This window comes from Meles meles, chromosome 3 (genome assembly GCF_922984935.1).
Source record: "Meles meles chromosome 3, mMelMel3.1 paternal haplotype, whole genome shotgun sequence".
Lineage (NCBI taxonomy): Eukaryota > Metazoa > Chordata > Mammalia > Carnivora > Mustelidae > Meles > Meles meles.
In genome coordinates this window covers 109050866-109292575 of record NC_060068.1, presented here as the reverse complement: position 1 = coordinate 109292575, position 241710 = coordinate 109050866, and the positions used below count along the sequence as shown (strand labels likewise).

Here is a 241710-nt window from a genome sequence, read left to right as displayed (position 1 = left end):
TCCTGTCTACTTCTTAGGATTTGGGGGAAGATTGAATAAAGTCATAAAAATAAAGTACTTAACAGCAGTGCCTGGCACACAAGAACTTGTTTTTATTCTTACTGTCTCTTGCTACTTTATTCTACTGTCTCTGATGCTGCTTGACTTTAGGATGTCCACTCTTGGTTAGTTTTATTTTCTTCTTTAAAAAAATTTTTTTAAGTCACAGATTAGTTTTACAGCCCCACCAAGTACATACTTCTACCACTGTGTAAAGGAGTGGTAGAAGTAGAGGAGTGCTGTGGAGAGAAGCGCAAACGCATTCCATTAGGAAGGGTGGTGTAAATCTGTGTGCTCCTTAGGAAAGGAGGAAGACCCAAACTAAACATTTTAAGCCAAAAGAATAGATACAAAAGCTCGTACTGTTCCTTTTGAGACAAGAAGTCATCCAAAGAATCCATTTCTGCAAATCAGCTCCTTCTTACAGCTTTTTATTTTCAGTGTAAGGTATTTAGTAGTGACTTCAATGGCTGTTTTCGAAGCATATTAAAAAAAAAAATTGTTCTGGCTCAAGATTTTAGTAAACGGAGGTGTTGGCTTCCCTCTGATTTAAGGTGATTAGTTTTCAGATTGCTGTAGCCCAAACAGTTCAGGCGAGGAGGGGATCAGCTGTGACAGCTGCTTTGGTTTTCTTTCAGACAAGAGACTCAGTAGCTAATGCTCCTCCACATCACAGCAATTTTGATGTAGCTCAGATTTTATACATATTTATAAGAAGGCTGTCGGGAGGCTGAGGCAGGCTTTTAAGAAGGTACTTCTTGAGAGCTCGGTAGTATATATGGTTCAAAAAAGGAAGCATTTTTTTAAAAGTTCCTCCATTTAATATGTTAAATATTACTGTTTCTTTGTTGAATTTGTAAGCTTTTCGTAATGAAGACTTGATTTTTTTTAAAAAAGGTTGTGTGTTCTAATCTAAATCACTTTGTGATTGTAGTTTAAAGAAAGGAAGATGAGACTATAGGAAAGTATAAGGCAGAGTTGTTGGTAGCTTCCTTAATTATCCTTGTGTATGTGGGATGAATGGTGGAAGGGGCATTGTACAGTTGTATACACTTGTATTCATATCATATCAAGTGGGTATGTGTAGAATTTCTGTGTGAGGCAGTTCCTGGGGCAGGGTTTTGATGTTTGGAGTTGGATTTTGAAAGTATCTTTATACTTTTGTTTTAATCTCTTACCCTCTTCTATATCTGATAAAAACCTCATGTGTTATTGCATTTTATTAATTTTTAAATTGACATTTATTTTTAATAATTTAAATAATTTATTTTTATTAACATAAATGATTTGTTTTAGGGGTACAGGTCTGTGATTCATCAGTTTTACACAATTCACAGTACTCACCATAGCACATTTTATTTCTTTATTTTTTTAAAAAATTAAAAAATTTTTTTTAATTTTTTAAAGATTTTATTTATTTGACAGACGGAGATCACAAGTAGACAGAGAAGCAGGCAGAGAGAAGGAAGCAGAGCCCAATGCGGGGCTCGATCCCAGGACCCTGGGATCATGACCTGAGCCAAAGGCAGAGGCTTTAACTCACTGAGCCACGCAGGTGCCCCCGTAGCACATTTTAAATAATGCTTTTATCTGAGCTAAATGGTGAGAATTCTAACAGTACAGAAAAGGATCAACAACAACAACAACAACAACAAAAAACCCCAAGCCATAGCTAACCATTAAACATTTCCATGTGTAGCGTGGTGCCTTCTAACCTGGTGGCATGGTCATTCTACATGAGTCCTTTTCCTTTCTCTGACAGAAATTTAGCTAATTAGGAGTAGAGTTAGAGCTCCTTTTCTGAAAGCACTCAGAGAAATTGGTGCCAAGTGTTTCTTGAATTTTATATACTCAAGAGAACACTCTCCTCTCTTCGGGATCTTCTTTTGTTGAATGGCAGACTTTACAAAAGGTACAATATCAAGCCTTGCTATCCAGATATTTTATGAGATTGCTGGAGTGACAAAGCCAATTGGGTTTAATCTGAGAAGGCTTTCAGAAAGAAGGAAAAGAAGACATTGGAAATTAAGGAGAAAAAAGGTTTTCATTCTTCATGGCATTTATCCCCATCTGACATACTGTAGATTTTATTTCTTTACCCTATTTACCGACTGTCTCGTCTCATGGGGATGTAAGGTCTCTGAGGCCAGAGCTGTGGTCCCGCTGCTAGGGCAGTTCTTGATAAATTGTAAGCATGCCAGTATTTGTGAAATGAATGAGGCGACAGAGTCAGATGTGATTTTTTTTATACTAGAATTCCTCTTTTGAATTACGTAACATGGTAGTTCTTGGTTGAATGGTCTATAGCTCAGCCCTTTAAATACTAGATCTGCTTATTGCACGTCTTATCGGAGAAGAAGGGGAGACTCAACTAAGAAATTAGGAGATCAGTATCTGTTCTTTCTCTTTGAACTTTGAGATCTTTGCCCTGAGGTTATCAGGTTCCTGGAACTGTTGGTCAGAGAACCTACAAAATTGACAGTCAAGTTGGAGATTTAGCCTGTTGACAGATGTTTAATATTTTCCTCAGAGAAACTCGAAGGGCCACAATTTACTTGATAAATTTGACCAGAGAAATAACCGAAGAGTGCTTGCAGGGGTGGTGGTGAAGCACCCTGCAGTCAGTTTGACTTCAGCACCCTGTTTTTCAGTCTCTTAAGAGCATCCCCAGTTGTTGTGCATAAGGGACAAGACTTTAACTGCATTCAGGTAGGGCCGCACTAGTAACACCTTTGAGAGACAGAGCATAGTGGCTGTGTTTGTACTTCCAAATACAAGATTAATTTTGCTGAAGAGTGTGTGTGGGATTGTTGTGGGTAAAGAAAGCACAGAGGAGTTTGAAGGGCTATCCCAACATTTGTTAAGATTAATAGTCAACATTCCCTGATTGCTTTCTTTTCACATAAAATTCTTTGTTTTACAAAATTTGCTTCAGCCTACTTAGTGATAGCAGTGAGGGTGAAGATGACGAATGCAAACACAAACTAGTTACATACAGACGGTGAAACTGGAAATGAATAGCATTTATTGTCTATGTAATAAACTGCTAGAATTTGCCCAATACCCACCCTCCCCTTCCTTAATTATAGAACACCTATGCCCAGCTGTACACCACACCTCCTGGCCTCCCTTTCAGCTAGATAATGGCCATGTGACTAAGGATAGGAACAGAAATATGTGCCATTTGGCATAAGGCTCCAAAGGGGAATGTTTTTGCCCCTTGCCCCTTCCCAATGGCTAGAATGTAAATATGGCAGCAGGAACTGGAGTAGCTACTTTGAAATGGATGTGGAAGCCCAGGGATGAGGGTGACGAAGCTGTGCTACACCAGGAAGGTTAGGTGAAAACGAAACTTGGAATGGGGAGTGTTTTTTGTTAGGACACTTCAGACTCATTCACTTAACTCTAACCAGATCTTCTGTGAGTGCTTATCACAGACTGAGCTTTATGCCAGGCAGGGACTGGAGCTGTAGCACGGGTGTCAGCTGTCCTTGCGGAAGGCAAAGCTCTAACAGTTGAGTATATTCGATCCCTGTCTAGTTAGGGCTATCCCATTAGTTTGGAAGGTGGAGAAGAAGTAGAGATGGAGAATGAAGGAGACTTGCAGAAATAGACTTTGCTCTTATTTTCTTGAATGTTTTTGTTTTGTTTTGTTTTTGGTGTGGAAGAGGAATAGTTTGCTCATTCATTCAACTAATATTAGATGTCAGGCTTAGGGCAAATTGCATAAAACAAAACTTCTTTCCTTTAAGGATCTTGATTCTGGTTGATGGAGACACAAAACAAGAACAATAAAACACAGAGGTCGTGGGAAGTTTTAAGGAGAAAATGCAGGAAAGAGAGTTTTGAAACATTGACGGTTGGGGGGGGGGATGCTTGAAGTTTTAGATAAATGACCCAGAAAAGGTCGCATTGAGAAGGAAATCTTTGGTCCAGGTTCAGGAAGAGGTGAGGAAGTCCATGTGTGAAGCAGCGGTTTAACTGATTCTTAGTCAAGACAGTCCAGAAAGCATGAACAATGCTATAAAGGTCTCTGCTTCCCTGCAGGAAAAAGAGTGATTCAGGCAGAAACAGCTAAGTGTACAAACTTAAATTGCATGTTCTTTAGTCTCTGCAGGAGACCCAATAATAACTGAGGTGTTACCTAGATGGAGACAGGAAGTGTCGGTTGCTAACAACTTTGTGGATTACACCTCCAGGAAAGTGGCTACTTGAAGGGCCAATCAGTAAGGAGAGTTCAGCTCAGTATTTTATCTGATACAAGTTTAGTTTAAGGCAGAAAATCAAAGGCAAAGAGCTCAGATGAAGAACCCATAGGCAAATTCATCTTAAACCTCTAGCTTTGTCTTTCCACTCTATTTCATTCAACAAAGAGTCGGTGTCTCTTTTGTGTTTAACACTTGGCTAGGCATCGGGAAAGCAGCAGTGAACAGGGCAGATGTCATCCCTGACCTCATACGACTTACATGGTAGTAGGGAGAGAGTAGCATTAGGCTCCGAACTGCACAGTCGCTTAATAGCTTTGATAAGGGAGCTGATTAGGGGCTATGAATGAAGAGAACTGGTCTCCGAGGACTCAGCCAAGTCCTTTTGAGGAGATCTGTCAGTTACACCTGAAGGATGAGAAGGCACTAGCAAGACGAGGGACGGGAGACAAATAGCTCAGGCAGGAGACCTTAAGGCTTGAAAGGCCACCATGACTAGAGTCTGGAGTACAAAGGAGTGTGAGGAGATGAGGCTGGAGCAGTTGGTGGGGGCCACATAGTGCTATGTCTTGAAGGCCAAGGTTAAGTCTTTGTTTTAAATACTGAGGACAGCGGGAAGCCATTGGAGTATAAACTGGAGTTTACGCAGCGGTGGAGATGGAGGGGAGTAGATGAAGTGGAGTGGTATCCGGAAGTTGATGGATTGCGTGTGGGAGGATGAAAAGTTTGGGGTCAAGAAAGACCACCGTGGCTTTCACTTGGGGCCACCAAATGCTGGGTCACCGAGCTGGAAGAGACTGGAGGAAGATGTGGTGTTTTGTTGTTTTTTTTTTTTTCTTCAAAGATTTTATTTATTTGTTTGACAGACAGAGATCACAAGTAGGCAGAGAGGCAGGCAGAGAGAGGGAGAAGCAGGCTCCCCGGCTGAGCAGAGAGCCCCATGCGGGGCTTGATTCCAGGACCCTGAGATCATGACCTGAGCTGAAGGCAGAGGCTTTAACCCACTGAGCCACCCAGGTGCCCCCCCCCCTTTTTTTTTAAGATTTATCCATTTATTTGACAGAGATCACAAGCAGGCAGAGAGGCAGGCAGAGAGAGAGAAGGAAGCAGGCTCCCCGCTGAGCAGAGAGCCCGATGCGGGACTCGATCCCAGGACCCCGAGATCGGAGCTGAAGGCAGAGGCCTAACCCACTGAGCCACCCAGGTGCCCCGAAGATGTGGTGTTTATCAAAAGATAGTGATTCTCAGACATGTAGAGTCTGAGGTTCCCTGTGAGCTGTCCAAATGGAGATAGCGAGTGGGCCCAGGGATGAAGTCTGGAGCGAGTCATTTGAAAAGCCCCTGAAGCTGTGAGAATAGACAAGCTAGTTTACTGAGAATGTGCAGAGAGAGAAAGTACCCAGGACAGCAGCCCTCAGACTCTGGGAAAGGGGCAGGCTTAGGAACTGCAAGTCCTTGAGGGAGAGCAGTGTTGTTAGTGCTGCTGTGAATGCCTACTGCACGCTCATCCTGGTTAACAGTAAGGGTAGCTCACATCCAGAGCACGTACTTTGTGTAACCCATGAGCTGAACACCTCACCTGCAGTGTCTCATGCCATATTGAAAATCCTGTAAGCCATGTGCTGTTATGATTTCCATTTTATAGATGAGCAAAGTGATGCTACCAGAAATCCAGGAACACAGTCAAGGCACCAGCTAGTGACAGGACTAAGGGTCCCGGTCCCTACACTCTGCTGCTTCTCCCTGGTTCCTGGCATCTGCAACCACCTTCCCTCATTTCCACCCTACCATCCCCTAAATCCCCATCTGGGAGGTGTGCTAGGCCCTCTTGCCTTCTCCCAGTGGCTGGTTGTGGCAGGGCAGCCCCATCACCTATGTCATGGATCCCGTTCTTATCTTTTTTTTTTTTTTTTAAAGATTTTATTTATTTATTTGACAGAGAGAGATCACAAGTAGGCAGAGAGGCAGGCAGAGAGAGAGGAGGAAGCAGGCTCCCCGCGGAGCAGAGAGCCCGATGCGGGGCTCGATCCCAGGACCCTGAGATCATGACCTGAGCCGAAGGCAGCGGCTTAATCCACTGAGCCACCCAGGCGCCCCAGATCCCGTTCTTATCTTTAGCCTGCCCAGCTCACCTCCAGAGGTGGTTCCAAGGTTTTGTGGGATTGTTGGAAGGGCAAAGGGCAAGAAGGACGCGTGTGTATGGACCTACCTCCCTGACACCCATCTACATGTCCAGTTGCCACATTGTAGTCCACTCACCCTCCCTGTCAGTAGAGGGTAGACATGAACTCAGCCACATCCCCGCTTTCCAGGGAAGGCTCTGGGGCTAGGTCCAACAAGAAAGGCCCGTTATGTTACTGCTCATCTAGTCTGATGGCCTAGAGAAGGGAATGGAAGTATTTGGGGTCACAGTGCTGGCAAAAGCAGAGCTCCGGTTTAGTTCTTCTCATGGACCCTGCCTGGTTCCTAGATTCCATCTCTGCATAGACCCTATTATGTAAGAGGGATCTTATACAGATATGTAAAATATCTTTTACAGATATGCAAAAGGATCTGCATATCTGAAGTGGCCAAGCCTTTGGCTTAGGTGACTGACATGGCTGCAAGCTTGCAGACACACACAGGGATGCTCCCTGGGCTGCCTCCATTTCAGCCCTTTTCTGCTTCCAGCTCTTGAGGCCTTGGGCCAGTATTGCATCAACGGATCCCACGAGCCTCCTAGACCACCCCGGCTCTAGCCGATTCTGGCCCAGGAACTGCAGGTGACCTCTAAGCCAGTCATATTTCCTCTGCAGGGACCAGCCTTTGCACTGGTTTGGGGTCACAGGAGACCATGAGCCCTTGTGACAGTGCATCTTGTTTAGGGGTCAGCTTCACCTTTCCGCACTGCTGCCTCCAGCCTAAGGCTCGATTGGAGTAAGAGCTAATGCCCGGGGGCTGGCTAGCCACCATGTTCCATGTGTTACCACGTGTCAAACCTGTAGAGCTGGGAGATGGAATTCCCATTTCATAGAGGAGGAAGCAGCCTGGACTTTAGGTTAAACAGTGCCTGGAGTCACCCTGCCAGTGAATAGGCTGCTGGGATTGAGAGCCCGTCAGACTCGAGAGCTTGTGCTCTACTTAACATACCTATGCCTTTAGATCTACCCACTGGCAAATGTGCGCAAGGAGGACTCTGTCTCTAGTCTCCTACTCCTCTCAGCTCCCAGATCAAGGCCAGAAAAGGGTCCCCCTTAGCAGCAGAGTGCTATCTCATTACACCAGCCAGGGGGTTGCATATTTCCTTATATTTATTTCACTTAATCTTTTCTGCAACCAAAGGTCATACAGATTAGCTGGGTTACCATTACTATAAACTGGAGAGGTTTGGCTATGTTTCCAAAGACCCGACTAAAACGTCTGAGAGGTTGTCATAGAATTAGCACCATTAGCATGGAACGAAAACCACTGGTGGTAGCTTTCCAAGACCTGGTTATTAATCTAGCCCAGCCTAAGACCTTGTCTCCTGCTCATCTGTCCTGCTTCCTGGGATAGGGTTCAGGAGGAATTCTTGGGTACTCTCTGGCTGAGGCAAAACACGGGTGGGGAACCCTGGCCTAAGATTCCATCCAACCCCAGCAGTTCATACCCACACCCCCCACCCCAGCAAGGGTCCTTAGGCATTCTTTACAAACGGTTTGCAAAATTGTGTGGCTGTCTGCCTTTTGCCTGATGCAACATCCTAGCATTCTTCAGATTCTCAAAATCCCAGTGATCCCACAGATGGTTGGGCACTAACTAAATTAGATAATCTACCAGATCTTTTTTTAGTCACACATTCTCTGAGCTCTAGTGCCCTACTGAGCCAGGTAACTCCTGAAACTATTTTAAACCCCCGTAAAGTACAGTCCCTAGAGTTAGGTTAACTTGGGAAATGGTCAAGGTTATCACAAATCTATTTATTCCCTCTCAGGTTCTCTATAATCATCCCCTTATAGCGGGCTTTATTCACACTCTGCTTTCTTCCTCTGTGCTCCCCAGACCTGGCTTCTGCCTACTTTGGGAAGACGTGCTGAGCCGCTGATCCCATCCCTGGGCCCTCAGATCCTTCCATCGCCAGACGGTTCTGGTCTGGAACTGGCTCTTGGGAGGGTTCAGGCCCAAGAGTCTCTGAGAGCAAAGGAGAGGACCAGGTGGAAGGAAGTGCCTGTAGGAAGGTCTCCATGGAGCCTTCACAGGGAATTTTTTTTAGCAGATGAGGCAGCGGTTCCTCTTTGAGACCGGCTCTGAAAACACTTCCCAGAACAACGAACTGGCTGAGGCTGGGGAAAAGCTGGGGAGGAAGAAGTATCATTAAAACTGACCTGAATCACGTTGAAGTAGGAGGCAGATTGCCCTTGAGTGTCGCTAGCCCGCTTGCCCGCCCCTAATGACCCTTTCCAAAGTGGCGCACCCAAAGACCAAAGCGTTCTGAGCACTGGGTCGAATTCGGTGAGGTTTTATTGGAGAGTGCGGGACGCGGATCCCCGACCACAGGGTGCTGCAGGTGCGACCCGCTGCCTCTAGAGCAGCTTCCCCCCTTCCGCCCGTGCCCACCGAGAAAACGGAGCCCTTGGACCCAGGTGGGACCTACTGAAACTCGGCCTCCCCTCGTTTCCCCCGGGGGACACAGCCCCCCAAAGGGGTCATTTCCTAGTTCAGCTGAGTTCACGCTCAGATTCTAGATTCCCAAGCGAGGAAGAGGCAGTACCAGCCACGGGAAGACAGCCACGGGGCCAGGGAGTCCGGAGAGGCGGCTCCCGGCTAGTTGCGCGCTAGCCGAGCCGTGCCTGACCCTTCCTTGAGCAAAGCAAAGGAGGCGGCGGGCGGCGGAGAAGGCTTGGCGTCCTGGCTGGCTCTCCGTCTTTCAGGAAGACACCCCTGATAGACCCGCTGTCCGGTGGTGGAGCGGGGAGCGGGGAAGCAAGACTCCGCCAGGGGATGGGAACCGTGGTGCCTGCGGTCGCTAGGATCGCGCCCCCGCGCAGCCTGCTAGCGCCTCCGACTCCCTTTATGCCCGGGTGGCCGCTCGAGGTCGTAAAAGGTCTTTGGGTCAGGGCGCCGGGTTCCCAGGGGCCAGCGACCTCCGGCGTCCGGCTCGCGCGGCCCGGCTCCTCCCAGCGGCGGGCGGTGAGACTGGGACACTGCGTCTGGCGGCCCTGGCTCCCCCGCCGCTACACCGGCCGCGACTTCCAGGGCGCGCGGGCGTCGCGCAGCGAACGGTCGTGGGGCAGGGCGGCGAAGGCCGAGTGGCGCAGCTGGCAGCCGATGAAGAGGACGACGAGCGCCACGGACAGCAGCAGCAGGAAGAAGAGCAGCAGGTAGGTGGGCAGGTCGGGCTTTGTGGCCGCGCCGTCCCGCATGCCGCGCGCGGTGGCCAGCTCCAGCGGCAAAGCGCCCTCTGCCTTGACCGTGGCCGCCAGGGCCAGCGCGCCGCCTCCAGCCGCCTCGGGGCCGGCCGTGGCGTTGAACACGTCTCCGTACATGGCCCGTGGGGCCGCCGACCCCGGCCGGACAGCCTCACTGGGTGTCGTGCAGACGAGCGCCGCCGGGCGCCTCCATGGCGCGCCCCTCCCGCCCTGCTGTGCGCACCTGACCGGGAGCCGGTGCCTTCGGGTCAACCCGGGCCGCGTCGCTCCCTCGTCTCCGAGCTCAGCTGCCCTCCCCGCGGGGCGGCGGGCCCCGGGGCTCGGAGCTGGACGGCCCCTCGCGCTTAACCCTCGGTCTTTCCCTGGGTCTTGCCGTCGCCCCCCGCGTTGCCAGTCACCCGGCTCGCGGGGTTGGAGCCGCTCTCTGGGCTCCGGCCCCCCGCTCCGGTCAGCTCCGGGCTCGGGGCTTCCCTAGGCTGCAGCGGCGGCGAGAGGTGCCCGGCGAGTGCGGCCGCAGTTCGGGTGCCTGCTCAGCGCCCGGACGCCAGGTGCACCGAGGGCCGGCGGCCGGGAGTTCTTCGGCGCTGCCGCGGCCGCTGCGTCTCGGAGCGGGCAGTCCTGCAGCCGCGAGTCCCAGTTCAGATGCCTGGTGTGCGGCGAGCCTGTCCCCACTCGCTTTTCCTGCTGCGCTCCTGTCTTGAGCAGGAGACTGCGCTCCGAGGCTGCTCGGAGTGCGCTCAGGTCCCCGGGGGGGGGGGGGGGGGCGGGGGGGGCGGGACTGACAGCTGCTGCCACCGGGGAACGGCGGCCAACCAATGGGGTGAGAGAGGACACGCTGCGACTGCCCTGGCCTGGCCTCACATCACTTAGGGCCAGAGAGACACAGAGAGAGTGGGAGGGAGGAAGAACAGGGTCACAGAAGACTGACGGACAAAGAAATGGTTACAGACCTATGATCAGAGACACAGGCAGAACAGACAGTAGTGGACAGCAGACGGACTCAGAGGCAAGGCTCAGCCTGACGTGGACACCTGCTTCCATTCCTCTCCTTGAGTCTTCCTCCCAGTGGAGCCCAGTTGGCGAGGAGCCCCACTGGCTGCTGGGTAGTGCAGGCAGGGCGCGTGGCCTCCACGGGAGGCTGGGCCAGTGGCAGAGGTGCTCCTGGACAATCTGGGACAGTGCCCTGGGCCCAGGCCCTTCTGTAGCTGTGCCTTGAGGGCCCATGTGCTCCCCCACTCTGTGAGCTCTCTTGCTCAGCTCCCCCTGCCTGGTCCTCTCTGGCACAGGGAGCAGTCGGAGGGTGTGAGGGTTGTGATGGCCCGCCTGACCTTGCCAGCCCTGGCAAAGGCTAGGTGGCCAGAACACTGGTGAGCTGCCAATGGAGCTCAGGGGTTCTCCTGGTCTGTCTTCCACCCTTCGTTGGAGAAACTGTGGAAGCTCCCCAGACGAGACTAGGAACTGCTGCCTGGTCTGCTATAGCCCCTGCACTGATCGCCAGGGACCGTCACTGTCTGACTGGCCCCAGCTGGGGGTGGGGGGGCGGCAGCTCCAGGGCAGGAAACCATGGAGGCCCTGGCCTTCGCGGTCCTGCACGTGTGTAGGCAGTGCTGAACGTACCTCCTTCCACTTTGCACACTAGATACCTCACCCCTCACTGTCGTCTCAGTTCTGTTGCCCGGTCACTTGCCCGAGATCCCCACAGGTCAGCCACGTTCGTAGCTGTGTCTCTCATCCCATCCTGGGGTGCAGCGCATGGGGAGGGTTGGGTGAGCCCTGGCTGTGTGAACAGGGGGAGATATATAAGCTAGTTCTTCCCCTTGCCCTCACCACACCTGGCCACAAGCCTAACATGAACAACTAGGGTGGGCAAGACAGATCCTGGTCAGAGCTCATTCCCACAAATCCCATCTCAGTCTGGGAGAAACACCTCTGCAACTCCTTTGTCTGACGTTGAAGTCAGGGTCCAAGGCCTGACTCTCCAGTGTTCGACTGCTTGCCGAGTGAGGCCTCTGGCTCTGCAGGCCCTCAGTGGGGCTTTCCTTTTGGTCACGCAGATGGGCTGAGGGGGGCCTCCCTGAGGAGAACATGGCTGTGTGCGGGTGGTGTGGACAGCAGGACCCGGCAGGATGGCCAGCTCATCTCCCCACCTTGGTTCTGGCGAGCTGCCTGAGGTGCTCCTGGGGCATAGGTTGCTGGGCACTGAGGCCTGGCTGATGCTTAAGCCAACAGCCAACACACAAGAGTGTGCTCTAGCCATGGCCAGGGGTGGGGAGGGGTGGGGGGAGGGGTTGCCGCTTGAATGGGGGGAGGTAGTCCCTTTCTCTGAAGGCCTGACCTATTTTGGACAGCAATTTTTCTCAGCCAGCAGGGTCCCAGGGGCCAGGATGTGAAATCAGAGCAGGCTTCCTCAGGGACACCTGGAATCTGGGGGAGGGTCAGCACGTGGAGGGATTGGAAGAGATGTTGTCCAGGTGAAGGCCCTGCTGTTTTGGTTCCCCGCCTCTTGGTGAGACTCCAAAGGTAGTGCTTGAGTAGCTGGGTTTGGGATTTTGCCTGGGATTTCCTCTTTGCTCTGTGTGGAAAGTAACATGGCCCTGTGCGCTCTACTTCATCTCTGACCGACCCATGGGATCAGACAAGACACTAGGGGATGGCAGGAAGCCGGGACAACTCAGCTGGGAGGTCCTCCATGCAGTCGGGGGCGAGCTCCAGCCCCTTGGGCTATAAAAGGAGGGATTACGGTAAGTGATTTCTTGTCGTGCTCTGGAAACATCCAGGAAGTGGGCACAGAGCAGGGGAATCTGCAAAGGTTTTGGTGGGGACACAGGGTCCCAGCAGTGCTCTTGCTCATGAACAGGGGAGGGGACTTCTCTAAACCTGGGGTCTGCGGTGCTCTCATCCCTCCCCTGCAGTTGGAGCTCTTCAGTGTCAGAGTGCCTTTTGCAGAAGGGACCCATGCAAGGGCTTAGAGCCTGTGAGAGGCAGAACCGAGGCTGGAACCGAGGCAGCCAAAGTTCGAGGCCATGCCCTTCACCATGACCATGACCACCTCCAGGACCAGAGCAGCACTGGTAGCTGCCCCTCACCAGCCTCTTCCCCAGGCCAGGCTCCAGCCTGAGCCTCAGCACATGGTCTTTCTCCTCACAGGGGCCTGGGTGATAGGCCTTGCTGTGTCCTCCCTTTCCCCAAGGAGGAAGCTGCAGCCTCTCGAAGTGGTGTCACTTGCCAAGGCCCACACAGCTGGGTCAGGATGCAAGGGAACCAAGGTTGTGCAGCCTGTACTTGCCCACTCCATCTCCAGCTGCTGCTTCTCATGAGGAGCTCAGCAAACGGCATGTGGGCTGACCGCCTGGCATTGTGGTCAAGTTGGAGAAGGTATCTTGTCCTTTTTTGGGGGTCTTTTGGTCTCGAAGCGGGAAGGGCACTGTTTCTTTTCTGAAAGATGTTCGGAGCTCTGGGAGGGCAGTCACGTTCCCCCAAAAGGTCCCTGGGGAGGAAAGTAAACAAGGCCGGTGCTGAGTGAATGCAGAGATGAAGTTTACACAGCTTGTTACACAAGCCAGAGAGACCTTCCATTAAGGGAGCTTTGTGTACTCGTACACTTAAGTCTTGGAAAAGATTATAAAGGGGCTCTGAGTTGGCTTTGACAGACAGGGGTCACAGGGCCAGGACCCCAGAGCGCCCTCTTCCCCATTACGTGGTTGCTGAGCCACGTGCCCTCCTCCCTCCCCTGGCCTGTCTGTGGAGGGAAAGGCAGGCCAGGCGAGGGGGCCTCTCCTGCCACGCTCAGCCATTTGGCAGCTGCTTAATGGAAACTGGGGAGACTAGGAGCATTAGAGCCCCAGGATTCCATAAATTGTGCTGTGCGCGGCCTGTGGAGCTGGGTGAAGCTATTTCTGTTTCTCCTGCAAGCAAGGGGAGTTATTATTAAACCGCTCCTCGTGGCCGGGGCGCAGGTCAAGGGTGAAATGTTGCAGTCCCGGGGTTCGCTGCCGCTGGAGTGGTTTTCCATGTGTGTTGTGTGCTGTGATTGCTGTGGCCGGCTCCTCTGTGAATGCCGTTGATGCCCTGGCTTGCTGGCCTCTTCATTTTAACCGTGGCCCCTGGCAGTGGTTTAGTGGTTGTTTTTTTGTTTTGTTGTTGTTTGTTTGTTTGTTTTTACAGATGGCTTCCTCAACCACAGTGGCTGGTGGCTTAAGGTTGCATTTTAGAATGACCATTTTTAAGAACTAAATGGCAAGTAGGCTAAGCCCGGCTCTGAAATGCAGTGTTTTTCCAGGAGGGAAACAAGCAGTTGTGGGCTTGAGAGGTGGTCAGGCCAGATCATGTCAGGGACTGCAGCTTGGTCCCTGGTGCGGGATACTTGGGGAAAGGATGAGGTGTGAGCATGAGGCCAGCAGTAAGGAGAATGCTCCTGGACACCCTTCTCCCAGAAAGGGTGTCTCCACCTCTGTCCTCTGATGCCATGGGCCTGTGGCTTCTCTTGCTGGATCAGAGGGTGGGATGGAGAGAGTCAGTGACAAGATTCATGGGCCTGGCAGAGGCCGGGTCTGGAGACACCTGGAAGCAGGTGTACGTACACTTGGTCTGCAGGTGGTGGGTGGCTCTGACTCTGGTGATGATGGGATGACCCCGGGTGTACCAGTTTTTGGACAAAGTCTCACTGCTTAGCGAGACTTCTCTTTGGTTCCAACAACATGTGACTTCAGTTGCCTCTCTGAGTCCCTAGCTAAGCAAGCCCTAGAGACACAAAACTCCCAAGGCTGCTGAGAATGGTGGGAGCAGTTGACGCCCCCTGAGCTGGATGACCGAGCCTTTTCTGGAAAGGACAGAGGTTTGCATGATGGTGAAGCTTGCGCTCCCCCTGCTGCCTGGACCCAACCATTGTGGGTGGTGTGGAGTCATGAGTGGGGTCACCGAATACTAAGAATTAGGCCATCATTCTGGCCAAGAATGGGAAAGAGGCCAAAGCTGGGACACAGCCAACATGTGCCAAAAGGAGCAGCAAGGCTTGGAACAGGGCTAGTGTTGGGAGTCAGTAGTCAGGCTCAGGGGCACCTGGGAGTCTGGCTGGGTCCTCTGGTCTTGCCCTTGTATTTCCAAGGGTGGGGGGCCTGGCTCGTGAGGTTACACTTGGGGAGAGATCAGGCACCAGAGGGGGTGTCTCAGGCCCAGAAGTAGAGACAGGAAGCAACATGAGGCAGACGGTCTGCTCAGCCAATTAGGAGCCCCCCTACCTCCCCCCTCCCCCCCACCAACCTGTCCCATGTGCGGCACTGAGGGAGAACTCTTTCACGGAAAGGTCTGGAACTTGGTGGTGATGCCAGGGGACAAGAACTCATTCGGGAAGAGGCGGTTCTCTCCTAGGTCTGTATTTCCTAGGACTGAGTGCACTTCCTTCAAGTGAGATGCAGTCAAATCTCAGAGAGCCCACTGGTAAAGCGTGAAGCATCACGGAACCCCATGACGCAAGAACTCTTGGCTTCTAATCTCCTTTAATTCTGCTTATGGCATGAAGCAAAACCCAGCTGGGCCCTGTGTCAGTTTGGGTCCACTGCCAAGCACAAGCCAGAGATGAACTGGTGGAAATGCCTGCGGCAGACCAGAGGTGCAGGAGGAGAGACAAGCAGGAGGGCTTCCGGATCACGGTGCAGCCTGGGGATCGTGAGAACAGAGGGGAAGGAAGGACTTGGCAGAGAGAGCCTCCAGCTCAAACTGCCTTGGCCAGGCCAGGGGTCACCTGCCAGGCACGATGTGTGCGGCCATGGGCAGGTCGGGCTCGGTGGGTGGCCAAGAGTAGGATCCCTTTTCCACAGCCTGGGCTGGGCTGGGCTGGAGGCCTTTTGCAGAGGGCTGTGGAGGCCGGGAGGCCGGGAGGCAGGGGCGGTGCCAGGGCTTTGTGAGTCCTAGCAAGACTCACCTCTCTCAGAAGCCTCCTCTGCTAGTCTTGGCTCCGGGGCTCACCCTTCCTCTTTCCTGGGTTGGTGTGACCCAGGCGGCCTCCCAGTGTTTACAGTTGGTCTAGACTGCATGCCTCATGTTCAGTGTCTCCCAAGGCTGAGAAGGCTGAGAGTCAGACCCTTGCATTTTGGTAGATTAGTCTGGGCCAAGGTCAGAGCCCAGGGTCTCCCGCACCCAACCCCCCCCACCCCGCCACGGCCAGTGCCTTATGTCTGTGGCCCTGGGCTGTGTGTTGTGTCTGGGTCTTCTCTCTCTCTGTCCTCCCTGTTGGCATTTCCTCCATCCAGACTGCTTCTGCCCCGGGGGCAGAGCCCCACTGCCAGACTCTGACGTTACAGCAGCCCCCTGCCCTTCCTCGTCTCTCTGCAGCCCACCCTCGGGGGAGAGCGAGGTTTGGTGTGACCCTTGTGCATCCTAGGCGCCCTCTTGGAGAATAACACCACAAGATGAGGTTTTTCAGGGAGTATTTATCTAGAAAGAGAAACAGAATCAAAATAAATTACAGATTTTAAAAAGCTGACAAAGATCCAAAACATGGGAGAACAGTCCAGACAGGCTTCTGGTGCCCCATGCTTCCTCAGTTCCCTTCCAAATAGCCACATTGCCCCTCAGCAAGGGGTCCCCCACCCCTGACCCTACACCTCCGTGTCCTGGAACCAGGGAGCCCAGAGAGCGGGTGCTGGCATGTTCCTGCGAATGACCTTCCTGGGGGGAAGACAGTAGTTTCACCCATTAAAATGCCTTGCCTTTGCAAATTATACAAAAGTGCCAGACCAGGGCAACGTGAGCTGAGACCCAGAAGCTCAAGCTTGGTTGACCTTGCAGTAAACTCACCTCCATCCTTCCTGGGTATGTTCCCTGGCCGGCGCGAGCCCAGATCACCTTCAGGTCACTGCCCGAGTCAACGATGTCCGGTGGCTCCCACCGACCTTCTTAAAGTAAAACTCATTTCCTCTTCTTTATATGCTGGTTTTAAGAATAGTATTTGGCCATTATCTGGAAAACAGAGACGAGGGTAAAGAAGGAAATACAGGCCATCCTGTACCCAAGTAGTAGCAGCTTAGAATTCTCTTCTCCCATCCCCTGGTGGTACTATGTGACATGTCACCGATGGCCGAAAGGTCAGAACGTGTGACATCAGCATCTGGGCTCACATTAGGTTCCTCCCTTCAGCTTGGTGGATCATTCTAGAACAGTTCTGTTTATCAGCCTCTATTACTGTTTCTACCTAGAGTCCTTTGGCGCTCTGATGAAGGCCTGGCCAAGTAGAGGCAGTGCCTTTGGGGCCTTGATAAGTGAGACGCAGGCTCCAGCATGTTTTGAGGCAGTGGGAAGGGGTGTTTCCATGATTGCTGATGGAGATCAGTGAGGCTGAGCATTCCCAAGAACAAACAGGGACTGGTTCTGCTTCCAACTGGGTCAGGGCTGCCTGATGTCTGGGGTGTGGGAACTAGGAGAGGCAGAGGGCCTGCCCTGAAGGAAGGACTGGGAAGGGCCATTGGGCTCAACATCCCGAGAGTTCAGGTGTGGCTGGACCTATTCCTGTGGGGGTGGGGGAGTAACAGGGAATGGCCCAGGTGGCCTGCAGCCCGACCCATGGGGAGGATCCGGGAAGCTCTGTGACTGGGGGCCTACCAGCAAGAAAGGGCGTCACCAGCTCCTGCCATCACTGCATCCTTCTCTTAGCTGCCTCTAGACTGAGCAGTTGGGGTTTAGGGAGCTGGGCCAGGTCAGGGAGCTACAGCAGGCACAGGCTGGAGATCTGCCTCCATATTTCGCTCCTGAGCCCAGTCCTGGGTGGACAGTTAGAAGCCCGACTTCCATCTTAGGGATTAGTCCTGGCCCTTCCCTACTCACCTCCCTCCCCAAAGACCAGGCTAAGCCTACAAACCCCGTCCCTGGTAGCTGGCCTGGGCTTTCCGCAGACCCTGTCTTCATGGGCACAAATCCTCAAGTCACTTTCCTAAGTTAATGGGAAGGTGGGATAGGAGAGACAGCCTTCCAACAACATTAAATTTTCATGCCCCTCCCCCCACCTATACTTAAAATAGAGGGAAGGGTTTCCATCCTTGAGAGGAAGGAGCGAGAACAATCCAGATTTACCAAATTTGGGATCCTATACCTTCAGGATTTGGAATTATGTTTTCTTTTTCCCCCCTAAGGTTTGTTTGTTTTAAACAACTTGGTTTTTTCCCACGAAAGTGTTAGGGGTCCTGATAATTTTAATCTTGGGGAGGGTCCTCTCTACAGCCAGTCACCCCTGCTCCCAACCTGCCCCTTGGCCAGTGTCTGGGGAATGGCTCTCTCTTCCCTCACCGTGGTCATTACAGTGTCTCTGCTCCTGGGGGTGCCGTCTGCCCCCACAGGGGCGCGGCTGGGTCCTGGTGGATCCCGAGGGACCACGGATGTGGGGTAGGAGCAGGGAAGGCCTCCCAGCCAAAGAAGCAGCAACTGGTTAGGAGAAAAAAAATCTGAGAAAATATCCTTTTTGCTCTGGCAGTTCCTGACAGGGAAGGAAGGACAGATATGCCCACGGCCTGATTCATGAGGAAATGTGATTATTTAAAAAAAAGTTTTAAGTGAGAGAACTGAAGCTGTCCTTTAAGTGGCATTTTAAAACCTAACTTGGAGACTACATTAGCATTGCCATTTTGTGCTGAGGCCACAGAAATCCGACCCGCTCTTCTACGTGGTGGGTTTTCAGGTCTGAATTTCGGGCGTCTCCATCCTGGAAGGTGTCCTCTAGGGAGGCATGCGTGGGCCCCGCCGCCTGTCACTGCTGGGGAAGGGACTGCGCACCACCCGCCCCCCCGCAGGAGGCTGTCCGTGGGCTCACTCTGCTGGGTAGGAGAAGTGGGCTGAATGACTCGAATTGTTTGGTCCTTCTCTATGAAAGCCTTCAAGATGCTGCTCCCCCAGAAATGGTGTTGTGTGGATTTTCTCAGCATCTCAGCTGGAACCAAATAGGGGGAGAAAGGAGAGGCTTGGGAGTGTTAGGAGCATTCTGAGACAGGACTTCCACCATTGCCCAGCTGGGCCCTGAATTCGCCCACTTAGGCAAGGAAGTCAATGGCCTGCACCCCACCCAGCCCCCGCCCCAAAGAGAGCTGAGAGCTGTGGGGCAGGGGTGCTCCAGGGACTGGGTCTCAGTTTCTCCTCATGGTACCTCTTCTTTCCCACCCCCTGCAGGCCCACCTGAGGGAGCTTTTTAAATTTACCATCTGGCCCCAGACCCAAAGATTCAAATCCAGCCTTGGAGCTGGGAGTGCACGTGCGTGTGCGTGTGCGTGTGCGTGTGTGTGTGTGAGAGAGAGAGAAGAGAGAGAGATACCATCAGGCGGCTCCGGGCACCCATGATGCTTCCTTACAGACAGACAACAGTCACAAAGCCTCACATTAACTCCCTCTGGGAAGGGACAGCCATGCAGGACTCATTCACATAAGAGTCAGATGACTGGCTGTTCAGTCTCCAGAGTCTGGGTGTAGGGAGTGGAACAGGCATCCTGAGTAAGGGCAGGGCCGTGCCTGACACGTGCAGCACCTTTGGGACATCAGAAAAGGTGCCTGTCTCCTTGGCAGGGCTGGTGTCAGCCTGTCGTGTCCTCCCCACTCAGCAGGGTCTATGGTGGCCCTGTGTCGGGGCAAATTTTCCCATCCCTGACATTCCAGGAGACCTTCCTGCTCTCAGGGCAGGGTGATGTGGGAAGTGGCCTGGGATGCAAGGAGACCTCTCTGCCTTGAGAGAGCTGGCAGAAACGTGGATAGTTCTGGGGATCATGGTGTGGGAAATAATCAATACCAGTCTTACGTAGAGCTCCAGGCAGGCAGGAGCCTCCAGAAGATGGGTGGTTCCGCCAGCCGGACCGGTGTGAGAAGATGGAGTGATTCCTGCAAGCCTGCCCGTGCATGTGTGAAGGGCCACAGCTAGGTTCCTGCAGCTCCGAAATGCTTTGGAATCAGAAGAAGAGCTTCTGAGCCAGTGCTCCAAGCATGCAAGCGGAGGGGAGGTGTCGATGGGTGTCTTTTGGATAGGAATTGGGACTCAGGTAACAGCACCCTCCAGGACTAGGAAGCAGATAGGATGGCAGGTGCTTGGTGGACACCAGCACAGAGAGGGAAGACCATCCACCCACTGGCAGCCCGCAGAATTTAGCACAGTGCCAGGGGCATGGGTATGGGCAAGGGAGTGGTAGGGGCGCTCCTCACAGAGATTGGCTAATGGAAAAATAATGGCACTATCCTTGAGTTACTTGAGTTTGTGGATTAACATTGATATAAATATGCCAAGAAAACCACAGATACCCCCAGGAGGGATCTCTGTGCAGTGGATTGAAGACAATTTTCATTTGCTCCTGAGTGCTGAGGTGTTTGCAAATTTCTCCAGCGACTACCATTTACTTTTATAATGAGAATAATATTTTTTAAAAAACAACATAAAACAGCGAAAGTAATTTGCTTTTTTATTTCTCTGCCCCTCTCTGGGCTCCTCATCTGGCATGTTTCCTTCAGCCCCTTAGAGGCCCCCCTTCTCCCCAGCCCTGCAGCGGCAGACCAGAGGTGGGACTGGGCCCCAGAGAGAGGAAGGGAGTGGGCCCCGCCGGGACTCCTGGGGTCCAAAGCTCAGATTCACAATGACATGGACAATGATGTCACCAGAGACACTTTTCCATCCTCTCTGCACCCACTGGAGAAGACAGCCGGGTGGGGGAGGGGGAGACACTAGCCATTTTTGGCTTCAGGGAGAATGTCTCCTCCTCCACAGGCAGGAGGGTCCTGGCTGGGACCTGCTGAGCTGGAAAATGAGTAGGCTGTGCCTTTCCACTGTCCAAGTGCCCCAAATCGTGTCTTTTTTGGGAGTCTGCTTCTCTGTCCCCTCTGAGACCCTGAGCAGAGCCCCAGTCTGAATCATGCGGAAGACAAGGCCCACTTGGGGTCTGTTAAGGCCATTCGGAAAGAAAGGGAAACGATGGCAGACCCGCCAGACCCCTTTCTGGAGTCCCCACCCGAGAAGGCCGGGGCAAGATTAGAACAGGGCCGGGAGGGGCCTTGGTGAGCTGAGCGGGAACCATGCTGATCACTAAGGAGCACATTCTAGCTCCGGCTGGGAGCACACTCAAAGAGCACACTCCCTCCTCATACAGATGAGAAGTGGCTGCGGTTCCACCCTGAAGAGAAGGAATGGGTGACAGAAGTGAGAGGGGTCCCCAATATGAGGACCCTGGTTGTGATGACAAGAGGAGAGGGTGCCCGTGCCCACTTGCTCAGCCTGCTGGGAGCTTTCCTCCTGCATCTCTGTCTCCATCGCCAGAACCTGCCCACATGGGGGATGAGAGGGCCCCTGAGGAGGTCCAAGGCCAGGATGTCCAGGAAGCATGCTGTCCCACTCCAGCAGGCTGTCCACCTGACAGCTCTGCTCTCTGACTTCCAGTGAGTCCCGAGACCCCAGGATGGAGTGGTCAGGGACCAAGCCCATGGCATGGTGTAAGAATGACATTGCCTCGGGGCGCCTGGGTGGCTCAGTGGGTTAAGCCTCTGCCTTCAGCTCAGGTCATGATCTCAGGGTCCTGGGATCGAGCCCTGTATCGGGCTCTCTGCTTGGCAGGGAGCCTGCTTCCTCCCCTCTCTGGCTGCTGCTCTGCCTACTTGTAATCTCTCTCTCTCTCTCTCTCTCAATCTGTAAAAAGGAAAAAAAAAAAAAAAAAAAAAAAAAAGAATGACATTGCCTCACCTCCAGGAAACAGGAGACAATGTTCTAGAGAACATTATTACCCCAGACCTGTGTTCGTGTTTCCTGTCCCTTTGCTGTGATCTGCTTCACAATGATGGTGTTTACTGGTGGATATGCAGTACAAGGTAGAGCGGGACTGAATTACTTACCCACCGTTTTCTTCTCCGGTGCTTTATCCTCCATCTTCCCTGCGTGCCCGGATCTTAGAGAGCCTTCCCAAAGCGGAACAGTCCCACCTCCTGGATGAAGACCAGAGAGTGAGCTTGACCCCTGGATCATGGAGCCCCAGTCCCATTTCCGCTCTTACCAGTCAAGTAACCTGATAACCCTACCACGTAGCAAAGGGACCTCTGGGGCAAGAGTGTTCAAATATGTTTGACCACGGGAGTCACCTGGGAGCTACTTAAATACCGATTCCGTGGCCCCAGTCCCAGTCTGTAGCTCTGCAGTATTACCGAGCGTCCCAGGGCAGGACAAGTGCCTTCCCCGGCCGGAGGTGCTAGGATCACAGTGAGAAATCCTCAGGAGGCTGCCTCCCAGGGTGGTGCTCCCACACCTGGTGTTCAGCTGGAGGGCGGTCTTCCCATTCAGCTGTGTTCACCACACCCACTTGGGCCTCGGCCTGTTCCTGGGACTCAGGCGCCCAGGGCTTGAACTTCCGGTTCATGGGGATTCTACTGGACGGGCCCCGCACCCAGTGCTACTTAAATTCTTTCTTTGCAAAAGTGGTAATGAATGCTGCTCTGCCCGCTTCGCTGGGTTGTTGTTTCAACTCAGAGAGGTCAGGGACACGAAAGCGCTCTTTTCTTTTCTTTTTTTGCACCTGTAAGCTTGGGGACCTAAGGGCGTGTTCTCATTGTCCGTGGGGCAGTGATTCACTGACGGCTTTGTGACATCATCTCCGTGCCGTCCACCCGTCTTATTAAAACCTCGCCGATCCACTTAACTGTTGCTGGGCTCGCCGCCTTTCTCTCCAGTGAGCCTGCAGCGTGCCAGCGCCCCGGAGACCCCAGCCTCCTTTCCGTGCTCCACGCCCGGCCATGCATTGCATGTGCTGAGGGGATGGCTGCATCCACTGGCAGCATCCTTTCCCCAGAAGGCCAGTGACGCTTTGGGGCTTTCTTCCCCCCCGCCCCCGCAAGATTTTATTTATTTATTTGAGAGAGAGCAGGAGAAGGGGGAGAGGCAGAAGGAGAGAAAGAAGCAGACTCCCTGCTGAGCAGAGAGCCAGATGGGGGCTTGATCCCAGGACGCTGAGATCATGACCTGAGCCCAAGGCAGATGTTTACTGGACTGAGCCACCCCGGCGCCCCTGTTTCTGTCCGTGCACAGAGACGGGGTTTCTCTCTGGGCGAAACCAAGCTGGCCTAGGTCCCTGGGAACCCTGCCTGTGGCTTGATAAACACCAGCGGAGTCGCATCGCTAAGGCACTTGCCCCAGTCCTGGGGCGAAAGGAGGAGAGTCTTCTCCTGTGTTCAGGCTGCGCGCCGTGTGCCAAGTTCCTGGACCGCCCTTCAGTCCCTCGGTGACTCTACAGCTTGGGTCATATACCGCCCCCAAACATTTCCTCCCACGATTCTGTGGTTGACAGGCTTCTGCTGGGTGGCTCTTCTCCCACTGTCTCCCGTGGCTGCCCTCAGCTAGGAGCTGGGCGAGTCTGCAACGTTCTAAAGGGTTCCCGTGCTCCCAGGTTCCTCCCTGCATGGCCTCAAACCTTCAGTAGCCCGCTTCTTCAGGACACAGCCTCGGCTTCCTAGAAGACAAGCCCTAGGGGCCATGTGCCTATCAAGCATCTTCTGGGGCCAGGCTTGCTGATGTCCCCCTGGCTCACGCTGGCCGCCCGACCAAGCCAGTGTGGACGTGAGCCGGGAATAAGCAAGAGCTGGAGAACCAGGTGGCATGTTTCCTTTGTGATGCTGATGTGTTAATTCACGGAAAACTTATTTTCCTTTCTTTCTTAGGAGGCCCCCCAAACACTTCATAGTACAGGACAGTGGCCATGCCTGGCCTTGGTCGGTGCACTGGCCCTGCCAGGTCCTGGGCTGGAAGGCCTGCAGTGGGACTTGGGGAGCTTCCCCAGACCCCTGCTCCTCTGCTCTGTGCCGATGGAGGTTTCTACCCCTGGATGTTGGAGGAGACTCTGAGGCTTGGCAGGTAAGCGGGTTCTCTATTCATTTTTCTCTGCAGCCCTGAAGCGTCATGTAGATCCTGTCTCTTACATCAGTTCTGGCCTCTTCTTTCTGGGGGTGGCCTCCAGAGAGACCCGGGGAGTTCCTGCACATGGCCACGGCCAGGGTTGTCGTCCTCATCTGCCTGTGTGGCAGCGTGCATGGCTCTGCCTCCTCTTGCCTTATGCCAGGGGTCTGGGGGCTTGGGCCTGGGTCCCGTTCTCACCTTTAGGTCCCTCTCCTCCTCTCTGACCCTGTGGTGGGCACCAGGGGTGACCAGCAGCGCCCTCGGGCTTGGCACACCTTGGGTCTCTTCACTGTTCTGCAGGCCCCTGTCCCATGACCCTGCGGGTGACACACGCCTGGGCTGCATGTGGAGGGGACAGTCCCTGTGGTTCCTGCTCACACACCTGTGCTCCTGCCTCACACTGTCAGCTCTGTCTTCCTGAAGAGGTCCCTTATGCTTCACCTCAGGCTGAATCTTTCCTGCTGTGTGTCTGTGGGGGAGGACAGACCAGGAGGTCTTTAAGAATCAGGAACACGGTATTCATCCCCTCTGGGAGAAGAACGGAAAATGTATCTATAGTGACTAGAATACTGATCTCTACCGTCCTGTCCCTGCAGCCTCCAGAGGATGGAATCAGGTGCCCCGAGCTGGTGCTTGGGGACATCAGGGTTGAGGAGTCCCAGGACTCAGCAAACAGAGCTGTGTATCTTTGGAGGAGAAATGTCACGAGAAGCAGCCACGCCCCAGCCCCCATGGCCTTTGCTGAAGCACCAAATATACATTCTGTTCACGCTGTCGGTGACAGACAGCGATGATTTTCTGTGCATCCTTATATAAAGATGTGTCTAAAAAAACAGCTCGGCTCTCGGAAATGTTCACCTTCAGCCGGGCTCAACAGGCTGTGGGGGCTTCTAATTTAGTTCTGCCGACTGGGAAAGCACCAGAGGCTCTGTTCTGCTGGTTTGTCTCTCCTGTGATTGATTGGAGCTGAGCATGAAAACCCGGGGCTCTGTTCTGTCCTGTCCCTGAAATGATGCAAAGAGTCATTTCCCCTCGGAGACAGACTGCCCCAGCTCAGGTCTGCTCCACAGCCCCTCCCCAGCACCACCAGCCCGAAAACCATCTGAGTCAGTGGTTTCATTGCTGGGATTCATGTACAGCCCGTGCCCCGTGCTCCTGGAAGGCACAAGAAGCCCCTCACATCCAATATCGAGTTTCGTTTATGTAACTCAAACAGTCTCCTTCGCTGTGTGTACCTACAAAGTGAGGCTCTTTATCTTCTGTTTGTGGCAGGAGACTCACCTGCAGAAACTGCCATCCTCAGCGTGTCTCCTGGTTATTTCTAGAGTCTCTGAGTAGTGACCCCACGCCCAACAAGAATGATACGTCTAGTTACCGGCTGATTGCCTCGTCCCACCTCTCTGACTCCCCACTTCTTGCTGCTGGCCCCGCTGTTGACAGATACCTTGCTGGAGACCACCGTCCATCCCACAGGTGCCCAGGGAGCCAGTTCTGGAGCCTTCAGAGCTGGAGCCTGGGCAGAGCAGGGAGTAGCTCTCCTGGCCAGTGTCTTGTAGATTTGCCCTCCAACAGCTTCACTAGCTCGAGGCCATCACCCATTGTCAGGACCTCACTGAGTCTCTGTCAGAAAGGCAGAACCCTCAGTTTTCGGCCCTGCTCCTCTCACCTCCTCTTTCCGCAGAAAGAGCAAACAGCCCCTGGGGAAGCGTGGGGCAAAGAAGTCCTGGTATCATTTCTGTGTCCCTTGGGACACCGGGAATGTACCAGACACCGGGAACGTAAAGGACTCGTAGAAACCCAGGGCAGACTAGCTTCATCGACAGCAGGGTTTGTTGGCCTGCAAAGCCGAGAAGGCTCCTGGAGCAGGTCCCCACTCTAAGGAAGAGCTGTAGGAAGAAGGGCCCATTAGTGAGACTGCACACTGCTCCCTCCTCTTCCCTTCCCCCACCTCTCCTCACGTTCTTCTGCCTCTCTCCTCCTTTCCCTTCCCTCCTGCCTTGGCCGCTCCCCTCTCCTTTCTTCCTCTCCTCTGTCTGGCTTCCTTCCTGAATAGTCCCTGTCTGTAAGGCAAGGAGGAGGTCTCTTGCTTTCTGACGTTCACATTCTCTTGTTCAGCGATCCCAGGAGGAAAAAGGACTTCTCTTTCCCAGGGTCCACAAGGTGGGAATGTGATTGCCCCTCTTGGGGCCATGTTGGTGTCTGGGGTGCTGGGTACTCTGGTTGGTTAAGTCGGGGTCAGGGGCCAGCCCGTGCCTGGGAGGTGGTGGGGAGGTGTTTCCAGCCATGGGGTGGTTCACGACCAGTACAAAGCCTGTTGTCCCCTGGCTTCCCCTCTGCTTCGTCTGTGCAAACACACAGCTGGGGCTGGGGTGGAGGAGGCCAGGTTGGAAATGTTTAGTCTGCCAGGGTCCGTATCTGTGCTCAGATGCCCAGAAGTGTGTGATCAACTTTTATTTATATAAGTTGCCTTTTTCCGCCTTCTACTTCTAAGTATGCTGCTGGGACAGGTGGGCCATTGGCCTGGGTGTGTGCGGAGTCAACAACACGGGACCCACGGGCCTCTCTGCTCAGTCGGTGCAGTTGATGTTGCGTCCCTGTCCAGACACAACAGGCTCTGTCCGACCCAGTTATTTCTGACTCACTCAGGACGTGGAATCCACACTTTTAAACTCTCTTCCTGAGAGGGCACCTGGCTCTTGCCTGGGCAGGGGGAGCTGGTCCTTTTTCCTCCTCCTGCCTCCCCGAGTGTGGATGGGGGTGCCACTGGGCTGGGCGAGGATGCAGCCTTCCAGTCGTGGTCCCCAGGTCTCTGGGCACAGATTGCTTTTCCTCCACAGGCAGGGCCCGGCTGCCTTGACCTTCCTTTCTCAGGCTCCCGCCTCCTTTCCTGTCCCGCCCTCCAGTCCCAGGGAAACATTTCTGGGTAGGGGAGAGCCCCGTGCTCCTCAAACACCATTTCTTTCCAACTCTGTGATTCTTCCCTCAGGCCTTTCCTTTCCTTGAAGACTCAGGGCTCAGGAGACCCAAGCCCCGGATACCTTAATTCTTCTCCTGTGTCTGGGTCCTTCTTTCCCTGAAGCGAAGGGAGAAATCCCCAGCAAAGAGATGGTAGGATTTCCTCCCGGAAGAGCCTGCCCCAGTGGCCTCTGCTCCCGAGGGCTGGGCTGAGGTTGGATCAGCCTGGGTCCTTGCCCCGTCTGCAGGCCATGGGTGGCTGGGGGTTTTGCTGCCTGAGCTGATGTGCATTCCCTGTGTCTCTCCGGGAGGCCCTTCCCTCTAGTATGCTCACTCTCCAAGGGATGAGGCAAAGACATGGGATAAACATAGCATGGGGGCGTTGCCTCCCTGCCTCAGACGATCAAACTCCTAATTCCTGTCAGCCTCTGGGAGCCTGGAGCTCACACTTTACATAAGCCATAATGAACCCTTTGAGGAGTGACGGCCCAAGGCTGCTTATTTTTAACCAGACTCTGGGTGCTCTGAGCAGGGCAAAGTGTCTCGGCCTCTTGGGGGCAAGCGGACCTGAAGATGTCCCCCACAGCCTGCCCTCCTGGGGAAGCTTTCGCACAGGTGCCCTCGCATGAGGGAATGTCCCTGAGCCTGGGGTTTGGGGTTTGGCAGTTGGTCCCTGTTTTGTCTTCCAGTGTCTGTGGGAGGGAGGGAGATACTCTGTGACTGCCGGGCACAGGAGGCTGGTTTCTCAAGCGTGTGAGCGCACATCCTTTAGGAACAGCTCTGGGGTCTAATTGGGCGTTTTTGCCCAGGATTTGTCGAGACCTCTTAGGAGCCACCAGAAGGTGACAAGTCATGGGAGAACTGGCTGCTTTAACCACTGGTTCCCCGGAGCCGTGGCAGGGCCACCATGCCTGAGTCGTCCCCCCTCCCCCCACCCCGTGGGGGCCTGCCCTGTAGTTCTGTGCTCCCGACCTTGTCTGAAGCAGCCACATGGTGCCAGAGGGTGCCAGAGCGGGGGCTCCCTCCACACCGTGGCCAGGAGCGAAACGTGTGTTTCCTGCAATCTCACCAGATTTTCAGAGCCCGGGGTGCCATCTGAAGGAATTCTAGAAAACTGGGCCCCAGCCATGTTCACTCAGTGGTTACTGTGGGGCCCGGTGCCAGCGCACAGTGGTAATAAAACAGACCTGGACCCCCTCACGGAGCTTCTGGCCTGCAAGCAGTGAAGACAGATGTTACAAGCACACAGGAGTGTTGTAGACCTACATACACACTGTTGAGGACCTGTTCCAAGGGGACGGATGGGGTGCTTGGGGAAGCGGGAAAGCCTGTGTGTCTGGGGACTTTTCGGGGAGGACCTGGGCTCTTTCTCCTCCCCTTCTGTCTGTGAGCCCCTCTCAAACTCCCCTCTTCACACTCCTGCTTTGTTTTCTCTAAGAATTGCTTTATCACCTGATTAATTCAACAGGAGCCTCAGAGATGGGGGTGAGGGAGGGAGGCTGTCAGTGCCTGGAAAAGCACTAAGCTCTGGCCTCAGCTCTGCCAGCCCTCAGTTCCAAGGCCTTTGCAACGGCTTTCCACGAAAGAGGGGTCCTCTCTGGCGGCCCTGAGTCCCCTCCTGGGCCATGAGTCCAGTCCTTCTCCTCCCACACCCGGCATCCAAAGCCTAAGGGATGGTGCCAGGTTTCCTTTTCAGTTTTTAATTACTCAGTGGGACTTGTTTTCCTTTATCTTCCTTAGAGGGAAAATTTGAGGCTGAGGTTTGAAAGGAAAGGGGCACCCCAGGATTTGAAGATGGGGTTGCCGGCTGCCTGTGGCTGAAGGCAGACAGGGAAATTGCATAATGCATCTTCCCAGTGTTTATTAGCATTCTGATGAAGATGAGTGAGGGATCTGAAAGGAAATCTTCCAGAAGTGCTGGTAATTTGTCCCCTGATCAATCAATCACTCTTCCTACAAAGCACATCAGCTTTCTGATGCAGAGTCTGGGCTTAAAGAGGAGCCCCCTCCCCGGGCCCCCCACCAGGCTGTGTCATCCCCAGCACTTGGCAAGGGATTCGGTAAATACCTGCTGAATGAATGCTGTCATCATCAGCAGGCTTTGGGGGGCCATGGATGAGAATTTGGGATAACCCAGAACAACGTAAAATCATGAAGACAAGTACATGGTCTGATGGGCACTCGAGGATTTGCAGGTTTTTTGCAATTCATCCACGGTCCCTCACAAGGACCCCAGGTGGAGAACTCCCAGCTGGTGAGCACATGGTGTGCCCCGGCACCCGCTGGGCAGCTCTGGTTCCCTCTTGTTGGAGCTCTGGACGGTGGTGCCAGGACAGCCCCAGTGCAAAGCCACCATTCTTGGCTGCCAGGGACCCAGTGGGTATGGGATCTCCCCACCCCCTCTGGAAATTGGGAGGATTTGGTAAAGCTGGGCCTGTCTTCTTTATGGCAACAGTTGGCTGGGCCAAGGGTCTGTGGGGCACTTCAGATAGGGCTCAGCTGCCCTGCATGCCGTGACTCTCGCCCCTGCCTCCGTGCCAGCAGCAGCTTCACAATCCATGACCCCATCTCATCTGCTCTTAGAGCAGCGTGAAGTACAAATGTTTGCTCTCTGAACATGCAGTGTGTATGGTGAAACACAAGCTCCCTCATGCATACACATGTATAAGACACGCACACACACACACACGTATGTACGTACGTTTTGCCCTCCCAGGTATCTGCAGGTTTTCTGAATTTGTGACCCTGAGCCTCTTTCTCTTCCCAGGGTTGCTGTGAGGGCTCAGTGGACGGGTGACGGCAGACATTTCAGCACTGTGCCTGCTATCCAGCAAGTGCTCACTCAGTAAGTTTGGCTAGAGTTACTAGTAAGTGCCCCCTTGGGGCCAGGGGCCTCTCCCTGAATCCCATGGCATTTTCTCCAACCTGCTCTGAATAGGTGTTGTTTGGGACTGGGGCTCCCTCTGGTGGCCGCACTCCTCACTCACAAGCAGGTTGCTTTTTGAGCTCCAGTACCCGTTCCCCTCCTACAGAGCAGAGAGGGGGAGGTGTGGGTGGGAGGAGATGCTTTGCTTCCCTCACCTTTTTCTGGACCTCTTCCCTGACCTTGGTGAGGTGGGGCTCCGAAGGTGTGGGGATAGGAGGAGGGCTGGAAGGTTGGTGTCCTGGCTACAGGATCTCAGGGCGGGGGGAGGTGGGGTTGGTACCTTCCCCCTCCCCCAACCCCACACCTGCCCCATTCTCTTCCAAGAGAAGTTCTGAGCCAGTGGGCTTCCGAGGCCACCTCCCGACAGGACAGGCCACGGGACAGCAGAAGGACAGCACACTGACAGGCTCCCCAGGCTCTCATGAGGTAATTTTATTTCTTTGAGTTTTAGGTAAAAATAGTAAATACAAGATAATCATAATAAAGGTAAAAATACATCATTTGGATTTTGTTGTTGTTTTCTAAACAGTGCTACCCTACAGTACAATTTTTGATTTAGCATTTTTAATTTTTTTTTTTTTTTATAAACAAATAGAACTATTTTGCTATTAGGCTGTCTGTGTTCTCGTCTGGCACTTAAGAATAGATCACAGGTCACCTCCCGGTTCTGTTGGGATGAGGGTGGGTGGCAGGGAGGGAGTGAGAAGGGGTGCGTGGGTTGAGGTGGTCTGTCTTCCTGGGACACAGAGTTGGATGCTGTCCGTGTGCTGTGGGAGGGCACATGTGTGCATCCAAGAAGGCTTCTTCCTGCGCAGACCACAAGGACATGTGTCCCTATGACTGGATGAAAGGTCTCACGCGTGTCAGAGGGACATTTCCTCCCCTCCTCCTGTGCTGGCCTTTCTTACCCAACAGCCTAGATTCACAACAGTTCTGGGTCAAGGCAGGCCATGACGCCACCCACGTCAGCTCGTCTGCTCAGGACAGAGCCAGTGGGTCCCCTTAGTGTCCTGGAGGAGTGGGTGCCGGGCCCCTTCCCTGCCAGGCCTGGTGGCTAGGAAACCCATCCTGGCCTGGGAATGCTGGTAGAAGTCACAGATGCCGAGGAGGGCTGCTAAATGTCTTTGCCCTTGTTCACCCTCAGGTGGTCTTTGTTTAAATTCTTTCCAAATTTCTCGCTGAGCTGTTGGATCAGGTCTGCCAGCTCCCCAGTAGCTTGAGATTTCTCTTCCAGAAGCTCATAGCGCAGGCTGGAGATATCTTGCTTGATTTCCTTCAGTTCACCTGCAAGGACAGATAAGCTTGTGGTGAGCACGAGCAGCAGAAGGGGCTCCTTCCACATACGTTTGGGGTGTGCCTCTTTCTAGCACAGCATCGGGGCTGGGCTGGCCCATGGAGGGTAGAGATGAGGGGATGAGGGTTGTGTTTTGGCCTAAGTCCCACCTAACTCCTAGCCCTGAAGGACTCATCCATCCATTTAAAGCCCTCCTCCTCCTCCTCCCATTCCTGGTCAGGCTGTTTGTGAAGGGTTTCAGACAGACAGGGAGTTGGGAGCAGGGTTGTGCCTTCCTAGCGCCTATCTCGTACCATGGTAGAATGTTGGCCTCGGAGCCACTAAAGGCAGATTTCAACACTCCGGGCAACACCGTCATTAACTGGAACAGTCCTCACGACGCTCCCTGGTGTGTTCTGGGATTGTCGTCTACAGACGAGAAACTCCCAAGTGGGAAGGGACGGGCTGGGCATGGGGCACACAGCAGCCTGATGGGAGCAAGGGTCCACCCCGACCACCTGTCCCACGCTGTGTCGCGGAGGCCACTGCCTCCTTCCCTAACAAGGAGCCTCCAGGAGGGAACTTGCCCTGGTTTCTACCGTGAACCACATGGGTCGAATCCACCTGGGCCTCGGCAGTGCCAATCTTTTCATGAGCTACTAAGAGGACTCAAAAGCTTTCTTTTCTGATATCATAGATATCGGACTTGCCCTCAAATGGGAGTCCGATGCCTGGGAGCACGTTATCCTATCTTTTTCTCCATATGTGCTGCGGACAGAAAACGCAAAGATCTTAAAGCTACTAGCTGGCCAGTTTGGACAAACACATACATCCCCTGTTTCCTTTTCGTGTGGTGCTTTCTGCACCCCGGTTGCATGGTATAATGACCCCTGGCAACCCCACCATCTGTGATGAGCTACATTCCTGTCGCTCACAAGGACGCACTCCTCGAGGTGGCTGTCAGGCCACCTGGCGGTGTTACGTTCCAAACCCCACAACAGGGGCAGCTGGACGGCTGCCACTCAGCCCCGGGCCAGTGTCAGCCCACGAGTGAGTTCTGCGGCTGGTGATCTTCTGGATCAGGCTCCTCCTGGAACCTCCAATAGGAAGCAGAGAGTCACTAAGTGACCAGGCTCTTCCAGTAGGTCCCTGTGGCCTGAGCAAGGGGGACACTGAGTGCCTTCGTTCATGGAGGAGGGGGACACTGAGTGCCTTCATTCGTGGAGAAGGCTGTTTCCAGGTAGCAAATATTTGTCCTGTGTGTCTCATGAAGATTAATGACCTGGTATAAGGTAATTTGCTTTTCGCTTAAGAGTAACTGCTTAAAATGGACTGGAAAATCACCCAGGCAGTGAAAATGATGTCGTCTGCAAACCTCAGTGTGCATCAGAATGACCTGGGCCTTTTATCAAAACACACAGCCTCCAGGTGCCATCCCACAGATGCCGACACCTTGGGCCTGGGTGCCGTCTGGGATGGGCATTTTTAGCACGTGATTCCGAGGTGGGGAATGCTTCCGGAAACACTGCAGGCTGTCAGGTTTCTGACAGCCTAGAAGGGAGACAGGATGGTGGCAGGTTCTGAAAGAGGGGTCCAGTCTGCCTCTGGCTCTCTGTATGTGTACCCGCGGAATGAGGAATTCTGGGCCGCCCTACACCTGTGGGACACAATGGGGGAATCGAGGCAGCCATTGCTAGGCTAGGCAGGAGTATTACCAGCCCCCTGTCCCCAAAGAGATGACCTGGTCCTGATCCCTGGGGTCTGGTCTGAGTACGGTCACGTCACTTGGCAACAGGGAACCAGTGGCACAAATGGAATGACAGTTGCGCATCAGCCGGCTTTGAACAGGGAGATGATTTTGGATTATCCAGTTGAATAGTGAGTCTTTACAAGTGGAAGAGGAAGGCATGAGAGGTCAGAGGGACATGAGGACAGAGCAGGAAGGACCGTGGCAGTTGGAGAAGGGTTCAGGGCAAGGTGGCTGGTTCTGAGATGAGGCAGCTGTAGGCAGCCGGGGGGATGGTGGTGGTGGCCCCAGCCCACAGTCAGCGAGGGGACAGGAGCCGCACACCCCACAGCCACATGGCACCTCCTTCTGCCCACAGCCGAACCAGCAAGGGAAGCGAGTGCCCCCAGGGCCTCAGGATAGGAACACGGCTTGGTAACCCCGGGAGCCCACTGCCCGTCCGCACGAAAGGAACCCATAGCTCACCTTCATTGACTTCGTCACTTTCTCTATCCACCTGGGCTTTCAGGACATACCTTTTTATGAGCCGCTTCATGATTTTCTGAAATGGGAGCACAAGGAAAGGGTCAGACAAGCCTGGCCAAGGACAGAAGCAGGAGCCTGCGTGGTGTATGTATGCCCACTCCACTCCTGCGGAGCGCCCGGTCAGTGGCTGGGGGTGCCCCCGTGCCCAGTGCCTCTCTTCTCAGGGTGCTTCTCCTGTTGTGGGACCTGGGCCTGTGTCTGTTTAACTACTCCTCTCGAGTGACCCTGCCCCGGGGCTGTGAGACCAGGACACTCAAGGGGGAGAGGCCAAACCAGGGCGAGTGAGGGCTGCTTGAGGGCCCTATGTCTGACTCCACCCGGACTTTTTTGTCACCTTAGCTGGTCATGGCCTCTCCTCCGGCTTAGCACAGAGTCAGGACCAGGCTGGACAAGTCCGCTCTGCCTTGGAAAATTCCTACCAGCGGCAGAAACAGTTATGGGGGGACCTCAGGAGGTTTTGCCAGGATCCCACTTCCCTGAAAGCCTGCGTGCCTGTCCTGCTGGGGGGAAGGGCTGGGCCGGCCCCTTCCGTGTATTATGCAGATACAGGCTCTTGAAGCAGAGGAGGAGGTAGGAGTAAACACGGAAGAGACACCAAGAATAGAGCCAAGTGCAAGAGAGATGGCAGCAGGTGAACTTTGGATTTTGCCAGCTGGTGGTTGGAAGGTTCCCGGGCAGTCAGAGGATTTAGAAATCCTTGGATAGCTGAGATGTCGGAATCTCACTAGGGCAGAGCAGCCGGCAGAGAGGGAGGGATTCCCGGCTCCTTGCTGACCCCTTCCTGTCGCCTGCTAGCACCTGGGGACTCAGGGGACAGAGGCAGCATTTTCTAGATGGGAGGGACATGAATTCTGTCCCTGGCTATGCTGTGTGTGGTCAGGCAGCTTACTGAGTTTTCTCCGACTATGTGGGCTCAGGAAAAGATTTTTGTAAGCCAAGGGAAGTGGATGGCTGATTTGGGCAAAGAGAAGGATTGAGCCCATTCTTGTCATCAGCTGCGGGTTCTCTCAGTGCCTTTGATGGCAAAGCCCTCAGCCCGGTGTCTCCAGGCTGTGTGACTCCAGGACTCTAACCAAACTCGGCAAAGGCTGTCTGGGGGAGCCCTGTGTCACCTCTAGACTGCTGCTGCCCAACCCCCCGCCCCCCACCCCGCCCTCGGGCTACTGGTCTCCTTGGCTCCCTGCTTTGGGAGGGTCCTTTGACCCTTTGACCCTTTGACCCTTTGACCATGATGGGTCCTTTGGCTAAACTGTGAGAGAGCAAGTTGTCTTCATGCTGCCCTCTGTTAGAGAGGCCCGGGTCTTGCCGTGTTAGTGGTTAAACTGCGCCGCTAGATTTCTTCTTGACATTCTCCTAGTCCCTAAGGCAGGTTACCCAAGTGGTAACCTTTCCTCTCAATGCCTTTCCTGGCACTCAGTAATGCTCTTTTCACTTTGAACTCCGAAACCCATACAAAACCATCTTTGTCCCGATTCAGTTCTCAGGGAAGAAGCACAAAACCCCAAAAACCCAGACCACCGGGTATCTGGAATTCATCTTGAATGTAACATTCAGAAGCATTCTGCAAGTTTTCGGGCTGAAGCAAGTCAAGGGGATCTTGTTAACATTTGTTGCCATTTGAAGGAAAACCTCAAGAATTAAGGGTTGTTTAGTTTCTGGATTCATCAGTTGAAGACTCTTTAAATATATGGGGTAAAAGGATAAGCTGGAGGTGGAAACTGGAGAGTTCACTGTTCCGCAACGGTGCTGAGTCAGGTCTTTCTACAGATATGGCCGTGATCACCACCTTACCCTGTGTTGTAGAACAACATGACTCAACCCGTAATTTTAAAAGATTCCATGGTACATTTATTACTAATACACAGTGTGCCCCTCAAACCCCATTTGTTTTGAATAAGTGAGACCCGGCTCATAAGCCCCCTTAGTGTAGAGTGGCTCTCTGGGAGGAGGGGAGAAAGGGTGGAAAAGAAACAGGAAAACACTTATATTGAGTACTTCCTATAGACCGGGGTCCCCTTAGCCTCCTTGACAAAATGACCTCACTGAATGCTTCCAGAAACCTGGTGAGCGTGGGGAGGTCGTCTCCATTCATAGATGAGGCCACTGAGCCTCATGTTGTGAGGTGACTTATCCAAGGTTACACAGCCAGGAAGTGGCAGATCTGAGATGTAACCAAAGTGGAAGCCAAAGCTGGGGCTTCTTCCAACCTTCACGAAAAGGTTATACACAAGATGCTTTTGGGGGTTGGGATATAGGAACTGGTTCCCATTGGTTAGAGGGGTTAGGGCCGCTCGTAGGTACCTACTTGTTCTTGAAAAAACAGTTTTCTATGCAGGCAGAAGCCTCAGCTAGATTTTGGAGGATGGATGGCTTTGTTCAGTTGTTACCCCTTGGAGTATTTCAATAAAAAAAACTGTCTATAGGGCGCCTGGGTGGCTCAGTGGGTTAAGCCGCTGCCTTCAGCTCAGGTCATGATCTCAGGGTCCTGGGATCGAGTCCCGCATCGGGCTCTCTGCTCAGCAGGGAGCCTGCTTCCCTCTCTCTCTCTCTCTGCCTGCCTCTCTATCTACTTGTGATCTCTCTCTGTCAAATAAATAAATAAAAATCTTTAAAAAAAAAAACTGTCTATAAAAACTTCCTTGGGGAAGAAAGTCACTGGCTTATCACTGTCATGAGTGCTCATAGTCCATTCTTGAAGGCTGGCATGCCTCATCTGAGCTAAGGTTTGCACATCTGTGGCTCCAAGGGGAGAGGAACAAATGTTTGTTATGAAGCCCCTCACTATGCATCAGGATTACAGGGGCTTAATATGGAATAAGCAGAACCTCGTGAGCACGGCAGACATGCAGGGACCCGTTACCCTTCCTCCCACTCCCACTTCACTCCCAGGAGTGACAGATGTCTTAAAGGAGAGTTGTGTGACTGCCTAGCATGCGCTTAGAGACTTTGTGTCCTGATGGGCACCAGGTTCCCCTCCAGTGTGTAGGTGTTAGACAACCTGGGATATGTAGGAGAAGATGCCGGTCTTGTCCCCAGAAATGCGGAAGTGCCTAGAAACTGCCCAAACTGCCCAAAGTTCTCTTTAACACAGAGGCTACAGGGGATATCTGTTTTCAGAAAAGATGGACATCAAAAGCCCCCCTCCTTCACTGTCTTTAGGGTAAAAGAATGTTCCTTTGTGATCGGTTTGGGATGTCCCCTTGCTATCTTTCATAGAATTCTTTCACTTCAAGATGATAATAAACTTTCCCCAAGTGGATGTGTCCCCATTGCTGTTGAGTCTACTGACCTTGCCCTCCCGCCCTTAGCAGATGCTGGAGATAAGCAGAGCTAGTGACATCACTCAGGTCAAAGAACTAATACCGGAGGGGATGAGGGTGAGAGGCGTAAGGGATCGGGATGGTCATGACAGTGAGGTCCAGGGAAGGAGCCTCATGGTTCCCCTGCCCACATTCCCAGGGATGCTGGTGGTGCTGGGGAGACATAGAAAGCCTTTCTATGGAAGAGAGCCATCTCTCTGTGCAGCCAGGGGAGCTCAAGATGCTAACAAAGAGGTTGTAGATGGGATGTTGAAGATGGTCCACAAAGCAGAACCTAGAGGGAACAGTGTTGCCACCCAGGAAAACAGAAATTGAGGGATACTTGGAAGGGAGGGTATGAAATGGATCCCAGGACATGCCATGTAGGTTTATCAGACACCAAAAATAGAAGGAATCACCATTGGCAAGTTGTCTATCCTGTTCGCTTCAGTCTCTAAAGAAAAGGCCACATAGAGCATGAAAAGGAGGACTGGGTTTGGGGAAGGGATTACACCCCAGACACTGGGGCTGGTGTGATGAACAGACTGTGCCTGGATTCTCTGGTGCATTTGGGGTGCAGCTTGTTTGCTTTGCCTGAGAAGGAAATGCAGCTCTCAGAGCGGGACCGGATGAGTCTGCACGCACCCCAGCAGACAGACACCTTGGATTCTGGAGCAGGTCACAGAGTAGCTTTGATGGGAGGTGTACTTTGACCCCTTCCTCAGTATCTTTTTTTTTTTTTTTTAAAGATTTATTTATTTATTTATTTGACAGATCACAAGTAGGCAGAGAGGCAGGCAGAGAGAGAGAAGGGAGGAAGCAGGCTCCCTGCCAAGCAGAGAGCCCTATGCGGGGTTCGATCCCAGGACCCTGAGATCATGACCTGAGCCAAAGGCAGAGGCTTTAACCCACTGAGCCACCCAGGTGCCCCCTCGGTATCTTGGTTTTAGTTCACTGTTTAGTTTCACATGAACCCAGATTGGGAAAAAAAAAAAATCAAACAAAAACCCCCCACGACATTGCAAAAGTAAGGCGTCGGTTTTGTAAAAATAGCCATCAGACCCCTCACAGCCTAAGTTAAAGCAAAGCACAGAGAGCCTCTGGTCTGAGGAAACGGCCTTCCCTTACACCAGAGAACCCCCAGAAGGCAAAGCATGGACAAGCTGAAACACCCCACGCACTGAGTTTGAAAAACCAAACAGATCTACTTTAAAGAGACAGAAAGGGAACGAGCTTAAGAACTCCATGCATGTGGACGACACCGGGATGCTACAGCTTTTCTCAGAATGCTGACAGTGTAAGGGACATGCGTCCAGCCATCCGTCCTCAGGGAGGTGACAGCTCTGGGTGGGGCCAGGCGCATAAAGAAGAGGAAGTGTGCCAGGCTCCTTCTGCGCATTTGAAAGTTGCTTTGGGAAGAAAGTAGTGCGACTTGGAAGGCTGCCAGTGGGCCCAAGAAAACAAGAGGCTTTGCCAGATCCTTGCCCCAGTCCTTCACTCTAGAAGCTCCGTCTGTACCTTACCCCCTCCCCTCATGTTCCACAGGCTCAGATGTTCTCAGGCAGGCAGGACAGGTTCTCCGCAAGGCTTGGGTGTCCAGGAAAGGTGATGTAGTAAGAGAGGACTACTCTTGTGAGTCAAAGAGAGTTCAGCCAGCTGTGGACCATTACTGCTGAGCCCCAGTTTTCTCTCTGTTTAATGGGGTTAAAGCTACTGTCTCTCCCTCTGGTGTTGGGTGAGATCACACCTGGGCTAGTGTCTAGGCTGCACCCTGCCATCCTTCATGCCATCTCTTATTTCACTCCTTTCTGAGGAGATGATGGCTCAGGAAGATACCCAGACTTCACCTTGCAGGGCTGAGCCAGGGCACATGGGCAAATGCAAAAAGGGCTCTCCCTTCTTCGCTCCCTCTCAACCCTTCCCTTCTGATGTGTACTGGCCCTAGCTTTCCTTCCTTCTTTTCTGTGACAACTGTTTGAATAAATAGCCCAGGGGCTCTTCTTGGTGGAATCACAAAATATGGGGTGAGCAGGCTGCCCAAGGTCATCAGTAGCCCAAAGCCCAATACCACCCAATCTCTGTAATCACTGTGGGAATCTTTTGGGGACGTTGATGGCAGCAGGGACTCAGCCAGTGGTGAGGGAAGACAGAAATGGGATCACCCTGAGGCTGCTTTTGAGAAGAGACTTGTTCATAAAGGATTCATTCTGGGTAGAGGACATTCACCATATCATCAGTCTTCCTTTATCTCAGCAGCTGATTCTTCTGAAAAACCATCAGAGACTTGACCCTAACCCATGAGGGCTTTCTATCTCTTTCATGACACAGATAATCTATACTTTTCTCTGAGAAGCTGAGCAATAAAAATCTTTCCACTGACTGAAGGATTTGTGCTGTAATATAACTCAAAGCAGATCAAACTGGTCAGGCCCAATTTTGCACATGATTAAATACAAGATTTGCCCGTTTCTAGTCTTTAGCCTGTATCCTCTCATCAAACTCTAAGTACTTTGAGGGATGAACCTTTTCTTAATTGTGTGCTTAAATGCTCCTACCTGCAGAGCTGGCTTCTGAAATATGGGTGGTATATATACCTTTAGGGACCTACACCTGGAAGATGCTAGGTCTCATTGCTCCGTCTGGGATGGCGGCAGCAGGGGCCATGCTCAGGACGGCTTCCAGTTCACCTCTGATAAGCACTGATCAGCATGGACAGAACTGCTGATCATCGAGAAAGGGAAGGCAGGAAACGAATGGCCTGTACTTTTATAATCAATAACCTGAAGTTGCCATTTATCACTGGCTCATGGGCTGATTCAAATGGATAGAGAGGTGTGGCACTAATTTCCAAAAGCAATGCAAAGGACTGTAAGCATAAAAAGTCTTCTAAGGTTTATGTACAAGAACTGACTTTGGCAGGCTGGCATCTTAGGTCATGGGCTCCGTGAAGACACCCCTGTCCACCCAGTCACTTCAGACAGACACCTGGGAGTCATGCTGGGCACCCTGTCCCTGCAGAGAAGCATCACACCCCATTGCCTGTCTGTCCAGAATGTATATTGAACTGTCTGCTTTTCTCCCTCACCCTACTCACAACCCAGTTCACGTCTCACTCCCTTGCACCTGGATGACTGTCCCCTACCAGGCTTCTTCCCTCCCGCTTTTGTGGATGCCCTTTCCATCCCTGGGAGGCCCCACAGGGCTGCCTCCTTCTTTGAGGTCTTAGCTAAGTGTCCTGTCCTTGAAGTGGCTTCCTCTGATACCACCCCTAAGCAGGGACTCCCTCCTGTTCTCCATTGTTTGCCCCTGTTGTTTTCTTCTTTCTCCCATTATCAATTTGAGGTCACGTATTTATGTGTGTGTTCCTTGTTGCTTGTCTCCATGCCTCACTGGCCTGGACGTGCTGCTGCGAGAGAACCCGTCTTCATCCCCAGGGAGTAGCGGGGCCTGGTCTATCCTTTGTACTCAGTGCATGTTTGTGGAATGAAGGAAGGAATGGAGTTGTGGGCTGGGGGGGCCGACACAGCCCTGTTACTAAATCCGTGTCTGGAGAGTGCCCCCTTCTGCTCATGCCTGGGGAAGGGGTAGTTACCTGGTATCGGGTGGGCTTGCTGAAACTGTTATTTGCTGTCAGGTTTTCAGAATTCCTCATGCCAGCCTGGTAGCGAGTCTTCTGGAAAAAAAAAACCCAAACACCCAAATACATAATAAATACTTCACTCACACACAGACACAGGTTCATACAACAGATATGAAAGCCGTCTGTGAATACCACCTGTATATGAGACTGTCCCTGAAAAGAGGCCCCTCGTGAAGCGTATATACCCACTCCTGCTAGGCTTCTTAAAACACCGTTCTTAGGTGTTCTTACGTTATAGAATATAGTTTGGCCAACTTTGGGAAGCCCTGAGTTATAGTTAATAGGGGGTATCTTTCTTCCAGGGGGCCTCAGAGATTCTCATATGCTACTAAACCTTGACAGTCTTCAGGAGGGGGAGATGACGGGCAAGGGAAGCTTTCTTCCCGGAGATCATTCTCCAGGCACTTTCTGGAAAGAGCCATTCCTCTGGGGGAGCTGAAGTGGTTGCCTCCGTGGGGGTGCAGCTCAGCCCCCAGTAGGGCCACCCCTGCAGGGAACTGTGGGGAGAAGAGCAGCTACCCCAGGCTGCCTCTGCTGGGCCTGCAGCTTACACTGATGTGCCCGTGGATTCTGAAAAGTGGGGGGGGCCCGTTGCTCACCTCCCTCGCATCAGCGGCACCTTCTGAATCAAGCACATCCCCCTCCCCCTCCCACTGTCTTCTCTGGTCCCATAAACCCCATGCCACCTACCCTGAATTTGGAATTCAGCATGCCCATTTCAAGGTCATTTTCACAGCTTTTGGCCTTGGATTTACAGAGTTTGATGAGGCACATCTTGATTCTCATTATGAGATAATAAAATGATTTAGGACTTGGCACTAGATTGAAAGGAGCAGGAAGAGTTCTTCCTTCATCAAAGTAAGACAGCCAGAGCTTTGCTCGGGCAAATTTCCACTCCACATCTGCATCCTCCTGTGGGACAAAGGGAAACAAACACACCATCAAAGGCCACAGTTGAACAGCGGAGTTCGGTGTGAGGGGCCGGGATGCAGGTGGACTTGGAAACGGGACCGGCTGAGGGGCTGTGGGTGTTATTTGCTGTTCACAATGGCCCCGGATGAGGAGTTTCTCTTGCTCAGATCATACCAAATTAGTCCTCCCTGAGATCTCTGCCTGACTCCGTGGGATTCATTTCTTGGAAAACCTCAGCCTGACTGAGGTTTCTCCTCCCTGACTCTCCGCTGGGTATTTTCACAAACATTTCTCCACGTGCTGCAAGCCTGAGAACTCTGCTCACTGGAACTTAATCCCGTCAGCCATCGAGAGCTCTGCCGGTTCACGAATCACCACCACAGCCATCAAGGGATTCATGTTCCAGAGCAGTGCTGCCCAGTAGAAATAGCAAGTAAGCCACAAAGGTGAACCATGTAAGTAAATTTAAATTTCCTAGTAGCCACAGTATAAATGGGAAAACGGAACAGGTGTGGGTTTTTTTTTCTTTTCAGGTTTTTATTTAAATTCTGGTTAGCGAACGCATAAGGTAACGGTTTCAGGTGTAGAAGTTAGTGATTCATCAAAGCTTACATTATTTTAAAGCATTATTTATTTACCTGAAGTAATGTCTCCACCCAACGTGGGGCTCAGACTCACAGCCCTGAGATCGAGAGTCTCACAGCCCTCCTGACGGAGCCAGCCAGGTGCCCCACAGAACAGGTGAAATTAATCTCAGTGATATCTATTTTTTTAATGCAGGAGATCCAAAATGTGAATCATTTCAGCGTGTCATCATCATAAAAATTCTTAATGAGATAACTCACATTTTTTTCCCTACCGAGTCTCTGAAATCGGTGTGTATTTTATGCTTACAGCACATTCCCTGTGAACCTGACACACGTCACGTACTCAGCAGGTACACGTGGCGAGCAGCTCCCGCGGTGTATCCTATCGCTGTGTATTTCTAATTAGCAAGCCTATTTCTGATTGGTCAGAGCGCTGCCACAGGGGACGTGAAGGGATTCTGCATGTGTCCTTTGAGAGAAACAGACCTGACTATAGTGAGCCCCAGCCTGTCCAGCCGTGCTCTTTTCCCTCATAGCAGTGTGAGATTTAAACCCCACATCCATTACGTCTGACGTCGTATTCGTGCCCCCTAAGAGGTAGCAGGTGTGTATGGCTTTTATAGGTGGGGTCTTTAGGCTTCTGCCCTAGTGGGGTGGTTTGAGAGCAGCGAAGAGGTGCGGGGCTGGGCTTCAGACAGACCTGGGCTCATGACCCCTTATTAAAGCTGCCTGACTTCAACAAGGGCTTTGGGCTCGCTCACCAGGAGATGGAGACGATCCCGCCTCCCTCTCGTAGCCCTGAGATTGGCACCGAGTCCGTCCAGCAGGGGATGGGTTTCCATCCTCACAGACACCAGCTATGTTTCCAGGGAGCATGGATCTAGCAGGGGCCCCATGTGAGGCTGCCAGGGGCGGGGCCACCACGTGATACAAGGTTATCGCCTGCGGGCTAGGCCATCTGGCTTGCTTTTGCTGAGCCTCCGTCAGCAGCTGGGCCAATCTATGGGACATTCTACTGGAGTCTTGTAGACTGAAAGCTTTGTCAGGGCAGGGTTTGCTCCCGGTCTCTGCTGCACACCAGGGAGGTGTGACAGGGATGCCTGACCTGAGAGGAATGGTGGTATAGTGGTGACAGCAGGGGCTCTGGAGCCTGCCTGGGTTCCAGTCCTGTCCCTCTTCTGCCCTAGCCGTGTAGCCATGGCAGATGGCTTTACTGCTCTGGGCCTCAGTCTCCTCATCTGTAAAATGGTGACAAGAATGCCTACCTCATAGGTCATATGATGAGAATGACATGAGTTCACTTAGTGTCAGACATTAGGAGGTCCTTGGCAAATATTATGTTCATCTCCATAACTTAACACAGTGCCTGGAGTTCAACCTGTAGTCACTCAGCAGACATGTGTCTAGTACCTACTCTGTGGCTGGCCTGGGTTTGGGGTAGGCACAGGTTGACTGTCCATGGACTCGTGGAGCCTGCGGCCTGGCCCATGGCACAAATATGGCAAACCGTTCATCACCTCGTCTTTTACCTGGAGTCGAGCTAAGGGCTACGTCTGGGTGTGGAGCTCCCGACCTGGTCCTCAGGGCCGAGGAGGCTGTCTGATGGCTGGTGTTGGAGCTGAGCTCCCCGGGGTGAGTAGTTCTCTACCAGGTCAAGTGTGGGTGGGGTGAGAGCAGAGAAGAGTGGGAGGTAATGAGTAGAAGAGGCAGTGAGAAGTGTAAACAGCTTTTCTGAGAAAGTTGGCAGGAAAGAGCAGGAGGGAAAGAGCTGGAAAGCAGGATTGAGGGAGGATTTTTTTAGTTACTTTTTTTGTTTTGTTTTGTTTTTTTAAAGATCCAGCATCTCATTTAAATGCTGACAGGAAGGGTAAAGCTAGGGGTGGAGCAGGGATGACGTGCGGTGGCAGCTCCCAAGGACACGAGAGGACAGGGAGCACATGAGCAGGGCAGCTCAGGTGGAGAAGGCCTCTCTCCCCCAAGTTGGGGGCATGGCCTGTGTAGAGGCAGGTGGGTCCATGGATTTGGAGAGCAGGTGCTCTAGATCTGTTGACTGAAGAAATGAGTGTTCTCGCAGAAGATTTCACAAATGTATACTTCATCGAAGTTCAGCGTGAGCCAGGGTGCCTGGCTTGTTCCACTTCTCAGGATGCTTGCACATGCATTGTTGGTGAGATGGGAGGGAACACGTGCTCTCCCTTGAGGAGAAGCCCAGAGCCCTGAGCGGAGGTGTAGGCTGCAGTGTGCGCTCTCCATCTCGTAGCACAAGGCCATGCTGGGGTAGCTTGACCTCACAAGCCCACATGACGTCATGGCCGTGCTTAATCCTGCCCCAAACTAGTGGGCATCTCTCCACACTAATCCCGCGGTTTCCATGCCACATTCATTTGGACCAAAGCACAATGTGCTTGTTAGAATGGGGCTGCGCCCTGGGTGAGTGGTATGGAGACCTGCATGCTATCCAGACACCATCTGGTTTCTCTTACATTTGGGGAAACTGAGACCCAGAAGGGCAGGGAGGGCTGGTTGGCAACAGCTCACCCACATAAGTGAACAAATATGTACACCATGCAAACATATGCTCGTTTGTGGACAGAGTGCTGCATTTTCCTTTGGGGGGAAGGGAGAGAGTAGGGACAAGGCTCAGACTTCATGCTGACTCACCTCTCCCTCTCACCTCTTGCTGCTTTTCCTGGTGCAGTCTGCCTTCTTACAGGCCAAGAATACCACATTATTTCACCCCTCCTGCCTTGGCTCATGTTGTTCCTATTGTTTAGAATACTCTATTTTTGGGGAGGTATGTGTTATGAACCAAATGTGTCCCCTAAAATTCATATGTTGAAGCCCTAAACCCCAGTGCCTTAGAATGTGACTGTGTTTGGAAGTAGGGCCTTTAAAGAGGTAAGTAACGTTAAACAACGTTGCTAGAGTGGGCCCTGATCTGACATCAAGGATGAATTCATACCGAGCGGAAGAGACGTCAGGGACCCACTCACAGGGAGCAAAGGCCATGGGAGGATGCCACGAGAAGGCCAGCCGAGGAGAAACACCCAGAAGAAACTAGCTCTATCAGCACCCTGATCTGAGACGTCCCGACTCCAGAACTGTGGGGGAAAACCCAGTCTGTGCTGCTCTGTTTCCATAGCCCTGCAAACCAATTCTGGGAGGTCTTTAATTTCTTCTTGTTGAGAAATACGCTAGTGCTTGTTTCTTATAAAAGATCCAAGTACAAAGGTGTGACAGCCCCCTTCCAAAGCTTTCTCCTTTAACTCCTTAAACTTAAAACTTAAACTTAAAGCTTAAACTTAAAGCTTAACTCCTTTAACTCCCTTCCCAGAGGATGCCCAGGGTCAACCCATCAATGTGTGGTAGCTTTTCCCTGCCTTTCTCTGATTTTTCTTTCTGTATGTGCACATTCGTATAGTTATGCAAATAAGACTTTCTTAGATGTGCTTTTCCACAACTTGCATTTTTTCCCACTTAATGATGTCATAGAGATTGTGCGATATCAGCACAAACAAGTTTTTCCTCATTGTAGATGCAGTGTTCTCGAGTCTCCATCAGAGTTTATTGGAACCCTCTGAAATCGATGGGCTATTTGCACATTTTTCCTTTAATGAGCACCTATGTAAAACCATACTTCTGCCTAGGTCTATCCTAGGATTACAACTGTTGAGTCAATTCAAAATAGGTTAGTGCATTTTATTAATCCTTAGCTGATTTATTTTACCTTATAATAAGTGAAACAATAATAAGATTTAGAAAGCATGAAAAGGCCTAAGGAGAAAGGCATTCTGGCCCCCCTTCCCCCCCTACTCCCTCCATTCCCCCACCCTCTTCTCTTCCACTCTCCCCTCCCCTGCCTCTGGACAGGTAGCCCTGCTGTGTTCCTTGTGGACCGTTTCAGAGATTTCTTCCTTTTCAAAGCTTAACCAATTAAAAGTGAGCGTGTATGCCCTTTTCTTCCTTTGTTACACAAGGGAGAGCACACTATGAACACTGTTCTGCAACTTGATTTTTTTCATTTAACACGCTAACTGGCAGGTCTGTCGTCCAGTGTATGAAGAACATCTTTTGTCCTTCCTGAAGCCGAGCACTGTTCTCCTGTTCAGATGCATCATGGTCTCTAACCAAAGGCATCATAATCTGTTTCACGAGATTCCTATGAATGCTCATTTAGTTCGTTCTTAATTTCTTGCACTTCCAAGCAAGGCTGTTATCAACAGCTTATGGCTTGTGCATTTCAGATTTTGATAAATTGTCTCCTGAACTCCCTGAGCTATTTGGCAAAGTTGTATCACTCTTCGAAGGGCCTTCAGGCCTCACCTCTGGAAGCTTCTCTGCTTTTGTAGCTTGTGTACCTGGTAGGACTGCTCTGGTTGCGCTGGGCCCAGGGCAGTGGAGTTTGCTCATCGATGTATCTGTTTTTCTCAAGGAACTGAGTTCTTACAGGGCAGGGACTGTCTTAGTCATCTTTGTGTCACCAGTACCAGGCATGGACATTGCATACAGTAGGTATTTAATAAATAACATGCAAGAGGCAAAGGGGATGTTGGCTGAAAGATACAGTCATTCTGACTGGCCATGGGCCACTGGCATGCTGTCTCAAGGAGACATGTGGAAGAGGAAAGATTTACCATCCTGATTCTCTCAGCTGTGGTTGGGCCACTTGGTGTGGGGGCCACTTTGCCATGTGGAATGTTGACGGAAAGGGCTCCTGGGGGCAGTGTGATAAGCATGCTGGTTGTGTGCTGTTCTGACTTCACATTTTTTTTTTTTTTGAAAAAGCGATAGAGAGCGAATCCCAAGCAGGCTCCCTCCCCAGCTCAGAGCCCGACACGGGGCTCAATCTCACCATCCTGAGATCATGACCTGAGCCAAGATTCAGATGCTTAACCCAGCGAGCCCCCCAGGCACCCCCTGGTTTCACATTTAGTTACACAGGAGCTGCTAATGTCATTACCCTCGTTGCTTCAAACAGCCATGTAGATGAAACCAAGGGAGAGAGGACAAGTTCAGTGACCTGGCCTTACCTCAATCTCCTGATAGGAGTTGTTGATCATGGCTATAAGCATATTGAGCAGCACTACGACCATGGTGACGTTGTAGACGCCGTAGAGGACGTAGCCGATGTTCTCGATAAACTTGTGGTCGTATTTCAGCACCACCGAGATCACTTCAGACAAGCCAAAGATGGACCAGAACAACGTTTTAAAACTTTCTTCAACCCTGTAAAGAGAGACAGTGCCTTCAGGCAGTTTGCATCTGCTGACACTTTTCACAGGGAAGTCCCAGACTTTGGTGGTTACCCTGTGGTGGGGCTGGGCTGGCTGGCAATGCCTGTCTTCTGAAATAATGGCATATTCAGATTTCTAGGAAGACTTCAAAAAACTAGCATAGAGGACAGGCTCTTTCTTTTCCTTTCAGTCCATTTATTGGGACTCCTGTCTGCGGTGTCACTTTTATCTTATAATTAATTAAACATTTAAAATGAACCAGCAGGTCAAATGTTTGTTCTTGTACGTTATCAGCCATGCCCTTCCTAAGATAGTCTCTTGAATATCTCAGACCACCCAGCCCCATGGGTGGTGGGGAGAGGATGGTGTCCCCGGATGGAGGCAGCATCGCTGGTCACAAGTAGGACCTTAAGTCTCATGACCATCTCCATGCCGGGCTTGCTTATTACCTCCATTTACAGACAGAGGCATGGGCACTCGGAGCTTTATCCCCTCTGGTCACATCTGGCTGGAAAGTGGGGTACAGACCCAGGCACGTCTAGGATCTCCAAAAGCAGGTGCTTCTTACTAACTACGCTTCCCCACCCCTGGCTCTGGGGAATGAGGCCAGCCACACATCTCATATCCTCTCGATGAGAGTTGAATTATGAGCAGTGTGACTTTGGTGTGTCCACCTTGTTCAAATTCAGCAGGCAGTTGTCCACACTCGCCATGCAGCTCACTCAAGGTAGTTACTGCACGTGCTGGCAGGGGAGTGTGGGGGAAAGTCTGGCTTTTCGGACACTGCTCTTTGACTCTTTAGAGACTGTGAACTTGTCAGGATCTGCTAGCTTTAAGATGAAGATCCAAGCATGTTTTACCATCTGTACTTTGTGGCAAGGACCCCACATCAGGTTTCCAACAGAGAATCCAATCAGAAAGCTGGGTTTTGGTTGGGTGGTTTAGAACACCCCCGGGCATCCGCTAACGTCTGAATGGTTATATACAGTGTTTTTGGTTTGCATCCAGATTTGGGGTACATTATGAGACAGCACTTTCTTTTCTCCTCTTTAACATTTCAGGTTTTCAGCACTCACCCACAAGTGGCCAGGTTTAGCTAGATCTCAAAAAAAAAAAAAAAAATACCAGCGTTTCTTCAGGATTGGTATTTATCTGACAAGATGTACAAAAATACTAGCACTTGTCACTTTGGCTACAAAATCCAGCTCTAACTTGGGTGAATCTTCAGCTCTCCTGTGTGTGAGTCCGTGTGGGCCTATGTGTATGTGTGTGTCTAGCCAGCTGTTTGACTTAGTCCCAATGCATCCCAGAATCTGAAAACTGAAACCTGAAGTGGGTTTTTGTTGTCATTGTGTGTTTCTGGTGTCTCTGAAAACTTTGGAATATTTAATTCATTTTACTTTTAATAAGGAGGAATTTCTTTGGGAGTTTGGAAGTCGTGATTGAGTATCCAGCATTCCTCCAGTGCCCCAGCTCCTGATGCCATTCTGAGAAACAGGGGAACACACTGCCTCCTTGGGCGAGATCCATTTTGTGTGAAAAAGATGCCATTCCATCACTGGCCACGATTCTCTACATGTATTGGCTTCTGTTAAGAAGGGAGCTTTTGGTTATCATCCTAGTGGAAGGGAACAGTGGCAGAGAGACTCCAGAACTGCCCCAATCCCAAACTGGAAGGGGACAGCAGGATGTGATCTCTCTGACAGTTGTTCCCTTCCTAGCTGGATCAGCGGGAAACTGGAGGGCACACGATCTGAGCAAGGGACTGGGCAGGCAGGCCCTGGTCGCAGGTGATGCACTTACCGTGGATGCCGTATGAAACAGATAATGTATGCAACTGAGTGATGCCCTACAGAAATCATCTTCCCTTGCTTCCCTTGGAAAACCCCACAAACCTTTGGCTGACACCAATGGAGCAAGCAATTACAGAACTTTCAGGGAAAATTCTCTGAATTTTGATTAGGGAAAATGGCCTAGATTCGGAGTATATATATTTTTTTCTTTCTCATTTGCTTCTGGCTATGCATTTTGCCACTAAGCTCTGTTTTATCCTTGGTGGCTTCACTTGGGCATTTTGTGTAACAGAATAATCTAAAGAAGACAGAACCAGCCCACTAAGCAGTGTGTGTTGTGATAAAAGAACATTCACAGATCCCTAAATGCATGGCTCAGCTCCCCCTCCTTTGGTTCTCCTCCCTTCATAAACACCCCCCCCCCCCCCGCCCGCCACTTGGAATAAGAATTCCTTAGGTTTGTTATCTGGCTTCTGCACAATCTTTACACCTGTTTCATTTCTATCCTATAGATCAAGGATTAGCCTCCAGACCTGAATTTGTCTATGACCTACAGGAGTAACTAATTACAAGAGGTTCAGACTCACTCTGAGCCTGGGATTTCCAGAGTAAAAGTGACCCCCTCCAGAGCAGTAACACAGGCACCCAACTGGGCAAGAAGGGGTCTTAGCCAAAGTATGCATTTTTAATAATCTCTAGTAAGCTCTTTCAGGACTGTCTGTATCCCTCTGTCCTCTTATTATGGGGCAAAATGGTCATCATAGCAAAGACCTCCTTTAAAGTAAAGCCAAGGGGCGCCTGGGTGGCTCAGTGGGTTAAGCCTCTGCCTTCAGCTCAGGACATAATCTCAGGGTCCTGGGATCGAGCCCCACATCGGGCTCTCTGCTCAACAGGGAGCCTGCTCCCCCCCCACCCCGCCTGCCTCTCTGCCTACTTGTGATCTCTCTATCAAATATATAAAATTAAAAAAAATAAAGTAAAACCAGGTCTACTGGCTTGAATCATCCTTAATGGCTAGACCCACCATTGATTGGGTCTTTCATTTACCCCTCTTGATGTGATCTGGACTAACCCAATAGACTAATTTTGTTGTCATTGTCTCTCAGAAGGGATCTCATGGGCTGAGTTATGCACAGTTAGCTGGGCTAAATGGTAGGCAGTACAGAATTTTATCCATAGCTCCACCTATACAACTAAATTCTGAGTGGAATTGAAGAGCTCAATGTTTAAAAACGACACAATAGAAGGGTAGACTAAAATATTGCTGTTTATATAATATCAAGCTGGAAGAGGTTTCAGAAGCCAGAAAGGGAAAGATGGAGGGATTTGACCACATAAAACTTCACTCATATACAACAAAGACGTAATAACTAACAATGTAGGGCAAAAGACTAAGTGAGAAAAGAATTTGTATCTCCAATACACATGACAGTGTCAGATACTGGGCGTCTTTCTTATATAAAGATATCTTATAAATCAATATGAAAAAGACATCTTAGCAGGAGGAAAAAGGTTTTTGATGCTTTTTAGGGTGACTAGATCTGCATAATTAACTTGAAGTGTCATGCTAGTGGCATCCTCTCGTTTAATATGTGGTAGGAAATAAAGGAAACTTGTCCTCACTGCCCTGAGTGGGAAAAGACTATGTTACTTTGACCGTGGAAACCTACCACATTCTCAGAGAGAACGTGGCCTTGGAAAGGAGCCAAATAGTATGCTACTAATGCCAAGAGCTTGGGCCCTGGAGCTGGCCTCAATATTTTGTGAGGTCACGATGCTCCCTGAGTCATGAATTAATTATCACCCACAATTTTCAGGAGCTATGGGACCCAGGGCATGGGGCAGAAGGCCAGTCACTGTGGAGGGTGGGTGCTGTCTTTTAGGAAGAAAGTATCTTGGAACTGGCTTAGCTGATAATCTCCATGAAGCTACTTGTCTCACAAAAAACCCCTACTGTCAACCAGTGGGTCTCAAGGCTAAATGTGAGGTTCTTTACTCAAAGGGATAGTGGTCACAGGCTCCGTGTCCTCCTCCTAACCCCTCTGGCTACCTACAGAGTTAGTCACAGACTCCTTCAGCTGTGTCAATCACGGGAAGCTTCACGAACATAGTCGGAGGAGTGAGAATAGCATAGGTGCATGCCTGGGTTCAAATCCCAGCTCCACTACGACCTGGCTGTGGGCATCTGGCCATGTTACCAAACCTCTTTGAGTCTCTGTTTACTCACCTATGAAAGGGAATAGATGCGCCTTCCTAGGGAATTGCTGTCAAGATTAAATGAGGTACAGGATTAAATGAGGTGGAGGTCCCAGGCTAAAGCAAACCCAGCAGGGTGACAGAATGCTGAAAGCCTGGAGTAGGCAAGCCTGCCTGCCTGGTCTCACCCAGGATCACCCCCAGCCCCGTGGACCCCTCCAGGGCTGCCACACAGGGCTGAATGGAGCTAAATCATTCAGATGCCATTGACCTCACTGAACAAGCCTATCTTCCTTCCCACCTGCAAAGATCATCACAAACCCCTTAATTTGTGCAAATCCTCTTTCTGACTTCTCCAGCCCAGGCTGTCTTGTGACATTTGACTCTTGGCTTGTACGTGGAAGGGACTGGAAAGTGGAGTCAGTAGGCCGCCCTAGCCTAAGCAGTGCTCCTAGGGAAGGAAGAGAGGGAGAGCTCCTGTGAGTGATGTTGAATAAGGCTGTGATTCACGCTGCTCCCACTGTGCGGGGGTGTGTGGGGGGAGGAGGTTGGGGCTGATCTGTCAGGCAGAAGGCGGGGGCCTCGTAATCAGCGCTTTCCCAGGCCCGTCTCGCCTGGATAATGGGGCTTTAATAACATGTTGCCCAAAGAGGCGGTTGTGTATGGGTCTCAGAGAACAAACTGATCAACAAGGAGAAGGTTTGGGGGCAATTGTTAGGAAAATTGCTGCTGCTTCAGAATGCCATGATGCCCTCCCCCTGGTGTGGGAACTCTGCCTCCCTACTTCCCCCCAAAACAGTTCAGTTTGGTTACCTACCCCGAGCTGCACATAGCAGGCTAAAATAAAGTGGGGGGCTAGCGTCCCAGCATCCAGGCTGGGATGATGGAGGACAGTGCTTGAAACATATGGAGACCCCGCCAGAGCCCCGGGGTTCCCTAACGCCTGGACCTGCAGACCCAGAGCAGCTGGGCTGGGCTCAGCGGGCGGCACAGAGAGGCAAGTGCCTGAGGAAGCTGAGGCTTGGCCTTTGGGTCCCGCAAGCTTGTGTTCCCTGAAGGACCTCTTGACTTATCCCGGCTCCTAAATGAGGAGTTGGATTCAGTGTGTCCAGAAGGAGAAGAGGCTTGCCCCTGGATCAGTGCCAAGGAACAGGGGTGCACAAAGCCTGTGCAGCCCAGATTTATTCCTTCAGGGATGCCTGGGGACCTGCTCGCTCCTCCGAGGGCAGAGCTGTGTTTTCTTCGCCATTAGCTCCAGACCATTGTGCAAGATGGAACACCACTGACAGCGCTCAGTAGACTCTGATGAATCAATGGGGGGGGGGGTCCCTGATCCCAGGCTCAGGGTGGGGCTCTGATGAGGCTCTCAGAACTCACCTTCTCTGTCAGGCAAAGCTTTGCCTGTGGGCTTCAGGCTATGTCCCAGCCTCTCCGGGGCCTCTGTTTATCTAGCTGTATGATGGGAAAACTACAATCTCTCCTTCACAGGGGTGTTGTGACGATTCAAGGAGTTAATTGATTGCTTGGGAAGTGCATGAAAGACGACTGCCTGGCATGTAACACGTGTGCCATCAGTGTTATTATTCGTATAATAATAACACTTATTGTTAGCATTAGTTTTGTCTTTCTTTCTGAATTGCAGGAGGCCCCAGGGTCAGGCCGAACGGCTCTCGTGGCCTACAGTCCACTCTCAGCATAACCCTTTGAAAAAAGCAGTCAGACCTTGGCCCTCTCCTTGAGTGGCTTTCCCAGGGCTGACAGTCTCTCCTGTCATCTGGGAGGCCTCAGGGCCCCTCCTAGTCAGACTCCTGACCCCCCACCCCCCCTCACACTAGCTCCAGACTGCCACATCTGAGCACTTCCTCAGCCTGGAGGGCCCTTTCCCCGTTGTCTCCCTGTGGCCGCCTGCCTCAGCCTCCTCATGCACTGGGGGTAAACTTGACTGTCACCAGCTCAGGTCATCTCCTGTCTGACATCCTGGCTGAAGGAGGCCTCCCTTATTACTCTTCTACTCAGTGTTTTTATTTCTTCCCTAGCACTTCATCTATAATGACCTCTGTCTCTTTGTTTAGTTCTTTAAACTATCTTTGGCCTCTTGTCCCTCTTTTTCTGTTCGCAGAGGAGTGTGACCTGCATGAGGGCCGGGCCTGCTGACTGGCACACGGCTCTGTCATTGGTGATGGATAGTGCCTGGCTGGTAGTAGGGACTCAGTTTTTGATCAGGGACTGATCAAAAATAGGGACCCATTTTTGGTCAGTGATGGATTGAATCCTGAGAAACTGAGGCACAAGGTGACTTGGTCTTAGCCGGCTGGCTTCAGGCCTGCCCAAGAACTATACTTGTGATAACATTTCTAGAGCTAACCCTGAACAGCCTGGTCTCCCATCATTCTGTCACTTTGAAGAAGGACAGTCTGACCCCATTTCCATCCTAGAATGGAATGTTATTGATAAAAAGGTAGGGCTTTCTCCCCATGAAGGTGGCAACAATCAGTCTGAGAACAAGATGGAGGACGCAGGGAAGGGCCTGGAAGTGTGCTGTGAAAACATCATCGAAGAGAACACGTTTTCTGGGTACCATCAAGCTGTTGTTGAATTGTGTGCGCTCGGCCTGTTGCAGAAGCTTAAAGGTACCAGGCTTTTAAATTTTTATGTCATGAATAACATGAGGAAAGGGCATAAATATACATTATATGATAGTGGAATGCCTGCTGTAACAGGCATAATCATTCTTCTGAACTAGTCCAGGAAAAGAGCTATATTTTTATCACTTCCTGGAGAATTATGCCAAGATGAGGATGTACGTTAGACTCAAATGCCTTTTTTGACACACAATGATCATTTCCAGATGCCCGGACTCTCTGAGCCTGAGCCGGACCCCCTTCAGTGACTGTGGCTGCCTGCTCCGCCATGTATAAGGACCTTCCTGCTACTGTCTCCTCATGACAGCGGCCGTAATAAGCTCCCTTATTCCCCCAGATCCTTATACCTAGCTTGCATTTAAATGATGAAAGGCAAAATTCTAACTTTCAAGATGCAGTAACTACGTTGTAACCCTTCTGTATCAGAGATGCCCAGATTTCAACATGGACCCAGAAGAATCTTTCCCCTCTGAAGCCCTGTAGGCTTATTCCACTCCCGGTTCCCACTGACAGACACAGGCAGCGTGTTCTGCCCCAAGAACATGGTAGTCAGCCGTGGTCTTGCCATGCCACAGTGTGACCTTTCCTCGGTTTCTCTTACCTAGCCCTCGGTTATAGTGAGTTTTACTAGGGCTGGCAATGGGATCAGACTCCGCAGCCCTGGCCCTCCTCTGCCGCCAGATCCTTCTTGGCAATATGGCTCTTGGCTGTCAGGACGCCCCCCTGACTCGTCACTCCTTTAGCAATGCCTTGGGCCTCTTATGGCTCATCTGTCTCACTTATTTCCTTTTTTTTCTTCCACAGGCCAGGGAAATTTCAGAATCTTTTGTTTGCAAAGCACGATATGGCATTTATAGCTGAAGAGCCTATGTTGTTCCTTTGGCAAGTGTCTGCTTGGCCCCCGGTGCTAAGCAGGGGGTCTTCCTTCTCAAGACCCTGTGGTTGCTCCAGCCTGTAGGACACGAACTTCACCCAAGACACCGAGTGTGAACCTGAATCTGAGTGTTTGCCTTTAGCTCTGCTGCACAGGGGTCCTGCGGAAGGTTAAAGCTCCACTGTCTCCCCTGAATCACCAAGGGCCTGGGCTTTCTTCACATCATATGTTCCTCCAGATGGTCTCTCCCAGATCCTTCTGGGGCCTTCCCAATGTCAAAAGCCCAAAAACATCCTCCTTCCCTCTCAACCCCCACATCAGTCAGTCACCACATCTCCACTCCATCCTCCTCGGGGTCCCTTCTCCATCCCATTGCCACTCCTCGGGATCCTGTCCTCTCTCATGTGGCTCCCTCTCCCAGCCACTCAACAGACCACGTTCCCCACTCTTGGGAGCTGCCTTTCTCTCAAGTTCCCTTCTTTCAGAACATCTCAGTTTATAAACATACCCTCGTTCCTATGATTTTTTTGATTAACATCTGTCTTCCCAACCAGTCTGCTAGTTCCATGAGGGGAGAGGCTGTGACTGGCTTTAGTCACGATAAAATCCCGAGCTGGGGCTTCCCCTCCCACCCTTTCCAGTCCATCCTTCACACAGTTGCCCCAGCACACTCCCCAAAGGCAGATCTTCTTTCTTTTAAAAAGGTCTTAGCAGAGACTCTAACTCCCTCTCAGGACCCTAACACCCTTCAGAATCTGGATCCTCTTGGGTTACCTTAAATAATCTTCCCTCTTTCCCCCAAACTCCTGCTTACCGGCCATTCTCCAAAAATCCTCTGGTCCTTTACCCCCTGTGCAGGCTAGAATACTCTCCGAGTCATCCTCCAAGACCCTCCATGGCCACCTCCTCCATGAAGCCTTCCCTGACTCTGCCAGTCGGCGTTCAGTGCTTCTTCCTCACCGTGCTGCCGCAGTTCCCGCTGATGATGATCCCGTGGTGTAACAACTGAGGCTATGTGTTTCCGAATCCCCCACTTGTCTACAAGCTCCTCAGGGAGAAGAGGACTGTCTTATCAATCAATCCCTGTGACCCCAGGGCAAACACAGAACTCCGCTTTGTGTAGCTGTCAATCAAATGAGCACACTTTGGGATAGAAACCTACCTTACCCAGGGGACAAGCTCGGGCTGCGTATTTAGAGACAAGGTACGTAGAGCCGTCAGGTTCTCAGTGATAACCACATCTGAATTCAGCATGCTCTTCTTTAGAATTTTGTGCCCCAATAAAGTGACCCAACTTTTCAAGAGACCCCCGCCCCCTCCGTTTTAGAGTGGAGGCTTTGCTGTGGGAGTGGGGATCCCACTCTTGGGAATTGCGGGTCAAAATGTGGAGGAGAGGAGTCATGCAGATCTGGGTTCAAATCCCCTCCTTGGCTCTGGGATTTGGGCCAGCCTAGTATCTCTCCGAGTCTTAGCTTTCTGGTGGTGGATATCTGTCATTCCACGGTTTGGAGGAGTCAGTGAGAGAGCAGATCACGTGTGTGTTCAAGGAGTTGTTCAACAACAGGGTGAGACAGCATCACTGGGCCATGTGTGGGCAGGCCTGCCAGAGCTTCTCCCCCTGCCCCAGTGCCCCCCACCCCACCCAGATTCATGGGAAGGAGGAGCTGGCTTTTCTGTGGCTTTGCGGTGCGGGGGGGGGCTGAATCAGCGCCTCCTGCTCCTGGTGGCCAAATGAGTCTCGCCCTTTATAGAACGTGCAAATTTTCCATAACTGTCATGGAAAATGGAAGCTTCAAGTTTTGCTTAGCACTGCTGAAGCTCCTTCCATTAAAATGATTCCTAGGGAGACAGAATAACCTTAGGAGAGGTATTATTTTTGATTAGAAAAGTCTCAACCCAGCGGTGCTGTGAAGCTGACTCCACAACAGCCTAGCGGAAAAGGCTGGCTGGCTCATTTTTGGGGAGGCAGGCCCCCCCATTTACTGTCCAGTCAGAATGAAGTAGGGGAGGCCAAGTTCACCCAAAGGGCGAGACCAGGAGCCCATTGTGAGTGGTGAGTGGTGTCAGAAAGCCCTTCACGTCCCCAATCTGGTCACCTCCTTGGCCCTATTCCCTCCCGTTCTTCTCTGTGCACCTGTCCTGCCGTGGTCACCATCAGAGTAGAGGGAAGGCTGCCCCCTTTGTACACATTCATCCCAAGCTGCATTTCATCCACAAGCCGAGGATTTGTTGTCTCTCTCTTTTTCTTTTTTTCTAAAGTAGTCTCCATGCCTAGCACAGAGCCCATTGGGGGGCCTGAACTCATGACTCTGAGATCAAGACTTGAGCTGAGATCAAGAGTCGAACACCCAGCCGATGGAGCCAACCCCGTCTCCCCTGTCTCTCTTTTTCTAACACCGTAACCACAGTGCTAGGACCCTACGGTTCTCATGAGTTTCTAGGCTGAAAATCCCCAAGCAACCCCCTCAAAAGGCAAATCCTCTTTGTCTATAGACTTCCACGACAAAGTCAAAGATACGTTCCTAATGTGAACAAAATTCCTAGAATCAAAATTTCCAGAATCAAAAACTTCTCTTAAAGAATTTCTTCAAGAAAGAGCAGTGTCTGGATGGCATCTTGCTCCGCTTTCTCTCCGCTTCCTGACCCCTGTCGTGGGATACTTTGATTCTGTACTCTGAGAGCATAAAACTTGTCTGAGCGCCGTCTCTCCCTCCCCTTCGGACATTTGCAGTTTCTCACAGAAGCTACTTGGGGATAATGAGCTGCCAGCAGGTGCACAATCTGTCATGCCCAGACAGGCCCAGCTCACCAGCCAATGACCCAGGCACTCACATCCCTGCCCTCCTTCAGCCACCCCCCGGCACAGCGGCTGGAAAAAATAACCCAGATCTTCGAGAGCACCCTTGGTTCTGAAGTGGACGGAGGCTGACAAGTTGGGAACTGTTCACAGACTCTGACTGTCCGGAGCTCGCTCGATGCTGGATCTGGCTACCTGTTCTGACTTGAACTTACAAAGGCAAATCCCACCTGCAGAGCCAGAAGTCTACTAGGAAGACACTCCACTGGGTGAACAAGCCCTTTGTCTCTGAAATGTGCATAGCTGAGAGTGGCCTCTTTCTCTCCGATGAGGTTGGATAGCATCAGTCTAGGTTGCTGTCTAGACCTAGGACCACCTTCGCAGAGCACCCCCCAAGTGGCTTGTTCATCCAGACTTCCGGGCCCTACCCTAATTATTGAAATCAGACTCTCTAGAGGGTGAGGCCTGAGAAGTCCCCAGTTTAGCCATTTTCCCAGATGAGTCTGGTGTGATTGGAGAAACCCTGATCTCAGTTAAGTCTGTTCATCCCGTGTGTTTGTTTATACTTGGGCAGAATTAGTTCAATCTGTCTGTTTTCTTGTAATCCTCTCACTGGTCTGCTGGATGGAGGGAATGGGAATTTGGGTTGGGGAGGGAAGAACTGGAACATGTTGGGGGTCAGAGCTGGGCTGGGCTGAGGGCTGAGGGTCTGCAGTTGGTAGAGAGACTTTTCCTCTCTTTCCTTTGGTCCCAGAATGTCCCTACCCCTCTCTTTGGGGATAACACTGTAACTTGGTGGGATTCAGGTGGGACTGGCTTTTGCGATCTGAACGGTAACTGCACTGCCCCTGGGTGAGCAGGGGTCTTCAGGGGCAGCAGTCTTTTAGTTCCTAACAGCTGACTTTCGAATGGGCCTCTGGAACAGCCTTTAGGACACCAGCTGCCCTTCAACATGACAGGTGTGGGGTTCAGGGGAGGATACTTGCCATGTGCTCTAGCCCAAATTTCCCTTCTGGAGGACTGAATCTTCTGACTCCGTAGAAACAGACAGGGCACCCATCTTACCCTACAGGCTCAAAATTCCACAGGAGAGAAGCCCCCCTCCCCCGTAGGAAGGCCAGAGGGAAAATCCCAAGCTTGGCAGGGCAGCCTGGAGATGGGAGATGGGTTGCTCTGAAGAAAACGTTCTCCTGAGGGGGGTGGGGGTGGGGTCATTCGATTTTATCATCAGTGTAGCTGACATGCAGAATAGTTCCGAGTCCCCTAGAGCACACATCTCATTTACCCTAACATGGCTTCCTGCTGATCAAAGATCTCCTAGGGGGACCTGCTCCAGGGAGCAGTCAAAAGGTAAAAGATGACATTTACAAAAATCCATTCTTTCCTCCACACCTCACTGCTCTATTGACTGTTTCCCTGTCCAATCACACCGTCTTGCTGCTGCACGTCCCATTTTAGGAACTGCCAAGGCCATAAATATCCCATCCTTTCTCTACTGTACTCACTGCCCCCACACCTTTTCTTTCCTTACCCATCCTGGGACACCTGGGTCCTCTTTGGTTGAGTCCTTTCTGTCTAGAAGGTCTCCGTGTCGTTCCCAGGACTTGGGACAAGCCAACTGTATTGCCCCTGTCTTCTGCTTTCCTCTTTCCCCCTGTTTTTTTTTTTTTTTTTTAATACTTTATTTATTTATCTGACAGAGAGAGACAGCAAGAGAGGGAACACAAGCAGGGGGAGTGGGAGAAGAAGAAGCAGGCTTCCTGCTGAGCAGGGAGACCCATGCAGGGCTGGATCCTAGGACCTTGGGATCATGACCCGAGCTGAAGGCAGATACTTAACAACTGAAACTTAACTGATATATAAGGCAGATACTTAACTGAGCCATCCACATGCTCCCCCCATGGCTTTTCCTGATCCCGAAGCGTCACTGTATAGGTTAGCTGTATCCAGCTGAGAATTATGGCCAAGTCAGCCCTGCTCTTAAATCGTGACCCTTTTCATTTTCTCCTGTGTCCTGACACTGATGTTCTGAGCAGCCTTCCTGTAGGGCAGGCTCCCTGTGAGGAGCAGGGAGAGAAATTGCACAGAACACCCAGGCCAAGAGAGATGGAGCCCAGGTTCACATGGTCAGATTCCCAGTCCAACGTTGACCCTACCGCCTTGAACCGGCTTTGTTTCTCCTGTTCCTTCTGTCATTCACATTCCTGAAAAATTTAGTGAGCTGGGAATTGCTCAGGAAACCTGTGTGTCTGGGCTCAGCCATTCACACCTGTTAAGAAACAAATCCTAGGCCCCTCAGGGTTCCTGGGGCTCCAGGTCAGGAGTACTAGCCCTGCAGGTCCCAGCTGGAGTCATGTGCCTGGAGATGTGACCGTCCTTCCCTCAAGATTCTGGGTGGGACCTTCAAGAAGGCAGGGAGGAGTTCTGAGTCTGGGAAGGCAGGAGAAGGACCTAGGCTGGAAATATCGTGTTAGCCCTTACATAACCTCTTATTTATTCCTAAGGGCATTTATGAACAAGGCAGGGAGTCATTTCCATTTTACAGGTGAGGACAGAGAGGCATGGATAAATCAAGTGACCTGGCATAAGGTCATCAGCCAGTAAACACCTGTGTCAGGATGGAAGCTCAGGTCTGCCTGACTCTGCTCCTAGACCACTGCTCAGTGCCACTGACGACCCTCCAGGACATCGTGTGGCATCCCCCACACCTGGGAGGAGCCCTGGGTCTGCATGGACACAGGCTCAGTGTACTCCAGTACCATCTCCACGTGGAAGGTATGGCACCTGTCTTGCTCAGCATGCGGCAGCTACTTCTGGACCCTAAGGTTGGTTGGCTCGACAGTACCTTGCTTCGGGCTTGCACACGTGCCTCTTGCCTCCCTGCCCAAGCCTTCTCCTCTGCTGCTGAACCACATGACGCTGCCAGACTTGCTCAGTGCCCAGCCCTGGAGCCGGCTTGCCCAGCTGGGCATACAGAGCTGCTGACCTGCGTACACTTGCACGCCTCCCTCTCATGCTATGTGGCTCTGGCTCCCCCAGGGCTGCCCTGGAGGGGTAGGGGAGTTCATGTCCTCTGGAGTGAGTCTGATTAATGGAAGACTGCAGATGGGAAGGCTCTGGCTGATAAATTGTCTATTTCTCATTCTGATGGGCTATTTGGAGATGTAGTGTTTCTGTATAATCTCCCCAGAGAGTGTGTCATGACCAAGTTGTGCATTCTGATAGATGGTGGCTGGGTCAGCACCCTTATCTGTGTGCCCTCCTCCTCTTCACTTTCCTTTCTCCTTCAGTCTTACTGCATTTGGATTGCAGCTGCCTTTCTCCTGTAAAGTGTTGGTGTGTGACAGTTGCTCAGGGCTCTGTTTTCTAGGTAGCACAGGTGAACGCAGTGATAATAGTAATAATTCCTTTTGTGTACTGAGAGCATACCATGTGGCCACTGTATCATCTCCCTGCATCTTCATACTATCCCCATTAAGCAGGTATTATTTTTATCCTCATTTTAAAGATAAGGAAATGAAAGCTCAGAGAAGTTAAGGAACTTGCTCATGGCGGCACAGCCTCTAAGTGGCAAAAGAATTGAAGATCTAATACAGCTTAAAAATTGGATTCTTTCACGTCCAGAACCTGAACTCTAAGCCACCCTTAAAGAAAGTTGCCTGAACTTGTAGAAATACCGAGGAAACATGAGTCTCTGTAAGGAGCCACCTGCCAGAGACTCCTAAGGATTCCCGGGGAGCCCAGGGAGACCCTCTGAGGAGAGCCCTGGGGGTACTCACGTTGTAAAGGCTGGGTTGTACTTCGCACCTCGGTAGTAGGAGTAGAGATTGAACATCCCAATCATGAAGGCCACAAATACCATGATGAAAATGACCATGAACTTGAAGATATCTTTCACGGTCCTCCCCAGGGAGATCTGCAGAGGTCCAAAACTTTCGTTGGCTGGCAGGATGTACGCGATTCGAGAGAAGCTGAGCACGACAGCAATCGCATACAGCCCTTCTGATATGATCTGAGGGTCTGAAGGCCACCACTTGTCCCTGGCTGAAAGAAAACAAGCTGGGTTACTCACCGGGGCAACAGAGTCTGTTGTGCTGACTTGTCTCTGGCAGAGAAAGCAGGTATCTTTCGAGGTGTCTGACCTCATCATGGCCTTTCCTGCCCTTGTCTCTAAGTTGATCCCAATACACTGGGATCACCCTCCCTCTGGGAATGTGTTGGCCCATCTGCTGGGAACACCCTTCCCTCACTTCAAGGCCACTTCATTCCCACTCATGCTTTAAGACTTGGGTCAGGTGTCAGCTCTCTTAGGAAGCCTTCTGTGACTCCCACAACCGGGGACAGGCTCCCCATTCCTCTCTTTGCTCCTGCAGTATCCTGTGTGCACCCTTTGTCATGGAACTTTCCATGCTGCTCACTATTCTGCCCTCCTTGCCCATGTTTGGGCTCCACCAGCAGAGGCTGCCCCATCCCCTGGGGAAGCATCACGGGGAAGCAGTGGGGAGGAGCATGGACTCGGAGTCGGACAGACCCAGGCTTGACAGTGGCCTTTTTACTCCAAGGCTCTATGATCCCGACCAAGTCAATTAACCTTTTAGAACCAGATTTTCTCCATTTGTAAACTGGGGATAATATAATCAATCTCACAGAGCTGTCGTGAGGGTGAAATATGACTCTGTACCTAAAGTGCTTAGCCTAGGCGCTGGCACACAGCAGGTGTTGCTAAATGTTTGTTACATGCCTGACTGAAATACCACAGGTTTGGATGGGCCACAAATCAGAACACACGAGCCCACACAGGGCCAGGAATCTGAAGCGTCTTCCCTGAGAAAATGCTCTAGGGTTTTGTTTCTCAGGCAGCATGTGTCTGGAAGTGTTGCTCTGGGTTTGAGCGAAGGTCTCCAATATGGTGACCGGTCATCCAGGTTTGCCATGACAGCCCTGTTCCAGATGGCAAGAGTCTTGGGACCTGTCTTGGGCTCTGGAGTTTTCTGCTCTGGACTCTCTGGGGAGGGTCTGATCTGCCTGGAGTATATTTCTGTGGCAGAACAAAGCTGTGAAGTGTTCCTATGGCACCAGGAATGGCATCTATCGCTAATGAGGCTCCTGCTACGTGTCAGGACACACAGGTCTTCTCTGGCGAGGGCACCATCTTTATCCTCGGGGACTGTATGTGGGTATCTGCTGTTGTCACAGCGCTGGGGCAGGACTATTACTGAGATGCTAATACCCTGCAATGCTCCGGACAGACCCATACCATGAAAACTGCTCTGCTGAAAAAGCCAAGAGTCTCCCTGTTGAGAAATGCTAAGTGAAACTTAAATTGAGAAGCATTGAGAAACTGAAATTAGCCCTTACACGTACATTAGCTGTAACTCTAGCGACAGTCCCGGAGAGTAGATCTTATTATTGCCATTTTCAAGATTGGATTAGGGGCATGGGGTCCTTTTCAAAGCCAGGTAAATGCAGATAGCAAGGAGATGACATAGCAATTCTCGGCACCCCTAGGGAGATGGAGGAGGGATTTTATCCTTTATTTTCAAGACTAGACTGTGTTAAACAATTATAATAACAAAGAGCAGCAAGAAACCTTTAGTAAGGGAAGCCAGGCCTCTCTTTGCTACAAGGTTTCATGTAGTGTGTTCTAAATTACATTTGGAAATACAATAAAATTATAGACTCTATGTTCTCATCAAGATCATAACTCAGAAGTCCAGGAAAGACAAGTAAGGAGAACAAATTATGTTTTTCCAATATATCCGTCACCCTCCAAGGATAAATCACACATTAGGGTAATATGAAATAAGAATTGGCTTCTGCAAAGAGACACCAAAAAGGAATTTCTTTTTTCCCCCCTCGTATAACTTACCATGTTAAACCTCAGCTGTCATAATAAAGCCACTTCTATTATCTAGAAAGATAGATTAGCTGTTCTTGGACCCTGGTGGCCAGGCCAGGACTTCTAGTGAAAAAGTGTTCTACTTGCACTGGTTTGTCAGAGTTACGATGGGTGTAAAAACAAAGAGCAGTGTGATGATTCAGACAAAGGGATTTTCTTCTTTTTGGAGCTCTTTCCATGAGAAAAATTGCCCTATCCCAACGTGGAAAACTGGAATCTGCCTGTTTGGAGCTGTAGAGGTTGGAAGGCACCACGGCCTGGATGGTCACCAGGGGGCGCGCTTGCCCCGCAACTGGAACATAAGCCACCTATCTGAGCCAAAAGATTTCCAAGAGCACAGGGCGAACCTCAAAGCAAGGGCAACACTGTGCAATACTTTGCAGTTGGTGAGACTTTAACACAATCCTTAATAGGAACAGAAGTCACAAGTGGACAATACTGCAGGCCAAATCAGGGCATTAAGAAAATTATCCAATTTAGTATCAAGATTCTCTCATCTCTTCATTGATGAACCCTGAACGGCTCAGAGAGGAAAATACACAAACCCACTTGGCCTTTAACAAATCTGAATTTGCTAAACCAATGAAAAAAGAGCGAATGGTTTGTAATACTAAAAGATTCCTCGTTTCTCAGGAGCTGTGTCCTTACCACATTTACATGTGACGTGACCTATATAGAATATGGATAGCACTCAACTGCCATGTTAAATGGCCAGCCCTTGGCAGCTCACTGCTTCTCCTGACCATGAACATTCTGACGTCGCAGGAGCCATGTGACTCCTGGAGCCATCTAACAGGGACTTTTGACACTCAAACCCTTCATGATGGAGCAGCGGTCATTAATAAATGCCTAGTAAGTGTCCAGCTAGTTTATTGGTAACAATAAAAGAGATCTGTATCTTCTTCCCTTTTAGAACAGAAAGTACAATGCTAGAGCAGGAAAATGAAGCAATAGGTAGTATTGATAATAAGTGTTACCATTTAGTGAACACTTAATATTTTCAGAGCACGGTGCAAAATTCATATGCACTATCTTATTTAATCCGTAAAAGAAACTTTTTGACTTGGGTATTATCCTGGTTTTATGTGTGAGAAAATAAAGGCTCCAAAAAGTTAGGCAAACCCAGAGTAAGTTATAGAAGTAGGGTTTGAATCCAGGTGTGACTCCAAAGACTGGGGACATAAGCACTGTGCCATTCTGCATGGTTTTCAATTCATGTTGGGCCAGGATCCCTTGCTACCCAAGGCATTCCTATATTTCTGAGAACATTGTGAGCCCTGCCATGGAAACCCATTCATTATCTGTAAAATAGGGACAGAAAAGACCCCTTTTTGTGGGCCTTTTGTAAGGACTGGAGTTTATGGCATATGTCTATACAGTTCCCGGCATCTAGTAAGTCCTTCATAAATGGATGCTACAACTCTTACTCTTCCTAAAATTTCAATCTACTACCTCATACTGTATGGTCTTGTGGTTTGAAAGAATTAATGTATCTCCAAAAAACTACTTTGGCCATGAGAAAAGAACTTTTGAATGGGGGAATCAGGGCCCATCTTTGCACAAAATGCAGGGATCCAGTATAGAAGCACATTTCTTTCATCTCTACATTTCCTCTTAGTGCTCCTGGATTCACATCAGAAATAAGATCTTTGTGGATGCCTGGGTGGCTCAGTCAATTTAACATCTGCCTTTGGCTCAGGTCATGATCCCAGGTCCTGGAGTCCCACATCAGGCTCCTTGCTCAGCGGGGAGCATACTTCACCCTCTGCCTGCCATCCCCCCTGCTTGTGCCCTCTCTCTCTTATAAATAAATAAAATCTATCAGAAAAAGAGATCTTTGTTTAAAAAAACAAAAAACCTCCCAGAAACGTTCCAAGAACCTTTCCAAAACAAATCCATCCTTCTAAGCACATACACAAAATTCATTTCTTAGAGTCCCTAATTCCACGCTTTATGAAGCTGGCTGTGCAGCCCAGAGCAGGACCTCTTTGGAGAGGGACCTGCAGGTGGAGTGGTGCGACGGACCCATGGCCACGCCCCAGGAGGGCGGGGCGCCACGCGGTGCTGCAGCGCCCTTCAACTCACCGTAAGTGAAGTAGGCCACTTCCGGCGGAAGTGAGACATTGTGCAGCGTGTCGTCCTGCACGTGCTGGTCCACATACAGCTGGGCCTCGCTGGCCTTCAGGAAGGCCATGAACCTGGCGGTGAAGGACGCCACGAAGATGGACAGCATCCCGAAATCCAGCAGGTTCCACAGGTGCAGCACGTACTCGCGCGGCCCCTCCTCCCAGATTTCCTTGCATTCGGACCAAATCATTCCTGCGGGAGAGTGAGAAGCTCAGGCTCATTTTCCAGTTCCCTGGGCGTTTGTGACCACAGCGCGTCACGGAGGGAACCAGGGTACGAATGTACGTGGGAGCTCCTGAGAACTGAGAACGTTCGTAGCCAGCCGCGAACGGAAACGTGTCTTTTTCAAAGGCAGATTTAGAAACAGGAGGTTCTCAGACCGCCGGAAGACTTGTCACCTGCCCTCCGCTTACGGGTATACCATCTCCAGAGGTGAGGAGAGAATTCTCATCCTTTCTTAGATTCTTGGAGGTAATACAGGAGAAACAGAGGGTCCCGTATTTGTGCATTTTAAGAACTGAGAGGGTTTTAAGGACTCCTCCCATTCTAAATGAAATGCAAGGAAACTGAGGTCCGGGGGGAAAGGGCTTTCTGCAGGTCCCACTGAAGACCTGGAAACCCGTTCTCCTAACTCCCACATTGGAACACTTTTATATGTTTCTGTGATTGTTTCAGTGAGCATTCATTTTGAGTTGTTTCTCAATTTTTTAAAGTAACTTCCTGGATTTTAAATACCTACAGTCTTAATTGCTACTTACTGAATAATCTAGAGGCATGTAAACAATATGTTGCTAGTTGCCCCACCCCACCTCTAAACCAGCCTTGAGAGGTGACCTAGAGTAACAGTTGGGTATGTATCCATCTGTACCTGCACTGCTAGTTTGGTGGCCACTAGTCACATGTGGATATGGAGCCCTTGAAATGTGGCCATTTGAATGAGAGGCTCTGTGTAAGTGTAACATACCAAATACTAGGTATCAAGGACTTAAAAAAAAAAAAGTAAAAATCTCAGTTTTTTTATATCAATCACATGTTGAAGTGATAATATTTTAGATAAATTGGGTTAAATAAAATACCATTTTTATTGTAAGGCTGCTGGAAAGTTGGATATGTGGCTTATGTATGATTTGCACTGTTTTGCTATTCTATATCTTAATTAATTATTAAAAATGAAATGATTTAGGTTATTAAAGCTTAATAACTCTATGACATTTTAAGCCCTTCCTATGTACTAGGCACTCTTTGGTGTATGTATGTATTAACTCAGCTGAATCTTGGCAGCAAACACAGGAAGTACATTCTATTACCTCAGTGTTATGGCTACTGTTTCATTAGGTACAGAGAGGTGGACTGTGCCCAGGCAGGAGGCAGATCTGGAGTTTGAATCTGGAAGGTTTGCCCCTGAAGTCTGTGTTCTTGACCACTCTGTTATTCTGTGTCTTCAGGAAATACAATTGAATTCAAAGCCAGTGATGTGTAGAAAAAACTTGAATATTTTGTAAATGATAGTAAGCAGTCTCTATAGCTACTCAAACCTGGGAAAGTCTTGATGCAGAACCAGCCATGCTGTGCACTACACTTAGCCTGCATACTTAGGAAGTTAATGTAGTAAGAAGATGGCTGAGTGACTACTCACTCCCCAGAGGTTAACACTGCCTGCCTCTTTTGGCACTTCCTTGGCTCCTGTGCATCAGTCATGAGGGCTTGCCTTTCCCCATTCTCTGCCTCCCTCTCTGGCCCTCCACATCCTCCTTTGTTACTCATCATCCTTAAAGGCTATTGCTTTCCAAGGTTTTGCTCATTCTCATTTTCCCTTCTGTCCTTGAGTAAGGGTGTCCATTGTTGCATCTTTGTCCCTCATTTCCTTGCAGATGTCCTGCAGGGAAATAAATTCTGATTTTTCTTAAGTGCTTGGAAACTAAATTCCACTATACAGAGAGACTGCTCTAAGAGGATGTCCTGCCAGGGCCAGAAATACAGTATACCCTAAGTTGGCCTCCCCATCCCTCCCTACCTCTTAATCCCCCCATGGCCCACTACCCCCTGTCTTGCAGTCCTGACTCCTTAGTCTGTCCCCAATGGATCACTGCAATTCTGCAGATCCTCCTCTGCTGGGCTCCCAGATCCATCCTGCCCTCTCAGTTTTCACTTCTTTCTTCTTCTCCTCAAGCACAGGTTGGATCATGGTCACGTCCTCCTGCAGTATACTCCTCAACCCTAAGATAAAGTCCAGACTGCAGAGCTGGGCTGTCACACCTTCCTGTGATCTCTGTCTGTGTCCGTATGTCCTGGAGTTCAGCAAAGCAGCTCTCTCCAAAAGTCCCCCAACAGGTCCACCCCAGCCATTTGCTGGTGCTCTTCCAGACCTCAAACACAAGCACGCTGGCAATTGATCACTTTATAATACAGTGGCCTTTGAGGACTTCACTTCCTACAAAGCCTGGAGTCGAGGATGATACTAGGAGCAGACAAATGGTCATGGGCAGAGAAACATGGATGACTTGGTCCACAGGCCTCCATCTGGCCACACTGGATTGTGTCTTCTCTGACCTGGGGCAGTTTCAATCAGAGTTTTCCCTTTTCTGGTGTAAGTGGTTTGTTACATAGGAGGAATTGAAACTAAATGTGTCTCTAAGGAGAAAAATAATTTGAGAGCATCTGTTTAGAGGGGTTGTGGCTTTGTTTTTTTGAAATAGCTTCTAAGATCTGCATGTCTGTTTCACATCAGAGGCTGCGCAGTAGGAAATATCCCAAAACATTGCAGGTCTGTTTAAAAGACACTCCCAGTACCCACCTTGCCTTTTTTTTTCCTTTGCAAAACACTGTTCTCAAGCTTACCCTTTCGAAATTTGTATGGTAATTCAGTGAAGTAATAATTTTCTTAACACTGAAATTACTTTCAATTGTGCCAGTTCGAATAGATATTTTAGGAATGTTTTTAGAAAAACCATTATGGGCTGGAAGAAGTAATGTTTATTGCTCTTGGTTACCCTCAGATTAAAATTCCTGATGTCTCAGTGGAAGTGCTTTCAGCTGGATACTAGCACAGCTGCAGGCTATCACTTAGGGCTGTCACTGGCCTGAATTCAGGAAGCCCTGGGTTCAGGTTCTAGCGTTGGCCACTTCCTGGGTATGTGACCTTAAAAAAGTCCCTTGATATTCTTGGAGTTTTGGGGTAATTTCAAGCACCAAATTCTCTTTGAATCTGAAATGCAAATTGTTTATAGAAAACTGACTTTTTTGACCAGGGTAAGTAGCTCTTTATTGAGCATTGCAAATCATTTCCTCCATAGTCAAATGCCCTTGTCAGTTTTAGTAGATTTAAATATTAACTCAACCAGGCTAATTTAAATTATTCTAAGGCCATGAGTAAAAGTAGCACAAGCCCAAGGGTTTGAGCAGCAGGAATGCTTAATGAAAAAAGAAACGTGAAATTAAGTACTTTAGTGAGTGAAATTAGGCCCCTTGCTTCCAACCGGGTGAGGATGGTTCAGCCTTTTCTATCCATGCTGAATATGATGGTCTCTTGCCTCCAGCTTGTCAGTCAGAGGAGTGTTTAGAGCCCAGGGAGTAAGGATGCTGGGCACTGGAGCCTATTTCAGGCAAAATCCCCTTCACTCTGCGATGCCCTGGAGTTCAGAGGACAAGGTCACTGATAATTAATAAGGGTGGCTGACAGTGGAATGGGCTGGGAAGCCTTGGGGGAAAGGAGTAGCTTCTTTTGGGCAGGTTCTGAATAAGGGCTGCTGAGATGGAGTTTGTCAGCTCAAAAGCTGGTTCACATCCATCCCAGCTTCAGATGGTATTCTGCAGGGATCCCCCTTCAGAATCCCGTGAGGCTTAAATATGCACATTCCTTAAGTGGTCCTGACCCCAGGGCATCCTCTACTCTGTCCCCAGGTCCTCAGCAGAGCTGACTTCAGAGACCACCTCCTGGGAGGCCTGTGGGTCCTTTCAGGTCAGCCTCTCATTATTGGGCCAAAAGGAGGTGTTCTGTGAACTTACAGGAGGGAGAATATGCCCTCAAGCTGTGACATCCAAACATTGTCTCAGTGACAGGTCTTTTGTGACAAATCTGGGCCTCATACATACTTGGGATTCAGTTGTTTTCCAGGCAGGAAAATGATATTAATAGATTAAAGCATTTCTTAACAAAGCTCTCCCTCTTTCTCTTCTTTCAGTTTAGTACTTAGCAAGTGCTACACACCTGCTAGGTGCCAGGCACTGTGCTGAGCACTCGAGCAACAGCAAACCTTTCTCATAGTCTGATAGCTGGTTAAACTGTAATCATCTCCACCTTATAGGTGAAAAAGCTTGTGTACCAAGATGGCAAGTACGTTGTTCAAAGACACACAGTCACTGCAGGGCCCTTGCTCTCCGCTGGGCTGTCACCTACCATGCCCTCTGCTGGGCCCAAGTGTACTCTTCCTGGTTGGGAAATCGTCCACCACTTAATGGACACTATTGAGTGCTGACCCAGAGCCAGCCACCATTCTGGGGACACCACAGCAAGATGAAGCAAGCTCAGTCTATCTCTGGAAACAGATGCATCACAAACCATCATGAATGTTTCCGGGTGACAGATGCTGTAATGAAAATGGCTGGGGATTGTTTGTGGCGACGCAGCGATCAGAGCAGTCAGTGTTATAATCATGAGAGTTGGCAGAGTTCCTGGAACAACTTGTATTTGTTCACTGACGGAGTGAATTCATGGAGGAGGGGACACTTGGTGTGAAGGAAGCAGGAGCTAGCCAGGTGACAGAGGGGCTGGTCAAGTGTTCCAGATAGTGGCTGTGGAAGTGTGGGAGGATGGGCTCTTCCACGGGACTTGAAGAGGCTGAGTGGGGCTCAAGATTCAGGGCATGGGCCTGGAGATTGGTAGCAGGGAAGGTTAGTGAAGGCCCAGTAGACCCTTAGTAGCCTTCCTACAGGCTGTGAGGGGGAGACTGGGCTTCACTTGGAGCAGATGGACAGTCCCTAAAGAGCAGATACCTGGTCTCACTTGTAGGGAGAAACTTTGGAAAGTTGACTGGAATAGTCTGCTTGAAAATCGATCTGACTAAATGAGGAAAGAATCAAAAGAATGAATTAGGTGAGGAACCCAGCCCATAGGCTTCTATAAGTTCATTCTTGGCCAAACTTCACTGTGTGATCCTGGAGCTAAGACTTAGCACCTCCCTTGAAGAGTTTATAACCCTGGGTGGATTGGGTGAGGGAGCCCTTGAGCCTCACATTTTACACATGTAAAAACTGAAACTCAGACAGGCAAGGCCACCAAGGGACCCAGGACTGGGTTTCCTGACACCCAGTCCCAAGTTGTTCTCTGTAGCCTTTTAAGTGTATTTTCCTATTACCCTGGGCATTCACATCTCCACTCCACTGGCAATACTGGGAAGTCTGTTTAAGAAAACGCTGCCAGGTTCTAAGAGTGGTGCAGAATGTGTCTTTGGACATGAGTCTATTCCTAGATGGAGAAATGACATGCATTGTGCAGAGACTTCCCGTCCTCCAAGCCTGACGGCTTTCTGGGAACTACTCATGTTACATCATCCTCTGATGAGTGTCTCTGGAGCCACAGTCTCCCGTTGAAAAGCCTTATTATAAGCTCTTACAACTACCCCCCCCCCCCAGAGTTGCTGCTGATATAGGCAAGAAAGAGGTTCCTGTGGTACGAACTGATCCTGGAGGTTCACTAGGCTGCAAGGAGTGATGGTCCCTGGTTTCCAGAGTCGTCCTGAATGCAGCTCATTTGACAGCACTACAGAGCGCAGCAAGTCTACTAGCAAATTTATCCCTCCTTTCTCTCATACTCTTCTTTTTCTTTCCTTAATACTGTGTCCTGGCTTTTCTTCTGTTTCTGGGTGTGTCTTCTCAACCTCCTTGTGCCTCGCTACCCCCATGCCTTGAATCTCTTGGACTGACAATCTAGGATTTTCCTTAAATCCTGTAGGTAATCAACTAAAGCATCCGGAGTGAAGGAAGAATATATTTCTAAGTGAGTTTGACCTTTACACAGAACTGTACAGTAGAAGAGAAACAACCTACATGCCTAGTATGAGGAGAGGCTTGGGGAAAAAGTTAAGAGTATTGTCACACGATGTGGCTGTTGGAAGTGGTCATTGGGAAAACCACATGGCCAGATGGAGAGAGGGATGATAAAATATGAAAAGAGTAAACTACAAATTTATATGATTACAGAAATGTTAATATTAATAGAGACAGGAAGTAACAAAAGAAAGCATGTAGTTTGCTTAGCAATGTTAACTGTTAGGAATAAAAGGAGCCTGGGGAATAGGACAGTCAGGGTGGAGGAACTTGTGGCTTTAAATAGGTTGGTTTAAAAAGACCTCACTTTGAAGATTTTTTGAGCAGGGACCTGAGGAGGTGAGGGAATGAGCCATGTGCTGTGGGAAGAGCACTCAGGCAGAGGGGACAGCCCCCGCAGAGGCTCTGAGGTAGAAACAGTGTGCAGCAAGGAAGCCGGTGGGGCTATGGGGTGGGCAGTGGTGAGACGTGAAGTCACAGAGATGGGGTGGAGAGGTGGAGGGCATTTTAGGCCATTATAAGGGCATCAGTGTCACTCTGAGGGAGATGGGAAGCCACTGAAGAGTTTTGAGGCAAAGAGGGATAAAACCAGATTGAATTTTAAATGGATCACTCTAGCTCCTGGCCCGAGAATGTACTGAGGTCTGGTGGTGGGAAAGACAGAAGCAGGCCACCCAGAGAAGGCTGTTCAACTTTTTGTGGCCAAGGTCTTCATCCATGAAGGGAGCAGGTTGGACGTACAAGGGTCCTGAGGTTCTTTTCGGTCCTAGGGCCGCTGCTGGTAGAGAGGGAGTAGTAGTGTTCTTATAATCAATCTGTCCATAGTCCCTCATTTATGAGTATGATACATTCTGGGAGAAGAGACCGTGCTACTCTGTATCCAGGGTGAGTGATGGGGCCATAAATACTCTTATGTTTTTATCCATAAACCCAACGTGTGAGTGATGGGTATTTTGTTTTGTTTTGTTTCAATCTGTGTCGTAGTCAGTTTGGGCTGCTCTAACAAAATACCAAAGGCTGAGTGGCTTGTAGACAAGAGAAATTTATTTCTCACAGTTTTGGAGGTTGGAGGTCTGAAATCAGGATGCCAGCGTATTTGGGTTCTGGTGAGAGCCCTCTTCTGGGTTACAGACTACTTGTTGTACCCTCACATGGCCGAGAGAGAGAGAGAGAGAGAGAGAGAGAGAGAGCGAGTTCTCCCCGAGGCTCTTCTGTAAGGGCACGTATCCCATTCTGTCCTCATGACCTAATCCCCTCCCATAGGACCTACCTCCTAACACCGTCACATCAGGGTTAGCGTTTTCACATATGGATTTGGGGCCATACAAACTTTCCATCCCCTGCAGTGTTAGGATTAGGATAGATCCTGAACTGTGAAAGTCAGGCCACCAGAAGTCACTCCGCCACAGGCTTTAATGTCTCCTTACAACTTTAGTGCCAGTGACTCTCCTAAGTGGGCCTCTGGTCAGAGACTGGCTGGTTGATGAAAAGCCTGTGGGAAGCGTGCTCTCCTGCTTCTTTCCTTTGGATCAAACCATTCTTCTCATCTCCCTCTTCCTATTTAGAGACCCAGCTCAGAGACCATAGCCCCCCTTGTTCTCAGCTTGGGCATCTAGGATGTTCTCACATGGTTCAACCATTGTTGGTTCTCTTAGGCTCTCTCATTTAACTGCAGCGGGCCATGTGTTGGGCCGTTTTTGAGTAATTGTTCTTTTGTGAATTTGTTGCTTGATGGCACAGACACTGTGACCCTGTGTACATTTTGACTCAGTGTTTATGAACATAAACCTAGTGAAAATTATACCATTATTGAATTTTTGTAAAGAAAGCAAAATCTGGGGTGCACACCATTAGGGCAGTTTAATTAGTAGAGTACATCTTGATACTCCAGAGTTAACATTTTTCAGTTCTCTTTTCAGTTTTGTTTTGTTTAAAACATTCTCATCACATTCATATCTTTTTGGCATACATATTATAATCCATTGATTATAATCCATTGATCAGGTTTTCGTTATGTGCAGTGTCGCCAATGTTAACTTACACAGTTTTTCATTTTCTTCCCCACCAAGTCTGAATTTTTCCCTACCAAATAGTTTTGCAGTTTTTAGTATTAGAAAAGCCTGTATCCCATTTTGCCTGTATAGTTTTAGCTTTTACCATTTTAGTTTGCCTTGTTTGTTCCTCTTCATAATTGTTCTTATAAAGCAGATAAAAGAGAGATGTTCTTTCTTAGCTAGACAGTGGGGAAATTGGGAAAATTTCCTTGGCACTTCTAGTGGCAGACCTTGGCCGCACAGAGCGTTACCACAAAAAGGAATGTCACAGCTTCTGGTGTTCATTAACACAAATAATGAGAAAATATAGCTCCCCTAGCTTCTTAGATTTCTGTTTATCTTCTACATTCTACTATACATTAGTATTCAGTGATAAAAAATCTCATTTAAGCTATGCAATTTTATACTGTTTTCTGGAAGCAGACCTTGATTTCCTAAGGCCTCTGGTAGACTGTAGTTAAATGATCAAAATATGTTTTCCCATGCAAGGCTGCCTTACAAACATTTTCAATACATGTGTAATGAAAAGCACGGAGCAAATTTCCTCCAAACGTCTCCTTCCAAAATTGGGATTCCTGTTAAAGGCCCGTGCATCTGATACGCCAGCATGTATAGAAGCTGACTCTGCCTTCTCTGTTGGTCATCTGCTCACCATTTTGACTGCCAGAGTGCACTCAAGAGGAGATGGAGAGGTTCAGAAGTCAGAGTTTAATTATGCCCTATTATTAGCAGGGGAGGAGAGAATAAAGGACAGTGCGCTTACCTAAGACCCACTTCATGATGAGCATTTCTGTCCAGGAGAATTGTGTGGTTTTCACTCTGAAGATCTGTTTCGGGTGGTCTGTGAAGGTTTCGTTGGGCAGGTTTTTAACGCCTTCAAAGCGGTCTGATGCATTCACAACTAGCAATCCCAAAAAGATTGTAAAAGAAACTGCATGGGCAACAAATTTCATGAAGGGGCTCCTCAGGGTTCTTCCTAGCTGGAAACAAAATATGTAGAAGATATATGAAACTGGCATCTGTAGGTAGGGACAGGTCTCTCTTTAATATGCTTTGCCAAAGTTTAACGAGAGAATCCTCCATCACGGACAGAAGCTGCTAACTGAACTCAGACAACATGTTCTCTTGCCCTTTCATGTGAGTTGCTCCTTAACCAGATACATCTCCTGTTGAATTCAGTTATTCCCATTTAGGAGATTTCATGGGAGTGGTATAGACAGTATAGACAGGAGTAGAATACACTGATGTATCACTGTGCTGTGACCTGCACGACTTTTCCCAGCCATGTGATAGGCGTCTTAGGCCATTCACATCTGAAAAAAGAATTGTCTCAGTAGAGTTCAGAATTTAAAAAAAACATATGTTGGATATGCTCTATTGCTCTTTGATTCATTTTCCTGAGTTTTGTTTTTTCTATGATTTGTTTTCACTCGTTCTTATATGTTAGTAAATTAAAGTTTTACAGTTCCCACTGCTTTAGCCATATTCTAAGAAATTTTGACAGGTGATATGTTCATTGATGTTCAGTTATCAATATTTTACAGTTTCCCTTTGGATTTCATTTTTAAATCACAGGTTAATGTCCAGATGTAGAGGACTTTTCCTCGTACTTTGAAAAATTACTTTTTCATTGCCGCATGTGTGTAGATCATAGCCTCTTTGATACTACTCTAAAACTTACTGAGGTTTCCCTTGTGGCTCTGGTGCATAATTGAGTTGTGTGGTTGTTCCATGTGAGCCTGAAATGATCCAGAAGATGCCCCGTTAGGGAGCAAGTATTGGCCATATCTTCTTTGGCCCTGGTGTGCCATCCCAAGGCTACCTTTGTCTTCGAGGACTAAACTGTGGGCCATCCAATGAGTCTGTTGACCCCTGTTAAGGAGCTCAAATGAGTCCCTTCTAGAACACGGCTATCACTTGCACCTAGGCACCAAATCCTACCCCTTACCCTGGTACACTAATCAGAAGAGAGCAAAGAGGGAAACCTTTTCTGAAGCCCAGAAAAGTTCCTTCTCTAGAACAGATGTTCACCTGTAGCCACTGTCTGGTTAATTGATGTTCACATTCGGCCTCATTCAGGAGTCCTAGAGTGAAATGTCACCTGGGAGATAGAGTATTGGTTCAGTAGGTGATCAATTTACAGAGATTTTTGCGGGTAAAATTTCCCTAATTATGACTGTATTCAGTGTAATACTTATAAGTCCAATGGCTTAATAATGTTCTTTGAATATGCTTCGGCATGGTAATCGTCCACTTTAATTATACTGATTGTTAGTGTAACATGGTTTATAATGATTCTAATACCATAGAACCTAGCTATTGAAATTTAAGAAGTGATAATTATATACATATATATATTTAAAAACCCAACATCTCAGATTTAGACATTAGGAATCCCTACTATGCTGGAAAAAACTTATTTCAGTTCATTTGCATTGTTAGATGTCATATGGCACTAAATCTAGTGCCCCAAAACCTGAAATTCTAGTTACTTGAAAACCATGGAGCCTACAGACATTTTATAAATGGCCCTTCTTTGTGATGTTTGACTTCATTATCTACAAAACTGGATCATAGATTAATTCTGGCCATAGGTAGATACATTAAATTCAGAATGCACAGGTTAAATGTAAGGACAAATAAAACATCTCACATAAATTAAGTAAGAAAACTGAATTCAACCATGTCTCATTTTGATCTATATATCAAACTGTTAGTTTGAATTTTTCAACATTTTAGATGACTGCATTCAAAATCTTGAAGCCCCATTTCCCAGCCAGGTTGCTGGTGTACCCAGGAGACATCCTTAAATAGTCCCTGCTTCCTGTCTTGTCACCGTGTCCTAGTTGGTGTAGTGGTGAGAGGCGAAGGAAGGTGGAACTGACCATGGGATGGGGAGTCGGGAAGGCTGAGCAGAAGGAAAGTGATGTCAGATCTTGTGTATCCTAGCAGAGTCCCACAAGTGTCAGAAAAAGCTGGGGACCATGGAGATGGACCCAAATCTTAAGGGACTGGTGGCCAGGTTTCCTGGTGGACTGGTGGACAGGTTTCCTGTCCTTTATCAGTGGGCTCTATGTAGTATCTTCTGATGATGACCTGGATAAGGATACAGGGATACCGCTCCTCCTCCTCACCCACAGGAGGCACCTGATGCAGGAGGCTGCACGCAGCTGAACCTGAGCTGGCCTTGGGATTCCTCAGAAGATGTGGTTTAAGGCATTTACTGTTCTCTTTGTTACCTCCTTCAAGTTGTTATTGTCTGGCAGAAGTGGAGTCTATAAAAATTACTGTATCTACTGAAAACGTACCACAAAACCCTGATAAGGCCCTGTGGTCCCGTGGAAAGTGACCCTGGGTTCGGTTCCCACTTGATCTGGGCCATAGGGAGGAAAGCGAGGTAGGTAGAAGTGCACCTTTCCTCTTTTTCTTCTGGTCTTAGAAGACTTTTTTTTTTAATCATTATTTTTTATTACATTGGGTTAGTCACCATACAGTATATCATTAGTTTTTGATGTAGTGTTCCAAGACTTCTTTTTATAATTGATCAAACTTGGACAAAGTTCATTTGAGATCAGATCATTTCAATGGCTTTTTTTCTTTTCTTTTCTTTCCTTTTTTTTTTTTTTTTTTTTGGTGATATTTCCTTTTTGTCTCACAAAAATACTTTTTGAAACAAATTACACATGGGGAAAACTTCCTTCTTTTTCAAGACCACCAGGTGAGCTAAAAGAAAGAAAAGTCAGCCAATATATGCCAGCAGCTCTTAGTTGGGGAATCATTAAAGCTGGGTCAAGGAACAATGTTCAGTGTAAAAAAAGACAGTAGAGCTTTGGGAAATGTTGACCTTGGCCTGCTCTGCTCTTTGCTTACCAGTGGAAACTGGTGAGTCTGGACAATGGGCTAAAGCACTTCCGTCATTCCTTGGACCGTATGAGCAGAGAACTGATTATCTAGAAATGCAGGCTTGTAGTACCTCAGTGTCTAGCCTCACCCCAAACCTCCTGGAAATATGTGAGTATGAGAGCAACTAAGGAGTGCTCTTGAATTAGCTGCAAACAAATAGATCAGAGGTGACCTTTTACTGGTTAGCACACCTCTGTGTTCCCTGCTGCTGGGCTCTTAGCTCTTACCACAAGTGTAAGCTTCTAAATGGGGACCTAGCAGCCGCATGCCTGCAAAGTAGGTCGTATCTGCAGGAGAGCACCCAGAGAGTGTTTCCACCATGTCTCCGCAGTCTCGTATCCCCACATGCCACCCTCACTTGCCACCAGGTGCCAGTGGCCGCTCAGTGTAGAAGTTGGAAAGTGGAACGGAGGCAAGCTTTGGATCAAGTGCTCCAAGAAAAAAACATGCACGTTGTCAAGGCCAGAGTGGTTCTTAAATGTTAGAGATCCTGGTTAAATTAGGGGTGGGTTTCTCCGTATGCTTCCTGTAAAATTCTTACTCGGAATGTCTAATGCAGGGCTCAGCGATATTCCTTTCTTTGGGTAAGGCAGGAGGATGTTCACTGGGTGTCTCTAATCTGGGTGTTCTCACATTGCCATGGGAATCCATCATTTGTCCCATGGGCTGAAGAGGTGCTAAGTGATAGTGGACACTCGAAGGTAGGGTTTCTCGGAAAAGAAGAGGAAAGAATACAGTTTGTCAGTCTTGTTTTCAACTCCTTTCTGGAAAAGTCCTGCCACCTCTAAATTTCTGAACCAAGTCCATTGCAAAGTGAAGTAACAGTTGAGATGTTTACATTCAGCATTGAAGGTTATAATGCTGCTACTGGATTAGAAAGGGTAGAAGGGAAGGCGTGCATGCATGTGTGTATATGTATGCGTGTGCACGTGTGCACATGCTTGTACAATGGTTAAGGTCAGGTCTCTTGAGCTAGAGATCTTAGGTTTAAATCACAGCTCTGTAGTTTGTGGCATTTAATCCCTTTATGCCTTAGTTTCTTCATCTGTAAAATGGGGATAAAATATACATTTTCACATAGGGTTGACGAAAGAAATGAATAATATGCACAAAACAGAGCAGCTCCTGGCACAGAGGAAGCACTTACTATGCGGCACCAGAGAGCCTCAGGCAATTCTCCTAAGGGGGAACATAAAAGAAACCCACCTGGCTCTTTTAAAGCTAATAGGCAAGGCTCTGGAAAGTTGGAGCTACACAGAGTTCTGATGCACTTCTGCTGTGAGCCCTTGGGGTGCTGTCTGTATGCACCATGATCCTGGGCCCTGGAGGGGATAGAATAAATAAGCTGGCAGAGTTGGTCCTTCCTTTCAAAGTTGCTGATTTTCTGGTGGAGAGAGATGCAGGCCATCACCTGTGCTAGCAAATCGATGGAGAGTTGGGGAAGAATGTCGCAGGGCTTAGACTGGGCTCGGATAGAAGTGATCAGCCTTCTAGTACTCTTAACTCCTGTCCCAGCAGGGTGACAGGTGATGGACTTTCCTTTTGGATTTGAGGGCAGATGCTTTTGTTAACGTAAGAGCAAAATATGCTCTATTTCCTGGCATGAATTTCCCCTCCATGACCATGCTTCAAAAATTACAGCATGATTGTATTTAATCTTGTGCTCTCTGGTAGAAGCAGATGAGGGGGACACACAGGCCATTGGAGGCATTGTCTTCCCCTGGTTGGCCTTGGATCGCATGTTGTGAGGACCCTGTTTCAAACCATTTCAACTCTGACAAGGCAAAGCAGGGATCTTCCAAAGCTGCAGAGTTCCTCTACCTCCTCACAAGGTGTTTTGTTTGGCACAGGGCTTAGGGGCTGGGGTGTGGTAACTGACACTTTGGCATTCTTCATCTGAAAGTTATGTGGCAGTATATGGACTGAAGGCTTGTACCCTACAAAGATACCAGGTAGGAGGCTGAAGCTATTTACAGCTCTCCTGCCTGAGTCCTGGGACTGAGTTATAAGGATAAGGTTAACGTCACGGAGGAAATCAGATTCACCTCTCACACCTTTACAATTAGAATTTGTGTTGTTGCTCAATACTTTTACCATGCTGACTTCCTCCTTGATCCAGCCCACTGTAGAGACCCCATTTGAGCCCATAAGGATTACTGGTAACTCTTTCAGGAGTTAAAATTCAGATTTTAATAGGCAAACAGCCTAAAGTATGAATCAGAATGGAATAACAAAGGGTGCAAAAGGGCATTGAGCCATAAAGGTCCTTTGACATCAGAGCTCTCCTTGAGAGGATAAAGAGCTCCATGAGTAAAGATCTACCTGATAGCAGCCATGAGGAGAGAACTCACCAGCTTCCCAGTGGGCTGCATGACCTCAGCCATGTTGAGAAATAATAGAAAAATATCACCGTTCACTTTATTGAATTTGACAGGCCTGTTCCAAGAGCCAGACCAGCCTTTGTTATCTTATGTACACATCTGTGACTTGGTTACCCTCTTCAGCCACTGTATTAGTAAGCTGTCAACTTCTGTTGACATCCTTGACCTTATCCACTCCTTATTTAGCTGTCTTTCTTAGGGATTCTCAGAAATTTAAATAAAAGTAGAATTGACAGCTGTGGGGATTCAATGGGAAATAAATGACATCATTTTGGCAGGCCAATCAAGTAATTTTGGTGTTCCTAGGGGTCCCTAAATCAGGACAGCAACTATTCAATAAGTGGACCATTAAGTTGGAAACAGATGTTAGCTGGTTGATGACGTTTTTATGAAAACATTTAGAAAAGAATATCAAGTTCTACTTTCTTTGAGGCAGGTGTCATAAGGTGGTTAGAATATGAAGTTCCTGGGATGGCACTGGCTTTTTCATAGATGTGTTACACAGGTATAAAGTGATCCCTTGGGAGAAGGGAGGCTAGCACATTAACAGATTTCTCCAGTGTGCCCCTTTCCTTGGGAGGACCTTGTATTCTGGACCTCAGGAGCCTTTGGAGAGGGCTAGTTTCTTCACATGGAAGATATGACCCTTTATAATCCCCAGTACATAATATCTTTGCCAAACTTGAAAAGATTTCTTTTGTAGTGGTGAAAAGAAAGACTAAAAATATCTTGGCTGTTTTATCTGTCCTTTGGCTGCTTCAGAGCAACTTTGACAACTAAAGTTTCCCTCCTTAATGAGGGAATCTTCCCTCAGAATAAACAGTGCCACCAAGAATGATCTCATACCATAGAGTAAGACTTGTCATTCCAATGTGGACACACCCTCCAAGTTGTTGAATTCAGACTTGAAGCCCAGAAAGTACCCAAAAGGCACAAGTGGCTTAATGGCCAGTCCATATTTATCTGTAGTGCTCTTTTTTTAGTCTTTACTGGGAGCTCCGTAAGCACCAAATGTCAAAAAGACATGTATCTGAACAGAGGAGAAGTCTCAGCCATTGGGCTAAATTTTCCTGCAAACATTTCTTCCAGAATGTTCTAAAAGACTACTGTCAGTGTGACCCCTATGTTTAATGGTGGCATCAGTCTCCTGGATTTACTGGACCCCAAGAAAGTCCAGAAATCCTTCTCCCTCCCATGCAGTGTTTTTTTTTGGGGGGGGGGGGGTTGCCATCTCATCTGCATGATAGTGGCCAAGATGATTCTTCTTAGACCTACTGAAAATCTGAAAAATTTAGTCAACCACTGGATTATCATTTCTTCCTGAATATTTCCCTAGGCGACCAGGCAGGCGGAGGTAAACCAATTTGCTGGTATTGACTGGTCCCAGTTTTCTGGTAGCTGTCACATTTGGTTTTAAAAACAAAAGTGAGGATTGTCATTGTTTTCTCTCCCAAGTGGCTATTATTTTAATGAGTGACTGTCCTAAAAGTAGTTTGGGGGCTCCTAGAGTATGGAGGTGAGTGTCCCTATCCCTTGAGACTTTGGATGAAGTCAAGGATGTATTTCCAGTATGAAAACCTGTGCCTAGAACCGGTGACCTGCTCTAACCCAGCTTTAAATCTGGTTAGGCTTGTTTTACTCACTGTACTTTCTTCAGCTCATGATGAAATACAGAAAAAATTGCCTTCATTTACATGTGTATCATTTGGGGAATTCTGATTTAGAAATCCATGGCATGGCGGACTGTCAAAGAAACAAAATCTTCAGTAGATGTAAAGTTGAACACCACAAATACTCAGTTTGAGGACTTTTTAAGACCCATTTTACAGAAGGAGTCTGAGTCCTAACCTGTCTCTATGGGACATGTCTTACTCGAAGGCAGTGAATTCACTGCGTATCTGGTAAAGTGGCCTCGTCAGCAGCCCTCAGGTCTTGGGCCCATCATCCTGGCATGAGTTCCCTCTTACTGGAGTTGACAAGAGGTTCTATTTTTGTTAACCGCATTAGCTGATCAGATTCCCTGTGGAATCATTTCTCCATGATTTTGTCCTATAGTTGCTAACTCTTGCCTGAAGCTGGAGAGAGTGCCGTGGCTTTCTGTGGCTTCAGTCAGATGGCTGGGCTGTAGGGACAGTGGAGCGGGAAGTGCTGAAAGTTCCGTTCCCTCTGTTAGCAGCAGGCACCAGACACTCCGCTTCCCTGTGAGAAAAGAGCCCAGCTCTGCACCTTTCCAGCTCTCCCTCTCTTGCCTTTGTCTTTTCCTTCTTGCGACCCAATTAGCTGCCCTTGTGGGCCAGAGCCTAATCAAGGAAGCCAGGGAAACTGGGACGATGTGGAGATGGGGCTGCAGAGCCCAGCATGAGCTGCATTTGACTCTCAGTCTATTAGCTATTTCTCTTTTCTGAACCTACTTCATAAAGTATATGAGTCATAATGTAATTGGGGAGTGAAATCAGATCTTCCATGAAAAGAGCTTAGCCAAAAGAAAGTGCTCAATAATGTTGCCTATTCCTGTGATCATTATTGTGGTGATTACTGTGAGTGTAGAAGACACGTCTAGGATATGGCATAATTAGAGGAGCAAAAGTGCCCATATTTCCTCTCTCTTCCTTTACTGATCAGATTATGCCTCATGTATCTTAAATGTCCCAGATTATCACTTCTGTTTTAGAGAAATAATGGAAAAAAGCAGGTCTGTGTGGTTTTCTACTTTTGCTAAGTATCTCAAAACTCTTTTCTCTGGACACGGGAAACGCTCAGCCATTGCTCTGAGCCAGTGGTCTCCAGGTCATGCTAAGGAGAGAGAAGCAGTCACTGCAGACGACATGCACCTTAAGCAGTCTGTACCTTGCTGCACGGAGCAATCCAATAGGCTATGGCGAGAAAAGGGAGGCCTAGGGAGACTCCAAAGACAGCCAGGAATTTCACAGCGATAGACTGTTGACGTAAGCCTGAGAGATTTTCATACCACATGGTAAGCAATTGCTGCTGACAGTTAGGATGAGCAACGAACTGTAAAAACAAAACAAAAACAAAAACAAAACGCAAACAGGAAAATGGCATCGGTAGCACTTGAACAGTAGAGGACCTCCAAGTAGCTAGGGGTGGAGCTGTTTCACCTGGGGCATGGCCTGATGCTAGGGCAGAGCAGCGTGCAGGTCCCTGGGGACCCTTCTGGCTTGAGGACGCTGGTGTGGTGGCACTGTGCTCAGAGGCCTCCCAGGACTGGCTGCGTCAGTGCTTGGCACTTATCTTGGGCAGAGTTCAGTTTTGAGGCAGCGTGAGTCATGAGTGGAGCAGGAATGGGGTTCGGGAGTCCCACTTGGGTTTGAAATTTGCTCCTCTGTTTCCTAGCCGCATGACCTTGGGCTACGTATGCAACTACTGTGAGCTTCAGTTTCATTCATGAAACAGCCTATTGTCTTTAGGATTAAGTGAGTTTGTAGAAGTGTTTCCCTCTCTTTTTCTGTACTGACTAAGGAAAGGGCTTGCAGTGTTTCTAGAGGGCACATTAAAACTGAGTATTTCCCCACTGGGCTTCTGTGGGGTCGGTTTGGGTGCATAGAACCTCTTGTGGCCTGCCAGAGCAGTGACACGCAGTGTCCCTTGTGTGCGGCGGCTTCTCACTGCTGCCTCCCTCCCTTCAGACTGCCCTATCCTGATGTCCCAGTTACAAGACACTCTGTTGGCAGTTTGGTATTGCATGACTTCACCCCTTCTGGATATCCCTTATGGGGCCGGGCAGAGAACCCTGACTTAAACTGGCCTATCAGTCTCCTCACCTGGACCTTTGAGACTGATGGACGGAGGCAGTTTCTTTATTTACTGGGAATTAACAAGTGATCTTGGGAGAGGTGGGCAACCGTGTTCCTCTGTGAACTAAGTGGCAAAACAAGCCAGGTAAAAAGAAAGAATGATGTTGAGCAGGAAAGAGGCTCAGATAGCGTGTGCCCTCCCTTGGGCCTGGCTCCACTCTGCAAACATGGTACGTGAGACACACTTCTCTTCATGCAGGCAGTCTTCCTTGTTCTGCTCCGTCCAGCAAGTTGGCTTGGGCTGCTGCAGCCAAACAGCATTTCCCTGAAGATATTTGCTGCCATTTGGCCACGTGTTTCATTGATTTTGAGTCTTGGTCAGTGGAAATGGGTAATAGGCAATATTTAAGTAAAACTTATGGGAATGAAGTTGACATTTTTACTCATTACTTTATTTTCCCCCGAATTGGGAGGAAGCCATTGAATGCTTTCGGTAGCCCTGCTCTTTGGCCCTGCTCAGGATAGCTCTGCATCCACAGACTGGAGCAGACACGCTGGGCATTCTTCAAAGGGTCTGACTTTTCCTCTGATTACCCTGGAGCATAATATGCCAATTTTCATCCCATTTGCCTCATTGGTATTGTGGGGACATGTGCAGTGGCATTAAGGGGACATGAGCAATGATTATGAGGAATTGTAAAAACATTTCCTTTTCATTATAAGAATAGTGTAAATAGAACCATTTTAAAACATTCTCAGTGCAAATTGCAGCATGTTCTTATTTCCAGTTTCTGGGAATTCAAGGCAGCAGCCAGGTCATGTGTGAAGACACTATCAAAGTTTTATGTGGCCATGCGGCAACCCCTGATGATTCCAGTCCTCAAACATTAGGGACAATGAAGCCTTTTTGGTAGCATTATTGGACCCATAGCAAGCACTGCGGTCTTTCCTAAGGATGAGTGCTGTGGATCCTCCTCAGCCTAGGGTGAGACTCGCCAGGCCAGCAGGTGACAGGCTTTGCTGTGTCCTTTTTGACTCAGCAGAGTAGAACAAGCTACGGAAACCCATGTGGGTGTTTTAGTAATGGCCAACTTTCTGGGAGCTGAGGCCCTTCAGAGGGATGGGGGGTGGGAATGGGGGCCAGTCAGTTTTGTTTTTTGATAGCCAGCCTTCTCTGGGTGCCGAAAGGGATCTGCTCTGGAGAAACTCACAGTCTGATTAGAAGGTGGGACGTCTGCTCCTGAACTAGCACAAGACCATTTGGCTCACCCCATGGCTCCTTATGCTGTAGCTACTCTGGAAGGACTCCAGGGCTGAGCCCCTCCGTTGGTCTCTCTGTATCCTGGGAAAGAGTCTGTCCAAGCTTTTACTCCTGTCTCCTACAGATAAGTCAGCACAAGAGATTCAGTAGCGGAGCTGGAGGGGAAGAAATGCTGAGGCAGAACACATGGGGGCCATTTCCTCTCTCTCTTCTCTACCTCAGAGGAAGACAGTGGTCACAGCTAAAACAAGGAGGCCCTCTTGAGTCTTCTTCTGATTAGACATGTGCTAATTTTTATAGCTGCAGTTCTTTCCCCATAATAAAACAACCCAGCTCCAAACACGATATTAATTTACAGACAGACTTTATAGTGTGTGGCTCCCAGTAAGCTGGCAGCAACTAACAGCTGAAGCTCAGATTATTTATCTTTATATGGGCACTTTTCTATCCTCGTGGTAGGCTTTGGAAATTCAGTGTGTAGCAAAGGAGTTTTTCCACTGTGCTTTTGAAGCATAGAGATATCATCTGTGATCGCAGGAAGACAAGAGCACCACGAGGATACCATCAGGACACAACAGTCTAACTGAAAGGACACTCAGCTAGGGCACAAAGACAGGAACAATTCCTGCAGGGGGAGGTGGGGGGTGAGGAGGTGAACAGGGGAAGGATTTTCAGAAGTAGGGTCAGAAAGGAATGGACTAAAGAAAAGCCCACAGCTAGACTAGAATGGGAACACAGAAAATCAGTGTTGTTCTGAGTTTGCTTTCTGTGGCATCTGGCTCACAACAGGATGGATGACACCAAGGGCTTTGCCCAGGCCATTCTCACCGCAAACCATCATGGTCTGAGTGTGGTACACTTTTTATGGAGGTTCTTCACTGGAAGAACTGATGAGAACACCTCAGTTTTCTCAGCAGTGTGATTCCCGCTCTTCCTGGCAGGGAGTTCCTGATGGTCTGGGGCTGAGAATCTTTTACGGTGGGCTTACGTGGAGCTGAGCAGCCTCTTCAGAGAAGAGATCACGATCCACGATCGTGTCTGATCCACGATCAGACGTGTGTGGAAAAAAATAAATCCAGCCACCTGGTGGACTGGGCAGAGAACTGGGGCAGGAGGGGGAAGCTGAGGCAAGTAAAGCTGCAGACTAAGTGGGAGCTCTGAGCCAGTATCCCTCCCATGGACAAGGAGATGGCTGGAAAACAGGAACCAAGAGTCAGGAGGGACTAGCAATCATGTGGCTGCCGGTTTTTGAGTCCATCTCATGCCAATTATCCTAGTGGCTTATTTGACCAGCATTCATGGTTCATATAACAAATTATACCCAAAGCTACTTTTCTGTTAATATCTCACCTAAGCGTCTTGTTCCTTCTAGCCTTGGTGACATAGTGAGACTACAGTGCTGGCATATTGGCTCAGTCTTGGCTGCTGTTCTGCTTTTTTTTTTTTTTAGATTTATTTATTTATTTATCTCACAGACAGAGATCACAAGTAGGCAGAGAGGCAGGCAGAGAGAGAGGGGGAAGCAGCCCCCCCCCCCACTGCTGAGCAGAGAGCCCGATGTGGGGCTCGATCCCAGGACCCTGGGATCATGACCTGAGCTGAAGGCAGAGGCTTTAACCCACTGAGCCACCCAGGCGCCCCTGTTATTCTTCTTTTATTTGATCTGTGGGCTGTACTTTTCCTTTTGTAGCCCAAAAGAGAACCATTCCCTTTACTGTTTACCTGCTTTTTATTCACTCACAAGCAAATAGCTCATGTTGTAAGAGTACATGGTTGTTTAACATTCCTTAACTAACTAACTAAACTAACTATTTTTAGGGCTGTCTTATGGCATGCTTGCGCCCTTGGGCCAGATACTTCCATCACAACAGGGTCGAAGACTTTCTTCATGTAGGGTGGGTAAGGGCATGGACTGGTACCTGGCTTCCCGGGTTCAAGTCCCGGTCCTTCCACTTGCTGGCCCTATGCTTTCAAGTCATTGCCTTAGCTTCCCTCTTCTAGAAATGAAGCTGATCATGAGGATTAAGTAAGTTAGTATTTGTAAAGTGCTTAGAATAGTACCTGGCAAATAGTAAGTACTGTATTAGTATGCAATAAATGAAAGTAAGCCTATGACTCTGCTTTCCTTGCTCATTTTCTCTGTCCCTCTTCCTCTGTTTCTCTCTTCCTCTCTCCTACTCTCTACAGCTCTCCCTCACTCCCCTGTCTTTATTCTTGTCTGCACTTGGTGTGAGCAGACAGATTTTTGAAGTGTTGATGTCTCTGCAAAGGGCCATGTCCTCTCACATGGGTGAGGCCACTCCATTCTCTAGCCAGTCCCTCCTGCCCCACCCTCCACTGAAAGCACAGCTTGATTTATCTGTGCAGTTAGCTCCAAGTGGGCTGGTCTCTGCTGGGTAGGTAGGGTCACTATCAAGTGTATTCTGCACCCTGATGCCCATCTACCAGTTGTAGAGCTCTCCATCCCTGAGGCACTTCCTCCTCAGTGCCACTCCTCTCTACTGCCTTAAAAGCTTTTCAGTCCAGCATTTTGCTCTTTTCACAGGGAGGAATAGAGGACTACATTTGAGCTCAGAGGCTTTGAGACTGTGAGATTTCCATATCCTTTAAGCACAGGTTTTTCCCTTGGACACCAAGTCTCATTTATAGAGTGATGAGATGTGGGAAGGCGTGATTTGATAAGCTGAAGAATAACTTAGCTAGAACAAAATTTATAAAATCCAGTGCCTATAGATAAAAGGACTTTCTTTTATACAGATAAACCATCAGAGGACCCAGTGATGGCTGATATGACTGTGTTCAAGATTTTCTCTTAGCTCAACACTGGCATTTGCTTATAGAAACCAGTTTTCCCTGGAAACTCTCTATGTACACAAAGGGAGACAGACACTGTCTCAAGCTATAGTCACCAAGTGGCTTTTCTTAGTGTGGACCATCCATGGGAATTAGAATAATTCTGTGGTGCCATTTCTTGTTTGGAGCATCTCGTGGGGTTGGGTTCAATGGTGCTAATGTTTTCCCTTCCCATTCTGTCTTGGGAAAGCTCTCAAGTCTGGGAAGTTGAGGAGGGAAGAAGAGAAATGGAAGTGTCAGTCATTGACGGGTGGGTCATTTGTTTGTTCATTCACTTTGCAAACTTGTCCTTGGTGTGCCTTCTCACTGGGCACTGTGGCCAGCACTGGAAGTACAGAGAGAGCTTGCACTCCTTGTCCACCTAGAACTCTCGGCCCTGTGACTCCGGAGGTGGAACAGGGCCTTGGAGTAACAATCCCCGGTTGGGTCTGGAGTAGACCCTCCCTGACGGGTGAGTGGATCATCCACTCAATGATCATTCATCCACTGAATGATCATCCCATGAGTGGGTGTGCTTGGTGGCCTTTCTCCATGAGACCTAATAGTGAGAGCCCCACAGCCTTGGCACAGCTAGTTGGCTTTGTCTCCACTGATGACTTTCAACTTACTCTTCTCTGTGCCAGCAGTTAGCAGAGTGGTTGCACTCATGGGCTCTGAGGCTGGCCCATGCAGGTTCAAATCCCAGATCTGCCATTTTGTAGCTGTGTGACCTTGGGCAAGCCACTTCCTGGCTCCTAGTTTCGTAGTCCAAGAGAGGTGGAAAAAGTCTGTTGAGTGCCCCAAACATGACCTGGCACTCAGTATTAAAGGTATTACTTGGGGCGCTTGGGTGGCTTAGTCAGTTAATAAGTCTTTGCCTTTGGGCTCAGGTCATGATCCCAGAGTCCTGGGATCGAGCCCCGCATCGGGCTCTCTGCTCAGCGGGGAGCCTGCTTACCACTCTCTCTCTGCCTACTTGTGATCTTTGTCTGTCAAATAAGTAAATAAATAAAATCTTAAAAAAAAAGTTATTACTGCTGGTGATGTTTTTATTACCACTTCTGTTACCCCTCACCCCAGGGATGTCTGAATAGTTCTCTTGGCTCTTCTCCTTGCTGAGTTTATGCCATCAGCAGAGGACTGAGTAGCCATGGTGTTTTTAGATTTAAAAATTCCTGAAGAATTTAGTATGCTCGACTATAATGAAAAAAAAGCAGAAATTGCCATTGTTGTATTAAGTTTTAAATTGGTGGAGTGCTCTGGTATGGAACCAACATTATCACCATGCTCATTGGACCTGTTTATTTAGCCATGGTGTTCCCAAGTGGCCACCACAAGAGGGTAATCCAAGATAGTTCTGTGGATGGTAGTAAGAGTGAGAAAAGAAAGGTGTGGGGCTTGGAACTCTGGATGGGGGATCCAAAAAATTACACCTCTTTCAAGGAGCCTGTCAGCAGCAGCACCAGACAAAGTAAAAAGTTTTGAAGTCATGGCTTGAGTGTTTCTTGCTATTAATTATCAAGGACCTACTACATGAAGGAATTTTAGTTTTGTTAGCTATAATCTTCACAGTAACCCTCCAAAGAATGGATGTTTACACATCCTTCTATACCAATGAAGATGTGCTTTCTTCCCCATCTCGCAGGTGAGGGAGCTGAGGCTGAGTCACCTCAAGTTGCCCATAGTCCCACTGCTAGAAACTGGTTCCAGCTTGGGTCTTTCCGACTCTAAAGCCTGAGGTCTATGTAGTGCACTAAGCTCCTTCTGGAATGCTTTGGATCTGGTCAGCTTGAACTTTAGTCCTTCCTGGTCTTAGTTCTCTGTCATAAAACAATGAAAAGCTAACATTTATTGAGCACTCATAGGGATTGGGCTTTGTGGGAAGCACATTACAAACCTTTTCTCCTTGAATCCTTTTAACACAGTGAGGTGGAAAGTGTTATGCTCATTATAAAGCTGATGGTACTATCACTGTTCCTGTCTGACTCTGGAGTCAACATTCTTAACCATTTCCTTGTACTGCCTCTCCTGGGGGATGTCTCCTGCATCTCTTCTAGGTCAGGTCACTGTCTCATTCTATCTGCCGAGTGGGAGGGTGTCTCTCTGAGCCTCCAGATTGCAGATGTGCCCCAGAGATGTGCAAATGGTTTTTCTCAGCCAGAGTTTTGGGTGTCTCCTTTTACTCTGTGGCAGTGGGCAATGTCCTCCTGAGGGGGCAGTTGATCTCTGACTGGCTTCTTCAGAGCAGTGGAAGTTCTGTGCTAGTCCCCCATCTCCTCCATTAGAACGCCATTAGAGCTCCATTAGAGCTCCTGAAAGCCCACCCAGTGAGAATCTCTCTTCCTCTCCTCTCCTCCAACTCTCAGTCTCTCCCTTTTGTCATAGTGATATGCCTGGATGATCCTCTGCCAGAGAGAAAACTCCTCCTGGATGGTTCCAATGAACCTTTAGCGTGGTACTCAGTGAATGGGTACACAGGCAGTGCCATTAGCATGAGTAAATGGCACAGCTAGAAGTTGTGTTCAGACTGCAAATCTGGAACCATCTACAGGACCAGAGTGGCCTTCCTTACTCATTGTCCTTGTCGTTTGGCAGATTCCCAGCCCATCTGGCTATGTCACCGCATCTGGAAGGCACACATAGGTACAAAAGCCTGAAAGTTTCCTTGTTCTCCAAGGTAGATAAATGACCGAATTCATGTCTTGAGTGAATTTGTTTTTACTGTACAAGTGCCAGGAGACAGGAAAACAATGACGACAACAACTTGCTTCATTACCAAAGGCAGTCAAGCTGGGCATTTTAAGATCTTATCAGGAAAAATTTCATACCATCATCTGGAGGGGGGTTACCTGGGAAATGAGCCAACGAAGGAGATTGGTGTGGGAGCTCAGGTAAAGGAGATTTACGCTTCTTTGTTTCATATGCATTGCTTCGGCACGCTGCCTCCCTGTCCTTACCTTTTTGCAGTACCACTTGGAAATGCTCCTTTTTCTGGCTACTCGGGTGTCTTTCAGTCCTCCCCCTCATTTCTGGGAGAATCCATTTGGATGCCTGTACAGATGTCTTGCACTCGATTCCGGGCCCCCTTCCTCCTCCTCCACTGTGCTCCCACAAGTTTAACCAGCCCTGGTGTGCTTCTTCGTTATTCCTACAGCCAGGTGTCCCGCCAGGCAACCAGCTCCTCCCCGAGCCATCCTGCAAGTCCGCCGTGCAGCGAAAGGAGATGGCTACTTCTGAAGACTCTTTCCTCCCATGAAGATTTGTTATCATCCGTTCAGTTGAGTAGCTTGCTCCATTGTTCTCTGTTCCAGTTTTCTAGGGGCAGCAGGACATAAAAAACTCTCCCCTGCCTCAAAATAAGCAGTTCTCCGATTTTATAGACCGACCAGAATGACACAAATGGCGAGTACTCTGAACACCTAGTGCTCTGAGCACTGTGCCTGAGACTTAGCAGCCTGTCTTTTACCAGAGGCAGAATGGTTTTCTCATGGAGACTGCTGTTCATGAACAGCCTGTGCTTTAGTCTGTAGGGGTAGAGACCTGAGCAAATGCTGCTGGACTTCTCCCAGAGCTGTGTGTGAGCTTTTTCCCGAGTGCAGGTACAAGGCCAAGGGCCTTGGCCGCCCTCCTGGAGGCAATGCTAAGTGCATGATGTGTCAGTGCCCACCAGGAGTCTTCCCACAGCACCAAGCCCACAGGTGGCTGACAAAGTCACTGGGTTTCCAATCTCACTTCGCTCTCATGGTCAGAGTCCCACTGTGGGCTCCAGATGAATGCCTCTGCTCTCACCGCGCCAGACACCACAATCCAAACCCGGGTGGGGACTCCGGCCTCCCCACTTAGGGTTATGCCCTAGCCTGAAACCCCAGGAAAAATGGAAGCAGTGTCTAGCAGACCTTCTTGGATTGTCTTCTTGGGCCTTCCTCTCCAGCCAAGCTGCTCCACACACTGTTCCCAAACATGGCCCGTGTAGCCTATGCACCTGTGTTCATCCTGCTCCTCTGTGATTCACTTCCTAATCAGCCTTTGGGACCCAGATTTCCACTTTCATGTCCTACCAAGCCCCTCAGCCCCCTGAGATGTTTTGGACTCCTCTGGGTCTTGTTCTGTGGCCCACTCACTTGGCAGTGATGGCTGAAGGGTCAAGTTTTGAAGAGCTATTGTATTGTGTTGACATCCTCTCTCTCCTGCTATTTTTAAGCTCTTTGAAGGAAGCAACTGTCTTTGGATCCCCAAGGGTGTGCAGCCTTAAGTTTTACACATAATAGATGCTCATAATAGTAACATCTGTTGAGTGATAAATTGCATGCTCTTCTGGAGCCTGTGAGGTTTGCTCCATGGTTTTCTCTGTGACTCATCATTTCAGCATAATTTCTAAATATAACAAATTCTGTATCACTCAGGGTCTGATGAACATTTAACTGTCTTCACATCCTTGCTAGAAGGCAAACAGGGAGAGGTAATGCAGACTAAACCAGGCTTCTGTTTTCTTGCGCAGGAGAGGATTTAAACATGAGACTAAAGCAGGGTTTGAGGCTTATCATCTGATCAGATGAGGATTGTTTAATTTCTGGGTATGCCATTACCGCTGTAAGCTGGCACCAACTAAGAAATAGTCACAAAATAATAATAATTATTTTAATAGAGAACAGTTGATGTCTACTGAGCATCTGTTCTGTGTCAGGCTTTGTCCTTAACAGTCACCATAGTATTTAACCCTCCCTTCACTTCCTTGAGATAGATGGCTACTGCTACATTCTTATTTTAAGTATGGAAGTATGAGACACAGAAATTCAGTAACTTGGCTGTAGTCACAAAGGTGATTGTGACATGGTCTTGACTTGAAGCCAGGCCAGTCTGACTCCAAAGACAGTGTTTTGTACTGTTCTCCTATCTTTCCATAAGGTAGATTTTTGATGAGGCAGGCGTGCCAAAGCGTGAGGGAGCATGGTTATTTTTCCAAGCCCACAGAGGCGGGGGGGGGGGGGGGCTCATGATTTAAGATGCTGTTAGAGCTCTCATCTTTCTCTGCTTGTGTCAGTGGGCCAACCAACTCCCAGTGGAGATTAAAAATCCAGAATACACAAGGGGAAGGCTCGAAGCCAGTTTCCTCGACAACTTTATCTTCCTAAAAGGAGTAAATCATCACACTGAAGATAAAATCCTGGGCGCTCTCTCTTGCCTACACACAGGAGCAGCGTCTGATTCAGCAGTGGCTCCCTGCCTGGTCACCACCTGGCCAAGAACTAGGTTAATGTGAAGGCCACCTAAGTCCAGATTTACACCCTTGAAAAGTACAGACTCCAGTCGAAAAACCGCTTTGCGGAGGACCTCATTAGTATCTTGGGTCTCTTGCCAAGTCCCACCTGACACTGACATCTTACTAGAAGAGCTGTAGTTTCAGATAATTTTCTGAGCCAGAGTTCTGACTGAATGATGTTCCCAAGTTGAATCCCTAACTCTGCAGACCTTTCCTGGGGGCTTTGCTGTCCCTTGAGTGCAGAGATTCAGGGGGTCATGGAATGTGCACAGGTTTCAGTTCAGCCCATCTGATGCTAGTCTTGGCTCTACCACTGATGAGTGAGGGACAGAGAGGCTCACCTTCTCAGGTCTCAGTTTCTCCATCTATAAAATGACCGTAATCATGCATAACTCAAAGGAATTTTCAAGGTTCAGGAAATACAGTTCAGTTCTTGGTTTACAGTTCAATTTTTAAGTGCCAAAATTACTTTTTAAAAATTTTTTACTGGTGTAATATTTTACTTCTGTAATAAAAGTCAGAAATATAAATTATCTTTATGTTAAGCTCTGTCCAAAGAATTTTATCAAGCATTAATTTTTTTAATTAGTTAAAGTTATGCTCACTCACAGAATATTCATCTACAGATTTCATGGTAAGAGGAAGAAATTTGATTTAACTTTTTTTTTGCAAAAATGATTCTTACTCTAGTTCAAGGACTTAATAAGGAGAACATATATTTAAAGGTACTGATACTGAGACAGGAAATATGCATCTATATTTAATTAAATAAAGGAAGACAAAGACTGGACATACTTTGTTGAAATAGAAAACACAGCTTTTAGGGGTGCCTGGGTGGCTCAGTGGCTTAAGCCTCTGCCCTCAGCTCAGGTCATGATCTCAGGGTCCTGGGATCAAGACCTGCATTGTGCTCTCTGCTCATCAGGGAGCCTGCTTCCCTTTCTCTCTCTGCTGCCTCTCTGCTTACTTGTGATCTCTCTCTCTCTCTGTCAAATAAATAAATAAAACCTTAAAAAAAAAACCCACAGCTTTAACCAAAGCAAAAATTCTAGTCCTAGGTTGATGAAACTAGTGGTAGGTGATAGAGTGGGGTGGTCATACATTTTTCAAAATGCTTTTATCAAATTATCTACTAAAATATTAGATCAGTTACAGATGAATGAATCAGAGGGAGTTATCTGGAGTTGACTTATGACTTGATGATGCCAAATCTTTCAAGTTTGTGTTTCAGAGAAGTGTGGATGCATATAATTCAGCAATGATGTATAGATATGCTTTCCTTTTTAAAAATCACACTTTACATTTTATCTTTATGGAATTATTATTATATATTTTTGTTTATTGAGAGAGAGGGCACATGTTTGCAAGAGAGTTGGGTGGGGTACTGAGGGAGACAGAATCTTAAGTTGGCTCAACACCCAGTGTGGAGCCCAATGTGGGGCTCAACCTCATGACCCCGAGATCACAACTTGAGCTGAAATCACAACTTGAGCTGAAATCAAGAGTTGAATGTTTAACTGACTGAGCCACCCAGGTGCCCCGCTTAATGTAATTATTTTAAAATCACACTTTAAAGTTGACTTCATCTTTTATGAATTTATATTATAATGCTCATATATGTTTAATGTGTTTTTTGCCCATGTTTTATTTTTACTTGATGCTTTTATTCGTATATACAGTTTACACTTAAAATATACTCAGGATTTAGTTTCTTTTAAAAATCAAACTTTCTAAAATGTTAACTTCTGAGTTTTCAACACTTATAAAATGTGACTATTACCAGTATCTTGGTATGAGACCTGAACCTTGAAATACTACCAGGTAAGTGACCTGAATGTTGTGGGCCTTGTCAGCTGATGAGCACAGACAGTCCCATGGGTAGACACACATCCATCTATCTCCCCACCAGACAGATAGTAAATGCTGATTGCTGCTGGTGCTAAGCACCTCAGGCCCAGAGAATACAGCAGTATGCAATGTGGTCAAGGCCTTTGCCTTGGGGGAGCTTGTGAATTCCCAAATCCTGATGTTTCAATGCCCTTTCAGGCTGATTGGCAAGAATTCTCTTATGATGGCCTCCCCCTCTCCTTGATTCAGATACTAAATGTCTTCTGAAATGTCCCCAGGTGGCTGAGCCAATGCACAGGCACACCTTCTGTTGCGTCTCTGTACCCCTGTGCTGGCTGTCCCACCATCTGCTCCCTCTTCTGCCCTTCTGCTTGCATTGAAGCCTCCTGGGCTGCTCCATGTCTTTGTGAAGTGTGTCTAGTCCTCTGCCCTCTTCTCTGCTCTTAGGGGCTTTCTCCCACAGCTCTGCTGCTGGTCTCTTGGGCTCCCACATGGTAGTGGGTGCTGAATTCTTCAGGACCTTGAATACCTCTCTGGTGTGTGGCCATCCACTTTCTCGGCACACATGACCCCTTGCTCACCATCATGCCTATCTCCACATCTCCATCTGTCTACCTCAGAAATGCCTGTACCTTCTCATGACCATCTTTTCTGCAGGGCTCTCCCCCAATAGAGTCACTGGAACTGATGCCCAGGGTGAATTAATGCCTTCCATTGTTCCACAGTTTCTCTGTGTAATTCTGCTTTGAGGACTCCAAGTGGAGGATTACTTGTCTTACTCATTTTACCTCTATTTGACTACATGAGTTAGCCTCCCAAAAGCAGAGATGTGAGATCCTGAGCCAGTACTCTCAGTTCCTTACATACAGCTAGCTCAGCTTGGCTTGTGGGGAGGTCAGGGAGGATCTGAGGACTGCCTCATACTGAACTCAGAACTCCAGCTCACCCCTGGGTTCAGGTTTTAGCCAGACATATCCTCACTTCTGGGAGTTTTTCTCTCTGTCTTTCCATAACATTAACCTTATTTCCTGCTCTTCTTTCTAGCACCAGCCTGGTCAACAAAGTTAACCCTAGTGTAGACAGTGTTCAAGTTCCTTCTCACATACTTCTGGGCCTTATGCAAACAATAGGGGGTATCTATGATGAACACCCCCTCCCCAGTAACTACCACAATTCTCTAGAATTACTAGCATGCAGGCAACTTTTAAGGGATGTTTCCTAATTCTCGATTTCACACTTCCCTTTTCTGTCGTGTGATACCTTAAGGGACATTGCTACTTGACAGAGATCCTGGCACATACCTTAGCCAGCTACTTAGTACAGGTTGCTTTCTTTTTCTCGTAATATTGGTGCCTTCTCTGTCACCCAGGCTCCCGGTTGCTTCTTTCACTTCTCTGGGAAATGTGCAGATTTATCACGCCCTAAACACTAGGAAACATGCAGTGTTTATTTCTGGCAAAGGCATGTTCTGGTCATGTAGGTGACTGCTGGATGTCATTCTTACATGTCAAATGACAGGTATGAATATTCAGCGACCAATGCAAAGGTTCTTTTGACATTTCTGTTTAGTATTTGAAGAAGCAGTAGTCCCCTTGTCATTCAGGGGTCAACCCCCAAGACACACACATATATATAAAAGTATATATATACACAAGAACTTTTATATTTTATATATATATATATATATATATATATATATATATATAGGTTTATATATATATGTTTATAGATATATAAAAGTTCTTGATGGGTAAATTTTGGTCTTACTTTGAGTGTTGGTTTTTAATCAGCCCATGGCAGTCACATTTTTACCTTCTTTCAGGATGTTCATATTCTTCAGAAATAGAAACTGAATCTTATAAATGATTGTGGTATGTTTAAGGTCACATATGTGTATGCGTATATTTACATCTGTCTTTCTGTCCATCCATCCAGCCAGCCATCATTTATCCATCCATCCAGAAAATACCCACTGAGCCAGATACCAGGAACACAAAGGTTAAAAATAATATTCTGGCTTTCATGACCCTCAAAGTCCAATCAGGGAGACAGGTCAGCAGGCAAATTCATTGTAGCTCAGTCAGTGCTATAGCAGGGGTTAGATCAGGATGCCATGAAAGAGCAGAGAAGAAGCACCCATCCCAAGAAGGGATGTGGAGGGACAGTGAGGGAAGGCTTCCTAGAGGAGGAAGGTTTCTTGAGTTGAGCTGTGTAGCCTATTAACAGGCTATCAAGAGAATCAGGAAGGTCATGCTAAAGAGAAGGAGTTGCAAAGATTTTGGAGCTCCAAAGTCAGATAGATCCTGTTTTAAATCTTGACTCTGCCTCTCAGCCAGATCATTTTCATTGGACAATGGGGATGACGATTTTGAAGGTGCCGTGACTGAGTGCAATCAAAACACTTTGTATGGTGAAGGGCACAGATTAAGCACTTAATAGATTGTTATTGTTACTCAGAGCCTGGTGTGTCAGGAGAAATACAGGTAGCTTGAGGTAGGATGTCCTTTGGGGAGCAGTAGAAGATAGGAGCCCCTCAGGAGTCTAGCATCACCCTAAGATGGAGAATAAGCATGCCTCACAAAAACAGGATGCCTTAGGAGCTAGCAAGAGTTTTAATAGTCTTTCTTTTATTTGTAGATTTGTGGGTCAGAGGCCCATGATGTAGATTGTATGTGCACACACACTTGTCCTTGCTTCTCCCCCTGCTGCACTCCCACTTACCAAAGAGCAGAACAACATCATTGAAATTACAGCATCAGACAGTCTCAAAAGGCTCCAGAGTCACCTGATTCATGGAACCTGCCCAGCAGACGATGATAATTTATTGTGATATCCAGGGTTCTGTTTGCAGCTCCTTTAAATGTTAATGATCAATAATGTAATTATGATGGGGAAAGTTTCTGGGCCAGTTGTGAGTTTAATTTAATTTATAAAGCCATCTGGAGTTTCACAGAATTCTTTTTATATTTTTTTCCGGGCCAAATTTGATAGATTCTACTTGCTATAATGTCAAACATATAGTAAAGACACTACCCCAAGCTCTGAGAATCCTGAAGAGAAGCCTGGTGACCCGAGGATGAGTCAGAGGGCACAAGAATGATGGTGGATTCTGTAATCTCCCCTCTCCTCAACTCCCCAAGAGCAGAGAAGGGGCCAGTGAAACTGGGCTTCTGCTGAGAACTGCACAACTTTCATCTGGACAAGAGGCCAGACAAATGACTACCCGCTATGGATAGAGAAAAAGAACATTTCTTCCCATGTCTCTGAGGTTTTTGATAATCTGGTTCTTGAGTACTTCCAACCTGACACTCTCCTTTTTTTCCTCAGTGTGATGAAGCTCCACTAGCCTCCTTATCCTTCCTGAAACATACTAAGGCTTCACTTAACTGCCCTGGTCAAAATAGAAGACTTCCCTCTGCCTACCAAACTGTCCTTTGCTCTCTTTCACCTGGCTTTATTTAGCTTTATATTACTTAGCAGCCACCAGAATTTATACTATACATTTATTGTCTATTACTGCCCTAGAATGTCAGCTCCATAAGGGCAAAGGAATTTTTTTTTTATTGCATTATATCCATAGTACTCAGAACAGGGTCAAGTACATATACTCTCAATATTTGTTGAGTTAGTGAATGAATGAATCTTCCAGCTCATCTCCTTAACTACCATGTACCCCCGCAAATAGAACTCTTAACTCTTTTTTCCACCTGGGGTATAATAAGACATTTTTAAAGATGGTGACAGCAATATCTTCCATCTCACATATTCAGCAATGTGACAGAGGTGGGGTCTCTTTCTACTGCTGCTGAGGTTGGGCTAGTTCTCAGTGATCTGTTTGGATCAGTAGAATGTGGCAGAAGTGAAGCCACAGAACTTTCCAAGACTGGACCTTGGATATCTTCAGCATCTCCTCTCACTCCAGGGGAAGCTCCCTCTTAAAAGGCAACTGCCTTGTAAGAGACCAGTTCCCTAAGATCACTGTACTGTTAGGGAGTGCCACATAGCCCGTGGGGTAGGGCAGGGGGATGGGGAGAGAGACAGAAAGAGAAGAAGAGGGGAAGAGAGAGAGAGAGAGACCAACCAATCAGCCAAGACTGTATAAAAGGGCATTCGTGTGCCAGACATTTAAGTGAAGCCTTCTGGAGTCTTCCATTGCAGCATAACCACCAATTGAATACAGCTGAGCAAATGACTCCAGCTGATGGCACTGTGGCCATAAGAAGTTCTCCCTTGAGCCATGCCAGATTTCCTGACCCACAGAGTTATAACCAGATAAAATGATCTGTTGTTTTTTTGAGCCATTAAGTTCTGTGCACCAGAAGATAAATTGCACACGTCTATTCACTTTCAGGCCCCAGTACTCTGTCTTGCCTCTTTTTCACTGGGGTAGTTGGGCAGGTGCTCCCTCCACAGCTTTCACGTCTTCTCTGCTGGGATGTTCTTCCTCTCTTCTTCACAGAGGAAGAACTGTCCCTCCTAATCACAGCTGACTGTGACCTGCATTCTTGAATGACCCTCCTGCCATTGGTCTATCTGAAATCTGGCCCCTGAACTCTGCTGCAATTGCTCTCTCAAAATCATGTTAATTTCTTTTGCTCATCAGACCCAAGAGTCCATTCTGTGTCTTCCTTCCGTCTGACAGCTCTGTAGCCCAGATGCCACCTCCTGCCCACTGAGCTTTAGATGTCCCTGCCTTGATCCCCTCTGCATTGCTAGATGTCTGAATAACCTGCCCTGAAGATGAGCCCATCATGTTTTCCCAGCTGAAGGGTCATCCCAGCAGAATGAGTGGTGTTTTGCCTTCTACCTTCTGAGGAGGAGGACAGGAGGGTTCTGTGAGCGAAGCAGTCCTGGCTCAGGAGGAAGTACACAGTTTCTTGGGGGTTTTGCGATGGTTCCAAAGGCCACATGGTGGCCTCTTTGGGGGATCAAGGCCCAGTGAAGGGGAGGGGCTGGAGGAGGGTACCTGGTACTGTAGAGGTGCTTCCTGAGACGAAAAGAAGGAAGTGGCCTCTTTGAGTTTTCTGTGGGGTGTAAACATCAGACTGCATTTGAACTCTGCCCCAGAGGTAGAAGGACCACCAGATAGGGGTCATTCTAAAATACTGAGGGGATTGACCCAATGCCTAGGGGCGTCTTTGTGGAAGGGCCACAGTAGCCTGGCTCATAGATCCTGCTTCATTGGAAGCTCCTTGAGGGAAGGCCATCTTGTGTGTTTTGTTTTATCGTATTCCCAACACCTGTTACACTATTTGGGACAGAGAAAGTGCTAAACCCACCAAAGCAGTATGGTTCAAAACCACACTGTTGAATGAATTAGATGGAGCTACAGCTTGCGCAGATGGTGATCAGTGCATATTAGGGGCAGCAGGTGTCCCCAAGGAGAAGTGGACAGGCCAAGAGCTCTCCTTTGGGTACACGGGTGAGTTTTCAGGACTGTGGTGGGACAGACGAGGATGCCCCAGAGTGACTGAGATAGGATTTCCTGGCAGCCTGGGTAGGAGATGCTGGGTCAGATTTCACATGGCTTAGAAAAAGTAATGTTAGGAGCCAACATTTACTGAACATTTATGATGCCACCCAGTTAATATGTAGCCAGTCTCTTAACTACTACCTGCTATGGGTCAGAATAATTTCTGGAAGGTAGCATTTGTAATGTGCTCATCGCCCACATTTATCCAGTACTTACTATGTTCCGGGACTTTATAAGCAAGTATTATTGCCCCCACTTTAAGAGATGAAGGAAAAACAAGGTTAAGGGATTTGCCTAAAGTCTTTCTCACTCCAGGGCTCATGATTCGAACCACTACTCCACTCAGAAAAGATTCAGCATGATTCACATCATGTTGAAAGACCTTTCAGGAAGAAGGCTTTAACAACCATGTTATATGGTTGTGCATGTATGTGCAATGCTTATAATAACCAATTACAATAGAATATCCATGTGGGCCCCCCCCCCCCCATAGAACACTGTTTTCTCAGGGTAGTGGTCTATTATCAGCAAATGATCTGTAGCTGGTGCTAATAGATTAGCTTGCTGGAACTTTGTCTTTATAAATCCTCTGTAACAGACCTTAATATCACTAAATTTCAACCTGATGGTTACTGAAAGCCACTTCCAAATTAGTGAACATTTTGATATTTCCTTTTTGCTCGTTGAATGAAGGTCTTTATTAGAAAACCAAGTACTGTTTGCATCCCGTGAAAATAATCTGAGGAAACTGGAGAAGAAGGGGTTATTGAGGATCTGGTGAGAGGTTATGTATCTCTGAGGATCTTGGCTGCATTACTATTATAGCCAAACCCCTTCTCTGCTTTCTGGCACTGCTCTGCCTTCATGCATAGGGCTTATGGATTGAGCAGGACCACTCAGCTCTGTGGGTTCACTTACTTCCCCACCTCTTCCCTTTGGGAATTCTCTGGCAACCTGCTAGGCAGGGGGAGCTTGTCTTCATCCCCTGGTCCCAACACGGAGTGGTAGCTAAGAACAGAGGCTTTGAGACCAGGGATGTAAGTTATTAGAGTTCCTCTTCTACTTCTTACCAGTTGCATAACTTTTGGAGAGTTGCTTCCCCTCTCTGGGCCTTATTTCCTTTATCATTAGTATGGGGATCCATGGCTGAAGCTATGAGATGCGGCATGCACATGAAGAGTGGGGCAGGGCTGGCACTCTGAAAGAGAATTACTTTCTGTGTGTTCTTTCTGAGCATCTCTCTTAAGTCCTGATTCATTCTCTCTGTGTCCTCTGCCCAGTCCTTCTCCCCTCCGTGTGGGCCCAGGACCCTACACTGCCTCATCCCACCACAAAGTCCCCCAGGCTCCAAAATGCCCTCCTGTCCCCTAAATGAAGTCTCTGTTAGGGCCATTTAGGGATCCCAGTAATATACTTTGTCCAGTGGTTGTGTTGGTAGACCACACTCCACAGAATCTTCTAGGTTGGATTTGTGCCCTGGACTGCAAAATTCTATTTTCTGCAACCAAAAAAAACCAGTTCTACAGATTTCTTCTTCCTTTTCATAAACATAGCTACCACCTTGCTTCAGGCCCTCATCATCTCCCACTGGAGTTCTTCAGTTGCATCTTAGCTAGTTTCCATTCTCCCTGCTACGTGAACTGTCTTATGGAAGCAAGCCTACCTGTAGTCATGACATAGCAGTGACTTGGCCCCAACTGTGTAACAAGTTCTGTATTACACAAGAGTCATCTGTATGGCTCCAGTATGCACACACTGAAGGATATTGGTGGTGGTATGTAGTTAGTGGCTGTGGGTGGGGGGATTTCACATAGAAAATGCTCACATGCCTAATGACCAGAGAAATTCATTTTAAAATATGCATAAGACAATATTTTACATCTACTAAATTAGAGAGAAAAATGCTAATGATATCTAATGCTTACAAAGTACTGATGAAACCAGTTCAGTTGTATAAAACTATTGATATTAAAAAAATAGTGTAGCCCTTCAGAAAAATAATTTTGCAGTGTTTTTTAATAAAATAAATAATTTTGCAGTGTTTCACAGATATTTGTGTCCTTTTACCCAGAAGTCTCACTCTCAGAAACTCAGTTTTAGGAAATAACTAAAAGAGGGAAGGAAAGTGATATGTATGAGATAATAATAAAATATCAACCCAACTTTTGTAGCAACATGGACGGGACTGGAAGAGATTATGCTGAGTGAAATAAGTCAAGCAGAGAGAGTCAAGGATCATATGGTTTCACTTATTTGTGGAGCATAACAAATAACATGGAGGACATGGGGAGATGGAGAGGAGAAGGGAGTTGAGGGAAATTGGAAGGGGAGATGAACCATGAGAGACTATGGAGTCTGAAAAACAACCTGAGGGTTTTGAAGGGGCGGGGGGTGGGAGGTTGGGGAACCAGATGGTGGGTAATAGGGAGGGCACATATTGCATGGAGCACTGGGTGTGGTGCAAAAACAATGAATACTGTTACGCTGAAGAGAAATTTTAAAAAAGTGAAAAAAAAAAGAAACAATGGTCTGCAAAAGACAGTAAAAAAAAATCTTTATTGTGTTAATAATCTTTATTATTGTTAAGATTTAAGTTGATCAGTTTGAGCAGCTAACATTAATTATTGTAATTAATACATGTACCTATTAAAATTATGTTTATAAAACTAATAAATGACTTGAGTCAGATAGAGATCATGATACTGTGCTTAACAATAAAAGCTGATATGAAACAAAAAAAAATCAATCTAAGAGAAAAGCGATTGCTCATCAGTAAACAAGATATAAACAATGATGCATGAATCCTGGCATAAAAATAACAATTACTGATAAAAACAGAAAAATGTTTACCTTCTAATGCTAGGTGAATCACATCACAGAATTATTTACCACATAGCTGTAAGTATGTAAATACAAGTCTCTGTATGGGAAATAATTGGAGGAATGTAAGCAAATGGAAACAATCGACATATGACCACATGATTGTAGATTATTCTTTTCCTTTTTAAAATTTTTCCTATTGTTAGGCTGTTTGTGTAATAAGAGTATAGAGAGAAACTGTGAAGACAGCATCATGGATTCCATTTCCATTATGGAATGAAGCCTGTATGTTTCAGCACATCTCTACAGCCCAAGCACATCTGGCCCTACAACCCCAGGCTCCTGGTCCCCAGCCTCACCCCCATTTTGCCCCTACCTCCCTAGCCTCCTCCCTTCCCAGATGCTCTCACCCTGACCATCTGCAATTCTCCAAACATTGTCATACCTTTGTGCTTTCCCCCAATTTCCTTGTCTGGAAGATCTTCATTCCCCTTTTATTTTGAGCTTTGACGTATCTTTTACAGTCTGACTCAGAAGTTACCTCCTCTTCTTCCTTACGTCTTCCCACATCATTTTTGCCTGAGCTAATCTTTCCTTCCTTTGTGGGACAAAGGACTAGATACAGGTCTCTGTAGCCCTTTAGGATGTAAGCTCCTGATGGCAGGGACTGGGTCTTACTTTCTAATGTCCACAGATTCAGCTGATAATAGGTGTCACATGATTTGTCTCCTCCTTCAACTTGTAATCCTGCCTGTTCAGAAAGAGCTAATACCCGTTAGAAGGGGAGCAAGCAAGTAGTCAAATGATACATCAAATGGTTTTTTTTTTTTTTTTTTAATAAGCACAAAAATCGATAGTTTCTTCAGGATTCAGTTTTGGAGACCAAAATATTACTAACTTTGTTAGTCAAACAGTGGTATTTTATATTTAAACGATCTTTCTTTTTTTAATAAAAGAAGGCTTTTGGTAATGATCTGAGTTTTTTCACAGACTCAGTGCAAATAGTTATAAGAGTTCAAGAATGAGACAAATAATGACTGATATCCAGTAGCACATTGTGGGCTACTTTTCTATTTATATCATTTGATCCTCAAGAGAACCCTTAGTTTTTAGGAATGAATTTCAACCACAACATGTGATTTTATTGTATTTCAGAAAAATTAAAGCTGGGAGAAAACTCAGGCATGTTTCATTAATTTATTCAGTCATTTAATGAGTAAATAATTTTGAGGATCTATTGTTTGCTTGGGTCTGCTGCAGGCTAGGGATACAGTGGTGAGCTGCTTCTGCAAAGTCTAGTGTGTTGGAGGAAATAAACAGTAAACAGGTAGCAGACATTTACTATAAAAGAGGATACTGGGATGGAGAATAGCCGGTGAGGGAGGGAGCAACATGGTGACCACATTCAGGTAGGATAATCAGGAGGGTCACTCTGAGAAGGAGATAATTGTTATAATTATATCTGAGTTTTGAACAATGAGGAAGATCGGGCCAGCAAATATTTGAGGGAGAGGGATCCATAAGTTCTCTGGGTTGGAAACTAGTGTGTTATGTTGAAGGGACAGGAACCAAGCAGTGTAGTTGGAGATTAGTGAGTAGGAGTGAGCTTGGTGCAAGGTTAATTTAGAGAGGAAGACCAGGCCATGCATCATCTTGTAGGCCATGGTTAGTAGTTTGGATTTTAAGCACTTTAAGGGCAAGAGGATATTGCTGGTGGCCTGCCTAGATCCCTTTATAAGTTAGGCATACACATCCTCAGTTTCTGGGTGTGTTGGTTGTTTAGAGCTCACTGATACATCCTTCTTCAGAAATTTACCTCCACCAATGGGAGCTGCTTTGCCCAGAAATGCCTGGAAGGTTATGTCCCCCTTGGGGATAGCCTGCAAGTAATGACTGGATGATACAGATGCCCCTGTCTTCAATATGGGACATGAATGTAGTGCTACTCACACTCCAGAGCTCACCCACGAGCTCAGGTCATGATCTCAGGGTCCTGGGATCGAGCCCCACATCGGGCTCTCTGGTCAGCAGGAAGCCTGCTTCCTCCTCTCTCTCTCTGCCTGCCTCTCTGCCTACTTGTGATCTCTGTCAAATAAATAAATAAATATCTTTTTAAAAAAAATTCTGTAGCTTCTCAAACTCAACACACACAAAACAGATAATCATATCAAAAAATGGGCGGCGGGGTGGGTGGGGGAGTTGGGAGGTTGAGGGACCAGGTGGTGGGTAATGAGGAGGGCACGTACTGCATGGAGCACTGGGTGTGATGCCAAAACAATGAACACTGTTATGCTGTAAATAAACAAATAAAAATAAATTAAAAAAAAAAGTTAAAAAAAAATGGGCAGAAGATGTGAACAGACACTTCTCCAACGAAGACATTCAAATGGCTATCAGACACATGAAAAAATGTTCATCATCACTAGCCATCAGGGAGATTCAAATTAAAACAACATTGAGATACCACCTGACACCAGTTAGAATGGCCAAAATTAGCAAGACAGGAAACAACGTGTGTTGGAGAGGATGTGGAGAAAGAGGAACCCTCTTACACTGTTGGTGGGAATGCAAGTTAGTGCAGCCACTTTGGAGAACAGTGTGGAGATTCCTGAAGAAATTAAGAATAGAGCTTCCCTATGACCCTGCAATTGCACTGCTGGGTATTTACCCCAAAGATACAGATGTAGTGAAAAGAAGGGCCATATGTACCCCAATGTTTATAGCAGCAATGGCCACGGTCGCCAAACTGTGGAAAGAACCAAGATGCCCTTCAACGGATGAATGGATAAGGAAGATGTGGTATATATACACAATGGAGTATTATGCCTCCATCAGAAAGGATGAATACCCAACTTTTGTAGCAACATGGACGGGACTGGAAGAGATTATGCTGAGTGAAATAAGTCAAGCAGAGAGAGTCAAGTATCATATGGTCTCACTTATTTGTGGAGCATAACAAATAACATGGAGGACATGGGGAGATGGAGAGGAGAGGGAGTTGAGGGAAACTGGAAGGGGAGATGAACCATGAGAGACTATGGACTCTGAAAAACAACCAGAGGGTTTTAAAGGGGTGGGGGGGGGGGTGGGAGGTTGAGGAACCAGATGGTGGGTAATAGGGAGGGCACGTACTGCATGGAGCACTGGGTGTGATGCCAAAACAATGAACACTGTTATGCTGTAAATAAACAAATAAAAATAAAATAAAATAAAATTCTGTAGCTTTTGTTTGCTTGTGTGTGTTTGTGTGCAGGAGGAGGAGAGAGAGAGACCAGAGGAAGGGAGACCAGTTGGAGGCTACTCCAGTCTATTAGGTACAATTTGACTATGGCTTGGATTATTTAAGTGAAATGATCTCTATTTGGTCAAGATTTTCATCCATAATTATACTTACAAAACTCCCCTTCCATCAAGGAATTTGCAAGTGACCTTAGGCAGATGAATGTTAATAAAAGAATAAGGCTGGGAAACTGGAAGGGGAGATGAACCATGAGAGACTATGGACTCTGAAAAACAACCAGAGGGTTTTGAAGGGGCAGGGGGGTGGGAGGTTGAGGAATCAGGTGGTGGGTAATAGGGAGGGCATGTACTGCAAAAACAATGAACACTGTTACGCTGAAAATAAATAAAAAAATGAAAAAAAAAGAATAATGCATTATGGTACATAATGGAAGGAATATATAAAAGATCAACTGCTCATTAAGACTCTGAATCCATATATGAGCATTTAGTACAGAAATAATGAGAGTTGGTCTTTAGCTTAATTACTGGAGTTAGTCACAGGTCCTTGGGGGAACTATAATTTCTAAGATCTGTTTGACTCTGGGATAAAAGTGACAATTTGAAAATGGCTCTTGCTCTTCTTTCCACTTCAGGCTAGTAAATGCATTTGATTTGCATCTCTTTCTTGGAGGCATTGGGGATTTATGTTTCTCCCTTGAATGCTCCTCAGATTCCTCTCTTCTTGTTAACCTCCAAATCTGGACGTAATAATAATCACACTCAGACTATTTTAACAAATGCAGCACATGACGAATATCAGGATAGTCAGAAAAGCTAAGGCCAGGTAGCCTAGGAAACATGATAACCAAGAAGAAGAAAATGCTTTAAAGGATTATCCTTTTGTGCAAATATTTATATAGTGAAAGAGCTGAACAAAAGGCAGCAAAATAACCAAAAGGCAGTAGCTTTCTATCCTGTTGTGATAGAACACACATGCTTTGAGTATCTGAAATCTCTTTTGCAAAAGCATAGTGGTATCTGCTCTTTAGAGAAAGTTGTGTCAGACGATTGACAGCAGGCCCGAGGAAGGGCAGAGAAGAGGTATCACGTGCACTGCTTTTCCCTCTTAAAACTGAGCCTGGCAGGATGTGGGGGCAGGCCATCAACTCTAGCTAGTAAGAGGAGGGAGCTGTCCTGAGATCCACCATGAAACAGTCAGTGAACTGAGCTTCCTTTTGGAGGGTAAAGGCTTTAGGGTCTCTCTCTGACTGTCCGGGGTGTCTTGGCCGCCACCCCTCTCTCTGCTCCATCCCTAAGACTACCAGGCCAGAACCAGTGTTAGGGTTTTTTAAGATAGTAAGAGTTCTCTTGCAGAGTTTCAACCCCAGAGTGAGCCAGGTCAGCAATAGAGAAAATGGGGGTGGTGACCTCTTACTTTGAGGCCAGCATGGAACATCAGTTGAATTTTGTTATGAGCATTTATAATCACAAGGGGAATTACAGTTAGTGGAGAAGGATTAAAGCCTATGACTTTGCACTTTATGCCTGTCTATTCATTTGCTCAGCAGGGAGTAATACCCTGTATGTACATGTAATGTGCAGGGTGAGTACTGTTTTCTGTCTTCAGAGACCAAGATGGATGAGGATGGGTCCCACCATCCAGGAGCTCAGTCTTTCCAAAAGCTAGAATCATGAGAGCCTTTAAAAGACACCTTCCCTGGGCTCCCACACAGAAGAATTGGATTAGAAACTCTCCGGGTGGGGCCCAACATTGGTGTTCTCTAATAAAGTTCTCAAGTGGTTTCACCGTGAAGCTAAGTTTCAGAATTTAGTTTTAGAGAGATCTAACCTTGAATTTGGTCTAGAGAGATGGGATACAACCTTGAGAACTATAATTCCTGCCCTCAGGGTTTATAGGTATGGGGTTATGGTCCAGATTCTGAAAACTATCCCAGAGATTCTCAACACAGGATGCTTATGTCCTCACTATTCCCCCAGGGGCATTAGAGAATATCTGGAGACATTTTTGGTTGATACAGCATGGGAGGAGAGTGCTACTGGGATCTCGTGGGTAGAGGCCAGAGATGGAGCTAACTAACCTATAAGGCACAGGATGGTGCCCCCAGCAAAATATTGACTAAATATGTCAGTAATACTGAGGTTGAGAAATCTTGGTTTAGTCTTTTTGTTTTTAATTTAAAATCAAGGTAATTAATATGTAGTGTAGTATTGGGTTGAGGGATAGAATTTAGTGATTCATCACTTCCATATAATCCTCAGTGCTCATTCCATCAAGTGCCCTCCTTAATGCCCATCCCCAATTAACCCATCCCCCCCCACCCCTTCCCCTCCAGCAACCCTCAGTTTGTTCTCTGTATTTAAGAGTGTCTTGTTGTTTGCCTCCATCTGTTTTTATCTTATTTTATTTTTCCTTCCCTTCCCCTGTGTTCGCCTGTTTTGTTTCTTAAGCTCCACGTATGAGTGAAATAATATATTTGTGTTTCTCTGACTGACTTATTTTGCTTAGCATAATACTTTGTAGTTCCATCCATGTCATTGAAGATGGCAAGATTTCATTCTTTTTGATCACTGCATAATATCCGTGTGTGTGTGTGTGTGTGTGTGTGTGTGTGTGTGTGTGTGTATAATATCTTCTTTATCCATTCATTAGTTGATGGGCATTTTGGCACTTTCCATAATTTGGCTCTTGTTGGTAGTGCTGCTGTGAACATTGGAGTGCATGTGCCTCCTTCATATCATCATTTTTGTATCCTTTGGGCAAATACGTAGTAGGGCAATTGCTGGGTTTTAGGGTAGTTCTACTTTTAACTTTTCGAGGAACTGTTCTCCAGAGTAACTGCGCCAGTTTGCAATCCACCAAAAGTGGAAAAGGGTTCCATTTCTCCACATCCTCATCAACATCTGTTATTTCTTGAGTTGTTAAATTTAGCCATTCTGACAGGTGTGAGGTGGTACCATTGTGGCTTTGATTTCTATTTCTCTGGTGCTGAGTGATGCTGTGTATCTCCTCATGTGTCTGTTAGTCATTTGGGTGTCTTCTTTAGAAAAGTGTCTACCTGTTTTCTGCCCATGTCTTAAACTGGATTATTTGGTTTTGGAGGGTTGAGTTTGATAAGTTCTTTATAGATTTTGGATGCCAACCCTACTGAATATGTCATTTTCACATACATTTTCCCTTTCTCTTGGTTGCTTTTTAGTTTTGTTGAGTGTTTCCTTTGCTGTGCAGAAGCTTTTTTATCTTGATGAAATCCCAATAGTTCATTTTTGCTTTTGTTTCTTCTCTTGCCTCTGGAGGTGTGTCTAGAAAGAAGTTGCTAAAACTGAGGTTGAAGAGGTTGCTGCCTGTGTTCTCCTCTAGGATTTTGAAGGTTTCCTGTCTCTCACTTAGGTCTCTCATCCATTTTGAATTTATTTTTGTGTATGGTGAAAGAAAGTAGTCCAGTTTCATTCTTCTGCATGTCGCTGTCCTGTCTTCCCAATGCTGTTTGTTTGAAGAAACTATCTTTTTTCCATTGGAAAATCTTTCCTGTTGTGTTGAAAATTAGTTGACCATGCAGTTGTGGGTCCATTTCTGGGTTCTGTATTCTGTTCCATTGGTCCGTGTGTCTGTTTTGCCATTATCATACTCTATTGATGTTTACAGCTTTGTAAGACAGCTTAAGGATCCAGAATTGTGATGCCTCCTACTCCGCTTTTCTTTTTCAACATTATTTTGGCTATTCAGGTTTTTTCTGGCTCCGTACAAATTTTAGAATTGTTTCTTCTGGTTCTGTGAAAAATGCTGGTATTATTTTTATTGGGATTGCATTGGATGCATAGAGAGCTTTGGGTAGTATAGACATTTTAACAATATTTATTCTTCCAATTCATGAGCATGGACTGTTTTTCCATTTCTTTGTGTCTTCTTCACTTTCTTTCATAAGAAATTATAGTTTTCAGTGTACAGATCTTTTATCTCTGGTTAGGTTTATTCCTAGGTATCTTAGGTGTTTTTGGTGCCATTGTAAATGGGATTGATGCCTTGATATTTGTCTTTCTTTTACTTTTATTGTTGGTATATAGAAATGCAACAGATTTCTGTATGTTGGTTTCATATCTTCTGACTTTGCTGAATTCATGTGTCAATTCTAGCAATTTTGGTGGAGTCTTTCTCGTTTTCTACATAGAGTACCATGTCATCTACAAAGAGTGAAAGATTGACTTTTTCCTTGCCGTTTTGGATGCCTTTTATTTTTTTCCATTGTCTGATTGCTAGGCCAGGACTTCCAGTACTATGTTGAACAACAGTGGTTGGGAGTGGACATCCCTGTCATGCTCCTGCACTCAAGGGAAAAGCTCTCAGTTTTTCCCCATTGTGAATAATATTAGCTGTGGATCCTTCATTTATGGCCTTTATTTAAGGTAAGTTCCTTCTATCACTACTTTCTTGAGGGTTTTTATCAACAAAGGATGCTGTATTTTCTCAGATGCTTTTTTGTATCTATTGAGAGTTTCATATGGTTCTTATCCTTTCTTTTATTAATGTGGTGTATCATGTTGATTGATTTGCAGATATTGAACCACCCTTGCAGCCCAGGAATAAATTCCACTTAATTGTGGTGAATAATCCTTTTAATGTACTGTTGGATTCAATTAGCTAATATCTTGTTGAGAATTTTTGTACTCATGTTCATTAGGAATATTGGTCTATAATTCTCCATTTTAGTGGGGTCTTTGTCTGGTTTTGGAATCAAGGTAATGGTGGTCTCATAGAATGCATTTGGAAGTTTTCTTCAATTTTTAATTTTTGAAAGTTTCAGAAGAACAGGTGTTAATTCTTTTTTAAATGTTTGGTAGAATTCTGCTGGGAAGCCATGTGGCTCTGGACCCTTGTTTGTTGGGAGAATTTTGATTGCTGATTCAGTTTCTTTTCTGTTTGTGGGTCTGTTCAAATTTTCTATATCTTCCTGTTTCAGTTTCCAGTTTTTAGGAATTTATCCATTTTTTCAAGATTGCCCGATTTGTTGGCATGTAATTGCTCATAATATTCTCTTATAATTGTATTTCTCTGGTGTTGATGATCTCTTTTCTTTCATTCATGATTTTATTTATTTGAGTCATTTCTCTTTTCTTCTTGAGAAATCTGGCTAGAGGTTTATCAATCTTGTTAGTTCTTTCAAAGAACCATCTCCTAGTTTCACTGATCTGTGCTACAGTTTTTTCGATTTCTATGTCATTTATTTTTGAAAAATCTTAATTATTTCCCATCTTCTGCTGATTTTAGGCTTTGTTGTTCTTTTTCCAGTTCTTTTAGACTTAAGGTTAAACTGTGTATTTGAGACTTTCCTTGCTTCTTGAGGGAGACTTGTATTGCCCTATACTTCTCTCTGTGACTACCTTTGGTGCATCCCAAAGGTTTTGGACTGGACTGTTGTGTTTTAATTCTCATTTGCTTATATGTATATATATGTATATATGCTTATATGTATATATATATATATATATATATATCTTATATATATATTTCTTCTTTTACATATATATTAAATATATATATTTATTATTTATATATATTATTTATATATATAAATAATATATAAATATAAATAAATATATGGTATGTATATTTTATATATGTATTATATATTATATATATTAAAGAAGAAATATATATGTATATGTATACATATATATGTATATATATACATATATATGTATATGTATATGTATAATATATATATTATATATATATTAAAGAAGAAATATATGTATATATATATATATATATATACACATATATTTCTTCTTTAATTTCCTGATTAAGCCATTCATTCTTTAGTAGGATGTTCTGTAACCTCCATGTATTTATGGTTTTTCCAAATTTTTTCTTGTGGTTGACTTCAAGTTTCATAGTGTCATGACCTGAAAATATGCATGGTTATGACCTCAATCTTTTTGCACTGGTTGAGACCTGATTTTTGACTCAATATGTGATCTGTTTTGGTGAATGTTCCATGTGCATTCAGAAAGAATGTGTATTCTGCTGCTTTAGGATGAAATGCTCTGGATATATCTGTTAAGTCCATCTGGTACAGTGTGTCATTCAAAGTCATTGTTTCCTTGTTGCTCTTCTGATTAGATGATCTGTCCATTGTTGTGAGTGGGGTGTTAAAGTCCCCTACTATTACTGTATTATTATCAATGAGTTTTTTAACTTTGTTGTTAATTGATTTATAGTTTGGCTACTCCCATGTTGGAGACATATTTACAATTGTTAGATCTTGTTGGATAAAGCCACCCTTTATTATGATATAGTACTCTTCTTCATCTCTTATTAATCTTTGGTTTAAAATCTAGTTTGTCTGAAATAAGTGGCTATTCCAACTATCTTTCGATGTCCATAAGCATGATTCTCCATGAGAATCTCCATGTCCATAAGCATGATTCTCTTATGAGAACCATAAGCATGGTTCTCCATCCCCTCACTTTCAATCTGGAGGTATTTTTGGCTCCAAAATGAGTTTCTTGTGAGCAGAATATTGATAGGCCTCAGTTTTTTGTCCATTCTGTACCCTGATTTGATTGTAGCATTGAGTCTGTTTATATTCAGAATAATTATTGATAGCTGTGAATTTATTGGCATTGTATTACATGTAAAGTTGCTCTTGTCTCTGTTGCTATCTAGTCTTTGTTGCTTTTGGACTCTCTTTCCTGCTTAAAGGAAAGGAGATTCTCATTCCCCTTTAGTATTTCTTGCAGAGCTGGTTTAGTATTCATGTACTCGTTTAGTTTTTGCTTGTCTTGGAAACTTTCTTTCTCCTTCTATTTTGAATGACAGCATTGATGGATAAAGTATTCTTGGCTGCATCCTTTTTACATTCAGCATGTTGAATATATCATGCCGCTCTCTTCTGGCCTGACATATTTCTGTGAACGGTATGCTGCAACCTTATGTGCCCACTCTTGTAGGTTAAGGACCTTTTATCCCTAGCTGTTCTCAAAACTCTCTCTTTGTCTTTGTATTTTGCAAGTTTCACTGTGGTAAGTCTTGGTGTTGACCCGTTTTTGTTGAATTTGAAGGGAGTTCTCAATGCCTCTTGGACTTGAATTCCCATTTCTTTCCTCAGATTAGGGAAGTTCTCAGCTATAATTTGTTCAAATAAAACTTCTACCCCCCCACCCCCACCCACTTACCTTCTTCTGGGACTCCTATAGTATGGATATTATTGCTCTTTGTGGAATCACTAAATTCCCTAAGTCTTTATTCGTGATCTGTCTTTCCCTCTTCTTTTTCACCTTCATTGTTTTCCATAATTTTGTCTTCTGTATCATCTACTGGGTCCTCTGCTTCTTCCACCTCATTGTGATTACATCTAGTTGGTTTTGCATCTCAGTTACAGCATTTTTTATTTTGGCCTAATTTTTAAGTCTTTTATCTTTGAAGCCAGGGTTTCTCTGGTATCTCGTATGCTTATTTCAAGTCCAGTTAGTATTCTTATGACTCTTGTTCTAAATTCTTATTCAGATATATTGCTTATATCTATTTTGAGCAAATCCCTGGCTATGATTTATTCTCCATGTTTCTTTCTGGGAGAATTCCTCCTTCTTTTCATCATGTCTAGGTTTCTGTCTTTTGTATATCAAGAAAGCTTGTTCTGTTTCCTGGTCCTGAGAGTAATACTATATTAAGAAGAGGTCCTACACAGACCAGGGCTTGGTGCTTCAGGAGATGTTTCTAGTGTATGGTCTGTGCACTCTGCTGTTGTGTTTTGGTTGCTCTTTCCCACAGGTCAGCCTTCTGCATAGTTCCTCCTTGCTTGCCCTGGGGAGTGTTTGGAACTTAAACTAGATGTGCTTTGATTTGTTTAAGCTAAGCCCGATTAAAGAAATTTTTTAAAAGGCCCTGATCCAAGAAAAGAGAAAAGGAAAAGAAAGGAACAAAAAAAACCGAGGAAACAAAAATGATTAGCCTAATTCCAAAGAATAAGAAAGAAAGAAGAAAAAAGGAAGGAAAGAAAAAGAAAAAGAAGTCTAATCCAAAAAACAAGAAAAGGAAACAACCAAACCAACCAACCAACCAACAAAAAAGTATAAGCCTAATACCAAAGAAAAGAAAAAAGAGAGAGAGAGAGAGAGAGAGACAGAGAGCAAGCCTGTTCCTATTCCACCAGAACCGAAGCTGACTCTTTGGAGCACTCTTTGATCAGCAGACCTGGTACATGCATTGGGGGGCGTCTTCTGGGGCAGAGGTCTTCTGGGGAAGAGGCCTGCTAAATTGGCTCACAGTCATACCTTCCCTTGTAAAGATGCCCCTGCCAGGCAGAGGGGTGGGGTTTGGTTTAAATGACTCCAGCCTTCACTGGAGGTGCTGTGTTTCTGAAGTCTGATTATGCTGGTGGTGAGGGTGGAAGATGGCATCACCCCATCCTCTTATCTCCAGGGAGGGGGAACTCATGGCCACTGCTGTTCAGGAGGCCCTCATAGAAAAACAGTCTCCTCTCCCGTGTCCCAGGCTTTCATCAGATCCCTGCCATCACTCTGTCTGTGCCTGGATGTTGACATGCCTGGTGCCACAGTTCTTCTGTGTTTGTCTTTGGCCGGTGGCTGGGATTCAAAACTCCAAATCTTAAAGGGCTTGGCAAGGTCTGGACACACTCCCCATCCCCAGAGAAGAGCCTTAAAGTGCTGTGCCTGACCCCATTCTGTCCCAGGAAATCCGTCACATGGTGTGGGGCCCAGGCATGGTGGCTGGAGCCTGTTTTGACACAGTGAAAAGCTGTGACCAGGTTATCTGACCTCTGAGTGCCTTTCTGGCCCCTGCTGCTAAATGGCTGCTAGATGGCTCCCGGTGGGCCTTTTGTTCTTGGAGAGGCAAAATACCCTCTTCTAAATGTACTCCAGGAAGGGGAGCGATCTCTCCCAGTGCGACCCAGGAACCCCACACCGCAGTGCCTTGTGTGTGCCACTCTCTATCTGACTCTCTCCCTCTCTCCCTGACTTCACTCTGTGAAAACGGTTCCCTCTCCTTTGTGGTTCTGTGGCTTTTCTCCTCTCGTTCATGGCTCCGAACCTCAGATCTACCATGTAATTTCCCTTCAATTGTGTAGATTGTTTTCTTAATCCTCAGATCTATTTCCTGCTTGTTCAAAATGATTTGATGTTGATCTAGCTGTGTTCGAGGGATGAGGCAAGGTCAGGGTCCCGCTATTAGTCTGCCATCTTAACTCCTCCCTCAATCCTGGTTAGTCTTAAGCATAGGTCTACTTCTAAGGCGAACATGGCAAAGAGTTTCCTTTAGCTCATATTTATTATGCATATACCATATTCTAGCTGCATTATGTGTGTTAAGAAACACTGATTATTGCTTATTAGGTATTATCTGTGCTCATTATAGAGATAAGGAAACTGAGGCCCAGGAATGAAATAATTTGTCTGAAGTCACATATTTAGTAGGGGAAGGACTTAGGACTTGAACATTCACAGTCAGGCTTCTAGATGAAATATACTGCTGCCCAGTAGGTTCTCTTTTTCCTCTGAGAGTTTTCCCCCAGGTAGTTAAGTGGTCTGTACATACTTGGATTAGTCCTTCTTAAGATTTGCTGCTTGAGAAAAACAAAACATCCTTTTCCTATGCAAAACAGTCCATCTGAGCTGAGAGATTAATGGACATTGATAATTATTGTGCTGCATGGTCAGGCTAGGGCTACGAAGTGCTGAGAGGAATCCCCAAAGAAGTTGCTGATGGATGCTTTCAACACCAATGGATTCCAACAGTGTTTGGCAGCTACCGGCCATCCTGGGGCATAGTTTGGGGTAGTGCCTGACCGGCCAGACTGTGTTTGTGACAACTCTGATCTTCTTAACTCAGAGCATCTGGTAAAACGATGCCTCAGCAGGAAAACACAGTGGGAGAATGTCTGCTCAGAGCATGTGAGTGTCTGAATGGACTCTCAGATGTCCTCCAGAAAGCCCTGATGTCCCTAGGTCCCCTTTGCTCACTGTCCCTGTGCTCTGTGCAGAGAGAGGAAGTGAAACAAAACCACAGCAGAGGTCATCTTCCTTCCATCCTTCTAGTGTCCCTCCCCGTGATCACTGCATTTGGGTGAGGGGTTTCAGCCAGCTGTGCATCTATTGCTGGGTCTCACTGTGTCTTTGAATACAGATTTCAGCCAGCAGGCTCTTGGGCATCAGGGTCCCCCTTATCTGGGAGGCTGCTGCAGGCCAGCAGGCTCAGCAGCTTAATGAAAGCCACATACTTAGTGACTGGAGAATTTGAATAGGCCGGCACTCAACTGTAACACTGTATTGAGACCCAACACGTTCTGTTTTCTTCTCCTGGGAATTTTTCCAGGTAGAAAAGTGGGTCCATTTGCAGCATGGCTGTAAAATGTGCACAAGGTGGTGATTTTTGGAAGAAAGAAGCAAAGGAACTTCTGTTGGGTTTAGAGGTCCTGGCCCAGCTTTACAGAGTGGTGATGTGAGTGGAATCGTTCCCGTCCCCAGCTCACCCCACCCTACTTGGCATTATTCTCTGAGAGGAAATTATGGTGTACATTTTGTGCATTTCTGGGCCCTATGTCTTTGAAAAAATCTCGAAGTGAAATTGACAGCTTGGAATTGAGGTTCATGGAGGACATTGATTTAGTGTGTTATTATTTTTTTTTGTAGAGATTTTCTATTTTTATTAAGAACACTGACTTTCACAAAGAATTTACCATCTTCCCTCTTGGCTGGGCTGTTGGCTCTACTGTTCAGTTGTCTGTTCATCTCCCATGGGATTTTTCCCCAATTTTTTAAACTTTTTTCAGGCTGCCTTCTACCTCAGAGGGTGATTCTGCTTCCTATTTATAGAGAGCTTGAGGCTGTTAGTATGAATTCCTTCAACTTTTATCCTTTGGAAGTCATTAGTGCTATTTGCCAAATAGCTTCATTTTTCTCTCCTTTCAACATATGGCAGGGTTGTACATCCCGGGTTCCCTCATGGTATTGTGGGTGGTGTGACTAATTGTTGAACGTGAGTCGTAAGTGGAAATAATGTGTGTCACTTCTAGGTGGAAGCATTTCCTTGCTAGTGTGGGACTCTCCATCGCTGGAGTTCCCTTTGACAGGGTGGGGCCCCTGGAGAGGGTAGCTGTCCTATCAGCCTGAGTCTCTGAGTGAATTCTGTTCCAAGACGGAAATAGGATGAGCAATAAATAAGCCTCTTTCCATGAACGTCACTATAACTTTGGCTTGGCTTGTCAACGGAGCTTAATGATGCCTGTCTTTATCAATATCATGTCCCTTTTACCCAACAGTTATGCTGCATCTATACCCACCCTGTTTGCCTTCTAGCCTTTCTCCTCATATCTGCAACTGCTTCTCATTAAAGTTTTCCAGTGGCTTCCTCTTATTCTTGAAAAAAAGAATGAGAACAAAATTCTTTAGCATGCTTAATGAGCCTCTTCATGGTCTGGTCCTTGCCTGCTTCTTTACATTCATCCCACACCCCACTCTTCCCTATGCCTTCCAACTCAGCCACATTCACCTTCTTTCAGTTTCTCTTATATGCTATGTTTTCTCTTACCACAGGGCCTTTGAATTTGCTTTGAACATGTCCTCTCCTTTAGAAATGTCCTCCCCACATCTGGCTAACTTTTATTTTTTAGCTCTCAGAGCAAGTATGACTTCCTCAGAGAAGCCTTCATTGACTTCCCTGATTAGGTGACATCTGACTTTAGAAGTTATAATATCATGGTCTTCTCTTTTATAACACTTCAAATCCAACATCACAATTTATTGGTGTGGTATGTTGATTATAATCTGTCTCTCCCTTGACGACTGATATCCTGTCCTTTATTCAGCACCGTATCCCTAGTAATTAGCATGGCATGCTTTGTTGGCACTCACTGAAAGCTTGTTGAAGGTGTGAGTGAGGATACAGGTCCATATTGTCCAGTGTGGTACCCACTGCCCATGACTGGCTTTGCTATTTGAACTAATTCATTTTAAAAATTACTAAGAATTCAGTTCCATAATTACCTTAGCCACATTTCCAGTGCTGGCTAGCCATGCATAAAAAGCTAGCACCTACTGTGTTAGACAGCAGAAAATAGAACATTTGCATCATCACAGAAAATTCCCTGGGATAGTGCTGCCAGGATAAAGTCCAAGTGGCTATGTAATGAAATGCCCTCAAGGATTAGGTTCTGAGAAGCTTTTCAGACTGCTCCTTTCCCACAGTGATACGGCCATGGGAAAACACTTGACGCCCTCTAACATAGCCCCATCCATGCCACTCTCCCTCAGGTATCTGAAACTCTCAGCTTTCACCTCCCTCTGCCTAAATTGTCCTCCCTTGCTTCTCTGCTAAATTGACATCCCATCTGGCACCTCTCATCCTTCGAGCCCTGTCTCAAGCATTTCTGGGCATCTGGGAAACTTTTCCTGGGGTCCCACGGGCTGAGCTGGTCAGTGCTTCCTCTGGCCTCCATGCTGCCCCTTCCTGTTTCTGTTTGTCCTGCTTAGACAAGATTGTAATGGTTGTTCACACTTCTCTCTCCTTTGTTATCTTGTTTTCTCTTCTTTGCTAGATGAACCCCTCAGGGGTGAGGCCCGGGTCTTGATCTCCTCCTCAGTCTCCCCCGTGCTCAGCATAGAGTTGGTGGTGTGGTGGACACAGTGAATGTTTATTAAATGATGCCTAATTAAGTGAATGAAAATCATAGGGAATATTATTTCCTTAGTACAATGGTATGGAAAAAAGGGAACTGTCTTAGTAGGGTTAGTGAGGGTCCCCCCTTTAACTCCTTGTCCCTCTCTTTGTCCTGTCCCAGGGCTTTATTTCATGTGAGACTAGCTTTCTGAGCTAGGAATCACCTAGGAGCTTGGCAGAGCAGGAAAGTGCAGCTCTCAGAGTCTGGCAGACTCAGCAAAGTGAAACTGCTCCCATAGGAGGGTGGGGAGTCTCATCAGCTGGGAGGAAAGATGGCCAGTGCCATGCTTAGGTTCCAGAAACCAAGCCACAGGCCAGGACACCAGACAGTGGGGGCCACCTGCAAGTCTGTGACTACTGTGACCTCTACTTTGCTCAGCTAGTGAGGTGCAGAGGCTGCTGCTGGTATAGTCATAGCATCCCTGTCCTCACCTTACCTACCACCTGATGGCTCCTTGAGAACAGGACCGTCATACCCGCCTTGGGATGCTCACAGGCAGTGGCTGAAACAACATGTCAGATTGAACTACCCCCTTACTGGTGATACTGCCTGGTAATAGACATGCTGTCTACAGTGGGACCAATGTAATTTTGGACAAAATATTCATGTGTTCTCCTTTTAAAAAAAATAATATATCTTTGCTTAGTTATGTCCAAAGAACCTTCATCTCCTCTCTAGGTAGAGGTAAGTCTTCTGTTGTGCAAAATAGGACTTTCTGGGTTCCTTTGTCCCATTCTCCTGTGACATTTGAACTTGAGTGTCACATGTCTACAAAGTTCTTTCAATGAATAGGAGGTTTATAGATCCCCATCTAGGCAGACCTGGAGTCAGGAAGAAGCAAGGGATAATGCAGGGGAAAGGAAGATAATATCCCTGTGAACCTAGAGATAAAGAAGGGATCAAGAGGAGAGAGAGGGAGGGGTAAGAGTAAAAGGTTCAGATGTATGTTTTTAGTTAATCAAGTTGAAGAGAGCACCAACGATTGAGTCTGGATCTCTGTGACCAGCTGCTCAGCAATGACCACATGCTAGACACTGGGTTCCTTTTATGGCTGCAGCCTGGGTCCCGCTGAGCCTAAATGGATTTTGAGACTGGTTGGGTCTTCCCTGTTGGTGGAGCTGGAAGTTCCCTAAGCATTTATTTAGAGTTGATATGCAGAGGGAGAAGAGTGCCTTTAAGATGATATTAGGCATGGTTCTGTGGGGCCAGAGATAGCTAGAAGTGGAGAAGACATCAAGATGTCTGCCAGTCCCATTGGCCCTGAAGAAGACCAAGACCTATATATGGCAGGCTGTGGGCCAAATTTGGAGGGATTGGTTTCTTTATCCATGAGGCCCAAGTGGAGTTACTTCTGAGATTATGTGTGACTCAGCCTGGGGAGAGAAGCCTCCTTGCTTCTTCATAAGGCAAGCTTGGCTTCCAAAGGGACCATAACCTGTTAAGTCTGGTATGGACTGAGATGGGTGACAGAAATGTGTTAAGTAACATGAACATGGGATCTAAGCCGTTGTAGTGTGCGTAGTGTACCGCTTCATTCATACCTACAGGCTGATGGGCCCAATGCTATTTGAGACACACTTACTTTATCCCATTTGATTCTTATCATAATCCTATGAAATAGGTATTATTATCCATACTTAATAAACCAAGTGAGACATGGAGAGGCTAAGTGACTTGCTCAGGTGACTCCATTAATAAGTGATTGGGCCAAGATTAACCTCGAAGGGCACCTTCTGAGCCACTTTTCCAAAATTGTCTTCCAAACACAATGATTAACATTTCATATAACACATATGTGTGGGTTTTTGGGGAGACCGAGTTACTTTCTTAAAACAGAAGTCATGGAGAAAAACCATATCCTCATAAGGCCTTTTGTCTTTTCTGGAAGGATTTTAGGCTATAATGATAATGTCCTTACCCAAGGGGAAGTTTCTAGCATTTTCTAGGGAGAAGACAAAGGACAAGCTAGGGAATATCTCTGGAAATAGAAAGACCCCCCCCACCCGGTTCCAAGGAAGGAGGACATCATTGAATGACAGCAATGATGCTTCCCTGTGGAACTCCAGAGAACTTTACAGTTTGCAGAGCTATTCATATCATCCTATTTGAAGGTTCACAGGAAATGGGAGCAGAAGCTTATATGCCCATTTTGGAATGGAAGAAAGGAAGGATGAGACTTAGAGACCTTCAGAGACTTGTCCAAAACCACGTGGCTAGTAAGTGAAAGAATCATGCTAAAAATCTGGTTTTGTGACACCTACTTCGTGATTCTTTTCTGTTTACCAGGTGGACCCTTGTGCACTGGTGGAACAGTTGTCTTGATCTCATAGAGGCTGACATTATGACTGAGCCAGCGGGAGGATCAGACATTAGTGTGGTGCCTGAAAAGAGGCAGACCTTTAGGTGAGGGACACGATCCAGGGCTCATTATCAGCCACAGGGCGGCACCCACTTCATTTAGAGCTGTGCGTTTCATAGTTCAAAGAGGCTGATTTGACATTAGAGTTTCCATGGATATATCTACATCGAAAACGAGTTTCATCAGTTTTCCATGAGAAAGAGTTGTGTGGTCAAGTAATACCTATTGTACTCTTTTTATTTTAATTAGAGTAGCAAAGCATATTAAAGCTCTGTAATGTCTTTAAACAAAGAAATCTTTTTGACTCTACTTAATTCAGGATCTCCCAATTTATTAACACAACACCATTTTTAAAGATCTTACTTAGTAGCAGCCCATGAAACTGCCAAGAACAATTAGTTTGCTTTAATGACTGAATTAGTGGTTTGATTTGATATCATGTGGGCAGAGGCTTAGGAATTTTTTATGGTTCTGTATTCTAGCCTTAAAGCTATTATTATATCAGGTGTAAAGGGAATGTATTTATAAAGAGGCTTTGATGCTAGTCATTTCATAACTCAAAGACCTAGTGTTAGATTGTGCCCATGGAAGCATGCTAAAGTCCATAAATTAAAAATGAAATCTCATTATAATATTAATGTATCTTTTTAATATTAGGTATTTTCACTATAATTCATGATAGAATAAATGTCAAGGAAAGCTCTGTGTCTGTCCGCTGTTACATATTGGTACACATGGCTTGAGAGAATTTACCCATTGGAGGTGTTTCAAATGAGCAAGGCTGACTTTTTAGGCAGGTGGTTTATCATCTTCCCACCCACAACTGCTGCGGACACTTGACATTCATGATGCTATTTCCTGAAGCCTTTATGACTCCTAACTGGCAAATACCACTAAGTAATTTCCCTCATGAAGCCTTTTTTATTGTGCCCTGAACCGTCCTGTTCATGGTGTACTTCTCTTTTTCTTCTCATTCATCACCAGGGCAGTTTTGTACTCAGTAGTTGACAACAAGGGAAACACGTAGCTCTGAGGTAGCGGCCAGACTTCTGGACTAGCTGACTGATCTACCCTCACTGATGGTGTTGCTAGAGGTTTGGATTTATGTTTCAAAAAAATGGTGACTGCTTGCATTTGATGGGTCATTGCAATTGCTCATAAATAGCCAAATGGCAAATATAAATCTGCAGATGCCAAGCATCTCCTGTTCTTCGGGTTTTCAGGGACATCTTCACTTCCACCCTGTGCTGCTTCCCTGTGCTGGGAGGCGGGGAAGGAAGGAAGGAAGCAAGCAAGCAAGCAAATGCTTGTGATTCTGGAAACTCAAGCTCATCATTACCACTGGTAATAGCTTCCACTGCAGGGTTTGTGTGAACTCCAAGGCCGTGGGTATCTTCAGCAGCTTCTGGATTAGAATGCTGTGCTTTGATGAAAAGCCTCATTGAGCTCTTGGGATTGGTGAAAAAATGAGAATTTTCCTGACCCCAGAAAATAAGGTTGTACTTGAAGCTATAGCCTTCTTTTTCTCTTTTCATAGCCCTGTGCTTTTGAATGGTAATTGAAGGCCACATTTCCTATGATTTGTCCACTTTACCTTTGGGACCCAGAGTCTTTGAACAAAGCTATGTGTCCTAGACTTTTTTTTATTATTATTAAAAGTAAGAGGGACAGGAAGATTTTTTCAAACTTGGAAGCTCTAACTAGATGATTTGCACAGATGCATGTGGTTTGTTGAAAGATGGCTCCCTCCATACAAATTAACATAAGCAAGAGAAGTGCCCAGAGGTCAGTTTGGGGGCATTGAAAATACCCCAGTATTGACCCTGTGAAATAGCTGGGAAAAAATAAAAACCCTTGAAGGCTGAGCACCCATTTTTCATATACGCAAAGCACAATGATAATGAAACACATGGATCTTTGGAGCGCTGCAGTTTTCATCAGGATGGATGACATCATCTCATGTCAGAACAGATTCTAAAGAATCCAGAGTCTATCCAGAGTGGAAGCATAATTGACTTTTGCTGCTTAGGACTTCAGTCTGACCACCCACTGTGGGCCTGAGGGCTACTGGGTGCTTGTGGCCATTAAAGACACCTTGAGGTTGACTGAGGAGGTGGGACAAGCTTACTCCTATGAAAAGTCTCCTTGAGCTTCCTACTAAGTACTTGCATAAGCCTTTGGAATGAAATTCCTCTAAGGCTCCCAGAACCCTGGCTCCCACAAAGCCTCCACACTAAACATTTCTACACAGCAAGTCCCTAGGCATATAGATCTCAATCAGTGCTATTGACAGACCAGAGTGATTCATTTTCTTGGGAAAACTGGGGAATTGGCCTCCTAGCTGATGTCAGGTCACATTGTCCCTGCCAGTCATTTGGAGGCTGAAAATCTCCTCTGTTGTTTTCCAGGCTCAAAGCCTGCTCGTGGAATTACAGTCCTGCTACCTTTCCCTTGGTGGGCTGGGGAGTGAAGGGAGGGGGTCGCTGAGAGGAGCTCTGAGCAGTCCTGCAAGGCTGGCCATTCTCTGTCTAGAGAGCCGTCAGGAGATTGGTGTTTTCACAGTCACCTTGTGGGAACGTAAAATACACCTGGGCATAAAGCTAGGCCAACAGTCCCGCAAGGCGGGAAGGCCTGGAGAGGTGGGGAAGCTTACCTTCTTGACTTCATATTTAATGGCGAGTTTGATGCGGCTCAGGCTTGGACGGTGGTGGTCAGCCCAGACTTGGAAGTTCACATCGCCATTTAAAATCGCTTCCACCTCTTCCGTGTCTCGGCATAGGTCCAGCACGCCCACCACAAAATCCTTGCATTGCATAGATAACTTCCTGTAATCATTCTGACAGAATAAAGAGAAATCAGGGGTGTGTTACATGGAGCCCCACGGAGCTGCACAGTACAGCAGCGTGAATCAGTAACTGTCCACCAAGTGTGAGCTCACGGAGAGCGCTGGAACCAGGGCTGGGCTGTGTCCAGAAGGCACAGCAGCTTAGAGGGGCCTCTCCTCTAAGCCGAGATTGGACAGGGTGGGCTCCGAGGGCTACCTGCTTTGGAGTCACTGTGGATGCACCCTAGAACTGCAGATTCCCAGGGCCCCTCACAGACTGAGTCAGAATTCCTGCCGCTGACACCCAGGATCTGTTCTTTAACCTTGTTCTCTAAGGGATTCTGATGGCTGCTGATGCCCATCCTGGCTCTTTCAAAGTAGCACTTCTTTGTGCCCAGTTCTGAGAGAGGGGTGATAAAGAAATGAACTTTGGAGGCTGGAAATAACTCTTCACTCATTTACTACCCACTTAGAGTGGTAACTGTTGTACACAGAAAGTTTACTGGAAGATATGGCTGATAGGCTAAAACTGGAAAAAAAATGCACACAGGTGTGCTTTCTTTTTCGGGGCTGGAAAATCTGCTTGTAAATTATAATTTAAAAATCAAATGTAATTTAAAACTAATGGGATCCTTTCTTACCACATATCCTTTTGTATGGCAAATCCTGGCTCCTTAAATTACTTTCCAGTTGAGTAAACATCTTTAGACCTTTGTTTTGTTTTGTTAATAAGTTGCCCCTGGGGTCCTCTGTTCTCTTCCCTAGGCACACCTTTCAGAATTATCTTTGAGAGGCTGCAGTTCCTTCCGGAGTGACATGCCAGCTTCTCTCCGCCACTGCCCCCCCGCCCCAGGCAGATTGCTTCAATTCTAGTAATGATCCAAAACGTTGGACAAAAAAATGTTTTATGTCACCCTCATACCACTACTCCCCAGAAATATTTTCCTCTAGAGGTTTCCTTGTTTGTTTCTTAGTTGAAACAAGTCTATTCAGAAAGGACATGAGAGCCAAATGTCACTTTTAATGTTAATCAGTGTCAACAGCCTTCATAATGGTAAGTAGTAGTTGGTAAATAGGAATGCAAGTTTTCTTTTCCAGAATTTGGATTCCTGAGTAAATAGGTGGGAACCCGCAAACTGTAGAAGCTTAGCTATTTTTCTGAATTAAGGATTCTTGTCTCCTTCTAGCACTGCCATGTCAAAATATCACTGTGCATTACAGAAGGAAGGTGGTAAGTGTTTGTTTGCTGGGAGGAGGATCAAGAAAATGTTTTCTGACAAGAATGGCCTTCATTTTCCTATATAATTTAAGAAGGAAAAGGAAAATTCTGGGTAGAAAGAGATGACTGCTCAGCTCGGGTAGACTGTCATGGAGAAGGATTCAGGGAGGATACTTGGAGTCTTCTAGGTTTTGGCACAGAGCTGGGTGATGAGATGAAGAGCTGTATTCTGTGCTCCTCCATCCTTAACACCTCTCCCTCCACCCTCCCTCCCTGTGTTCCTTCTCTCCCTCATTACTGAGGGCCTGTTATGTACTAGGCAATGAAAAATTGGCAATGAACAGGGCAGATGTGGTCTCTGAGTTAGTGTGGGGTAAAGGCTAGGCATCCACTCTCTGAGTTGTTAACAGTAATGCTAGGTAAAACTTGTTTAGAACGTATTCCAGCTAAGATATTCTGAGAGCCCTGATGAACCAGGGGTGGGAAACTCAAGGGACTGGCTCAGCAAAAGGGACCTGTTCAACTCTGGCAGTCCTGCTGCTGCAGCTCAGGTGTCCTGAGCATCTCTGGCCCCTACTCCATCACCTTTCTTGTCTCTGTCTTGAGAAGGAGTCTCTGAATATTGTCACCTGTTCCTGGTAAGGCAGACACTTCCCCATTAGTTAGACATGACCTCATCTCTTGGTAGAAACTCCTGCCTAGAGCTGAGTGCATGGAGAGATACAGAAAAGAAATGGAAAGGGCTTGACCTAGCCCATGGTCCAAGCTCCCCATGCTAGGAACATCAGATTGTACTGCCCTAGAGCCTCTGCACGTTTCCGCGCTTAGCACAGTTCACAACACAAGGTACCACTTTTTTTCCCCGAGGTTTTAGGTCCCCTGGGCTCTTTCAGCTAACCTGGCCATAAAAAGTTGGGGGGACCCACCAGACAGTGCAGCCAAAGCGTGTAGTTTGCTTTTGCCTTCTGCATTAGACAGGCTGGGAGACAACACCTGGTGTCTGCAGATGGCTGGAAGAGTCAGAGAAAACTTGGGCCTGCCGGGAAGACAGAGGTGGCATGGATAAGGACACCTGCAGATGGTGGGGGTGCTCATGGCCAGGCCCAGGCTTACCAGAGAGGACCACAGGCGAATGGCTCTGGGAAATTATGATGATTGTGATTTATTGGGCCAACCCTGAGCTCAGTAAGCCTTCCGGGTCACACTCTCCCAACTTTAGCTGGAGGTAGATGAGACACACACCCAGGAGTTCACAAGGACCCTTTTAAAAATAATTCCATTTTCGAGGCATCAATGGCGGAGAAGTAGCAGCCTGAGACTACATCAGGTAGCAGGAGATCAGCTCGATAGCTTATCTAAACATTGCAAACACCTACAAATCCAACGGGAGAGCGAAGAGAAGAAGAACAGCAACTCTAGAAACAGAAAATCAACCACTTTCTGAAAGGTAGGACTGGCGGAGAAGTGAATCTAAAACGACGGGAAGATAGACCGCGGGGGGAGGGGCCGGCTCCCGGCAAGCGGCAGAGGAACAGAGCACAAAATCAGGACTTTTAAAAGTCTGTTCCACTGAGGGACATTGCTCCAGGGGCTAAACCGGGGTGAAGCCCACGCGGGGCCAGCGTGGCCCCAGGCCCCGCAGGGTCACAGAAGGATCGGGGGTGTCGGAGGGTCGGAGAGCTCGCAGGTATTAGAACGGAGAAGCCGGCTGCAGAGACAGAGCCGAGGACTGAACTCTCAGCTCGGGGTTACCTTGAACCGGTCGCGGGCTGGGTGAGCTCGGAGCGCGGCTAGAGGCTGGGGATACGGGAGTGATTGGGTGCTGTCCTCTGGGGGCGCACTGAGGAGTGGGGCCCCAGGCTCTCGGCTCCTCCGGGCCGGAGACTGGGAGGCCGCCATTTTCATTCCCGTCCTCCGGAACTCTACGGAAAGCGTTCAGGGAACAGAAGCTCCCAAAAGCGAACCCGAGCCGATTACTTAGTCCGGCCGCCGGTAAGGGCGGTGCAATCCCGCCTCGGGCAAAGACACTTGAGAGTCACTACAACAGGCCCCTCCCCCAGAAGATCAACAAAATATCCAGCCAGGACGAAGTTCATCTATCAAGGAGAAAGCAGATTCAATTCCTAAGACAGCAGAGCAATTCCAGAGGAGGAGAAAGCAAAGCACGGAACTCATGGCTTTCTCCCCATGATTCTTTAGTCTTGCGGCTACTTCAATTTTTTTTTTCTTTTTTCAATTTTTTTTTCTTTTTTCAATTTTTTTTTCTTTTTTCTTTTTTCTTCTGCTAAATTTTTTAAAACTTTTACCCTTTTTTAAACGTTTTTTGACTAGTTCATCTAAATATATATATTTTTTCTTTCTTTTTTATATTTTTTTATTTGTTTTATTTTTAAAAATTTTTTTTCTTTTTTTTTCAGAAGCTGTTTTTATCCCCTTTCTCCCCCCCACAATTTGGGGTCTCTTCTGATTTGGTTACAGCGCATTTTTCCGGGGTCTTTGCCACCCTTTTAGTAGTTTATTTGCTCCTTCATATCCTCTTATCTGGACAAAATGACAAGGCGGAAAAAATCACCACAAACAAAAGAACAAGAGACAGTACCGAAGGCTAGGGACCTAATCAACACAGACATGGGTAATATGTCAGATCAAGAGTTCAGAATGACGATTCTGAACATTCTAGCCAGGCTCGAAAAAGGCATGGAAGATATTAGAGAAACCCTCTCTGGAGATATTAAAGCCCTTTCTGGAGAAATTAAAGAACTAAAATCTAACCAAGTTGAATTCAAAAAAGCTATTAATGAGGTGCAATCAAAAATGGAGGCTCTCACTGCTAGGATAAATGAGGCAGAAGAAAGAATTAGTGATATAGAAGACCAAATGACAGAGAATAAGGAAGCCGAGCAAAAGAGGGACAAACAGCTACTGGACCATGAGGGGAGAATTCGAGAGATAAGTGACACCATAAGACGAAACAACATTAGAATAATTGGGATTCCAGAAGAAGAAGAAACAGAGAGGGGAGCAGAAGGTCTATTGGAGAGAATCATTGGAGAGAATTTCCCTAATATGGCAAAGGGAACAAGCATCAAAATCCAGGAGATGCAGAGAACCCCCCTCAAAGTCAACAAGAATAGGTCCACACCCCGTCACCTAATAGTAAAATTTACAAGTCTTAGTGACAAAGAGAAAATCCTGAAAGCAGCCCAAGAAAAGAAGTCTGTAACATACAATGGTAAAAATATTAGATTGGCGGCAGACTTATCCACAGAGACCTGGCAGGCCAGAAAGAGCTGGCATGATATATTCAGAGCACTCAACGAGAAAAACATGCAGCCAAGAATACTCTATCCAGCTAGGCTATCATTGAAAATAGAAGGAGAGATCAAAAGCTTCCAGGACAAACAAAAACTGAAAGAATTGGCAAACACCAAACCAGCTCTACAGGAAATATTGAAAGGGGTCCTCTAAGCCAAGAGAGAGCCTAAAAGTAGTAGATCAGAAAGGTACAGAGACAATATATAGTAACAGTCACCTAACAGGCTAATAATGGCACTAAATTCATATCTCTCAATAGTTACCCTGAATGTTAATGGGCTAAATGCCCCAATCAAAAGACATAGGGTATCAGAATGGATAAAAAAACAAAACCCATCAGTATGTTGCCTACAAGAAACTCATTTTAGACGCGAAGACACCTCCAGATTGAAAGTGAGGGGGTGGAAAACAATTTACCATGCTAATGGGCATCAGAAGAAAGCTGGGGTGGCAATCCTTATATCAGATCAATTCGATTTTAAGCCAAAGACTATAATAAGAGATGAGGAAGGACACTATATCCTACTCAAAGGGTCTGTCCAACAAGAAGATCTAACAATTTTAAATATCTATGCCCCTAACGTGGGAGCAGCCAACTATATCAACCAATTAATAACAAAATTAAAGAAACACATCAATAATAATACAATAATAGTAGGGGACTTGAACACTCCCCTCACTGAAATGGACAGATCATCCAAGCAAAAGATCAACAAGGAAATAAAGGCCTTCAATGACACACTGGACCAGATGGACATCACAGATATATTCAGAACATTTCATCCCAAAGCAACAGAATACACATTCTTCTCTAGTGCACATGGAACCTTCTCCAGAATAGATCACATCCTGGGTCACAAATCAGGTCTCAACCGGTATCAAAAGATTAGGATTATTCCCTGCATATTTTCAGACCACAATGCTCTGAAGCTAGAACTCAATCACAAGAAGAAAGCTGGAAAGAACCCAAATACATGGAGACTAGACAGCATCCTTCTAAAGAATGAATGGGTTAACCAGGAAATTAAAGAAGAATTGAAAAAATTCATGGAAACAAATGATAATGAAAACACAACAGTTCAAAATCTGTGGGACACAGCAAAGGCAGTCCTGAGAGGAAAATATATAGCGGTACAAGCCTTTCTCAAGAAACAAGAAAGGTCTCAAGTACACAACCTAACCCTACACGTAAAGGAGCTGGAGAAAGAACAAGAAAGAAACCCTAAACCCAGCAGGAGAAGAGAAATCATAAAGATCAGAGCAGAAATCAACGAAATAGAAACCAAAAAAACAATAGAAAAAATCAATGAAATTAGGAGCTGGTTCTTTGAAAGAATCAATAAGATTGATAAACCCCTGGCCAGACTCATCAAAAAGAAAAGAGAAAGGACCCAAATCAATAAAATCATGAATGAAAGAGGAGAGATCACAACTAACACCAAAGAAATACAGACAATTATAAGAACATACTATGAGCAACTCTACACCAACAAATTGGACAATCTGGAAGAAATGGATGCATTCCTAGAGACATATAAACTACCACAACTGAACCAGGAAGAAATAGAAAACCTGAACAGGCCCATAACCAGTAAGGAGATTGAAACAGTCATCAAAAATCTCCAAACAAAGAAAAGCCCAGGCCCAGACGGCTTCCCAGGGGAATTCTACCAAACATTTAAAGAAGAACTCATTCCTATTCTCCTGAAACTGTTCCAAAAAATAGAAATGGAAGGAAAACTTCCAAACTCATTTTATGAGGCCAGCATCACCTTGATCCCAAAACCAGACAAGGATCCCACCAAAAAAGAGAACTACAGACCAATATCCTTGATGAACACAGACGCAAAAATTCTCGCCAAAATACTAGCCAATAGGATTCAACAGTACATTAAAAGGATTATTCACCACGATCAAGTGGGATTTATTCCAGGGCTGCAGGGTTGGTTCAACATCCGCAAATCAATCAATGTGATAGAACACATTAATAAAAGAAAGAACAAGAACCATATGATACTCTCAATAGATGCTGAAAAAGCATTTGACAAAGTACAGCATCCCTTCCTGATCAAAACTCTTCAAAGTGTAGGGATAGAGGGCACATACCTCAATATTATCAAAGCCATCTATGAAAAACCCACCGCAAATATCATTCTCAATGGAGAAAAACTGAAAGCTTTTCCGTTAAGGTCAGGAACACGGCAGGGATGTCCGTTATCACCACTGCTATTTAACATAGTGCTAGAAGTCCTAGCCTCAGCAATCAGACAACAAAAAGAAATTAAAGGCATCCAAATTGGTAAAGAAGAAGTCAAACTATCACTCTTCGCAGATGATATGATACTATATGTGGAAAACCCAAAAGACTCCACTCCAAAACTGCTAGAACTTGTACAGGAATTCAGTAAAGTGTCAGGATATAAAATCAATGCACAGAAATCAGTTGCATTTCTGTACACCAACAACAAGACTGAAGAAAGAGAAATGAAGGAGTCAATCCCATTTACAATTGTACCCAAAACTGTAAGATACCTAGGAATAAACCTAACCAAAGAGACTAAGAATCTATACACAGAAAATTATAAAGTACTCATGAAAGAAATTGAGGAAGACACAAAAAAATGGAAAAATGTTCCATGCTCCTGGATTGGAAGAATAAATATTGTGAAAATGTCTATGCTACCTAAAGCAATCTACACATTTAATGCAATCCCTATCAAAATACCATCCATTTTTTTCAAAGAAATGGAACAAATAATCCTCAAATTTATATGGAACCAGAAAAGACCTCGAATAGCCAAAGGAATATTGAAGAACAAAGCCAAAGTTGGTGGCATCACAATTCCGGACTTCAAGCTCTATTACAAAGCTGTCATCATCAAGACAGCATGGTACTGGCACAAAAACAGACACATAGATCAGTGGAACAGAATAGAGAGCCCAGAAATCGACCCTCAACTCTATGGTCAACTAATCTTCGACAAAGCAGGAAAGAATGTCCAATGGAAAAAAGACAGCCTCTTCAATAAATGGTGCTGGGAAAATTGGACAGCCACATGCAGAAAAATGAAATTGGACCACTTCCTTACACCACACACGAAAATAGACTCCACATGGATGAAGGACCTCAATGTGAGAAAGGAAGCCATCAAAATCCTTGAGGAGAATGCAGGCAGCAACCTCTTCGACCTCAGCCGTAGCAACATCTTCCTAGGAACAACGGCAAAGGCAAGGGAAGCAAGGGCAAAAATGAACTATTGGGATTTCATCAAGATCAAAAGCTTTTGCACAGCAAAGGAATCAGTTAACAAAACCAAAAGACAGCTGACAGAATGGGAGAAGATATTTGCAAACGACATATCCGATAAAGGGCTAGTATCCAAAATCTATAAGGAACTTAGCAAACTCAACACCCAAAGAACAAACAATCCAATCAAGAAATGGGCAGAGGACATGAACAGACATTTCTGCAAAGAAGACATCCAGATGGCCAACAGACACATGAAAAAGTGCTCCACGTCACTCGGCATCAGGGAAATACAAATCAAAACCACAATGAGATATCACCTCACACCAGTCAGAATGGCTAAAATTAATAAGTCAGGAAATGACAGATGCTGGCGAGGATGTGGAGAAAGGGGAACCCTCCTCCACTGTTGGTGGGAATGCAAGCTGGTGCAACCACTCTGGAAAACAGCATGGAGGTTCCTCAAAATGTTGAAAATAGAACTACCCTATGACCCAGCAATTGCACTACTGGGTATTTACCCTAAAGATACAAACATAGTTATCCGAAGGGGCATGTGTACCCGAATGTTTATAGCAGCAATGTCTACAATAGCCAGACTATGGAAAGAACCTAGATGTCCATCAACAGATGAATGGATCAAGAAGATGTGGTATATATACACAATGGAATACTATGCAGCCATCAAAAGAAATGAAATCTTGCCATTTGCGACGACGTGGATGGAACTAGAGCGTATCATGCTTAGTGAAATAAGTCAATCGGAGAAAGACAACTATCATATGATCTCCCTGATATGAGGACATGGAGAAGCAACATGGGGGGGTAGGGGGATAGGAGAAGAATAAATGAAACAAGATGGGATTGGGAGGGAGACAAACCATAAATGACTCTTAATCTCACAAAACAAACTGGGGGTTGCTGGGGGGAGGTGGGATTGGGAGAGGGGGAGCGGGCTATGGACATTGGGGAGGGGAGGCGAACCATAAGAGACTATGGACTCTGAAAAACAACCTGAGGGTTTTGAAGGGTCAGGGGTGGGAGGTTGGGGCAACCTGAGGGTTTTGAAGGGTCAGGGGTGGGAGGTTGGGGGAACAGGTGGTGGGTAATGGGGAGGGCACGTTTTGCATGGAGCACTGGGTGTTGTGCAAAAAGAATGAATACTGTTACGCTGAAAAAATAAATAAAATGGGAAAAAAAATAAAATAAAAATAATTCCATTTTCTGTGCGTTAAAATCTGCCAGTCCCAATGGGTGACAGATGTTCTACCTGCAGCATCTCATTTAATCCTTAGAAAAATCTCATGATGGAAGGACTGTCAGCATTTCCAACTTAAACATAAGGAAACTGAGACCCAGAGAGAGAGACAAACAGGCTGAATCCACTTTTCCTTCTCTTTGTAACTTATTTTTCTCTGGATCACTCTTAACTTCCCTGAAGATTTCAGCCCCCATCTCACTGCCACCCTCCCAACATTGCTGTTGTTATCCCTGGTGGTTTCTGGATCCAGGAAGGTGACCCTTCCATTACTCTGCCCTCTCATTTCCTTGACAGTCTTTCCCAGCGACCTCAACTCCTAACTCGGCCACTCATTCTCTTACTTGTTCCTGGGAACCGCAGCAACGTCGGGACCCCACCTTCAGCTCTTCCCACTCTGACCACCACCTTTTATATGTTGAGCTCATTCCCTCTGGGACCCCAATCCCAGCAATCCTTGGATTCTCCCAGAGCTACAGGGCTGCTTTGATTATACCTCCCTTTCACTGGTTTTCCTTCCCTCAGGGCCCGGCTCCCTCCCTGCAGTGCTTATAATCAGGGGCAATGGTTATAAATCATCCCTGTCCATATCATCAACTCTCTTCTCTTATTTCATCCTTCTTACTGGACAGAAGCCTGACCTTAGTTGAGTCTACCTCTCCACTGCCCTGTTCCTGCCTCTACAGAGTAAATGTTGCTGCACAAGACATAGCCGTGCTGATCAGGCATGCCATCAACCTACCCATCTCCAGTGGTCCTTGGTGTCTCTGGGCAGTTTAAGTTTACCCTCCCTCTCTCCTGACAAGTATTGTGTACCTTCTCCTCTCAGTCTTCTGACACATCCCCTTCCTCCTAATTTTCAAATGAGGACCTTGTCTCCCCTTTTGCTTGAAAAATAGGAATCATCAGAAAAGAAGCACCACATGCTGACATGCTCACACTTTCTGCCTTCATGCATTTGCACTCACGGACTACTCCCTCTTCCTGCTGCAGAAGAAGTGCTCCTGTTCCTATGTAAGGCCGCCTCCTCTACTTCGGTGTTGGATACCAGCCCCTTCTGCCTACTCAAGCACAGGGCTCCTGCAACCTTCCTTTCTTTCTCCTGTGTTGTCAATCTCTCCCTTTTCCTGTTGGCTCAGTATACAAACATGCTGCTATTCTCTCATCTTAAAAAAGAATTTCTCTAGACCCCACTTTTCTCTCTAGTTACAGCTACAATTTTCTCTTCCTTTTTATAGCAAAACTCCTCAATTGAGTTGTCTACACTCATTGTTTCCAGTTGCCCTCCAGGCATTCTTTCTTATTCCATTCAATAAGACTTCCACACCCACATCCACTTTCTCCCCTGAGACTGTTTTTATCAGGGTCACAAGTGACTTTTATGTTGCCAAATTCAGTGGTTGGTTCTCTAGCCTCATGCTATACGACCTATCGAGAGCTTGGATATAGATGATTACTCCCTCCTCTCTGGTACACATTTTTCACTTGGCTTCCAGCCTAACATGCTCTTCTGTGTGTTTTTCTTCCCGAATGACTACTTTTTATATTCTTTCTGGATTTATTTTCTCTTTGATATCTTAATTTTGGAATGCCCCAAAGATGTGCCCTGTCCTTTGAATTCTCCTTTTATCTATTTATACTCATTGCCTTAGTGTTCTTATATAAGAGCATTAGATACCGTCCATATGCTGACGACTCCAAAAGTTATGTTTAGCACATCCTTCTCCTGAACTTGACTCAGATATCCACTTGCCAAATTGATATCTCCACTTGAATGCCAAATTGTCATTTCATACTTAACAAAACCAGCTCTGGATCTAGTCTTCTCCACCTTAGTTTCCCCCACCCTTTCACTTGCTCAGGACCAAAAAATTAAAAAAAAAAAATCTGTCCCTGTCTGCTCTAGCATATTCTCCATATATCAGTTGGAGGGATACTTAGAAGAAGTAGTCAGATCATGGCACTGCCCTGTTCAAACCAGCCACCAGTGTCCCATCCACTCAAAGTAAAAGTGGGGTCGTTATGTCATTCTGGAAGGACATATATGTGTAGCCTCTCCATTTTCCTCCTGATTTTACTTCCTCTGGTTCTCTCCTTCCCTCGGTCTACTCCAGCCACTCTGACTTCCTTGCTGTTTTTCCTTGCTTCCTTGCTGTACATTCAGCATGGACCAGACCTTTGTACTGGCTATTTTCTTTGCTTGGAATGCCCTTTGTCCAGGCTCTAAATGAATAACTTCCACAACTCATTCAAGTCTTTGTTCACATGTCACGTTCTCAGAAGCCTTCCTTGACTATCTCTTAAAAAAATTGTAACCCATGCGAGACTCTGGACCCCGGGAAAAAAACTGAGGATTTCAGAGGGGTGAGGGGGGTGGAGGGAAGGGGTAACAGGGTGATGCGTATTAAAGAGGGCACATGTTGTGATGATCACTGGGTGTATACTCAACTAATGAATCATTGAACACTACATCAAAAACTAATGATGTACTATACAGTGGTTAACTGAACCTAATTTAAAAAATTATAACCCTTCTCCATTTGCCATCACCCTATCCTACTTTTTCCTACCTAATACTCCTTATGACTATGTGATATGATATAATATATGTTCTACCTATTTATTGTCCATGTCCTCTCCTGGAATGTAAGCTTCTCGAGGGTAGGAAACATTCATGTTTTATTAACAAAGAGAGTGTAGAACATGGTTTGGAACATGATAGATGTTCCACGAATGTTGAGTCAGTTGGAGCAGTTTACTTGTCTAAGATATCATAGCTACTAAGTGGTTGAGCCAAGATTCAAAACATGTAGATCTGGCCCAAATGCTGCTGTCTTTCCTTTCACTGTGTTGCCTCTTCCCTTCCCTTTAGCACACTGTGAAAACTAGAGGCTTAACTGGGACTGACTGTCATCTAACTTGGGGAAATAGAGGATGGACTGGTATTCGGAAATTTGAACACCTAACAGATTCTCTAGTATAGTTAGTGAGTATACAGGTTTTTAAGTCAGGAGGACCTACAGGGTATCATTCTAAGTGAGTTGCTTCTTTGTTTTGTTGACTGTTTCCTTTGCTGTGCAGAAGCTTTTGATCTTGATGAAGTCCCAAAAGTTCATTTTCGCTTTTGTTTCCTTTGCCTTTAGAGACATATATTGAAAGAAGTTGCTATGGCTGATATAGAAGAGGTTACTGCCTATGTTCTCCTCTAGAATTCTAAGTAAAATAAGTCACACAAAGACAAATAACGTATGATTTCACTCATATGTGGATTTTAAGAATCAGATGAACCCAGGTGAAGGGAAGGAAAAATAAAACAAGATAAAAACAGGGAGACAAACTGTAAGGAACTCTTAACTATAGGAAACAAACTGAGGGTGGCTGGAGGGCGGGGAGGGGGGAAGATGGGGTAACTGGGTGATGGGCATTAAGGAGGGTGCTTGATGTAATTAATGATCACTGGTGTTACATACAACTGATGAATCACTAAATTCTACCTCTGAAACTAATAATACGCTATTAGTTAACTAAATTGATTTTGAATAAAAATTGTAAAGAAAAATAAAATCAGGAGGACCTGGAGTTTGAACTTCTATTTTACTACTTGTTAGTTGTGGGAAATGGAACAAACCATATACCTCTTCTGCATCTGTTTTAAATCTGTAATAATATACACATCATATAATCATTGGAAGAATCAGTACCACTGCGATGTAAAATGCTTAGTTTAGTTAACAAACTAACATAACTAACATAAATAATAAAGTAAGTAAATACCCAAATAAATAAAAATTTATATTTAATCCTACAAATGGCAATTTAAATCTTTTTATAGTTGGCATGCAATGTTACATTAGTTTCAAGTGTAAAACATAGTGATTCAACACATCTGTGGTTAGGCAATTATTATTATTATTATCACTTTATTTTGACCATTGATTTCAAACTCTTGACCTGTTGCTCTTTGTGGTGGTTAATTGCTGGAGTGAGAACAAGACTGGCTCATGGGAAAGAAAACATAAAATACAGGAGAAACCCGTGATTTCTTTTCTGTCTCCTTCCAGATCTAATTCATATGTCAAAAATATCTCTGGATCTGAATTCACTTTTATCTCTGGTGATCATACCAATGCTGTCCTGGTTAACACCTCCAGGCACTATCCACAGGTTACCATTCTTGAACTTGATTAAGTCTATAATCTTGCCAGTTCCAAATCAACTGAATAAATTTGTTCTTCTTGATGAGACCAGGGTTGTGGATAGTGTCAGCATCAGGAATCACCAGATAGTAGATTTCTTGTGTGCCCGCAGAGATCTTTCTCATTTTGCACAACTTGCATTTGGTCTCTTCAGGAGTAATCTCATGAACAGTTATGCGATTCTTGGTGCCATAGATGAAGGTTGTCTCCAGCCTTGTCAGTGCTGGTGAATTCCATTATATCAGCAATGTGGTTTATATCCGTGTGGACCTTGCCGTCCATCTCAGTGAACTGCTATCTGCAACTCTTCTCTACGTTCTATTAGGGCATACTCAAGTCTGTCCTTAAGGAAAATAACAAGGGGGCTTATGGGCACTGGTCAGTGGACAGAGAGTAAGCATCACAGTCAGTTTGTCCAGTTTCAGCTCTTGGAAGCTACATTGTGTTACGATGCTCTTTGGGACCATGAGCTGTGGCTATGCTGGGCAGGAACCAAGAGGCCCTAGAGTTTTGCATTTTCCAGAATGTCATATTAAGGGAATCCTATATTATGTAACCTTTTGAGACTGACTTCTCTTACTCAGTATGATTCCTTTGAGATTCATCCATGTTGTTGTGTGTATCAGTAATCCATTTATTTTTCTTCCACATTCACTGCCTGTACGTGTCAGTTTGTTTATACATTCACTTAGGGAAGGACATGTGGGTGCTCCTAGTTTTTGGCAGTTATGAATAATGCTTCTACATACATTCAAATACAAATCCTTGTGTGAAGATAATTTTTAAGATTTTTAAGGTAGATATCTAGGAATGGGATTTTTGGGTATATGGTAGGTGGTAACTCGGGTAAGTGACTCAGTTTTTAGAATGGATACTATTTTACATTACCACCAATGAATTATGGGAGTTCCAGCTCATCCATATTCTTACCAGAACTTGATATGGTCAATTTATTTTCTGTGTTGCAGTATCTCATTGTAGTTTTAATTTGCATCCCCCAATGTCTAATGATGTTGAACATCTTTTTATGTGCTTATTTGCCATCTTTTATCTTTTTGGTGAAGTATCTATTCAAATCTTTTATCCATTTTTAAAATTGAGCTTATTTTCTTGTTATTGAGTTTTGTCAATTGATCAGAAAAAGCATTTGACAAAATACAGCATTCTTTCCTGATTAAAAACTCTTTGGAGTATAAGGATAGAGGGAACATTCCTCAATTTCATAAACTCCATCTATTAAAAACACATAACGAATATCTTTCTCACTGGGGAAAAACTGAGAACCTTTCCCTTAAGATCAGGAACACGACAAGGATGCCCACTCCCGCCACTGTTGTTTAACATAGTACTAGAAGTCTTAGCAACAGCCATCAGACAACAAAAATAAATAACAGGTATTCGGATTGACAAAGAAGAAGTCAAACTCTTGCTCTCTCTCTGCAGAGGACATGTTTCTTTATGTGAAAAACCCAAAAGATTCCACCCCCAAATTACTAGAACTCATACAAATGTGACAGGATACAAAATCAATGTACATAAGACAGTTGCTTTCTAATACACTAACAATGTAACTGTAGAAAGAGAAATTAGAGAATCAATTCCATTTACAATAGCACCCCAAACCATAAGATACCTTGGAATAAACCTAACCAAAGAGGTAAAGGATCTATACTTGAGAAACTACAGAACACTCATAAAAGAAATTGAAGAAGACTTAAAAAGATGGAAGAACTTTCCATGCTCATGGATCAGAAGAATAAACATTGTTAAAATGTCTATGCTGCCCAGAGCAATCTATTTTTCAATGCGATCCCAATCAAAATACCAATAGCATTTTTCAAAGTGCTGGAACAAACAATTCTAAAATTTATGTAGAACCAGAAAAGACCCCAAATCGCCAAGGAAATGTTGAAAAAAAAAAAAAAAGCTGGAGACATCACGTTGCCTGATTTTAAGCTATATACAAAGCTGTGCTCAGCAAGAAAGCATGGTACTGGCACAAAAACAGACACATAGACCAATGGAAAAAAATAGAGAGCCCAGGTATGGACCATCAATTCTATGATCAAATAATCTTCAAAAAAGCAGGAAAGAATGTCCAATGAAAAAAAGACAGTCTCTTCAATAAATGGTTCTGGGAAAATGGCACAGCTATATACAGAAGAACGAAACTGGACCGTTCCCTTACACTATACACAAAGATAAACTCAAAATGGATAAAAAACCTCAATGTGAGACAGGAATCCATCAAAATCCTAGAGGAGAACACAGGTAGTAACCTCAGCATTGTCCACAGCAACTTCTTTCAAGACATGTCTCCAAAGGCAAAGGAAACAAAGTGAAAATGAACTTTTGAGACTTCATCAATATAAAAACCTTTTGCACAGCAAAGGAAATAGTCAGTAAAACAAAGAAGCAACCCACAGAATGGGAAAAGATATTTGCAAATGACACTACAGACAAAGGGCTGATACCCAAGATCATAAAGAACTTCTCCAACTCAACACCCAAAAAACATAATCAAGTCAAAAAATGGGCAGAAGACATGCACAGACATTTTTCCAAAGAAGACATACAAATGGCTAACAGACATATGAAAAAATGTTCATTATCATTAGCCATAAGGGAAATTCAAATCAAAACCACAGTGAGATACCACCTCACATCAGTTAGAATTGCAAAAATTGACAAGGCAAGAAATAGCAAGTTTTAGAGGGGATGTGCAGAAAGGGGAAACCTCTTGCACTGTTGGTGGGAACGCAAGTTGGTGCAGCCACTTTGGAAAACAGTGTGGAGGTTCCTCAAAAATTTAAGAAAAAGAGCTACCCTATAACCCAGCAATTGCACTATTGGGTATTTACCCCAGAGATACAGAGGACCATAGGCACCCCAGTGTTCATAGCAGCAATGTCCTCAGTAACCAGACTGTGGAAAGAGCTGCAATGCCCTTCAACAGACGAATGGATAAAGAAGATGTGGTCCATATACACAATGGAATATTACTCAGTCACCAGAAAGGATGAATACCCAACTTTTGTATCAACATGGGCAGAACTAGAGGAGATTATGCTAAGTGAATTAAGCAGAGGATGTCAATTATCATATGGTTTCACTTACTTGTGGAACATAAGGAATAGCATGGAAGACATTAGGAGAAGGAAGGGAAAAAATGAAGGGGGAGAAATCGGAGGGGGAGACATACCATGAGAGACTATGGACTCCAGGAAACAAATTGAGGGTTTTAGACGGGAGTGGGTAGGGGGATGGATTAGGACTGTGATGGGTATTAAGGAAGGCACGTAATGCATGGACCACTGGGTGTTATATGCAAACAATCAGTCATGGAACACTACATCAAAAACTAATAACATACTCTGTGGTGACTAACATAATATCATAAAAAAATTCTTATATATTTTTCTAGATACAATTCTTTTCTAAGAGGGTTTGTAAATATTTCTCACAGTCTGTGACTTAAGAGTTTCATTCTCTTACTATTATCTTTCAAAGAGCAGAAGTTTTAAATTTGTTGTTATTTTTCTTTTATGACCATGCTTCTAGTGTTAAAGCTAAGGAATCTTTTTTTTTAAGGTTTTATTTATTTGAGAGAGAGAGAGAGAAAGAGAGCGAAAGTTGTGGGGAGGGGCAGAGGGAGAGGGAGAAGCAGAGCAGGGAGCCTGATGCGAGTCTCAGTCCCAGGACCCTGAGATCATGATCTGCTTGTGCCAAAGGCAGACACTTAACCAAATGAGCCATCTTAGGTGCCCCAACTAAGCAATCTTAACACAAAGTCACAAATGTGTTTTCCTCTGTCTTGCTCTAGAAGCTTTTTGTTTAGGTTTTATATTCCGGTCTGTGAACCATTTTGTGTTAACTTTTATATAAGATGTAAGGTTTAGGTCAAGATTCCTTTTACTGCACATAGTTATTCACCCATTCTAGCCTCATCTGTTGAAACACTCTATCTCCATTGAGTTGATTTTGTATGGCTGTCAAAAATCATTGATCATATTTGTGTGGGTTTATTTCTGTGCTCTCTGTTCTCTTTCCTTGAGTTTATATCTATTATTTCACTAGTATTTAGTATTTCTAATTTTTGGCTTTATGTTGTCTAAAAATGAGGTATGTTGAGTCCTCTGGGTTCTTCATTCTTTTCCAAATTGTTGTTAGCTTTTTCTCCTTCCTTTCCTTTTCATATACATGTTTAAATAAGCTTGTTCTTATCTATGAGAAGTTTTGCTGGGATTTTTCCTGGAATTGTGTTAAGTCTGTGTGAATCATTTTGGGGAAAACTGACATCTTAACTATATTGAGTCCTTTGAACTATGAACATGTTCTGTTTCTCCATTATTTAGAACTTCCTTCACTTCTTTCCTTAGTGCTTAATAGCTTTGGACATAGAGAGTCCACATTTGTTTTGTAAGACTTCTAAGTATTTTTTTAGCTATTGGAAATATTTTTTTAAAATGTTTAGTTTCTAATTGTTCATTACTGTGTGTAGAGATATGATTGATTTTTCTGTATTGACCTTAAAACCTGTGCCCTGGCTACACTTACTGGAGCTTTGTAGATCCTCTGTAGTTTTCTACAGAGACAAGCATGTTGCCTGTAAATATGGATTGTTTACTCTTGAATGAACACTTAGCTTGGTCTATTAATATGACTAGTAAAATAGTTACCTGCTTTTACATTGGGTTTAAAGATTTTTAAAGTATTATGTTTTAGAACAAAATGTTGACAGCAAAGTTTTGTTGGCTTTCAACCCCAGATTACTGGCTCAGAGGTTTTTACTTGGTTAATGTGTTGAACAGTTTTTACAGTATTCATCCATCATTTCTTTCTTGCATGCTCCTCAACATGGATATTAATGAATATTCTTTGAATTTCAACTGGTCCAGAATTTCCTCCCTTTCTTTTTGTCCACAGTTTTCACAAACTCACTTATTATTGAGATGAAACTCAGTCTGTAACACATAATACACAGAATACAAACTCAAATCATCTAACATAGTATGTTCATACTTTGAATTTTTAGTGCTGAAGCTATTGTTTTGGCAGCACCATAATTTCTACTGCACAACAACACAGATGACTTCTTTGCTTGACTTCAGTTAAAAAAATCCCAACTCTAAAACTTTTTCCAAGCTACTGAGAAACTTAAATAAGGAGAGAGAGAGAGAGAGAGAGAGAAGCTCATTACCCTGATTGGTCAAAAGTTAAATGAATTTCTCAGACTGATGTTGTGGAGACGTCCACACAGTACAGGATAATTAACACTTACTCCTCAATGGAGACCTTAGAAATTAAAAAGGGTATGGGCCTCAAATCTACTCCCTCTTCTCCTCCCTTTGGGGACACAGTTATTGGGCAGGAATGTCCATTGAAAACTCCTGCTGAAATACTGTTGGAGATAAATCACCACTTGTGTACATGCTGGGATAATTTCTGACTTTAATATTTAGGCAGAATTTGATTAAGAAATAATTATAATAATTACTTATAGTAAAAGTGGTCTAAACATTTCAGTATTTCATTAAGTGGTAACACCCTTTAAAGCTGGTGGTAATATTATTCCCAAATAAGAGGGGGACTGAAAATTGACCATTGGATTTAATAACTTGGAGGTCACTGATCACCTTGATGGCAGCAGTTTTGGGAGAATAGAGGGTGTGACTGGTGAGGATTAAAGAGTAGGAAGAGAGAGAATTTGAGCCAATAATATAGACAGCTCTTTTGAGGAGTTTTATTGCAAAGGTGGGCAGAGAAATGGCAAAGTAGCTGATGTGAGAAGTAGGGTCAAGAGAAGCTTTCTTTTTGCCCCCTCTTGCTTCCCTCTCTCCCCTCTTCCCTCTATCCCTTCCCTCTCCTGGTGGGACAAACCATAATATTTTGTATACTTTGGGAATTTTTCCATAGATAATTGCATTTGATCATTGCATTTGATCATTGTATTAATCCTGTAGTTCAATAGCTTATATGACAGAAGATGAGATATTTATATGTAAATGAAGGAATAGGTTCAGATAGAATCACATATTGTTTATTTATAGGAGGAGGGAAAGTCAAGTGTGTGGGTAAGCATGCTAGTAGGTAGACATATTGGTGGTGAGAATCTGTAGACATTTTCTTTCTGTTGTTTCACTTTTTTTTCTTTTTAGTGAAATAGGAAGGAAAAATTATCAGCTGAGAATAAGCATGGCAGGAGAGAAGGCAATGGCAATGGAAGTTTGAGGAGAAGTGGTCAGAAATAAGTTTTAGGAAAATTTCAGAGTGAATGGATTCAGGAGATAGGATATATTGCTGGAGGACAGTGAGTCCATTTGAAGTTTATGGTCAGAAATTCAAAATGAGGCCAGCTAATGTGGTTGATTTTTTTCTAACCACATTCACCTCCCCGGGTGCCCACATGGAGTAGATATAGAATTAGATGTTACAGTGGATCAGGAGAGGGGCAGAGGATTGGAGGCATGAGTGTAAGAGGAATTATAATGACAGTCCATGGAACTGAGACTGGTATGAAGAGACACAGGGATTTCAGGGGAGAAGGAAAGCTTTGGAAAGGCTGGGAAAACAAGACACAACTACATGTCATCTACAAGAGATCTGCTTTAAATATGAAGTTGCCAGTGTCTTATACTGGGTGGCTCAGTGGGTTAAGCTGCTGCCTTTGGCTCAGGTCATGATCTCAGGATCCTGGGATCGAGTCCCGCATCGGCCTCTCTGCTCAGCGGAGAGCCTGCTTCCCTTCCTCTCTCTCTGCCTGCCTCTCTTGTGATTTCTCTCTGTCAAATAAATAAATAAAATCTTTAAAAAAAAAAAAAAAAAAACTAAACATAATCTTCCCATATGATCTACCAGATGTGCTCCTTGGTATTTACCCAAGGGAGCTGAAAACTGTCCACACAAAAAGCTGTACGTGGATGTTTATAGAGTCTTTATGCATAATTGCAAAAATGTAGAATTATCCATGCTGCCCTTCAGTGGGTGAATGGATAAATAAATGGTGATACATCCAGACAATGGAATATTATCAAACACTTAAAAGAAATGAGCTCTCAAGCCACGAAAAGACATGGAAGAACCTCGACTGCATGTTGCTAAGTGAAAAAAGCCAATCTGAAAAAGGTACACTCTGTATGAGTCCAACTAGATGACATCCTGGAAAAGGCAAGACTGTGGAGACAGTAAAAAGATCAGTGGTTGTCAGGGGTTTGGGGTGGGGTGGTGGGGAAGGATGCAGAGGTATAGCACAGAGGACTTCTAGGGCAGTGAATCCGCTTTATATGATACTATAATGGTAGATACACGTCATTGTACATTGGCCCAAACTCTTAGGACATACAACAGCAAGAGTGACCCCTAATACAAGATACAGACTTCAGGTGATAATAATGTATCAGTGTAGGCTCATCCTTTGTAACCAGTGTCCCAGTGGGGCATGTGGGTAATGGGGATGCGATGCATGTGAGAGGGTGGGGATTTATGGTAACTCTCTGTACTGTCCGCTCAGTATCACTGGGAGCCTAAAACTGCCATCAGAATAAAGTTATGTAAAAAAAAAAAAAGACTGGGTTTCTGAGTTGGAGGCCATGATGGAAGCAAAAGATAGAGTTGGGCTATGAGAGGCAGATGGAGACTTTTGAGTGAGTAGTAGTCAGAGTGTGAATGTGATGCTGAGACTAGGGAGAGTTTGCATTCATTGGTCATGACAGGGGTTGGCTCAGGTGGGCTCACGCTGACTACCGTAAGACAACTGGAGGGGGTGAGTTCAAGAAACTAAGTCAGGGCCTGAAAAGGATCGTCTGTGTATATAGTAAAGTGCTAGGAGTTGAAGTCAAGGAACTAAAAGCATGGAGAAATGCTGGAGTGATCAGCTGTTGCCGGCGGCAATGATGAGGGAGAACGGGTGATCTAATCCAATGAAGTATGAAGCAAAGGTGAATGTTTGTAGGGAGGAGAGAAGGAGGAAGGTCTGGAACTGGTAAGGAGCAGCAAGAGAGAGATGCCCACCCCCCTTTCCAGGCCCAGGGATGTGTGGATTGTGGGAGCAGGAGCTGTCAAGGGCTGCAGGGCAAGTGTGTCCTTAGGGAGCCCATCTTTTCTAGGAGTGCGATCGTGATGCATCTCTGCGGGGTGGGGGGCAGTGACCTGGGGTGTTTTGTTCTGCAGGAGCTATCACTTCCAGAGGGTGAAGTGGGGCAGTCTGGAGATGAAGGTTCTATGGGGTCTGAGGACAGAGTCAGGCGGGGGGCGGGGGATACAAGGAGCCTTGCCCAGAATCAAATACAGGTTCTGAGGAGTGACCTGGGGGCGGTGATAAGGTAAGGAAGGATTACAACATGCTGAGGATTCAGTGAGGCGAGCTCCAGCACTTGGCACAGAGCCAGGCACGAAGGTCACACTCAGTACCTTTTCGCTGAGAATGAGAACGAAGTCAAAGCCACCTCCTGCCTTTTGCACTCCCTCCTGCACATCCCTCCACCTCCACCCACCCCCCTTCAGCTGATGGATGAGAAAACTGAACGTTAAGATTTAACACACATGGCTGAATCCTTATTAATTGTAGCTGGAATCACTGAAATAATTAATGGATGTGAAATGCGAGGTAAGAACCCAAGCCTGGTGCTCATTATTACAGATGAAAATTGAAAAGCTTCAATCCATGTTTTAGCTTTCATGCGTGCACTTAATTGTTTCATTAACCTTTACCATATCAATAAGCCCATGCTCCAAAGGATCATAAAAGACCAATATTCTTCAGCATTTAATCTCCATTTAGGAATACAGAGCCAAGGAAGGTAGTTTAATTTTCGTACATGAGTCAAATAGCCAGCCTTCCTTGCCTTGACTGTCCCAGAAGCATTTAGACAGCCCCTAGATCCTCACATCCAGGGTTGTGCTCTGAGGGTGGGGTGGGGTGGGGAGGGGCTGTCTCCCTACCCCAGGGACCTGCTCAAAGGCCCCACTCTGTCACTCTCCCACTGGTCACCCACTGTCTCCTTGAATTTATCATTTGCCTTTGCAGGAGGCCTTCCTTTATCTGTCCCAGACTTAATCCCTGCATTTCCCAGTGGGGTCTCATGTGCCAAGTGTTTCAGGCTGTAAGAAAGATGGTTTATATGTGAGCCACTGGTGATCTCAGAAATTTTCAGCACAGGTCTGATCAGTATTTGCATAAGAAGATTGCCTGGGCAGTCAGTGCTCCTGCTCCCGAATCAGAGCTTCTGGGTTCTGCTCCCACCTCTGCTGGGTACTGGCTGTATGATTTTGAGTGTATTCTCAATCTCTGTGTGCTGTAGTTTATTTGGTATAATGGAGATGATGATGCTCTTTACTTTTTGCTGCAAGGTGTAAGTTGAATAAGGTAATTTATATAAGTTGCTTAGCACAATGTGTGACAAGTATTAGCAGTATCACGATACCTGTGCCTTGTAGGTTAGCAGTGAGCATGAAAAATTTGTCTCCTTTGGGGTGTTGATCTTCAGGTGCCTTTTTGAATAAAGCTGACACACCCTTCATCGGATTCAATGCCCCAGGTTCACCCTGTGTCCGTCCTCAGGTGGGAGGTGCAGGCAGTAGGACAGAGGCTTGGAGCATAGGGCTGGAGCAGAGTCCTTGATAATTTACAGTGGGGGCTGAGCCCGAATCCTCCGGTGACCACACCGCCTTTCTGAGGCAAGCACTGTTGGCAGTACCTCTGTTGCTACTTTGGTTTCCAACCCGATTTTTAGGTTACTTAATTGGCAGGTTCTGACATTGTAAGGGGCTCCCTAACCCATCACTGTGACATTGTGAAGTCCCAGAAGTCACGGGTAGCTCTGCTTGTTGACTTTATTACAAGTCCCCTCTGATGGATTCAGAGGCTTGCCTAAGAAGAACAGTGGCTGCTGAGTAATTCCAGGATTTGATTCACTATTTGAGCAAGTCTGTTTGCCCACTGTGTGCCAGGTACTGCGCATACATAGCTAAATGGAACCCAGTCCTTGCCTTTGAGGAATGACACACGTAAGCAGGTGTGGACCACAAGGTGGCCTAAGTGCTTTGCTGCAGACAAGGAGGACTCTGAAGAAGAGGCAGAGTGTAAACCGACACCTGAGGCTGAATGAAGCTGGGAACTGAAAGGCAGGTGGGGGAGGAGAGGTAACAGGGAATGGACACCCCAGGGGGAGCGACTGGCAAGTGCAGAGGCCTGGAGGGGAGAGAACCTTCACTGATGTGTGGACTGTGATGGGGATTAGCTCCTGTAACCATCACATGGCCATGTGCATAGGTTATGCACATTATCCACTGTTTTCTGTAACTTCACATTATTTTTTTTAAGGGTTTTATTTATTTGACGGACAGAGATCACAAGTAGGCAGAGCAACAGGCAGAGAGAGAGGAGGAAGCAGGCTTCCTGCTGAGCAGAGAGCTTGATACTGGCCTCAATCCCAGGACCCTGGTATCATGACCCGAGCCAAAGGCAGAGGCTTAACCCAATGAGCGACCCAGGCACCCCGAACTTCACATTATTAAATAAGCACAAACATGCTTAGGTATCAAAGAGGAATTCATGTACACTCTCTGCACAGCCTTATTATACAGATTAAAGATGCTCTTGGTTCTGTCTTGGGGAACTCCAGAAGAGACTTTCTGCTTTTTAGACTGGAACCACAGGGAGTTGAGATGGGAAGGCAGGTCTCCCTGTGTGAGCGTTTCTCCATCCTCAGGCCTCACAGCCACCTGGCCTCCTCCCTCTTCATTCCCCTCCCTCCCTTCCTGTCCCTCTCCCTCTTTTTCTCTTTCCCTCCCCTCCCCTTTCCTTCCCCTGCCCCGCACACACTCATCATCATTCCATCATCCATCCAGTCAGTGCTTCATGGTAGGGGGGTTGCTCCAAGCTATGAATCAGGACAGTACTCAGGGTGTGTGAGTTGAAAGAGGAAGAAGGACCCTGGGGGTTCATTTACACAGAAGCAGCCCCACCTTTCCCCTACCTTCTTGCCCTTCCCATATGGGGTTGGCCAAACCCTGATTGGTTGGTCTTTGTGTGTAATAGAATGGGAGACAGTATTAAAGCATATGGCAGTTACAGTTATTACTATTAGTCATCATTTATTGAATGCTTACTGTGTACCAGGCCTCAGGCTGAATGCTTTACGTTATTTAGCTCACTGACTTCTCATGACAAACCTAGGAAGTAGACACTGTCATCAGTCTCCTTTGATAGGGGAACTGAGGCCCAGAGACTTCACTTGCACCTGGGATTTGGACCTGGATGTGGCTGACCCCAGATTCCATAATGCTCATCCTGGGAGGGAATCAGTCTGATAAAAATATTAACTTCCCTGACATGTGCGCTAAAACCCTGAGTACCACCCTAAAGGGGTGGGTTCAAGGTCCTTCCTGGTGAAGAGAAAGAAAGAGATGAGGGCCTGCTGGGGAAGAAGCAGAGGTGTGAAGCGGAGGTGCTGAAACTGAGTAAGGCATTATCCCACGTGAGCACATCCAGGGAAGGTCAGGGAGCTGAGTTTGGCCTGTCTAAGTTACCAGAAGGTGTGTTGGCAAACAGGAAGTCAGGGTGGTAGTCCTCACTAATTCCTGTTGCTCCCATCAGAGTGCTCGTCTAGCTACAGCACCACCCTCCCCACCCCTGTTCTTTCTGGTGTTAGGACCCTCAGCAGGATATTGTCCTCTCCTGTTTTGTAACATGTCCCCTGCCCCATCCAGGATCACAATGGACCTGCTGAGAAGATCTGGGAATGCGTGGGAAGCTGAGGGCTTGCAGGGTTTCCCCCCTGCAGCGGCTGGGGGACCTCATCCTTCAGTCCTCAGATCAGCAGGGAAACAGCGCAGCAGGGTGGGGCGGCATTGCTTGTGCTAGGTGGATTCCAGAGGGGGCGCACGCTGCGGCTCACGGAGGTGAGCATATTTTTGGGGTCTGTTTGCCTTGTTGGAGCCGAAGTGTACAATATAGCTGTGGAGTGATGCTGAATTCACAACTTCCTGTTCCCGGATCCTTGCAAAGCTTTTAGTCACAAGCACACCTGAGTCGCTTTGCTTTGTGGATTGGCTCCTGGGAGAACTTGCAGAGTCATTCACTTATTCGTTTACACCACAAAAATGAACAGAGATCTCCTGCATGCAGACCACTGTGCTAGGGCCCCAGAGATGCTCGAAGAGCGAGGCAGGCATGGTTGCTGCCTTCATGGAGCTGCAGAGCAGAGGAAAAGGGAGAGAGTGAAGGCCCTGCAGTGAAGTGTGGTGGGGAGCTCACCTTTTTGTGCGAACTAGACCTGAGTTTCTGTGCATCTGATCTCACAGTAATTCCTGGGAAAATACTTCCTTACAAATAAATGCAGCTGGTAAGCAGTAGAAGCACTATGAGTCTATTAGCTCAGAAGCTTGAGTGCTTTGCAGTGATTCATCCTCACAAAGATGTTCCACCCAGTTCAGCACGTGCTTACTGAGACTTCTCTGTTCTAGAAGCTGGGCCCAGCCTGGGAGATGCAAGGAGTGAGTTGCAGTGGCTGCCCACCCATAGGAGGGACAACGCATAGCCCAGTCATTTCAGTATTAGGCTGCAGTACTAGTCTTTCACACCACAACTCTTCACTGAGCACCCGCTGTGCCAGACATGGGTCTAGATCATTGAGATACAGCTCTAAGCAAAGCAGAGGCTCTGCCCCTGAGGACCTGATGTTTTACTGGGGGCAGAGGGGCTGTAGGTTGTTATTTTATACAGATGGTGTGAAGGCTTATGCAAAATCGCCTCCTCGGGAAATCCCGGAAATCCCGGGGAGGCCATCTGGGATAGACAGTTGAAGGTGGTGAAGGAGGGAGCTATGTGGATACACAAGGAAAGCGTTCTGGACAGGGGCTCACCAGTGCAAAGAAGGAGAGTGCAGAGGCAGAAGAGGGGGGGCATCTGGTGTTTTTGAGGCATAGCCGGTTGAGGCCAGTTCCTGGGACGAAGTGGGTGAGCAGAACAACGGGAAGAGATGAAACCAGAGGAACAGCAGGGTGCATATGGCCAAAGGCCTGACTGCACTGATCAGGACTGTGGCTTATACTCTGGTGAGGTGGGGAGTCACTGGAGGATTTCAAGAAGCAGTTTTTGTGATCTGAGGAATGCTAGGAGAGCATCACTTTGGCTGCTGGGGTGGGATGCATTTGAAGGGGCAAGAGCAGAAGCATGAAAACCCCTGAAGGGGGCTGTTGTAGTTGCTCGGGGGAGAGACAAAGGTGGCCTGGCCCATTTTGGTCAAGCAGGCCAGAAGTATTGATGGAATCCGGGATATCTTTGAAAGAGAGAGCCAAGAGGGTTTATTGAGGTGTTGCCTATGAAGAAAGAAAAACCAGACAAACAAACAGAGGAGAGATAAGGGGACTGAGGTGTTGCTGCAGAGCAACTTGAAGGATTGTCACGGTATTTGAGCGGAGCTCCGTGTGAGTGAGATAAGCTCATCGTTTAGCAGATATTTCCTCCTCCTTCACCCCCTGCAGGAGACCAGTGTGCTTCTTCCTGCATGGAAGCACACTGGTCTTCCCTCTTCCTCACAGGACTTGCTTTAGCCCAGGACCCACAGTGTGTGACCTCCAAACCTAGGTCTTAAGAGGCATCACATATTTTCCCTTGGCCCTGTGGCAAATGTGACTTACACGGAGAAAAGAATGTGCCACTCCCTATCTTCCCTGGGCCCCAGAATGAGATATGGAGAGCAGCCTCCTCTGCTTATCCTCAGACCTGTAAATAGGACAGTAAACATGGACATGAAGACCATTAAGGTTTGGGTGGTTTGTTACACAACAATCTTGTGGCAGTGACGGATGGACAAAGGGACGGATGCAGGCTCACTGCTTTTGGGACGTCAACGTCAGAGACTGGCTGTTAGCTCTGTCTGGGTGTTGAGGGAAGTTGCCCTGGAGTAAGGCAGTCATACCTGAATCTTAGAGGATAAATCAGAGTTACTCAGTTCAGCAGGTGGAGAAAGGGCATTCCCTGTTGGAAAAGGAAGGCAAGGAGAAACAAACCCGGCTATACAAACATACAGGGAGCTATTCAAGTAGGAGTAGAGGGTGGCAGAGACATGAATCTGGAGGAGGAAACAAGAGCTGGGGCATGATGGGTTTTGTATCCCCTAATAAGGAGTTTGAACTTTCCTCCATAGGCAGTGGGCAGCCACGGACACTTTTTTAAGTGGGAGAATGGCATGGTCTGGTTTGCACCTGGGTGGGATCCTTCGGGCCCTGTGTGAAGGACAGCATCAGTGTTGGGGCATATTAGGGCCTGGAGGTAGGGTCACGGTTAGAGCTGGTCAGGTGGAGGTGGTAAATGTGCAAGGATGAAAATGAGTTGGGGAAACGTTCAAATTTTAATACCAATAGGACTTAAGGGACAGAGAGAAAATGAGGGTGATACTATGTGGCATGTTTGAGACATCCAACACTGGAAGGAAATTCTCTAACATGTTACTATCTTGTGGGATTATGGATGATTTTTATTCTTTTTATGCACAAATTCATTTTTTACGTTAATTGTGTATTACCAGTATAATCAGAAAAAAAATGTTGAGGGCCGCCTGGGTGGTTCTGGTCATGATCTCAGGGTCATGAGATCGAGCCCCACATTGGGCTCCATGCTCAGCATGGAGTTTGCTTGGGATTCTCTCTCTCCCTCTGTGTGTCCCCCAGCTCGTGAATGCTCTCTCTGTCTCTCTCTCTAAAAATAAATAAATAAAATCCTTAGGTGGGGAGAAAAAAAAGAAGAAAGTTTGAGTGTGTTATGGTGTTTAATCAAGTCCCTAAACCTCAGTGTTGGAGAGGGGTCTGGGGTATCCAAGCCTGGTGCTATCTTGGCTAAGGGCTGCAGTCCCCTGTACTTGATAGCTCATGGCTTTGTTTCTTTGTTTAGTATCAGATTAAAAGAAGATCCAAAAAGAAGTTCAGAGCAAACATGACCTGTGCATCTTATTTGTACTAATTGGATATTTTGGAGACATATCAGAGAAACACGCATTTCTAAGTGGCATCATCAGATTAACATACCTTCCAGAAGCTTATGTCGTAACTCGCCTGATTCTGGATTCAGAATAGTACACGTTCATGAGGCTCGTTTTGAAGAGTAATTAGAGCACAGTGTATGTATAGAAGTAATTTTTTAAAATTTGCTTGTGATTGCTGAAACTGCTATTGATTAAGAGAGGCTAGTAATTAGATGGCAAAGTAGCAATTTAAAAAACTGCAGAGCCCTGCTAATTATGAAACAAAAACTAAAAACCAGGTTAGCTAAGTTAGTACTTATGACTTCTCCATGTGGAGGCTCATACTTCATTCTTTTCATTTTGGTGCCTCTGTCCTTTGTGTTCCCACACCTGGACTGGGCTCCTTGTTGATTCCTCTGAGATTCCCTATCCCCCTCTCGAGATTGGCTCTCAGGTTTTCCTGATATCCCCGGGGAGCTCCACTGCCTCACACTCGGGCCCCCGCTGCATTTTCTTCTTGGGGCCCGACAGCCCTGACCAAGTACTCTCTAGTTTTGACAGTTTCATACTTAACATGCCAACTTCAGTCATTTGTATATTTCAGCTTAGGGCATGCTGCATTACAGGAATTAATAAATGCTGTATAAAATGACTTAATACATATGTCCAATTTGAAAATTTTATTTATAGTAACTTGAGGAGGAAGAAAGGGCTGGTGTGTGGCTGGCTACCAGGGAATTGATCTAGGGGCAGCGACTGGGGGATACTTGGCTCTTGAGATGGTCTTGGAGCCAAAGCTGACCATTATGGGGCTCATTATCTTGTGCACAGACATCTGTGGTCTGTGGTGACTTTCTAAAAGTCCCAGAAGACATGGGAAAAAGATGAGTAAGTGATTGCATTTAAATAAGTTCAAATCTAATCAGGAAAATCAGATTCCAGGGTGTTTTTTTTTTTGTGGTTTTTTTTTTTTTTTTGGCTTTAAACTGATTTATCCAATGAATGACTGACTTGCACTCGGAAGTAGGATCTATATCTATTTTGTAAATATGAAAAAAGAAGACTGAGGCTTTGATGTGATTCCATTTATCTCCACAGATGTTGCTGTCACCTCTGATGATTCCCAGGTTTTTAACCTATATTTGAAGGAGCTGATTTACATATTCAACTGCCAGGTGTCATCTACTCTGGTAAGTTTCACAGATATTTCAAACTCTGCATGTCCCAACCTGAACATACAGGTCTTCCTTGTAACAGGCAAAATTGATCTTCTGCTTTCTGCTTCAGGAAGTAGAATCTCCATCCACTCAGCTTCCTGACCTAGAAACCCTGGGTTCATCTTTGTCTTTACCAATCACTTACCAGGATCTGCAGATTATGATTGAGAGTATCTGTGTCTGACCCCCATATTCATGTCCTTATATCCATTGTCATGATCTTCATTCAAGTTCTTGTAATTTAGTGTCTGGACTTTTGAACTAGCTTCCTGATTGGTCTATTTACTGGTAGTTCCTTCTACCCAAATGCCAGCCATGCCCTTGGCTAAAAAGCTACAGGATAAAATCCCAGCATTTTTATTATCAGACCTCAACATACCTCACTAACATTATACGCATTCTGTAAGTCCACTCTCCTCTAGCTACACCAGTCCACCAAACAGTATACTAGGCCTTCCATGCCTCTGCACACACTCATTCCTCTGCCTTTATGCTTTTCTTTTTTGTCTCCATTTGCCTACTCCAGGCTGTCCTTTTGCAATGGGAACAGAGTCTGTGTCTCATCCACACTTGTAGTCTTAGAACCTAGTATAGTGCCTGGCACAAAGCAGGAAGACTGCCCTTTGTTGATAAATCACTTAACTACTCTTAGTTGTTTACTCATCTGTAAAATGGGAATAGCAATTTTGTTAAATCTCAACTTAGATGCCCTTTTGAAAAGTACAGATTCGAATATCCTCCATGCTATAATTTATGTTCCACATATGAGTGAAACCATATGATAATTGTCTTTCTCTGCTTGACTCATCACGCTCAGCATAATCTCCTCCAGTTCCATCCATGTTGATGCAAACGGTGGGTATTCCTCCTTTCTGATGGCTAAGTAATATTCCATTGTATATATGGACCACATCTTCTTTATCCATTCAAACTTTGAAGGGTATCTTGGCTCCTTTCACAGTTTGGCTATTGTGGACATTGCTGCTATGAACATTGGGGTACATGTGCCCTTTCAGATCACTACATCAAAAACGAATGAAATACTGTATGGGGACTAACATAACATAATAAAAAAAAGAAAATAATACAGATTGGAAGGGATACATGCACCATGATGTTTATAGCAGCAATATATTATATATACACACATACATACATATACACACACACATACATACACACACTTATGCCACATCTTGGAGAATATATATACACACACACACACACACACACATATATATATATAAATATATAAAAATTATTTAATGGAAAGTCACAGAATGGAATATTACTCAGCCATCAAAAGCGTGGAATCTTGCCATTTGCAAGACATGGGTGGAGCTATAGTGTATTATGCTAAGCCAAATAAGTCAGTCAGAGAAAGACAAATACTATATGATCTCATTCATATGTGGAATTTAAGAAAGAAATTTAAGAATTTAAGAAAGAATTAAGAATTCAAGAAAGAAAACAGGTGAACATATGGAAAGAGGGAAAGAAAAAAGGAGAGAAAGAAATGAGCCATAAGGGACTCAACAATAGAGAACAAACTGAGGGTTGCTGGAGGGAAGTGGGGAGGGGGTGACCTAGTTGGGGGATGGACATTAAGAAGGCTAATGTTGTGATGAGCACTGGGTGTTGTATATAAGTGATGAATCACTGATTTCTACTCCAGAAACCGGTATTGCACTGTATAGTCACCACCTAAAATTTAAATAAAAATAAAGAAAATGCTCTGTAGAAAGGAGAAACAGAAAGGGCTTCATTAAGGGGTTATAAGCACCTGGCTTTGTAATTGAGGAAGGTGAGTAGCACTGGAGTCACACCTGTCAAGGCCCCATCCTAGCACCGCCCCTAAGTATCTTCTTTCAGGATGTCATATCATCTGTTGACAGATGCCATGTCCTGGGAGAATGTGACCATAAGTCTCCCAGGCTATTTGGTTCCCTTGAGCAATGTCCAAAAACCTGACTGTCCTTAGAACATGCCTCAACTATTTGCTTTAGGTGAAGAAAAGACCCAACTTTGTGTTTGAAGTCTGGTTTCTGAATTTGTAATCTTAAAGGAGTTATTGCTTAAGGAAGTCAGCTCTCGCACCTAATTTTGTCAGCCAGATTAAAATGTTTCTCCTTTTCCTGCACACTTCCTGGAGCTCATCTCCGTGTTTATGTTAAAATATCCATTTTAAGTATATGAAACATCAAGTTTCTGATGTGTGTGGTGGAAGGGTTTTCAGTGAATTCTTTGGAGTATGAACTTTTAGCAAAATTAATAATCACCAGGGAAGAGAAATTGTCATCAGGAAGGTTCTTGGACCACTGTTTTCAAAGACTGTGGAGGAGAAGCTGGAGAGAGCTATTAACTGAAGAGGCAAAGCCCTGGTCTTCCTCATGCAAAAGGCCAACAGGTTCACACTGCTGTTTCCAAAAATGCAAACTCGAGCTCTGAGCCCTGGCTTCCAAGCGATTGTATTATTAGTAAATGTGGAATGTGTTGTATATATATCCCAGGATATATGTGTGTATATGAGAGAGAGAGAGAGAAAGAGAGAGAGGGAGAAGCTGTGTTTAGCATTTCACTGTGGCCCTTCTTAATTTTCAGTGTTGATCCATCTGTAATTAGCAAGCCTGCTCTGGAGCCCAGAAAACCAGGCCATTATTATTAACTTCACACTGGATGTATGAGGAACAAAGTGATCATAATAAAATGAAAGATAATTTTGCTGCCATGCATTTGGGGAGCTTTTTCTGTTTGGCAATTGATAGTATTGAGAAAATTTTAGCCTCATTCTCATATCCCTGTAATTTTAGGACTAGGTGTACAACTTGAGCTTTCTTAGTTTTCCTGAGTCTGATGCCATCCTGCTCCTCCTATGACCAGAGCCTGTACCCCTATAATCCTCTAGATGTCTTGCGGTCACCAAAGGTGTGCAGGTGCTTGAATGCAACTTGGTTTGTTTCACTGACAGCTGATGGAAAAGTGCATTTCCTCCATGTGCTCAGGTGGTACATATTTTGAAAGGAAACCTTCGCTAGGATTTCAGAGTGGTTATTGCAGAGTTTCCTACCCCCACACTGTGTTTAAGTACGTAACACTTAACAGTAGCTACTGATCACAGAGTTTGTAAATGGGAAAGGAGACACTTAGTTTACCAATGCCAAATGAGGTTTCTGAATGAGAGAGGTTTTTTTCCTACTTTGCAATCAAATACAGTTCTCTCAATTTTCTTGATTGGTGTTAAATGGAACTCTGCCTTGGATCCAGGAGCTGCAGTGGCATTTGTCAGCTGCTTATAATTCACGGGCTTGAAGGACAGTAGAATATGCCACCTCCAAATGTGCAGCTTTGGTAAGAAGATGTCCCTCTCTTTGACCGGAAGCAGGACATACTGGTAAAGGGTTTCCCCTCTCCTCTCTGCATCAAGAAGGGCAGAAGTTCATCCCAGGAGTCAGCCCTAGACACTCATCAGCCCAGAGACAGCACCAGAACAATCTGTGTAACACAGCTTCCTGAAACTAGCCCTCCTCTGGCATTCGTGCCCCCATCAATTTACCTTCCTGGGATTTAATGTCCCTAGAAGCTCAAAGTCCTTTTCCTATGCTCTGTCACTTCTCTAAAAATGTCGTCTTCTTTTGTTAAGATCCTGTCTCAGCCCAGCTCCTACTCACCCCTTTGAATGACTCATTTCTGACTTCACTCATCTGTTTGTGGGATACATGTTTGTAAAATTTCTGTTTGTTTTTCTCTTGTCAACCTGACTTTTGTCAGTGTCATTTACAGGGCTCCAGCTGGGCAACCTTAAGGGAGAAAGAAAAGAACCATGACTTTTTACCATTATACAGCCTAAAATCCAAACACTAAAATAATCCAAAGGCTGGAGGGAAAAAAAGCCTTTAAAAAATATTAAAAATGACTTGAATGTGGCTTTGGCTGTTTCTTTTTAAAATTTACGGCTTAGGGGCGCCTGGGTGGCTCAGTGGGTTAAAGCCTCTACCTTCGGCTCAGGTCATGATCTCGGGTCCTAGGATTGAGCCCCACATCAGGCTCTCTGCTCAGCGGGGAGCCTGCTTCCCTTCCTCTCTCCCTGCCTGCCTCTCTGCCTAGTTGTGATCTCTGTCTGTCAAATAAATAAATAAAATCTTAAAAAAAAATAAAACTTACAGCTTAAATATGTATATCTGAGGTTTGATGAGCAAATGGGTAGTCACGTGCACTGGCGGACACCTTCCTTCTGCTTAATTGCGTGAAGTTCCCTTTGTTAATATTTTCAGCTAGGGGTCTTGGGCTATGCAAATGGAATTGAATTGAATCTTTAAGGAGTGCAAGGCCATTCATTGCAGCATTGTTCATTAAAATAAAAGCTGGAAGTAACCTAGAGGCCCATCCATAAGGGAATGGTGCACGAATTACAGTGGGTCTGTTCTGTGGAGCCCTTCTCTAGCTCTTGGGGAGGAATAGGGGGACTTGGAGGTGCTGATATGGACAGACTGCTCTGCAGATTTTATTATTAAGTGAAAAAAGTAAGCTGGGAGCTGAATGTGGAGTATGTCTTGGTACATTTATGGCAAAAAGTGAATGAATACATATATATATATCAATGTGTACCAGTGTATGAACAAAAAGATTTATGCTCAGATATAAAAGAAAATTTTAATAAGGCTGAGTCTGGGAATCAAGACTGGGGCAAGGGAGAGAATTAAGGAAGGGGAGACTTACTTCTCATTGTATACTGTTGGGTACTATCTGAAAAATTTTTTTTTTGGTAAGATTTATTTATTTTAGAGAGTGAGAGAAAATGTGAGCAGTGGGAGAGGTGCAGGGAGGGGAAGAGAATCCCAAGCAGACTCCCCACTGAGCCGGGAGCCTGACACGGTACTCGATCCCAGGACCCCAGGATCATGACCAAAGCTGAAACCAAGAGTTGAACACTGAACAGGACACCACTGAGTTATTTTTTACATCATACATTCCTTTGATAAAAATTTATGAAGAAATGGGTGATTTCTCTATTTGTCCTGTGAAGGGAACCTCAAGAAGAACCCGGATTCTTGACTCTTCCAGGCTGAGCTGCTACATCTGCCAAGGAGCTTTCCTTTTCTTTCTTCTTCTTTTTTGTTGCAGATTTTTTATTTAAGCTCTAGATAGTTAACATATACTGTAGTATTGGTTTCAGGAGTACAATTTAGTCATTCATCACTTACAAAGAACCCTCAGTGCTCATCAGGAACTTGTCAGCTAGTTTGCTTTACAGCAGCAAGGCAAGAGGATGGTTTGGTTCTGATCCTCATTGTGGCTTAATTCCGTGGAAATAGATTAAGCCTATCTGGGGCATCTTGCTGAGCCATTTGGAAAACAAAACTGTGATCTTTGTCTTCTTAGCGTTGATTTGGAATTTTAGCTTCTTCTTGTTGATCATTAGGAAATGACAGAAACCAGCCCTCACCTTCCTTTCCTGATAGCCCTGTGGGTCATTCACTCACATTCTTGAGGCTCCCCACCCACCTGTGCTCCACCACTTAGTCCTTTAACCCTAAATCCCTAAATGCAACTTCCAGGGGCCTCCTAACGGTCTTTTTCATATAACTTCAACAAAAATGGTGGACGATCCCCTGGCAGCTGGCCGTGAACTGCCTGGGTCTCCAGTGCCTGGTCCACCTACTGGCTGGGCTGTGCTGCTGGGTGGATGGATGTGAGCACACAAACCTCCTCACCAAGCCAGTCCTATGGGACCATCTGGGTTTCAATGATTTATCTTCTGATTCTGCTCAGGGCTGCCAACTGGTGGGTATTTATAAGAAGGAGCCTCTCAAACAACAAGGATCCCCCCCTTTCTCCCTTGTAAATGGATTGTCAAGGGTTTCAATGATTTATCTTCTGATTCTGCTCAGGGCTGCAACTGGTGGGTATTTATAAGAAGGAGCCTCTCAAACAACAAGGATCCCCCCCTTTCTCCCTTGTAAATGGATTGTCACCAGTCCCTGGGAACAGTGGGTTCTGTTTTGGAGACAATAGCTAAAGGTGACACTGTGGAAACCAAGTCTGGGTGCAGATATTACCAAGTAGCCAGTGCAGGATAGCAGAAGATGCCACCCTAAAACATGACTGTAGAAGTTCAGGACATGGTACCCCAAAATATGCCCTTTTGGTATATTGATTATTTTGAGCATTAGGCACTTGAAAAACAGCAAATGAAGGGAGAGGGTTTTTCTGTATGCCCCTTCTATGCCTGAAACTAGATTCTCCAGAAGGAACATGATTGCCATAAATCCTCTCTTAGGGGAGCCTCATCAACCAGGGAAGATGGACATATCACAGGAGAGGACCCCGTACCCAGGCAGACTCTGTCACCAGCTATCATACTTCCCATCTCTTCTTCTAAGGACACACTCATCTTTCCTAAAAATCATTTACTCTCCTCTGGCAGGTGGACTTCCTCCTACCCTTTCAGGAAGTGTTTAATTCTGAATTCTAAGCTACCTCCCAGAGTTACTAATTTTTCCCTGGGTGTTTCCCTTGTATACATGATATAAACATGCTGCTAAACTTTTGTTTTCCGCTTGTTAATCTGCCTTTTATTACAAGGTTCTCAGCTATGAAGTCAGCAGGGTGGAGGGAAGATTGTTCTTACTCACCTACAAAGGCCTATCTGTCTCCTTGGCCAGCGCTGGAGGCTCTTTGTCCTGGGAACTTTCCGCAGCCCCTGGGGCCCACCCTTGCCTCTTATTGCGCCTCAGGAGTTATTCCATTGTTGGGATTCAGTGAATTGTTAGAGATGGAGTTTTATTGATCAGAATGTCATGAAGATTATTTTAAGCAGAAAAGAAAATCTGAACAAAGAGCAGCTTAAACTTCTTTTACTTCTTTTAAAAGTTTTTAGCAGCATGTTCCCAAAATATAGTTGCCATAAATCCTGTGGCCCCTGAGCATAGGGGAGGGTAGCAGCTAGAAAGGAGACTGTCCTCTTGCACCCAGTTGAGAACAAACAACATAAACTCTCATGCTTTCCGTTTTTTCTGTGAAAGCTCACGTGATTCCTAAAAGTCTTCTTTTTCCTTAGAAACTCTTTTCTCCTCTCCTTTTCCTTACTAAGTTGGTGCGTCAATTCCTGTGTTAACTATTCAGGAAGCCAGTTCTTCTCTGCATTTCTGTATGCATATGAATAAACTCTTATCTTTTCTCCTACTGACCTGTCTTTTGTTAGTTAATTCACAGGCCCTGACCTGTACAACATAACACCATAGAGGAAAAGTTTTATTCCCAACACAGGACACTGAACATTTCCAGGAAGTGTTATTTATAAAGTGTTGACATTACATGGGGGCAATGACAAAGTTACAATATTCAGTAAGAAAACCAGGATTCCAGACTGTTCGTACAGTCTTGTCACCATTGCACAAAACAAATATAAGCAGAGAAAAACATCAGTGGCTCTCCATATCAGGAAATGGGTCATAAAACAAAGTCTGAAGAATGAAACTGTGGAGGAGTGGGTAGAGGAACGGGCATATAAGACAATGGAGTGGGACAGAAGGTCCAGAAGCAGAAACATGTGTATTTGGGAATTGGTGTGCGATTGGGGAGGCAGCATAGATCAGTGGGGAAAAGTCCAGTTCCTGACTAGATGTTGGGAAACTAGCTTGCCATGTGGAGAAAGGCAAGCAAGTGATGCAAACCCACCCCACACACAAAAGCAAACTTTTTGTGGACTCAGACCTAAACGTGAATGGTGGATCCATGAAGGTAATAGAAGAAAAAAGAGATGTAATGTAGGAGAATGTGCTTGCGACCTTGGTGGGGAAGGGTTTTGTAATAAGACTAAATACACAAATCACCTCAAAAAGAAGTTTGTCTTCAAAACAAGGTGTCACAAATGAGTGATAACCTGGGAGAAGATGTTTGCAATGTCTGAAATAGATAAGCGCCTAATATTTAGAATAGATGAAGAACTCCTGAACGAAAATTTCAAAATACTCCAAACAGAAATCCTTTTAAAAAGTGGATGAAGGAATGACAGGAAGAGGCAGTTCACAGAAGGGAGAAACCCACAGGGCAACACCATATAGGAAAAAAGACTCAGTCTCATTAGCAATTAGAGGGATGCAAATTTAAATCATCATATTTCTCATACCAGCAAACATGAGAAGGCAGGATAATACCTAGAAGTATTGACAAAGCACAGCCCCCAGGGACAGGCCTTCTGGGGGGACAGGCAGCTGGGCTGAGTGAAATTAACTGTAGGCGTTCCTTCCTGAGCCTGTACTGTGAGCACTTAAATAGGCCTGCAGGCAGGTACAGGGATGGATCTGGCAGCATCATTTGTATTTAGAGCAATGTAGGTGCCCATCACTGTGGGAATGGGAAAGTGAAAGGCTGCAGATGCACAGAACGTGGTACTGAGCAGGAAACAGAATCAATGAAGGAGGCTCACACAGAGTGAGAGTGACATGGAGAGACCATAAAAGAACCTGGTGTCCAGCAAAAGAGTATGGAAGGTCATAATTTTGTACCACGATCCCTTTTATGTAACTTACAAACACTCACTACTATATTTTTCCATTGGAATCTAAGCTCAAAGAGGGCAGAGATTATTGGGTTTTGATGGTTTCTAAATGTTCCCAGCTTCTAGAACTTTGCACAGGGTAGGTTCCAAAGAAATAGTTCCTGAATGAATACCACATATATGCCTATGCATATCATAATTAATATAAATATATGAAATATATTATGTATAAGTACATTAAATACACTGAAGTAGGAGCTTTTTTGGGGTGAGGGAGTGTGGGAACGAGGATAAAGTATGATGGGAAATGAAAATATGATAACGTTTCACCATCCGAGTCATAGTTTTACTCAAATTTTTGTACATGGCTATAGGGGGAGCACTAGGAGAAAACATACCAAAATATGAATTATTCTTAGATGGTAGAAATTAAGGATGACCTTTTGGTTCCTGCTACTTTTCTATATTTTCTAAAAATTCTATAATTAGTGTGTTTTATTTTCATTATTCCCAAACCCAGCTCTTGGAAATGTCTTTGAGAGGGGCAGTGTTCAGGTACCAAGTTTTCCCCATTGCTTCTGTCAGCAACCTCCCATTTCCCCCAAACACCACACACACACTTTTACAGAACTGCAATATTGCTATCTTAGGTTGTGCCTTGGTCAATAGGGAGCATCAGCAGTCTCTCCTTTTTCTTCCAGACTGATCTCCTAGTTTTAGGGCTGTGTTTGGTTTCCCAGAATAATGGACCTCCTGCCTTTTCTCCTGCCCTGCTCTGAGGGTTTGGGTTCCCGGTCTCAGTCTTCCCCAGTTCGTCTCAGCCTAGTGCTCTACCTCACTGTATTGGGTTGGATGGTGTCTCCCCCGAATTAACATCCTCCCTGGAATGGGCCCTTATTGGGAATAGGGTGCTGCAGGTGTAGTTAATTAAGATGAAGTCCTGGGGCACCTGGGTAGCTCAGCGGGTTAAGCCTCTGCCTTTGGCTCAAGTCACAATCTCAGGGTCCTGGGATCGAGCCCACATTGGGCTCTCTGTTCAGCAGGGAGCCTGCTTCCCCCCTCTCTCTGCCTGCTGCTCTGCCTACTTGTGCTCTCTCTCTCTCTCTGTCAAATAAATACATAAAATCTTAAAAAAAAAAAAAAAAGATGAAGTCCTATTGGAGTAGAGTGGCCCTTAATCCAAAAGGACTGGTCCTCAGAAGAATGTCCTCATAAGAGCAGGGTAAGAGACAGAAACACAGAAGATCACTATATGACAACAGAGGCAGAGATACAGGAGATAAGCCTACAGGCCAAAGATCTCCCAGGAAACCGGCAAGCGGAAAGGAAGGATCTTACCCTAGAGCCTTCAGAGAAAGCAGAGCCTATTAACATCTTGATTTGGGACCTCTGGCCTCCAGCATGGTGAGAGTATACGTCCTCTGTGGTATGTCCTCACGTGACAGCAGTCCCTGGGCTAATACAGCCCCCTGTACTCAACCAGGCCTTCACCATGGAGGATTTTCAGTGCCTAAGAAAGAGTCTCCTGACCCCACTTTCCTCTGCCTCTGGTATTCTCAACATCCAAAACCTTGGATGTTCGAAGAAGAGGAGGAAGAAGAGGAAGAGGTCGACTTCATGCCTTTGTTGATGCTAAAACAAGCTCTGGTTGAAAAAAAAAATGAGATAAGATTTAGTCATTTTCCTCTAATGAAATGTTTGTTTACTTGGTCGCTGCAGCCAACAGAGAAAGATCCGCTCAGAATCTGGAAGATGTACTGCACAGATTAAAATCCAGTGGAATTCTCTCTGTTCTGGGGCTATCACTTCTGAACCCACTTTGCAGTGCGTCTGTGCTGGCAATGAAGAGTTTGACCTGGACCACACCCTCTCCTCTACCTGCAGATGCCAGGGTGGGACCTTGGAGTCCTCACCACTCTCCCACTGTGCTGGGGCTCCACAGGGCTTCTGCTGTGGAGGGGGAGAGAAGGAGCTGGCTCTTTTCTACCTCTTTCTCTGTGACTCTCCATTGCCGGAGCTCCACTGGGCAGCCCTGTGGGGCCCCAGAGACGGAAGAAGCAGGATCCCTGCAGCTCACAGATGAGCAAGCTGTCCTCGAAACAGCCAGGAATCTGTGGGGTTGCTCCAGCCAGGCTGAGTCACCCGCAGGTTGAGATCTGCTGGTTCTTCTGAACTGGGGTGCCACTCAGCTCCTTCCTGGGAGGACCCCCTCTTCCTACAGCTGCTCTCCAACTCCTTCAATTCTTGTTCCCTCCAGTGCTCTTTCTTCCGCTGGTGCAGCGGATGTTTCTAGACTGCACACATGAGTCACTCACTCATCTGCTGAGACCTTCTGGAGGCTCTTCATTTACGGAAAATGAACTCCAGCTTCTTACATGGGAAGGCTGCAGCTAGGTGGTGCGCTTTCGGGCCCTTATCCCCTGCTCCTCCCTGTCCTGTGGCACCACTGACCGCTCTCTTCATGGGCCTCTTTCCCCTCTCTGCGCTGCACAGTTCCCCCTGCACTTTTTATGCCTTGCTCCATCCTTCCCATTCCCTGTTGGGTGTTTCTCTCTCCTACACTCTCAGCTTTCATTTGAACATTGTCTCCTTAAAGAAATTTTTTTTTTTTAAGATTTTATTTACTTATTAGGGAGAGAAAGCTTGAGTGTGTGTGTGTGCGCACAAGCAGTGGGGAGGGGCAGAGGGAGAGGAAAAAGCAGACTCCCCACTGATCAGGGAGCCAGGGTTCCATCCCAGAACCTTGAGATCATGACCTGAGCCAAAGGCAGGTGCTTAACCCACCTGAGGCACCCAGGTGCCCCTCCTTAGAGAAACCTTTAAACACACAGACACACACATGCACAGGCACACACACAGAGGGTCAGCTGTTAAAACTGCCCTTTTATTGCATAGCCCTCAGCCTGATTTGCAAAGCCACATATATTTGCATGATTGTATGAATAATGTCTGTCCCCTCCTCTAGACTCTCAGGTCCTGAGGAAGGAAGCTTGTTGAATCTGGTTCATTATTTCATCCCAGCACCCAGCCTGGAGCCCTACTCTTACTAGAGGCTTGACGAGTGTTAGTTGCAGGGATGTCAGGTTTTCAGAGAGCTCTGTGAGTAGGGCCCACCCACCTGTGATCTTCTCCTGACATATATTTTCCACGTTGAATCTGTGAATTTGCTGCTAGGAAAATACATGCCTGCATGTCGATGGGGTGTGCAGCTCCTTGATTAATGATACCCTATGATGACTAATTTATATAGCATTGTAACTTTTTTTTTTTTTTCAGAGAAAAATCCTTCATTTCCATCATTTCCATTTGAGGTAATTTGTGCTGCTACTCATCGACTAATATTCTCTAGAATGGTCTCTAATTTCTCCATATCTCTGATACTTCATGCTGATAGTTGGACTTGTAGAGGAAATGATTTCCCCTTCATTTTTTGTGTGTAGTGATGAATCTTTTCCATGAAGCTATTTTTCAAAAAATAGTCTCTTTCTGTATTTGTCAGGAGCTCTGTCTGCCTGGTTCCTTCCTCCTCCTCCTCTGCTCCTCTGTCTTTCCTGCCCATGCCATTTCTTTTCACAGCAATGTTTTAGTAACACTCCAGGCTTATGCACTGTCAGTGGTCTGCGTGTTTCCAACTGGAACTATTCCCTTGGCCTTTTTTAAACCATGGAGCTCACAAGTACAGCCTCTAGGTTTTCTAGTTCTAGAAAGATCTACAGGGGGTAGGGCAGGAGGTAGGGAAACCTAGCAGAAATCAGGAAGACTGAGTTGAGGAGGTGCTGAAAGAGGAGGAGTTGTGTTCATTGGCGGGAACATTGTGATGTTGAAAATCCAGCAGGCTCATCCCCTCTGAGCTCTCTGGGGGAAAATTATGTACTTACTCTGGGTCAAGTTCTCTGCAGAGAGTTTTATATCCTTCATCTAATCAGGGTGCTGTTGAGGATCAATTAGATGAAGAATATAAAATTAGATGAAGAATATAATAAAAAAAAATAAAGAATATAATCCTCACCAGCACCCTGCACAAGGACATTGTTATTAATTCACTCACTGACTCATTTATTTCTTTGCTGAGCTAATATTCTCTTTGTACCTAATATGTGCCAGGATTTTCTGGAGGTTCAGTGGAATGAGGTTTCTGAACAAGTGGATGAATTGTGTTGTCATTTACAAAGATTAGGGTAAGAGCCAGGATTTGAGTGGGGAAGACAGGCGTTCCATTTTGGACATGTTACAATTCTAACGCCCCAGTTTCCAAATAAGAAAACTAATTTCCAGTAGATGCCCAAGATTGCACGGTTGCCAGGAGATGGCAATGGACTAGAAGCCAGGTCAGTCTGAGTGCAGAGCCAAGCTCTTGGCTCTCCATTCCACAGCCTTGAGGAAACGAAGCACAGCTGCCCTGGGCACTCACCGGAACCTCTCCCCCTGCCCTTGTCCTCAGAAAGCAAATAGCCTCCTTTATCCCACCTGAATTCCTGTCACTCAATGTACACTGTCTTCCTGTATTTCAGAGGCTGATGCTCTTGACATAAACCATAGAAGAAGACAGTCACATAACTTTAGGTATTAGTTGTGACCCAGTGAAAAATTGTCACTGAAGCATAGGTTAATTAGCTCATTTCCTATGATGACTCATTAATGAATGCCTTGGTGAAAGTGCTCCTCCAGATGCTTAGGTAGGAAAACAGAAAAAGATGGAGCTAGCATGGGCAGAGGTCATGTCTGTCCCTTGTCCTGAGATAAGCCAGTCCCTGGATCTTGCTCTCAGACATGGAAGCCAGTGATTCTGACCACAGTGTGGACCTGTGGAGTGGCAGGTATGTTCTCATTGCACCGGATCTGCACATGCTTGGGACCAGGGGGCATCCCATGGCAGCTCATACCCTGATATCTGTGATCCTCTGCTTCCATTCTGTCTTTTTGGATGCTCAAGCAGAGGGCTGGGGGCACCAGTCAGATCCCTGAAGGTACTGGGGATTGATACATAAGTGTGTGCTTTGAGGAATTTTCTGCCAAGTTCTCTTAAAAAAACAAAACAAAACACAACAAAACACCCAACAACTTGCTTTTAAGACTTGCAGACTTTGCAGCTTAAAAAATATTTTCCCAATGGTAAAGGAAACAATGTTCAAGTCATTTCTTGCATGTTAAGTAGGCATTTGTTTATACTACAAGCCAAGCTTTCAAACTTCAAGGAAATGTATTTTCTGACGGTGTTGGTCTGTAAAATTTGAAAAGCCTAAAAATATTCAAAGCATGAGAAACAGGTGCAAAACACAGATTCCAGTGGATGCTGGGAGCGCAGGCTTATTCAGCCTTCCAGTACTGCCTCAGGCCCAGGGTGGGCCTTTACTCAAGCTTTCTGGCTTCCTAGCTCCCTGGCTCCAAATGGCCTAGTTCCTATGTGCTTTGAGCTTTCTCTACCACCATACAAAGACACTCCTTCTCCTTTTCCCCTCCTTTTTCCTCTTCCATTTTGATAAGTTTGCAAGCAGATTACAAACTGTCATCTCAACATCTTTACCTTCCACAATGGGATCTCACTAGAGATCATAGCAGGTGGCAAATTGGTCTGATTTATCATTATTTGCATTTTTAATCTGTGGTATTTTAGGCCCAGAGAATTTTTTTTGCAGGTCTTAAAATGGCAACACAAACATTGATACATAATTCATTATCTATTTTTTTCATAATACCTGGGTTCACAACCCATTAACAACCAGTAAAGTCATCAGCACTTTAAGCAGGATGAAGCTACAGCTTTCGCTTTCTTGCCCTTACTCTTCTCCTCTCTGGTTTATTCGAATCAGTTGTACCATCAGCAGCCTCCATGCTGATGTTGTGTCAACATGAAAAGCCTTCTTAGTTGGAGCTTTGTTATTACTCTGAATGACCAAGTCTTTGGTAAATAAGGGAAAGTGTTTTTAGGGCTTCCACAGTCCCTTGACTTGGGAACAGGGGGTACTTTAAATTTAAGCAAAAGGTGAGAAAGCAAGAGGGATACCTCCAGTCCCTGCCCTGTTTTCTCTTTCTTTCCAAATCCCTAAACCTCACTTCCTATTTTTCTATCATCCTTTGCTTCTCCATCCCTTCCTGCTCCCACTAGTGTAACTGAGTTGGAAGAAAGATTAACACCGGTAATCCTTTTGAAGCAACAGCTCTATAGATAAGCAACACAGTAGACAGGATGCCTTGGAGTTTGGCAAGATACCAGCAAAATAGAAAGGATCCTCAGCAGTTTTATCAGAAGGCTGATCAGTAAAGAAAACCAAACGGACTAATTCAAGAAAAGTGTAAAGACCTTATTATGTTCCTGGTGGCAGGGGCTGTAACTCAACCTTATTTTTTCCATGCTACTTCAGGTGCCTCTCTCTATAGAGAGAACCTCCGTCAGGATGAAACACCTCTAAATAACCCATCCCATGCTGATCTTCCCTTTCTTTGTCCCTGTCTCCTCCTCTTCAGATAAACCAGTTAACCAAAATATCACTTGTAGGTCCTGCTGTCCAGGAGTTTAGTGGCCACTGGCACCATACAATGCAGCACATGATTGGTCTTCTGTTATTTAACTTGTGTTTGTTTGATCCCTTTAACTGCCTCCTAACCTTCTGTGGAGCTTTCCCATCCCACCATGTCTATCAAATAGCTCTATTAGATTCATACATGTAGGAAGAGTTTAAATCATAGATAAAAGTAATCTCGGGGCGCCTGGGTGGCTCAGTGGGTTAAATCCTCTGCCTTCAGCTCAAGTCATGGTCCCAGGGTCCTGGGATGGAACCCCGCATCGGGCTCTCTGCTCAGCGGGGAGCCTGCTTCCCTTCCTCTTTCTCTGCCTGCTTCTCTGCCTACTTGTGATCTCTGTCTGTAAATGAATAAATAAAATCTTTAAAAAAAAAAGTAATCTCTTGCTTCATCAGTTGAAAGGATTATGCTTTCAGGATTTCATTCATTCCCTTCATCAAGGATTTATGGAATGCTTATTAGATTACTGAGCACCGGTCAAGGCATTAGGAAGGTCTCATGGGCCACAATGAGTTTTCATATATTTTTAGACCCAAGAAGGTGAGAGAGGCATAAGAGAAATCTTTGAGGAGATACATCATTTCTAAACCAAAAATACTGACTTGCTGGCAGGCATCTGACTTCAGCCATAATTTACTGGAGACCTGTACATTGGCTGTAGATCTTGCTAATGACTAGACTCTGGTCTAGTGATAAATTACATTGACTCAAAAACAGTAGACTAGGCCACTGAATCTAGGTTTCCCTGTGTGAGCTTTTCTAGTCAGGAGCAGCCATCCCCAGGGCGAGTGTCTTAGAGGATCTAGAGGATGACATAGGACACCTCCAGTCAGGACCAGATCTCTTTTTTATACAGCTGATGTCATGGGTCACCCACATACATGCGGCTACAGTCAGCAGCACGCAGTCCCTTTAAAGTAGGGCAGACTCCTAAAGAGTGTATTTTAGAACACACACTTGCTCTTCATTCTTTTATTACAAATTGACTTGTCTTTTGCTAAGCTGCTCTCTTCTCTGAGAAGATTTATAATGTCAGGAATGCACATACAAGGATAGTTGAATAAGTAATAAAGTTCTAAAGGAACGCTTGTGTTAATTTATAATGTGCCATTTGTCGACAATGTGAAAGACATTATTTCAAACAAAGGTAACTAGGGGATGTTAATAGCCAGCAAATGTATTTATGCTAGCTCTTATTCTGAGTAAGACAGTGCATTGTAGAACACATTTGTCATCATGTTAGGAGTGCTCTTAATTGTCTCTAATTGCCATAATTTACTTTTTAAATCAAAATATCATGCTTTCCACAAACTTCCAGTTTTAGATATTATATATACTAAAATATGCCAGACTTTTGGTTTTAGTAAAGGAAACAAATGGCTCAGATATAATTCCACATGTTAGTCTAGCATAGTTTTTTCAGGAAGACTGGACTGTTCCCAGATTGTAGAGAATTGGGCAATTGAGCAATTATCCAGAAAAAAATTGTTTTTCTAGAATTTTTCCCCCCCTCTTGGGCCAGAAATTGCTAAATATATTGGATTAGCCACTTTTACATGGCCTATGAAGATTCAGTCTGAAGCTGAGGGAACAAACAAAATTCTACCAACATTCTTTGGGGCTTCATTGACCTTATTGCTGGTTGATGGAGTTTATTATACAGAGACGAGGAAAGAACAGGCAATAGCTACATTCTTTGGGGCCTCTTTGGGTAATCTCCTCATCTACATCCACCATTTTTTTTTTAGATGAGGCTATGAACAGTGCAGGATTGGGGAAGCTGTTCCAGTTCAGTAGATGGGTCCAAGATAGGGGGAACAGATGGAATAAAATTAGTTAATTCCAGGACTCTTCATCTATTCACATCTGTAGTGCCCCACAGCTTTTGGTGAGCCTTTCCCTTCTGTCTGTGGCTGTGGGCGATCCATTCCTTTGGAGAGGCTTCCATGGTCTCATGCATGCATATCTAAATTGTCTCTCCTTGTGTCCCAGAAGATTTGGCCTCACATGCCAAATCTTCCAATTCAGCTGACCTACCAGTGAAGTAAATTTCCAACACTCTAGCTTTTATCATTTTCATCCCCTAATCACAAATCTCAGTGGCTCTCCATCCTACAGGATAGCTTCCACAGTGTTCAGCCTGACACACAGACCCTCCTGAGATCTGGCCCTGAATCATCTCTGCAGCATTCCTCCTGTGTGCCTCTATAGGAAGCCTTTGTTCTAGTCCCATGCAGCTTCTTGGCTGTCCCTTGTCTGCTCTGGGCCATTCCGGACCTCACCTTCACTTGCCTTCTCCAAATGCCCACCTCTCTCTTCCCACTGATCCAATTCCTCTGTCTCAGCAAGGCCCAGCCCCATTCTGTTTCCTCCTTTGAGATCTCCCTGAACACGATGGTCCATGGGGCCTCCTTTGGCTGAATCAGTAGCCATCCTTGGCCACCTAATTGTGTCCCTAACATCTTATTGGGACAATGAACTTCTCTCCTGTAGTTAACATCTTTTCCCCGCTCCATTGTCAGCCTTGCGTGTGACACATTTTTGTATGCTCCCAGGAATCCTAGGCTCTAGTTGAATAGCAGGATGAGAAATGCTGAGGCTGGTTGTAGTTTCTACCCTTCCAGGTGCACCTTCTGCAGTAGGGGTATTCCATACCTTCATCATTCAGATAAAGACCGATGAACCCTGAGAAGCCCAGTGCATGAACAGTTTTCCCAGAATGGCTAAGGGCTGGCTCTGGCTCTGAGTGCCTAGTGGTTTCACTACTTCCTAGCTATATGATATCTCTTTACCTCTGTGCCCTCATTGAAAAGGAGGATAATAATGGTACCCATATTAATGGTTGTTTTTAAACACCTCCTCCTTTAAATAGTGTCAGTTGATAGTAAAAGCACAGGATCACTCCGCTATTGAATAGTGGACTTTGGAGATGGGTCTCCAGTCCCCAGGCTAGTCTGGTCGTCTGGGTGTTCTCAGGGGGTAGAATTATAGGGTTTTTGCCCTGGGCCCATCTGCAGAGGTAAGAAGCCCAACGACAAAAGAACAGTTTTGTTTCATTTTCATTTACCTTTCCCTTAGTCCCCTGGCAGAACAATAGTAATAGCTTCCTAAACTGAGAAAGGCTGCCGGCAAGCCTTTCTAGCACTGGGTAGGAGACTGGATCTAGGATCAACACAGTCCAGGACAGGATAGAGAGCTGGACAAGATATATCAAAACCATTCAGGTGAGACAATGAAGAAATCCCAGACCTGGGCTAGGAAAAATTCACAGGTGTCCTAGACACTACTGAGCTCTGTGGGGCAGAGCCCAGTGAGGCGCTTACCTCCAAACCACAACACCATCCTGCCTATGTGCTGCTTGTCTCTTACTGTGTAGATTTGTGCTTAAGTCCCCTCTTTTCCACATTTAGGTTGTTTCAAATATTTCGTCTAATGGACTGCTTTTCCTTCAGGCCTACATCTGGCAAGGTTGAGGAAATCCCCTTCCTCCCATGGGCCAGTGAGACCCCAAGGCCCTCACCTTGGGTTAGACTGGAAGACAACCCATTTGACTAATGGACACACCTGGAAGAGCCCTCTGTCTGCAGAGTGGTGAGTGGGAGAGTTACCTTGAATTCAGTCTCAATGTTGGCTAGTCTGGCCAATTCGTTGCTTAGCTCCAGCGCGGTGAGGACAGGGTCTTCACTGGACAGAGACAAGTAGGCAGCGCTGGCCAGTCCCTTGTAGGCATTCATGCGGGAGCGCGAGTGGCTGAACGAGTCCTTCCGCTGCTTCTCGGTGCACTCATTGCACTTGCAGAAGTAGTCGTGTGGCCGCTCGATGCGGGCGCCCTTGAGCAGGAGGATGTGCACGATCTCATACTCCTGGCAGTGCGCCGCCAGGATGATGGGTGTGATGTCGTGGGAGAAGCGCGTTCCGTCCTCGTCATAGGCGTAGAAGTCGTCGTCGCGCAGCTCCTGCTCCAGTGGGCTGAGGGTCAGTCGCTGGCCCTGTGCGAAGGCCGGGTGGTTGAGGATGGCCTCCACGATGCGCACGTAGCCCTTGCTGATGGCCAGCAGTAGCGCGTCCCCCACCCGCGCCAGGTTCTCCTTCTTGAGCAGCAGCTCCGTGACCTCCAGGTGCTCGTTGCCCACGGCCAGCTGCAGCGCATTTTGCCCCATGTAGTCCACGCAGTTGAAGTTGAGGGTCTTGGACTCCTCCAGCATTTTCCTGACCACAGGGATGTTGCCATACTCCGCCGAGTCCAGGAAGCGCTCCTCCTCGGGCGTCAGGCTGGTGCCCTTCTCGTTGAACATGTAGGCGGGACCCCGGATGGCCTGGCGGCGGCCCTTTTCCCTCAGTGTCGTGTGCCGGCGCTGCATGTTTTTGAAGGTGCCGCTCCCCAACCTATGGGGGTACAAGGCAGAGATGCTCGGTTACTCTCCCAGGGGCCTGCAGGGTGTCCAGGGGCAGAGCAGACCCAAGTTGTCAAGGTGGAAAAGAATCTCAGGAGCAGAATCATAGGAGAAATTATGAAACCTTATTAGAAGTCATTCTCCGCTCGCTGAGATGAAGACCGGGTAGCGAACCTGAACTATTCCTACTCATATAGAGGGATATTGATTAGGCTATCCAGCATCTGTGCGCCTCGGGTGGAGGAATGGTGACAGACTGAAATGTGGCTTCAGGTGGAGGGTAATGGGAGATAGGGAGTGTGTGGGGTAAGAGTGCAGTCCAAACAGGCCAATGACTATGAGTTTTCTCTCAATGTGTGCCAAGTTCAGCACCTCACTTAATTTCTCTGGGCTTTGATACCTTGCTTCTCTGTGAATTTACCTGTACAATATGGGTAATTTTTTGCCGTAGGGTCCATCAGAGGATTAAGTGAGGTGACATGTATTAGAAAGGCGTGTTGGTATCCTCCTGCCTGTTGGCACACCCAGTTCCCCCAGGGCTCTGCTGCAGACCTGGCCACTGCAGATACTGCTCTCTTTGCTTCGGGTGCATTGTCCCCTTGAGCTCCCTCACTGTGACAGCCCTCCCACAACACACAGGTGTGGCCATGCACCTCTGTTTCCACATCTGGTGCTGTCCCAGGTGGCTGTCCTGTATGGGGAACCTGTTTGGGGACTGTGCTTGCTTTCTGGTTCCTGTGAAGCCTGAGCATCTCTGAAAGGTCAAGGTGTGGCAGGATGTGGGCCTGGACACATTGCCACTTACTGATGACCACTGAGGAAATTCAGCCCTAGCTTTCTCAGATCAAACCTGGCTTTTTGTATGGGTGGAAGAGCAAGTTAGTTTAGATGCTGGGGTTATTTTTCACTTGTTCTTTGCTATTGTGGCAGGTAGAAGTTAATACTAATACTTGGTAATAATGGTTAAACATCTATTAAGCACATATTCTCTACCAGGCACAATACTGAGAAGTTAATGATTTCACCCATATTACTTGTGCAATTCTGGCATTGATCCTATTACAGGTTATATTGCTGACACAAGTAGGACTGAGAGACAGGCTTTGAAGTCGGATGGCTTAGAGTAGGAGTCCCTCTTCCACCTTTGGCCACCTTGGTAACTTTGGGTAAATAACCTAGTCTTTAGTTTGCCAGGGTTTTAAAAAGGTCAGACTAGAGAAAAATAAAAGGTATTGTGTCATTTGGGACTGAGTCAGGCACCCCATCTCCAGCTAGCAGTGAGACTTCGAATGGATCCCTGGCTCAGGGATGCGTTCATTATAATATAGAGTTCTGACCACTTTTCCCTAAATCTCTACAGACTTAAACAGCTGATTCTCCAATTGGCCCTACCCATATTTTCTATTCTTTTTTTTTCTTTCTAGTCTACCCCTACTCACATTAAATTAGAATGGCATACATTTCAATAAGACAGTATATATTCTTTTTTTTTTTTTAAGACACTATATATTCTAAAGAGTAAGTACTTGGGGATTTATTTTGAACTATTTTCTGGGTTTCCAGTGGTCTTTTTGTTATTGGTCATATCTCCATGCATTAAAAATACTCCTTATTGGGGCGCCTGGGTGGCTCAGTGGGTTAAAGCCTCTGCCTTCAGCTCAGGTCATGATCCCAGGGTCCTGGGATCGAGCCCCACATCGGGCTCTCTGCTTGGCAGGGAGCCTGCTTCCTCCTCTCTCTCTGCCTACTTGTGATATCTGTCTGTTAAATAAATAAAATATTTAAAACAAATACTCCTTATTTTACTTAAGCCATTTATAAAAAAATAAAAGTAATCCCAGAAGAAGGACTTTAAACTAAACCTAGTGTTTTGAGATTTTAAAAAAAGTGGCAATCTTGTGATCTTTAAAATTCTGGGCTCTATTTGGTTTTCTGCTTGTTTTTACCTTTTGACCTGCTCAAACCTTTATAGTTTTAGCTCCTTTAGGGGGCCCCGTCTGGCATAAGCCAAAAGACTTGGAGCTCAGAGCTTATGCTCTAATCTTGCCTAGGGCTGAGGCCCACACTTTTGGGGGGAAGCTGCTGAACTCAACAGAATGACTTCTTCATCTGCAGAAAATTAGAAGGAATAATTACGGGTAACTCCGTCAAAATGTAACCGTGGGTGATAAATTCTAGCAGAGAGCTCTGTGCTCCTTTAGGAAGAGATCCGACCTGCCATCCACTTTCCTAAAGTGCATTTGGATAAAAGATTTCTGGGGAAAAGGTTCTCAGGATACAAGTCCACGAGCTTCTCTGAGCCCATTTCTCTCAACAATGCCGTCTTCCCAGGGAGAGAGGCTGCTTATTGATGCCAAAGCAGACTGTAGATTGGGAATCCACTAGAGACCTCTATAGGAGAGGGACTTTACAAATAGGGTGCAGGCATTTTATTACAGGTTTTTCAGAGGGAAGAAAGAGACTGAGATGAAAGCTAAGCAGCCACCTCATTTGTATCCCCAAAGAGCGTTGTTTCAGAGGATGTAAGGATGTCAGTTTCAAGGTCTGTCATCTGGGTACACAGACGCAGAGGGCAAATTGAGCCCATAGAAGACTAATAGTCTTTCTGATAGAATTACTTAGTGTGTCCTATGATGAGGCTGACACCCCTCTCTGAAGCACCTCTCTGGATTTAGCCATTATGACTCAACCTGAGAAAAGGTAGTTTCCACTCAGGAGCACCTGAATGGTGTGTCAGAAATGAGATGGCAGCTGTCCTAGAAGGGCAGCTTCAGCTTGTTTCCATGTCACTTTTCCATTAGAGGTCTGCTCAAGAGGGGGAATAGGTCAGACTCCAAGGTCAAGGGCATACAAGTAATACATAGCAACCATCCATGGAGATACTAATTCAAAGGAAATATAATAACCATAATAATCTGAACCAAGTCAGAGCAGAGAACATTTCACCAGGAACATGCAAGAACCCAGTCTAAATTCAGAATCTGTATGAATACCATAGACATTGCAGCTTAAAAACTTAAGGGATGTTAAAACATTGTTTGATAATTTCCCTCATTAGACAATGAACAAACATAAAAGCAAGGTGTTAGCACTCTTAGTTTTTAAGTGAAGCAGAAACACTAAACCTAAGGGCAAATAATTTCTGCACAAGAGTAGAGTGTCATATAAATCTTGATGTTTCTATAATAATTATGATTTATCAAGGAAAAAGTTCATGTGTGTGCCTAGTATTTGTTAGAATGTCAAAAGTCCTTCCCATTTGACATGCATTTTTCTGAACGACCTTGAAAGCAGACACCTAGATGTAGTAAGAAACAAACAAGCCTCTCTCTCCCAGCTTTTAAAATCTCAGCTTTGAGATACATTTGGATGCTTACAGAATTGTCAGTTCTGCTCTTTCCCTAGGAGAATTTGGCCTTCTGGGCCAACCTTCTGGGCCCTCAAGTCACGTATACATCCTAGGGTATACTGGGGCATCCTGTGCTGTGAGGTCACTTTCACCATAAAGCACGAGCCGCATGAATTCCTTCAGATATTGGTGGGGGACTTTTTACCTCACTGGCGGCTTCTTATTTGGTCTGACCCCCTCTTATCTTGATACCCCTCTAATCATGCTTTTTAAGCATTTATTTATTTTTTTCAGCTTTGTTCGGGTATGACTGACAAAATTCTGAAATATTTAAAATATGCATTGCGGTGATTTGATGTAAGCATGCATTGTGGAAGGGATCCCACCATCTAGTTAATTAACATATTCATCGCCTCACATGTATGTATTTGGTGAGAACATTAAGTTCTCTCTTAGAAAATTTTGTTTATGTAATACAGTGTTGTCAACCATTATAGTCACTGTGTTGTACACTAGAGCATCATCTTATGGCTAAGATTTGTACTCTTTTACCAACCTTTCCCTGGCTGCCTAATTTCATCATTTTTATCTTTGCGAATATATTTAGCCTCACTAATAATCTTGACATTATGAAGAGTCAGGCTTTAGCCATACATTTCAGATGGGTTGGGAAGAATCCACAAAAGGTGATATGTCAAAAAGATAAAGTCATTTGGCTCACAATAGCTGATGGCCACAACTCACACTCATGAATCAGCTGTGTTGCTCTGCTGAAGTGTGGGGATATTGTCCCAGTTTAAGGACCAATAATGAGCAAAATGAGTCTCCTTAAAATCCAATTAGTATTTGATTGCCCTTACTCTAATATTTTTCTTAAAAATGAACTTTGAATGCAAATGCCTTTTTATTTGCATATATTATTGAGATAATGAGTGATCAGACTCATCAAACATCTCCAGTAAGGTACTGTGTTTTTCATCTTTCATAAATGCATACATTGACATTTGATGTCATTGAGAAGAAGGGTTTCAGTGGAAACAAAACCATATTTGAGAGGAGGACTGATTATTAAACTCCCTCTTGATCCCTTGGTTGCTATTTTTATCAAACTGCTTTTACAGATGCATCAGCCAGTCTGAAGAAAGCCAGATGTCAGTGATCCATGAAAAGTATAAATTCTGCACCCTAAATCCAGCTGCAAATAAGCATGACCATTAAGCATTTTGGAGACAGGGATTGTGATTAATTACTGATGAAGAAAAGGACATTTAATCAAAATGTCTTTTTGGAGACATTTGTTGTCTTTTTCATAAAATTGTTCCATGCACCATAGGTCTCTGTGGAAATCACCCAAGCCTGAAACTAATTCAGTCTGTAACATTCCACAACTGAACGTCGAACCGAACAAAATCCAGGAGTTAGTCTAGTTACCTAGGAAGACCCAGCTCTAGTCTGTGCATTCTCTCCCAAGTGTACACAGTCTGAGTTTTAGTCCAGAGCAACAGTGATGAAATATTCAAGTGATTTAGAATCTTCTCCTAAATCTTAGTTCTCTTACCAAAATAAGAGAATAGTAAAGTCCATCCTCCCTGCATCTCAACCACAATGAAAATGCAGTAATGTATATGACATGTCCTGAATGCTGATACTGTGAGCATTATGCAAATGTCCATGACAGTAATGATCAAAATCTTACAATACCAGTACACTTAAGTAAATGACTATAAATTGGCTTATGTTTTACTCTCCACTGATACAGTCAGCTTAGCTATTTTTCTAAATGACTGTATAATAGTGATAACTAACATATATTACACACTTGCCATGTGCCAGCCACTCTGATAAGTGCTTTATACGAATTATTGTTTTAATTCACACAAATCATATGATAAGCTTATCAGTTTTCCTCAGTGACTAATCGTAATGATTAACATTTAGTACACATTAACCACATTGCCAGCACTATGCTGAATACTTTACATATATTAACATTTTAAATTCTCATAAACTACTACATGTTACTGGTGCTGTTGTCATTCCCATTTAACAGGTGATGAAATGAAGTTGAGAGAAATTAACCACTTTTGTTAAAGCTACATAACTTGTTAGTGGTAGATCCACTATTAGGGGTCTCATCTGTTTGGTTTCAAAGCCAGTGCTTTGGGCTGGTATGCCAATGCCATCCTCTTCTTCCTCCATTTTTTCTAAATTTCTTTAGACTGTAAATTTTCTTCATTAAAGTGCAGGATCCTTGAGGGCAGGGGAATTACTTGTTTATATGGCATATGTATCTGGTGCCCCATACTCTTGGTGCATGGTCAAATAATGTAATCAGTTCTTAAATACTTGAATTTGGGTTGGTCATTAAAGAAGACCAATAAAACAGAGGTGTTAATGTTTACAAATATTGGAGCCATATGAACCTGTAATTATTATTTCCTGTTTGTGCTGATAACTTTTAAAGTAAGGCATGAGTTCCAAGGCCAAATTATTTTCCAGCTCCACTATAAATAATGGTCCATAAGTTGCTAAAGGAGACCATTAATATCATAGGGTATATTAAGTCCCTTGGGTGACTGGGGCATTTCCACTTCTTCAGGATACTTCTGAAAAATTTTCCAGAGGCATCCAATTAATTTTTAAGTATCATCTTCCTTATCTGTTGAAGTTGAGGTGAGATAGTACCTATGAGTTACAGTGCCTAGTAAGTGCGCTAATAACATTGGATACTATTAACTCTGTTAATTTAATATAATCATAATAATTATGGATCTATAGCATTCAAGTTCTGACCTAAGTTAGTGGCAATGATTTGCTTGTATAACACAAGCATCTTGAATAAAAGGAAAGTATCCACGTGGTTATCCCGTGAATATACATGAGTTCATATACCTTACCATTCAGATCCTATGAGAATAGCCAAAATATCCTTTTGCTACTCATTATAATATATTATATTGAGATATACTTTCCAAACAATTCTGCTTGAGATGTGCTTTCCAAATACAATAATGTGTTATATTTTTTCCATTACATCTTGGATTGAAAATATTATCTAGATTCCTGAATGCTAATAAGTGATTTTATCAACAACTTATTTTTCAACAAATGACATCGTTTAGAGGTTATTCTCTATATTTTCAAAATACTTTATATATTAACCACACAAATATAACTAGTGCTTTGTATGTGTTTCTTTTATTTATTCTTTTTAATCCTTATTTGTCTTATTTAGAACCGAGGAGTTATGAACCTGGATGTCTGTATCTCACTATGTATATCTCCAGATAGAGCTGAAATGACAAGTTACAGTTATATATTTTTTCCCCAGATTTTTCTTGGTATAAAATATATATGTGTAACCTTTTAACTGTTAAATTAACTTTTGTAACAGGAAAGCCTGAAATGATCATCCATTACTGCGAAAATAAGAAAGGCTCTTAAATTGTGAAATGACAATACTGAATAAAGTAATATGCTGAATATTTATCTGGGGAGAAATGTTGATTGCCTTTCCTTGAGCAAGAAATCCTGGCAGCTCTCATCCAGGATACCACATGTATCTGAAATTAGCCTCAGTGAGGCTCCACATAGTTCTCATTTTTTCTGGGTTAATTACTGCCAGAAGGAGTTAGCTAATCTGTATGCCCCTAAGCTTAGGAACAAGTGTTTTTGGAAATTTTTATGAAATGTAATTGTGACATAGAACTTTGGTAAGTTGTTAAATAATTAAGCCAATGCCATTGTTTAAAAAATCTTAGAGAGTGAATTTGTATCATATTCATAATGAATATTCTGGATTTAATGTGTATTCATTCATAAATCTGATATGTGTCCAGTGGTTCAGAAATAGGACCCACCAGCAGGTGGCATTCTGAGGTAAAAATTCACTGAGTGCCACCAGACAGGGTCAATCATTATTGCTTCTTTCAAATCTACCCTGAATTCATTAAGCCTTTAAATTACAATTAATGGCAACAGCATCTTGATTATGTCTATTCAATCACACTTAAGTGAATTTACAACATCACATGTATAGAGGGAGATTCTGTGTTAAGAGTTTCAAAGCTTGTGTCAAAGCCCTGCCTAGATTACATCTCTTTTATTAACAGCATATTCATTATGTCAAAATGGACATCTAAAGGACATATTTTCCACAAATAAAAGGAAAGAAAAAGCAACAGCCTCTTTCTTCCCACCTGTAGTTCTTTCATGGTGGCTACTTATCAGAAAACAGCCTTCCTCTTCCTATCCCCATATTTATGTTAAGATAAATAGTCACAAAAATGTTAAATTAAAAGCTGTCAGTAGTGAAGTAGGAGGAGAACAGACAACACATATACTCTCTTCCAGGAATAAAAGAAAAAACTGCACTGTAGCACAAAAAGAGACTGGGTTACCAGGATGAGTTGTCTATTTTAAATGGATTTTTAAACTTAGACTTCCAAGGAAAAGTAAAAAAAAAAAAAAAATTCCTCTACCAACCCAACAAATAAGAAAGATTTCAGATCCAGATTTACATCTAAAAATCCAAGCACTGCACAGGAGGAAAAGAGCTAATAAATAAAAGTTTAATTCCCTATTTCAGCTAGAAAACAACCTCTGTTGGAAAAATCAGTATGAAAGAATCATCACAGTTGCTTACATTGAGGGAAATAAGCAGGCTGGTCCCTCCTCTCTAGATGACCGGAATCCGGTGTTGAGTCCCGGGAATCTGGCTCCCCATGGGTGGTAGCTGAGGAGACGCTGCTCTCCGTGGTGCTGAAGAGTAGAGCTGGTCAAGTGAGTGGAGTTGCGAAGATGTGAAAGCGCGCTTCTCTGTCCTTTGTGCTGCAATGGTAAAAACTCGCCTTCTGAGGCAGACTTGCCTTACGGTTCTTTTCCTAATCTGGGGGAAATTTCCCAGGGAACATGACGGAGAAGGATCTGTGTGTGAGACTGACATGTGGCGTGCTGATGGGTTGGTATAGTTCCCACCCCTTCTCCCAGACAGTAGCTTTGAAAGGGAGGTGTCAACTCTGCCTTCCACCACAGAGCCTCAGGATTTCTACCTGCCCCCTCTCACATCCCAGAACAGTGAACCACACACACACACACACACACACACACACACACACAAAGGCATGCACACACCTCAATTATGTAAGGGAGTAGGTTCTGGCTCCTGTGGCAGAATATTCATCTGTTTAAATAAATGAAAAATGAGGAATGAATTGATCTCCTACCTGTTGTGTCTGTGAGTGGGTTACACAGGGAGAGAGTTGAAAAGAAAACTAAAACCAGAAGAACTTGAAGAATGTCAGAAGTAGTTTTGTTTTTGTTTTAATAAGCTTTAAGGTCACACCCCACTTTGTCTTCTATGAATGATGCATCTCCTCTAACTTTGCCCTTTTGTTTCATGACCTTTTAACATTGTCTACGATCAGGAAGAAGTCAGTGGTATAGATCAAGTCTGATGTTAATAACAGGACTTTAAAAGAATTAGCTTTCATTTGTAACTTTCCATTTTTTGTAAGGAAATTCCTAATGCAGAAATCCATTTCCCCCACAATCCCCACTCTCACCAATTGCCTTGTTAACAAATGGCCTGTGATTCTTACACACTAAAGTATTTTGATGGCCTCATGAGAGAGAAACCTTCTTAATTGAAATATTTCCTGTGTGCAAAAAACCAGGATTACTCCCAGGATCTACCTTTGTCACTGAACAATAAATTAGAATGCTTATTCCTTGAAACCAACTCATGGATTAACAATTCACAGTCTGTAGAGACTGTCTCTGTGTGTAAATGTAATACTTAGGGTTAAAGAATTGGTTTATGATATAATGTACTTTTCACAATGCCATTCTGTGTTTATATGCAAATCAGATTGCATTTGTTTATTAATATGCCACTACCATTTTTCTATGGAAGTGACATGGTATGTGGGGGAAGACCCTAGAATTTTGATTCGTTTATTGACTGTGTGATTTTGGGCATAATACTGAACCTCATTGAACCTCTGTCTCCTTATATGTAAATGGTGAGTAATATTATGGGGGCCAGTAATGCCTTTTTCCAAAAGCATGGTGATAATTAGCTGAAATAACATATAAAAAGCTCCCAGAAGAGTCAATTAGCATATAAGAGGTACATAATAAGTTTGTGTTTTCTTCCTTTCTTTACTCAGAGAAGTTAAATTCTCTAGTTTCAACTCTCTAAAATGCTTGACAACAAACTAATTTTATTCCTGTAAGCCTCTACCCAAGATTTCCAATGTAAATGATTGTGCTTTATTGGATAAAAATACCTTTTTAAAATGAAATTGTCTTAAAATTAAGACTTTTCTTTTAAAAATTTGTCTTGAAGAACAAGGGAATTTTATTTTTAATCAGAATCAGGAATGAGCACATTGAACTCATTTGAATAGAATGTTAATGAATTAAGAGCTATTTAATATCACATTGAAGTGTAGAGCTGAATATGCGAAGCCAACAAAAGTGTCTTACACAGTCACGAAGTTAGCAGGTTAGCTGTGACACTGGAAATATTCTTTTGATTGGAATCCTCATCATCATGATTAGTGAAGCAGTATAGAATAAGAGATTTTTAATTATAAAATACTTTCTTAAGGATACTGAGTTGTGGCTTTTAGTATAATGCTAGAGATGAAGTCTTTTCTTTTTTTAAGATTTTATTTATTTATTTGACAGAGAGAGAGAGAGCTCACAAGTAGGCAGAGAGGCAGGCAGAGGGGAAGGGGGAAGCAGGCTCCCTGCTGGGCAAAGATCAGATGCGGTTCTCAATCCCAGGATCCTGAGATCATGACCTGAGCAGAAGGTAGAGGTTTAACCCACTGAGCCACCCAGGTGCCCCTAGAGATGAAGTCTTATTATATTGTTTTTAATAAATAACAAAAAGAATATTTTCATGAAATTCTGACATGAACTATGTTCTTGTTTCCACTCATCATGAGCTCATTAAAAAACAAGTCTTATTTTAAAAAGTGTGACAATGACAGTACAACAGTTATATATATAGAGGAAATGAGCTAATTATTTTATAGATATATTAACTGAAACAGGTCAGAATTGGGCTAGATAGCTCTTCAAAAGTGATTGGTTAAGATGACAATGAGGAATCCATCCTTCATTATCCACATTATTTGAGAGCTTTATCACTTCTAGAAGATATTGTATACAACTTTCATTCAATGGGTTAATACTTATAATATAAAAAATGTTACATACATGTCAAAATATTTTCAGTATGTAAAATACAGAAATAATAGGTCCTATCAATGGTGAAATTTCGGAAGACAATAGATGCCTAAGGTTCCTGTGTAAGGTCTTGAGCTTTGTTTGCTCCTTGGCTCACAGTAGAGTTCATACCATTCTAGTCAAACTTCTTATATTTTAAGTTCAGATCTTCCAGTCCTTCAGTTTTATCACCATAAAATGTAAGTAATAACAATCTCTCATGTGTGGAGTTACAGTGAGGATAAAATGAGACAACTCACATGAAGTGCTTACAGCAATGCCAGGCACATAGTCAGAGCTCAGTATACATCAGTTTCCATTAGTGCTTAACAGCTCACTCTGTGACTTAACAGTGAACACACTATTGATCTGTGGTTCTCAGACTTTGTGTGCTCTATTGTCACCTAACCAGCCTGTTGAAAACATAAAATATAAAAATATATGAAAATATATAAAATTGATACATGAAAAAATATAAAATATATAAAAATATGAAAATATAAAAATAATATTTTTGCCCTTCCCTAGGGAATTTGCATTTTTTTCTAAAGAACTTGTGGTCATTCTGTTGCAGGAAGTTCATAAATCACACTGTGAGGAAACACTGCTCTTGTCTATTGGAAGAGTAATTTGTTTTAGAAACTGCAGCCATGAGTGTGAAAATCTACTTCAAATGACTGAACCCCATGCTACTTTGGTTATTGGACAGACCTGGCTTTTTCTCCTAGATAGAAGTAGCAGTATAGTAGTCTGACTTCTTTGTATACTTTTCTTTAATTTAAATTCAATTATCCAACACATAGTACATCATTAGTTTCAGATGTAGTGATTTAAGAAAGTGATGCAAAAAAAAGTGATATAAATAAGTCCCATAGGAAAAAGAAATCTGGTTGAAATTGCCAGAAGCCACCATGTTAAACTCATACTCAAAAAGAATAGGTGATCTACCTCATCTTGGTTGACGGAGGTGTCACTGCAAAACTCCTCCAGAATGAACACAGATCTGATAAAAATCTTGTACTCTAGACTGTTCTCAGGTCATGAAAAATTGTGTCTTAATTCAACAGGTGAGGAGTGACTTGACATGACATTGTGTCTCAAAGTGATGATAAGAATAATGCTAATTTAATGCTGTTCATTTTATGGAAAATTTTTGATCTTCTTTTTTGGGCTGTAAACTTGTAGATTTCAGTGGTTGTGCCCTTAAAGGATTTATATCCACTATAATTGGCTAGTAACCTATTAAACTTTTCTTTAAAAAGCAAGCAGAAAGTAATGACATAGATAATTATTTATACATGGTGATTCCCTTTCAGGGAAGGACTTGCACAGAGGTGACAGTCCCTGACAGACCCCAGATTTCATATCCTTTGGGGTTTGCCTCAGCTGCAGAGAGCCATCTTACATGACATCACACCATTTCTTGGGCATCCTTTATCTGGTGACTGAGCCAGGTGGGAACAATTTAGCCATTTTAGGGACACTCTTAAAAAGAAGACTTACTGCAGAGCTCATCAACACATTGGCCCCATTATCAAAGTTTGATTTCTTCCTCTGTCCAATCCTACTTCCTCTCTCTTCCTTTAATAAATGTTGATCACTAGTAAGTATCTTTCACTTCAAATTCTGTCTTAGTTTCTGCTTCCAGGAAATCTAATCTGCATTAATTGGTATAGGTATGGTTTGAGAAAGTAGGTGATAAGATGGGGCTTAAGGCTGGATCACAATCTAGATGGCAGTGCAGATCCCATCACTGGTCATATGTGGAGCATAGACAGCTCCTGGAACAAAGATGATGGTCAAGTTCCTAAACTTTTACCTGTATTGAACTGGGAATTTATACTGGTGTAGAAGAATACATTAGCAGGTGTGATATATCATTCATTTGAAACTTTCAGGAGAAATAATAATGTTAAGCATAGTGGTATTGAATTGCTATTATTAAATGCCACTGATACCCAAAGAAAGATAATGAGTAGCTAAGGTTGCAGGTGTAAAAGCCAGAGGACCTCTTGGTTGCATATAAAGAAGCTCTTATAAAGTCCAGGGGGAAGATAGAGAAGGTCAAGGTCTAAACCTAGGAATTAATATTCAGAGGATTGAATTCAGTGATGACTAAATGCCCAACCAAAGTAAGTCTATTATGCCAAGTACTTCGGTTGGGAAAGTCCAAATTCTGATGGGATGAGGACATCTACATGGATGTCTCAAGATTTTGACTTACCATATACCCTTTAACCTTTGAACCTGCAGACATGGTCCATTTATCTTTATCAAGAGTTAGTACTACCCATCTCACACTGGAAGGCTTTATAAAGACCTCTCATCCATGTAGAATCGTGTGTCTGTCTCAGGACCCATACCACCTTCCTACTGCCAAAGGCCTATAACTAAGTTAGGTTGTATGCAGGCTGTGAACTGACATTAATATCTGAGACCCATAATATAGCAGAGGATGTTCTGAGTCTGATAAGGTAGGAAAGGGACAGTGCTCCAAAGGAGCTACAAGAAACAGCCAACATTTGCTGGAAGGAGTCAGAGGAGTAAGTGTGGGCCTGAATTCTAAGAATGCTTGATCAAGGGGGCCTGAAATAAAATTTGCATATTGAAGAGTTTATTGACGATGAACTCTAGGAAACAACCTGAGGGTTGCTGAAGGGAACATGGGTAGGGGGATGGGGTAACTGGGTGATGGACATTAAGGAGGGCACTTGAAGTAATGAGCACTGGGTGTTGTATGCAACTGATGAATCATTGAATTCTACCTCCAAAACTAATAATACAGTCTATGTTAATTGAATTGAATTTAAATAAAATTAAAAAAAATAAATAGCTTGCAGATGTGGGGATGAGGGAATGAATATTTTTGGCTGGAAGGCCCATGAGCCAATTATGTTCATGGGACCCAGAGGACACACCTTTTACCAAAGGCATAAGAAATACACTGGTTAGAAGAACACCAGTATTACCACAGTTTACAATGTAGGTCTTCTTTGTAGGCCAGGGCTGGCAGTAGCATAGTCTGTTACAGGGCTTGGTTCAGACTGCAGTGAGAATATAATAGAACCCTGGAAATGATGGAGGCCAGATGGTGGTACTTAAACATCCTAAACCAATCTGTTGCAGCATTGTCATGACCAGCAAGAATGATGGGGCAATCTCTAACTTACAGAGTAATGGAAATGGTTATTAGAAAATATCATCTCAAAGGAAGAAGTAGATGGGTAACTGACTAAGGTATTATTCAGTTTGTGGCTATAGAAAAATCAAGAAAGGGTAACTAGCAGGCTGTGAGTGTTGTACTTCAATAAAAAGTCATGGTCCTAAATGCATATTACTTAGTCCAAGAAGGCTTTCTGAAAAGGCTGCGTACTGTATGACTCTAACTATATGACATTTTTGAAAAGACAAAACTATGAAGACAATAAAAGTGTCAGTGATTTCCAAAGGTTGGCAGAGAGGGAGAGATGAATAGGCAGAGCACAGAAGATTTTTAGGGCAGTGAAGCTCTTCTTAATGATATTATAATGGTGGATACATGTCATTATAAATTTGTCAAAATCCATTGAATGACAACACCAAGAGTGAACCCTTATATAAGCTGTGGACTTTGAGTGATAATGTGTCAGTGTGGGTTCATCTTTTGTGACAAATACCCATTCTGGTGGAGGATGGTGATAGTAGGGAAGGCTGCGCATATGTATGGGCAGGGGATATATGGGAATTCTCTGTACTTTCTGCTTGGTTTTGCTGTTAACCTAAAACTGCTTTTAAAAATAGAGTCTTCATAAGGCAAGTCATGATCCCTAGTCCAGTTTTGGGATCTGATCCAGTTTTCAGTTCCTGAAGCCATTATTGTAGTGGTGGGCAAATTCCCACCTAGAGAAAGAATATCTAGGTTCTTTATGTGTTAATGGTTCCTCTAGCCCTTCTCCAAAGGATCTTGCAGTCATTTACTTAAACAACTTTTCATTAGGGAAAAGGGAGTGCTCAGGCATTTTGAGATCTGTTGGACTCATGGTCTGAGTTGACATTCATATGCAGGGACTCAGTGCTTCATCATGGTCCCCTTGTTAGAGTGGTGGCATAGAATGACTGGGTAATAAATGGAATGCTGGCCACCACTGAGCTTGCAGGAAGTCCACTGGGTCCATGAGCCCACCTGATGACCATTTCCCTGGTCCCGGGTTATTCAGTGACTTTGGCATACTTGGCAGTTGGTGCAGACTCCACATTGGGTCATAGTCATGTGGGGTAAAAATTATAATAGCAAGGTAAACAAAGCGGAAGCCTTTTGAAACTTTCCCCCACACTCCCTATACAGCCAAGGAAGTAAAGTAAAACACAGTATGACATCCTGGAGAAGGAAAATAGTGAAGATTAATGGTACTCTTTAGGATTTAAAGGATACAGAGGTTATAGTCTTTAGGTATCTGTATTTAATTGGTCAGTTTATGCTTGCAGAAGCCAATGTCCCCAGGGTGATAAGTGTAGACTCCTGCAAGTTGAAGCAAATATTAGCCCCAGTCACAGGCACTATACTTTTTGGTGTAGATTAATAGGCTTCAGGTATGTTGCAATTATTTTGGAGAATATGTTATTTTTTTTTCATTTTATTTATTTTTTCAGCGTAACAGTATTCATTCTTTTTGCACAACACCCAGTGCTCCATGCAAAACGTGCCCTCCCCATTACCCACCACCTGTTCCCCCAACCTCCCACCCCTGACCCTTCAAAACCCTCAGGTTGTTTTTCAGAGTCCATAGTCTCTTATGGTTCGCCTCCCCTCCCCAATGTCCATAGCCCGCTCCCCCTCTCCCAATCCCACCTCCCCCCAGCAACCCCCAGTTTGTTTTGTGAGATTAAGAGTCATTTATGGTTTGTCTCCCTCCCAATCCCATCTTGTTTCATTTATTATTCTCCTATCCCCCTACCCCCCCATGTTGCTTCTCCATGTCCTCATATCAGGGAGATCATATGATAGTTGTCTTTCTCCGATTGACTTATTTCACTAAGCATGATACGCTCTAGTTCCATCCACGTCATCGCAAATGGCAAGATTTCATTTCTTTTGATGGCTGCATAGTATTCCATTGTGTATATATACCACATCTTCTTTATCCATTCATCTGTTGATGGACATCTAGGTTCTTTCCATAGTCTGGCTATTGTAGACATTGCTGCTATAAACATTCGGGTACACGTGCCCCTTCGGATCACTCTGTTTGTATCTTTAGGGTAAATACCCAGTAGTGCGATTGCTGGGTCATAGGGTAGTTCTATTTTCAACATTTTGAGGAACCTCCATGCTGTTTTCCAGAGTGGTTGGACCAGCTTGCATTCCCACCAACAGTGGAGGAGGGTTCCCCTTTCTCCACATCCTCTCCAGCATCTGTCATTTCCTGACTTGTTAATTTTAGCCATTCTGACTGGTGTGAGGTGATATCTCATTGTGGTTTTGATTTGTATTTCCCTGATGCCGAGTGACGTGGAGCACTTTTTCATGTGTCTGTTGGCCATCTGGATGTCTTCTTTGCAGAAATGTCTGTTCATGTCCTCTGCCCATTTCTTGATTGGATTGTTTGTTCTTTGGGTGTTGAGTTTGCTAAGTTCCTTATAGATTTTGGATACTAGCCCTTTATCTGATATGTCGTTTGCAAATATCTTCTCCCATTCTGTCAGCTGTCTTTTGGTTTTGTTAACTGTGTCCTTTGCTGTGCAAAAGCTTTTGATCTTGATGAAATCCCAATAGTTCATTTTTGCCCTTGCTTCCCTTGCCTTTGCCGTTGTTCCTAGGAAGATGTTGCTGCGGCTGAGGTCGAAGAGGTTGCTGCCTGCATTCTCCTCAAGGATTTTGATGGATTCCTTTCTCACATTGAGGTCCTTCATCCATGTGGAGTCTATTTTCGTGTGTGGTGTAAGGAAGTGGTCCAATTTCATTTTTCTGCATGTGGCTGTCCAATTTTCCCAGCACCATTTATTGAAGAGGCTGTCTTTTTTCCATTGGACATTCTTTCCTGCTTTGTCGAAGATTAGTTGGCCATAGAGTTGAGGGTCTATTTCTGGGCTCTCTATTCTGTTCCATTGATCTATGTGTCTGTTTTTGTGCCAGTACCATGCTGTCTTGATGATGACAGCTTTGTAATAGAGCTTGAAGTCCGGAATTGTGATGCCACCAACTTTGGCTTTGTTCTTCAATATTCCTTTGGCTATTCGAGGTCTTTTCTGGTTCCATATAAATTTTAGGATTATTTGTTCCATTTCTTTGAAAAAAATGGATGGTATTTTGATAGGGATTGCATTAAATGTGTAGATTGCTTTAGGTAGCATAGACATTTTCACAATATTTATTCTTCCAATCCAGGAGCATGGAACATTTTTCCATTTTTTTGTGTCTTCCTCAATTTCTTTCATGAGTACTTTATAATTTTCTGTGTATAGATTCTTAGTCTCTTTGGTTAGGTTTATTCCTAGGTATCTTATAGTTTTGGGTACAATTGTGAATGGGATTGACTCCGTAATTTCTCTTTCTTCAGTCTTGTTGTTGGTGTACAGAAATGCAACTGATTTCTGTGCATTGATTTTATATCCTGACACTTTACTGAATTCCTGTACAAGTTCTAGCAGTTTTGGAGTGGAGTCTTTTGGGTTTTCCACATATAGTATCATATCATCTGTGAAGAGTGATAGTTTGACTTCTTCTTTACCAATTTGGATGCCTTTAATTTCTTTTTGTTGTCTGATTGCTGAGGCTAGGACTTCTAATACTATGTTGAATAGCAGTGGTGATAATGGACATCCCTGCCATGTTCCTGACCTTAATGGAAAAGCTTTCAGTTTTTCTCCATTGAGAATGATATTTGCGGTGGGTTTTTCATAGATGGCTTTGATAATATTGAGGTATGTGCCCTCTATCCCTACACTTTGAAGAGTTTTGATCAGGAAGGGATGCTGTACTTTGTCAAATGCTTTTTCAGCATCTATTGAGAGTATCATATGGTTCTTGTTCTTTCTTTTATTAATGTGTTCTATCACTTTGCTTGATTTGCGGATGTTGAACCAACCCTGCAGCCCTGGAATAAATCCCACTTGATCGTGGTGAATAATCCTTTTAATGTACTGTTGAATCCTATTGGCTAGTATTTTGGCGAGAATTTTTGCATCTGTGTTCATCAAGGATATTGGTCTGTAGTTCTCTTTTTTGGTGGGATCCTTGTCTGGTTTGGGGATCAAGGTGATGCTGGCCTCATAGAATGAGTTTGGAAGTTTTCCTTCCATTTCTATTTTTTGGAACAGTTTCAGGAGAATAGGAATGAGTTCTTCTTTAAATGTTTGGTAGAATTCCCCTGGGAAGCCATCTGGCCCTGGGCATTTGTTTGTTTGGAGATTTTTGATGACTGTTTCAATCTCCTTACTGGTTATGGGCCTGTTCAGGTTTTCTATTTCTTCCTGGTTCAGTTGTGGTAGTTTATATGTCTCTAGGAATGCATCCATTTCTTCCAGATTGTCCAATTTGTTGGCGTAGAGTTGCTCATAGTATGTTCTTATAATTGTCTGTATTTCTTTGGTGTTAGTTGTGATCTCTCCTCTTTCATTCATGATTTTATTGATTTGGGTCCTTTCTCTTTTCTTTTTGATGAGTCTGGCCAGGGGTTTATCAATCCTATTGATTCTTTCAAAGAACCAGCTCCTAGTTTCATTGATTTTTTCTATTGTTTTTTTGGTTTCTATTTCATTGATTTCTGCTCTGATCTTTATGATTTCTCTTCTCCTGCTGGGTTTAGGGTTTCTTTCTTGTTCTTTCTCCAGCTCCTTTACGCGTAGGGTTAGGTTGTGTACTTGAGACCTTTCTTGTTTCTTGAGAAAGGCTTGTACCGCTATATATTTTCCTCTCAGGACTGCCTTTGCTGTGTCCCACAGATTTTGAACTGTTGTGTTTTCATTATCATTTGTTTCCATGAATTTTTTCAATTCTTCTTTAATTTCCTGGTTAGCCCATTCATTCTTTAGAAGGATGCTGTTTAGTCTCCATGTATTTGGGTTCTTTCCAGCTTTCGTCTTGTGATTGAGTTCTAGCATCAGAGCATTGTGGTCTGAAAATATGCAGGGAATAATCCTAATCTTTTGATACCGGTTGAGACCTGATTTGTGACCCAGGATGTGATCTATTCTGGAGAAGGTTCCATGTGCACTAGAGAAGAATGTGTATTCTGTTGCTTTGGGATGAAATGTTCTGAATATATCTGTGATGTCCATCTGGTCCAGTGTGTCATTTAAGGCCTTTATTTCCTTGTTGATCTTTTGCTTGGATGATCTGTCCATTTCAGTGAGGGGAGTGTTCAAGTCCCCTACTATTATTGTATTATTATTGATGTGTTTCTTTGATTTTGTTATTAATTGGTTGATATAGTTGGCTGCTCCCACGTTAGGGGCATAGATATTTAAAATTGTTAGATCTTCTTGTTGGACAGACCCTTTGAGTAGGATATAGTGTCCTTCCTCAACTCTTATTATAGTCTTTGGCTTAAAATCTAATTTATCTGATATAAGGATTGCCACCCCAGCTTTCTTCTGATGCCCATTAGCATGGTAAATTGTTTTCCACCCCCTCACTTTCAATCTGGAGGTGTCTTCGCGTCTAAAATGAGTTTCTTGTAGGCAACATACTGATGGGTTTTGTTTTTTTATCCATTCTGATACCCTGTGTCTTTTGATTGGGGCATTTAGCCCATTAACATTCAGGGTAACTATTGAGAGATATGAATTTAGTGCCATTAGTAGCCTGTAAGGTGACTGTTACTGTATATTGTCTCTGTACCTTTCTGATCTACTACTTTTAGGCTCTCTCTTTGCTTAGAGGACCCCTTTCAATATTTCCTGGAGACCTGGTTTGGTGTTTGCAAATTCTTTCAGTTTTTGTTTGTCCTGGAAGATTTTGATCTCTCCTTCTATTTTCAATGATAGCCTAGCTGGATAGAGTATTCTTGGCTGCATGTTTTTCTCGTTGAGTGCTCTGAATATATCATGCCAGCTCTTCCTGGCCTGCCAGGTCTCTGTGGATAAGTCTGCCGCCAATCTAATATTTTTACCATTGTATGTTACAGACTTCTTTTCTCGGGCTGCTTTCAGGATTTTCTCTTTGTCACTAAGACTTGTCAATTTTACTATTAGGTGACGGGGTGTGGACCTATTCTTGTTGACTTTGAGGGGGGTTCTCTGCATCTCCTGGATTTTGATGCTTGTTCCCTTTGCCATATTAGGGAAATTCTCTCCAATGATTCTCTCCAATAGACCTTCTGCTCCCCTCTCTGTTTCTTCTTCTTCTGGAATCCCAATTATTCTAATGTTGTTTCGTCTTATGGTGTCACTTATCTCTCGAATTCTCCCCTCATGGTCCAGTAGCTGTTTGTCCCTCTTTTGCTCGGCTTCCTTATTCTCTGTCATTTGGTCTTCTATATCACTAATTCTTTCTTCTGCCTCATTTATCCTAGCAGTGAGAGCCTCCATTTTTGATTGTACCTCATTAATAGCTTTTTTGATTTCAACTTGGTTAGATTTTAGTTCTTTAATTTCTCCAGAAAGGGCTTTAATATCTCCAGAAAGGGTTTCTCTAATATCTTCCATGCCCTTTTCGAGCCCGGCTAGAATGTTCAGAATCGTCATTCTGAACTCTTGATCTGACATATTACCCATGTCTGTGTTGATTAGGTCCCTAGCCTTCGGTACTGTCTCTTGTTCTTTTGTTTGTGGTGATTTTTTCCGCCTTGTCATTTTGTCCAGATAAGAGGATATGAAGGAGCAAATAAACTACTAATAGGGTGGCAAAGACCCCGGAAAAATGCGCTGTAACCAAATCAGAAGAGACCCCAAATTGTGGGGGGGAGAAAGGGGATAAAAAACAGGTTCTGAAAAAAAAAGAAAAAAAAAAGAAAAGAAAAAAATTTAAAAAATAAAACAAATAAAAAAATATAAAAAAGAAAGAAAAAATATATATATTTAGATGAACTAGTCAAAAAACGTTAAAAAAGAAAAGGGTAAAAGTTTTAAAAAAATTTAGCAGAAGAAGAAAAAAGAAAAAAGAAAAAACAATTGAAAAAAGAAAAAAAAAATTGAAAAAAGAAAAAAAAATTGAAGTAGCCGCAAGACTAAAGAATCATGGGGAGAAAGCCATGAGTTCCGTGCTTTGCTTTCTCCTCCTCTGGAATTGCTCTGCTGTCTTAGGAATTGAATCTGCTTTCTCCTTGATAGATGAACTTCGTCCTGGCTGGATATTTTGTTGATCTTCTGGGGGAGGGGCCTGTTGTAGTGATTCTCAAGTGTCTTTGCCCGAGGCGGGATTGCACCGCCCTTACCGGCGGCCGGACTAAGTAATCAGCTCGGGTTCGCTTTTGGGAGCTTCTGTTCCCTGAACGCTTTCCGTAGAGTTCCGGAGGACGGGAATGAAAATAGCGGCCTCCCAGTCTCCGGCCCGGAGGAGCCGAGAGCCTGGGGCCCCACTCCTCAGTGCGCCCCCAGAGGACAGCACCCAATCACTCCCGTATCCCCAGCCTCTAGCCGCGCTCCTAGCTCACCCAGCCCGCGACCAGTTCAAGGTAACCCCGAGCTGAGAGTTCAGTCCTCGGCTCTGTCTCTGCAGCCAGCTTCTCCGTTCTAATACCTGCAAGCTCTCCGACACTCTGACACCCCCGATCCTTCTGTGACCTTGCGGGGCCTGGGGCCACGCTGGCCCCGCGTGGGCTTCACCCCGGTTTAGCCCCTGGAGCAATGTCCCTCAGTGGAACAGACTTTTAAAAGTCCTGATTTTGTGCTCCGTTCCTCTGCCGCTTGCCGGGCGCCGGCCCCTCCCCCCGCGGTCTATCTTCCCGTCGTTTTAGATTCACTTCTCCGCCAGTCCTACCTTTCAGAAAGTGGTTGATTTTCTGTTTCTAGAGTTGCTGTTCTTCTTCTCTTCGCTCTCCCGTTGGATTTGTAGGTGTTTGCAATGTTTAGATAAGCTATCGAGCTGATCTCCTGTTACCTGATGTAGTCTCAGGCTGCTACTTCTCCGCCATCTTGACTCCCACCGCCGAGAATATGTTATTTTTTATGGCAAATTAAATGAGGATCAGATATTCACATGGAAAAGATAGTTTTGCTTGAAAACTTATGTTAACTGTCCTACTTATTGTAATAATATAGAATAAAGAGATCTGAACTGCCTGAGCATAGTGTAGAACATCATATTAATTTATTTAGGTTGTTGTTGATGATGTTATGTTGATTGGACCTGATGGTGGTTAAGAGGTAGTCAGCATACTGGAGGTCCTGGTAAGACACATATACTCTAGAAGATATGAGATGAAACCTGTGAAGATTTATGCTTTTTTCACAGCTGTCAAATTTTTTAGGCAGCCAGGAATTAAGAACATGCTTGTCCATCACCTCCTAAGTGAAAGACCAGTCATTGTGTCTTGCAGTCTCCTATCCCAAGAAATGTGTGTGTTATTTCTAAAACTAAGTAGCATGTATTGTGTCTTCTGCATGGTCATCTGGATTTGATCTGAGATCATAGCCCAATTTTTATGCATTAGCCAGTTTTTCTGCACTGAGCAGGGTACTGCTACCTCAGTCAGTATTTTTTTTTAAGATTTTATTTATTTATTTGACAGACAGAGATCACAAGTAGGCAGAGAGGCAGGCAGAGAGGGAGAGAGGAAGCAGGCTCCCTGCCCAGCAGAGAGCCTGATGCGGGACTCGATCCCAGGACCCTGAGATCATAACCTGAGCCGAAGGCTTTAAACCACTGAGTCACCCAGGTGCCCTCAGTCAGTATTTTTTTGTTTGCTGTTCCCCTCATTCCCTCGGCCCTCGTTCACTCCCACCTCCGCCCCCAGCCCAGCTACTTCTCCTGTAGTTTTCCTATGGTTCTTTTTATACCTGTCTTAACAAGAGGTATGCCTGTTCTCACTTGCACAGAAAACATTGTTCCAGATTCAGTCAACTGGGTTCATGTTCCCCCGCATAGTTTTTAAGGTTATTTACTTAAATATCTGATATATTTTATTGTAACAGACACTGTTTTGCCAGCATTGCCTATTTCAGTGGCACTTCACACTCTAGTTTAAAAAGGAAATTGGACATTTTAAATGGAAAAGAAAAACAAGTAAAAAAAAAAAAACAGAAAACAAACGTGTTATGGTTCTGGAGTCAGCAAATTCTACAGCTAAGGGTTCTGCTCCAGCCGGTATTACAGGAGGTATGGAATTTGACAGCTTTGAGTAGAGCCTGAGCAGGAAAAGAGTCTACACTGGGATCAAGCTGTAGTGCAAGTGAACCTAATTTTGGGACACACAGTCTGGTAGACCAAAGAGTATTAGGGGTTATCATTAGTGGGAAAAGATGTCATGTATAGTTTGTGTTAAGCCTCAGTGAAAGCATCATAATGTGGGCCTTTGGCTTTCTGGAGTATGGTCTTAACCATTTGCAGTGGAGAATTATATACCTTTTGAAAACAACTTCTGGTACTGGTTGAGACCTGATTAGTGACCCAGTATGTGGTCTATTCTGGGAATGTTTCATGTGCACTTGAGAAGAATGTGTATTCTATTACTTCCATTACTTCAGGATGGAATGCTTTGAATATCTGTGAAGTCCATCTGATCCAGTATGTCGTTCAGAGTCCGTTTCATTGTTGATCTGCTTAGATGATCTGTCCATTGCTGTGAGTAGGGTGTTACAGTCCCCTAATATTATTGTATTATTATCAATGTGTTTCTTTAATTTTGTTATTAATTGGTTTATATAATTGGATGCTCCTAAGTTAGGGGCATAAGTATTTATAATTGTTAGATATTCTTGTTGATTAGACCCTTAAATATGATATAGTATCCTCTTCATCCTGTATTACAGTCTTTGGTTTAAAATCTAATTTGTCTGATATAAGGATTGCTACCCCATCTTTCTTTTGATGTCTATTAGCCTGATAAATGGTTCTCTACCCCCTCACTTTCAGTCTGGAGGTGTCTTTGGGTATAATCAGCTAATCCTTGACAAAGCAGGGAAGACTATCCTGTGGAAAAAAGACACACTCTCTTCAACAAACATTGTTGAGAAAATTGGACAGTGACATATAGAAGAAGGAAACTGAACCATGTTCTTACACCATACACAGAGATAAACTCAAAATGGATGACACACCTATATGTGAGACAGGAATCCATCAAAATCCGAGAGAAGACTACAGGTAGCAACTTCTTTGACCTTGGCTATAGCAGCTTCTTGCTAAACATGCCTCCAAGGACAAGGGAAACAAAAACAAAAATGAACTATTGGGACCTCATTAAGATAAAAAGCTTTTGCACAGTGAAGGAAACAGGTGATAAAACCAAAAGACAACCTACAGAATGGGAGAAGATATTCAAATGTCTTAGCAGATAAAGGGCTAGTTTCCAAGCTCTATAAAGAACTTGTTAAATTCAACACCTAAAAAACCCCCGAAGAATCCAGTCAAGAAATGGGTAGAAAACATAAACAGACATTTCTCCAGAGAAGACATACAAATGGCCAACAGACATATGAAAAATTGTTCAACATCAGGGAAATACAAATCAAAACCACAGTGAGATACTGCCTCACACCTGTCAGAATGGCTAAAATGAACAATTTAGTAAACAGCACATGTTGGTAAGGATGAAGAGAAAGGGAAACCCTCCTACACTGTTGGTGGGAATGCAAGCTGGTACAGCCACTTTGGAGAACAGTATGGAGGTTCCTCAAGGGGTTAAAAATACCCTACAACCCAGAAATTGCACTTCTAGGTATTTACCCAAAGGAGGCAAATGTTGTGATCTGACTGGGCACCTGTACCCCAGTGTTTATATAGCAATGTCCACAATAGCCAAACTATGGAAGGAACCCAGATGTCCATTGACAGATGAATGGATAAAGAAGTTGTGGTGTGTGTGTGTGTATATATATGTATAGTATTCCATTATATATATAATAGAATATTACTCAGTCATTAAAAAGGATGAAATCTTACCATTTAAATTGGTGTTAAGTGTCTGCCTTTGGCTTAGGTCATGATCTCGAGGTTCTGGGATTGAGCCCCACATTGGGCTCCCTGCTCATTGGGTAGTCTGCTTTTCCCTCTGCTCCTTTCCCCTGACTCCTGCATGTATTCTATCTTTCTCTCTCACATAAATAAATACAATCTTAAAAAAAGATGGCCTTGAAAGATAAGGTAAATCCACTTAGTGCTCAGAGGATTAGTGGGCCTTGTTCTCCCTTTTGCATGGAAAGAGAACTAACCTGGGGTTAAATATATATAAACTCATCGACAATGATGAATGGCATGGCCAGTTGATCAGGAGCCTGTAAAAAGAAAGAATGGAAGATTATTGACAAGAAAGTCTGGGTTAGAGACATGTGGCTGGACATATGGGAGTGATGTGAATGGTGAAGATCATTTTACCATATGCTTATGTCCACAAGGTAGCATCCACCATAAAACTGATACTTAACAACCAGGTAAACAAAATTACTTTTCAGCTGATATCAGCCAGTCTCTGTCATCATCCACATAGTGCTGGCACAGTAGGCACATGGATGATGTTGGCAAAGATTAAAGATATACAAGGCCCCAAGAGACTGGACTCCCATTTATGAAGACTTATTTATATATGCTCACCACTGAATATCCAATATGCCAGCAACAGAAAACACCATTACTCAAGAAGACCAAATAGCCTGTAGGTGGCAGGTGGACTATATTGGGCTCATTTCATCCCGGAAGGGTTATATATTTTCTTATGTCTTATAGGAATGGACATGTATTTTGGGTGAGTTTGCCTTTCTTGTCCATATGGTCTTTGCCAACAGGACTGTCCAAGAGCTTATAGTACATTTGATTCATTGTCATAGAAAGCTGTGTAACATTATATCAGACCAGGGCACCCACGTCATTGCAAAAGAGGTTCATGAGTGAATCTACAATTAGGTTCACTGACCATATCACATTCTATTCCACTCAAAAACTGCTAGCATGATAGATCATTGGAATCTCAGAGGCAACGGTCTACACAGATGGGATGCTATCCTCTAGAATACTCTATATGCATTGAATCAGAAGAATACACAGACACAGAGATAAAGGGGTGGAAATAGTAATGACTCTACTTACCATCACTCTCAGTGACTCATTGGGAGTTATGTGTTTCCTTTCCCCATACTTATGGGTTCTGCTGGGTTATAGGTCCTGCTCCCCATGAGGGTACATTGGCTCAAGGGGACACAGAAAAGTCCCAATGAATTATAAGCTTCATTTGTCAATTTTTACTTCAGTTGTCAACCTCGTTGTGTTTGGGAATCAAAAATAAGAAGATGAGTCACTATCTCAGTGAGGTAGTTGATCATTTGGAGGACATAATGGAGGAAGGAAGGAAGGTAGTAGAACTCAGTTGATTCACTTGGGCCTACCTTAATACTCTCTCATACAATTGTGACTGTAAATGGGCCTATAGTGACTGGCCAAAGGGCACGGTGATGCCAGGCTCAAATCCTTTGGGCTGGTAACACTAACAAGTAAGTAACCAGGCCAGCAGTAGTGCTAGCTAATGGTTAATGGAATCTAAAAAGAAGAGTGGAAGAAGAAAATAATGAGTATGAGTTGGGACTCTCAGATCCACTTCCATTTTAGGCACCGTAGTTATCTCACTAACATCTCTCTTCCAAGCTTCTTTCATGAAGACAAGTACACCAGACATTCGGAGGAGCTTCTCATCCATTATGAAGAAGGAGATTGACGTAGAAAAAGAGGTGGATGGCCATTCTAACTGGTGTAATGTGGTATCTCAATGCGGTTTTAATTTGAATCTCCCTAATGGCTAGTGATGATGAACATTTTTTCATGTGTCTGATAGCCATTTGTATGTCTTCATTGGAGAAGTGTCTGTTCATATCTTCTGCCCATTTTTTGATATGATTATCTGTTTTGTGTGTGTTGAGTTTGAGGAGTTCTTTATAGATCCTGGATATCAACCTTTTGTCTGTACTGTCATTTGCAAATACCTTCTCCCATTCCTTGGGTTGCCTCTTTGTTTTGTTGACTGTTTCCTTTGCTGTGCAGAAGCTTTTGATCTTGATGAAGTCCCAAAAGTTCATTTTCGCTTTTGTTTCCTTTGCCTTTGGAGACATACCTTGAAAGAAGTTGCTGTGGCTGATATTGAAGAGGTTACTGCCTATGTTCTCCTCTAGGATTCTGATGGATTCCTGTCTCACGTTGAAGTCTTTTATTCATTTTGAGTTTATCTTTGTGTATAGTGTAAGAGAATGGTCGAGTTTCATTCTTCTACATATAGCTGTCCAATTTTCCCAGCATCATTTATTGAAGAGACTGTATTTTTTTCACTGTATATTTTTTCCTGCTTTATCAAAGATTATTTGACTGTAGAGTTGAGGGTCTATAGCTGGGCTCTCTACTCTGTTCCACTGGTCTATATGTCTGTTTTTATGCCAGTACCATGCTGTCTTGGTGACCACAGCTTTGACAGGAAACAACATGTGTTGGAGAGGATGTGGAGAAAGGGGAACCCTCTTACACTGTTGGTGGGAATGCAAGTTGGCGCAGCCACTTTGGAGAACAGTGTGGATATTCCTCAAGAAATTAAAAATAGAGCTTCCCTATGACCCTGCAATTGCACTACTGGGTATTTACCCCAAAGATACAGATGTAGTGAAAAGAAGGGCCATCTGTACCCCAATGTTTATAGCAGCAATGGCCACGGTCGCCAAACTGTGGAAAGAACCAAGATGCCCTTCAACAGATGAATGGATAAGGAAGATGTGGTCCATATACACTATGGAGTATTATGCCTCCATCGGAAAGGATGAATACCCAACTTTTGTAGCAACATGGACGGGCCTGGAAGAGATTATGCTGAGTGAAATAAGTCAAGCAGAGAGAGTCAATTATCATATGGTTTCACTTATTTGTGGAGCATAACAAAGAACATGGAGGACATGGGGAGATGGAGAGGAGAAGGGAGTTGAGGGAAATTGGAAGGGGAGATGAACCATGAGAGACTATGGAGTCTAAAAAACAACCTGAGGGTTTTGAAGGGGTGAGGGGTGGGAGGTTGGGGGAACAAGGTGGTGGGTAATAGGGAGGGCACGTATTGCATGGAGCACTAGGTGAGGTGCAAAAACAATGAATTCTGTTATGCTGAAAAGAAAAAAAAAAAGAGGTGGATGGGCCACTCAACTTCTCATCAAGGAAGGACTTTAGCCCAGCTGAGCGTATTCCCATCAGCAGACATATTTCAACTTCTTCAGAGGCTACATCAGTCCTAGAGACCAATTTTGCCTGAGCTCACATCCTTGTTGCAGAAGCTTTTGTCTGGTGACTAATTGAGGAGGCGAATATACCAGCCAGTATGGCTTGCCAGAGGACCGTGCTCACTTCAGAGCACCCTTCCAGGTTGGCAGAGCTTTGATCAGGCCTGCATTTTCCCTCTGTCCAGTCCTACTTCCTTTCCTTCAAAAATGTTGATGACATATAAATATATTGCACCACCCAGACTCTATCTCTGATCTGTTTCTGGGGAAGTCAGCCTGTGGCAGTGACTTACAGGAATGTAATACAAAACAGATTTAAAGATAGGCAAAAAATAATAGGACAATAATAAAGATAGGGACATAAACTGCTTAAATTAAGCTACTATGCAGATATTTCTTTTGAGTTCTATCTGCAGGACCTAGAGAAGCTCCAGATTTTCTAGAAGCCAGAGTGAAGTAAAAAGAAGGCTAATAACTAGTGGAAACCATGTGTTTAGGGGAAGGACAAAAATTCCTCATCCTAAGAGCAGAGAATTTTTTTTTTTCTGAGAAAGGACACTGTGTAATGAAATGAACAACCTTAACAATTACAGTTGTGCTGCTTGGTTAACTGGATGGCAGAATGCCATTTGTTACATTTATTTCAAATGGAATTACAATCAATCACATTCTCCTAAGCAGGTTTATTGTTTGTCATCCACAATCCACTGGCTCTGGATCAGTGGGCATGTATTAGTCATTGGATCAATTATCTAAGTGTGTTTGGTTAAGATGGTTTAATTGGAGATGGAGTATGCAGAACCACAATGACTAATGGTCATTATTATTGTTTATTTCATCCTCTTGTGCACCAGGATGTTTGCTTGAGCTGATTTATTTTTCCTTTTGATTCTTCCCCCAAATGGTGATGCTACCCAGTGCAGAAGAGGACACTGGCAAGTAGTCGAAGGGAAGAGAGAAGGGGGAAGAAGAAGAAATAAGTGGAACAGGAAGGGCCTAGAAAGTCTTCTAGCTGGATAATTTTTTCTTGAGTACCTGAATCACAAGTCAGCCAAGTTGTCTGATTTTTCAGCCCTTGATTTTCTAGGAAACTGAAGAGAGATGCATTATTGGTTTCCTTATGGGAAGATGATCTTGTTTCATTTGACTAATTCTGAAAATAAATCATTTCTTTAAAAAAGCAAAACATTGGTTTTATGGGAAATATTGAATCTTTAAAACTAGGGTTATATTTGGATTTTGCTAGATTAGGATATATAAATAATAATTGTAATGGATTTCTTAAGGTATAAAATGGAGTTTTGTATTTTTTAAAGTTCATATTTCTAAAAATGTTACATTAAAATGTAGCATCTCGAGATGAAGGGATTATTGAATATAAACTTTATGCCTTGGATCCAAGTGTTTGAATTTTAAAGCATTATTTGTTCTGTTTTTATTATTGTTAGTCACCATACAGTACATCATTAGTTTTTGATGCAGTGCTCCATGATTCATTGTTTGTGTATAGCAACCAGTGCTCCATGCAATACATGCCCTCCTTAGTTCCCCCGTCCCCCAACCCTCCAAACCCTCAGTTTGTTTCCCGGAGTCCATAATCTTTCATGGTTCATCTCTCCCTCTGAATTCCCCCCTTCATTTTTCCCTTCCTTCTCCTAATGTACTCCATGTTATTCCTTATGCTCCACAAGTGAAGTGAAACCATATGATAATTGACTTCTCTGCTTGACTTACTTCACTTAGCATAATCTCCTCCAGTTCCACCCATGTTGATGCAAAAGTTGGTTGTTCATTCCCTTCTGATGCCCAAGTAATATTCCATTGCATATATGGACCACATCTTTATCCATTCGTCTGTTGAAGGGCATCTCAGCTCTTTCCACAGTTTGGCCATTGTGAACATTACTGCTATGAACATTGAGGTGACGTGGTCCTTCTTTTCACTACATCTGTATCTTTGGAATATACCCAGTAGTGCAATTGCCAGGTCATAGGGTAGCTCTATTTTTAATTTTCTGAGGAAACTCCACACTATTCTCCAAAGTGGCTGTACCAACTTGCATTCCCACCAACAGTGTAAAGAGGGTCCCCCTTTCTCCACATCTTCTTCAACAATTTGTTGTTTCTTACTTGTCAATTTTTACCATTCTAACAGGTGTAAGATGGTATCTCAATGTGGTTTTGATTTGAATTTCCCTGATGGTTATTGAGTCCATTTATAACAGCACCAAAAATCATAAGATACCTTGGAATAAACCTAACCAAAGAGGTAAAGGATCTATACTCTAGAAACTACAGAACACTTAAAAAAGAAATTGAGAAAGACACAAAAAGATGAAAACCATTCCTGCTTATGGATCAGAAATTGTTAAAATGTCTGTGCTGTCCAAAGCAATCTGTACTTTCATTTACATCCTGATCAAAATACCAATAGCATTTCTCAAAGTTCTGGAACAAACAATCCTAAAATTTGTATGGAGCCAGAAAAGACCCTGAAAAGGAAATATTGAAAAAGAAAAACAAAGTTGGGGGCATCACATTTCCTGATTTCAAGCTGTATTTTAAAGCTGTGATCACCAAGACACCATGGTACTGGCACAAAAACAGACACATAGACCAGTGGAACAGAATAGAGAACAGAATATGGACCCTCAACTCTATGGTCAACAAGTCTTCGAAAAAGCAGGAAAAAAGATCCAATGGAAAAAAGAGAGTCTCTTCAGTAAATGGTGCTGGGAAAATTGAACAGCTATATATGGAAGAATGAAACTTGACCATTCTCTTACACCATACACGAAGATAAACTCATAATGGATGAAAGACCTCAATGTGAGACAGGAATCCATCAAAATCCTAGAGGACAACATAAGCAGTAAACTCTTCGACATCGGCCACAGCAAATTCTTTCAAGACACATCTCCAAAGGCAAGGGAAACAAAAGCAAAAGTGAACTTTTGGGATTTCATTAATATAAAAGGCTTCTGCACAGCAAAGGAAACAGTCAACAAAACAAAGAGGCAACCCAGAGAATGGGAGAAGATATTGGCAATGTTGTCTCTTTAGGTTTTTTGTTTTGTTTTTGTTTTGTTGTTTTTTTTTTTTTGTTTTTGTATCTAGACAACTTTATAACTCTGAATACTTATATTAGAAAGTAAGTGACTTAAGGTACAAGTTAAACCCAGAGTAAACAGAAAGGACATAATAAACATAAAAATTAATAAAACTGAAACCAGACAAGCAAGAGAGAAAATTTTCCTAAAAAATAATTGAATTGATAAACACTAAGAATGAGAAAAAAATAAGTGAGGAAACAAGTTACCAGTATTATGAATAAAAGAGGTGACATTACTAAAAATAGCTACTGATCTTAGAAGGATAATTAGGGAATATTATAAAGAGTTTACACCAACAGATTTGACCACTTAGATGAAATGGACAATTTGCCTCAAGAAACAAAACTGACCTAACATTTACACTGAATATTTTTGGCAAATATACTACCTAGATGATGTTTTGTACTTCTACTGCATTCCTCCAGGAGGCACATGATACAAGATTACCCCACTGTAAGATATGCCAGGTTTGATTACCTGGTTAAAGTGTAGAACATTGGAATGTCCATTATAAAAACACATTTTCCTTTTACTTCCACAATTTCTGGGGTGATACTTTGAGACTGTGTAGGTATCCTGTCCCTCAACAATCTTTCACCCAGTGGTTTCAGCAGTCATTGATCATCCTAGCTGGAAAAATTGATAATTAATAATTGATACACAGGGCACCGGTGGTTCTGTTGATAAGTGGCTGACTTTGCATTTCTGCTCAGGTCATGATCTCCAAGCTGTGGGATCGAGCCCTACATCAGGCTCCATGCTTAGCAAGGAGTCTGCTTGAGGATTCTCTCTCTCCCTCTCTCTCTGCCCCGCCTCCCACTTGCAAGTGCTTTCTCTCTCTCTCTCTCATGAATAAATCTTTACAAAAATAATTGATACTTAACTGATTATATGAGGTAAAATGCAGATTTTCTAATTGTGTTACCACGTCTACATTTTTGGGCTACCATTCTTTTATAAAAAGAGCTTTCTTCTCTGTCTTAATCTCTCTTGATGGCCAACCCCCCAACCAATCTCATCACTGTGAATTCATGAATTCAGTTTTTATTCAACATGTTATAATCAATTATCATCATTCTTTTTAATGTGTCACTTGTACCAAGCCAGCTTTTGTACTTTTCTTTTTAATGAACCCATTAGTCTTTGTGCACCTACTAGCTTTTTGACGTGAGATTTTTCAGGCTTACTTTGTAAATTCCCTGCCCTGGGCCTAGAAATAACCATTTTTCTAAGAAGCACTTGAGTCGTGATCAGTTTTTAGAAACCAGATATAGGCAGCAGGTATACTCAGCGCCACTGAAGTGGATTTGCTTTAAGGGAACAGAGCTAGGAAGTGTGTATGTGTGTTCGTGGTACCTATCAATATGTATGCACACATAATGAGCTTGTATTGATACCTCTCATTGAAATCCAACCCTAATATCCTTTGTCCTCACCTAGGAATGTAAAAACTCTACTTCTCAAAAACATCAACATATTTACTCATTTGTTTTGTCCCATTATACACACAAAACAGTTGCATAATTATATCACCATACCACCACCAAGAACAAAGCTGCTAAGCAAAAGTCAATAGTTCCTTGCCACTTTTTTCCCCCCTTTTAATATATTTTCTTTAGGATGTATAGTCAAAGCCCTGTACTCAAAATTACTTGAATTTTTTTTTCTCTGTGTGATTATTATCAATTTGGCATGTAGCTGGGTTATTTTTTCTGTTTGCATTTAAAGTTGATGTCTGTATTTTTGTGTTTTTCTTATATTTTTTAAACATTTAAGATATTTACGTGGTTCAAAATGAAAAGTACGTAAAAATGGTCCACTAAAAGAAATCTCACTTTCCTCCCTGTATCTTCCACACTATCCCTGGTAGTAAATGTTTTCATTAATTTCTGATTGATATATCCTGTTCTATTTTACAAAGAAAAGCAATTTCCCCTTCTTTCTCACACAGTCAGCAGATATGCACAGCTTTGTATCCTGGACTCATGGAGAGCCTCTTTATTTTTCCCTTTTAGCTACATTGTAGACCATCCTATGGAGTAGTCTATTTAAGTCAATCACTCTTCTTTGAGCCATTGTTTAGAATGACTGCAAAGTTTTGTTATTATAACTTACTCCTGAATGAAAACCTTGTACCTATACTCTTTGGTATTTGTGGAGGTGTGTCTTGGGGCAGATTTCTAGAAGTGGAGTTTCTAGTTCAAAAAGTAATGCATATATAATTTTGTTAAATATCATCAAATTCCCTCCAGAGGGATTGTTATCATTTTGCATTTCTAGCAGAAACTTATAAAAATAACTGAATTTTCACAGCCTTGACAAAAATGTTATTTAGATTTTGGACTTTCTACCAATCTGATAGATGAGAAATGGTCTCTCAATAAAGTTCTCATTGACATTTTATTATGAGTAAAGTTGAATGTGTTTTCTTGTATTTAAAGGCCATTTTTCTATTTTTTAGTGAACTGTTTGAGAGTTTTTTTCATTATATATAATATTTTGCAATTTTTTCTTTATTTTAAAAATTTTTTTATTTATTATAGATGTTAGCCTTTTGACCATTATATAAAGTCTCCTGATTTTTTTTGCTGGTCTTTTGACTTTGCATATGGTGTTCTTCCATATAAAAAATACTTTATTTTTATATGATTGATATTATAGATCTTTTCTTTCATTGTTTCTGGATTTTGGAATATAGTTTCTAACTTTCTTCATGTTCAGGTCAAGAGATAAATCAGCCATGTTCATTTTTTACATTTAGATCTCTGATCCACTTGGAATTTGATCTGGCAATTGTTATGAGATATGAAACTAATTTTTTTCTCAAATGACTATCCAGTTGTCCCAAAACCATTCATTTTAAAGCTCCTTATTTTCCAAAACAGAAGGAATGTGAGGCACAGAATTCATTTTGTGAGTAGTGGATAACTGAGAAGCCAAACAAGCTCAGTCTCTGAGCTGCAGGAAACCACCGTCAGCCCTGGGCTAAAATATCCAAGAGAGAAGGGAATGTTCCTAAGGCCCAGTGTTTAGGGCCACCAGCAAATGCAGCAATCATGGCTGTCTGTCCAATAAGATCTAAAGCCCTCCAGGAGCTGCACTTGCTCTCTCCAAGTATAGAAAGAGGTAGAAAAATGCTTCCTTTCTTCCTGACCTCCAGTCTCCCACCAATGGTTCCTATTGGCCAAATCCAGATGAAAGTCAGTTACTGGGGAGCCTGGGACAGGCACCCTATAGAGCACAACTCTCTTGCAAAATAGAACAGAGATAGAAGGGAGCAACAATTGCTCTGGGAATAGGTGCGCCTAGGTGACTCAGGTGGTTGAGCATCCAACTCTTGATTTTGGCTCAGGTCATGATCTCAGGGTTTTGAGGTCAAGCCCTGTGTATGGCTCCATGCTCAGTGCAGTCTGCTTCTCCTTCTCCCTCTGTTCCTCCCATGTTCCTCCCATTCCTCCCTGTCTCAAATATGTAAATAAATGAAATCTTGACAACAAAACAACAAAAAAAGAGTTCCCCTGAGGACAAAGGGGCAACACAGTCCTCTAAAAAAATTAAGAAAAGTTCTTTATCTTTTCATCACAATGAATTCCCAGAAGATAACATGTAACTTATTAATACTCCAGTAGCCAAATTCCTTTAAGTAAATTTTAAAAGGTATACATGGATTTAAAGATAGACTGTAACACAATCTTCTTATAGTTCAATCATCTCTCTTGAAAATAATCTGGATCAGTGAGCAATTTATTATGTATGCGTGTGGCATGAAGCAGAACTGAGGAAATTAAGAATATAGGGATGGAACTAGAAAGATTTTACTTACTTATTTTTATTATGTTATGTTAGTGCAACTTTGCCTAAAGAGGCAAAAACAGAACAGAGAAGCTTGTGAGCCTTGAAAGGATCTTGAATCAGGAAGTAAAAAACAAAAACAATAAAAGACACTTGGGGAACATTTGAAGAAATGTAAATATGAACTAAATAACCGCATTTTATTGAGTCTTTTTGGGTGTGGTTAATGCCTCTCAGTTATGTAAGAGAATGTCATTTTCTGGAAATGGATGCTGAAGTATTTTTAGTGATGAAGTATTTAGGGATGATGTCTGCAACTTATTTTCAAATGGCAGAGAGATGGACAGAGAGAGACAGAGAGAGAGAGGTGCAAAGTGAGAACAACTGGTGAATTTAGGTAAAGGGAATGGGGTTATTTTTCTATTCTTTAGCATTTCTCTGGCTTTGGAATATCTCAAAATAGCAAATTGGGAGGAAAAAAAATGCTCCCTCTGGATAGATAATTAGGATAATTTTCTTGATTCCTAGTTAGACCCTAGGAATCATAGAAGCATCAGGCACATTGATTTAATTCTTAGTACAGCTAGCACTATTATTACCATAACTGGTTTTTTGGGCCAGGGGAAAAAATAAGGTTAAGTAATGTTGCTGGTGTTGCAAGAGTTGTAAGAACAGTAAGAGGTGGATGGAGGGCAGTGATCAGTTCTACAGCCTGTGTTCTAAACATCTGTTTCTTACAGTTTCTTACAGATTTTCTGTTTCTAGAGTTGCTGTTCTTCTTCTCTTCGCTCTCCCGTTGGATTTGTAGGTGTTTGCAATGTTTAGATAAGCTATCGAGCTGATCTCCTGTTACCTGATGTAGTCTCAGGCTGCTACTTCTCCGCCATCTTGACTCCCACCGCCGAGAATATGTTATTTTTTATGGCAAATTAAATGAGGATCAGATATTCACATGGAAAAGATAGTTTTGCTTGAAAACTTATGTTAACTGTCCTACTTATTGTAATAATATAGAATAAAGAGATCTGAACTGCCTGAGCATAGTGTAGAACATCATATTAATTTATTTAGGTTGTTGTTGATGATGTTATGTTGATTGGACCTGATGGTGGTTAAGAGGTAGTCAGCATACTGGAGGTCCTGGTAAGACACATATACTCTAGAAGATATGAGATGAAACCTGTGAAGATTTATGCTTTTTTCACAGCTGTCAAATTTTTTAGGCAGCCAGGAATTAAGAACATGCTTGTCCATCACCTCCTAAGTGAAAGACCAGTCATTGTGTCTTGCAGTCTCCTATCCCAAGAAATGTGTGTGTTATTTCTAAAACTAAGTAGCATGTATTGTGTCTTCTGCATGGTCATCTGGATTTGATCTGAGATCATAGCCCAATTTTTATGCATTAGCCAGTTTTTCTGCACTGAGCAGGGTACTGCTACCTCAGTCAGTATTTTTTTTTAAGATTTTATTTATTTATTTGACAGACAGAGATCACAAGTAGGCAGAGAGGCAGGCAGAGAGGGAGAGAGGAAGCAGGCTCCCTGCCCAGCAGAGAGCCTGATGCGGGACTCGATCCCAGGACCCTGAGATCATAACCTGAGCCGAAGGCTTTAAACCACTGAGTCACCCAGGTGCCCTCAGTCAGTATTTTTTTGTTTGCTGTTCCCCTCATTCCCTCGGCCCTCGTTCACTCCCACCTCCGCCCCCAGCCCAGCTACTTCTCCTGTAGTTTTCCTATGGTTCTTTTTATACCTGTCTTAACAAGAGGTATGCCTGTTCTCACTTGCACAGAAAACATTGTTCCAGATTCAGTCAACTGGGTTCATGTTCCCCCGCATAGTTTTTAAGGTTATTTACTTAAATATCTGATATATTTTATTGTAACAGACACTGTTTTGCCAGCATTGCCTATTTCAGTGGCACTTCACACTCTAGTTTAAAAAGGAAATTGGACATTTTAAATGGAAAAGAAAAACAAGTAAAAAAAAAAAAACAGAAAACAAACGTGTTATGGTTCTGGAGTCAGCAAATTCTACAGCTAAGGGTTCTGCTCCAGCCGGTATTACAGGAGGTATGGAATTTGACAGCTTTGAGTAGAGCCTGAGCAGGAAAAGAGTCTACACTGGGATCAAGCTGTAGTGCAAGTGAACCTAATTTTGGGACACACAGTCTGGTAGACCAAAGAGTATTAGGGGTTATCATTAGTGGGAAAAGATGTCATGTATAGTTTGTGTTAAGCCTCAGTGAAAGCATCATAATGTGGGCCTTTGGCTTTCTGGAGTATGGTCTTAACCATTTGCAGTGGAGAATTATATACCTTTTGAAAACAACTTCTGGTACTGGTTGAGACCTGATTAGTGACCCAGTATGTGGTCTATTCTGGGAATGTTTCATGTGCACTTGAGAAGAATGTGTATTCTATTACTTCCATTACTTCAGGATGGAATGCTTTGAATATCTGTGAAGTCCATCTGATCCAGTATGTCGTTCAGAGTCCGTTTCATTGTTGATCTGCTTAGATGATCTGTCCATTGCTGTGAGTAGGGTGTTACAGTCCCCTAATATTATTGTATTATTATCAATGTGTTTCTTTAATTTTGTTATTAATTGGTTTATATAATTGGATGCTCCTAAGTTAGGGGCATAAGTATTTATAATTGTTAGATATTCTTGTTGATTAGACCCTTAAATATGATATAGTATCCTCTTCATCCTGTATTACAGTCTTTGGTTTAAAATCTAATTTGTCTGATATAAGGATTGCTACCCCATCTTTCTTTTGATGTCTATTAGCCTGATAAATGGTTCTCTACCCCCTCACTTTCAGTCTGGAGGTGTCTTTGGGTATAATCAGCTAATCCTTGACAAAGCAGGGAAGACTATCCTGTGGAAAAAAGACACACTCTCTTCAACAAACATTGTTGAGAAAATTGGACAGTGACATATAGAAGAAGGAAACTGAACCATGTTCTTACACCATACACAGAGATAAACTCAAAATGGATGACACACCTATATGTGAGACAGGAATCCATCAAAATCCGAGAGAAGACTACAGGTAGCAACTTCTTTGACCTTGGCTATAGCAGCTTCTTGCTAAACATGCCTCCAAGGACAAGGGAAACAAAAACAAAAATGAACTATTGGGACCTCATTAAGATAAAAAGCTTTTGCACAGTGAAGGAAACAGGTGATAAAACCAAAAGACAACCTACAGAATGGGAGAAGATATTCAAATGTCTTAGCAGATAAAGGGCTAGTTTCCAAGCTCTATAAAGAACTTGTTAAATTCAACACCTAAAAAACCCCCGAAGAATCCAGTCAAGAAATGGGTAGAAAACATAAACAGACATTTCTCCAGAGAAGACATACAAATGGCCAACAGACATATGAAAAATTGTTCAACATCAGGGAAATACAAATCAAAACCACAGTGAGATACTGCCTCACACCTGTCAGAATGGCTAAAATGAACAATTTAGTAAACAGCACATGTTGGTAAGGATGAAGAGAAAGGGAAACCCTCCTACACTGTTGGTGGGAATGCAAGCTGGTACAGCCACTTTGGAGAACAGTATGGAGGTTCCTCAAGGGGTTAAAAATACCCTACAACCCAGAAATTGCACTTCTAGGTATTTACCCAAAGGAGGCAAATGTTGTGATCTGACTGGGCACCTGTACCCCAGTGTTTATATAGCAATGTCCACAATAGCCAAACTATGGAAGGAACCCAGATGTCCATTGACAGATGAATGGATAAAGAAGTTGTGGTGTGTGTGTGTGTATATATATGTATAGTATTCCATTATATATATAATAGAATATTACTCAGTCATTAAAAAGGATGAAATCTTACCATTTAAATTGGTGTTAAGTGTCTGCCTTTGGCTTAGGTCATGATCTCGAGGTTCTGGGATTGAGCCCCACATTGGGCTCCCTGCTCATTGGGTAGTCTGCTTTTCCCTCTGCTCCTTTCCCCTGACTCCTGCATGTATTCTATCTTTCTCTCTCACATAAATAAATACAATCTTAAAAAAAGATGGCCTTGAAAGATAAGGTAAATCCACTTAGTGCTCAGAGGATTAGTGGGCCTTGTTCTCCCTTTTGCATGGAAAGAGAACTAACCTGGGGTTAAATATATATAAACTCATCGACAATGATGAATGGCATGGCCAGTTGATCAGGAGCCTGTAAAAAGAAAGAATGGAAGATTATTGACAAGAAAGTCTGGGTTAGAGACATGTGGCTGGACATATGGGAGTGATGTGAATGGTGAAGATCATTTTACCATATGCTTATGTCCACAAGGTAGCATCCACCATAAAACTGATACTTAACAACCAGGTAAACAAAATTACTTTTCAGCTGATATCAGCCAGTCTCTGTCATCATCCACATAGTGCTGGCACAGTAGGCACATGGATGATGTTGGCAAAGATTAAAGATATACAAGGCCCCAAGAGACTGGACTCCCATTTATGAAGACTTATTTATATATGCTCACCACTGAATATCCAATATGCCAGCAACAGAAAACACCATTACTCAAGAAGACCAAATAGCCTGTAGGTGGCAGGTGGACTATATTGGGCTCATTTCATCCCGGAAGGGTTATATATTTTCTTATGTCTTATAGGAATGGACATGTATTTTGGGTGAGTTTGCCTTTCTTGTCCATATGGTCTTTGCCAACAGGACTGTCCAAGAGCTTATAGTACATTTGATTCATTGTCATAGAAAGCTGTGTAACATTATATCAGACCAGGGCACCCACGTCATTGCAAAAGAGGTTCATGAGTGAATCTACAATTAGGTTCACTGACCATATCACATTCTATTCCACTCAAAAACTGCTAGCATGATAGATCATTGGAATCTCAGAGGCAACGGTCTACACAGATGGGATGCTATCCTCTAGAATACTCTATATGCATTGAATCAGAAGAATACACAGACACAGAGATAAAGGGGTGGAAATAGTAATGACTCTACTTACCATCACTCTCAGTGACTCATTGGGAGTTATGTGTTTCCTTTCCCCATACTTATGGGTTCTGCTGGGTTATAGGTCCTGCTCCCCATGAGGGTACATTGGCTCAAGGGGACACAGAAAAGTCCCAATGAATTATAAGCTTCATTTGTCAATTTTTACTTCAGTTGTCAACCTCGTTGTGTTTGGGAATCAAAAATAAGAAGATGAGTCACTATCTCAGTGAGGTAGTTGATCATTTGGAGGACATAATGGAGGAAGGAAGGAAGGTAGTAGAACTCAGTTGATTCACTTGGGCCTACCTTAATACTCTCTCATACAATTGTGACTGTAAATGGGCCTATAGTGACTGGCCAAAGGGCACGGTGATGCCAGGCTCAAATCCTTTGGGCTGGTAACACTAACAAGTAAGTAACCAGGCCAGCAGTAGTGCTAGCTAATGGTTAATGGAATCTAAAAAGAAGAGTGGAAGAAGAAAATAATGAGTATGAGTTGGGACTCTCAGATCCACTTCCATTTTAGGCACCGTAGTTATCTCACTAACATCTCTCTTCCAAGCTTCTTTCATGAAGACAAGTACACCAGACATTCGGAGGAGCTTCTCATCCATTATGAAGAAGGAGATTGACGTAGAAAAAGAGGTGGATGGCCATTCTAACTGGTGTAATGTGGTATCTCAATGCGGTTTTAATTTGAATCTCCCTAATGGCTAGTGATGATGAACATTTTTTCATGTGTCTGATAGCCATTTGTATGTCTTCATTGGAGAAGTGTCTGTTCATATCTTCTGCCCATTTTTTGATATGATTATCTGTTTTGTGTGTGTTGAGTTTGAGGAGTTCTTTATAGATCCTGGATATCAACCTTTTGTCTGTACTGTCATTTGCAAATACCTTCTCCCATTCCTTGGGTTGCCTCTTTGTTTTGTTGACTGTTTCCTTTGCTGTGCAGAAGCTTTTGATCTTGATGAAGTCCCAAAAGTTCATTTTCGCTTTTGTTTCCTTTGCCTTTGGAGACATACCTTGAAAGAAGTTGCTGTGGCTGATATTGAAGAGGTTACTGCCTATGTTCTCCTCTAGGATTCTGATGGATTCCTGTCTCACGTTGAAGTCTTTTATTCATTTTGAGTTTATCTTTGTGTATAGTGTAAGAGAATGGTCGAGTTTCATTCTTCTACATATAGCTGTCCAATTTTCCCAGCATCATTTATTGAAGAGACTGTATTTTTTTCACTGTATATTTTTTCCTGCTTTATCAAAGATTATTTGACTGTAGAGTTGAGGGTCTATAGCTGGGCTCTCTACTCTGTTCCACTGGTCTATATGTCTGTTTTTATGCCAGTACCATGCTGTCTTGGTGACCACAGCTTTGACAGGAAACAACATGTGTTGGAGAGGATGTGGAGAAAGGGGAACCCTCTTACACTGTTGGTGGGAATGCAAGTTGGCGCAGCCACTTTGGAGAACAGTGTGGATATTCCTCAAGAAATTAAAAATAGAGCTTCCCTATGACCCTGCAATTGCACTACTGGGTATTTACCCCAAAGATACAGATGTAGTGAAAAGAAGGGCCATCTGTACCCCAATGTTTATAGCAGCAATGGCCACGGTCGCCAAACTGTGGAAAGAACCAAGATGCCCTTCAACAGATGAATGGATAAGGAAGATGTGGTCCATATACACTATGGAGTATTATGCCTCCATCGGAAAGGATGAATACCCAACTTTTGTAGCAACATGGACGGGCCTGGAAGAGATTATGCTGAGTGAAATAAGTCAAGCAGAGAGAGTCAATTATCATATGGTTTCACTTATTTGTGGAGCATAACAAAGAACATGGAGGACATGGGGAGATGGAGAGGAGAAGGGAGTTGAGGGAAATTGGAAGGGGAGATGAACCATGAGAGACTATGGAGTCTAAAAAACAACCTGAGGGTTTTGAAGGGGTGAGGGGTGGGAGGTTGGGGGAACAAGGTGGTGGGTAATAGGGAGGGCACGTATTGCATGGAGCACTAGGTGAGGTGCAAAAACAATGAATTCTGTTATGCTGAAAAGAAAAAAAAAAAGAGGTGGATGGGCCACTCAACTTCTCATCAAGGAAGGACTTTAGCCCAGCTGAGCGTATTCCCATCAGCAGACATATTTCAACTTCTTCAGAGGCTACATCAGTCCTAGAGACCAATTTTGCCTGAGCTCACATCCTTGTTGCAGAAGCTTTTGTCTGGTGACTAATTGAGGAGGCGAATATACCAGCCAGTATGGCTTGCCAGAGGACCGTGCTCACTTCAGAGCACCCTTCCAGGTTGGCAGAGCTTTGATCAGGCCTGCATTTTCCCTCTGTCCAGTCCTACTTCCTTTCCTTCAAAAATGTTGATGACATATAAATATATTGCACCACCCAGACTCTATCTCTGATCTGTTTCTGGGGAAGTCAGCCTGTGGCAGTGACTTACAGGAATGTAATACAAAACAGATTTAAAGATAGGCAAAAAATAATAGGACAATAATAAAGATAGGGACATAAACTGCTTAAATTAAGCTACTATGCAGATATTTCTTTTGAGTTCTATCTGCAGGACCTAGAGAAGCTCCAGATTTTCTAGAAGCCAGAGTGAAGTAAAAAGAAGGCTAATAACTAGTGGAAACCATGTGTTTAGGGGAAGGACAAAAATTCCTCATCCTAAGAGCAGAGAATTTTTTTTTTTCTGAGAAAGGACACTGTGTAATGAAATGAACAACCTTAACAATTACAGTTGTGCTGCTTGGTTAACTGGATGGCAGAATGCCATTTGTTACATTTATTTCAAATGGAATTACAATCAATCACATTCTCCTAAGCAGGTTTATTGTTTGTCATCCACAATCCACTGGCTCTGGATCAGTGGGCATGTATTAGTCATTGGATCAATTATCTAAGTGTGTTTGGTTAAGATGGTTTAATTGGAGATGGAGTATGCAGAACCACAATGACTAATGGTCATTATTATTGTTTATTTCATCCTCTTGTGCACCAGGATGTTTGCTTGAGCTGATTTATTTTTCCTTTTGATTCTTCCCCCAAATGGTGATGCTACCCAGTGCAGAAGAGGACACTGGCAAGTAGTCGAAGGGAAGAGAGAAGGGGGAAGAAGAAGAAATAAGTGGAACAGGAAGGGCCTAGAAAGTCTTCTAGCTGGATAATTTTTTCTTGAGTACCTGAATCACAAGTCAGCCAAGTTGTCTGATTTTTCAGCCCTTGATTTTCTAGGAAACTGAAGAGAGATGCATTATTGGTTTCCTTATGGGAAGATGATCTTGTTTCATTTGACTAATTCTGAAAATAAATCATTTCTTTAAAAAAGCAAAACATTGGTTTTATGGGAAATATTGAATCTTTAAAACTAGGGTTATATTTGGATTTTGCTAGATTAGGATATATAAATAATAATTGTAATGGATTTCTTAAGGTATAAAATGGAGTTTTGTATTTTTTAAAGTTCATATTTCTAAAAATGTTACATTAAAATGTAGCATCTCGAGATGAAGGGATTATTGAATATAAACTTTATGCCTTGGATCCAAGTGTTTGAATTTTAAAGCATTATTTGTTCTGTTTTTATTATTGTTAGTCACCATACAGTACATCATTAGTTTTTGATGCAGTGCTCCATGATTCATTGTTTGTGTATAGCAACCAGTGCTCCATGCAATACATGCCCTCCTTAGTTCCCCCGTCCCCCAACCCTCCAAACCCTCAGTTTGTTTCCCGGAGTCCATAATCTTTCATGGTTCATCTCTCCCTCTGAATTCCCCCCTTCATTTTTCCCTTCCTTCTCCTAATGTACTCCATGTTATTCCTTATGCTCCACAAGTGAAGTGAAACCATATGATAATTGACTTCTCTGCTTGACTTACTTCACTTAGCATAATCTCCTCCAGTTCCACCCATGTTGATGCAAAAGTTGGTTGTTCATTCCCTTCTGATGCCCAAGTAATATTCCATTGCATATATGGACCACATCTTTATCCATTCGTCTGTTGAAGGGCATCTCAGCTCTTTCCACAGTTTGGCCATTGTGAACATTACTGCTATGAACATTGAGGTGACGTGGTCCTTCTTTTCACTACATCTGTATCTTTGGAATATACCCAGTAGTGCAATTGCCAGGTCATAGGGTAGCTCTATTTTTAATTTTCTGAGGAAACTCCACACTATTCTCCAAAGTGGCTGTACCAACTTGCATTCCCACCAACAGTGTAAAGAGGGTCCCCCTTTCTCCACATCTTCTTCAACAATTTGTTGTTTCTTACTTGTCAATTTTTACCATTCTAACAGGTGTAAGATGGTATCTCAATGTGGTTTTGATTTGAATTTCCCTGATGGTTATTGAGTCCATTTATAACAGCACCAAAAATCATAAGATACCTTGGAATAAACCTAACCAAAGAGGTAAAGGATCTATACTCTAGAAACTACAGAACACTTAAAAAAGAAATTGAGAAAGACACAAAAAGATGAAAACCATTCCTGCTTATGGATCAGAAATTGTTAAAATGTCTGTGCTGTCCAAAGCAATCTGTACTTTCATTTACATCCTGATCAAAATACCAATAGCATTTCTCAAAGTTCTGGAACAAACAATCCTAAAATTTGTATGGAGCCAGAAAAGACCCTGAAAAGGAAATATTGAAAAAGAAAAACAAAGTTGGGGGCATCACATTTCCTGATTTCAAGCTGTATTTTAAAGCTGTGATCACCAAGACACCATGGTACTGGCACAAAAACAGACACATAGACCAGTGGAACAGAATAGAGAACAGAATATGGACCCTCAACTCTATGGTCAACAAGTCTTCGAAAAAGCAGGAAAAAAGATCCAATGGAAAAAAGAGAGTCTCTTCAGTAAATGGTGCTGGGAAAATTGAACAGCTATATATGGAAGAATGAAACTTGACCATTCTCTTACACCATACACGAAGATAAACTCATAATGGATGAAAGACCTCAATGTGAGACAGGAATCCATCAAAATCCTAGAGGACAACATAAGCAGTAAACTCTTCGACATCGGCCACAGCAAATTCTTTCAAGACACATCTCCAAAGGCAAGGGAAACAAAAGCAAAAGTGAACTTTTGGGATTTCATTAATATAAAAGGCTTCTGCACAGCAAAGGAAACAGTCAACAAAACAAAGAGGCAACCCAGAGAATGGGAGAAGATATTGGCAATGTTGTCTCTTTAGGTTTTTTGTTTTGTTTTTGTTTTGTTGTTTTTTTTTTTTTGTTTTTGTATCTAGACAACTTTATAACTCTGAATACTTATATTAGAAAGTAAGTGACTTAAGGTACAAGTTAAACCCAGAGTAAACAGAAAGGACATAATAAACATAAAAATTAATAAAACTGAAACCAGACAAGCAAGAGAGAAAATTTTCCTAAAAAATAATTGAATTGATAAACACTAAGAATGAGAAAAAAATAAGTGAGGAAACAAGTTACCAGTATTATGAATAAAAGAGGTGACATTACTAAAAATAGCTACTGATCTTAGAAGGATAATTAGGGAATATTATAAAGAGTTTACACCAACAGATTTGACCACTTAGATGAAATGGACAATTTGCCTCAAGAAACAAAACTGACCTAACATTTACACTGAATATTTTTGGCAAATATACTACCTAGATGATGTTTTGTACTTCTACTGCATTCCTCCAGGAGGCACATGATACAAGATTACCCCACTGTAAGATATGCCAGGTTTGATTACCTGGTTAAAGTGTAGAACATTGGAATGTCCATTATAAAAACACATTTTCCTTTTACTTCCACAATTTCTGGGGTGATACTTTGAGACTGTGTAGGTATCCTGTCCCTCAACAATCTTTCACCCAGTGGTTTCAGCAGTCATTGATCATCCTAGCTGGAAAAATTGATAATTAATAATTGATACACAGGGCACCGGTGGTTCTGTTGATAAGTGGCTGACTTTGCATTTCTGCTCAGGTCATGATCTCCAAGCTGTGGGATCGAGCCCTACATCAGGCTCCATGCTTAGCAAGGAGTCTGCTTGAGGATTCTCTCTCTCCCTCTCTCTCTGCCCCGCCTCCCACTTGCAAGTGCTTTCTCTCTCTCTCTCTCATGAATAAATCTTTACAAAAATAATTGATACTTAACTGATTATATGAGGTAAAATGCAGATTTTCTAATTGTGTTACCACGTCTACATTTTTGGGCTACCATTCTTTTATAAAAAGAGCTTTCTTCTCTGTCTTAATCTCTCTTGATGGCCAACCCCCCAACCAATCTCATCACTGTGAATTCATGAATTCAGTTTTTATTCAACATGTTATAATCAATTATCATCATTCTTTTTAATGTGTCACTTGTACCAAGCCAGCTTTTGTACTTTTCTTTTTAATGAACCCATTAGTCTTTGTGCACCTACTAGCTTTTTGACGTGAGATTTTTCAGGCTTACTTTGTAAATTCCCTGCCCTGGGCCTAGAAATAACCATTTTTCTAAGAAGCACTTGAGTCGTGATCAGTTTTTAGAAACCAGATATAGGCAGCAGGTATACTCAGCGCCACTGAAGTGGATTTGCTTTAAGGGAACAGAGCTAGGAAGTGTGTATGTGTGTTCGTGGTACCTATCAATATGTATGCACACATAATGAGCTTGTATTGATACCTCTCATTGAAATCCAACCCTAATATCCTTTGTCCTCACCTAGGAATGTAAAAACTCTACTTCTCAAAAACATCAACATATTTACTCATTTGTTTTGTCCCATTATACACACAAAACAGTTGCATAATTATATCACCATACCACCACCAAGAACAAAGCTGCTAAGCAAAAGTCAATAGTTCCTTGCCACTTTTTTCCCCCCTTTTAATATATTTTCTTTAGGATGTATAGTCAAAGCCCTGTACTCAAAATTACTTGAATTTTTTTTTCTCTGTGTGATTATTATCAATTTGGCATGTAGCTGGGTTATTTTTTCTGTTTGCATTTAAAGTTGATGTCTGTATTTTTGTGTTTTTCTTATATTTTTTAAACATTTAAGATATTTACGTGGTTCAAAATGAAAAGTACGTAAAAATGGTCCACTAAAAGAAATCTCACTTTCCTCCCTGTATCTTCCACACTATCCCTGGTAGTAAATGTTTTCATTAATTTCTGATTGATATATCCTGTTCTATTTTACAAAGAAAAGCAATTTCCCCTTCTTTCTCACACAGTCAGCAGATATGCACAGCTTTGTATCCTGGACTCATGGAGAGCCTCTTTATTTTTCCCTTTTAGCTACATTGTAGACCATCCTATGGAGTAGTCTATTTAAGTCAATCACTCTTCTTTGAGCCATTGTTTAGAATGACTGCAAAGTTTTGTTATTATAACTTACTCCTGAATGAAAACCTTGTACCTATACTCTTTGGTATTTGTGGAGGTGTGTCTTGGGGCAGATTTCTAGAAGTGGAGTTTCTAGTTCAAAAAGTAATGCATATATAATTTTGTTAAATATCATCAAATTCCCTCCAGAGGGATTGTTATCATTTTGCATTTCTAGCAGAAACTTATAAAAATAACTGAATTTTCACAGCCTTGACAAAAATGTTATTTAGATTTTGGACTTTCTACCAATCTGATAGATGAGAAATGGTCTCTCAATAAAGTTCTCATTGACATTTTATTATGAGTAAAGTTGAATGTGTTTTCTTGTATTTAAAGGCCATTTTTCTATTTTTTAGTGAACTGTTTGAGAGTTTTTTTCATTATATATAATATTTTGCAATTTTTTCTTTATTTTAAAAATTTTTTTATTTATTATAGATGTTAGCCTTTTGACCATTATATAAAGTCTCCTGATTTTTTTTGCTGGTCTTTTGACTTTGCATATGGTGTTCTTCCATATAAAAAATACTTTATTTTTATATGATTGATATTATAGATCTTTTCTTTCATTGTTTCTGGATTTTGGAATATAGTTTCTAACTTTCTTCATGTTCAGGTCAAGAGATAAATCAGCCATGTTCATTTTTTACATTTAGATCTCTGATCCACTTGGAATTTGATCTGGCAATTGTTATGAGATATGAAACTAATTTTTTTCTCAAATGACTATCCAGTTGTCCCAAAACCATTCATTTTAAAGCTCCTTATTTTCCAAAACAGAAGGAATGTGAGGCACAGAATTCATTTTGTGAGTAGTGGATAACTGAGAAGCCAAACAAGCTCAGTCTCTGAGCTGCAGGAAACCACCGTCAGCCCTGGGCTAAAATATCCAAGAGAGAAGGGAATGTTCCTAAGGCCCAGTGTTTAGGGCCACCAGCAAATGCAGCAATCATGGCTGTCTGTCCAATAAGATCTAAAGCCCTCCAGGAGCTGCACTTGCTCTCTCCAAGTATAGAAAGAGGTAGAAAAATGCTTCCTTTCTTCCTGACCTCCAGTCTCCCACCAATGGTTCCTATTGGCCAAATCCAGATGAAAGTCAGTTACTGGGGAGCCTGGGACAGGCACCCTATAGAGCACAACTCTCTTGCAAAATAGAACAGAGATAGAAGGGAGCAACAATTGCTCTGGGAATAGGTGCGCCTAGGTGACTCAGGTGGTTGAGCATCCAACTCTTGATTTTGGCTCAGGTCATGATCTCAGGGTTTTGAGGTCAAGCCCTGTGTATGGCTCCATGCTCAGTGCAGTCTGCTTCTCCTTCTCCCTCTGTTCCTCCCATGTTCCTCCCATTCCTCCCTGTCTCAAATATGTAAATAAATGAAATCTTGACAACAAAACAACAAAAAAAGAGTTCCCCTGAGGACAAAGGGGCAACACAGTCCTCTAAAAAAATTAAGAAAAGTTCTTTATCTTTTCATCACAATGAATTCCCAGAAGATAACATGTAACTTATTAATACTCCAGTAGCCAAATTCCTTTAAGTAAATTTTAAAAGGTATACATGGATTTAAAGATAGACTGTAACACAATCTTCTTATAGTTCAATCATCTCTCTTGAAAATAATCTGGATCAGTGAGCAATTTATTATGTATGCGTGTGGCATGAAGCAGAACTGAGGAAATTAAGAATATAGGGATGGAACTAGAAAGATTTTACTTACTTATTTTTATTATGTTATGTTAGTGCAACTTTGCCTAAAGAGGCAAAAACAGAACAGAGAAGCTTGTGAGCCTTGAAAGGATCTTGAATCAGGAAGTAAAAAACAAAAACAATAAAAGACACTTGGGGAACATTTGAAGAAATGTAAATATGAACTAAATAACCGCATTTTATTGAGTCTTTTTGGGTGTGGTTAATGCCTCTCAGTTATGTAAGAGAATGTCATTTTCTGGAAATGGATGCTGAAGTATTTTTAGTGATGAAGTATTTAGGGATGATGTCTGCAACTTATTTTCAAATGGCAGAGAGATGGACAGAGAGAGACAGAGAGAGAGAGGTGCAAAGTGAGAACAACTGGTGAATTTAGGTAAAGGGAATGGGGTTATTTTTCTATTCTTTAGCATTTCTCTGGCTTTGGAATATCTCAAAATAGCAAATTGGGAGGAAAAAAAATGCTCCCTCTGGATAGATAATTAGGATAATTTTCTTGATTCCTAGTTAGACCCTAGGAATCATAGAAGCATCAGGCACATTGATTTAATTCTTAGTACAGCTAGCACTATTATTACCATAACTGGTTTTTTGGGCCAGGGGAAAAAATAAGGTTAAGTAATGTTGCTGGTGTTGCAAGAGTTGTAAGAACAGTAAGAGGTGGATGGAGGGCAGTGATCAGTTCTACAGCCTGTGTTCTAAACATCTGTTTCTTACAGTTTGGATACCCAGGTGCTTGAATTCCTCTTTTTTTGTTTTTTTGTTTGGTGATTTTATTTTCCTTTGCATAGTAAATGTTTTCTCCATAGGTAGACCAGAGTTAAATTCTGCCCGTTCGTTCCGTATTAGGCTTATGACAGTTAAACAAAAATGAATGAAGTTCTGAAGTTGAACAGGTAGCAAAGTCTTTATTCAAGGCTACTACAGTAAGAGGAGAGGCTGGAACCTGATCCGAGTTCTACTCTAGTGACACATGAGGCTGAAACATTTTTAGCAGCCAGGATGGTGGGTGAGGAGGATCATAGGGTGTGTGTATTTGCTAACTGGTCTTCTCTAAAGGAAAAGAAAACTTTCTGTATCCTTGTGACAGGAGATAGTTTTACAACATGGAGGAGGGTGTCTGTGGGATGTTAGTCTCCTCTCTTCCCATGGAAACTAGGAGATAGGGATGCTATTTACCTTGATAATTACACTTCAAAGGGATGTCTTTCTCCTTGAGAAAGACATTACAGAATTATAAAACTAGTAAGAAGATTTTTAACAGATTTACATCTCACAGAAGCAGAGAGAAAGGATTTACAGTGACAAGTTTTCTAAAATAAATGCTCTCAGAAAAGGCAAGCATGTCTAACATTTAGTCAAGTTAGGGTAATGATAGGGCCATTTTGTTCATGATGTTGTAGGTTTACCGAGGTCTTACTGAGAGATAAGCAACTTAGGTGCCCCACCAGCCCTCAGTCCTGACTTGATCTTAAACTGCTCATGACTGTAGACAAATCCTTCTTTTCCTTTGGAAAATAGGAGTACTTTCCCTCCTCTGCTCATATACTTTTCATCTCCTCACCTTAGTTCTACTGAGTGTTCCCTTTTCAGACCCATGATTCCCCTCTCTCACTTTCTTCCAGAACTTTTAGTCCTCCTTTCCCCGTTCTCCTTTGTTTCTAGGGAGAGACCATCTATTCGATCCCTTCCAGTTCTAATTCTCTGTGGGTGTCTCTCAGTGTGCACCCAGGAAAAAGTAAGTAGGACTGTACCACTGCACTAAAGAGTCTGGCTCTTTTCAGAATTTCTTAAGAGGTGATGATTGCAAAGATTTTCTCTAGTGCCATAAGAGTAGCAGAGTGAATTGCTGATGGGCAGGAGTTATGGAATCAGAGCAATGTGGTCCCAGATTTGCAATTTGCTGTGTAGCTTTGAAAAAGCCTGTTAATTTCTCTAAGCTTCAATGCATTCATTTGCAAACTAGGGGTAATTAATATAGTGCTAACCATAGTGTTAACTAAGGTAATGGTTGTAAATCCAGTGTCGAGTATTTAGTAACTAATCACTTTTTCTGTGGGGAGAAAAACAAACACAAAGTTTTGCCATATTTAACATCACGAGCTGCTTTGAGAATATTTAAGGCAACATTTTCTCAGGTAGAGCATGTGAGTACTCTTTTTGTGTTAGATCTGCCCTCACAAATGGGTGTGGTCAATTTATGTTGTGTCAACTTAGGTAAAACTACATTTCCCAGAATTCCTTTCTTTGAGTACTTCCAAGTCATTTGGACTGTACAAGGCATTTTGCAGGGGACATGGCAGGTAGAATTGAAGCAGCAGCCATATTCTGTATGCCCAGGAGGTCGGCATAGGGCAGGAGGTGTTGCTGCAGCCCCCTACAGGTTGACACATGTGTTAGATGATCTGCTGGCTCGCCTCCAGCTTTCTGCTGCTTTTCTTTCTCCAAGTTTCTCTGATTCTTGGATCAGACCTGTGCTTAGCTCTGTGATGAAGGGTGCCAGCTTCCCCTGCAGGATACCGCCATCAACATAGCAGGAGCTTGGAGGCAGCAAGAGCCTGCAGTGGGTAGTAGTTCTTTCTACGCGTTCTGATAGTTTCCAGTTTCTCCTTGCTTCTGCCATTGCCCATCTGTCTGCTCTTCCTGATGCCCTTGTCTGTAAATTCAGGCTCCAGTACCAGAAGCAGGTGGAATAGTTTCACAGAGACTCCTTAACCTACTCCGATGGTTGTATAAAGTCAAATGCATATGATTCCTCTTTTACTGCATCTGATTTGTCTTCGTGATTTAGTTTTTGTGATTGAGCCTTGTCAGATACAATCCGTAGTGCGTTTCATCAGAGAGCTGCTTAGCTCAAGCTTGATATCTCTTAGTTACTAGGAAAATTCCAGTAAAAAATAACCATTTCCTGGGGAATGAGAAAGGAGGCTCTGTGCCTGGGCCTTCAAGTTCTCCTCCCCTGGAGAGAGAGAGAGAGAGAGAGAGTGTGTGTGTGTGTGTGTGTGTGTGTGTGTATTTCCTATTTCTAATTCCTTTGAATCAGACTAATTCTAGGGTGGTGTTTTCACTCCATCAGCGATTACAAGTTCTAATGATAGCCTTTCCTAATGTGGTGACAGAATATCACATAACTTTGCCGATGTTACTTTGGTAATTTCTAATCCAGGCTTTGAATGATTTATGTAGTCAGTGTGTGCAAAACTGCTACTTTTCATGTATTGAGGATAATAGGCAACAGTAGTACCTTTTACAAGATAAGATATGCAGTATAAACTATAATAAAAAAATCTGTGTAAAATTATTAGTTCAGAAAGGCAGCAGATTGTAGGAGTTTGAAATGTAGAATCGACCACAGCCTGGAGTTTTGATCGTTAGCTCTGAGCTTACTAATCATGTGATTCACACTGGGGGATTACTTGGTCTCTCTGTGCTTCAGGCACCTGCTCTACCGTCCCGGATCAGAGTGGTGCTGTGGTAATGCAGTAATAAAAGTCCCTCAGAGCCGTGCGTGGCACAATGCATGGAGAAGCTGTGGGTTCATTAAAGTGGATTCTTTCATATAAAGTAGAAACCACTTATTTCCTCATTGATTTCATATAAAGTAGAGACCACTGAGGTCAGGGGCCAGGCCATCTACCTTTATATCCCCTACCTGCCTCATTGAAGGTGTATGTTGTGGTACCCCTCACAGCTTCCCCTCCAGGATATGGGTTCTTGATTCCTGCCACTGCTGGGAATGTTACCCTCTAAGCTGGCAGCTGAGGCCCTCCCCAGGAGTTGCCTGGGCCGAAGGGAGCTGCTAAGGTTAGGCTTCCCCCTACGGGGAAGTACACATCTAGTGACTGGTAGAAATGGGGTACACAGGATAGGCTCCCTCAATGTGGAGTGCCTTGTCTCCACATGGGCTCAGCCAGGCTGGGCCTCTGTTCTCTCTTCATTACATTTCAACCCCAGCCCTTCTTGCCTTCAGTTCTGCTGCCCTCACATCTACACGGGTACTATTGCTGACAGCGCTCTGGCCAGGCCTGCGTGCAGACCTCTGTTTCAGAGCCCATTAAAGAGGCACGAGGAGGAATCTTCTGGGAACAATGGAGATGTTCTTGATGTTGGTTTTGCAGATGGTTAAAAGGGGATGTATCTGTCAAAATTGTCACATAGTTCAATTAAATATTTGTGGCTAATGATATGTCAATTATACTTCAGTAAGGAGAAAAAAGTTAGAGGGACAGTGGGAGAAAAAAGTCAAGTGCATTTTGGTCACATCCCACTCTTTGAGCTTGTCTCATGTATTGTTTGCACCCTTCTCATTAAACTTTTTCTTATGAACCTTATTGAACATCCATTCTTCTTGCCTCCATCTATTTGCATGGTCATTCTTTCTTTCTCTTGGACAGATACTCCCTGCAAGCCTAGATTCCAAGTATTTGAGCAAAATGACAAATTGTGCACAGTCTTTCTCCACCATGAGTTCATGGCCCTGTGGGGAGACTGAACTACAGGCAACTCCAGCGTTTAACCTTGGCATTCGTGACCCTCCATAGGTTGGCTTCAGCAACCCTCAGTTTGCTTCCTAGAGCTAAGAGTCTGACAGGGCAGGATTTCTAATCCAAGTCACTTTGTTCCTAGTTCATCAGCCTTTCAGGTATCCACAGCTCCACACTCATCCACAGAGTTCAAAGAATTTCAAATAGGAAAGGAGAAGGGAAAGGAGAAGTCCACATGTTTGGTAAAAGATAGTCAAATCAAAATGACCCCGTTGGATGTTTTAACTAGGGAACTGGAAAAGGAGCTTCCTTGGGAGCAGTGAACACCTAGAGAAACCAAGCATGAGAAACTAGAAGCTAGTTGCTTTGCTTGGCCTCCTCTGCTGTGATGCTCTGTTTGAACCTGAAACCCATGGTGCAAATTTGAAAAAGGGTGCCTTATAACTGGGTGGAAAACCTAAGAGGAATTCACTTTGTTATATTGAAGAGCAGATGTTAGTATAATAAGAATACCAACAATGAAACAAATGTAACGAAAACCTAAAAAAACCCCAAACATTAGCTATAGCTATGTGGTCCTGCTTAATGCAGAGTGTTGTATATCATCTCATTTAATTCTCACACAGCCTTGGGAAAAAGACACTTTCCATTCTGACTTCGAGGAAACTGTGACACACAAAGGTTGTGTCACTTCCTTAAGGTCACAAGGCTATTAAATAATGAGCAAGAATCCCCACTGGACTCTGCTTGACTCCCTAGGCTACCTTTTTAAGTGCTTTTTCTTTACTCACAAGGAAGAGGTCCTTCACTGTGTCCCTTTCTAAGAGGTTGGCAATATATGAAAAACCCTGTGAGGGCTGGACATAGGGACTTTGAAAAGTTACCATTTTGCTATGGATTTTGAATGCTATTTTCCTGTACTTAGAGAATTCAGTGTTTGGTATTGATTCCTTGGTGGAAACTTCTTTTATGGTGCAGAACTTTGTCAATTCTTGTGAATTATGCATGTGTGCTTGAAAAGAACATGTTTACTCTATTTGTAGGATATGTCTGCAGGATCAATATTGTTTATTTTGTTGTTCAAACTCATCTTATTTTATTTATTTATTTTGCCTGCTTGATGTGACAGTTTTGTAGAGAAATGTGCTAAAATATCCCATGGTGATAGATCAGTTTCTCCTCTCAAGTCTATTTACTCTTTTTTTTTAAAAAATAACATTTTGAGACTGTATGGTTGCATTTATACCAGATTGGTATTTTTGTATCTTCTTGATGAATTTTTTTCCTCATTAAATAAGACCCTATTTGATCCCTAAAGTTTCATTTTGCTTAGTATAATTTGATAGTATCATATTACTTTTCAGTTAATATTTTTTCCTTTATCTTTCTTTACTAAACTTTTAAAAATAGTGTTATTTTTTCCTTTATCTTTCTTTACTAAACTTTTAAAAATAGTGTAAAAAGAGTTACTGTGTGTGTGTGAGAGAGAAAGAGAGAGAGAGAAAGAGAGAGATGGTGGTGTTTTGCTTATGCAGAATAGCAAAAGGGTAATGATAGTCAAAACTACCCAACGGAGAAAAATATGGTGGAGGGGATTGGTCTAACTGATACCAAGATTCATTTTAAAACTATAAAAGTAATTCAGTGAGGTATTGTATATGGATAGAGAAATAGACCAGTGAATCTATATAGAAAAATCTAGAAATAAACTTCACATACATGGAAAACTTGATTTCAGACAAAATTAGAATTACAAATCAGTGGGGGAAAGGATGAGCTTTTTAATAAATAGTACTGTGTTCGTTCAAATAAATATACATGATGAGATTACTTCTTGAAATACCACAAAAAATTAGGGTGAAATTCAAACCATATAACTTTAGGGAACAATATTGGAGAATATATTATGACTTTGGAGTAGGAAATGATATAAAATAGTGGCAAAAATTCTAAACTACAAAGGAAATATATTTACATTTGATGACAGTAAAAAATTTTGCCATGAACAGAGTGAAAAATGAGAGCGATATTTATAGCACATGTACTTGACAAAGAATGCCTAGAACTTATAAATAATTTCTCAAAAACACAATAGAAAAATGGGCAAAAGTTAAACTGGTCTGTCACAGAAGAAGAAACTTACTGGCCAGTAAACATATAACTGATGATCAATCCCATTAATAATCAAAAATTGCAATTTAAAAAGCAAAATGAAATTCCATTTTTTACACACCAGTTAGTAAAAATTAAAACATCTGCAAATATCATATTTTGTAAACAACTTGTAATACCTGCTGTTTTAGCAGCATCACTCCTAGGCATATACCCTAAAGAAATGTTTGTTTTTGTGTACCACGAGACTTTTATAAGACTCTTCATAGCAGCAGTGTCTGTATTCATAAAGACCAGAGATCACCCAGATGTCTCTCCGTTGGAGAATGGACAAATAAATTCTGGTGTAATTATACAGTGGAGTACTAGACATCAGGGATTCTGTGCCCCTGTGAGAGCCATGTGCCATGGGATACTCAATGTTTACCCTGTAGATCTGTGTTCCATGTGATCCTGGCTTCCTGAGTGATCTTAAGCCCTAGCTCCCAAGCCCTGAAGCCTATCTCTGGTTCATACTCCACACAACAGTGCTTCCCCTTGCTGCTTTCCTGTTCATTTCTGACCTATGGGGATTTCCCTCTGTTTTGCCCGCCTGCCTGCCTGCCTGCCTGCCTGCCTTCCTTCCTTCCTCTCTCCTTTGCTCCTTTCTCCCTTCCTCTCTCTCTCTTTCTCTCTTTCAGATGAACTTTGATTTTTATATTTTGTGAAGAATGTTTTATCAAGTTTTTCTCTGAGTTGAGAGCAGAAAGAGGTCTCTCCACATCAGCAGTGTCAGCAGCCACTGCCTCACATCTGTATTGATTTTGCCCGCTCCAGGATTCACATGTTACTTTGCCCAAGTCCAGCTTTTGTCCCTGCTGGCAGGCAGTAATACATATGTTCTTCATGAAGCCTTTGTGGAGTTCTCCTATTTATAGTTTGTTTCTCTTACTGAGAAGATAGGAAGTCAACAGTTTGGAAACATAATTATTTTCCCTCCCTTTTAGACCTAGCTCTGTAATTTCCACACCAGTCTGTGTGATCACTTACCAGGAAAAAGGCATTTAATTTAATTTAATTTAATTTATTTATTTAAAGATTTTATTTATTTATTTGACAGATAGAGATCACAAGTAGGCAGAGAGAGAGAGAGGAGGAAGCAGGCTCCCTGCTGAGCAGAGAGCCCGATGTGGAGCTCGTCCCAGGACCCTGATATCATGACCTGAACCCAAGGCAGAGGCTTAACCCACTGAGCCACCCAGGAGCCCCAAAAACCAAGATTTTAGAATGCAGTCATAAGCTTGAGCATCTATTTGCCTTTCCCGCCTCTCACTCTTTCGTCTCCTCTTCCTTTTTGCATTAGGATTTAATAGTGTACTCTAAAATTTTTAGAAATAGCTAGACTGCAGACCACCTGTACCTTAAAAGTATGTGAAGTTAGCCAGTCCAAGGAAGCATTTTGAGACTTCTTCAATGGGGTAAGTTCCATTTGATGTTTGTCAAATTGCCAAAACTCCCTCATCTCACTATGCCTAGTCTCTCGTTTTTCTCTGCAACCCCCCCCCCCTTTTTTTTTTGAACACAAGAATCTGCCTGAAATGTCTCCCATTTTTAGAAATACTTATGGTACTTGAACAATCTCCAGAAAAGGTTTGAGACACTTTGTCCGTGAGGCCTGGTACCATCCCTGACTCTAGACTTTGATCCAGGAGAGCTAAAAAGGAAAAATTTTCAGATTGGCTGTTAGAAAATTATAAATTACCTTATCTTTAGACCTCTGGATTGTGCAAAATTATGTTATTTGAACCTCCAGAGTAGGTATTCCTCATCTGATAATCACAAATCTAGGAACCTAATTGAACTGCAGGCATGAGAAGTATAAAATTACTGCAAGGTACATAATAACATTTCCAAAAAAAAAGTAATAAAAAGAAAAACTTAAAAGGAGGAAAATGAAACATTGTGTATAGAGAAAGATGCAGGAGAATTTCTCATCAGGAGCAAAGCAAGTGAGAAGAGAATGGAACAGTATCTTTAAAAGACTGAAAGAAAAATATTGTCAGCATAGAATTCTATACTCTATAAAAATATCTTTCTTTTTTAAAATTTTATTTTATTTTTCCAGTGTTCCAGGATTCACTATTTATGCACCATACCCAGTGCTCCATGCAATACGTGCCCTCTGCAATACCTACCACCAGGCTCACCCAACTCCCACTACCCTCCTCTCCAAAACCCTCAGTTTGTTTCTCAGAGTTGGCAGTTTTTCATGGTTCGTTTTCCCCTCCAGTTTCCCCCAACTCACTTCTCCTCTCCATCTCCCAGTGTCCTCCGTGTTGTTCCTTATGTTCCACAAGTAAGTGAAACCATATGATAATTGACTCTCTCTGCTTGACTTATTTCACTCAACATAATCTCCTACAGTCCCATCCATGTTGATACAAAAGTTGGGTATTCATCCTTTCTGATGGAGGCATAATACTCCATAGTATACATGGACCATATCTTCTTTATCCATTCGTCTGTTGAAGGGCATCTTGGCTCTTTCCACAGTTTGGAAATGGTGGACATTGCTGCTATGAACATCAAGGTACAGATGGCCTGTCTTTTCACTGCATTTGTATCTTTGGGGTAAATACCCAGGAGTACAATTGCCGGTCATAGGGTAGCTCTATTTTTAATTTCTTAAGGAATCTCCACACTGTTTTCTAATATGGCTGCACCAACTTGCATTCCCACCAACAGTGTAAGAGGGTTCCCCTTTCTCCACATCCTCTCCAACACTTGTTGTTTATTGTCTTGTTAATTTTGGCCATTCTAACTGGTGTAAGGTGATATCTCCATGTGGCTTTGATTTGAATCTCCCTGATGGCTAATGATGATGAACATTTTTTCATGTGTCTGTGAGGCATTTGTATGTCTTCTTTGGAGAAGTGTCTGCTCATGTCTTCTGCCCATTTTTTGAGGTGATTTTCTGTTTTTTTGAGTGTTGAGTTTGAGGAGTTCTTTATAGATCTTGGAGATCAGCCCTTTGTCTGTAGTGTCATTTGTGACTATCTTATCCCATTCCATGGGTTGCCTCTTTGTTTTGTTGACTGTTTCCTTTGCTGTGCAGAAACTTTTGATCTTGATGAAGCCCCAAAAGTTCATTTTTGCTTTTGTTTCCCTTGCCTTTGGAGGCATGTCTTGAAAGAAGTTTCTGTGGCTGATGTCAAAGAGGTTACTGCCTATGTTCTCCTGTATGGTTTTGATACATTCCTGCCTCACGTTGAGGTCTTTTACCCATTTTGAGTTTGTCTTTGTGTATGGTGTAAGAGAATGATCAAGTTTCATTCTTCTTTATATAGCTGTCCAGTTTTCCCAGCACCATTTATTGAAGAGACTGTCTTTTTTCCACTGTATATTCTTTACTGTTCTGTTGAAGATTATTTGACTATAGACTTGTGGGTCCATATCTGGGCTCTCTACTCTGTTCCACTGGTCTATGTAAAAATATCATTCAAAGATGAAGAAAAAATAAAGACATTTTCAAGCATTCAGAAGCTGAAAGAATTTATTACCATATTATCTACTTTATAAGAAATATTGAGAGGAGTACTTCAGACAGAAGGACTATGATACTAGAAGGAAATAAGAATCTATACCCAGGAATAAGAAATGGTAATTACATAGGTAAATATATAAAATTTTAAAAATTATTTAAATCTCTTTAAAAGATAATTGACTATTTAAAGAAAAATAACAATAATGTGTTTGGAGTTTATAATATTTGCATACATATGCAAATGTACAATAATAATATAAAACCTAGAGGTGACAAATGGAAGAATGCTGTTGTTAGGTTCTTAAACTTTGTATGAAGTGATATAATCTCACTTAAAGAAAAACTGTGATAAGATGAAGGTGTATACTATAAACCATAAAGAAACCACAAAAAGGGGGGAGGAGTCAAGATGGCGGAGAAGTAGCAGCCTGAGACTACATCAGGTAGCAGGAGATCAGCTCGATAGCTTATCTAAACATTGCAAACACCTACAAATCCAACGGGAGAGCGAAGAGAAGAAGAATAGCAACTCTAGAAACAGAAAATCAACCACTTTCTGAAAGGTAGGACTGGCGGAGAAGTGAATCTAAAACGACGGGAAGATAGACCGCGGGGGGAGGGGCCGGCTCCCGGCAAGCGGCGGAGGAACGGAGCACAAAATCAGGACTTTTAAAAGTCTGTTCCACTGAGGGACATTGCTCCAGGGGCTAAACCGGGGTGAAGCCCACGCGGGGCCAGCGTGGCCCCAGGCCCCGCAGGGTCACAGAAGGATCGGGGGTGTCGGAGGGTCGGAGAGCTCGCAGGTATTAGAACGGAGAAGCCGGCTGCAGAGACAGAGCCGAGGACTGAACTCTCAGCTCGGGGTTACCTTGAACCGGTCGCGGGCTGGGTGAGCTCGGAGCGCGGCTAGAGGCTGGGGATACGGGAGTGATTGGGTGCTGTCCTCTGGGGGCGCACTGAGGAGTGGGGCCCCAGGCTCTCGGCTCCTCCGGGCCGGAGACTGGGAGGCCGCCATTTTCATTCCCGTCCTCCGGAACTCTACAGAAAGCGTTCAGGGAACAGAAGCTCCCAAAAGCGAACCCGAGCCGATTACTTAGTCCGGCCGCCGGTAAGGGCGGTGCAATCCCGCCTCGGGCAAAGACACTTGAGAGTCACTACAACAGGCCCCTCCCCCAGAAGATCAACAAAATATCCAGCCAGGACGAAGTTCATCTATCAAGGAGAAAGCAGATTCAATTCCTAAGACAGCAGAGCAATTCCAGAGGAGGAGAAAGCAAAGCACGGAACTCATGGCTTTCTCCCCATGATTCTTTAGTCTTGCGGCTACTTCAATTTTTTTTTCTTTTTTCAATTTTTTTTTCTTTTTTCTTTTTTCTTCTTCTGCTAAATTTTTTAAAACTTTTACCCTTTTCTTTTTTAACGTTTTTTGACTAGTTCATCTAAATATATATATTTTTTCTTTCTTTTTTATATTTTTTTATTTGTTTTATTTTTTAAATTTTTTTCTTTCTTCTTTTTTTTTTCTTTTTTTTTCAGAAGCCGTTTTTATCCCCTTTCTCCCCCCCACAATTTGGGGTCTCTTCTGATTTGGTTACAGCGCATTTTTCCGGGGTCTTTGCCACCCTTTTAGTAGTTTATTTGCTCCTTCATATCCTCTTATCTGGACAAAATGACAAGGCGGAAAAAATCACCACAACCAAAAGAACAAGAGACAGTACCAAAGGCTAGGGACCTAATCAACACAGACATGGGTAATATGTCAGATCAAGAGTTCAGAATGACGATTCTGAACATTCTAGCCGGGCTCGAAAAAGGCATGGAAGATATTAGAGAAACCCTCTCTGGAGATATTAAAGCCCTTTCTGGAGAAATTAAAGAACTAAAATCTAACCAAGTTGAAATCAAAAAAGCTATTAATGAGGTGCAATCAAAAATGGAGGCTCTCACTGCTAGGATAAATGAGGCAGAAGAAAGAATTAGTGATATAGAAGACCAAATGACAGAGAATAAGGAAGCTGAGCAAAAGAGGGACAAACAGCTACTGGACCATGAGGGGAGAATTCGAGAGATAAGTGACACCATAAGACGAAACAACATTAGAATAATTGGGATTCCAGAAGAAGAAGAAACAGAGAGGGGAGCAGAAGGTCTATTGGAGAGAATCATTGGAGAGAATTTCCCTAATATGGCAAAGGGAATAAGCATCAAAATCCAGGAGATGCAGAGAACCCCCCTCAAAGTCAACAAGAATAAGTCCACACCCCGTCACCTAATAGTAAAATTGACAAGTCTTAGTGACAAAGAGAAAATCCTGAAAGCAGCCCGAGAAAAGAAGTCTGTAACATACAATGGTAAAAATATTAGATTGGCGGCAGACTTATCCACAGAGACCTGGCAGGCCAGAAAGAGCTGGCATGATATATTCAGAGCACTCAATGAGAAAAACATGCAGCCAAGAATACTCTATCCAGCTAGGCTATCATTGAAAATAGAAGGAGAGATCAAAAGCTTCCAGGACAAACAAAAACTGAAAGAATTTGCAAACACCAAACCAGCTCTACAGGAAATATTGAAAGGGGTCCTCTAAGCAAAGAGAGAGCCTAAAAGTAGTAGATCAGAAAGGTACAGAGACAATATACAGTAACAGTCACCTTACAGGCTACTAATGGCACTAAATTCATATCTCTCAATAGTTACCCTGAATGTTAATGGGCTAAATGCCCCAATCAAAAGACACAGGGTATCAGAATGGATAAAAAAAACAAAACCCATCAGTATGTTGCCTACAAGAAACTCATTTTAGACGCGAAGACACCTCCAGATTGAAAGTGAGGGGGTGGAAAACAATTTACCATGCTAATGGGCATCAGAAGAAAGCTGGGGTGGCAATCCTTATATCAGATCAATTCGATTTTAAGCCAAAGACTATAATAAGAGATGAGGAAGGACACTATATCCTACTCAAAGGGTCTGTCCAACAAGAAGATCTAACAATTTTAAATATCTATGCCCCTAACGTGGGAGCAGCCAACTATATCAACCAATTAATAACAAAATTAAAGAAACACATCAATAATAATACAATAATAGTAGGGGACTTGAACACTCCCCTCACTGAAATGGACAGATCATCCAAGCAAAAGATCAACAAGGAAATAAAGGCCTTAAATGACACACTGGACCAGATGGACATCACAGATATATTCAGAACATTTCATCCCAAAGCAACAGAATACACATTCTTCTCTAGTGCACATGGAACCTTCTCCAGAATAGATCACATCCTGGGTCACAAATCAGGTCTCAACCGGTATCAAAAGATTAGGATCATTCCCTGCATATTTTCAGACCACAATGCTCTGAAGCTAGAACTCAATCACAAGAAGAAAGCTAGAAAGAACCCAAATACATGGAGACTAAACAGCATCCTTCTAAAGAATGAATGGGTTAACCAGGAAATTAAAGAAGAATTGAAAAAATTCATGGAAACAAATGATAATGAAAACACAACAGTTCAAAATCTGTGGGACACAGCAAAGGCAGTCCTGAGAGGAAAATATATAGCGGTACAAGCCTTTCTCAAGAAACAAGAAAGGTCTCAAGTACACAACCTAACCCTACGCATAAAGGAGCTGGAGAAAGAACAAGAAAGAAACCCTAAACCCAGCAGGAGAAGAGAAATCATAAAGATCAGAGCAGAAATCAACGAAATAGAAACCAAAAAAAAAACAATAGAAAAAATCAATGAAACTAGGAGCTGGTTCTTTGAAAGAATCAATAAGATTGATAAACCCCTGGCCAGACTCATCAAAAAGAAAAGAGAAAGGACCCAAATCAATAAAATCATGAATGAAAGAGGAGAGATCACAACTAACACCAAAGAAATACAGACAATTATAAGAACATACTATGAGCAACTCTACGCCAACAAATTGGACAATCTGGAAGAAATGGATGCATTCCTAGAGACATATAAACTACCACAACTGAACCAGGAAGAAATAGAAAACCTGAACAGGCCCATAACCAGTAAGGAGATTGAAACAGTCATCAAAAATCTCCAAACAAACAAAAGCCCAGGGCCAGACGGCTTCCCAGGGGAATTCTACCAAACATTTAAAGAAGAACTCATTCCTATTCTCCTGAAACTGTTCCAAAAAATAGAAATGGAAGGAAAACTTCCAAACTCATTTTATGAGGCCAGCATCACCTTGATCCCCAAACCAGACAAGGATCCCACCAAAAAAGAGAACTACAGACCAATATCCTTGATGAACACAGACGCAAAAATTCTCGCCAAAATACTAGCCAATAGGATTCAACAGTACATTAAAAGGATTATTCACCACGATCAAGTGGGATTTATTCCAGGGCTGCAGGGTTGGTTCAACATCCGCAAATCAAGCAAAGTGATAGAACACATTAATAAAAGAAAGAACAAGAACCATATGATACTCTCAATAGATGCTGAAAAAGCATTTGACAAAGTACAGCATCCCTTCCTGATCAAAACTCTTCAAAGTGTAAGGATAGAGGGCACATACCTCAATATTATCAAAGCCATCTATGAAAAACCCACCGCAAATATCATTCTCAATGGAGAAAAACTGAAAGCTTTTCCGTTAAGGTCAGGAACATGGCAGGGATGTCCATTATCACCACTTCTCTTTAACATAGTACTAGAAGTCCTAGCCTCAGCAATCAGACAACAAAAAGAAATTAAAAGCATCCAAATTGGTAAAGAAGAAGTCAAACTATCACTCTTCGCAGATGATATGATACTATATGTGGAAAACCCAAAAGACTCCACTCCAAAACTGCTAGAACTTGTACAGGAATTCAGTAAAGTGTCAGGATATAAAATCAATGCACAGAAATCAGTTGCATTTCTGTACACCAACAACAAGACTGAAGAAAGAGAAATTAAGGAGTCAATCCCATTTACAATTGTACCCAAAACTATAAGATACCTAGGAATAAACCTAACCAAAGAGACTAAGAATCTATACACAGAAAATTATAAAGTACTCATGAAAGAAATTGAGGAAGACACAAAAAAATGGAAAAATGTTCCATGCTCCTGGATTGGAAGAATAAATATTGTGAAAATGTCTATGCTACCTAAAGCAATCTACACATTTAATGCAATCCCTATCAAAATACCATCCATTTTTTTCAAAGAAATGGAACAAATAATCCTCAAATTTATATGGAACCAGAAAAGACCTCGAATAGCCAAAGGAATATTGAAGAACAAAGCCAAAGTTGGTGGCATCACAATTCCGGACTTCAAGTTCTATTACAAAGCTGTCATCATCAAGACAGCATGGTACTGGCACAAAAACAGACACATAGATCAGTGGAACAGAATAGAGAGCCCAGAAATCGACCCTCAACTCTATGGTCAACTAATCTTCGACAAAGCAGGAAAGAATGTCCAATGGAAAAAAGACAGCCTCTTCAATAAATGGTGCTGGGAAAATTGGACAGCCACATGCAGAAAAATGAAATTGGACCACTTCCTTACACCACACACGAAAATAGACTCCAAATGGATGAAGGACCTCAATGTGAGAAAGGAATCCATCAAAATCCTTGAGGAGAATGCAGGCAGCAACCTCTTCGACCTCAGCCGTAGCAACATCTTCCTAGGAACAACGGCAAAGGCAAGGGAAGCAAGGGCAAAAATGAACTATTGGGATTTCATCAAGATCCAAAGCTTTGCACAGCAAAGGAAACAGTTCACAAAACCAAAAGACAACTGACAGAATGGGAGAAGATATTTGCAAACGACATATCAGATAAAGGGCTAGTATCCAAAATCTATAAGGAACTTAGCAAACTCAACACCCAAAGAACAAACAATCCAATCAAGAAATGGGCAGAGGACATGAACAGACATTTCTGCAAAGAAGACATCCAGATGGCCAACAGACACATGAAAAAGTGCTCCACGTCACTCGGCATCAGGGAAATACAAATCAAAACCACAATGAGATATCACCTCACACCAGTCAGAATGGCTAAAATTAACAAGTCAGGAAATGACAGATGCTGGAGAGGATGTGGAGAAAGGGGAACCCTCCTCCACTGTTGGTGGGAATGCAAGCTGGTGCAACCACTCTGGAAAACAGCATGGAGGTTCCTCAAAATGTTGAAAATAGAACTACCCTATGACCCAGCAATTGCACTACTGGGTATTTACCCTAAAGATACAAACAGAGTGATCCGAAGGGGCACGTGTACCCGAATGTTTATAGCAGCAAAGTCTACAATAGCCAGACTATGGAAAGAACCTAGATGTCCATCAACAGATGAATGGATCAAGAAGATGTGGTATATATACACAATGGAATACTATGCAGCCATCAAAAGAAATGAAATCTTGCCATTTGCGACGACGTGGATGGAACTAGAGCGTATCATGCTTAGTGAAATAAGTCAATCGGAGAAAGACAACTATCATATGATCTCCCTGATATGAGGACATGGAGAAGCAACATGGGGGGGCAGGGGGATAGGAGAAGAATAAATGAAACAAGATGGGATTGGGAGGGAGACAAACCATAAATGACTCTTAATCTCACAAAACAAACTGGGGGTTGCTGGGGGGAGGTGGGATTGGGAGAGTGGGAGGGGGCTATGGACATTGGGGAGGCGAGGCGAACCATAAGAGACTATGGACTCTGAAAAACAACCTGAGGGTTTTGAAGGGTCAGGGGTGGGAGGTTGGGGCAACCTGAGGGTTTTGAAGGGTCAGGGGTGGGAGGTTGGGGGAACAGGTGGTGGGTAATGGGGAGGGCACGTTTTGCATGGAGCACTGGGTGTTGTGCAAAAAGAATGAATACTGTTACGCTGAAAAAATAAATAAAATGGGAATAAAAAAAGAAACCACAAAAACAACAAAGCAAGCAAGAAACTGACAAAGGAAATCATAAAAAAAAAATACCCAATGCAAATAAATTCAGAAAAAGAAGAAAAATGGAACAAGAAATAAAGGAGAAAAATAGGAAACAAATTGCAAGATGAAAGACTTAAACCTAATATATTAATTATCACATTACATATAACTTCTCGAATTAGAAAGTAGAGATTGTGGAGTGCCTGAGTGGCTCAGTCAGTTAAATGTCTGCCTTTGGCTCAGATCATGATCCCAGGGTTCTGGGATCAAGCCCTGTGTCAGGCTCTGCCCTCAGCATGGAGTCTGCTATGGATTCTGCCTTCCTTTTCTCCCTCTGCTTCTCCCCCCTGCTCCGTTCTATCTCTCAAATAAAATCTGTTTTTTAAAAAAGCAGAGATTGTGAGATTGGATAAAAAAGCTAGACCTCGTAATATGCTGCTTACAAGAAATATGAAAACACAGAGATCAAAAGTAAAAGAAGGGGAAAAATATGTATCTTGGTAACGTAGTCAGAAGGAACCTGGAGTGGTAACATTAGTAACACACAAAATATATTTTAGAACAAAGAAATTATCAAGGATAAAGAAGGTAATTTCATAATGATAAATAGGTCAATACATCAAGGGGATGTAACAGTCCTAAACATTTATACAGCTTCAAAATACATGAAGCAAAAACTGATAGAACTGCAAGAATAAACAAAAGCCGAATTATAGTCAGATTTTAATGCCCCCATTCAAACATGCAAACAAAAATTCATCAAAGACATGGTAGTCTTGAGCAACAGTATCAATGAGCCTAACTTGATTGGCATTTATAGAGTTTTGTCAACATTGATAGAACACATTATTTTCAAGTGTACACAGAACACTTACCAATATATGGGGCACCTGTGTAGCTCAGTCATTTGAGCTCAGTCTGACCCATAGACTACTGGGCCATAAAAGACATCTTGACAAATTTAGAAGGATAACAATATGGTGTCTGATCACAATAGAGTTAAATTAGAAATCAATAACAGAACAACCTCTGGAAAATCTGCAAATGTTTGAAAACTAAATAGCATATTTTAAAATAATGTATGGATCAAAGAATAAATCAAAAGAGAAATTAGAAAGTATCTTGAAATTAGTTAAAATAAAAGAACACTGTGTGGGAATTTGTGGGATGCAGCTAAAGAGTATTTTAGCTGGTGCTATTTATAGCACTAAATAACTATATTAGAAAAAAGAAAATTCACAAATCAGTGATTTCAGCTGTCACCTTAAAAAAACAGAAAATAAGAGCAAACTAAATCAAAGTAAGGAGAAGAAAGGAAATAACACATTGAAAGTAGAAATCACTGAAAGATAAGAAAAAAATAGAGAAAAATCAAAATGAAATAAAAAAACCAGGTATTTTAGAAGATCAATAAAATTGAACCTGTAGCCATACTAATCAGGTGCAAAGAAGAAAATATACATCTCAGAACTGAGAGACATGATATCACCACAGATTCTGCAGGAATCAGGTGAAAAGGATGTTATTGGAGTATTATTAAGCTCTTTATGCCTATAAATCCCATGACTTAGGTGATATGGACATTTCTGCAGAAGACTCAAATTTCCAACATGCATTCAGTAAGAAACAGATAAACTTGAACAATACAAGATATTGAATCTTAAGAAAACTTCCCATAAAGAAAAGTCAGTGCTCAGATGGCTTTCTGGTGAAATCTGTCAAACATTTAAGGAAGAAAGTTTCACTTATCTCACATAATTCTTTTAGAAAACTGTAAAGGAAGGAATATGTCCCATCTAGTTCTGTGAGGCTGGCATTCACCTGTTAGCAAAGCCAGAAGAAGTCATTACCAAAAGAAAACTACAGATGAGTATCCCTTGTGAATATATATATATATAAGCAACTTAAGCAAAAATTTTAGCAAGTTGTATTCAGTTTGTCAAGGAGACCACATTGGCTTCATCCTAGGAATTTGAAGTTGGTTTAATGCTAAAGTCAGTCACTGTAATTCATCATATTAACAATTAAAACCAAAAAGCCAACTGATCACCTCAATATATGAGCAAAAGCATTTGACAAAATTCAAAGTCCGATCCTGATAAGAACTTTCATCAAAGCAGCAACAGAATACAACCTCCTCAACTGAAAAGATATGTACAAAACCCTACGGAAGATAAATACTTAACAGTGACAGACTGAAAGCTTTCCCTTTGATAACAGGAACAAGACAAGAATGTCTGCTGTTATCAAGTCTTTTCAACTTGGATGTTCTAGCCAGGGTAAAGAGGCAAGACAAAGAAATAAAAGGCATCCATATTGGAAACAAAGACATAAAGCTGTTTTTATTCACAGATAGCATTATTGTCTTTGTAGAACATACATTGGAGTATATGAAAAAGCTACTAGAACTAACGAGTGAGCTTGACAAACTTGCAAGTACAAGGTCAGTATAAAAATCAATTATATTTGTGTATTGGCAGAAAACAATTGGAAATCGAAATAAAAAATACAATTTACAATAACACCAAAAATGTAAAATACTTAGGGCGAAGTCTGACAAAAGAAGTAGGTCTATACACCAAGAGAAATTAAAGAAGATTTAAGAAAGTGGGAAGAGAAACTGTATTTATGGGTTAGACAACTCAACACTGTTAAGATAATACTACTGGTCATCAGACATTGTTGATGAAACACAAGTCTCCCAAATTATTTCATAGGTTCAATCCCAGTGAAAATCCTGGGAGGCTTTCTTTTTTTACTTTAAGATATTGACAAACTGAATCTAAGATCCTAAAGGAAAATCAGAGAACATACAATAACCAAAACAACTTTGAAAGAGAACGAAATTGGTGAACTAACATTACTAAATTTTTTTTGTGAAGATTTGATTTATTTATTTGACACACAGAGAGAGAGATCATAAGTAGGCAGAGAGGCAGGCAGAGAGAGAGGGAGAAGCAGGCTCCCTGCTAAGCAGAGAGCCTGATGTGGGGCTCGATCCCAGGACCCTGGGATCATGACCTGAGCTGAAGGCAGAGGCTTTAACCCACTGAGCCACCCAGGTGCCCTTAACATTACTAAATTTTAAGACTTCTTACAAAACTGCTATAATTAATACCATATGAAATCACTGCAAAGATGGACATATAGAAAAATGGAATATGATAGGGACTCCAAAAGTAGACCAAGTCATATACAGAGAACTGATCTTTGACAAAAGCACAAAGATAAGCTAGTGGAGAAATAGTACTTTTTTTTTAAATGATGCTAGAACAATTGGACATCCATATGCAAAACAGAACAT

The 241710-nt window shown here is 44.1% G+C and overlaps 2 protein-coding genes across 2 annotated transcripts; both read right to left on the bottom strand.

Annotated features, from left to right (window-relative positions):
* Positions 1 to 8725: 8725 nt before the first annotated feature.
* SMIM32 (small integral membrane protein 32) lies at positions 8726 to 10340 on the bottom strand. The gene has a single exon (XM_046000337.1). The coding sequence runs from the start codon at positions 9746 to 9748 to the stop codon at positions 9437 to 9439; it is 312 nt and encodes a 103-aa protein (XP_045856293.1). The 5' UTR covers positions 9749 to 10340; the 3' UTR covers positions 8726 to 9436.
* A 20073-nt stretch (positions 10341 to 30413) lies between these two features.
* On the bottom strand, positions 30414 to 180728 carry TRPC7 (transient receptor potential cation channel subfamily C member 7). The gene is made up of 12 exons (XM_046000290.1): positions 180500 to 180728; positions 171720 to 172497; positions 123504 to 123686; positions 82173 to 82337; positions 73805 to 74021; positions 64901 to 65134; positions 60696 to 60960; positions 46411 to 46606; positions 40572 to 40793; positions 39834 to 39914; positions 32883 to 32958; positions 30414 to 30681 (listed from the first exon to the last, which is right to left on the bottom strand). Coding segments are annotated over exons 1-12 (2589 nt in total). The 5' UTR covers positions 180502 to 180728; the 3' UTR covers positions 30414 to 30511.
* Between the last annotated feature and the right edge of the window lie 60982 nt (positions 180729 to 241710).

Coding starts and splice junctions, on each gene's coding strand:
- TRPC7 (XM_046000290.1), bottom strand. Junction 46,607..60,695: donor TACAACCCAGCCTTTACAAC/GTGAGTACCCCC, acceptor CTCTCTTTACAG/GGTTGAAGAAAGTTTTAAAA. Junction 39,915..40,571: donor TGCTGAATTCCAAATTCAGG/GTAGGTGGCATG, acceptor TTTTTTTTCCAG/AAGACTCGCTACCAGGCTGG.
- SMIM32 (XM_046000337.1), bottom strand. CDS start 9,748: ATGTACGGAGACGTGTTCAACGCCACGGCCGGCCCCGAGGCGGCTGGA.